This window comes from Pogona vitticeps, chromosome 2, assembly GCF_051106095.1.
Source record: "Pogona vitticeps strain Pit_001003342236 chromosome 2, PviZW2.1, whole genome shotgun sequence".
NCBI lineage: Eukaryota > Metazoa > Chordata > Lepidosauria > Squamata > Agamidae > Pogona > Pogona vitticeps.
In genome coordinates this window covers 64,851,161-65,124,014 of record NC_135784.1, presented here as the reverse complement: position 1 = coordinate 65,124,014, position 272,854 = coordinate 64,851,161, and the positions used below count along the sequence as shown (strand labels likewise).

Below are 272,854 nucleotides of genomic sequence, written 5' to 3'. Positions count from 1 at the left end.
GGGAGAGCTGGTTCTGAGGCAAAAAGGAAAAAAGTGGTCGTTTTATTTTGAGGCTTGACTTTTTAAAGCAGCCTGTTCTGAGGGGGGGTTATGCCCTTGACTCGAAGCCAAGTAGCAGAAATGAGTGAAGTGAAAGACCCCCAGATTGACCAAGGTTCTGAGGATGAATTTGGCTCAGTGCAGGGTGACAGCACAGGAGAGCAGAACCCAGAACTCAGAAAATTGCTCATAGTCCAACAGCATGAACTGAGGATGAGGCAATTTGAAGTGGAGGAAAAATTAGAGAGAGAGAGAATGGAGAGGGAGGAAAGATTGGAGAGAGAGAGAATGGCGTTTGAATTAAGAAAACTGGAACTGATGAACCAGAACAATAATAACAATAGGGATTCTGAGGGAGGCCAATTGTCTAAGGCTGACCTGAAGAAATTCCCTGTGTACCACAAGGGAGATTGTCCTGAGGTGTTCTTTTCCCTAGTGGAGAGAGCGTTTGTGGACTTCTCAGTGAGGGAAACTGAGAAGATGACCATCATGCGATCTTTAATCAGTGGTAGCCTGGCTGAGGTTTATGCCGAGATGCCTGAGGAACTGATGAAAGATTTTGCAGAGTTTAAAAAACTGGTGTTTGCCAGACATGGGATAAATGCAGAGCAGCTGAGACAAAGATTCAGGTCCCTCACCAAAAAACCAGAACAGACTTTTACCCAAGTGGGGGCCCAATTGGTGAGGCTGCTTGAGAAATGGCTATCGCAGGAGGGAACAGAGACCTATGAGCAGCTTAAAGACTTGATAGCACTGGAACAGTTCTATTCAGTCCTGCAGGGGGAATTGAAATTCCAGGTGAGGGAAAGGAAACCGAAATCTGTGGCAGCAGCCGCAGAGATCGCAGATTTTATTTCCCAAATAAGAAAGCCCTTGGGTGAGGGGAAATCTGTAGGTAAACCCAAAGAAACCTACAGCAAGTACTCTCAGGGACCAGGGAAAAGCCAGCAAGGGGGAGGGGCCCATGGTGAAGGGAAGCCCTCAGACATGAAACTAAGACCTCAGATTTTGGAGGGAAAACCAAAACAAGATGAGAGAGAATCAAAATACACCAGAAAATGTTATTTCTGTCAGGGAAAGGGTCATCTAATCTCAGAGTGTGAGAAATTAAAGCAGCTAAAAGGAATGGTGCCTCAGGAGTCTAGTGGGACCAAGCCAAAAGCTGTGTTCTGTGTCCAGAAAGAGCAAGGCTCAGTGTCACTGAGGGAGCCTGTTGCCATGGCTACTCAGTCTGGAACAGCTACCTCTGCTGATCAGGCTGAGGAAAATGGTCCTCTTGTGGAGGTAAAGCGCTGCTTGCTGATAAAAACAGATTCTCAGTTGTTTGAGACAGCTGGGGTGGATGTAGGAATACTTGACCGTCAGTATAGGGGGCTGCGGGACACTTGTTCCCAGGTAACCCTGTGCCATCCAGATATCATTCCTAGGGAGTATATAATCCCAAATGAGAGCATGAAGGTGGCAGGGATTGAGGGGCAGGTAATCTCTCTGCCAGTAGCAGAGGTACCTGTCAACTTTCAAGGCTGGAGGGGAGATTGGCGGCTAGCAATTTCATCGACTCTGCCAGCAGCCGTGCTCGTGGGAAATGACCTGGCTGAACATGTGAAACGGGTGCTAGTGATTACACGCTCACAAGCCACCACAGGGACAGTTCAGGGGGGTAATGATGAGCCAGAGACGGAAGCAGAGGGGAGTTCAGAAGCTGTGGTGGAAACCTTAACCACAGACAGCAGATTTGGACAGGAGCCAAAGGCAGACGCCACTCTCCAAAAGTGTTTTGAACAGATGACTGACGCCCAGCTAACACCTGAAACCCCAGTGAGATTTCTGGAGAAAAAGGGGATTTTATATAGAGAAACCCTGAGGAATATCTCAAAAGGGGGAGATGGGATCAGAAGTCAGCTGGTGGTACCTGAAAAGTATCGCCCCATGATCTTACAAAGGGGTCACTTTGACATGTTTGCTGCACACTTAGGGGTGAAAGGGCCCCTTGATTTGATCAAACAAAATTGGGAGCAGATCACCCAGGATGACCCACAAGACGTTGTGACTTACATAGACACCTTGATGAATAACCTAAGGAGAAATCTAGAGCTGGCAGCAGAAAACCTGCAAGCTCAGAAGGTCAGACAGAAAACATGGTATGACCACAAAGCTAGAGAGAGGCACTTTGACCCAGGGGAGGAAGTGCTTTGGCTTAGGCCCTGCAGAGAGAATAAACTGCAGCTCAAATGGGCAGGACCATATAGGGTCATCTCCAAGATGTCAGACCTGAACTACCTAATAGAGCAGGAGGAGAACCAAGCAAGGAGGGTGGTTCATGTGAATGCCCTAAAACCCTACTACCGAGGGGAGCAGAGGGTTTTATTTGCGATAAAAGCAGCTGAGAGTGAGGAAGCTGAATTACCCTTCTGGGAGGGTAGAGGGGAAGTAAAATACAACCCAGAGGAGGTAAAGATCAGTCCTGCACTCACCCAAGACCAGCAGCAAGAACTAAAAATGCTGCTTAGTAAATATCAACAGGTGTTTTCCAACAAGCCGGGGATAGTGAAGGGAGTGATGCATCGGATCCACACAGGAGATGCACCCCCGCAGGCAGTATCCCCATACCGAGTAATGGGACCCTATAGGGACAAGGTGCGGAAGGAGCTGGACGAGATGCTGAGGGAGAACATAATCGTCCCCTCGTCTAGTCCTTGGTCCTCTCCGATAGTCCTTGTGGACAAGCCTGATGGGAGCATTAGGTTTTGTGTTGATTACAGGAAATTAAACCGTGTAACCACTCCTGATGCCTACCCAATGCCCAGGCTAGACAACCTGATTGAAACCATAGGGGGTTGTCGGTTCATCTCATCATTGGACCTGGTAAAGGGATATTGGCAATTAAGAATTGATCCCAGGGATCAAGAAAAGACTGCCTTTTGCAGCCCTTTTGGTCTCTATGAGTTTCGAGTCCTGAGCTTTGGTCTCAGAAATGCACCAGCCACATTCCAAAGGCTGATGGACCAGACCTTGGCAGGGCTCAGTGACTTTACAGTGGCCTACATTGACGACATAGGGATCTTCAGTAATACCTGGGAAGATCACCTGATACACCTGGAGTTAGTGCTGCAGAGGTTAAGTGCAGCAGGGCTAACAGTAAAGGCCAGCAAGTGTCAGCTGGGTAGCCCAGAAATAAAATACTTGGGTCACATGGTAGGGGGAGGAATGATAAAACCCCTGGAGGCCGAAATAGAAGCTGTTCGTGATTGGCCTAGACCCAACACCAAGAAAAAAGTCAAATCATTTCTTGGGTTGGTGGGCTACTACAGAAAGTTCATCCCGAGGTTTAGCGAGATTGCGGCTCCGCTGACCGATCTGACGAGGAAGACGGCTGATGACCGCATCCCGTGGACCAGCGACTGTGAGGCGGCGTTCCAGAGGTTGAAGGAGGCGTTAATCAACTATCCTGTCCTGCGTGCTCCAGACGTCGACCGGGAGTTCATCATCTACACCGATGCGTCTAACAGCGGGGTAGGAGCAGTTCTGTGCCAGGAGGATGAGAATGGTGACCAGCATCCAGTGTCCTACCTGAGTAGGAAACTTCAAAAAGGTGAGAGACATTTGGCAACCGTGGAGAAGGAGTGTTTGGCCATAGTCTACGCGATCCAGAAGGCCAAGCCTTACATCTGGGGAAGACATTTTATTCTGTGTACTGACCATTCACCATTGCAATGGTTAAAGACAATGAAAACCCACAATAGCAAACTTATGAGGTGGGCTTTAAACCTACAGGACTATGACTTTGAAGTGAAGGTGGTCAGAGGGTCAGTGAACTGTGTTGCTGACGCCTTATCAAGAAGACCTGAAGATTGAAGACGGCAAAAGAACATGGACTATGTGTATATAATGATGACAAAAAGTAAAATGTACCTGTTTTTGAATTGGTTTGTATGAATAAAGGTAAATTGATGTAATGTATATGGTAAATGTTTAAATGCCTATTTGCTATGGTTTAACTTAGAATGTAAGTATAAGTAAGTATGATATGGTATGTATAACTGTTTTTGTGTATTTTATCAAGGTTGTTTTTTGGTGAAAAGCACCTTAGCTTTCCCCCTACAAAACAACTTATAAAGAGGGGAGGTGTTACATACAGCACTGATGTTACCTGTCTGTCATGGGTTTGGAGGGAAAGTTCCATCCTATGGGGAGTGGAAGGCGGGACATCAGGAGGAGGGGCTGTACTGTATAAATATGTGATGCCTGTGTGGTGAGAGAAGAGACGCTGGGAGACACTGGGTTGTGACGAAGCAGCAGCTGGGAAGAAGAAGCTGTTGTGGGAGTCTGTGTGTCAGACAGGGTACTACTGTGTGTCAGAGTACCAACCTGATAGGTTCAGGTGTCTGTTGGTTAGCCAGAACTGATAGGTTCAGGGTCTGTGCTTCAAGTTAAGGGTTCTGTGTGAACCAAACTGTATGCTTGTATGAGTGAGAATAAGCCACGTTACTTTATCCTATTCACCTGATTGTTTATTTTTCCCTGTGTGTATTTAAAATAAACCTTATTCTTTTTATTGTTTGAAAATCCATCCCTGGTCTGTGTGACTTCTTATAGGGAATGGTTGGTGGCAGCTTAGTGTAACTGTGTGACATATTTGATAACCACAGATTTTCTGTTAATGTGTTGTAGTCTAAATCATTCCCCAATCCTCAGCAGTCATCTCTGATACAATTTAGAGCATATTCTTATACCATACATAATGTACATTGCACATGCACACACTGTCTTCCATAGTCAACAGTGGGGAGGAAAGAGAAGATCACAATACTTCCCTGTTAGCCTCAACATTATTCTTAATACCACTCCTTCCTCACTTAATCTTCTATCTAAATTCTAGATATTATTTCTAAAGTATTAAAAACAGAAAGAAGTAACAAAAGTTGAAGAAAATCCTGGAACCTAGTATGTCAGAATGGGGAATGTGTGGCCTCCATATGTTGTTTTAGACAACTCCCATCCGCAAAGGCAGTGATGAAGCCTAGTGGCAGCTGGAGTCCAACAACATTGCCCATCTCAGCATGTGTTCTATAAACCAAGTACAGTCTGTGCGGCTGCAAACCAGAGCACACAATGCTGAACGGGAAGGGTCAATGGTCTGGCCTTGTATAAAGCAGCTTCATACAGGAATTTATACAATTTGTTTATAGCAGCTCAACCAGTTTGTATCCTCATTATCACAAGCCCTGTGCAATATCAATTAATTACATCTTCTGTTATTCCAGTCTATGGCAAAGTGCTGACATATTTCACAAAAAAATTAGCCTGCATTAGCAAGTTTAAGATGAAGAGCAGAAATCCCACTAAGTTGCAACAGTTGAATACACAATTGTGAGGGTGCCCCTAGCAGGCTGTCTGCCCTTGCCCCCTTGTGAGCCCAATTGATTTTAACACCTGTCCTTCTGGAGGGTGTCAAAATGAAAAGAGAAGCCCCACACCTGGGCAAAGAGGCAGGATCTGGACCAGCTGGATGGTAGGGACTTGATATAAGAAAGGAAGAGAAAGAAAAGCGGAAGACCTCATCTCCATCTATAGGGTCAAAGGTGGGAACATGGACTGGTGTTTTGTGCCTTGGAGGAGGAGGGTGAGTTAACTATCCGGAATCCCTGGGCAGGGGTCTAGATCCAAGCAAAGGTTGTCAAGGGATGAGGATGTGGATGTGCAGCATATAGATTCTTGTGACTCCAGTCTCCCCACCAGCTGAGTGAACACCATGTTGACCTGACCCCCACCCTGACACAATGGAAGCATTGTAGGAGGAGACTACAGGAGGAGCACCAGAGGCATCAACAGGAGGGACTTGGGGAATCTGGAAGCTGGTGAGGAGTTGGCAATACAAGCCTTCCCTGAAGGGAGTGAGTAGGCTCAGGGCTGTTTGGAAGACTTGGCATGACCTATAGTCAAGGCACCCTGCACCCAGTGAGTGGAACGAGGCTTTGCGCAAATACTGAATTAGTGAAGGCCTAGAAAAATCAAGTCAGCATCCCCCTCCAGCAAACTGGCAGGATGGGTTGTGGCTGGCACCCAACCTCTTCTTGTATTGTGTTTCCCTACATACGGAATGGTATGAGGTCGCCTACCTTGGGCAGCGGGTTGGACTAGAAGACCTCCAAGGTCCCTTTCAACTCTACAATGATTCTATGATTCTGTGAATAAAATCTAGTTAAGCAGGTTGTGGAGTCTTGATGGAAGCCATGGCTGAGGAAGACTTCCATACCTCACATGCCCTGGGTATGGGAGTCCACTTAGATCTTCAAGAAATCAGACAGAGAATCTGACAGCAGACGTAAATATGGAATTAATATTCAGCAATCCTTATACAGTATATATATAAGGAAAATAACGGCTTTTTCATTATGCATACTTGCAAGCAAAATTGCAAGAAATATGTTAAAAATCTATTTTCATATATATATATATATATATGAGAAAATAGATTTTTAACAATTTTGCCTGCAAGTATGCATAATGAAAAAGCCGTTATTTTCCATACGTCATCTGGCATGTGGACACTAAAGCTGAGTTGCACTGTCCTGTGATGTTGGACCAGAATGTCTGAATAGTTGTGGATTGATTTTTCTGCTGTGCTATCCTATTTACTACAGATGAACTGTAATACAAAGGACCATCCCCTCCCAGTTGAATGCCTCTATTTAATCAGGATTTCTTTCATAATTCAGCCAAAAGACTGCTGCTGGGCTTGAGAACTGATTCATCAGCACATAGGTGAGATAGATCTCATGAATAACTAGGATTGTAATACATGTACAGTATCTTGTTAGTTTTTACAAGGCATGTCTGGACTAATTTGTGTGTTTATTGTTCCCTAAGATTATATGGCTGCAATCTAATCTATACTGCAATGTATATATATAATTATGGCAGCCTAGCTTCTGTTCTGCTTAATTCTGAAAACAAAGCTGAAATACCGCACATGCTAAGATCTCTTAACTGGTTTGCAGTACAGGCATGCAATGTTACTTTCTTCTGCCTTACAGAGCATATATGAATCATATGGGACACAGTCACAAACAGGAAGCAGGAATCTGGATGCAAAGTGGGGGTATTGGGTGACAGCAATAGGAGACTCAAGGGGAGAGAGGGGCACAATGAATTTGGGGAACCAGAAGTTCATCAGAATTTATTTACCCCTTGGTTTATATCTCAGAGCTTTGTGTGTCATTGGCTGCATATATTCAAATTTATTGTTAATGTGCTGTAAAGTCATCTCAGACTTATGGTGACCCTATGAATTAATGATCTCCAAAATGTCCAGTTGTCAACAGCCTTGCTTAGCCCTTGCAAACTCAAGCCTGTGGTTTCCTTTAGGGAGTTAGTCTTCCTCTTTTCCTGCTGCTTTCCACCTTTCCAGACATTATTGTCTTTTCCAGAGAACCTTGTATTCTAATGTTCTAAAGTAGAACAGCCTCAGTTTCAACATTTCTGCCTCCAGCCATCATTGTTCAGGCTTGATTTTGTTTAGGACCTACTTGTTTATCTTTCTGGCCGTCTAGGGTATCCGCAAAGCTCTCCTCCAGCACCACATTTCAAGCAGATCACTTTTTTTCCTGTCAGCTTTCTTAACTGTCCAACTTTCACACCCATATATGGTGATCAGGAATACAAGAGTGTATATTCAGATCGACCCCCTAATATGAGAATATGGGTCAGGAAGCAGATCGTTTGCATGTATGTGTTGCCACTTTATCCAACAGTGTTACACCTGGCCAAAGCCAGAAAAACACTACTTCTGGGCATTGCAGTTTGCTGAATCTAGGAGCTGTAATCCAAGGGGGGGGGAAACATTCCCAAACTCTACCTGCAGCACAGATTATTGCTGTTTATTGGACAAACCTAGAAATATGAATATATTTAAAGGCAAGGAGCATGGATTGATGGGAATATGTTGGTTAAACACAGTTTGTTATAACCCCTGATACCATCCATTGTTTTCTTGTAAGCCTCTAGTAGCTCCTAGGGTGGATGTAGGAAAAACAAGTATTCAGGATTATTTGCACTATCTTTACTCTGTGGGGCAGGGATGGCACGTGTCCATTGCATGGCAGGTGCCACTACACACACACACACCACATGGCAACACCCTTAGAGAGGGAGGCAGAGGAAAGAGGGGAGATAGGCGAACAGCTGGACCTGTTGTCTGTCGCAGGGCAGGGCATCTTGGGAGAGGCCACAGCCCCCCCCCTCCACTGGGGTCCGCACCAGCCACAACAGCGGAGAAGAGTAATGGGAGGGGGGAAGGGATGACTGGATGTTATTGAAAGGTCATCATCAGTTTCACTTTTGTAGGGTCTGGGTGTTTTTGCAAGGTGGAGGGCCTGCACTTTGTTGTACTGCAAAGCCACCGTTCCTAGACTCTCACAGCAATATAAAACATAGGGGTTTTTGCAGGTAGATTCTTGAAGGCTATGAAAACAGCTCTGGAGGGCTACATGTGGACCTTCAGGGAGAACTCTGCCCAACCATAGTCTGTGCACCTACCAGCAACAATGCTGTGATTCAAAACCTTCTTCTCTTTTTGTATAATACATTGTCCCAGTCTTGATAAAGAGGAAGAAGAACACAGAGGAATGCCTGCTGACTGGCATTTGCTTATTACATCTCTTCTTGGCACGAGTCGATAAAACAGCCAGAGCGAATGTTATTAATCTACAGACTGCTGTTTTGCATCACCACAGCAGGCTAAACTGCAAAACCAGCAGACAGAAATTTAGCAATATCTAGTAAATGTCCTTTTGAGGGTCCTTGGTTACCATTTTCTCAGAAAAAAATCTGCATGCTTTGAGCCTCACATGTGGCAATACAGCAGTGTTTTAATGCGAGGTGAATTCCTGCTAGACTTTGCTAGGATGTTATCTCACATACTGAGTCTGGAAAGGTGGCAGTAAGAACTGCATCATGCAATTGAGTCCTCTCACTTTTTTTGGATCCTTACAGACCAGCTGGCACTCCCAAGTTCTTGGCTGGATGTTTCCGGTATCATCTCTGTTCTCAACCACTATGAAGGTTAGCAATTTTATAGGGGTGTGATGAAAGCCAATTTGATGTGGAAAACTGAAAACCAAACTTTCTCATTCTCAGCAGGAAGAAATAAAAATGTGTGTGTGTGTGTGTGAGTGAGTGAGTGAGTGAGTGAGTGAGTGAGTGAGAGAGAGAGAGAGAGAGAGAGAGAGAGAGAGAGAGTGAGTGAAGGAAAAGCATTATTGTATTTTGATTTTCTTTTTTGGGTGAAAACACGCAGACACAAGTCATAGCTTGACATCAAGGCCAGTCCCTGTCAAGGAGGCACTATGGGGAATTGAACTCCCAACCTCCGGCTATGGAGCCAGATGCCTCAACCACTGAGCCATCCAGTAGTTTATGTTAATCTAGATATAGATACTGTATATATTTCCTTCTCATTTTTATACTTTTCAGAAATAGCCTTCATTGAGTTTCAACAATGTATCAGTAACAAGTATATTTCCTTTCTTTCCACGATGTTCGTAAAGCTTGTTTACTACCATTACCTCTAATTTCCCTTCCTCTCGTTGCATCCTGTCCCTCAGCCATAGCCTGACCTCGAACTGAGTAAACACTGACTAAAGATTCCAGATGAAGAAAACAAGATAGTGAGAGAAAGTATCCTGGGTATCTTGTTCCCCATTCCAGATTGCCATACCTTTCCACTTCACTGCCATGTGCACAGCTTATGATACCAAGAAATGTATCTAGTTTTAAATTAATCAGAGTATCATGGGAAAACAGCCACTTGGCAATAACACAGTCATTAGACAAAACAAGGCAAGGCTAATACTCTGTGGTCTGAAGAAGAACAAGGATGTTCTGAAGGCCAGAAAGTCATTTTGGTACATGAGGCAGAAAATGACCATCGTGCTTGTTCTCTCGATCCCTGGAAGTAAAAGCACAGCAATGGGAAAATAAATAACAAGGAGTCTGCTGCCCCTTGTTGTAACACCTGAAATTTGCTGTCGTGAGGGGGGCACTTCACTTTACACAATGACAGGGCTGGTTCTGAACGGGGACTGTCTCACTTTTACAAATATCAGGCAGTCTGACCTGCTGGATAGCTCAGTGGTTGTGAAGCCAGAAGCTGGGAGTTCGATTCCCCACCGTGCCTTCTTGACAGGGGCAAAACTTCATAATCCATAGGGTCCCTTCCAGCTATACAGTTCTAAGTTTATTATTATAAAATGACTTAGCTTAAAGATTGTGTTCCTAGCGGTGAGCTGGCTGAATAAGTCTAAATGCTATGCATAGAAATGGCTGTATGGGTGGGAAAAGACATCATGTTAAACCTAAGCACGTTGTGTGTCTGTGTCTAGTTAATAAACAAGATAAATTGAAAGCACATTATTATTTTTGGGGGCTCCCAGTACTCTAAGGGCAGACTTTCCCACAGTATTTGACAGAGCGAACCTATATTTTAGCCTTTCTAGTGAATTTGCAGTGACAGCTTTTCACTTTGAATGTTTAAAACATTCCTGACTGATCTGCAGGGCAATTATTTTGATTTACGGTGGGGGAGTTTCAGATGATGAGGAAAGGGAAATGAAGCAAGCAAGAAGAGCACAGCCGTAAACTCTCTTTTGGGGAGTCATTCTCTCTAGCATTGAGGTTTATGGCAACTTTCCCCTTGCTTGCCCCCTTCTCTTTGCAAGAAGCAATTCTCTGTCTCACATACACTGAAGGAATCAAAGCTGATGGAAGTATGAGTCTCCCGTCTACATAGTACATTTTTTAATGGTGAGATAGTTCCTCTGTTAAACCATACGACATCTACTGTATAAGGTTTAACAGATAAATTGAACACAGCATGATCAGAAGTAATGCTACACCAGACAGGAAGCCCACAGTCCCATCTGCTTTAATTCTATCAGTGTAAGTGTGCCAGAGAAATACTTCTTGCAGAGGGCAGAAAATTCATCCAGAGACAAGCCACACATGCATCAATGAATCCCATTGTGTGTAGGCCATGCAGTTACTCCCAGGACAGCCCAAAGACCTCTCCAGCTCATATGGAGCCCCTGTGTTTGGTTTTTGGGAAATCATATACAGACCACATGCATTACCAGAAGAGGGAGAGTTTTAAAGGTCTTTTACTCAGGGTGCAACCAGATGGCTGCAAAAGCACATGCCTGATCAAGTGGGAAAGGGTGGCTTTGCAAGGAGGGATCCCCCTTAAAGCAATCCTTCCATCTGTTGGGGGATCAGCCCAGCTCAGCCCAGTCCCCCAAAGTAGAAGCCAGGGTTGGGCTGGAGCACCCTTCCCTGTGTGTCGCGTGATCTCTGGAAAATAGATTCCATTGGACAGCTCCACAAGTGATCCAAACTGAAACCTATTTCCCCCTGTGATCACACCCTGAGATTTGGATGTTGGTGTTATGTTCTGTCCTGAAGAATTGAGCTGGTGTAACTCAGTGGGTTGAAGCACCAGGGCCCTGGGTTTCAAATTTGCACTGAAGGGACTGTCAAGATTCCTGGGAGCGTGCATGGGTTAATGCACACCTGTGTGGCCTTAGGCAAGCTGCAGGATCTCAGAGCATCGCCGGAAGGAGGATTGATAAGCCAGCTATGGGTATTTCACATCCAGGAAACTATCAACCTAATAGAAGATAATTATTATCAATCCAAAAGAATCCAGGTTCCCAAATGTACTGTTAAAATTAATTTCCCGCTGGGTGCATATTGGAGGCATGCAGATTCGTGGTTTTTAAATAACAACTCCTAGAATGTCCCAGGCAGCATGACAACAATACACTCTCTCTGTTGAATAGATATCCCCAACCTTAGAACACTGCGGCCACAGATGGTTAGGGATGGATGTTTTCTACATGTCCTCTGGGATGTCGTTTTAGGCAACATATCAAAATTGATCCAAACCTAAGCCCTATCTGTCCATCTCCACTGCCATTTTGTTTTCCTCCTTTGCATCTCTTGTTTCAAAAGGAGCAAGTGTGTGATTCCTTTATTTAACATGTAATTAAAATCAAACATTCAAAGATTTGTGACTATAGATGGTCATTTCTTCATGGAGGAAAGTCTCTTACAGGGGCTGCAGTGTGTCGTGGCACCCTAAAGAGGTGCTGGATCTCCTGGAGCCCTTTGGAGCAAGGAAGAGGGCAGGAGCAGAAGAACCATCATGATCAAGAATTTTTCCAAGCAATGTGTCCTCTGCATACTGTGTCTCATATGTGCCTGGGTTTGTTTTGAAGCTGGAAAGGGAATTGCTGCACCTCATCCTAAATAAATGAATTCATTTTAATTTACACAGGCAGATGCATAGCCTTGTACATGGCCATCAAATACCCACACAGATACATAAATATATATTTTTTAAAATAAAGAGGGATGGGATGTTGTTGTTAAAAAATACCAGGTACAGGCAATCAAAACTAAAAACATTGTTCCTAATACTGGCGTTTCTTGTAGCTCTGATGGTGTGATTTCTGAGATCTACAACTGCTTATAGTACGGTGTGAAATTTCTTGATATTGTTCCCAAAGCCCCAATCACGGCGGGGACCACTGAATTGCGTTTCATCCACAAGCAAAATGTTTCAATTGCCAGATCTCTGTATTTTGTGAGTTTTCCAATTCTTTATGTTCAGCTCTGGCCACCTCCCCCTTGTGTTCCATGCGTAACACAGATCATTGTGGTCTGCCACCTAGCAGGGTTTACTAACACTTGCAGAAACACAGGCGGAAAGAAGCTCAAATAGGCTAATGGAAAAGATCCTGTTTATTTCCAAGTTCAAGTGTGTTTGGCCCATAGAAACACACACAGGAATACATGACATACCATCTTTTTTAAAGCTTAATTTTGAATTTTCTTTCCTTCTTTACCCAATGGAGCAATGTTGTTGTTGATGATGATGAATTGCTGTGCTCCATGCAGAGCTTGGAACCTTTGCCTTTCTTGCACAGTTTCCCACCAGCACGGCCATTGCTATGATGGCTGGGGGATTTGGGGAGTAGTTGTCCAAAATAGGAACATTCCATAGCTTTTGTCATCAGTTACAGAAAAGGAGCTGATTCTTTTCTAGAGCTGGTCCAGGATAATCTGGCTGCTGGAGGCTCAATGGCAAATGGAACGCCTCCAATCATCTGTTGCAATGCATAGTATCTGAAGTCGGACGAGTTATTTTGCCATCTGAGGCAAAATAACTTGGCAGTAGAAATAATATAATATAATAATGCTGTTAAAGATCTAACTATGTGCTGCCCTTTCACAATAATCTGCTGCCTCCTCATTTTGCCTAGTAGTAGGGCTGACTGAGAGGTTTCCTCTGAAATAATTTAGATTTTTCTTCAGATAACGGGTTAAATTTTTTCTCAGCTGGAAAATGATTTAATGGTTAAAAAACACTAACAGTCTAGAAGCCTCCTACTGTTAAAACCAGATTTGTTCATCAGGATACCCATTCATGGAGTGCACTTCCAGGAATGCACAGCACAATTAAAGAATGAGACACCTATAATGTGGAGCAACTGAAGTTTGAGAGAGAGAGAGAAAAAAGAAAATGTAGAAGAAACATCATTATGGGACCCAGCAAAGGTTTCCGGCTCTCTCTTTTTCTCTGGTAGGTTGATGGAGAACTTACACAGCTACAAAATCTGATGTTCTTAGCCCTGTTTTATATATCAACTACTTTGAGTAAGATTTACAAAACTCTTTTTAAAAGAACTTTTTGAAGCCTCATTTGGAGATATGTGTCTGCTCGTGTGGGTGCCTGTACATGTGCTGCTTGAAATTAAAAAGCTTACACTCACTTCTCACTTCTCACTTTTAAGCAGTGAATGTTAAGTTTTATGGGCACAGTATTTTGTGTACATTTCTGCTAGACAACTACCATATTCTTAGCTCTCGTGATGAGAAGTTCTGTCAGAATTTCCCTGTTTAGAATTAGAAATTTCTGTGTGTGATAGTGAACAATGGTGTGGTTTTATTCGTCTTTCCTCTAAGGAAGGGGTAATAAACATTTTCCTTTCATCTTCCTTAGAGTGATCCACTGGTATAATAACAAATAGCTCATTAGCATGGAATGTTTGTTTCTACAGAAGGCTATCCCTTAATTAGTGTAAAAGCCCCCATTTGAGACAGCCTGAAAACTTTATGCTCCACTTAAAGGTTGTATCAGATATACAGCATAACTAAGAAATACAATGCTGCAGAACGCCAAGTATTTAATTTAATTCCATAGGAAACTTATAGTATGAGAGCGCTGCCCAATTATTTGTTATAGTCATGGTTATTTATGAACCTCCAGAAACCAATATGAGGTCTGTTGTTTTTCTTTCATGGTCTAGTTTAAAGACACTTATCTTGTCTTTCCTGATTTTTGCCATTTACTGGGGTGAAGCGCTTTGTGAATACAATATTCAAAACAATATCATGATTTCAGAAGAACAAAAGACAGCCAGCCTCAAAACCGCTGAACATTAGATCATGAAAATTACTAGAGAGGATGGAATTGACTCAGAACTCTGTAGAAAAACATGAAGTCCCGTTTACTGGTGTCAGTTGATGGAAGAACATTCCTAAGCAGTTACTGTGGGATGGAGATGCAGAAGAACCTCTCCACTTTTTCTAAAGTCTGTATATTTTGGCTTTAACATTATGATACATCATATGGTATAGGAATGAAGCGATGCTGCATTAATGGAGTATGGACAAGGAGGACTGAAGTTAGGAGAGAGATGGGCTGCTTCCCAGGGGGTTGGGCTGGGTTGCACCACTGCATGTTCTAGCTCAGTTGCCATCCAAATTAAGTGACAACTGTGGTGGCCTTATGGTGCAAGAGCATACATACATACAGGCTTGTCACTGAGTTCCCCCTGACTTTTTTTTCAGAGGGGGTGGATTCCCCATTCCAGTCTATGAGTTGCCCATGATACACTGTACCATCCTGCGCCATGAAACCTGGTGGATTCTAGCGTAGCAAGGACATACAGAAACATTTTGGAAAACGGCACACATAATGACAGATCTCTGTCAGAGGCTGCGTTTTTGGTCCTATGGACCATAACAACTTGGTGGGCTTTAGGTACGATTAACCTTGCTGTGAAGCTGTGCCAGGAAATTAGGGTCTGTTTGATCTAAGTGACCAAATTTAAATTGAACTGCTTGCAGTTCTACTTACAGAGCTAAAGGTGGCGCTGTGCAAAGAACTGCATTACTGGGCCATGAGATTGGAGGAGGAAAGTCTTAAGAGAGAGAGAAGGTGCTTTGAATAAGGATTGAACATTTTTAAAAGGAGAAGGTCCTTGGTGTTGGAGTCACGAAATGAGCAGGCTGATGGGCTTTGTGATGATCACCAGATAATTAGGATAGCAAATAGTCTTTTAGAGACAGAAGTTAAAGGAGTCACGAAATGAGCAGGCTGATGGGCTTTGTGATGATCACCAGATAATTAGGATAGCAAATAGTCTTTTAGAGACAGAAGTTAAAGAAGTCAGCCACACACAGGGGTATCTGCCAGCAGTGCTCCCGGTGGGCGGCTAGTATCTATCTATCTATCTATCTATCTATCTATCTATCTATCTATCTATCTATCTATCTATCTATCTATCTATCTATCTATCTATCTATCTATCTATCTATCTATCTATCTATCTATCTGTCTATCTATCTGTCTATCTATCTATCTATCTATCTATCTATCTATCTATCTATCTATCTATCTATCTATCTATCTATCTATCTATCTATCTATCTATTTATTTATTTATTTACCAATCTGGTATATTGTACCATTCTGAGCGGCTTACAACATAACATGGGTACATTAAAATAACAAAAAAACATTGTGATACAATCAATAACAGATTAGTAGAAGAGGCAGAATAACACCAAATGGGTTCCCAATGATTTCTGCCCTGCCCCCAGGAGGACTGTGCTTTTATTAACCTTACAAGCTCACAGATAGTGGACAGTATACAGATAGGTTACAGAGTTCAGGCAGGAGAATGGTTACATCATGCCATTAGGATTAGCCTAAGGAAAGGCTCTTTAAGCAAGGTCTCTAGCACCTATGAGAAAGGAGAAGAATGGTGGGCAGTCATGCCCCTCAGAAGCAGCTGCGACATCATCCAGGAGGGTTTGCCCTACTATAGATTAAGCCAACAGCAACTTTGGGAAGGGCACCCCCACACCTTGGAAAACAGAAAAAGCTACGAAGGGGAAGGGGCAACTCTAGGCTGATTCCCGTTTCTGGTTGTGTCATCTGATCAAAGGGAGAAAAATGCATATCAGCCCACCTTGAACTCAGTAACATTTACCTCAGTTTTTGGTAAAGTGGTTGTCCTCTTAAATGGATAAAAGGCACAATTTGCTGCTTTGCCTTAGGCAGCAAAACATTTAGGGCTGGCACCAGATTTTCCTAGGCCAAACAAACACAGATGTTAGTAAGGCACAAGTGACCCATGCTTCCTTCTTTGGATATAGCCCTTCCTCTTTTAAGTAGCAGGAAAAACAAATATGTTGGGAAACAATAGGAGCATTTTTGTCTGGGTCCCTGGGGGATATAAGGAAAATAGCAGGCAATGTACCATAAAGAATGGATAGGGAAATTTGTTAACAAAGAGAGAAAACCAATAGAATAATCAACACAGGCCCTACACAAAAGCAACTTGCCTTCCTGACATCTGCAGTGGAAAATGTTTGTGTGCCTCTATCATAGAAAAGCCAAAAACAAAAGCCTAGATGGCAGGACTTCACTCATGCTATAAATCTGCTGTTGGAAACAAAGGAAGTACCCGTAAGCCCCATTCAGAGCTCTCTCGCTCTCTCTCTCTCTCTCTCTCTCTCTGTGTGTGTGTGTGTGTGTGTGTGTGTGTGTGGGCAGACGTTCAAGAGCACATGCTGAAACTCATCTTGCCTCCAGCCAGCAGGGTGAGGGCAAACATGAGTTTTGTTCACACTTGGTGTGATGGGCCCGTTTATGTCAAGTTCCGGGCAGGAATAGCGAACAATCCTTTTGGGAAAGCATAAGATGTTAAGGAGTGGTTTTACCCGTTTTACCAGGCGTATCATCTTGTCCATACGAGGAGCTCCTGGCTGTGCCAGCTGGTGGGTTCTGGGAGTTTAGAGTCCTAAAGGATGAAGTCCTCCAAGCTCCAGAATGGGTTGTATCTGGCAGGCTGCTTGTCCAGCACACACTGAACTGGGGCCAATCTAAGTTTTTAGGCTGAATGAAACAGCTTAGATTGGGGGCGGTAAAGAAGCACATAGTCCCACCTCCAGCCTGTGGTTTTAACAGTTGGTTCAGTTCAGAGAAAGGCAACAGAACACCAGTCTTATTAGCAACTGTGATGAATTGGTTCTTCATTATTCTTTAGATTTCCACCACAGAAAAAAGTGTGTGGCTATCTTGGCTTCTCCCCCTCTGAATCATTTGGTTACAGACACACCATATTTATTATGCATCTTGTTCTGTTTGTAATTCCATGCTATCTCTAAGCAGCCAAGCATTCCTTATAAACAAAATTATATACTCTCAATGCCTTGAGCTTGCTTTTAATGCAGCAGTATGGTGTGGTGGATAAAGTGATGGAATAGGACTCTGGAGACCAGGGTTCACATCCCTGCTCAGCCATAGGAACTCACTGGGGAGTGAAACATATAAAACCACTCACTTATCTTGAAAGCCCTTTTAGGGTCGCTCTAAGTTGGCTCCACATACAACCCTCTCCCATTTGCTCAAATGAAAGCAATCTTCTCCTCTTTGAAATTCACCTAACTTGTTAGAAAGCATGATCTAGCAACTGTAGAAACAAAAAATTAAGGTGACCGAACAAAGACAGGAATCAAGATTATATCTGGGTGATCTTGTTTAAAAAAGTGATAAAGTTTTAGATTAAACTTGAAGTTCATTTTATTTCTATCTCACCTTCGTCCCAATAAATGGACTCCAGGGATCCCACAACACATTTAAACACATAAATTGCAATAAATTGAAAAGAGATTAAATATTCTGGTTCAAATCCTCTTGCTTTGTTACACTTGCAAAAGGCAAACAATGCCATTTGCGACAGCTTCTCTCTGGCAATTAACAATCACCACCACCACTGATTTGCAGGTTCATGCCAAGCCAACGTGGGGCCACACACCCCAGAATCCAGGGAGAAGCTACTGCAGTTTATACTACTTGCTTTCCACAGGCGCAGCTACTTGACAGGGCTTTGGCCACTGTGATTAAAAGAGTGAATAAAAACCATTCAAAACAACTAAAAGCCTATTTTGAAAATTTTTTGAAAGGACGACATCTCCCATGGAATCCCTTTCCTGGCAATTGGTCAGTTGGGACCTTTTAAGCAGAAAGGTGGAGGATCGATTAATTGATCGATCAATCAATCAATCAATCAATCAATCAATCAATTGGAAATGACTTTGCCACCTAGGCTTCTCTTGGCAGGGAACTCCACAGCCTGGAGTCACTTCCAAATATGTCCTTTCTCATGTTCTCACCAGGTGTGCCTTTCATGGGTTTTGGCGGACTGAGAAAAGGGCCTCTCCCAAATATCTCCAAACCTGGGAAAGTTTATATGCTTACATGCAGTCCTTCTGATGGCTTGAACTCAAGCTGTTTAGGGCTTTATAGGACAAACCCAGTATTTCAATCTGTGCCTAGAAAGAGGTCAGCAAGTGCCAGCAAGTCGTCCCATTTCTGTGAAACCTTGATGAGAAGCAGGGTGCAGGAAAGGGTCCTCAGCACAGTGGTAGGAGAGTAAGACAGACAAATTAGCAACAACTGTGCAGATTGGCAGCAAAAAGCAAATGAAATAATAAAAAATGGGCTGGGCTGCATTTGTATTCTACATGTTTAACTTATATCTTACCCAGACAGAGCACATGTTCTCTGAAATGTACCTGACGTAGTGTTGACATTGCTAATATTTCTCCTGCAGCACAATATAAGGCTTTTCCAGGTCAAAAACCAGTGGCAAACAGGGACAGAATCCATGATTTCCATCCTTTCTTTGTCGCCACCTACCCCAACAGCTAGTTTCAATTTGTTGCATGGGTGGAACTTAGTGCTGTGGTATTTCCCATTATGTACATTGCCACAGTTACAGCTTCTTGATGAAAAGATTTCAATTTGCAACAAGTCAATATGGGGAACACACAACTCTTTTGAAAGAACGTCTGCATTCTCTTAGGGGAAAGAAACTGCTTTAAAAGAGGTTGCTTTTAAGAGTACTTTGTGGAGTGCAGTCCTAGCAACCTCTACAGTCTTTTGTGATGAGCACAGCAGACTTGGGGAAATGGGGGAGAGGAACCAAGCGTCACCCAGAAGTACCGTGTATTTCAGATTCTCCTTTGGGTTTGTGGTCCTGCAGTAAAATGAAGGTTATGTCTGCCTCTGAGACTTCTGTTTCAGACTGGGTAATTGTCTGATAGCTGTCTGGATAGCCCACTGGTATGCATATTTGACTGTGGAGCCAAAGGTTGGAAGTTCAATTCCCTACTGGGGCCTTGATACTTGGCGGAATGCTTACTCCCACCCAGTTCTACCCGTGTCACTCGTGCGAGTCAGGAGGTGAGGCTGAGGAGCCTGACACCGAGGGAGGCCCGGAAAGAAAAAACAAGAAAACGGGCCTTCTCGGTGGTGGCTGCTCGCCTCTGGAACAACTTACCTCCTGAGATTCGCGCGGCTCCCTCGCTGGGTATTTTCAAGAAACAACTGAAAACATGGATGTTTAGGCAGGCCTTCCCCCCTTCTAGTTAATTCCTAATTATCCTTTCTTTCCTATTCTGTTATAATATACCCTGTTTCTTGCCATCTTTGGGGGGGGGGAATTTTATTTCTTTTTATTTATGCAAATTATGTTATGTGCTATGCTATAGTCTAATTGTTTTATAGTGTGTGTTGTAAGCTGCCTAGAGTGGTCGCAATTGACCAGATAGGCGGGGTATAAATGAAATGAAATGAAATGAATGAAGGAATGAATGAATGAATGAATGAATGAATAAATAAATAAATAAATAAATAAATAAATAAATAAATAAATACTGTGCCTCCCATGAGCAAAGCCGGCCTGTGTGGCCTTCAGAGTACCAGGGTGCCCCTGGGGAAAAAATGAATGGTAAATCACTCCTGAGTATTCTCTACCTGGAAAACCCTGAAAAGGGTCAGCCTAAGTCAAACTTATGTGATGTGATGGCACGTGATCATTATTAATTGTGGGATTAGAGAAGAGTACAATGTGGGGAAAAATATTTATGCTCTCTTAATTGTACCAGTTTAACATCTCTTTCTTCACCGGTTTAACTTGGTTTATATAGTTTATCTGTATATATAAAAAGCAAAGCATTGTGTTTATATAACATCCCACAGCACTTAAAGCACTCTCTGGACTCTTTAAAAGTTCATTGTACAGGCTATTATTTATTTATTTATTTATTTATTTATTTATTTATTTATTTATTTATTTATTTATTTATTTATTTATTTATTTATTTATTTATTTATTTAATTTATATCCCGCCTATTGCCGCCACCTCCCCCCCCCCCGAGAGCTGGGTACTCGTTTTACCGACCTCAGAAGGATAGAAGGCTGAGTGAACCTTGAGCCGGCTACCTGGGATTGAACACACACACACACGATTGTGAGCACAGTTTTGGCTGCAGTACAGCAATTTAACCACTGCACCACGGGGCTTCTATACCTTAAAATATTTATACTGTACCTTATAATACCTGTAAATTTAGAATCCAAGAGATTGTACAATGGTGGTATCTTATCTCTTTTCATTGTGGAGTGGCCTCCTGGCCCTTTGTCCTAAAACATCTGGGCCCAGTAAAGTTTGATTTTCCAAACATAAGACCTGGCTTTATTATATGGAACTATAATCAAAAGACTGAGTCTAATCTTACACACGCACATGTCGACACACCTACACATACTAGCAGAAATGCTTTCTTATGAACAAACATGTATGTTTACCATATGGAATCAAAAGGTTAATAAAACTGTCTTTGGAATCTTATCTAGGAATCTCTGTCTTTGTCCTGATTCCTTTGGGTGTGGGTTGTAAACACAAAAGGGACATTTTATGGCGATTAGATGTTTAGACACATCAGATGAGATCTCTTTCTCATTTGTCTCCTGACTCATTTGTCCTGTGATGCTGCCTCTGAATGATAGCGTGAAAGGACCTTGTGCTGGGTCTGTAATAATGCAGAAAGACACAAACTGAGAACACTTTAAAAACAGTTTCCCTCCTCTCAAAGTGTTTTGTGGCAGTATATTGGGCGGGGAGGGGGGAGGAATTAGTCAAATGATATTTTAAATAAAATCGTAGGTCTGTCTCTTTCTGCCCATATTGTCAATTTGCTCATTTACAAAATGAACAGGACAACAGTTCATAGTCACTTTTTGTTGGCAAAACTCTCACTTCAGCACAACCAGCTCTTCCTTAACAGCAGAACTTCAGAGACAAAGTCTTAACTAATTGGGGGTTAGCCTACGGATGCTTTGCTTTAGCTAATTACTCTACTCATTGTTCATGCAATTGACAGGTTCAGTGTCACTGTTAATTATCCAATTCATATTCTGTTTCTCATTTCATTCAATCCCACCCCAACAATCATATACACTATGGCCAGAATCCAGTGGGAGATTCACAAGTGTTTAAGTTGAATTGTTTAATTCACCATGGCAAATTGCTGCTAACTAACAAGAGATCAGTTGTGTTATGCCCATTTGCACAACAGGAACATGCCTAGTAATGTTACCAATGTTACCAGTGCCTTGTTCGTTTGTCGTTTAGTCGTTAAGTCATGTCCGACTCTTCATGACCCCATGGACCAGAGCATGCCAGGCCCTCCTATCTTCCACTGCCTCCTGGAGTTGCGTCAAATTCATGTTTGTTGCTTCGATGATACTGTTCAATCATCTCATCCTCTGTTGTGCCCTTCTCCTCTTGCCTTCACACTTTCATAACATCAAGGTCTTTTCCAAGGAGTTCCTTATTAGTGAACAGCAATTTGTCGTGGTGAGTTATACAGTCTAACTCACACTTGTATACCCTCATATATTGTATACCATTGATGGAAGAACAATATACTCCTATCTAGGATGGTTGCCATTCTTCACTGAGCACACAACGTGGGAATGAACACAAATGGATATGTGTAGGAGGAGGTGGACACCCACCTTGCCTGCTCGATTGACCAAATCAACCCTAATGATCAATGGGGCAACAGCTGTTGTACAGAGATTGCACTCATATTCTATGGGGTTTATGTTCTGTTATTACTACTTTTTCTCTTCTAGGTCTATGGCTTTATAATAAAGACTGGTTTAATTTGAATTTAACTTATTCATGCATCAATCACCAACAGTATCCTGGCAATTGTACTTGTGGACCGAGTATTATGTTTCATATGCATGAAAAAAGAGATTGTAATCCATGGAAGAGGGAACTGAAATAAACATCTTATTCATAAATGTGTTATCATAAACATGCCACTAAATATGTGCCTGTTTTGTTTTGTTCTGTTTGCTTGCTTGTTTTTTTGTTTTGTTGTTGTTGTTGTTGAGTAAGGATGACACATTGAACTGGCTTTAATTTAATGTAAAAGTGAGAAGATAACCTTGATGGTAAATTAAAGTACTCTGTGGTTTAGTATTTGGTCTGAATGATTCTCACACTGTTTTGGTATGATGGTAGAAGGTCACTTTGAGTCTTTTTTTTTTTACAGTAGTTTCCAGTCTTGGGCCTCCAGATGTTCTTGGACTAAAACTCCCAGAAGCCTTCACCACAAGCTGTGCTGGCCAGGATTTCTGGGAGTTACAGTCCAAGAACATCTGGGGTCCAAGGCCTGGAACCTTCCATACAAATAAAAATAACTGTGTTGCATCAAGCCCCATGATGTCAGTGATCCCAGTTACACAGAGAATACTGTTTCTCTCTTTTACCATTTTTTCTTAAAAATGTATGAACTTACAGTAGAACAGGTACTTCTGGGCCATGTGGAATTTTACTGCAGTTTCATTTCAATAGGCTATTATTGTTTTCTTGCTGTTATTTAAGAGGGATGATATGCATTTCTAGTATGAAAATAAAGGTCCCATACTGTACTGGAAAGGAAACTTAAAGTGAATATGTGTTTAAAAATGTGTTTAAAACAGCTATTACTCCAGGAGTAATTTTAAAAGCACGCAAAAGAGAGAACTGCTGTAGTAATAGTACAATCCGATGTACATAGTATAATTACGCCAATAGTACTGCTGTTTGTTCTGTTGGGTGAACACCAAGTACTTTGGCTGCTTTCCCCATTTAAAAAAAAAAGAGGGGAAAAGAAGCTCAAACCCGCTGAGTAACTTGAAAAACATAAAATTATTTAATAATAATAACTGTCTGCTGTTATGTACATCCTGCCTTATGGAAACCGTTTCTATGGTTTTCTAGGTATAAAGAAGCAGTTCACCAATGCTTTCTCATGGAAGTATATTCAGGGCCTGTGAAGTTTGCCAAAGGCTATGCAGGCTGGCTCTTCTGGGAGACTATCTGGGGAAATTCACTTCCCAGCCTCCGGCTCTACTGTCAGAGACCCAACTTGCTGAGCTATCCAGACCAATTAAAAACACATTAAACTCCACAGAGGCCACAGACCAAAAGTCAGCTGTATAAAACTGCTATTTGGACTGAAAAATTAAAACAGAACTGTGGTTTGTTAGTCATATGTTTTATTTTACTTCAGTTTTCCTATCCGGCAACAATCACTACAAAGTTCTCCCACAGGCTAGTTCATGACCACGGTGCTTTCTTTAAGCAGAAGAGATTTAAAGAGCCTTCCCAGCAGAACAATGGTGAACTGCTACTCTCAATAAGATTCAAAACCTAGGCTCTTTAGGCCTGTAAGGCCACCTTTCCATAAATCCTCATATTCTATGGGGATACCTCCTTTGAAGTCTCATAGGGTTTACTTTTATTTTTAGCTAGCAAATCATCTCCTTGCTGGTTTGATCTACAGGCAGTAGATGGCACCACTGTTATATTTGTAAAACCTGCATGCATCTTGGGTTTTCTACCCTTGCATTAATGGGATACTGATGTTGATCAGAAAACGAATAAAGATTTAAAAGTTTAATTTCAGTCCTGCACCCCACCTACTTTTGGCACTGAAATGTATCATGCTGATGCTTTTATTTTAAAGCAGGAAATATGGCAGCGCTGAATGATAACATATTTAGGCATCTACACAGACGGAAAAGTTCTCCTTCCTCTTCTTGCTCACTTGGGCATATTTTTAACCTAATGATTAATCCTCCATGTCCAGAGCCCTCTTGGGGCCATTGCAGATGAGGCTTTTTATCACACTTGCAGTTAACATGCTCTGTGCAGCTTACCACCACAACCACTGCCGTGTGTCTGTAAAACAGAATATTTAAATGAAAAAAACAATAGCAACAACAAGAGAAGAAGCATGGAAAAACAAGGAAGGGTTACAAATCTGTTCTGCAAGGACCCTGCAAAATTCAGTGAATGGGGCAGAGTGATGTTGTGATAAAAGGCTTCCTCTAAATCCTCCCCCCCCCCGGCCTTTGTTTTATTAAATATTTTACAAGCTCCAACGTGTTCTAACAAGGGAGCTTGCTATCATTCTCAGCTTATAAATAAAAATGCAGAACTGCAACAACTAGGTAATATTAATTTGACTTTAATTTGACCTCAATTGGCTAAACCTAGTGAATTTATTGAAATTTCACCCCAATTTCCAGATGGAAGACTCTTGCATCACCCTCTTCTCCAGCTAAATAGAAAGTTTCAAAGAAAGGCCAAATGGGAAAGTGTATGCATAATGCTTGTGCTTTTTTGTTTGAAGAAATAGGGTATGATATCCAATCAACAGCTTCCTTAGCTATAACTTCAAAGCCACAATTTCAGTGCAGCCAGCATATATCCTAATTTACCTCTAAGATAAATGCCTGACAAAATCCATCTACCACGAATTCTAAGTTCTTTGCACTGACAAAACACCAGTATGAGCCTGATGAAGTGGACATCTTGATCCACGAAAGCTAGCAATTATATAATTTTTTTAGTGTTCTATAGAGATGGGCACAAACTGCCCATCTCCAGTGGTCTACTCCTGCATTTGTATTGTGTAATGACCACATGGTTCTCTTATTTTTTACAAAGAAAAGCAGCTAAAGACAAATGAATGATATATAGAGTGCGGTTAAGGTCGTAATTCAGCCAGAGCTTGGCATTTTTAAAAATAAGAGTTAAGTTGCTCCTAAAATTTCTTATGGTGCTTCATTACTTCTTGGAAAGATTGTAAAATAACACATGCCATTGTTTTATATTGTTACATATTAAAACACACACTTCAGGATGGAGATGAGAATGGCATAAAACTTGAAGAATTTCTGTCAAAACTCTTCTAAAATGTCTATATATAAGGACATTTAACATGATTAGAAATGTAGAAATGTGTTCCTCCTTTGGTCAATTTCTTTCAAAATGTGACCTTATTGCAGGTTCATTACAAAACAAGCAAGCAAACAATCAAACAGAATTATTTGCAAATAGTTACAAGACTGGCAACTCAGCATTTTTGAGACCCATTGTCAGAAAAAAATGCAGCTGTCTGTCTGTCTGTCTGTGGGATGCGAGTTCATCTTTGCTCACTGGAACTTGGATCTCCACCAATACCCAGCAGAAATACTTTGTGCTAGAGCGATGACATGCACTCACAGACATTAATGGCAGGGACGAACCTAGATTGACCTAGATTACCATTATATCTCATACCACATTACACCAAAATGCCCAGCAACCACTAGCCTCCACTGTCAATGCATTCCCCTTTCTATGTGAAGGGCCTCTATGTGCATACTAATGTACAGAGTTTCTCCAAACAAGGCAGGACAATGATCCATGGGCCAGTGTCCTCCCTGGTTTGGAGAAAGTCCTTCACATACCAGATGAATGCATTGATGGTGGAGACTAGAGATTACTGTAAAGACTGGTGTGTGTGTGTGTGAAGATGGTCCATGTTCTTTCACTGCATGAAGGCACGGTGTTAACTGCATGACACCCCTTCTAGAACCTTAAATTGTGTATAGAGAAATCACTGTGAGGCTTATGCATCTACAAGCCAGCTCTGAACCCAACAGAGAACATTGGTTCTCTGCCCATTCCCACCCACTCTGTGCACTGCCTGGTGTTCTGGTTAGGGGCCCTTCCTACTATCTATAAAAGTCACTGCAAAAAACCCTCTGTGTACTTGGCCAAATGAGTAAGAAGAGAAGACTTAGCAGCCACAAATGCAGACATATTTTTTCCTCCTCCAGGGTTCTTGGTCAAGGCTCTCTTAGAGCCACCAAATGCATTGGGAGTGGGCTGTAACAGTGAACAGACAATGGAACAAGTGTCTTAGGAACCTGTCTGTTCCGGGTAACACTGCCTCTTCTGTAACTTGGTAGGTAGGAGGGGAAGGAATTCACTGCAGACGGAGCTGGCACAACATCAAACATAGTTGTTCCTGCCAGAGTTTTTTCTTTTCCTCCACCCACCCTTCATGTAAAGCCCTGGTAGTGATAAAATATAGTTTAATGCATTTGAAAAATCAGGACACTAATCCAAACGACCCCAAGACTGCTGCTGGCAATTATCATGCTAAACAAGAGGTTTGGACTGCTAGCCTTTGCATCAACCACTGCAGCTTCTCTTTAAGTGCTATTTAGATGGTGACTACAACACCATTTAGCCCATTGTTTGGTCCACTGCATCAGATTACATATTTGCTGGAATGAACCATTCCCCCCCTCCTCCCACCAAGCACTCCTACCTGCACTTTTCTGGCCCCTGGCTGAGGCTTCTACTTATTTGGTGTGGGTAGGAGTACTCCATTTTGGTTCATTTCCAGCATGTGCAAAAGCAGTCCTTCCTCTTTGAATTTGCCATACTGTACCGTGAAGTAGCTTAAGAAGAGAACCACTTCAGGATACTGGCAAATTAAGATTTCCTTAGCTCCATGGAAGGGGAAAGGAAGTGAAAAATGTTTGTTTGTTTGTTTGTTTGTTTGTCTGATTGATTGATTGATTTTTATACCGCCCTCATTACCGCCTAGAGTAGTCCACCGCAACTAGATAGGCGGGATATAAATTAAATAAAAAAATAAAAAAAATACAATAATACAATATGGTACAATACAATAAAACAGAACAATAAAACAGAAATAATCAATTACAATTTAGACAAAAGTAAAAATAATACAACTTAAAAATATTAAAAATAAATTAATAGAGGCATGGTATTGGGTTGAAAATATCTAGTTGTTAAGGCACTACTGTATTAGGATATTATACAGTCTGGGAAGGCCTGTCTAAATAACCATGTTTTTAATGATTGTTTGAAAATTCCTAATGAGGGGCCAGGCGAATTTTGGGCGGTAGACCATTCCACAGTTGTGGGGCATCTGCCGAGAAGGCCCACTTTCTAGTTGTCATTTTCCAGGCTCCCCTCAGGGTCAGAACTCTCAACCGCCTGGCTTGGGAAGATCTTACAGGGTGGGCAGACCAAATCGGAAGGAGGTGTTCTGCCAGATAACGAGGTCCCAAATCGTTTAGGGCCTTGTATGCGAACACCATCACGTTGAAGCTGGCCAGGAAATGGACAGGTAACCAGTGCAGGGCAGCCAGAGTGGAGGAAACACATTGATGTCTTCTCTCCCGCTCAGTAGTCTGGGGGCTGAGTTCTGGGCCTGCTGAAGTCTCCATGACAGCACGAAGGGCAGCCCCACATAGAGAGCACTGCAGTAGTCTAATCTCGAGACTGCCAGTTTGTGGACCAATGTGGTGAGTGACCCGGTGTCAAGATAGAGACACAGCTGGGCAATCTTCCTGAGGTGGAAATAGGCTGAGTCGACAAATGCTATCTGAGATTCTATTGACAGCACTGGGTCTAAAAGAACGCCCAAGGTGTGCACCTCATCTTTTGCAGAAAGAGTAGCCTTCCCAAAGAAAGGGAGGTACCCAGACCACAGACACGAGGGGCACCCACCCGCAGGATTTCCATCTTGTCTGGGTTTAGCCTCAGTCTATTAACCCTCATCCACCCCAGCACAGTGTCCAGGAAGCGCCCAAGGGATGGGATAGCATCCACTGCAGAAGGGTGGAAGGAGAGATAGAGCTGGGTGTCATCTGTGTATTGGTGACATGAAGCGTCAAAACTATTGATGACCTCCCCCAGTGGCCTCATATAGATATTAAATAGCACTTGGGCTATGATTGACCCCTGCAGGACTCCACAACTGAGAGTCCAAAGAGCAGACACCATCTCCCCAAGCTGTACTCTCTGAGGACGGTCCTCCAGGAAGGACCGGAGCCAGGCCAAGGTCAAACTTCTGATCCCCGACCCAGAGAGCCTCCCCAGGAGGATACCATGATCAATGGCATCAAAGGCCACTGATGGGTCGAGGAGGACCAACAAGGACATTTTGCCCCTATCAGCCTCCCTCAAAAGGTCATCTTTCAGGGTGACCAATGCCATCTCCGTACCATGATGCGGCCTGAAGCCGGGCTGGAATGGATCGAGGGCATTGGTCTCCTCCAGAAGGGCCTGACGCTGATCGGCCACCACTCTCTCCACTAGCTTGCTAATTGAAGGGATATTGGTAATGGGTCTGTAGTTGTTTATGTCACTAGCCACCAAATTGGGCTTTTTGTGAATCGGTCTAATGAGCGTCTCCTTAAGGGCACTCCACCCTCCAGGAGAGACCCACTGATAATGGCAGTAGCCCACTCTACTGTTATAGGTCTGGCCACTTTCAGCAGCCGGACCGGGCAAGAGTCTAGTGAAGAAGTGGTGGCCCTGCAGTGGTCAAGCACTCTGTCGACTTCAACTGACCTCATAGTCTGAAACTGTATTAAACTCACTGGGTAAGACAGGGCGAAATAATCTGCTTTTGGTGAGATGGCTTGTCGGCAAAAGACAAAGTGGTGGCCCTTCCTTCTCAGTTTCCCCTCGCCCATTTTTGTCACTGCTGCTCAGAGCTTGGGGGAAAAAATCCTATTTAGGATGGTTGGGAGCTTCTGGGAATTGCAGTTCAAGACATCAACTTCCTCGACCTTCAACCCAAATTCCTTTTTTGTACTAAAGTTGGTCTTAGGGGCAAAAGCCTTTTTGTACCTCCTTTGTGGTCCCAAACCTCTGCACGGCATCGTGAGGTATATATGTGGACCTGTGGTTGAAAGCAGCTCCCTGTCAGGCCAGACAAGATGCCTCCTGCTCTGTTGTTTTTATGATCACAAACTAGAGCCGCAGGGCTTCTTCCCTCACGTCTGACCTGTCTGGCAACTATTGCAGGTTAAGCCTTCAGACTGATCCGTGCTTAAAGATATGCCATTTGTTTTTCCTACTGTGCTTTTTACCTCACCCAACCCTGTCCATGTGGTAAACAGGGAGGATGGACTGCAGTATAAGGATTAACAGGATTGATGGGTTCCATCTATACCCATGACCATACTGGAGCCATTTTGTATGTACTTCCACAGACACTGGACATCATTGTGACTGTTTTGGCTCGTGGATACAGCAGCTCTACATCATGATGCTGAGTTGCATCCCAGTCAGTCTTTGAGGTTCTTCAGCCAAGAAGCTCTTCTCCTTCTTGTACATCTTTCCCCAATTATTTTTACCTTGAATGATCACCTGTAACTATCTCCACTTTTTGTTCCTTGTTATTATGACTGAGTTTTTCTGGCGTCCCACATTTTATGTATTTTGCGGTTTCTTGGTGTTTCTTCATCTGCCTTAGTACGTCTTTGCTGGTCAGTTTCTCTATCCAAGAAATTCTTAGCATCCTGATCGAAAAAATAATAATAATGTGCTTTCAAGTCAGTTGCAACTTATAGATATAGTTAGAATCCTCAGAATCCTTAGAAGTGGTTTGCCATGATGGGGATGTATCATCCCCAGGCTTAAAAGGAAGGGTACCTCCAAATGCCAGATGCGGGGTATTGGTATCAGGAGACAGGTATCTAGTTGTCTCGTGTGCTCCCAGAGGCATCTGGTGGGGCCACTGTGAGATACAGGAAGCTGGACTAGATGGGCCCTTCGCCTGATCCAGCAGGGCTCTTCTTGCATTCTTCTGCCATTCCCTTCTTGAGTGATCTAGAATTGTATAGCTTGCCCAGGTCTACATAGTCTGGATCTTCTCCTGGGAGGGACAGTGGAGAACTGAACCCCTAACTTCTGGTTCCATAGCTAGTTACCTTACCCAGGTCCCTTACCCAATGAGCTATCCAGACAGCTTCCATGATAGAATCAAATTTAGAGAGAGAGAGAGAGAGAGATGCATCCAACGTGCCCTCTAATTTTCATCCTCTCTGCCTCTCTCCACTTCGCCTCTCTCTCTCTTGCGACTCCACCCCCCCCCCCCGCATGCAGAGTTCCATCACAACCAGAACCGAAGGAGTTAAGCATGATTGTTGCGTGGACGAGGAAGAGAGCTGCGTGGAGGGAGGCGGAGTCACGCCCGCCTGCGCACATGCCCAGCTGAGAGGGAACCATGGTTGTATCTATGATTCCTTGCTACACAATAGAACCAAGAATACTTAGCACTGTATTCTGTATTAAGGCACATTCTTAAAGCCAGTTTAAAAATGTTCTTTTATATTACCATCTCCTTTCTGACTTTTATTGCCCGACTACAAGTTCCATATATACTGTCTCCTTGGTGAAAACTTAAATGGGACTGCTGACTGCAATTCTTCTTCACAACCTGTGCCATTCACTCTCCACATTCATTTCATACTCCTAGTCCATGTATACTGACAAAATCACCTTTCCCTCTCATAATCTTCACCAGCCTTTGGGGCATAGACTGGTGCCTGGCCTCTCTTGGCAATGACTTCAGGGTCTGGGCCAGTTTCTCTCTTGAGTCTCCAGATGGCCCATTGGAAAGTGGTGGGACCCTGAGAAAGGCCTGTCCAGAAGACGGGGAGGCTTCTTATGGGAGGATGACATCTTTCAGGTAGCCTAGCCCTGACAGACACGGACTGGGAAGGCTCATACAAAGAGAGACAATCCTTCGGAGAGCCTGGACCCAAACTGTATAGGGCTTTATAGGTAATGACCAGCACTTTGAATTGGGCCCAGAAATGGACTGGTAGCCAGTGCAGTTGATGTAGCAGGGATACTATATACTCCCTATAAACTAGTGTGGGGACTAAGAAAGAAGATAGGACTCAAGGTGAGGCAAATTTTACATACAGTAGTATCTTGGTTTACGAAATTAATGCATTCTAAAGGACATTATGTAAAGTGAAAAATGTGTAAACCGAAACACGGATTGCCAGAGGAACGGGGATGGCACTATAAACCTCCAGGCCCAAGGCATCCTGGGGAAACTTTCTTCATAAACTGAAACAAACAAACAAACAAACAAACAAACAAACAAACAAACAAAACGTAAACCAAGGCATTATTTTCAATGGACTTCCATTTGTAAAGTGAAAAATATGTTAACCGAGGTGTTTGTAAACTTGGGTACTGCTGTATCTGTTTTCTTTCTGTCACATAGTCGACAAGCAAGTTCAGGTGCAGTCCTTGCATCGCTCAGGTTACATGTAAAACCCCAGCACTGATTGTAGGCCGCCTCGGTTGTGCTCAGCCACTCTGCAGTGAAGGGTCTGGTTCAAGGCCCTCTTTGCGCTGTCCCAATGGCTTCGACAACTGAAGCTGTGCAATCTGCTGCTGCACATTTTTTCCCACCGAATTCTCTACGTGCAGCCTAGACCCTCCTTGTTGTTCCTGACTCGCAGGAACTCCATATGCCATGAGGATAAAGGCACAGGTTCAGTGAGCAGCTAAAAAGAGGGCGAAACCAACTCTGCAACAGAGCCTGGTTCCTATATACCTGAAAGCAGGAGCTGTGAGGGTGTTATGGAACCCCACTACATTGGAGAATTGCTGGCCAGACGCCAATATTCCACTTTTGGGTAAGATGTTACAGCATGTGGCGTCCTCTTAGCTCCAGGGGTTCCTAACTGAGACGCATTATTTAGATATCTTTCACTCAGGCTCCAGACTGAAAGATATCTAAACATCTTTATTTCACATTTTATGCAATTCTACACCCTCTTTTTTTTTCCTTTTTCTTTCCTTTTGCTAATACATTTCTTCTGCTCTGGCAATATATTAAGGGATCATCCTGTGTACAGCACAGCTGATGAATATGTGGAAACTGTAGGTCTTGCTGGCTCCTATGTAATTTCCTTCTTCCATACCATGCTGTGCAAGTTTGTTTCCTTATCTAGTTATTGTGTGTTATGTGCTGTCAAGTTGCATTTGACTCAGAGCAATCCTAATAGGAATTTCTAGGTAAGTGAGATATTTTAAAAGGGGCTTTGCTATTTCTATGCTGCTCCATCCAGGGTGTTTCCAGGTCCAAGTGGGTATTTAAGCCCAGATCTCATGAGTCCTAGCCCATTATTTTATCTACAACATCACAATGGATACAATCTGTTTATTACATTTATTTAATACTGCCCTCCAATGAGCTCAATCTACAAGGCTCTCTGCGTCACTACGTCATACTTACAACCACCACCTGAGGTAGGTCAGCCTCAGAGAGTAGTCCAGTGTTACCTAGTGGATTTTATGGCTCAACAGGGGGATAGGACCTGGAGTTCCCAAGTCCTTTCTTATATCCAACTCAGTTTCTTGAACAAGCCTCAACTCTTTCAGGACTGGCTGTATAAAAATATAGTCTAAACCCAACTTCTGGCTCCAACTAGAGTTGTTTTTGTTGCTTTCAGCTGTCAAGTCATCCCTGACTTATGGTGACCCCACAAATAAACGATCTCCAAAATGACCTGTCCTCAGCGGCCCTGGCTCAGCTTTTGTAAAACCAAGCTTTTGGCTTCCTTGAGGGAGTTAAGCCATCTCATTTTTTGTCTTCCTCTTTTCCTGCTACTTTCCACCTTTCCTAGCATTACTGTCTTTTCCAGAGAATCCCATCTTCTCATGATGTGATCAAAGCACAACAGCCTACAACCAACATTTCTGCCTCCAGAAACAATTCAGCCTTGATTTGATCTAGAACTCCCTTGTCCGTCTTTCTGGCAGCCCAGAGTATCCGCAAAGCTCTCCTCCAGCACTACATTTCAAATGCATCATTTTCCCCCCTATCCAGCTTTCATACCCATACATGGTGATTGGAAATACAAGAGTGTTGATGATCTTGGTCTTTGTTTCCAGTGAGTACAACAGACTCATAGAATCAGTTGCTGGATGGTTAATCAACAGTCATTTAAATATCACTGATGCAGTGCCTCTAGTCTAGCCAGGATTAGCAATCAGTTTGAGGCCATGCAATTAAATCATTCATCTGAGGTTGGTCTAGCTGCTTTTAACAGACCCACTCACTTACGTAATAGTATCAAATACATCTGTAAACTGGAACTTTAAACAGCTCTTTACAAGTGCTTTGTCTCAGATAATGGGCCTGAGGATTACAGCCCCAGCTATGATGTTTGCTTGTTGACAGTTACAATTTATTCACTTCTCTGTTTCCCTGTTCCTGTTTTCACTCACAGGGAAGAAACTGTGCATAAAATATTATTCATTAACAAGGAACATTATGCCAGTTGTCCACTACAGGGCTCCATAACAATTAATTAAGTACTGAACAATAGAATTATCTTAGAATAAAAGCACATTTTATCGAAATGGAGGTGTGTGTGTGTTCTTGACACTGCCAATTGAACAGACAAAATGGAATGGGCCAGTTATTTGCATTAACTTGATAATATAATAACAGCAGAAGCAACATTAGACCAGAGGTCTTCCCATTTTCAAGCTGCCACTTACATGGGGCAGAAACAGATGTTAGAGATAGCGTGTGACTGGAAGACAGAAAATCTTCACTAATGAAAGCATTGGTAATAGCACTGAATGAGCCTCATGGTGCAGTGATTAAACTGCAGTGCTGCAGTCAAAACTCTGCTCATAACCTGAGTTTGATCCCAACAGGCTCAGGTAGCTGGCTCAAGGTTGACTCAGGCTTCCATCTTTACAAGTCTGTTAACATGAGCTTGCTGGGGGGTGTGTGTGCAATGCGTAGCCTGTATAATTAAATTGTAAACTGCTCAGAGAGTGCATCAAGAGCTATGGGTGGTATACAAGTAGCACACTTTACTGGTGGGCAGAATTTGACCTGGTAGATCACAACTCTTGTAGGCCTGGTGGAGCTGTACAAATATAGAGTTTATAGTTCCAGTTTTAAGTGTCTTGTCCCCAGAGATAAATCATGACATACAAGAGCCGTACCATAACCTTGTTCCTGGGGCTTTGATATGCCTATCCTTGTCATCATCTTGGAATTCCAAAAACAGGGGTTTTGTTGAGCATCTTGTAAATCACACTAAAAAGCCAAGTTAAGGGCTAACCCAAGATTTGTTGCTCCCCAACACAGAGCAGCAAATGGCACCCACTGCAGTTCCAGTCAAGGAATGTTTTCCCCCAAAGCTAGACAAATTATCTTTACACTTGGGGGAGAAAATCCCATACGTAACTACCTTATTTGACTTCCTGGTGATACACATGCAACACTAATAATATGGCCAGTTATTTTCTGTTTTTCCATGGTGCTGAAAATCAACTGAAGTAGCTGCCAAGATTATGTGATTGCCTTTGGGAACAATGCATTTTGACTTAAATGTTCAGGCTGACCCTACTTAGGCTTGGTTGGTCACAAGCTGTGCAGCTGTGTTGCCAGCTTGGACACTTTTAAAAGCAAACTGGACAAATTTATTGTGTTTAAAGCTGTGAAGGCTGTAACCAGTGGCTAGTAACTGGCTCTACCTGACGTATGTCTATAACATCCAGTATCAGAAGCAGCCATTTGCTAGTGTATATGGACAGATGGGCTCTGGTGCCCACATACAGATTGTAGCACTGTATCTTTTTACAGTATATTAATATAGTAGGCAGTTCCCATAGGTGGCCCAGTGACTGACCAAGGATATATAATTGCATAGGAATTAGAAGGGGCAGGAAAATTAGAGGGTCCATTTAGGAATGATGGGGTGTGAATGAGGATCGAACACATGGTTAGTGAGTAGCTTTTGAGGAGGAAAGTTAGAAATAGAGGGTTATGAGAGACTTTAGACAATTCTTCACTATGTTACACCTTTTGCATAGCTATACAAGAGGATTTTTCAGAAGCAAAGAAGTATAATGAAGGCTTTTGATGAACCTGAGCATAGTTTTTTTTTTAATATTCCTCTATCCAGACACCCGTTTTTTGCTTAAAAAGAATCTCAGTGCCAAAGTTTCAGGTGGTATCTTACCATTCTGTAAAACATCCACAGCGCATTAAAGCCATGATGGCCTACACTGCATTAAGCACCAACTTTTCCTCAGTCTGTACTTCAGTCAGGTACTGTATGTCAGCAGTGCTTAGAGCATTCAGCAACAAACATCAAATAAAATACAGTGAGATCAAGAAGCATTGTGTATTTTGCTAATTGTCCATTAGCTCCATGCACTGCTTTCCATGTGTATGCTTCTGTATATAAAATTCAGTGGAAAGTAGATTTTAGATTGGTGCACCTTGCACAGAGGGAATGAATGAATGAATGAATGAATGAATGAATGAATGAATGAATGAATGAATGAATGAATGAATGAATGAATGAATGAGAATTTTGGTATATACACTCATAGGCCACTGAATAATGGCCACCCATACTGAAGTATATATTTCTCATGTTTTTTAGAAAAGTGGTGAAAGAAATCTATGGAAAGTAAACAGAGGCATAATTTGTAAGCCTGATTGCTGAGAAAAATGTTTGCCTGAGGAAACCCAATTTGTGTGTGTGTGTATGTGTTTGTGTGTGTGAGTGAAATATTAATCACAAAGAAATTTACACTTGCATAAGAGTGAGTGCATCAGAACTGGAGGGGGGAGCCTATTGGTAATTAAACAGTTCCTTCTTCGATCCTGGGTCTCTTATGATTCACTTGCAATCAGCATCATTGTGCATGAGTTGGTCAAGCCCTGGGATTGAAGTAAGAAGAATTTAATTACTAGCATTCTGCCTCTGCCAGTGATGTCATGACCTGTATGTGGGCATAATTTATAGAATATCATTTTGGACAATGTCTGGATTGATTTCTGACTAAATGTCTACAGGATGGCACTCTTAAGCTTCTATGATTTCCAGCATACACCAGCTACGGAGCCATACATATTAAAGATCCCCAAAATGCTTAATACCCAAATGTTTCTAGTGTGCATATGAAATATATACTTGATAGGAACATATTACTGTAAAATTTTTATAATTAAATATGCATGCTAAAGCAATAGAAATGTGAATTACTTGACCTTGTTGTTCTTATACAGTATAGTTTTGGTCCTGTGTCTGATATGGATAAAAAAATTACATTTAAAACCAACTGATTTTTTAAAGACATCTGCTTGCAACATTTTCCTTTTCTTCTTTTTTGCCCCACCTGTTTCGACTACTGTACCCAGATGGCTCACAAGCCACTAAAAATGAAGCATGACCTTTTCCTTGTCTGTTGGATCTTTCAGGGAGGTCTTTAAAAAAATGGAAGAAGAAAGCATAGCTTGCCATCTCTTTTGCTATATAAATTATGTCTTCAGACAAATGTGTCTTTTCAAAGCAGAAAGCCTTCTTAGCATTTAATTCTTTATTCCTGCTGGGTAAGTGAAGAATTTTTCAGTGCATAGGCCCCTTGCCATTATAGTGCATGACAAAACATATACATGTGTAGGTGTACAAAATGCACAACAGAAGAAACTTTTCATGTTATTGTTTTTTTCAGCAAGTAAGACAAAGACTGATATATTTTCCTGTAACAAAGCTTTCCAGATGTGACATTATCATTTTAGGTATTGCTTTATCTCCTACGATCATGCCAAATTGTTGCTACAGAATGTAGGATGTTTGGGGATTGAAAATATGTACTGGGTGCTCCATGCCTGAGGGCTGTTCTGCAAGCAGTCTGTGATGGGGAGAAGAGCAGGAATATATAATCACATGAGATTATGATAAAGCTTGGATACCTTAAATCAAACCTCAGACTGCATAAATCAGCCACAATCATGTGCTCTTGTTTCACTATTGTTGAATGCCAACAATAGCTGTCTTTCCCACACCCTTCTTCCTTGGAAGCAAACAGAGAAACCACTCCTTAATTAAATAATAGGAATGAAATTGTTATTATCCTCTCTTATCCACAGGAAGAAGAAAACATCAGTCTCCAGCATAAAACACTTGCTTACAAAGGCCTAACTACAGCATTTTGTGCTTTAAGATGCAAACCTTTTAATTTTATAGGAAAGCAAGCGTTGGATTATTATTATTATTTTGCTGGAGTGGGGTTTACAAACAATGAGTTAGTCTAAAAACCTTCCAGTTCCTATTTTAACACTCCCCTAAATGAAAAGCAAGTATCTATTGTGAGAATAGTGATGTGTGTGAGAAGGTGCTTGTGAGATGTGTGTGAGAAGGTGCTTGCTATCTCACTAATAACACACCTTACCTATGTCAGCAAGCAGGGACAATGTTATTTCTAGCTCACTTTCGAAACCAAATCACTTTCATTAATTTCTTGTACAGTACTTGACATCTATTCCTGACCCAAAGCAGTACTGGAGGCAAAAACCAACCTTCTCCCAAAGTTCAGTTAGACAAGGACATTTCTTAAAACTAGTGAAAAAGAATAAAAACGTTATCTGCTATGTGTAACACTCAAGTAGTGTGAATATGAACCACTTCATGGCAAATTCTGCAGACATAAACATGATATCAAATCTTGTGCTATAAATATTTGAAGAGAACCAGGGGAGGAGATGAGCATTTCCATGCAAGGAACATGGATATTGGCTGCCATAGGCCCGGAATCTGTAAACAGTTACTTTTCTTGTGACTTGCAGGTCATGACTAGGAGAGGAAAATTACTGACAAGGCCCTCAAGTGGAAGTGAGAAAAACAAAGAGCTATTTACAAGCATCTGGTACTTAGCACCAATCCAGTGAATATTCCATGGATGGGAAATGTCATCTCCTTCCATCATTCTAGCATAGTTTTTGTTTGTTTCTTTTCCTTGACTCCCCCATTAAAGGGCAACAACATGTTATCCTGGGGTTCCTGGATGAGAGAGATTATCTAGATCCATTGCAATCTGGCTTCAGGCCTGGTTATGGGACAGAGACTGCTTTGGTCACCTTGGTGGATGATCTACGCCAGGAACTGGGCAGGGGGAGTGTGTCCCTCCCTGTTGGTTCTGCTGGACCTCTCAGCAGCTTTCTATACCACTGGCCATGGTATCCTTCTGGGCTGTCTCTCTGGGATGGGACTCTGAGGCACTGTTTCACAGTGGCTCCAGTCCTTCCTGGAGCGGAGAACTCAGAAGGTGGTGCTGGGGGACTCCTGTTTGACACTCTGGCCTTTGGTGTCCCTCAGGGATCTGTTTTGTCTCCTATACTATTTAACATCAACATGAAGCCACTGGGAGAGGTTGTCCGGAGTTTTGGGGTTCAGTGTCACCAGTATGCTGATGACACTCAAGACTATCTCTCCTTCCTATCTAAATCCAAAGATGTATGCTACCTTGGCAGGATAAAAATATTTTAGACAGGCAGACAAGTCGATAGATAGCATCTGTCATTGTTATATTTTTACTGCCAGAAATAGTGAGAAGTATTAGGGATTTTTTCAGATTTAGGCACCAATAACGATGGTTTTTGTGAGTTGTACATCTTAACTCGGAAGATGGATATGACACATAATTTGTTATTTTGTCTCAGATGGCAAAATGTCTTGGGCACCATTATAATACATGGCAACATTTTGGCAATGGGAATCAACTTATCTCTGTTTTGCCTCTTTAAAAGGATATGTTTCAGTCACAGCAAAAGTACAGTTACTTTAATTTCATTCTGAGAAATACTTGAAGATGCAATGAATACTTAGGCAGCGGCAGCACAACAAAAGGTATAACTTATAATTCCCCTATGATGGGGTGTTTCAGAGAGAAGCTGGGTAAACATTTACTAGTGGGATGGTTTAGTGTTAAGATGATCTCAACTTCATGTAATGAATACAACCTTGCAACCCTGGAGGTCTCTTCCAGGCTTATTATTCTATAAATAAATGCCAGCAACCCAGCAGGACATATTAACAGCTTTGATCTGGGATGTTCTGAACAGCTCTTTGACAGTCAATCAATAGGGCTATTTAGGACAGTGGTCCCCAACCTTGGGCCTCCAGATGTTCTAGATATGTTATTAATAAGGAAACATATTCCTGTGGTTATCTTTTGATAGGGGAGGTGTATTTACTAATTAAAGTAACATAACTATCCTTATTTCAAGGAAGAAATGAAAAAAGAATGACGAGGAAACATTCCTTCTCAGTGTTTGCTGCAGAAGTCAAACAAAAATGAACAGAATCTGATGCCCACTATAAGCGTTGAAACACATGTGTGTATAATGTACACACATACACAAACATTTGCTCTTAAAATATACAGCAAAAGTCATTTTCCTTTTGCTAGTTCACTTTAATAACATACAGCACCAGGAAGATATTCCAACAGATCTGGATCCATGTTTTCAACTTATGTTTCGTTCCAGTGTCTCCTGATGAATATGTAACTTGGAACGTGCATTCATTGCTAAGAAGAATTCAGATTCCATTTATAAGCAAATGTTAATGATGCTCGTAGTCAGCCTTAGGCCCAAAGGATAAGCATATAACATTTGCAACTGAACTTTGTAGCCCATTTCAGTGTTATACTAAGAGTAGGAATTTCGCTTCCCCCTCCCCTCTCTATAATCCAGTGTTAATTTTTTTTAAAAGCAGCTGCTATATCAGATGTATATCTATGTATTCATGGGAGATCCAAAACATCTCACAAAATGGTAGGGACCAAGAGTTGCCACCTACATTGCTATAGCTCTCTGATCTGCAGAAAAGATACATCCCCAGGGGGAATCATATCCCTTGACTTAAATAGGCACCTACCTCTTTGTATATAATGCATATTCACTAACATACTGAATGCACGGGCATTCTGACAACAGACTTGATATTTAAATGGAGCAATGTGAAATAATTATGAACAATGATACATGTTATGGGACGGAAGCATTACTTACAGTCAAATGTGATCTGGGACAATGCAGCTTTTTGCTCCTTGTGGAGTTTGATTCCCTACCGCACCCCCTGAGAGAAGAGCCAGCACTAAACAATCCCAGAGTGTCTCCAGGAGAAAGAAATGCTAAGCTAGTTATGAGGACTCTGTTCTTAAAAAGCCCTGAGAAGGGTCTCCAGATCTTAGAAGTGACTCTTAGGCTGCACTATTCTGGGCAGTTCACAACAAGCAAAATAACAGATATTGTAGAAATAACAAAAATGTGTGAAACTATTTTTTTAAAAATAAAACCATCAGAACTGCAATAATGCAAAAGCACTTTTCTCTATGAGAGCAAAAGCATCAGGCATGGTCATAATGGAAGTGTTTTAAGCTGCCTTCTGAACACTAGCAGGAAGGGGGGCAGGCACAGCTCCACCAGCACCTGGTTCCGTAGAGATGGTGCCACCGTGAAGAAGGCCCAACTCTACTTAGAAGACTTCCGGGCCTCCCTCAGAGGAGCACAGTTTGGGAAGATCTAGCGAGTTGGGCAGATGACACTGAGGAGAGACGCCCCGACAAGTAGCATGGTCCCAAACTGTTAAGGGCTTTATACGTGAGTATCAAAACCTTTAACCTGATCCAGGACACAGTGGGTAACCAGTGACGGCAAGCCAAGACTGGAGTGATGTGGCCGAATTTGTTCATACCAGCCACCAATCTGGTCACTGCGTTCTGGACCTGCTGTAGCCTCTGGGTCAGCATCAAACGAACCCCCACGTAGAGAGCATTACAATAGAAATCCAGAAGGTAACCAGTGCTTGCATCAGTGTCCTGAGGGAGCCCTCATCTAGGTAGGGGCAGAGCTGGGCAATCAGCCTCACCTAGTTCAAGACAGATCTGGACATGGCTGCAATCTGGGTTGCATCAGTCAGGTAGCTACGTGTCCATTATAGGCTCAAAATTGTGTGCACGTGTCCAACTTCCCCAGTGTATGGCTAGCTGTGGACTACTCTTTTTGTATGTAAAAATAATCAGTAACATGTTAACAAAATGGCAAGACCCAAAATAAAGTTTTAACTTAGACCAGGATACGCATATCTCTAAGAAGGAGTGAGATGATACCCAGCGTAGTGAAGTAGACAGAGTGATGGATTAAGACTTAGGAGGCCTGATCAGCCACGGAAGCTGACTGGGGGTGCTGGTAAAACCACTTTTTAAATATCTCACTTACCTTGAAAGTTCCATTAGAGTTGCCATAAATCTATATCTGTATTTTAAACAATTGTGACGGCTTTTAGCTAATACAATAAACTTGACTGACTGACTCTGACTTGACTGTTCAACATAATAATAAAGCGTGAATACTGGGTGTGGGAAGGGAAAGAAAACTAAAATTAAAAGACAATTAACAAATTATGCATTCTGATTTGAAAAGGCTATTGTGAAAGGAGAAAATCAAGGTAAGTGTTGCAAAGCACATACTGCATTATGAAAATCAGCACTGCCTAGTTCTACTGAGCTGTGCAAAAAATCTGGAGTATGAAGGTTGCAATTCTGCACAGATGTTAATGTGGTTGAGCAAGTACCTGTAAGTGAAATCTTATGCCTGTGTACTCAAAATAATACTTAGTGAATTAAATTAGACTTACGCCTAGGTAAGTATATAGGTATCAAGTACAGCCTGAAGAAGATTGCCAGGTCAGCAGCAGGCTATTCTCTGCTGTGTTTTTTTGCTCCTATTGGTATGCTGATTGTCTCTCTTCTGCCTCTGACCATCCTCCAAGCAGCAAGCATACTGGGTCTGCTGCATGCTGCTCAGTTTCCCCCCTTCTGAGTGCAAATACAGATGGTAAAGGTAAAGGTAAAGGTTCCCCTTGACAATTTTTGTCCAGTCGTGTTCGACTCTAGGGGGCGGTGCTCATCCCCGTTTCCAAGCCATAGAGCCAGCATTTGTCCAAAGACAATCTTCTGTGGTCGCATGGCCAGTGCAACTTAGACACGGAACGCTGTTACCTTCCCGCCAGGGTGGTTCCTATTAATCTACTCGCATTTGCATGCTTTCAAACCGCTAGGTTGGCGGGAGGTGGGACAAGTGACGGGTGCTCACTCCATCATGTGGATTCGATCTTACGACTGCTTGTTCTTCTGACCCCTCCAGTACAGGCTTCTGCGGTTTAGCCCACAGCGCCACCACGTCCCCAAATACAGATGGTAACTGTAAGTAAATATTACCCCCCTCTCTTTTTTTTTACTTTAATGCTTCTAGAATGCTTTTTATCATAGAAAGTGCTATTTTGTGTGTAGATCAGGGAAGATGTTGTTTGATGAGACATCGCTGATCTCCCCACATTTCTGTGTTTTTCTGACTTATACTTTGCTAACTAAATGGAATAACCAAATTTCTAGAAACCCCTTCTTTTCCCAAATTTCTCCAATACAGTATTTCCTTCACTGTAGATCAGGTAAAAAGTCAATGGCAGTACTGATTTGTAATACCAAAAACAGCACATGGTTTTATTTCTATCGTCATGTTTATTAAATGTTATAAACTACTTTTCTATCTCAAATAATCTGTCCTGTCTCTACCAAAGCACCTCAGCATGAGGGCCTGCCTAAGACACAGAACTCCAGAACTGCAGAGTTGAAAGGGACCCCCAAGAGTTGTCTACTCCAACTCCCTGTAAGAGCTGAAGCAGGAGCCAGAGTTTGGGGAGCCTAGATTCCCTGCTGTGCCTCCAGGGAGAAAGGCCAGCATGTGTGCTTTGGGGAAGCTGCACAGTCCCAGGAAGCCCCACCAGAAGAAGGGGAGGGTAAACCACTTCTGAGTGTTCTCTAACTTGAAAACCCCAAAAAGGGTCACCGTAAGACAGAATTAATAGGGTTTTCAAGGTAAGTGTTATATTTAAGGAATGGCTTTACCAGTGTCACAGCTCCAGTAAGTTTCTACGCCTGAACGGGGATTTGAACTCAGGGCTCCCAAGTCCTAGTCCATAATTCTATCCACTACACTGTACTGAGTAGACACCATTCAAGGTAGCCCATTCCATTGTCAAAGGCATTTATAATCATAAAGTTTTTCCTAATGTCCAGTCAGAATCTCCTTTCTTAGGAACTGGAATCCACTGGTACAGTCTTACTGCCTGCAGAAGGAACATTTTGCTGCTATATCAGAAAATGAAAGCACCTTTCTAGTCTCCTACGCTAAGGTGAGTATTAACTAAAGCCACCTTTGGCACAAGAGGAAGAAAATCCTATGAACACTCCTCCCTGTTCTTGGCACTAGAAGTGCAATAATCACAAGGTAAATAATTAACGATTTCCTGCCATATCATGATACTTAAATATGCTGCCTATGATAAGAACCTCACTCTGTCTAATGGGATGTTACCTGCCAGGTTCCTTATTTCTGACATCACAGAGCATTTTTCTGGTAGCACAATGGCTGGCATTAGCTTTTTTGCTGCTCAAGTGCCAACTTTTTTGAGGGCTCTTTTTCTTTTTTTTTTTTGCTCCTGATGTATTGGAAGAACAAAAGGTCAAACTAAACCAGATGTCCAGCTTGCCTTTTAGAAGCTGATAGCAATGAGATTGTCAGATTGTTGCAGAGCTACATAGCGGAGAAATCACTCACAAATTAAAACCATGTTTCCATCTTGATGACAAGTCACAGAACAAAGCAAGCTAATTGCAGGACGTACAGACACAAGAAAAGCTTGTCCTACCATTGAGGAAGGATCTGTGAAAGTATTACCATGAGAAATTCTCTATAACTTGATTTCCTTTTATTCTGCATGCTGGTACTGTATGTGTAGCTTGGACTCCTCTTTTGCACACTCTTTCAGAAAGCTGTGTGTGTTTAGTCGTTTAGTCGTGTCCGACTCTTCGTGACCCCATGGACCAGAGCACGCCAGGCCCTCCTGTCTTCTACTGCCTCCCGGAGTTGTGTCAGGTTCATGTTGGTTGCTTTGCAGACACTGTCCAGCCATCTCATCCTCGGTCGTCCCCTTCTCCTCTTGCCATCACACCTTCCTAACATCAAGGTTTTTTCCAAGGACTCTTTTCTTCTCATGAGATGGCCAAAGTACTGGAGCCTCAGCTTCAGGATCTGTCCTTCCAGTGAGCACTCAGGGTTGATTTCCTTTAGAATTGATAGGTTTGTTCTCTTTGCAGTCCAGGGGATTCTCAAGAGCCTCCTCCAGCACCACAATTCAAAGGCATCAATTCTTCGGCGGTCTGCTTTCTTTATGGTCCAGCTCTCACTTCCATACATCACGACAGGGAAAACCATAGCTTTGACTATTCGGACTTTTGTTGGCAAGGTGATGTCTCTGCTTTTCAAGATGCTGTCAAGATTTGTCATCGCTTTCCTCCCAAGAAGAAGGCGTCTTTTAATTTCAGGGCTGCTGTCTCCATCTGCAGTGATCATGGAGCCCAGGAAGATAAAATTTGACACTGCCTCCATATCTTCCCCTTCTATTTCCCAGGAGGTGATGGGACCAGTAGCCATGATCTTAGTTTTTTTGATGTTGAGTTTCAGACCATTTTTTGCACTCTCCTCTTTCACTCTCATTACAAGGTTCTTTAATTCCTCCTCACTTTCTGCCATCAGAGTGGTATCATCTGCATATCGGAGGTTGTTGATGTTTCTTCCGGCAATCTTAATTCCGGCTTGGGTTTCTTCCAGTCCAGCCTTCCGCATGATGTATTCTGCATATAAGTTAAATAAGCTGGGGGACAATATACAGCCTTGCCGTACTCCTTTCCCAATTTTGAACCACTCAGTTGTTCCATGACCAGTTCTAACTGTTGCTTCCTGTCCCACATATAGGTTTCTCAGGAGACAGATAAAGTGGTCAGGCACTCCCATTTCTTTAAGAACTTGCCATAGTTTGTTGTGGTCCACACAGTCAAAGGCTTTCGCATAGTCAATGAAGCAGAAGTAGATATTTTTCTGGAACTCTCTGGCTTTCTCCATAATCCAGCGCAAGTTAGCAATTTGGTCTCGAGTTCCTCTGCCTCTTCGGAATCCAGCTTGTACTTCTGGGAGTTCTCGGTCCACATACTGCTGAAGCCTACCTTGCAGGATTTTGAGCATAACCTTGCTAGCGTGCGAAATGAGTGCAATTGTTCGGTAGTTGGAGCATTCTTTGGCACTGCCTTTCTTTGGGATTGGGATGTAGACTGATCTTTTCCAATCCTCTGGCCACTGTTGGGTTTTCCAAACTTGCTGGCATATTGAATGTAGCACCTTAACAGCATCATCTTTCAAGATTTTAAATAGTTCAACTGGGATGCCATCACCTCCACCGGCCTTGTTGTTAGCCAGGCTTTCTAAGGCCCACTTGACTTCACTCTCCAGGATGTCTGGCTCAAGGTCAGCAACTACATTGTCTGGGTTGTCCGGGGTATCCAAATCTTTCTGATATAATTCCTCTGTGTATTCTTGCCACCTCTTCTTGACGTCTTCTGCTTCTGTTAGGTCCCTCCCATTTTTGTCTTTTATCATGTTCATCTTTGCGCAAAATGTTCCTCTAATATCTCCAATTTTCCTGAACAGCTCTCTGGTCTTTCCTTTTCTGTTATCTTCCTCTATTTCTTTGCATTGTTCATTTAAGAAGGCCCTCTTGTCTCTCCTTGCTATTCTTTGGAAGTCTGCATTCAATTTTCTGTAACTTTCCCTATCTCCCTTGCATTTTGTTTCCCTTCTCCTCTCTGCTATTTCTAAGGCCTCGTTGGACAGCCACTTTGCTTTCTTGCATTTCCTTTTCTTTGGGATGGTTTTCGTTGCTGCCTCCTGGACAATGTTACGAGCCTCTATCCAAAGTTCTTCAGGCACTCTGTCCACCAAATCTAGTTCCTTAAATCTGTTCTTTACTTCCACTGTGTATTCATAAGGGATTTGGTTTAGATTATACCTGAGTGGCCCAGTGGTTTTTCCTACTCTCTTCAGTCTAAGCTTGAATTTTGCTATGAGAAGCTGATGATCAGAACCGCAGTCAGCTCCAGGTCTTGTTTTTGCTGACTGTATAGAGCTTCTCCATCTTTGGCTGCAGAGAATATAATCAATCTGATTTCGATATTGCCCATCTGGTGATTTCCATGTATAGAGTCGCCTCTTGTGTTGTTGAAAGCTATGTTAGGAAAAATCCTCAATTTATTGTGCTGTAAAATCAAGAAATAAATCTTTGTCTTTAGTTTCTCTGAAGCTCTGTCACTTAGAACTCATTTGTTTGTTATTTGAATTAAGTTCTTAATATAATTGTTTCTTAAATTTAATAGAATATTTTTAAAATGCTCATGCAAAGATGAACAGATGCCTTTTACCTTTCAAGATAGCTCCACCTCTAAATGTACTCTGCGCCTCTTTTCTAGTTTGATCTTGAGCCTCTCTTAAAGTGGTTTTAAGTAGCCCTCCCCAACATTTTGGAGATTTCACTCTCTTGATTTTCCCCTTTAACATCCTTTTTACTAGTTCCTTTGTTCTAGAGAAGGAAGTATGGAATAGAGAAGTTCTAGTATGGAAGCGAGAACTGGACCATAAAGAAAGCTGACCACCGAAGAATTGATGCTTTTGAATTGTGGTGCTGGATGAGGCTCTTGAGAGTCCCCTGGACCGAAAGGAGAACAAACCTATCCATTTTGAAGGAAATCAGCTCTGAGTGCTCACTGGAAGGAGAGATCCTGAAGCTGAGGCTCCAATACTTTGGCCATCTCATGAGAAGAGAAGATTCCCTGGAAAAGACCCTGATGTTGGGAAAGTGTGGAGGCAAGAGGAGACGGGGATGACAGAGAACAAGAAAGTTGGGCAGTGTCATAGAAGCTACAAACATGAATCTGACCAAACTCCAGGAGGCAGTGGAAGACAGGGGGGCCTGGGATGTTCTGGTCCATGGAGAGTCGGACACGACTAAACAACAACAAATTGTTCTAGAGAAAATTCCTCTTTTGAAATCAAGTGTAAAAGTGTTGGGATTTCTTGGAGCTTTTCCATTTACACATATGCTGCATTTGATGCCAGTATAATTACTATTCAGCAACACTCACGTCTCACACTAACTCTTGGACAGCACTACTCAAGACTAAGTCTGTGGTTGCCTCCTTTCTGTTCCGTTCCATTCTTAGCTAGTCTAGGGTGTAGACGCGAATGCATCTGGTACTTCTTGACCAAACAATTCAGTCCTCCTCCACCAACTTATTTATTTGCAACATTTGTAATGGTAACATGTAAATTTATAATCAGTACCATTTAAAAGGGACTCTTGCACAAAGCTATAGCTCATTTATGCTCGTTTACTGTGAAAATATTGTGTTTTTCTTGCTATTTCAGTGTTGTACATATCCAGATGTTTATTTCTGCTGCCATAATCTGGCAACTACAAGCAGCTACAGCTGGCCACAGTTTCCTTAGTTACATAAATGTCCTTTGAAAAATGGCACCAAGAGTGAAATATCCACAGTCTCCCACTGGTTGCTTCTGCTAGTGACCTGAGGCATTTTGTAGCCATGGTTGTTTGGTTCTCCTTTTCATCTCCATAAAATCCTAGGTCTTGGCAGGGGACCAGAGGGCACTTTGCACACCATGCTCTTCATGTAAGCATTTCAACGGTTGGCTAGAAAATACAATGATCTGTTCCTCCCTCACAAGATGACAGGAAAAGTATTGTCCAACTCTGACATTCTCTTCAGGGAAGGGCTTCCAGGAGTTGTAGAGAGAGAGAGAGAGAGAGAGAGAGAGAGAGAGAGAGAGAGAGAGAGAGACAGACAGACAGACAGACAGACAGACAGACAGACAGACAGACAGACACACACACACACACACACACACACACACACACACACACACACACGACCTTGATGCTTCCTCCTGGAATCTAAAATAACATCAACTGTGTGCCACAAAACTGCATACTTATAGCACATTTAGTCATCAGTCCTGTCCTGTGTGCCCTTTATCATGGGCTGTATGTCAGTTTTACCCATAGCAGATGGCAGCTGCACAAAAGATAGAAGCAAGTCCTTTATTGACTAACCCAGCGTCACACAGGAAGTGTCTGGCTGAACAAGGACTCAAGTTCATGATTTTACAGTCCAGTCGCCTTTACCAATAAATCCACATGCAGAAATAACCTGCAAATCTTTCTCAGGAAAGATCAGGCTCATAGCCAGAATTTTTGTGGTGAGGGGCCCAAGGGGCAAGAAATAACTGAAGAACAGCCAGAGCAAAAAATATGGGTAGCCTAATATATTTGAATGTCATTGTGAGTCTTTGGGCAGAAATTGCCTGCAGCTCATATATTTCCACAAGTAAAAAAGGTCAGAGGGTTACTGTGTTTACCAAAAGCTGTGAACTGAAGGAAGGGCCTAGAATATCATTGAGAGGGCCAGTGCCCCCCCCCTTTTCCGCTTCCTCCATGGTCCTGATGATTTTCAGTCTTATTCTCCCTTAAACGAACAAATGCATAAAATGATGTCTTCATTTTCAGTCTCACTCTAAGCATTTCCTTTCTGATCAGAAGCATCCTCCGTGAAAAGGGAGCTCTGTTGGCACTTTATCCTGTTCATGAACAGAGAACTGCTAAATAGCTCAGTGGTTTAGAGATTGGGAGTTCAATTCCCCACGGTGCCTCCTTGGCACAAGAGTTTTTAGTGTGCCTCTTTAAGTAGCTTCATTTCTCTGAATTGTAATAATTCTCAATTATTTTTGAGAAAACAAAGATTTAAAAAACACACACACTGAATTTACAAAATTTGGAACTCTATAATTAATTATTTTTAAAATGTAAGCCTGCCCTGCCTTGTGTAATACTGAGCGAGCCTACACAGACGTGGCTAATCACCACATGAGTAATCACTGACCAACGTAAGTATAAAGATGCTCACAGGAGCTCTTTCTTCTGGAGGCACATCTTAGGCATGAACAAAAGGGTGGCTTTCCTTTTGGTGGGACTTCTCTTTCCTGAAGGAGATACGCTTGGCACCAAGAGTGTATTCCTGTCAATGCCACAGTGTACTCTTGTACGTCTGGGCATTTTCAGCTGTTAATGTTTCCTGCTTATTGATTAGTTATTCCTCTCAGTTTGACAGCACTGTTATTTAATGTTTTTGGTTGCCTTTAACTGTATGCTGGATTTCAAACTCTTAGGCAGGCTCCCATAAGACACATTTTCCATATGTTGTTTATGCCTTCTTAAAATAACTCGGTGAATAATAAAAAGGAGCAGTAGTCATTCAAAGTCTACTGAAGCACTGAAGACTATCCTCCTTAACTGTTTCTCCATAAACATTTACTGTTCTTTGGTATGTATTTACAAAACCATGATTTTGAAAGAGTTTCTTGGGATTCTTCAGGTGTTAACTCCTGCCCTGTGTCAAGCTGTTTCTGTGTAGTGAACCTCTTGAAACAATTTATTTATTTATTTATTTATTTATTTGATTTATACCCCGCCTATCTGGACCAATGGACCACTCTAGGTGGCTGCAACAATATCATGTCTCTGTAGGTCTTATAGGGCTTTTAGACCACTCCTAAATATTCCTGAAGGAATCTGTATGAGAATAATCCACAGAAAAACAATATACAGATTACCTTTAGCTGTTATATTATGAGTCAGGTAACACCAGGTCTTAATTACATCAACATCAGTGGCACTTATTTCTAATTTAGGTCCACCTGAGATCCATCATCTGAGGCCAGACAAAGAAGCCATAGCAGAAGTTCCCACTGCATACCAGAACTGAATTAAGCTCATACAATTCTTTCACACAAAAGCCTCCTTCTGGTTATTCCCAAAACAATAATCAACAGTATGAGTTATTTTGCTGGCATTTTTTTTTTAAAAAGAGGCATGCATGAGCGTGTGAAAAAGAGAGCAAAATAAATCCTTGTTGATTTATTGCAGAACACCCCAGATCTATCTTCTCTTCCCTCTGTTTTCTAGACTGCTCTTCTGCTGAAATGGACCTTAAGTCAATTTACATTAAAACCAGTCTATTATGCTATGTGAGTACAGCCTAAAATGCAATCTTCCATTATTATGACTGTTAGGGAAGCATGTCTGTAGCTGCCAATTTTTTTCTCTAGTAAGGCTCCAGAGCTTTTAGCCTCTATTGCAAGCAAACATGAAAGTAAAGGGGAAAACATCAGCCCCTTACATTGTTAAGGAGATCTACATTCCCTCTGGAAGTGCAGACTATCCAATGTAGTGGATAAAGAAACGCACTCGGACTCAGGAGGTCTAGGTTCAAATTCTCACCCAGTCATGGAAAAAAAATCCTGGAGATGTAGAACTACTAAAATCACTCCTTAAATATATCTCACTTACCTTGAAAGCCCTATTAGGGCTGCTGTAAATTGGTTCTGAGTTGATAGCATATAACAGCAACAAGATTGCTCTTCAGGCTCAGAACGTTTAGTGGAAAATGAAAATAGAAGAAACAATAGCCCACAGCTAAATCTATTACACACCATTCAGTGATGATGAGGAAAAGGCAAATGAAGGTGGCTTGTTGCTTCTCATTCTGTAGAGACTTTGAAAAGATAGCCGGATACATAATAGGCAACACTCCTCTTTTCTGTTGTCTAGCTTTCAAAGAACCAACAGGAGACTGCAAGAAAGGAAACTAAGTATTTTGGAGAAGAGGGGCCATGAGCTTCTCATGACAAATGGCTAAAGTAATTTAAGTAGATGCAGCCCCCCACCCCCCATGACAGACTGCCCTTAGGGGAAGACACTTGTTTAGAAAAAGGGGTAGTCTGTTATAGCAAAAATGGTAAAAGGCTACTGAAGAATAAGTTTGTATCATAATATTAGATTTTCTAGGCTTCAACATGCTGGTATCTGGCTGCAGAGCCAGAGGTTGGGAGTTTGATCCCCCATGGGAATCAAAGCCTGACTGTGCAGCCTTGAGTAAGCTCTATGCTCCCAGAAGAAAGAAATGGTGCGCCTCTTTTGAATATATTCTCGAAGGCTTTCACGGCTGGGATCTGATGGCTGTTGTAGGTTTTTGGGCTGTTTGGCCGTGTTCTGGAGGTTTTTCTTCCTAATGTTTCACCAGTGTCTGTGGCCAGCATCTTCAGAGAACAGGAGTTAGAACTCTGTGTTTTTGAATACTTTTGAATACCGCCTAGAGTGGTCGCATAGACCAGATGGGTGGGATACAAATCAAATCAAATCAAATCAAATCAAATCAAATCAATCAATCAATAAATAAAATTGTACCTGGAATCCTGCAAAGGGTCATCATAAATCAAGACTGACTTGACAGCACGTTATTACTGTTGTTTCATGTAATATTATGCACCCAAATACTGTACTCTGTTTTACATGTGGCTATTTTGAAGGGAGGGGAAAAGAGACCTGTACAACAGAGGCAGCCCTTTTATTAGGTGGAGTAAGTCAGATGCCCCAGGCGTTTTGTTTGCACCATGAGATGTTTTTATTTCTTGGACTGATATCCCTTCTTTCTCCCAAGAGGAACTCAGGGTGGCTTCAGGAAGATTGAATTTTTGGAAAAACTAGAAGAAATAATACCAAATAGTTGATGAAATGTGAAGATGCAAATCAAAGCATTTAAAAATTGTTAAAAATAGTTTAAAACACATTGCTGTAGAAAACAGCACCCAATGAAAATACGGTAAGTACTGTAGCTTTCTGTACAAGGGTTCAGTGGCCTAAAAGCCTACCTTAAGACAGCAAAAACGACTGAGACAAATTGGCCTCTTTTAATAAGGAGTTCCAGTCTGGGAGCGACCACATACTGAGCACTCTCTGCATTTCCCTTGGAAGTGCAGGAAGGGGAAGAACACCTTTATAGTGAGTGAGTGGGAAATAACGTTTACTTCATTATTTTTGGATTATTACTGAAGAGGTTGTGAGGTTTCTGCCTCTCGTTCCAAAATAATGTCAGGCCAAAACAAAAATAAAAAAAAATAAACGTAATGGCACCTTCTTCAGACACAAAAATAAGTCTCCTCTCCACAGATTAACTTGGAACCAAAACAGGTGGTGCCATTTGGTGCTGTCTGCGAGAGCAAAACGTGTTGACTTCCCCAAAAGGCAGTAAACACAACTGGATCAACAAGGCGCAGATCGGGTATTTAGACGCGTTAATGTTATGATACGGTACAGTTTTAGACTAAGGGAAAACGCGTGTTTCCATCCAGCACCTCAGATAGGGGGCAGTGGTTTCCCGCCTTCTTACCCCCCCCCCCCGCCGGCAGCGCTATCCTGAGGGCTCCGCCCACTTTCTGGCGTGGGTCCAATCGCGTACTTGGAGGGGGGGATATTTAACCTTCCCCGGTAAAAGGGGCGCGCAGTGTCAGCGAGCACGTGTGAATGGCGTGAGCTAGGGGGGAATTGGTTGAAGCTTGACCGGAGTGGGGCTGCTAAGCTAACGGCGCTGTTCTCTCCCCTTGGGTAGGTTTCACTGCTTGTGCTTGGCTGTGACCCAGCAGCAGCAGAAGGGAGGGAGCCAGCCAGCCAGCTTAGGCGGGCGAGTTGGTTGGTTGGTTGGTTGATCTGTCTGCCCGCCCGCCCGCTCGCCAGGACGAGAAGGCGGGGCGGCCTCGGCATGAACACGCAGGCGCGGGGCCAGGCGGCTCTCAGTGACTGGAGCGGCAGCGAGACCAGCAGCGGTAGCAGCGAGCAGAGCTGCGGCTTCCAGGCTCGGCGTCCGAAAGAACCGCACCAGCGTCCCTTGGGCCGTAGAGACCTCGAGGCGGACGGCGCAGCCATGCCGGTGACCGAGAAAGACCTGGCGGAGGACGCGCCGTGGAAGCGGATCCAGCAGAACACGTTCACCCGCTGGTGCAACGAGCACCTCCGCTGCGTGAACAAGCGCATCGGCAACCTGCAGTTCGACCTGAGCGACGGGCTGCGCCTCATCGCCCTGCTGGAGGTGCTCAGCCAGAAGCGCATGTACCGCAAGTATCACCAGCGACCCACCTTCCGGCAGATGCAGCTCGAGAACGTCTCGGTGGCGCTCGAGTTCCTCGAGCGGGAGAACATCAAGCTCGTCTCCATCGGTGAGTGAGTTGGTCGGGGCTGCCCGCCGGGGGGCAGGGGGTGCTTCTTGTGGGCGCTTCGCCGGCTTTTCTTAGCAGAGTGGCTGGAGAGAACCCTCTTGGTTGCTCTCCTCTCCCGGCGGGGTGTCGGAATGTGGCCCCCCTCCAGCTTGGGAGCGTTACTTCTTGGACCACAACTCCCAGAATCCCCAGCCGGCATAGTCTTTGGTGCGGGAGGGGGGAACACATTGTGGGAATTGTAGTAAAACAAAAGTAACATTTCCAGGTTCTGGTGCAAGTTCCCAGCGCCAGTACACCCCGAGGAGGCTGGTCTGTTCAAATGAGCTCGTCGTTCTCTTCTCTCTCGGGGCTCCTTCCGTGTCCAGGTTGGCCGTCAGGGCGTCCGCTGCCCTCGTTGGCGCCCACCGACACGGAGCAGCTGCTGAGGGGACGCGTTTGGGGTTGCCTTTTCCCTCCCCGCCTGGCTAGCCCGCGCCCCCCCCCCCCGGCAGCGCTGGAGTCGGACGGGCGCGGAGGCGCAGGTTGGAGGGCGTGGCGGCCCCGCCTGTCCCTCTCGTCCAGAGGAGCCCTCGGGGGGGGCGGGTGCTGAGTGGGTGGCCGGGGCGGTGAGGGGCAGCCCGGCCCGTCACTCTGGGCAACACGAGGTGGTGGTGGTGATTTACTCCCTGCCGGGCGCTTGAGCCGGCGACCTGGGAGTCACCGAAGTCTCGCCCAGGCGGTCGCCAAAGCGAAGCGGTGGCCTAAGCCGTGTGGAGCTCTCGGTGCTTCTCCTTAGTAGCAGCTGCCCGCGGGGGCAAGAGCGTGCAGGTTCCCAGTTTCCTCCAAAAGGAAGGACACTGGCGCTTTCAGCTGCCGCCGCCCCCCCCCCCCGCCCCGTGTTCGCGGTGTCCTCCCAGCCGGCAGACCTCTCTCTCTGGCCAGCGCTGCGCTCTAGCAGGGCCCAAACCCTAAATCATGGGAAAGTGGAGAAATGGCTGGCCCTGCTCAGACAGGATTTCCTGAGGTGCCTCCCTCCCAGCAGGTAGAGCCACTTCCTTTTGGCCGCAGGACTTTGGTTTCTAGGTTGGAGGCGCATGAAGGGTTTGCACTGTTGAATAAAAACCCAGCCTCTGACTTCAGCCTTTTTCAAGCCTTCTCTGCTTTTCCACTAAGGTGTATCAGGCTAATCTTTTCGTCAGTCTTCTTTCTTTTTTTAAAAAAGTTGTTGTGGCTCATAGCTAGTATTTTACCTTTCAAAAGGCATTGTCAAAGCACAGCCTGTTGCTTTACCACTTTCTACTTAGAATAATGTGTGGACCAGCAAAAATAAATCTTGCTCCTGGGTGTGTACTAGTTCTGCAGAGAGGAGGCACAGATGAGTAACATGTTAACTTACTGCAGTATTGCTTTGTGCTCTTAACAGATCTTCTGAAATGTATGCAGAGGAGTAAAGATTTCGGTCTACTAACCGTGCAGCATTGATAGTGTCTCATTTTGATTTGCAGCATTTGATATGTACTTTTTTTCCTTGTTGGTGTTAGGCTGTTGCACTTCTGCACTGAAGGGAACTTCCTTTCTCCCAAGTTTTTCCTGGAATAGTGGACACTATTTAGTTTAACCTCAGACATAAGGCCAGGCCAAGTCAGACTTCAAATTCTGTTTTGGTTTTGAATCTTGAGGTCTGCCAAGTGTGGAATAGCAAAACAGGCAGAGACATATGCTAAGAATTAAGGGACATAGTATCTCAGAGTTGGTCACCCCAGTAATTTGTGATTAGGGTCATGACTGAGGTCACAATAAAGCCTTTCATGCACAAATCCACTCCTGGTCTCCCTTTTTTTATCAGCCTCATGTGAGAGGTTGGGGAAGCTTTAATTATTGCTGTTATTAAGGCAGTTAGGAGTGTAATCCTTGTCAGCCTATTGCAAATTGCCTAGGGTTATCATTGGATCCTTATCTAGTTTCTGCTGTGCTAGTCAACTCACGATAGATGGGCGTGTGTATCTGGAATCATTCTTACAGTTTCTAGGTCAAAATGTGTGTAAGTAGATTGAACTCAAAAGTCAGAATAGCTGAGTTAGTCTGCATAAAAAAACAGTGCTGTGGCACTTTTAAAACAATTATAGAATGCTCTTCTGTGGACTGGGGTTCACTTCACTAGATCCATGGAGACCCCAGTTACTTATATCCTGTACCACACCAGTATATCTATTTTTCTGGTCCATTTAAAAAGTATGCTGTATGTGGTTGTTAAGGAGTTGCAAGAGACCCATTGTTCTCTGTTCTCTTTGTGAAGCTTTAGTTCTCAAATTTATATAAATCAGGTGGTGGCAGGGTTAAAGAAGGGATAAGCTTAAAGGTGGTGGCTATATGGTGCAGCCTCCAAACATTTGTTGTTGCCATGAACATGTGACTAATGTGCGTGTCTCAAAGTACCAGTCAATTATGATATGATGAGCTACAGTTTAGTTTATGCATAAGGTTAATTGTGGAGGATAGAAAAGCTGTAGCAGACCTGAGTGTGAGGCCTATTGCTCTGAATTTTTAGTCTTCTGGGAAACTACCTGTTGCTACAAAATGAAGTATTGCTTTCACTATTAAAGCAATGAATGAATAAATTATGTCAGAAAGCAATAAGGGGGGGGTTAATCTTGTTGTATGAATAGGGGTCAAGCTACCTTCTTGAGGCTTAACCAGACATGGGGGGAACAATGTCTTAATTATTCTTGCAGCATTTTGTATAGAAGGGCTTTACTTATATAATTCTAAAGCAATCAACACATAAAATGTTCCATTCTAGTTCTGAAGTTCACCATATGCTGTTTAAACAGCCTTACAGCAGCAAAGTGGCTGTACCTTCAAACTAGAGACTGGGCAGAGAAATTGTTATGTTGGCTAACCACAATGCATGCATTTATTGGAACACAAACTGTACCCAAACGTGCATGTTTCATGTGAAATCTGTGAGATCACGGGATGGTCCTATATTCCGTGATGTCACAGATACAGAGAGTTGTGATTCAAGAAGTTGTGCACCATCTGCTGTAGCCAAATGGGGCAATTTGACGTCTCCGCAGGACCCTCTGCTGTAAAGGAAGAAACTTCTACCTGATAAATTGACAGTTCCTAGTGATTATAGTTATGTATCTTATGATGTTAGCATAGTTATGGGCTGAAGCTAGCTAAAATGTGCAGAGACAGGAACACTTCTCAATAGGATTGGAATAGGAACCTATACAGTACTTTGCGAGCCCTGTATCTGGAGGCAGAGCATCATTAAAAGGAACTTGTCAAGCTTGTTCTTCTATATTGTGATGTGCAGGGAGGAATGTGGTCTCCTTCTGGCATCTGCAAACAGTTCCAGTCTTGAGAACTATATTTGTGCACTGAATGACCAATCCTAATATCTTTTCTTGCAAGATAAAATGTTGTAGGAAGTATCTTCATCAGCTGTTTTTTTTCTGGGCAGAGACTTCACATTTCTGTAAACAAGAGCTCCCTTGGATGCCAAGCAACTAACCAATATTCTTTGGAGGTTTGATGCTGTAAAGTTTTTTTAAAAGGTGATTGGGTCGTGGAGAATAGTTGAAGAAAACACAGTGCTCTTTCCCTGCTAAGGCCAAGCAAGTCTCATTCTAATTTATTTTTTTGAGGTCTAAATGCCACAACTGTGAGCTTCCCAAAGGAAGAAGAGAGACAAAAGAATACTACATGGTCTGGAAATGAAGTCAGGTCTTAATTTTAAGATGCTAACAGTATGTCCCTTGTAACAAAACCTTGCTGTGCTCTCAATCTTTAGCCAAGTAGTAGCATAGAAGCAGTGTGTTAACAAGTGAAGGAAAATAAAACTAATACCTGCCTCTGGGAGCTGAAACATAACTTTCTAACAATTGTTACCCTGTTTGGTGGAAGCCTGACTGGATTTTAACTAGGGAAATAACTTGCTTCTTTCTCCTGTCTCTTGAGTATAAAACTATGTTGTTCAGAGCAAAACGTGACCTTGAATTAGAGACCTGGAGCATAACTTCAGAGATGTTGTCTCTGTAAAAATAGACTCGAGGCTTGAGGAATAGTGCGGGAGAAGGAATGTTGGTTCTATGTATGTAACCCATATGTTTCAAGGCAGGAGAACTTTGCTGATTTCTGAATCAATCTCCTTGTGGGAAAATACTTTTGACAGCTGCTGCGGACTTGTGTTTCCAGGAATTACTTCACTCTACTTTCTCTGTTTAAATATTAACACCAGGCTATATTGTGTAAAGTTCCAACTGAAGTAACAATCAGAATCATGTGTATTTCTGTATTATTCATGCAGGGTGTTGTTCATATGTAACTAGCAGAAAGTTGACAGAGTGTTGGGGTAGGTGGACAGACATCTTCCACTAAACAAGACTGGGCACTGTCTGGATTGTTCACGAGAGAGCTGCTTATGTCTTATAAAATGGCACTAAGACTGAAGTGTAGGAAAATGAGTCCTGGGCGAGTAAGACTCAACCTATATAGCAGTCGTGCTGTAAATATATAATTCTGTCAGATTATTACTTCCGCTTTTAAGATCTGCCTATGAGGGGTGGAACCCTCCAGAGCAGATTTTGGTGAGCACAGGGTTTGAGAGGCAAAGGATATCTTGTTACTTTTGGGATTTTGTATTTCATTCAAAGAATGTAATCCTGTGTCTACTTACAAGTACGTCCGTTTGTACCTGGGGCACTGTACTTTCATGTAATTGGATAGATGAGTGTCACTCAAGTCAACTAGCATTCAGAATCCAGAATGTGGCCACCAGACTGGTGGGTGAGTAAACTTGACTACATCTCCCCAATCCTGGCTTGCCTGCACTGGTTACCTGTTGCCTCCCGGAGTAAGTTCAAGGTCTTGATGTTAACTGCTAAAGCCCTTCATGGTTTGAGACCCCGTTACCTGTCGGAGTGTCATTCCCAAGGCCATCCTCCCATGCCACCTGCTCACCTCCCAGGAGATGCTTCTCTTGGTGGCTACTCTGAAGGAGGCCAGAAAATCTTCAACAAGAACTCAGGTTTTCATGGTAGTGGCACCAACTCTCAGGAAACAGCTGCAGGTTGAACTACACTTGGCCCTCTTTCCTCTCCCCCATTTTAAAGAGGATGCTGAAGACACTTTTCTTTCAAGAGGCCTTGGAAGGCAGCCTCACTTGAAATCTGACCTACAGTCATGCCCCGCTTTACGATTGCCCCACATTACAACAAAACCGCATTATGACAACGTTTTTGCGATCGCTTTTGAATAGGCTTTTTTCACTTTGTGATGATCGGTTCCCTGCTTCAGGAACAGATTCTTCACAAAACGACGGTTTTTGGCCAGCTGATCGGCGGTTTCAAAATGGCTGCCAGGTAAATAAAATGGCTCCCCACTGTTTTCTGGGATGGATTCCTTGCAAGACAGCCACCGAAAATGGCCGCCCTATGGAGGATCTTCACTGGACTGAGTTTTGAGTCCATTGGAATGCATTAAACGCATTAAATTTATTTTTGCATTACGACGCTTTCGTTCTACAGCGATTTCGCTGGAACGAATTAACGTAATGCGAGGCAACACTGTATTTCCCTGCTGCCTTATTGGAAACATGGTGTCATTCAGCCTTTTTTGCCATTTCATTTTGCTAGTTTATCTTATGTTCTAATAATAATAATAATACTGATGATGATGACGACAACAAAAACAACAACATTTTTATACAGCCCATCTGGCAGCCCAGGCCACTCTGGCCTGTTATTTATCTGTTATACCCTGTTTGGTTTTATAGGTAACTACCCAGAATAGTGCTTTGTGCTAATGAGGCAGTATATAAATCAAATACATAAATAAATAATAAATCCATGAAAGTCACAATAAGAATTCAGTTGAAAACTACTGCATTCAACAAGAGGAATCTTAACAATTCTTCAGGTTTTTTGTTAGAAAATAAATAGTTAAGCACCTGTGTGTTTTGGCAGTTACATGCAACTAATGACTAGCTATCAAATTTAATAACTTATATTTTACTAAGCTGTTCTGGTTCACTTGCTGCAAGCAAGTTACAAGGTAGCTTTCTGTGTAGTTTTGGACTGGGTGACAAATGGAAGGCTAGTGGCTGTTAGAGACGTGAGAGTTTGCTGAAATGGAGGGTGCCACTCCCGAAGTACAGGCTGTGGTGTGCTTTTTTTCAGTGCATGCTGCCAGATTTTTTTTATGTGGGAACTGTTTTGTACAGTAAACCTGGCAGCTCTTTCATGTACAATAAAATGCTAGTTGCTAGTTTAGTGGCAGCACTGACATTCTGAATATATCATTCATGCAAGCAATTGTGTTCTTTCTAGTGAACCACATTTCTTGGGTCAGTTAAATAGAAAGTACTGTCCGAATGCAGCAGTCTGACAGTGGGGGTTTATGGCAGTTTGCATTAAACAACATAGGCTCAACTATAACATGCAATCCAACTCCATGGCACTAAATGGAAACATTTATGGTTGTTGTGGGTTTTTGGGCTCTTTGGCCGAAAAACCCACAACAACCATTAGATTCTGGCTGTGAAAACCTTCGCGAATACAGAAAACATCTATGTTGCTCTGTACTTATCCATCACTCTAAATACATTTAATTTCCTGTGCACTGGATTGTCGTGTTGTGGTATGGGAAGCTGCCCTTGGTGTCAAAGGGTAGATTCCTTTTTCAGGAAAGGAAAAAACACTCTGTCCCACCCTTAGTGACTAAAGTAAAGACTGACTCAGTTTTACAAGCACCACTGATAAGGAGTGATCAGAGCATGACAGTGTATGGTGTCATGCCAGTCTCAGTTAATAGTAGTTAAAATGTTGAAAAGTTGTGCTGTTATCGGTAACTCACTAGGGTGTGTGTTTGGGTGTGTTACTTGAGTTGCAATTAGTAATGGTTTTGAAGCAACTTCCAGTTTGCATATTGAAGTTCAAGAAACCAACGTGTTCTGTACTTGGATTTCAGGGTGGAGTAGGTCAACTGAAATGTTTGATTTATGGTTTTCTTTATATGAGCCCTTGCCTTGGTGAATAGAATCAGTCATTTTCAAATAGGAAATGTGGTTTTATTACTGCTAGCTGATGTCCACACCCCATGTATATGTGCTAAAAATTCCTAGGTGAACAGCTAAAATACTTATTATTGTGTAAGAAAGCAATTGGCTGATTAGAATGGGGGCACTGGAATTGGATTGGTCTTGTGCAGTTGTGGCACAGGTGGAGTGCATTCCACATCCATGTGGCTTTCTCCTGATTTGTGGTAATGTTGCAGTTTTGACTGGCAGGCATTAGAAGGATGAAATGTTTGCCTCATCATCTCTTGTCACTGCCTAGTGAAATATGTACTAATGCACCCCTTGCATGGCCTGAAGAAGACAGCGCAACATTTTTGCTCACTATTTCAAACACAGTACTGTCATGGTTGTTGTGGGTTTTTCGGGCTCTTTGGCCGTGTTCTGAAGGTTGTTCTTCCTGATGTTTTGCCAGTTTCTGTGGCTGGCATCTTCAGAGGACTGGAGTAGAGCCCGAAAAACCCACAACAACCATTAGATCCCGGCTGTGAAAGCCTTCACGAATACAGTACTGTCACTTTTAGTTTGGAAGAATCTAGGTAGTGTGAGAGGTGTTAAAGTAGGTGTTAGAATTAGATATCTGGCTTTTACTGACTTGGGTCGCGGGCCCATCTAGCCTAGTATTGCCTGTTTTGATCAGAAGTGGTTCTTCAACATCTTGGTCAGAGAGAGGACTTAGTCAGTCCTGTGGCCTGAAATCACTTAACCAGCGGTAGCTTGTGCCTGTTCCTGATGGGACAAAAAAAGGCATGGCAGCCAGTTGTGAGTAGAACCAGGGTTTGTAGGTCAAAGTGGGGATGGGGAGGGGAGTGGGAACTTATGCATACACACATAGAGAGAGAAACAAGTAAACATTCACACAGGAGGAATCAACCAGAGATGGGGAATGCACTCAAACAACATACTATACCTGGTAATGGAGCAGGGGAGAGTTTTGACAGTTGTCTAAGTCTGAGCAAGGCAGGATTGAATTCGTCTTAATGGATCCAGCTTCTGCTCTTCTTTAACTAGAGATGATGCTAATCAAATTTGGGATTACAGTAAATAAATTTACATTGCATGGCAGAGCTGTGAGGCCTCTTTCGCTGGTGGTGCCTGAAGCAGAGGTGCTTATTTTGCTCTCCCTTCTTTCTAGGAGAGGGCTATACAACGCATTTCCTTAGGCTCTTGAAATGCTGGGCTTTTTGTTGTAGGCAACTTTTAGAATGCGTAAGGCAGGAAACAAATGTGTTTGATAAAAGAGAAGATACTAATAATTAGGCATTAGCTCCTAGAGGATTGGCTTCTGTTACATCTACTGCCTTATTTTGTTTATTAAACGGAGAGGGCTCCATGTGGTGTGCATGTCCGTCAGCATCGATGTCGCTCCAATTGTGGAAGTAGTCCTGATGGTGGTGCTTCCCAACAGCCAAGAAGTCCAATGAGAAAGCGGAAAAAAATGGGTCTCCCTGCTCGGCTGCTGAGCAGTCAGCTGTGGGGAGAGGCAGGGAAGCATTGGCCAGACTGCTTCTGCGATTGGTGTTACCATGATGCTGATGGATGTGCATGCCACATGGAGCTCAGTGAGTCAACCAGGCTGGTTCTGGGGGGCGAGAATGGACTGCTGTGGCACCTGTGGTGCCACGTGTCATCATTGTGTCCCTTGGATATGACTGTGAAGCACTCATGTCTGTTGTTGTTGTTGTTGTTTAGTTGTTAAGTTGTGTCTGACTCTTCGTGACCCCATGGACCAGAGCACGCCAGGCCCTCCTGTCTTCCACTGCCTCCCGGAGTTGGGTCAGATTCATGTTGGTCGCTTCTATGACACTGTCCAACCATCTCAGTCTCCTCTTAATATTTCAAAAGTGTAGCTTGTATGGAATATAAAAAGTTATTCTGCACATACAATTCTTAAGATGGATTACTTTCTGCCTATATATAGACAGGACAAGTTCAGGTGCAGTGAAGAGCTGCTGTTTACTTTGGCTGCTTTCTTGGCTTGTTTTTATTGTGAGGCTTCCACTCTAAAAAGGAGACATACATGTGCATTTTGTAGGCTTTGAAAGTGAATTCTGTGGGCCTGCCAACATGTTATAGAAAAAGAATGAGAATCTGACTCATTCTCGGCAGCAGAAGCTTGTCACATAAAAACAAATCTATGCTGAATGGCAGATTCTTGATAAGAAGAATGGGCATTGGCAGGACTGTATTGAATTTGTCATTAAGCTAAATATGGTTTCATAGAATTCTGCAGGAGAAAATTCTACGTATGACATAACTCTTTCAGAGTGGAAGTAAAATTTATTTATTTAAAATATTTTAACTTGCCTTTTCCCCCAGAAGGGCTGCTTACAAAAATTAGACAATATTTAAGTTAGTGAACAATGAGTATACAATTCAAAAAGGATCAATGAATACAATACCAAGAAACCTAAGCACCAGAACACAACATTCAGTGCATTAAGATACAACAATCCATTTTAAAAATCAAACTCGGCAGCCAGTCCCATAGGGAAGGCTTTCCTGGAGAGAGAGGTCTTTGCCTGCTTGGAGAAGAACATTAAATATGAGGCCAGTCTAGCCTCCTGTGGGAGGGAGTTCCAGAATTTGGGATCAGCAACAGAGAAGGCTGTCTCCCATGACCCCACCAAACGCACCTGTGAAGGACTGATACTCCTGGTGTAACCTAGTTAGTTTGGTTGAGTGGGCAAGTACCAGTTGAAAATTATTCTTTTCTTTGAAGTTGTAACTGTGTCTGAAATTTACATTCATAAAAAACTGATCCGTGTCACTGAGAAATAGCTTTGCAACAGTGAAAATGGCAGGTGAAAAGTCCCTCATCAAGATCAATGGTGAGGGGATGGTTAAAGCACTGCCAGTGTCTAGATATTTTTTTCAGTTTTAAAGAGGTAGCTGCACTGTGTGCTTTGATCCTCATTGTTGAAGATATATTGGCTGTGAAGGCTGGCTATACTATATGTAGTTTCTTCGTGCCTCAGATTATTTTGTTAAGATGAGTTAAAGATGCAGTATGGTGCCTGTGCAAAATCAGTGTGCAGTACATTGTGGGAAGGATGAAACCTAAGCTGTTAATTCCACATGGGCTCATACGAAGAGGGTAGCTATCATAGAGTCAGTTTTTTGGGGAACACTTTTTGCAGCTGTATGCTCTGTTTTTGAAATAGCTCAAGAGGGTGGACAAACAAGCCATGAAGTTCACTGGGCCTTAAGCCAAGATTCTTAATTTTGATGTTAGAAATATAGTGGTGTAAACCTGGTCATCCCATGTACTGTAGTTACGGATTTCATATCTTGGTGTATGGTGCCAACATTGACAAAGAGGTTAAAACAAAACTGAAGATATATGGTATTTACTTCTCTACGGGTGAATTGCAAAATGGCCTCTTTTGTTTATTAGCGTTTTGGAATAATCCAAAATGTTTCTTTGAGTACTATGACAAAAGCAGATTTTGAGTGTAGTTATGTTTAGACTGTGGGGAGAGAATGTGGAGGCAAAAGCACCAAACAAAGATTTCCATTTTGAATTATCAAAGTGAAAGGATGCTTGCTTGACCTACAACTTATACCACTGCAGCTCCCGCTTCTACCAAAACTGAAGTGCTTACGAAGAATTGTTTCCATAACTCGCTAAGAGAATAGTGTAGGCTGTGCTAGAGAAAAGTTTCTTGAGGTGCTGCAGAACTTTCTAGAGACTGAATGGAGTGATTTCTTAGTTTTAAAAAAACCTTGGGAAACTTAATTAGATAGTGGGAGATGCTTGTTCTGTGTCAGTGAGGTCCTCTGTAACTTACATGTCAAAGGAAGACTTCAGTCAGCCCAGAAACTTGAGGTATTCTGACCTGAGGCTGTTGACGACCAAATTAAACTTAAGAGGGGAACCTTCTGTACTAAAGGGAGATGGGTTGTTGGTGGTGATGGGTTGGGAAAGGATGCTGTGTGCCATAGATCTGCACGTAAAAATTAGTAGTAAAGGTAAGATAATATGTCTCTAGCACGTGTAGAATCTGTGGCCTCAAATTGTGACAAGTTAAAATGTACATTGTGCTCAGTACAGTCCTTACTCAAACATAACTGCTCAAGGTGAAGAGAAGTACAGCGGGGTCTTGACTTAAGAACGGCTTGAGTTAAGAACATTTTGACTTAAGAACCACTCTCATAGGAAAATATTGACTTGACTTACATACTTAGATTTGAGTTAAGAACTGAAAAAAACCCACGTGGGAGGCAGGGAAAGTGCAAAATTCGAACTTTCAGTTAACTGTTGGCCAGTGAAAAGGGTGCCTGTCTGCTTCCTCGCTCTTCCCAGCATTTAGAGAGTGGATTGGGAGACAGTCTTTAGACTGCCTGGTACTGTACTGCCTGGACTGTATTTTCCCTGCCTTCCCTGAACCTTTCTTGACCTAAGAAAAAAAGAAACAAAATATTCCCCTCTAGTGGTCGAAGGCAGAATAGCAGCTTCCCATTAGTTTCTATGGACGGGAAAGAGCAGATACGGATCAAATGGTTTTCAATGCATTCCTATGGGAAATGCAGATTTGACCTGAGAACTTTTTGACTTGAGAACCGCCTTCCAATACGGATTAAGTTCTCAAGTCAAGACCCCACTGTAGCTTCCCAGCTTCAGGGTTGTCTAATCTTAAAAGGCTGATTAATACCTTAATCTTGAATAGCCTTGTCTGTATAGAATAAACATTTATTGTTTCTTGGTTGTGTTCACTGAGTCTTTGTGTGTGTGTGTGTGTGTGTGTGTGTGTGTGTGTGTGTGTGTGAGAGAGAGAGAGAGAGAGAGAGAGAGAAGGGTTCCTTTTGAGGCTAGAAGCAGAAGTGTAGTGATTGACTGAGGGGGACGTTCCTGTCTATGTGACTCCCTTGGAGATGTCACTGAATTGTTAAAATACAGCCAGTTGTCTTGCAAAAGAAGAGCTGAGCGGGTACTTCTGTAATGTTACTAGAGAGGTGGCCTCCCACAATGCAGTCGCTACAGTTCATCTTGTAATACTTGCTATTAAATCAGTAAATTTATCGCTACATTTAAACTCAAAGGACAAAGTGCTTTTTTTCCTTGCTAGGTGCAAATGGTGTATACTGTATGATGGAGCGTGTAATTTTATCTTGAATAAGAAAACAAAATTAAAATTTTTATGACAACAAATACATTTTGCTGCTACGATAAAATACCACTTATCCCGCTAAGAGTGGATGAGTTTATGATTGCTGCTAATACAAAATAAAAAGATTCCTCTCCAAAGAGTAATTTTATGTTGTTGAATATAAGTGTGCAGATCAGTGATGTGACAAGCCTGCCAGCTGTTAAGGGAAACAGCTGGATTTCCTCTACTTCTCTGTGATAATGCAGCTGAAAAACAGGATGATGATTCTAGGGTATGCAAATGTCAGTTGTTGTGACTTGCATTGTAGTGCAGGGTGGAAATGGCAGCGCCTTTCTCCGCTGGTACAAGCTGCCTTGGGATGTAGTGGGAGTCCTAACCCAAAACATTTAGGTGACATAGGTTGAGAGCTCTGCCTCTGGAGTGGAGGCAGCAAGGATAATGTGGAAAAGGACCTTTTTGTTTATAATCTTCAACAGAGGAGAAGGCATGGATGTTCTTTCACTCTTTACTTTGGCCCATAGCTTAATGTGGAGTCCCAGTCAGAATGGAGTGAGTGAACCCACACCATTGTTGTTTACATTGGCACTTAAATAATTTTTTTGGGGGGGTTACGTTGCATGTTCGTGGCTGCCATCAAAATCTTGATGGATGAATATGCTTTAAAATATGGTAGTATGAGGAAATACGCAATAGCACCAAATTTTAAATACGTCTAATAGGCTGTGTGAACTTCTGAATTGTTCCCTTTAACTAGACCGATTAATTTTTTGAATGCTGGCTGTTAGTGGAGTCTGGATGAACTGAACATATTTGCATGAATGGGATTTCCTTTTGCCAGTTCTGTTAGTGTGATGACTCTGGATGGGTTCAGATGGAAAAAATGAATCAAAGTGTACATTGTAGTCAAGGATTTCCCCAAACAGTAATCAGTTCTGATTACTTCCAATGTGTTGGTTTTGGCTCTGTAAACTCTATTCGCTGTGGCTTTAGTCCTTGGCGTGTGCTGCAAAGATATTTGGCTGAACCGTATCTGAATAGCTTCACTTATCTGTGCAGTCCTCATCTGCCGGCTGCTGCCTAGAAGCATCTTGACCCGTACCCAGTGTGAGTAAACATGATTGCTAATATGGAGGATGCTAATCTTGGAAGCGTTCTTGACCTTGTCACTAACATGGAGCCTTTTAACAGTAGGTGGTCCAAGGCAAGCATTGGTAGGTGAGTAACTAGAATCTTACAAAATCCGCTGAGAAGAGATGTTAGGCCAGACAGCTCTAGGGTAGTAGAGAAGAGTAAGAAAGAACTGAAGCCAGGAGTATATTGAAAGGGAAGATTGACTTTTCCCCCAGCCCATTGTCACCACAGTTATCCATTGTGGGGGCAGAAATGGATAGGGTGGATTTGATTCAAATCACAATTAAAATTTTAAAAATCTGATTTTTAAAAACATTGATCTTTTAAAATCTAAATTTTGATTTAAATCAATTTGATTTTTTTAAAAAAAATCATTGATTTTTATCCATCCTGGATATACAGACCATGTTCTGAGAGTGACAAGATGTTGCTCTGGCAGAGATGCATTCTCCAGAGTTGCAGTGTCTGCACTGTCAAGGTGTACATCAAGCGTTTTCTTTTTCTCGTGGTGATCAGTCACCAATCAACACAGGGTAATTTGCAACTTGTGAAACAACACTGGAAGATAAATACAGACCTTCTCTACTTCAGGGCATCACCAATTATAATAGCAAAACTGCAGTCTTGACTGTTGCTGCTCTTAATCAGGATACAAACCGTATCCCATTACCAAGTGTATAGTGATTAGTACCTGAGGCTAGTCTAAGAAATGCCTCTTCACCTTATTAGCAATAAACAAAATGCAATATTAATCTGCCCTTCTTCCTTGGGATAAGTTGAGCAGTCCTATAATTCTCAAGCACTTGTTGGTGTCTTTCTTACTCTGGGAAAGGCAAATTAAATGCAATAAGAGGAACTGCTCTCCAAAAAATTCTTTTTAATTTTTTTTTAAAAAACACACACACTACAAGCACAAACTAATACATACACAAAATACAAGTGCACCCCTTCCCCTATAGACCATTATTTTTCTGTGTATAAGACTATACTTTTGTCTAAATTTTTTTAGACTAAAAATTGAGGGTTGTCTTATACACAGAAGTAAGCTGAGGAGAGTAAAAAACAAGTGGAGGGGAAAGCAGGAATCAAATTGTTCCTGCAGGGCTTTGATCCCTACTTTCCCCTCTGCTAAGTCCCATGGGGCTTAACAAAAGAAGGGGGGAAAGAAAGCAATCCCGTGGCTGTATAAGGGGGAAAGGGATCAAAATGATTGTGCAGTTGCAGGTTTGCTTTGATCCCTTTCCCCCTCCTTTTGCTAAGCCCCACGGGGGTTAGCATGAAGGGAGAAAGCAGGAATCAAAGTGAAGCTGCAGAGCTTTGATCCCTTTCCCCTTACACTTTGTAAGCCCCACTTAGATTTCTTAATTTTGGGTTAGAAAAGTGGGGGGTGTCTTATACATGGGGGTGTCTTATACACGGAAAATATAGTACTTTTGCTCATACTCATAATCTTCCTTCTCCTTTACTCACCTGTAAAGTTTTTCCAAAAATACATATATTCATTGCCTATTTTTCCCTCTCCCTTGACACAATACGGTACAGCTTTTATAAATTATTCCCATATTTCATTGAGTCTATTAATCTTTATTGCTCCATTTTAAAACTTACTTGAAGTCAGCTTATCATTAACTGCTGTGCTCCATTTTTCATTGTACCACTCTTGCAGCTGGTAATCCTAATTCTTCTTCCAATTCTTCACTATAAGCAATCAGAGTTGCAGTTATCAAATTCATTACTATTTCTTTTTTTTGTATTATTCACATCACAATTTTCTATCATCAATAACAATGCTGTTTTTCGAATCATTTCAACATTGATTTCCAACAATTCTCTGATCTCTTCAAATACTTTAACCTTTTGGAATAACTTCACAATTTCACCAGAAAATATCTACCAACTTCTTTCTTGCATTTCTAACATTTCTTAAAATATTTAGAATCTATAATATTTAATTTTTCTAGTGTTAAATACCATCTCCATAATATTTTATAACTATTTTCTTTTATCCAAACTGACATATTTTAAAAACCACTTCTATTCAGATTTTTTCAGTCCTGTTCATCTACCCTATATCCGTTTTCAAAACTGTTTTTAAATCTTCTGTTACTCCGATCCATCAAGATTCTATAAATTACCCCTGTTCTTCTTTCTCTTTTTACCATCTTTCTTTTCCCAAATTCTTTATAATTTCTTCAAACTTAGTCAATTTTCTATTCTCTCGTTTTAATTTGTTGCTCTCTAGTAACCACTTCTCCAATTGCATTACATTTAACCAATTTAGTTTTTCTTCAGCAGAATTGGCTCTTATTTGTTTTTAAGTTTTAATCTTTTCTTTCCATTCTTCCCATTTGTATATGTTTTCTTTTTGAGCCACTTGTTGACTCCTTAAATCCATATTTTGGAAATTTTTACAATTCTCTTATTGGGGTTAAGGAAGATATTCCAGAACTTAATATCTGTCTCCATTTAAAGTATTTCACATCTCCATTACATTGTTTATAAAATAATTTTGAATCTTTTATATTTTTTTAAAAGTTTTTTATACCAACAATGTTCTTGCCCTTCCACTCATTTCCCATAGTTCTTGTAATTCAATATCCTTCTATATTATTTCATATTATCTCCTTATTTTGTATTATAATATCTTGGATGACTTCTAGTTGGTTTGCAACATAATATTTACTAATATTTCGCATACCTAATCCTCCTTTTTTGTGTGGGGTAAATACGTACCCCATATTTTTATTTATCCTGGCTCATTTCCCTCATTACAATATTAATTTATTATTTGTTGTAACTCCTTTAATTCCTTCTCTAAAAATTTAATTGGAATCATCCTAAACATAAAATTAAATTTAGGTATTATTTTCATTTTACACAATGCAGTTCTACCAAAGTAAGATAACTTTAATCTTTTGTATTTCTCCAACATATCTTTGCCTTCTTTCTTTATACTTCCCATATTTATTTTCTTTAAATCTTTTATTCCTTTTATGAAATCTATACCCAGATACATTCGTTTAGTCGTGTCCGACTCTTCGTCACCCCATGGACCAGAGCACGCCAGGCCCTCCTCTCTTCCACTGCTTCCCGGAGTTGGGTCAAATTCATGTTGGTTGCTTCACAGACACTGTCCAGCCATCTCATCCTCTGTCGTCCCCTTCTCCTCTTGCCGTCACACTTTCCTAACATCAAGGTCTTTTCCAAAGAGTCTTCTCTTCTCATGAGATGGCCAAAGTACTGGAGCCTCGGCTTCAGGATCTGTCCTTCCAGTGAGCACTCCGGGTTGATTTCCTTTAGAATTGATAGGTTTGTTCTCCTTGCAGTCCAGGGGATTTTCAAGAGCCTCCTCCAGCACCACAATTCAAAGGCATCAATTCTTTGGCGGTCTGCTTTCTTTATGATCCAGCTCTCACTTCCATACATCACGACAGGAAAAACCATAGCTTTGACTATTCGGACTTTTGTTGGCAAGGTGATGTCTCTGCTTTTTAAGATGCTGTCAAGGTTTGTCATCGCTTTCCTCCCAAGAAGCAGGCATCTTTTAATTTCGTGGCTGCTGTCTCCATCTGCAGTGATCATGGAGCCCAAGAAAGTAAAATCTGTCACTGCCTCCATATCTTCCCCTTCTATTTGCCAGGAGGTGATGGGACCAGTGGCCATTATCTTAGTTTTTTTGATGTTGAGTTTCAGGCCGTTTTTTGCACTCTCCTCTTTCACCCTCATTACAAGGTTCTTTAATTCCTCCTCACTTTCTGCCATCAGAGTGGTATCATCTGCATATCGGAGGTTGTTGATATGTCTTCCGGCAGTCTTAATTCCGGTTTGGGATTCCTCCAGTCCAGCCTTCCACATGATGTATTCTACATATAAATTAAATAAGCCGGGGGACAATATACAGCCTTGTCGTACTCCTTTCCAAATTTTGAACCAATCAGTTGTTCCATGTCCAGTTCTAACTGTTGCTTCCTGTCCCACGTATAGGTTTCTCAGGAGATAGACAAGGTAGTCAGGCACTCCCATTTCTTTAAGGACTTGCCATAGTTTGCTGTGGTTGACACAGTCAAAGGGTTTTGCATAGTCAATGAAGCAGAAGTAGAAGTTTTTCTGGAACTCTCTGACTTTCTCTATAATCCAGCATAACCTTGTTAGTGTGTGAAATGAGTGCAATTGTACGGTAGTTGGAGCATTCTTTGGCACTGCCCTTCTTTGGGATTGGGATGTAGACTGATTTTTTCCAGTCCTCTGGCCAGTGTTGAGTTTTCGAAACTTGCTGCCATATTGAATGTAGCATCTTAACAGCATCATCTTTTAAGATTTTAAATAGTTCAACTGGAATGTCATCACCTCCACTGGCCTTGTTGTTAGCCACGCTTTCTAAGGCCCACTTGACTTCACTCTCCAGGATGTCTGGCTCAAGGTCAGCAACTACATTGTCTGGGTTGTCCGGGATATCCAAATTTTTCTGATATAATTCCTCTGTGTATTCTTGCCACCTCTTCTTGATGTCTTCTGCTTCTGTTAGGTCCCTCCCATTTTTGTCTTTTATCATGTTCATCTTTGCACAAAATGTTCCTCTAATATCTCCAATTTTCCTGAACAGATCTCTGGTTTTTCCTTTTCTGTTATTTTCCTCTATTTATTTGCATTGTTCATTTAAGAAGGCCCTCTTGTCTCTCCTTGCTATTCTTTGGAAGTCTGCATTCAATTTTCTGTAACTTTCCCTATCTCCCTTGCATTTTGTTTCCCTTCTCCTCTCTGCTATTTCTAAGGCCTCGTTGGACAGCCACTTTGCTTTCTTGCATTTCCTTTTCTTTGAGATGGTTTTTGTTGCTGCATCCTGTACAATGTTACGAGCCTCTATCCAAAGTTCTTCAGGCACTCTGTCCACCAGATCTAGTTCCTTAAATCTGTTCTTTACTTCCACTGTGTATTCATAAGGGATTTGGTTTAGATTATACCTGAGTAGCCCAGTGGTTTTTCCTACTCTCTTCAATTTAAGCTTGAATTTTGCTATGAGAAGCTGATGATCAGAGCCGCAGTCAGCTCCAGGTCTTGTTTTTGCTGACTGTATAGAGCTTCTCCATCTTTGGCTGCAGAGAATATAATCAGTCTGATTTCGATATTGCCCATGTGGTTGGAAAAGAGTGTTTGTGATGACCAGCTTGTTCTCTTGACAAAACTCTATTAGCCTTTGCCCTGCTTCATTCTGAATTCCAAGGCCAAACTTACTTGTTGTTCCTTTTATCTCTTGGCTCCCTACTTTAGCATCCCAGTCCCCTAGAATGAGAAGAACATCTTTCTTTGGTGTCAGTTCTAGAAGATGTTGTAAATCTTCATAAAATTGTTCAATTTCAGTCTCCTCAGCAATGGTGGTTGGTGCATAAACTTGCATTATTGTGATGTTGAAAGGTCTTCCTTGGATTCGTATTGACAGCATTCTATCATTTTTGAGATTGTATCCCATTACAGCTTTTCCCACTCTTTTGTTGACTATGAAGGCTGCTCCATTCCTTCTACGGGATTCTTGCCCACAATAGTAGATATGATAATCATCTGAGCTGAATTCGCCCATTCCTGTCCATTTTAGTTCACTGATGCCCAGGATGTTGGTGTTTATTCTTGCCATCTCCTGTTTGACCACCTCCAGCTTCCCGAGGTTCATAGATCTTACATTCCAGGTTCCTATGCAGTATTTTTCTTTGCAGCATTGGACTTTCCTTTCACTTCCAGGCACGTCCACAGCTGAGCATCCTTTCGGCTTTGGCCCAACCACTTCATTAGCTCTGGAGCTACTTGTACTTGTCCTCCGCTCTTCCTCAGTAGCATGTTGGACGCCTTTCAACCTGAGGGGCCCATCTCCCAGCGTCATATCTTTTAGCCTTTTGTTTCTGATCATGGGGCGTTCTTGGCAAAGATACTGGAGTGGCATTGCCATTTCCTACTCCAGGTGGATTGCGTTTAGTTGGAACTCTCCACTATGTCCTGTCCTTCTTGGGTGTCCCTGCACGGCATAGCCCATAGCTTCTCTGAGTTACTCAAGCCCCTTTGCCATGACAAGGCAGCAATCCATGAAGGGGATACCCATATACACGGTCTCCTTAAATTTAATTTTTTTATTTTTTCTGTTTCTTCTCTAGAATTATTATATAACACCGTCTCAGATTTATTCCAGTTAATTGTTAATCCACTTAATCCCCCAAAGTCCTTTTGTATCCTTTCTGTAACTTGTACTGTACTGGGTTTTCTATCGTTAACAAAGTATCATCTGCAAATAAACTTATTTGAGTTTTTGTTGGAATCTAGTTCCTTTTATTATTTCATTTGTTCTTATTGCATTTGCCAGTAATTCCATTAACACATTTCTCATTGGACATGTATATACCCTGTTTCCCAGAAAATAAGACCTAACCCGAAAATAAGCCCCAGTTAAGTGAAACCCTGCTGTCCACCATTGTGCCACATTGTGCAGCAACCAGAAGAAGATGACATGACTGTAAAATAAAACATCCGCTGAAAATAAGCATTTTTGGAGCAAAAATTAATATAAGACCCTGTCTTATTTTTTGGGAAACACGGTATTTACCAATGAATTTCCTCCCAAATCAATCTTTTGCCGAAGATTTCTTCTTATGTGTGGTTTTGAGCTGTCAAATGAACAGCATCAACCATCTTTTGTTTTCCACCCCCCATCGTTCTGCCTTGAGAGTTACCCAAAACGGTGAGCAGTAGGAGGTTCTGTTTTTTTTTTCTTCTTCTGGGGAGAAGGTTTTAGTAAAAGTTTGCCAACACGGAGCTTGTAGGCTGCATTACGATTCCTGGGACCCAAACGTCTCTTCTCCACACATTTCAGATTCTTTTGTCTGGGAAAAGTCCCTTTTAGAGCCTGTGTGAGTTCTGTGCTGTCAAGTTGGAACCGACTTACAGTGACCCTAATAGAACTTTCAAGAGAAGTGAGATATTTAAGGAGTAGTTTTACCAGCTCCATGCCCCACAGTGAGCTCCCATGGCCAAGAGGAGATTCAAACCTCCAGAGTCCCAGTCCATCCCTTTATCCACTCTACCACATTGGGAATCCTTTACCAGCCTCTAGAACAGTGATGGCAAACCTTTTTTGGGGCCTGACTACCCAAACTGGAGAAAAAGAAGAAAAAAACCCAGCAGGCAGTGGCGGAAGTGGTGGTGGTGGTGGAAGCGGAAGTGGTGGCAGAAGGGTGGATCCTGGGCACAGAAGTGCCTTGAGACCCCACTCCAGATCCACCACCTTTCTATGCGCCAGCACCGCAGCTGCAGCCACCTTCTCAGGTTTGGCTACCTGGGGGGGGGGCTAGTAGCGATCCAGCGACTTAATGACTCACGTGCCAGCAGAGAGGGTTCTTGTGTGCCTTTAGGTTTGCAATCACTGCTCTAGAAGGTACAAATTTTGGGAGTGGAGATCATGGGAACATGTGGTTTTGTATGGTCCAGGGATGATTTGGAAGAATAGACTGCAGAGATTCAAAAGAAACAAATGAGCTCACTTCTATAATATTTGGGAAAGGGCTCTTCTGGTGTGCATTTTTTGCTCACTTGCTTTAACACAAGTGTTTATGTTGTGGTTGCTGTGATTTGCACATGGAAGTACAGACAGCAGCAAGTCTCTGCATAGGCTTTGCATTCACAAGATAACTGTGTTGTCAAATGAGAGAGTACTAAGATTAGGAAATTAGGAAATTAGAAGCTGATTTTGAGCAGACCTGATTGGTGCTCCATAATTGCCCATGGATTCAGAGCCGAAGTATGTTTTAAAGACGAATCTAGGGTTCAATGGGAGTCTGTTGTCTGCGATTGCTGAATTGGAAAAGTGATCCTTTTGGTCCTTCCAGCCTCAGTCTGAGATGGCAGTTATTCCTATTGGAGAACCTTTGTCCATTAAGGATGTTTACTTGCTGTAGAAAAATATGCATTGAAATATAGCATGTGTCAGTGCAGACCGTGTGGGTAGGTAAGCCCACAGAACCAGCATTCTTCTGCCTGGTCTTTCTGGAAAGCTTGTTTTTCTGGCATTGCCTCTTAAATGTCAAATCAACAAACTGGGCCTGCCTTCTGGAGAGCAAAGCATGTGGCTCGTGGAAGAGGCGTTTAACTGGAAACACAAAACTGCCCATTCAAAGAGTCAACAGGTTTCTTCTTGTATGTTTAGTAAAGGGTTACCTTGGAGTCTTCTGGACAGGCTAGGCTCTGCAATTTTTGGCTGTTTTTTTTTTCCTGGCCAGACAAAAATTTTCACTTGCCCTCTTCTTTGCCTGTTAAATTTCCCCCTGGGAGGGCTGTGGGGGCAAACTGCCTGAGGCTTTGCTTCTTTTCTGCAGCCATTTCCATTAGATTCTGTCTCTGTTAGTCTTTTCTCAAGGGAAAAAAACAAAGAGGGAGGAGGGGCACCTCCCCCTTTAGGGAGAACCCAGGGAGCGCCTGTGCATTGTGTTTGGCATGCCGTGCACAAGAGTCCTGGCCTCAGCTGTGCACGTGCCAGTTCTTAGCCTTCCTCTCAGATTTGGTTTTGTAACTAGCTTCGACTATCAATTTTGGAATAAGGTGTGAATGCATAGAAATATCCACTACTGGAGGCATGCATGCTCCACCCCCAGTCATTTGTCTAAGCAGCTAGAACTTCTGCTGTGACAAGAACCTCTGGGGAAAAGCATGGTTGTCTGCCACTTTCCTGAGATTTTTCTTCCTCCCCTAGACTATTTATCTGTCACTGTAACACAGTTTCTTTCCCCTCTTGTAATACTAGAGTTCATTGTATTTCCTTGTTAGTACAACATTTATGCAGTTCTACTACAAGCACAGTGATTGGTAGAAGTTACCCATTACTTTGCAAACCATTGTTTCTTACGAATAGGGTAGGGCAAGTAGACTTTCAAGTAAGCAACCTCAACTGCCTTGTTGAGTGGCAGACTTGGAGGGGCCTTTATTATGGTAGTCATGGTAGTCAGCAGCTATGAAAAATGTTGTGAAAAGGTGCCTTTTTTACTTGGGATTAGAATCTTGATCGGCAGTGCTGCCCCTAGTACAGCGTTGCCTTGCAAAACGAACGCCTCACGGGACGAAAAACCTGCAAGACGAATGTTTTTTCGCAAGACCAGTGCCTCACAAGACGAATGAATTATTTTTGTCTTGCGAGGTTCCCATAGGAATGTATTGCAATGCATTCCTATGGGAAGACACTTTTTGCAAGACAGTGCTACTCGCGGAACGAATTACTTTCGTCTTGCGAGGCACCACTGTATATGTTACCAATCCATATTCTATACCAATTATGATGGTTCTCAGATTATTGGAAATTATGGCTGGCAGTCAATGCAGACATAACTCTAGGGTGTTCCAGACTGCAGATTTTCCTTATTTGTATACATAATGGTAATAAACGCTGTGACAAATACCAGAGCACCAAATTTGCTTTGTAATTTTGAACTGTCCCAGTGATGCTAATCCCAGTCTGTTTGTTACCTGTGCTAGCACTGATAAAGAAAGCTACTGTATGATTATCAGGTGGTACCTGAAAGTACTCCCATTGGAGGGTTCCATTCCTTGACTGTCAGTGCTGGTAAGATCAGTGGAGCAGCCGTGTTTTATAAAATATTTGCTTCCAAAGCATCCTTGTAACAAGAACATCACAGTCCTGGATTCTGTAGGGCTTTGATTTGCCTGCTCTCGTGTTTTTACATTTGTCAGATGAAAAAATGTCTCCCAGTTGACCTGAGGGGGATGGTCTTGTCACTGACTTTTCTCGTGTAAGAAGTCAAATTATTACTTTTTGAGATCCTGAATTTAGGTTGTGCCTTGAAAGTTAGACATGTAGTGAAAACAGACTGCACTGAAATAAATAGCACTGAGAAAGTGGCTCTGTATTATTGCATGTATGGGCTAGGATATCTGCCAAGGAAATCTCCCTGGAATACTTGGATTGATGTTCAGATGCCTCACAAAGCAACATTTCAGTCAAGGGAATAACAAAGCAAACTGATCTCATCTGCAGCTTCTGGGGGCTTTTCATATAAGTGGGGAACAAGAGGTGACCTCACTGAAGAGGAATGTGCTTTGCTAACTATAAGTGTGTGTGTGTGTGTGTGTGCGCGCGCGCACACACTACTCTCCTGGGGCTTATTGTCAGTATAACAAGTTTGTCAATGATGTCATTTACCCAAAGCATGCTGCTGCAGGCTTTATGGACACAGGAAGGGCTTAGGAAGTTGAAATTTCTGCTTTGGTAAGAAATAGGAGCCATGTTCTGCAGGTTGGGTGTAGGTGTTTTGTTTTTTTAATTGAAAAAGGAAGCATTACCCAGTGCTGACTCCTGTTGAACCAATATTGCCAGCTGTTAATAACTAAGTCTCTTATTCTAAGTTGTGGTGATAAAGAAGTGATGCAGGAACTAGTGCACAGCGAAACAAGTTAAACATTTGCACTTACTAGTAAAATCCTGCTTTGCCATAAATGCTCTTTAAACCCAAGGAAAGAAGAATTGCAGCGCCCATCCCAGTCGATGTGGAATTCTTCCATCCTGCCTTGTTGCTACTAATCTGTCATGATCCACAGATTAACAGCAAGCAGTATTGGAATACTGGAGACTTTGGCAGGCTACAGCCCGTGGAGTGGTGCTTTTGTCCCTTCACCAGGTGTCACAAATGCAACATGTGGCACAGATTGATAACTCATTTAATGCACTAATGATCTACTACAACCCAACTCAGCAGGCCCTGTTTTACTTAACCTACAAGTTTGTTTGCACTCTGAACAAAGTAAATTACGAGAACAAACTTCCTGTTTTTGTTACTTGTGGAAGTTTTCAGTGCTGTTTGAACTTGTCAATGCCATATCCTGCAAGTCAGTAAGAAGAGCAGGTCGTGAGTGCTATTTGTGAATATTTCATGTATTGCCTGCATGACTACTGCCTTTACAGTAAGTGTGAGTGTTAAAATGTACCGTTCATGTCAAAAACAAAAGTGTTTCCACATTACAGCTGTCAAAGACAAATGGCCTTGGTTACATCCTGCAGTTGTCTACTAAGCCCTTGGAACTTGTGAATTCAAATGCAGTGGTGCCTCGCATAACAATGTTAATTGATTCAATTAAAAACATCGTTATGTGAAAACATCGTTAAGCGAAACACCATTTCCCATAGGAATGCATTGAAAACCGGTTAATCCGTTCCAATAGGAGCCTATTCAATACATTTCAATGGCGAAAAAAAAATCACCAAAAATTCAAAAAGACTCAGAACGAAGCCAACTTACTTTAACGAAGGTTTTATTAGGTGCACTAACGATTCCAAGCATTTTAAACATTTTTAAAACATTTTAGAATATTTTAAAAATAGCGAAAACAGGGCTGTCAAAAAAAAATGTTAAGCGAAACAGGGGACCTAAAACTGTCATCGTTAAGTGAAGCAAGGTCCCAAACGTCGTTATGCAAAAATCCCCCATAGGAAACATCGTTAGGTGAGGCGGCAAAATTTCCAGCAAAGGCCATCGTTATGCGAATTCATTGTTGAGCGAGGCACTCGTTAAGCGAGGCACCACTGTGCTGTGAAGCAAAGAGCTGCATGGAATAGGCATGGTGTTTTTTGTTTTGTTTTGTTTTTGCCCTTGTGGGTAGAGGGTGTGTGAAGGGTTTCTCCTTAAAGTGTGTGCCACAGTGATGTCACTGATGGCAACAGGCTCTTCATAGATGTGTCTATCCAAAAACATTCCTCACATTAATTCAGTCTTGTCCACCATGAAACATCTTACACAGTGATGTGCAGTTACTTGCATAGCTTGATGCAACCTGAAAAGACAGATTTTCAGAGCATTGGCATACTGCAATAAAAAGAAAAGTCTTGAGAGATGAACAGGTTTGCATGAGGTCAATTCTAGTTTACAAAATTTGTGAGATTTCAAAGTGTCTGAGCACTCACTTGCGATTAGATCCATAAATGATTGTTCTTCAAGTCATCGTTCAGGTTGACGTATTATGCGACTTGTTCTGGTGGTGATATGCGGTATGTTCCGTGCATCAGAATTCATAGACCTCATTCCTCTTGGTATGGATGGTCTTAGGGTTGTTGTTGTGTTGTTGTTATTGTTATTGATACATGCAAAGCTTTGAGCTGGCTCAGAAGTCATAATAAACATTAACTCATCATGATGGGAATGAGTGGCATGAGGAGAAATTTGTAAGCTTTTGCTTCCACTTAAATTTTCTGTGTTTTCCATATTTCACAAATTATGGTTTAAATCAAACTACCTTGTTTCAAACAAGCAGATTTTCAAAGTTTGGATCATGAAGCTTAACCAGAATTTGTCAGGTTTGAAAGAAACTACAACTGTGATACATTCCTGTCTCCTGCACTTGTGAAGAAGGGGTAGTTTGTGACTCAGAGAATCTTTGAAAGTCAGTCTTGTAATGTTAAATCATGACTTACACACAGCCTGTTCAGATTATCTGTATATGTGGACTGCCTTTACTATGGCAGCTGTTTACATCGTTGACATTAGGGTGGTTGTCTCTGCAAGTATGTTGTCCACTCATTTGGTCATAGTCACTCTATAGTACATCCCAGTACTTCCTCTGCTTTATAAAATATTTCTGATGACAAGGATTTCCTTTGGTAATCTTGTACATGAATTTATGCAATATGCAATGGGAATAAGGCTGGAAATAACTTAGGCATGGGAATCATCTTGTGCTTCTAGATAAACGCCAGAAGCAGTTCCCAGTGTGTCTTATTTCACAAACTTACTATGCTTCACCAGGATTTAATAAGTATGGTTCTCATTGCCGTTGGGAATCTCTTCCTCATGCCTGTATTTGGGAGGTAGAGCCACTCCAGGTGTTCAGAAAAAGAGAACTTGACGTCCCCTTGGGTCTTTGATGGACGTGGATGGGAGAGCTGCTTTGCATTGAGGTGGGCAATGTGGATGAGTGACAAGAATCTTCACTGCTCTGGAAGACTTTCAAAGCATGGCGCAGGGTGAGGGAATGCGTCAGGGGCATTATTCACACTCCTCATGTGCTTTACCTTGGAGATGCTTTGCAAGGACTGAGATTTTCTTAATCCTTTCTGGGCCTTTTTCAGCCAGGCACAACCCAAAACTGACCTTACCCCTCCTTCCAAGTCGTCTCTGTATGCCAGAAAACTAAGGGAGAGGTTACAAAGCAATGAGCAACAGTAGCTTTAAAAGCCTGTTGTAAACTTGAGGACTCCTTTATTTGGTGATAACATTCCTTGCTGGGCAGGGTGAGTGGCTGCAATACTTCTGTTATGGAGATTGGAAGGTGACCGGCAGCTTGCCTGGAGTACTGTATAGGAAGGATACCCAGGGTGGTTGTAGTGGACTACTTCTGAGGCGGGCTGGCTTCAGATTCCCACTCAGCCATGGAAGCTCACTGGGAGAGTGATACTGGTGAAACCTCTCTTTAAATACCCTTCTTACCTCAAAAGCCCTGTTAAGGTTGCTATAAGTCAGGTCCAAATTTATGGCACATAATAACAGCTGTAGAGGAATCCACATGGCAGTGCAGTGCTCTTGAAGGAAGGTGGCGGCTTGCTTGGCTTTTCTTGGGTTTCCCAAAGACGACATGGACCTTTTAAAAGTACTCACATGAAGTGGTTAGGACATTCACTTGCGACTGTACTGCCACTGGGATTTGGAAATGCTTTCATTTGTTGTCACAAACTTTGGAACAGTATCTTGTCTGGGATAGGCTGTTAATTCTTACCAAGATGGTCCAAATAAGTTTTGTTAATAGTGGTGGATGATTATAGAAACTATTTGCGGTTGGTTAGACACCACCCACAAAACATTGCTGCATCTTACGTGACATGTATGACAGTTAACATTAAGTGGCAAGTGTGGAAATTGACCTTCTGAACAGTGGCTTGATGCTGCTAGGTGAAAGTTTGGTGGTAGCTTATATTTAGAAAGGGATGCAGGTGTGAAATAGTTCAGCAAGACATTTGTTGTTGTTGTTTAGTCGTTTAGTCATGTCCGACTCTTTGTGACCTCATGGACCAGAGCACTCCAGGCCCTCCTGTCTTCCACTGCCTCCTGGAGTTTGGTCAAATTCATGTTGGTAGCTTCAATGACACTGTCCACCCATCTCATCCTCTGTCGTCCCCTTCTCCTCTTGCCCTCACACTTTCCTAACATCAAGGTCTTTTCCAAGGACTCTTCTCTTCTCATGAGATGGCCAAAATATTGGAGCCCCAGCTTCAGGATCTGTCCTTCCAGTGAGCACTCAGGGTTGATTTCCTTCAGAATGGATAGGCTTGTTCTCCTTGCAGTCCAGGGGACTCTCAAGAGTCGCCTCCAGCACCACAGTTCAAAGGCATCAATTCTTTGGCGGTCAGCCTTCTCCAGCTCTCACTTCCATACATCAGTACTGGAAAAACCATAGCTTAGACTATTCGGACTTTTGTTGGCAAGGTGATGTCTCTGCTTTTTAAGATGCTGTCAAGGTTTGTCATTGCTTTCCTCCCAAGAAGCAGGCGTCTTTTAATTTCGTGGCTGCTGTCACCATCTGCAGTGATCATAGAGCCCAAGAAAGTAAAATCTCTCACTGCCTCCATATCTTCCTTTTCTGTCATAAGCAGCTTCCTTGTTAAGTAAGTCTAGACTGCATAAGATGTAGGCACTGTTCTTACTGCAGAAAGAAGATGATGTAACACCTCTTCAACTGGTTTCAAGATACAATTTTCCCATGGAGCTATGAATAATGACTTTAACAAAAGACAGGACAAGTTATAGATGAGAGCATATATGTAGGCTGAATAGGACAGTTGTTAATTGGTATGGAACAGAATTATGAAAGCTTGTCGACATGTTGGGGTTTTTAGATTCCAGGTTCTTAAATAATTGATGTCTCTCTCTCTTCTGTAGGAGATGAGTGCGTAATCTCAAATCAAGGCTAGACAAGAGAGTTTAATTAACATATTTTTCTGTGTGTACAGCCCTCCCAATGTATAACCCAGTTATACATTGGGAGTTTTGACCCTTACTGGAGGAGCAGTCAATGGGCAGCCACGAGGGGTGGCCCATTACAGCTGCTCATTGACTGCGGCCACCACTGTAGCCACCAGATCGCCTCCTCCAGCACCACTCATGGGGCTCCCTTTGGGCAGGGGACAAGGTGGTGAGCTGGAGGTGAGCACCAGCACTAGCTCCTTCACCTCCTTCTGTGTATAAAATGATCCTCAATTTTCCCTCTAATGATTTTAGGAAAAAGTGTTGTTTTATACACGGAAAAATACGGTACTAATGGTTAAGTCTTAACCGATAACCTTACTGGAACAATTAAATAAAAGTAGGTTTGACTCACTAGATTTATATGTTACATAGAAGTTGTGCAGCAGACTAATGCAAGTTGAAGGTACAGGAGATCATCTGTCCTGTCCTTACTATCAGAACATTAATGGTAGCTGCAGTGGCCTACATTGAAGCACATAAATGTGAGGCTGTCTTGTCCTGTTGTTTAGCAACAATTTTGAAAAAGCAAGCCATACAGTTTGATAGTCTCTAGGACAGAGATGACAGCACTTTTTATTTTACTGGAATCTGCTATGAAAAGACTAAAGACTAAGTCCAATAGCTACTGTATTTGCTGGCGTATAAGACTACTTTTTTGCCCTGAAAAACATGCCTCCAAGTGGGGGGGGGTCGTCTTATACGCCGGGTGCACTTCAGTTGGGATAGACATAGCTGCCCATAGTGGCCTTCTGATGCTCGCCTGGTGCTCTTAGTAGCCTCCCGATACCTGCCCACCTCATTCTATATACCGTCCAGTATCGCGCAGTATCCAGTGCGGCCGCAGCGAGCATCAGCAAGGGTGTCAGACTTTTCGACGTGACTGGCCTGTTCTGCTCGGTGGGAAGCAGTGGCGCTCCAGCCTGCCCCTTGTCTACACAGAGCTCACCCATGCACGCTTGCACACTAGTGCCAGTCACAGGGAGATGCAGGGGCGGACCGAAGGCGCTGCGGCCGTACAATGGTGACAACGAATAGCACCTTTTATTTGATGTGTGTAAGGTGTGCGGAGGGGGGGGTAGTCTTATACGGCGAGTATATAACAAACTATATTTTGAGTGGAAATGTTGGGGGGATCGTCTTATACGCCCAGTCGTCTTATACCCCTCAAGTTTCTTAATTCAGCCATCCAGAGCAAATAGTCTCCTCTGGCCTTATTCTTGGAGAGATCTGTAGGAATAAAGCACTATGCTTATGTTCTCATTTCATTACATAAGTGATGTTCTAAATCTGTTTCAGTTTGGTTTCATGCCAGAGAACGGGACTGAATAATTTGGTTGCTTTGATAGACCACTTATTCTGGGAACTGGATAAGAAGAGTGTGTTCTTGTTAGTTCTGCTAGACCTATCAGTGGCTTTTGGTAACATTGACAATGATATCCATCTCTCTGGAATGGGACTTGTAAATATTGTCTGGAGTGGTCTTTTCTGAAGGGGGTGAGCACAGAAGATTGTGTTGGGGCAGTTGTTATCAGTTCCCTGGCCGATGGCCTGTGTTCCTCCGAGGTTTTGGTATTTGCCCCTGTGGTATTCAACTTGTACATGAAACTGCTGAGAGAATGTACCTGATTAGATTTAAATCCTGATCTAAATTTTAAAAATTGGGATTTTTGATGGTTTAAATTTTAAAAAAATATTTTTAAAATTTAAATCGTGTTCCATGTTTTAAATCCATTTGATTTTTTAAAAAAAAATCATGGATTTTTATCCTCTGTTGTCTGACGATTTGGAGTACAGTGCTGCTATCTTGCTGATGACATCCAGCTTTCTTTTCCTTTCCATCTAAGAGCTAGGGAGGGTATTTTCATTCTAAAGTAGTGTTTGGTGTGAACTGGATGAGGGTGAAAAAAAAACAATGCTTAATGCAGACAGGGAGAGGTGTGCTTGATCAGTTGAGCAGCCGATCAGGAAATTGGAAATCAGATGGAGCCCTGCTTCCTTTGAAAACCCAGGTTCATTGCTTGCATATACGTCTGGACTCAGCCCTGAGCCTGAAGGCCCAAGTATTCATAATGACCAGGAATTCATTTGTGTAATTAAAGCTACTGTGCCAGCTGCACCATTCCAAGGTGTGTCTGATTTCACCACAGTGACATACGCCATAGTTACATCCTGCTTGAATTACTTCAACAGAGATGTTCTGAAGTGTATTGATTTTAATTTCATTTTAATGCTACGATGGACTTGCGTTTTAATATTTGTAACCTATTATGTTTTAGCATTAGCGGTCTTAACTTCTTCGTATACTGCTTTGGGTCCTAGTCCTGGGAAGAAAGCACGATATTAAATATACACATACGTCAATGACTAGGTAAAAATATAGGAATCTGCAGAGACCCGACTCCTGTTATACCGACTGCTGGCTTCCACACATCCAAAAGAATGCAGGTTTAGAAGTACTTTCCTGCATTCATGGCTGGTGCCTGTGAAATACAAGAACAGAAAACAACAACAACTCTGTGGTGCCACATGCAGGGCTTATACTTCACAGTCCTGTGCCATTCTGATCATGTACAGTCATGATTGATGCAGAAGATAAGATTCTGCCATAGTGGCAGTTCTAGTTTGTACAGCTCTTCCTTCCCCATGGTCTGATCTCTTCCTTGCCCATGTTGGTTAAAAAAAGCCAAAACCCAACACAGCTCTTCTGTGTACTCTGGTTACCAAGGAGACTGACTACAGTAGCTTATCATGTTTCCGCTAATTGTCTAACAGTAAATTCCTTGTGCTGCAGCAGCCCAAAGTTCAAAAAAGTATCTTTTTGAGTTCTTGTGCGAAGGGTTTTAAGTCTCTGGGATCCGCTCCAGACAAATAATGTGACTAAGCAGGCCTGTAGGCTGGGTTATGAATGGTAGTCGCATTAAGCAGCGAGTGAGCCTTGCTGGATTCTTGATGAAATTTTAAGAGTTGTTTGCGGTGTGACACGGATGGATTTTTATAAAAAGTAAACAAACAAACAAACTATTGGGTAACACCCTTGGGTGTGTTTAAAGCAGTTCTCTGGGTTTTAACGTAGAACTGAAAGTTAACCTGCCCATTAAGCAAACATCAGTAATAAACCTGAAGAACTCTTTTGCATGGGTGTTGGTGGGTTTTTTTTAGTAAATATTTAATACTGGTCTCCAGGATCTGACTAATACGGAGAGATTCAAGTACATACTATGGAGGTTGCTCAGCCTGAGTATTGATCAGTCTTACGGCATTCGTGGTGGGCTGTGAGTAGGGCAGTGTTGGTAGTGGTTTAGCATGATTGGCTGAGAGCGAAATCTATTCAAAAGAAAGAGGGACCGTGATCATCCAGGCAGATATTTGAATTGTTCATTTGTTAGAACAGTTGCAAACCAGTGATGCAAACCAAAATAAATGTGGAATCCAGTCCCTTCCACATGGTGTGTACAAAGAGTAGTGTGCCAGATTTCATGGTGACCTAGCTTTTGCATTTACTACGATGAAGGCACTTATGAATGGGGTGAAGCATATGCTGCTGAGTGAGGTGCCTAATATGTGCTTCTAATTGAAACCTTTCTTCTGAGGTGTGGAATGCCTGATGGGTGTCATGGCACCAGCCAATTCAAACTCTGTAGACCAGGAATCCTTTGCATTCTCTTTTTTTAAGCAAATGAAGATGGCAGGTGATTGCTGGCCAAGCCCGTAACTTTAATGATTGCCAGCCACACCAAGTAAATTTTAATAAGAAGAAAATTAAACAGAAGTGACAAGGAATCCTGCAGGGTACCATGGCACTTTTCTGCAGGTGTCGTGATTCCCATAGGTGCTGCATTGGGGATCATTCCTTTCAACTCATGCCTGCTTGTGCCAGAGATGCAGTTTCACAAGGTCGATGGGAAAGTGACAGGAGGAGGTGCTTTGTAAATATTATAGTATAAGCTGGGGAGAGATATGGAGGAAAGGTGGCAACTACACAATAAGATAGGAACGAAGGGTAGCTGGTTGCCCCTAGGCTGTCCCCCAGCCTTAAGTCCAAATAGTCTGGATAGTCACGGCGTCAGGGCCCTGAGTTGAGGCGACGGTTGTTTAGTGCAGGTCTCTGAGTAGCAAAGCCACCAATATCCAGGACTTGCTCTGGGATAAGCATGCTGACCTGACCTGCATTAGAGAGCTCTTGCTTGTAGGGGAGGGGGGTGGTGACGGTTAATCTGTTTCCACTCTGCCCACCTGAGTCCTCTGTGCAGCAGCAGGCCAGACCTTGTGTGGGAGCAGGAAAGTGGAGTTGCAGTGTTGCCTTGTGGTTCCATCTCACTCCCCAGGTGCTACATTCCACAGTTAACTACTTTGTGTGCATTTAAAGGTGAGTCCCTGATGTGGTGTGATGGATAGAGTGATGGACTAGGTCTCTGGAGAACAGGGTTTGAATTCCCACATGGGAAGTCGCAGGGAAGGCTGTGGAACTGGCACAACCACTCCTTAAATATTTCACTTGCCTTAAAATCCTTATTAGGTGAGCTGTAAGTCGATTCTGGCTTGACAGCACAGAACACACACACACACACACACACACACACACACACAGAGAGAGAGAGAGAGAGAGAGAGAGAGAGAGAGAGAGAGTTGGGGTAGGGTCGGGATTCTGTTGGTGTGCTAATGTCCCAAGTGGTATCTGGTTCCACTCTTGGAGGTGCAGGTCATTCCTCCATATTGTATCTGCCTATACCAGGTACCTGGGGCTTTAAGATCTTTGGGGGGGGGAGGGCTTTCTCTCAGTCCCACTGTGCTCACAGGGACACTTGGTGCAGGCATGGGAGAGGCCTTTTGGGTGGCTGCTCCCAGGCAATGGAACGCCACCCATGGGAAGACCAGGCTGTTCCCCCCCCCCCCCCTTTGGTTCCTTCTGCAGGCAGGCAAAGATCTTTCTTTTCAGGCAGGCTTTTAATGTGTAAAATTTGTAAACTGCTGTTAAGGAAGGAATCTAAGAGGAAAGTTTTCTATTATTCTTTTAAAATATGGTTTTTAACTGGTTTTAACAGGATTTTCATCTTCTGCCTATTCAGTACCTATTGGTGGGAATCCAGTTGCTTAGTGTAGTAAGTCATGACGAGAGTAGACCTATTAAATCACAGGAGATATAAGTCAATTCCTCCATAAATTAATTCAACAGGTGTAGTCTAGTTCCAAGTTACTAAATAAGCAACAGGATTCAGCTGAAGTGTTTGTTTTTCAGTGTTGTGATTTTTATATTTTGTGTTTCTAAAATCAGTTTTGAAAGCTGCAGGGAGGAAGTGATGGAATAAATACATTTAAAATAATTAAACATCTGAGTCCACAGTACCTGGCTTTTTTCCAAATTAAAATTTCTTCTTACATTCTTCCAACACCGTATCTCTATGCATCTAGTTTAACATCCACTGCTGTATGATTTTATTTTATGTGGAGAGATTAATGAATGAATTCAGAGATAAAATAAGGCTTATTATGGAATGCCTTTTTACTGTCAAAGAAAAGAATTCCAGGGCATCTTCAATATTATGAGGGTCAAGTAGTTTTTTCTCCCAGTGTGAAATTAGTATGGGGTTTTCAACAGTTGGTTTACAGATGACCTTTCATCAAGCTTTTGCTTTTTTGCAAGCTCTGTTTGTGTTGTTGGAAGAAGAATGACAATAAATTCCTTTATCTTACAAGTGTATTATGGCTGTGTACCAAACTGGACAATATATTTTAGAATCTGGCAAGTTTAAGACTGTGTGTTAAAAGCTAGATTGCAGCCATGAAGCTAACAGAGGCAACAGCCAAGTCTCTGTCCTGTAAGGCTGTTTTCTATGCCTGCTGCTTTAATGTTGCAATTTAGTTAAATGCTGGTCCCCAGGCCATGTCTCCTAATAACCTCAGAGTGTAGCTTCATTACTTAAGCAGTTTAAGACTGTAATTAACAAACTGCACTGGCTAGATAGAAATTATGCTGTCATTTACCTGTGCAATAAATAGATCAGGGCTCAGAGCCAAACCATCCTAATAAAACTTTGTAAGAGAAGGATAGATAGGTCAGTGACTTAGTTATCTGGCAACATTCCGTCTAAGCTGGAAACCACATAGCTGAGCCAGTGTTGCTGCCCATTTGCTTCCAGTTGCATCCAGAACCATGCACACTCAGGGCAGGGCCCCCACCCAGCACTCTGGAAAATTAGAGGGAATGTTGGTATCTGGCTGTGGAGCCAGAGGTTGGGAGATTAGTTCCCCACTGTATTTCCTAGGGGGGGAAAAAGCCAGCTTGTGTAGCCCTGGGCAAGCTGCACAGACTAGGGGTGCCCCCAGAAGAAGGGAATGGTAAACTACTTCTGAGTAGTCGCTACCTCAAAAACTCTGGAAAGGGTAACCAGAAGTCAGAATTGAGTCGATGACACACAATTATTATTATAGAAGAAGGTGTATAGGTGGAATCATGGCCATGGAATAAGTGATCACTTCAAAATAATGTGAAGGTCCAACTTTTATTTATTTATTTATTTATTTATTTATTTATTTAATTAATTAATTAATTAATTAATTAATTAATTAATATGCCACCCACACTACCCAAAGGTCTCTGGGCGGCTTACAGCATTTAAAATACAATAAAGATATGTACAATTAAAATACAATTAAAATATATATAAAATTGCCATCAGACCCACAGTTAATATTATTTCAGTTAAAAGCCTTCTGGAACAGGAAGGTTTTGACCTGGCGCCGAAATGTCATCAGTGTCGGCGCCAGACGAATCTCAGTCGGGAGGGCATTCCATAGTCTGGGGGCAGCTGCCGAAAAGGCCCTTTGTCTGCAAGCCATCCCTCTTACCTCCTTGAGGGATGGCTCTTTCAAAAGGGCCCCCTGGCTAGATCTTAACTGCCGGGTAGGCTCATATGGAAGGAGGCGGTCCTTCAGGTATCCATCGAGGCCTGACAGTAACCTCCAAAAAATATAAAGGAGAGTTTTCAGGGTTTACAGTTCATGGCTTTGGAAGAAACTTTTTTTGGTAAATCTATGCTTTGGTAATTTTGGTTTAACGTCTGACAGAACATTGGTCCACTGTGAAACTGCATAATAAAATTTCTATCTATATTAACTCTTTTGTGCTGTTCCATTTCCCATAAAATTACTGATTTCTATCATTTTTGGGTATAGCATATCAGTGATGTTTCTGAGAGTGAATATATTTAGGATAACCATTTCTTCATCTGACCTTGACAATGAAAACAGTAACTTTCAAAACCCAACTTGTCGGCATGCTTTCATTTTGAGAAAATATTTGTTTTCTTTTCTGTTTCACTAGCACTGACATGTCCAAGTCAAACTTTTATTATAATTCAGTGTGGAATTTCTAGCTTGAAAGATTGTTAACAGCTTAGTGATAAAGGAGGAGGAAGACTTGAAATAGCAAGTAAAATTTTCATATAGATGTCGGCATAGAATAATGGGCAAGATAAATAGCTATGGGCAAAAGCTGCTTTTCATCTGTCAGGACATCATGATTGATACAACCTGGATCAGTCTTGTTTGTTTTACAGACTTCTCTCCCTGTATGATGTCTGTATTTTGGAATATAAGGATCACACCTCAGTGTTAAAGCACACACTTTGCTGTAAAAGATCTTGGGTTCAGTTTGTAGCATTTCAGAATAGAGCTGGAAAAATGGTTTTGCATGAAACTCTGGAGAGGTGCTGCTATCATGAATAATAATTATATTAGGCTTGAAAATCTAATTGTTCTGTTTGGGTAGAGGTGTGCTAAATATTGTAATTTTTGAAACATGCTAATTTTTTTGTTGACTGTTTTTTACTGGAATTTCCTTGGAATTTGTTGAGTGAAATTTCTCATTTTGTGGCAAAGCACGCATGTAGTTTTGCAGATGCAGATCCAGAGTGCATCTTGCCACATCGGAACCTTTCATAGATGAGCTCCCTCCCCCTATAATTTTGGTGGGAGCCCCACCTAGCCCGTCCGCTGTGCATGTAGAGTCATGGCCAAAAATATTGGCACACTTGCAGTTCTGTCAGAAAATTGTTGCAGTTGCAAATGTTTTGGTACTCACATGTTCATTTCTTTGGTTTGCGTTGGAACAACACAGAAAAACAGAGAGGAAAAGTCAAATCTTATACAATCCATCCCACACAGAAACTCAAAAATGCACTGGCTAAAATTATTGGACCCTGTCTAAATTGTAAGAAGTAATTGCTTTTCAAGCATGTGATGCTCCTATAATTTGTATTTAGACACACCTGTCGCAAGTAAGAGGTGTGGGTAATATAGTAATCACACTTGCAACCAGTTAAGATGGAGAAAATTTGACTCAACCTTTGTGTTGTGTGTGACACTGAGCATGGAGAAAAGAATGAAGTGTAAAGAGTTTGTGGATTTGAGAGAGAAAAATGTGGAAAATCATCAACAATCTCAAGGCTACAAGTTCATCTCCAGAGATCATAATGTTCCTGTGTCCACTATGTGCAATATCATCAAGAGGTTTACAGCCCATGGCACTGTAACTAACCTCCCTGGACGTGGACAGAAGAGCAAAATTCCTGAAAAATTACAACGGAGGGGTGTTCAAATGGTGGATACAGAACCCACATTAACTTCCCAACAAATTCGAGCTGATCTGCAGAAAGAGTACAACAGTGTTGGCTCGCACTATCCGTTGCTATCTGAATGAAAAAGAGTGTTGTGGTAGGAGACCCAGGAGGACACCACTGCTGACACAAAGGCATAAAAGAGCAAGACTGGAGTATGCCAAAACCACAATCCCTCTTGGAGAACGTACCATGGAAAGATGAGACAAAAGTAGAGCTTTTTGGTCAAGAACATCATGGCACTGTTTACAGAAAAAGAAATGAGACATTCAAAGAAAAGAACACAGTCCCTATAGTTAACCATGATGGTTCAAATATGTTTTGGGGTTGCTTTGCTGCTTCTGGCACTGGATGCCTTGACTGTGTGAACGGTATCATGAAATCCGATGATTACCAAAGAAATTTGGGGCGCAACGTAGTGGCCAGTGTCAGAAAGCTGCGTCTCCACCAGAGGTCATGGATCTTCCAGCAGGACAATGACCCGAAACACACTTTTAAAAACACTCAGAAATGATTACAAACAAAGCGCTGGAGAGTTCTGAAATGGCTAGCATTGAGTCCAAATCTGAATCCCATAGAACACCTGTGGAGAGATCTCAACAGCAGTTGGGAGAAGGCATCCTTCAAATCTGAAGGCCCTGGAGCAGTTTGCAAAAGAACAGTGGTCCAAAATTCCAGAGGTGTAAGAAACTCATTCATGTTTATAGGAAGCAATTGATTTCAGTTACAGTGGTGCCCCGCATAGCGACGATAATCCGTTCCGGAAAAATCGTCGCTTTGTGGATTCGTCGCCATACGGAACAAAAAAGCCCATAGGAATGCATTAAAACACGTTTAATGTGTTCCTATGGGCTGTAAACTCACCGTTATGCGAAAATCCTCCATACGGCCGCCATTTTCGCTGCCCGGTAAGCAAGGGATGGGCGCCAAAACACAGCAGGTGGCCATTTTAATTACCCGGCGGCCATTTTGGAACCGCCAATCAGCTGTTCCAAAAACATCGCTATGCGAAAATCAGTAAGCGAAACAGCTTAACAGATTTTTTACTACCTAAATCATCGCAATGCAATCGCAAAAGCCATCGCCATGCGGATTCGTCGTTAAACGGGGCGGCCATTATGCGGGGCACCACTGTATTTTTTCCAAAGGGGGTGCGACTGAATATTAAGTTAAGGATGCCAATAATTTTGGCCAGTACATTTTTGGGTTCCTGTGTGGGATTGTATAAGATTTGACTTTTCTTCTGTTTTTTTTTTGTGTTGTTCCAACGCAAACAAAAGAAATGAACATGTGAGTACCAAAACATTTGCAACTGCAACAGTTTTCTGAGAGAAGGGTTGCATTTTCTGACAGAATTGCAAGGGTGTCAATATTTTTTGGCCATGACTGTATAGAGCGCCCTAGCAGACTGCCACCAGTTCCTTTTTGTGTGCCAGACTGGTCACATCTCAGAATGTTCACTGAGCTCCCGTCTTGCTATTTTCACTTTCCTTTTTCCCACATTACTGTACTGTGCTTTATTTCTCCCTCATAGTTGACTTCTGTTTTCCCCTTTTCTCCTGCTTTGTTCTCCCAGTTTGTTTCCCCTGTTTGTTCTTCCTTAGTTATCGTATTTTTTTCCTCCCCACCTTGTGGGCGGGGCCTTGCCTAACTGCATGGCTGCTGAAGCCCTCTACAGAAATTGGCCTCTCATTATGGATAGGAGAGTTGGCCTTACTTTCTCAGTTCCAACCTCCTGGACACCTAGATAGTTCTGCAGAAGATCTCATCATCTTTTCCATAATTACGGCACCAACCTCTGCAGTGAGGAGCCTTCAGGTAAACCAAACAGTGTTCCACTTCTGTCACCTGCAAGCAGCCTCCATCTTCCAAGACAGTATTTTTGACCAGCCTGTCCCTTGACTGACCCCGATCCCATAGCTGAGTAAATATGATTTTTAATTACAGTTCAACTAGTAACTGTGTTTTTCTCCTTTTGTGTTTTCAGATAGTAAAGCTATTGTCGATGGAAACTTAAAGCTGATCCTAGGATTAATTTGGACACTTATCCTCCATTATTCAATCTCTATGCCAGTATGGGAAGATGAAGGAGATGATGATGCCAAGAAACAGACTCCAAAACAGAGACTCTTGGGATGGATTCAGAATAAAATCCCATATTTGCCAATAACAAATTTTAACCAAAACTGGCAGGATGGGAAAGCCCTTGGTGCCCTCGTTGATAGTTGTGCTCCAGGTAAGTCTCTTGCCATTTCCCCCTTTATTTCTCACCATGATAGTAACTGATGGTTTATCTTATCAATGTAAACAAAAAATAATTGCTAGGAAAAGTCTTGTGCTGACTTAAGAAGCAGTAGTATGAATGACTTTGTAATGGAGAAGAACCCTTAGTAGAGGATTCAAACTAAGGGAATCTGCAGCATTTAGGCATTGCTGAATGCCTAGTAGGTTGCCGTGTATATAAGCATTTTTGTGTAGATAAGGATTCCTAAATGCACACTTAGTTATTGAGCAGCAGTTTTTAACAAAAGAAGTATTGTGTGGATTCTAAAGGGTCCTTTTAAGGAGAAAGGCACCATAAAATAATTTAAATGAATGAAATTTAACTAAATAAATTCTGAAGGAATAGGCTCTAATACTAGAGTTATCACATGTTAGAGGCTACTGTCTATCTTCCAAATGGGTGAGGGGATTATTTTAGATTTAATTTCTTGCTGTAGTTAGTAAGATTATTTAGGGAAGGATGAAAAATATGTGCCCCCTCCCTCAGCTGTTGCACTGTAGCTCTTCATGAATTCTTCGTTTTTGGACTAGGGCTGATGAAAGTTGTAGTTGGTTTATTTGTTTTATTCTTAGATTTATATACCACCCCATTAATGCATGCACTATTTTGGGTGGTTTACTGAGGTTAAAGCAAATAATAATAGTCGAACTGTACCTAGAAAGCTCATATCAACAACCTCCGATATGCAGATAATACCACTCTGATGGCACAAAGTGAGGAGGAATTGAAGAACCTCTTAATGAGGGTGAAAGAGGAGAGTGCAAAAAATGGTCTGAAACTCAACATCAAAAAAACTAAGATCATGGCCACTGGCCCCATCACCTCCTGGCAAATAGAAGGGGAAGATATGGGAGCAGTGACAGATTTTACTTTCTTGGACTCCATGATCACTTCAGATGGTGACAGCAGCCATGAAATCAAAAGATGCCTGCTTCTAGACAGCATCTTAAAAAGTAGAGACATCACCTTGCCGACAACGGTCCACATAGTCAGAGCTATGGTTTTTCCAGTAGAAATCTATGGAAGTGAGAGCTGGACCATAAAGAAAGCTGACCACTGAAGAATTGATGCTTTTGAATTGTGGTGCTGGAGGAGACTCTTGAGAGTTCCCTGGACTGCAAGGAGAACAAACCTCTCCATTCTAAAGAAAATCAATTCTGAGTGCTCACTGGAAGGACAGATCCTGAAGCTGAGACTCCAATACTTTGGCCATCTCATGAGAAGAGAAATCTCCCTGGAAGAGCCCCTGATGTTGGGAAAGTGTGAATCCAAGAGGAGAAGGGGATGACAGAGGACGAGATGGTTGGACAGTGTCATTGAAGCTACCCACATGAATTTGACCCAACTCCGGGAGGCAGTGGAAGACAGGAGGACCTGGCATGCTCTGGTCCATGGTATCATGAAGAGTCGGACGTGACTTAACAACTAAACAACCTAGAAAGCTACACATTTCAGATGTCTGCTGTGAAGTTAGCTCATTCCTTCTAAAGTTACTAAGGCTTCTGAAAAAAGTTTCTGAAATTTAGGAATAATTTGACATTTGTTGTCCTATAGTTTAGTGTCCTGCTTAATTTTGTTAAATGTCAAGTTTAAGTTCAATTGAATAAATATATAGAACAATAAAAGTGATATCTTTTGGAATGCTATGAACTATAGAGAGTAGACCAACACAATCAATGAGACTTAACATAAATGTCGACTTACTCCCATACATTTAGTGGTTTACTTCTAGTTGTGTAACAGTTGAGTTTAGCCCAAGGATATCTGATTGGAGAGAAATTGTTTAGTTAGGAATACTGCTGCTGTTTCTTATGCTTTACTTCACAAATGTAAGCTGTGTTCTCTATGATGATTAAAGATATAATTACAGTGGTGCCTCGCAAGACAATTTTAACTCGTTCCGCAAAAATCGCTGTCTTGTGAAAAAATTGTTTTGTGAGGTTCCCTATGCATCGGTCTAAAACAAAAAGTCTTGCGAAGCAATGGTCTCAAAAAAAATGTCTTGCGAAGCATTGGTCTTTAAAAAAAATACGTCTTACGAAGCACAGTCATAGAAAAAAAGTCTTGAGAGGCACCATAGTGATCACAAAAACCAATCGTCTTGCGGGTTTTTCGTCCCACGAGGCAATTGTCTAGCGAGGCACCACTGTATGTGACATATTCTTCCTTGGCTCACTATAATTTCTTCTGTAAGGCTGGTGTTTTAACCTTTGTGATCCACCCCTTAGGTCTCTGCCCGGACTGGGAAAGCTGGGACCCTAAGAAGCCTGTTGATAATGCCCGTGAAGCCATGCAGCAAGCAGATGACTGGCTGGGTGTACCTCAGGTACGAAAAAGAGGCATGCTTGAGCATGTGATAGTGGCAGAGCAGTCACTGCTGTCTCACATATTCAACAGAAACAATATCTGATATAGTACTGAACGTCACTAGTTCAAGGAACAGGATGACGTGGGTTCAGTTCAAATCCTATTTGGTGTAGAAGATGGGAACTCTGTGTCAGGCTGGTGGTTGAAAAACTTTCTTTCTGAAGGATGTGATTCACTTACACGATAATGCTACTTTACCCCTTCCTTCTTCTAGTTTGTTGAGTTCCATCCCCACCCAGATTGCTCAAATGATTCCTATGTCAAGCCCCAAAATGGAAATTAATGATGCCCATATATATTCCCCTAAGAAAGTAGCTAGGCCATGCTGCATTGGTGCAATAATACCAGTACAAAGAAATGTGTGTGATGATTTCTAATTTTGGTTAACTTTTTCCTTATTTTTTTTAAAACTAGGTCATCACTCCTGAAGAGATCATACATCCCAACGTGGATGAGCACTCCGTGATGACCTACCTGTCACAGTTCCCCAAAGCCAAGCTGAAGCCGGGTGCTCCTTTGAAACCAAAACTTAATCCAAAGAAGGCAAGAGCATATGGCAGAGGTAATCTCTAAAACTCTTTCCTTGCCACTTTGCAATTCAATATGCTTACAAGCAAGTTTTTAAAAACAAAACAAAACAAAACAGTGGTTGATTCTTGGTGTATTCAGATCTTGTTTGTAGAGAAGCTTTCAAGCCCCACTATATTCATTTGCCATAGCACTGAAACACAGAAATGAGGAAATTGTCCAGAAGCCACTCCTATATTCCCATAAATTCTCAAACCCAAAGAACTAGTTCAGCAAGGCTCGTCTCTTGTATCGCTGTTGTATTGTTGCACTATATTCTTGAACGTTCTCATTGCCCAAACTCATTTGTATATTTTGAACATGTTGTAAACATAAGTTTTAGTGTTTTTCTCATTGAAGGGTGGGATGTGAAGGTGGATTTAATACTGTAAACAATAGGGAGCCTGAAAAAGTTCCTGAAGGTGGATTTTGATAATATTGATTAGAATTTATGAATTTGCTAGCCCTTTTAAGACCAAGGAGAGCTGAAATGTGATGCTGATAGTGATGGCTAATAATGTGGTGACTGTCTTATGCTACCAAACATTGCTGTTGTGTTTTTCAGGGATTGAGCCACATGGAAACATGGTTAAGCAACCTGCCAACTTCACGGTAGACACTATCAGTGCTGGCCAGGGTGAAGTCATGGTTTTTGTAGAAGATCCAGAAGGAAACAGAGAAGAGGTTTGCATGTTGAGAGATCTTGGGGAGGACAGGGAATCAACTGACCATTCAGTCTTCTCTTGCACATAAACGTAATCCCCTGGGATGATGATTTGTGCTTGCATAAGTCCAGGGGTATGAATCATAGTTTGGGGATGAAGTACCGAGAGAAGCTCTGAGGTTCCGTTGCTGGTAACAGAAGTTGAAACAGTCATGTAGCAGGCGATTTAGAGAGAGGAGTCTCTGTTGGAGTCGTTGCTCTCTTTGGCCAGCTCTTTTCCACGATCTTGGGTATTTCAAGGGTAGCCAAGAGGGGATTTTTTGCTTAAATAGCTCTCTCTTTGCTGAGGTAACATGAAGAGGAAGCCACAACCTTGAGTTTGCAAGAGCTTGATTAGGGCTGTTAATGACACATCATTTTGGAGGTCAGCCATCATAGGGTTGTCGTAAGTCTGAGGCAACTAGGGAGCAACAACATTAATAGAAACCCAAACTGGGAATGAGAAAGATGGCAGTTTAGGTTGTTTATAAGCTGCTAGTTCCTGGGCATCCTTTGTAATATTCTAATAGACATTAGGGATCTGTTCAGGTCCCTAGCTGCATGGATGTTGCTATCAGCTGACAAGGAGGTTAAATGTGGAAAGCCTATTCGGCTGTGGATGGCAGTTTTTCAAAACCCACACTTCTCAATATATAGAGCCAATTTATGTTGACATGAGCTATCAGAAATGTTTACTGGAAAGATTTTCTAACCCCATCCTCTTTCTTAGGCTAAAGTGACCCCTGACAATGACAAAAACAAGACCTATGCTGTACAGTATGTGCCAAAGGTTGTGGGACCTCATAAGGTAAGAAGACGAGGAGATTCAGAATCAAGCTGTTAAACCTAAATGTCAGTTGCATTTATTCCTGGCATTGTCCAAATTTTGGCTTAGCCCATGATAGTTGCATTTGGGAGTGACAAGCCTCCCTGACTTAGACTGTGGAGCATGCTTTCTTGGAAAATCTGTTGGGCTGGACTAACAGTTCAGATAAACATGTGGTGGAGGCAAAACCCAGTGGCTACACAAAAGCAAAAAGTTGCTGAGTTATCTGTTTACAGACACATGCTCTTTTGCTTCTGTCTTGGGGAGAACTGTATGCCTCTTGAAACTTCACTTCTCAGTTAGTTTTAAATAAAATGCGAAGGATTTTCCCATCTTGTGTGATCTAGCCTACTGGATGGCTTGACAGCACATTTGAGGTAACAATTCCTCTGAAGAGGAATTCTTGGAAGTCTTTTTTCAAAATGTGGTGGTGGTGGGGAGGGTAGGTGTGGTGAAGTAAAATCTTGTGGCACCTTAAGTACTGAACAGATTTGTTTCCATGTATGCTTTTGTGTATCAAAATTCTGTTCAGACACATGGAGTACTTTTATTGTGCCATCTGTATTTATGTGTATTCCTACAAGAATGGGACTATCTAAATGGAACTATCAAAATAACTTAAAATTGCAACCATACATGTGGGTGATAGCTTGAAAATAGTTATTGAAAAAAAAAAAGAAGGAATTACAAATGGAGATAACTAACGGGGCAGCTGAAGTAGGCTGTATAAACAAATTCCAGTGTTTCTCTAATGTCTTAAAGATCAGGGCTTCTTAGTACATTACATATATTAATATTCTTTTTTTTTTCTTGAGCGGGTGGATATGTGTATATGGTAGTTGTCTCCCCTGTTGTAAGCCTATTTCTGCCCTAGAAATAAAAGGACTTTTAAATTCATTGAAGCACAGCCTCCTCTGTTCCATTTCTTCAGTAGGAGCCAGAAACTTTGCAGCTGATTTGCATTTATCAGCTGTTGCAGTTCATACGACAGTAGCAGGCCAAGCGCTGGGTGTGGGGGCAAAAAGAGAGACTTTTAAGTTGCAAATTTCAGTGTGCCAGTCCATAATTCTTCCCGCTGTGCTAGTAAACACAGACTGATTCATGGTTTCTGTTTCTAGGTACAGTATGTTATTTGACCATTGTTACTACATTTCCCAGGTTACTGTCCTGTTCGCTGGTCAGCACATCTCAAAGAGCCCATTTGAAGTTAATGTTGAAAAGGCCCAGGGAGATGCAAGCAAAGTAACGGCAAAAGGGCCAGGCCTAGAAGGAACTGGAAATATAGCCAATAAACCCACTTACTTTGACATTTTTACAGCAGGTAAGATGAACACACAAGGTGGAGGCATTTTTTTTTCTCATTGTGTCACTTGTGAACTGTGCAGCTTTAGCAAGGTTTAAGGATCTTCTCTGAATTACCCAGTCTTTGTCTCTCTAGAATTTTTCTAATGCTTGCATAGAGGGTAGGAATAATGCTTCATAGGTGATGCTTGATGAGGTTGGTCACTCAATGCCCACTAGGTGCTTAAGAGATTGACTTGACGTTCATTACCACAGTACTGCTTGTCAATACCTTTATTTAGACCATGTGATATATATTTTGACTCAGTGAAACAACAACATGTTTTATGGCAAAAGCCCTGTTACTGAAACTTACTCTGTGTAAGACTGATGATGTCATCAGCAGTAGTGATTTTTCAGAAATTAAATGCTAGCAAATTCTCTCCTGAAGGTATTGTGGCTTCAGCATAATCTGTATTATCTTTGGGAAACTGGGAAGCACAGATTGGAGGGAGAAACCTTTCATTAACCAAAAATTGCAGCTGCTGGAATGACTTTGCTGGTGGTAGTGAATTTTGAAAATTAAAAACGTTTCCTATCCCAAGTGTCCTAAAGCTTCCCAGCAAGGAAAGGGATTATATGAGAATCTCCAGCTGCAAAAAAATATTTTGAAAAAAATGTTGCTGCTGCTGACATCAGCAGCTATATGTGGTATGAGTTACAGTAACAGGATTTCAGCCAACATCTTGCTGATATAGAGGTCTGAGTCTAGCAGTTTTCTGTGACTAGATGTTGTCGTCGCCCTAGGTTGCTTTGGAAACAAAGTTGAGACGCACTTGTAAAACCTTGCCTAGTATGTGTTTGTGTGTCAGTATGTTGTAAAATAGGATGAATTTTAAGCCAATCCCTTTTAAAAACTCAAAACATTGAGGAGGCAAGTAGAAAAAAGTGGCATAATTTATCAAATTCATTTGATCATGTTGTCACTCTAGTTTAAAAAAATCTCCACAGACAGAGCGTAGCAGGTGATCCATATACTGGAGCACTGTCTTTTATGAACTGAATAAAAGAAGTAAAAAATGTCATAAATTTATCCATTTGTTCAAAGCCTTTTTGTCTTCTGAGTATGTATTCAAAAGCTACTCCGTTAGGGTGGCATGCCAGACTCTGCTCAACCAAGTGTCAATACTGAGCCCATCCAGGGATTTCCACCTCCATGTTATCTCCTGTCTTGCTGATGCTTCAAACAGAGATATAAGATCCTCTAGCAGTAAATATTGGTTATCATCAATAAAGGCAGACAAGATTGACAGAGCATTATTTTTCTTTATACTTTGGTTTGTAATAATAGAAATTGTCATTTGGGGTAGTCCACTCACATATTCCTTCCGGTCCCTCTATCCCCACGTGCTCTCTAAGAAAGTGAAGAAGACTCTGACACAAATCTAGACACCTTGATAGAGACAAGATGCCATCTGTGGAGTGTTTGAAGTGTAACACTGCTGATTTTGTTCTAAAACCTAGGGAGGACTAATGAGGAATAGTCCAAAATTTGGTCCTCCCTAGTTGCAAGTCAGATTCTCATACTTATTTAGAGTTTGCTGACTAGCTATATTCTGAATCTATCAACTTATTGTAGATCTTAGAGACCTGACCTTTTATATTCCTGGTTGACATTACACAGAGATGTTCAAAGGCAGTTTTTTTTTAGATTTTTCAAAAAAAGTTGAAACTTGATTGTTTTAGAACAAATTGGTTTGAAGCCTTTGGAGTTTTATTAGTAGTTGCTCACTAAGAGATTTTCCTTGGTTAAAAAAAACCAATTCTGACATGAAAATGCCCTTTGCTTTCCAGTTTTCAAGAAGGTGGACTTTATCTGTAGAATAAAAGTCAGGGTGTGCAGGGGGGAGGAGCATAAGGGAGAAGGCAGTGGTGTAAGCATTTTAACCATAAGGTGAGGGTCTCTCCTCTCCAAGAGTCTTCTTTTGGATAGGCAAAAATAGAGAAGCCACTTGTATAGGGTTGGAGGCATTTGGTTCCATTTGAATCCGTGCTGCTAAGCTATCATCTCTTAATTATCAGGACTACTTCCTTAATGTGGAAAAAATAGTGATATAGGAATTGTGGTACCACCTTGTGGTGCCAGAGGATATTGTATGGCATTTGTCACTCCTGGCTCCCCCACTCACCCAATGTATAAAAAGATTTATCATTTTTTGTTATCTGTTTGACATTCCCAGAGTGCCAGGGCCTGGGTAGATTGGGAAAAATAGCTTGGGCCTAGCAAACATTTTTATTGTTGCTAATCTGCCTGACAATGCGAGTTGCAGCTTCTTCCATTCTTTAAGCTTTTGCTTTATCCCTCGAAGCACTAGGGTTGCTGCATTAATAGTATGTTTTAAATCTTTTGTTAGGGCCCCAAGTATCTTACACTAGAATGACACATAGAAAATTCTCCTACCCTTGTTTTTGTATAGGCTGGGGTCTGTTAGGTATAGGAGTCTAGAATAGTTTACCTTCAACCCTGTGCAATTTTCACTTCAAGACAATCCCTTAAGTATCTAATGGACACTGAGTGACCACAGGATGTGTAAACAGTTCGCTTTATTCCAACACTCCTTTTCATTGTCCATGAGAATTCATGTGGAAAGAGGGTAGAATAATATTTGTTGCACCATGTGTTCTAAATGGGGCCAGTGGTTTTTGAAGTGGTCCTTCCCTATGATGACATATAAAGTGTACAGTGGACCTTGGAAGGTTCATCCTTTCACTCGCACCATGTGCATCAGTGGAAAAAATATATTCCCTTTTCTAATGGTCAGTCAGGAAGAAAGGGTGATTGTTTTCATGGAGTACATGTTGTGGGTGGCATGCATGTACAGTAATCCAGATCAGTACAGATTTTCCTACTTACAGCTTGGAAATGTTGCTCTATTATTTTTCTTTTAACCGCAGCTCCACAGCTGTTGGCTTTTATAGTTGGGCAAGTTCTATCATTAAGGAGTGTGTGCAGGGTGATCATCATGTGTTTGCTGGAGGGATTTCAGAGCTTGGGAAAAATGTCTTTTGTACTACAGTTTCCGGTATCCCTTAACCATTCTGTCTACTGGCTTTTTCTAGCCTGCTGTTATTTATGTTCATTAGACTTGTTCCTAGGTATTCAGCCTTCTGTGTTCTTACCAACCACTTAAGAATGGTGCTTGCTTAATTACTAGTTGTGAATTTGGCTTTGCATAGAAACGTAATTTGCAATCACCTTTTGTTTGCTAAACATTACTAGGAATTTCTTAACAGGGGATGCAAGTCTTGTTTGACTGAATTGCAAAACCAAAATTGCTTAAATACATTTGGGTAGGAAAACCAGTAAACCACAACCTAAATGAGTCTAGGAGTGTTTCCTGGAAAACTGCCAAGACCTTGCTAAATGGAAGGAAAAACCTAGCTTTTGCGGCCTAAATGTCAGGTGTGCATTTGGTGTAATGTCCACAAATGGCTGGCTGAATAGTTCAATGAGTTAGGTATCTGGCTGCTTAGCCAGAAGTTGGGAGTTTGATTCCAGTCCCCACTCTGCATCCCACAACAGCCGGCTTCTGTGGTCTTGGGCAGGCTACACAGTCCCAGGATGCCCCCAGAAGAAGGGAGTGGTGAACCATTTCCGACTGCTTTCTGCTTAGAAAACTCTGAAAAGGGCCTCCATAAGTCAGACTTGACAGCACACAATTATTTTTTATATTATTAATTCTGCTGATCAGATTATAGATCTTGTGTTCTTCCTAGTCTCTGGCTGAAGTTCTATTGTTTAGTGTAGCAAGTTGCACTAGAGTAGGGCCAATGAATCTCTGGGAATTTGGTGATTAAGCTCCATTGAATCAAGCCGGCCTACTCTAAATTGAGACTTAATAGTGGTAAGGAACAGGATTTCAGCCTCTGCTTCATAGGCTCAGACACGTACATTACTGTTTACAACTTCTTGTTGGGATAAGTAAGCCACACACTGGACGGTAAGGTTGTATCTTACCAGAAGAATGAACTTCTATATCAGCTCTCCTTTCCTGATGCCCTAGTGTTTCTCAACTGTGTGCTTCCCTCACCCCTGCTAAATTTGGATGGTTGCCGGCCAGAATAGTGAATGACTGGTGAGAGCCACATAATGAGCTTATATTTTTGCTGCTTCCTAGGAGCGGGCGTTGGTGATATTGGTGTAGATGTTGAAGATCCTCAAGGGAAGAATATTGCTGAAGTTGCAGTAGAAGACAAAGGAAATCAAGTGTACCGTTGTGTGTATAAGCCTCTTCAACCTGGTCCTCATACCATTAGGGTTGTGTTTGCTGGAGAGCATGTCCCAAAAAGCCCTTGGAGTATTCTTGTTGGTGAGGGTATGTATTAAGAGCAGATATATACCCACTTGCTGTCTTACTTCAACAACATTTTTTAAAGTGAATTAGACATCTGGCTTCAAATGAAGCAGTTAAATTACTTTTTGCTTGGAAGACGATTGAAAAGAAATAACTGTAAGTATTGATATCTTCTAGAGCAGCCATTCTCAACGGGGGCTCTGGCACATTTGAAGGGGGGGGGGACACAGGCTGGAAACAAGTCTCAAAGCACCACCTTATATGGTTCATTGTATAACTTATACAATCCTGATTCAGCCTATATTTATTTCATATTGAGAATGGCTGCTCTGGAGTAGCTAGTAACTAGGTTTTATTTACCGTCCTAAATGGCCATGTTGCTCTTTACTTTGACATGTCTAGATTTGAGCTTTTCCTTGCTTTCTCTCTTAAACCTACTATGTTCACTTTACTTTGTGTCACAACTCTTTATTTCCCCGCTCCCTTTCCGAACTGACACTTGGCTTTCTATTCCACCCTTGCCTGCTCCTGTGCTTTCAGAACTCTGCTCACCTCTCCTGAGCTACTCTCAGTTTGTGAGATGTTGGACTACACTGCTATTGGCTTCATAATTGAGCAAGCTCTGTCGGTAAGAGGGCGTGCAGAGTGATCATGGGTTTGCTGGCCGGCGGGGGTGGTGGTGGTGGAAATGGGGGTGGAGGACGGATGGATTTCTCTTGAAGCAAAAAACGGCTGCATTGTACAAAAGTGTGGCAAGCAGGTTTACAGGTTGCCTGCAAGCAGTCTTGCAAGAAATCATATTGCTTAACCACAAACTGCTGAACATGTTTGCACGAGGCGTGAATTTGAACTTGGGCTTGCTGCTGTATTCCTGTTTGTTTGTTTGATTTTTTTTACTGAGCAGATGAATGTGGAGCAATGTAGTAAATGGGGACTGGTTGGGGGAAGTGAATTGCCCTCCCTGTTTGGAGCAAGGCAGTTGTCAGGCAGCTCCTCTTCTCTCTGAGGAAATGTTATGGAAGTGGTTGCCAGATCTAGCAAGCTGGGCATGGAGCTGAGCTATTGGGAGCCAACAGTTGCATCAAGGAGGCTTTCAGGGTTCAAGCCTATTCAGGTGTGTTACCCTTATTAGAGGAGTAGTGAGACATAGGCTCTCAGCAAGAGACTGTGCACAGTCTGCCTCCCGTAGTTTTTCACTTTGTGGGTCAAAACAGATGGTACATGGCTGATGCGGCTGGCAGATGTTGTCAAGCTTTGTAGAGCAGGCCTTGGAAACTCACTTTAAGGAGGATGAATATAATGAGATGCTGAAGTCATCTGTAAGTGAGAGTGATAGAATAATGACCTGCCTGCCAGAACATCCTCCAATCATTCCTAAACTGTGAGAAGCCTCTGCATGTTATTCATACTCATTATTTTTTAAAAAAATGGGTTTTCAAGCTCTGCAAGGAGCCGATCTGGATTGTAGGGAATAAGGGTTTTTTCCCCTCTTCTGAGGTCCCAGTTCTTAACGAGGCCATCATTGCTGCTGTTTGTATTGCAAAACCATAAACAATAAACCATAAAAAAACCATAATCAATAGGAAGGGGCTTGAGTTGCCCCAATCCTAGTCCAGATTGAGACCCATGCATTTACTCCACTGTTCTTCGGGGGTGGGGTGGGGGAATACAGAGCTGTTGGTTTTATCTGCTTTGGCTCTGAGTTGCCTGTTTCTTATTGCACGTGGCACTTCTTTCCCATGCATACAGACCTGCTTTCCCAGAGGGGTGGGTGTTCAGTAAAATGTGATTTCCCTGGTTTCTCTATGTGTGGGTAGTGATAATGCACATGCTTATCAGTTTCTTTTCCTACCTGCTCTTTTGCTTCTTTCAAGTCCTTCTGCTGGGAGCTTTTCTGGGTCTCTGGTCTGCTAATTTAGCATTTCTGGCTGCCACATTCTTGAACTTGCGGTGTCACCTGCTGTTCTGCATGGCACATGGGGGCAATAGCAGGATCAGGACAGCAGTGCTCGGCAATCCACAATGCAGTTGAGTGTGCCTATATTAAATTTTTCATTCCAACCTCTACATCATCTAGTCAGTCCACAAACCTCAGGCTTACTGTGGATGTTTGGTTCAGACTATAGGGTTTCATTTGCATGCATGCTCAAGAACACATGGCTTGGGGGGTGGGAGAAGCATAAAAGGCCCTCTAAGTCTGAAGCATAATAAATTACCCAAGCTACTTTTTATTATTGTCAAACTGAAAACTTCTTTGAGCTACAGAAACTGATATCATACTGTTAGAAACTTACTGGAATTTAGTAAGTTTGAAATCAGATTTGTGTGTGTACAAAATAAAGGACTGTAACACCCCCCCCCACGGCAGTTCTTAATTTTATGTTAGTGTAATATGCCTTGACAGCCAGAGCCTTACTCCTCTGCACAAGAAAATGGCATTCAGGTTTTGCATTTCATAAAACAGAATCTCATCCATCTTAAAGCAAGATGGGAGAAGCTGTTCCAGGCTGGCTTGGTTAGGTTAAATATCTCTAGGAATCAAAGGCTGCATTGATGTCTGTCTGCAATTTGCTTGTAGCCTGCAATCCAAATGCCTGCCGTGCCAGTGGCAGAGGCCTCCAGCCCAAAGGAGTTCGGATCAGAGAAACCGCAGACTTCAAGGTTGATACAAAAGCCGCAGGGAGTGGAGATATCCATGTTGCAATAAAAGGGCCAAGTAAGTATTCGGCTCCCTTTGCACAGCTTGGGATTTCGGGCGTGGTTGGAGGAGTTTGCAAAAGGCTTAAAATATATCAGTCAGCTTTCTGGTGTTGCTCTCTGCGTGTTGACTTTGCCTCCTGGGGAACTCCAGAAGTGAAATCGAGCTCCTCTCCTCCTCTCACCACAAGGGTATTCAGTTGCACAAGAGTAAAATATAAATCTGGCTAAGAGAATGAAGTGACCCGGGTTTTTTTTTAGTCACTTGAGCCTCATGGCACAGTGGTTAGACTGCTGTACTGCAACCAAAACTCAGCTCACAATCTGGGGCTCAATCCAAGGTAGCCGGTTCAAGATTCACACAGCCTTCTATCCTTCTGAGGTTGGTAAATTGACTACCCAGCTCATGGGGGGGGGGCAATGTGTAGCCTGCATAATTAACTTGTAAACCCCCCAGAGAGTGCTTGAAGCACTATGGGGCAGTATATAAGCAGCACACCTTGCTTTCCTTTCCTTTCCTTTCCTTTTTTTTAAGGTTCTGCAACTCTCCTAATGGGTTGAAATGACTTTTGTAGTCTTAGACTTATCTTTTTAGAAGCATATGTTTATTAGGCTTGTGGTGAGAAGGGTAGCTGTAGGAACTTGTGTACAGATTTTTTTTAAAAAAAGCAAACCTGTCTTCAGTCATAACACTAAACTCTTGACACTATTGCTCTAAAGCTGACAATGGCAAACAGGAGGAAGCCCATAGCCAGGATAGTACTTGGCCCATCTATTTCAAGGCTGATATTCCTATATTCTGCAGAAAGAAGAGAATGAAAATGGGTGTTACGTTATCAGAAAGCATGGGCTGTGGACAATAAGATGCTCTCAGTTTTTAAAAAGGGGCTTTCCAAGATGAAAGAGATTTAGGTGTTTTTCTGGGAGTTCAAGGCCAGAAGCAGCTTGGATGAAGTCAAGTTGTATTTTGTACTTCAAGTTGCTGTACACTGAATTTTGCTTTGACGTGCAGTTGGGCCGGATCCTAAAGGGGGATATTGTCTGTGTTGCCCAAGCAACATAAGTTATAATGACAATGACATCCTTTTCTATTGTACTGAAAATTGTTTCCAGTGGCTTTACTTAAAGTCCTCTAAAAACTAAAATCAGAAACTCATGGGCAATGTTCCCTCTAATTTTCTGCCCTGCTGGATTGGGGTCTGCCCCCTCTCAAGCTACTCTGACCCATGCATGACTCCATCCCCCTGTGCAGGATCCCATTATGACCAGAACCAGAGGGGCTGGAAACACTCACTGTGGGTGTGTGGGGGTGGAGGAGGAGGAAAGCTGTGTGTGGGGGGGGGGTTAGTGTTGTGTGCACTCACGCAGCTGCACACCTTATTGGGAACCTTGCTCATGGGTGAATTTGCACTGAATATTCAATTTCCTGCTTTCAAGGAGCCCCTTCAGTGCCTCGAAAGCGTGTCCATGGTTAATTTCCTTAAGGTGCAACCTTTAATGCAATCAATGTGAACATTTTGAATTTCCAAACAGTAATGCTTCCACATATCCCTGAACTGGGCAAGCAAGTGAAATCTAGCAATCCTGGATTTGGCATCATGCACATTGGTAGAAACTTGGAATAGAAACCTATAAAAGTAGAGAGAAGCCCTGGTTTTTCTCTGCTTTACTGTATATTTTGCAGAGTCATAATGCATAGGGGTTTACTGATTGGCCTGCTTAATTGGCAAGCACCTTTGTATATTCCCATGTACATCTTCAAAGTGATGCGTTACAGACAGTGATGTTACCTGTGACACGTTGCTCTTGGAGATAACAAAGAGGCAAAATTATGCAAACTAACTTAATGACTATTAATGTTTTTGTAAGGTCACTATAACTTAGAAGTGACTTTGTAGCACACAACAGCAACATTTTTGTGTGTGTAACAAGTAACAAATTTGTTACTGCAAAATGTTGTTTTGGGATTTAGTTTGGGAGGATGGTTGTCATTTTCTGGCAGTTTAAAAGCAAAGTAACAGATTAGTAAAGAGTATTGTGACTAGTTATTAGTTAGTAGCACATTATGTTCTAAGAAGATATATTCTAACATGTAGGGGTTTTGCAATAGAGTTGCACACTGTGCTGTTAAGACACAGGTCTTGAAATAGAGATTGTATTTGGCGCTGTCTGGGTCACAAGTTAAACAAAAGGCAATCCACTTCAGCTTCTTACAAATTGGTAGGAACTGTGGAGGGTTGTTGCAAAATGTAAAATAATGTTTACAAGATGGTGTTTGAGCATTGGCTATGAGGGATTGCCAACTGTGTGCTAGAGACAATGGGCCTATATCAACAGACTGCAGTGTATTTAGACTATCTCAAGAAAACTAAATCAAATAGGCATTCCGCAAATACTTGTGGTCATGAGGTCTGAGGAAGCTTAAGCTTTCCTTGTTTTAACATATGATATGCATAATGTTGCAGACCAAGGAATAACACAGGGGAATGGATTAAGCATTGTAGTGTAACACATTCACTCATTCTTTTCTAGATATATTTATGTCATCTTTCTTACACGACTCTGGGTAGTTTCTTCTTACACGCTATTTTTGGTTGAGGAAGAAGAATGTCTTCATTCTTGGCAGTTCACCTTACAACACTAGAAGGCACAAAATAACTCAAACTTAGAGAATTTAGCTTGGAACTAATAAAGTCTAATGCTATCGTATTTTTACAGAGGGCTTGGAGGAGCTTGTAAAACAAAATGAATTTGTGGATGGTGTATATGCCTTTGAATATTACCCCCTAACTCCAGGAAAATATTTGGTCACAATCTTATGGGGAGGCCACAACATCCCCAAAAGGTGAGTTGAAACATTTCAAATAAATTCTTATGAATATGGATTCTCAGTCAAAGGTGCTGCTACAGCTGCTTAAAACAAAACAATTTGCCAATATTACCTCACATACAAAGTAAGACTCTGGGAATGAGATCTTCACACAGTGCCATTAATGTTATGGTATAACTTAATAGGTGGGGCTTGGTTTTGACAAGGTGTCTCTGTTGCATTCTGTCTTCCGTCGTTTCATTTGTTTTGTACCTAGGCTAAGATTGGCATAACTAGCAGCATAATTAAATACTGTGGGGACTGTTCTAGTCTTCAGTCCTATTTTTTGCTGAAGTCATTGATGTTATTGCTAATTACCTTCTGATTTTGGCAGGAGGACTGAGAACAAGTGAAACTAGGCAAGGATAGGAGTCACAAATTGTTCTCTGCACTGGATTCGGTGGATCTGCTGGGGAACCGGGGAATCGCAGAGGACAATGCTGTTTTTTTTTTCTTTCAGTGACTTTACCTGAGCCCATATTTGCCTGTCTTAACCCTGTTTTATTGTTTGGTTTTTTTTGTCTTTTACCATAGTCCCTTTGAAGTTCAAGTAGGTCCTGAAGCAGGACCTCAGAAAGTAAGAGCTTGGGGGCCAGGTCTTCATGAAGGAGTTGTTGGTAAATCTGCAGATTTTGTGGTAGAATCCATTGGTCCAGAAGTTGGATCCCTGGGTAAGGATTTAGCCAGCTGCACTGCCTGCTTTGACAATGTACTATGTGTGTCTTCTTATTATATCATGTGACAAAAGTCATTCTATTAGAAACTGGAGTAGACAAGTTCAAGAGAGATCTGTCCTATCACATTGGCAGAATTAAAGGAGGGAAAGGATGGGGGTGGAGAAACCAGAATATTAGCAAAAAAACCCAACAAAAAACAGAAGACTAACAGATTTATTTCTGCATGAGCTTTTGAGGATTAAAGTTCACTTCTTCAGAAACAGGTGAGGACACAGGCAATAGACAAAGTGACAGTGGTTTGTTAACACAAAAATGGGAATGGGAATCTGTTAATTATTGGAGACTGTAGCCAGCATAAGCTCTATGCCAGGTAGACTTGCTCTGTTGCCGAAATGCTTGACTTGCATAGCGGTAATGGCAATTCCATATCCTTATCCCAGGCTGGGTAAAACTTAATAACAGACATCTTGTGGGAAACTTTTGCTTAAAGGTTGTAGCTGCATTCTGTTCCAGTGAGGTGCATACACTCCTGGCAGGAAGCGGCAGCTGCTAGCAGGCGGAGTAACCCCTTATTCTGACCTTTCACTTAGAGGTAGAGCATAAGATCAAAGGGTTATTTCAGGCAATACTGGTTATGATTAGGTATTTTGTATCCTATCTGAATACTAACAACATACTATGTAATCATGCTAAGTAAATAAAAGAGCTCTCAGGGCGTTGCCTGTAGGCTCCGCTGGTTCGGACATCCGTGCTGTCGACTCCTTTGTTCTAAGGCAATTAGCCTTCCTTTGTTCCCACAACATCTGACCCATTTTTATGGAGATTGATTCTCCTAATTTCATGCTGGGTACTGCCTTTCAAATAGGCTTTAGTGCTATAATGCAAAGAGAAGCAGTTCTTGGCAAAATACGAAATGTGTTGCTCCTGTGATCCAGCCAGAACCCCAGTAAGTGAACTAGAGCAGAATATTTCTCTCTGTCGAATGCAAATAGGGAGAGGCCAGCTCATATAAAACTGCCTGTGGGGATTACTGAGCTAGCCGAAAATGGGCACATCTAATACTACTGCTATTTGCTTGCTTCTTTCCGTTAGGCTTTGCCATTGAAGGTCCATCTCAAGCAAAAATTGAGTGTGATGACCAAAATGATGGCTCATGTGATGTCAAGTATTGGCCCAAGGAGCCTGGGGAATATGCTGTCCACATCATGTGTGATGACGAAGACATCCAAGACAGCCCCTTCATGGCTTTCATCCAGCCAGCTTCCCTGGACGTTGATTCTGACAAGGCAAGAATATGACAGGCTGCCAGTTAGGAAACTGGAATCCAGCACCCCCTTTTGGATTAGTTACAATCTACTGGAAGCATTGGAATCCGTACAAGATCAGGACTTAGGCCCAGTGGAAGGAAATCCACATTAGAGGCCGCACATTGGAAAACATTGCTACAAGATTCCCTTTCATATCCTCTGCCTCATCTATGGCATGGCAATAGCAGATATGTGTACGCCACAGATTAGGGTCAGTACTGGACAAGCTCCTCCTCTGGAGGATTGCTCCAAGTTATGAGCATTTGTGCTTTGTTCACATTGTGAGATATTCCCCAAAAACATTACATAGGAAACTACTTCTTGGCAGTGCCTTGTACGTTTTATCCCAGTCAGAGAGGCAGTGGGCCTCTAGAAGAAGCAGTTTCGTACTCCAAAGGTGTCTTGGCTATTCTCCAATTTTCCCCCCTTTTTTATTATTCTTTCCTAGGTAAAAGCCTATGGTCCAGGGCTGGAGAGAACTGGCTGCATTGTCAACAATCCTGCAGAGTTTACAGTTGACACAAAAGAAGCTGGGAATGCTCCTTTGAAGATATATGCACAGGTAAAGCCAAAAATACAAACAAAACAAAATAATGGTTGTTGTGGGGTTTTTCGGGCTCTTAGGCCATGTTCTGAAGGTTGTTCTTCCTAATGTTTCACCAGTCTCCAGTCTCTGTGGACGGCATCTTTAGAGGACAGCGGGGGGGGGGGTTAAAACAAAATAACTCCCCCCCCCCCAAATACACCTTTTGGAATCACAACTCTTTTGTATTTCAGAGGTTTTGTATTATAGACTCATAAAATAGTAAGAAAATGAAACTAATGGCCTCTGTGGTGGTTAACCCATAACCTCCATCTCTAGTTGCTGCCCATGATTGCAGGCCTCTCTCATTCTATTGGAATTCTTCCCATTGGGCAGATGGTGGTTGGTAGCTCTTTAGGTGGCGAGATGGGCAGATAGAGGAGGATATTCTTGTCGGAGCAAAGTGGTTGGGTTTTCTATAAAGGAATGGCAATCACTGAGCCTTCAGCTTATATGTTAACATCTTTTCATCCAGGAATTTTCCAAATGGAACTTGTAGCACAATGTACCTGATAAATCCCCATTAAACGATCTCTTTTTGAACAATGTGGTTTCATCGTTGGGTGGCTATTGTAATAAAGTAATGGTGTTAAGGATCCAAACCTGTTAGTTTGTTACTAATATATTAAGCGAGTCTGCATGCCCTTTCTTTCCAGGATGGGGATGGAAATCCTATTGATATTCAAATGAAGAACAAGCCAGAGGGTATCTATGCCTGCTCATACATCCCAACGAAACCCATCAAGCATACTATTGCTGTTACATGGGGAGGAGCTAATGTGCCCAATAGCCCTTACAGGGTATGTATTGGTGGCTAACATGACTTTCCTTATATTAACTGGTATGTAGTAGTGCTACTTTAAGCAGATATTGAATCCTGGTGTTAGTGAAATGAAGCTGAGAGGAGTTATAACCATAGAAAACTAAATGCAGTTAACAGTATCATTGAATGAAACATCCCTTTGTCAAATTAACTTTTGAAATGTATGTTCCACCTAGGTCCACATTGGACAAGGCAGTCATCCCCACAAGGTGAAAGTCATTGGGCCAGGAATAGAGAGAACTGGTCTGAAAGCCAATGAACCTACTCATTTCACGGTAGACTGTACAGAAGCAGGAGAAGGTAAAATACTTGAGCACAGCAGGGTTGACTTTGGACAAAATGTATTAGGAAACTAAATCTTACTTGCTATTAAAGGGGAACACTTGACTCCCATAGACCTGTTCTTTTAGAAAGTTGTGTTTTCCAATGGAAATGATTTACAAAGCTTTTGTCTGTTAACTAGATAAATGCTTAAGCAGCAACGGGTGATTTAAGAAAGCAGTTTGAAATTACTCTTTATTGCATTTTTGCCTTTCCTCTCCACTAAGTAGCATTGAAGGTGGCTTACATTCATCATAAAAGAAAAGAAGAACAATAAAAACAATTTAAACTATAGAATAGCCAAAATCTTATTGCATGATTTATGCCTGCAGAAGAGAGTAATTTCTCTCACAGGGGAAGATTTTCCGTAATTTAAGACTTCAGTCCAGTCACTTTCCCGACTCATCTATAATCTGTTTGTTTGTGTGGAAAAAGCAAGTCCTTAATTACTGAGAAACTCCCTACTAGAATGTCTTTAACTGTGGAGATTTTCAGTAATGAAAGACTCCTTCCCCAAGTCACACAACTTCTATGCAACAAAATGTATTGCTTGCAAGGTAGAGAAGCCCCAGTTTAAAACAGGAATGGGGGCTCGCGGCTCGCTATTGAGTTGGACTTAAGCTGCACCTGTGATTTGACTTGCTTGACTTGGGGATTTTGGTGTTACTTGCAACTCCTGTCTGTCAAATACCTATCACACACAACCCCGCCGGCCTACTTGCTGTTGCCACTGCCATCTTCAAACGTAGCCCATTAGATGGTGGTGATGCTCTAGCCTGCCATAGGCAATGGGCAGGTCTTCTGGTCCACCTCTTCCTGTAAGTTGTCCCGGTGATGCTCTAGCCTGCCATAGAGCGTCACCAGGGTGACTTACAGGAAGAGGTGGGTGGGAGCACCTGCCTTTGGAGTACAGGAGGCTAGAACATCACTCTGAAAGGTCCTCTCCCTTCCTCCTGCTTCAGAAAGACTGGCCTATCAGCTAGTCAGCATGTGTGTTCAGGAGAGGCAGTGGCCTGGCTCCTGGAGGCATCATCATCATCATCAGGTGGCTTGATGGCAGTGGGGGCAGGCAGCAGGAGGCCCAAGCCTTTGGTACCAAGTCCTGAGTCCCAGGCTTCAGTGGCCGAGTGGGGGGGGGGGGAGGCGGCAGGTGAATCGCTACTTGGACTTTGGCCCCGGGACTCTCACTTGGACTTGAGACATAGGTTTCAAGACATTCTAACATTCCTGGTCTAAAGTAACCTAGGAAAATGAGCTAGAAAATCTCCCCTGTTGGTGGCATCGTCACCCTTCCACAGGTGAAACTTACACAGCAGGATTTTTTTTAAAAAAAATACAGTACCAGTAATTAAGATCAAATAAAACCAAGCAGAACAACAACAAAATATTAAAACTATTTGTATCTTCAAGGAGTTAAAATCGTCATCATAAACTAAACAGTATTATAAACCCACTTGAAAAGATGACTCTTCCCATCTGTCCTAAAAGTGGTTAGGAGTGGAAGCTGTTCATCACTTCGAGGGAGGAGGGAGTACATTTCACAGATCTGGGAGCCCGTGCAGGAGAAATAAAAAAAGTTGTTGCTCTTTCTTTAAAGGTGATGTCAGTGTTGGCATCAAATGTGATGCTCATGTAATAAGTGAAGAAGAGCAAGACATAGACTTTGGCATCATACATAATGCTAATGATACCTTCACAGTGAAATACACACCGCCTGCTGCTGGACGCTACACTGTCAAAGTGTTGTTTGCTGGAGAGGTAAGTCATTAGTGGGGGAAGGGTTGAGGGGACCGGTGATCCTACCCTACTGTAACTATTGTGTCCTGCATATGTTGGCTTTATTTCATGATTTATTTTGAGAAGCAGCTTCTGAACATTGGCGCACTCTCTCCCTTTTTCTGTCTGTGAATGTATCTGAGTAAGATGAAATCTAATATGCTTACCCTTAAGTTTAAAAAAATTGTGGCAGTCATATTGCTGTTGAACAACTACTTGCACTAAAAAGATTTATGCTTTTAAAGGAAATCCCCACCAGCCCTTTCAGAGTGAAAGTGGAGCCCTCACATGACGCAAGCAAGGTGAAAGCTGAAGGGCCTGGCCTGAGTAGAACTGGTAAGATTTTCGCTAAGTAGGTATGCAGAAATAAAAAAAGCTGTCCAGCTATTTGCTGGTCTCCATTGTGTGAAGTAGTAGTAGCAGTCAGGGTGGATTTGATTTAAATCGCAATTTAAATTTTAAAAAATGGAGTTTTTTTTTTGACAAATTGAATTATATTTTTTTATTCCATTGAAATAATGATTTAAATAATTTTGATTTTTATTTACCTGGGTAGTAGTAGATGATTAAATCTGGGGCATGAAAGGTTATGCCTGTTACTTGTCTGGTTTCAACATTTTGTTGATAAGAGCACGGTGCATCTTATTCTTCGGCACACCTAAGGATGATAATGATGAATTCCATCCCACTCCTCTTTCTCCTTAGGTGTGGAAAATGGGAAGCCTACACACTTCACTGTTTTCACAAAAGGTGCTGGGAAAGCTCTTCTCAACGCCCAGTTCAGTGGGCCAACGGCAGGAGAAGTTGTCAAAGATGTGGATATCATTGACAACTATGATTACTCTCAAACTGTAAGATATACTCCAGTACAGCAGGTAAGCACTTCTTGGTAGTGGGTTTTCCCTTTCACTTGTAGCAGCGAGCATAACACAAGGTATTTATATTTTATAATAGTGGCTGTTGTGGCAAATGAAATGGTCCTAAATTCTGCATTATGTTGCTGATAATAGCAATGCTTGTTGAAAACATTGTGGAGAGCAAGCATATGCCAGCTTCCTGACTGACTAAAAAGTTTGGATTGGACATGTTCCCAACGCTGTGTTGTTGTCGCTGTCCAGTATTTCAAACTCTGTCCGTCGTTGCTCCTGGGAGTTAACGCCTGGTTGCTGATGGCTGTGTATTTGGCGACTGATGTTGCTGTTGGCCCTTGGATGTATCTTTCGTGCAAACAGCAAAGTGAAAATCAACAAGGCGTTTTGGACCAGATTCCAGACATCCTCATATAACTCTTCTAATCTTCAGGCTTCTATGCTGTGGCACTGTGTGACTGATGCTCCTCTACTGTCAGAGGTGGTCTCATGCCTCAAGATGTGTACGTTTTCATGATGTTTGCTCCAGCTAGTATTTGGGTGACCTGAGCAAATTTTGGATGTTCAAATTGAAGAGTAACTCTGGCTTCTGTAGATGGATTTGCTTTGGTTGGATCTTGGTAGTAGAAGCTCTGATGTTGTTCTTTTAATCTGGCATGCTTCTTGGGAATACTGGCTGGTCTAAGTGGAAAAGAACTTTATGGCTTCTAAAACAGTGGTGCTGTGTACTGTACTCCAGCAGTTTTGCAAGTGTGGGCTCTGTATCTTGAGAAACTGGCTTAATAGAGGTAGGGTTGACTTTGTCAAGTATGTCCTTTGGGAGGCTGTTAGCCATTCCTGGCTGCCTTCCTCGTCAGAAAGTATTAATATTTTTCCCTAACCTAATCAGGTCCAGGATATATACCAATGACAATTAAACCATTTTACACATTCTGCAATTATGGATTGTAACAATGCAGCTGAGGCCTTATTTCTTAAACATTTCCCCATATGAAAAGCTCCCTGTCCTCTCATAAACCAGCATATCTGGTAGAAGGCTGCATTAGATTCTGCTCCCTGATATATTAATTTACACCACACAGGGACTTTCTTCTGTGTTGGTAATATCAACAATTATGAGCTTCCTGCAGTCTGGAGTGGTAGAATCCTGAATATAGCTAGTGGTTTTCCTGTATGTTCCTTGGCCTTGGCATTCCAGTTCATGGAAAGGCAGCAGAGATAAACTCAGGAAATGGAGCAACAGCATCCTGCCAGGGAGTAAAAGTTTATAGTAGGTAGTGGCACTGCTTAGCAATGTTGCCTTGTTTGAAGAGTGCACCATGTGTACATCTGAAGGGTATTTTTTAATGTTAATTTGACAGGGAATCTGAAGGGAGGGTGGAATGAGCAGGTTCAGCTGAATAAGGGGTGGAGTGAGCAAACACTGTAGGCAACTCTTTTGTCTGCCAGATCTGTATATACTGTATAGCAGTGACAAATACTAGCTATCAAACAGTAAGCGGTTGCTAGCCCTGTGAAAACGTTAACTTCCATACTCAAAAAAACATATCCAAAGGATTAAGTCCCTGAATTGTCACGATATGCACCTTAGTCACAGGGAGTTAACATGTTACGCTGCTTCTTTGGTTCTTACCCAAGGAGCTGCTTGGCTGACAAAAATCTGCATTTCAAAGTATCCTTTCTATAGCCAGACTCTGTGCCTTCAAATTTATGAGTGTTCCATGGAAAAGGAACAAAGGAAAGCCAAGGATTCTGGAGGCATTTTTCGTGCACCCAATTGGGAACATTGTCGACGGCTGCCTGGCAGTTCCTAGGCAGTAAACGCTTCTCATTTCTTGGCACCTAATTAATCTGCTATACAGAAGCAAGCCTAAATGAGCTTATCCATCTGTCTCAAGTGGGCCTAATAGATGCCATTCAAAGCACAGCAGGCAAAATAACCGGGTGAATGATGAGAACCCAGAAGCATGTTGTAGATAGGCTGTGTTGTCGAGGAGAGGGGACAGACCTGGCCAGCTTTGATGGTGAGGTGGAAGCGCACACTGGATTTTGAGTGGCTTTGTTTGTGTCACATGTGAATGACAACTTTGGGCTCACACAATGACAATTTGCATACCTAAATTTCAGTTAAAAACTCCACAAACGATTGAATGCCCACTTTGTTTCTTTAGAACTTGTTTTCTTCATTTTTGTCACTGTTTTAGACTAGAATGGTGCTTGAAATTTTCAAAATGCATTTTGGTTGAATACCTTTTAATACACCCCGTGATGAGGGGCAGAAAATTTTCTACAGCTGAAGTCCCCTCCCAAGCCCCGACCCTGGAAAATTTGCCATTTCTTTAAAAATAAATCCATTGGGCAGAATCCTGTTGGCACAGTTCAAACAGGATCTGCCAGCAGTGATCTGGCTGCCATCTTGTCCTTTTAAAGCCCTTTCCTGCACCACTCCAAGGCTCCCAGTGGTTTTCCCTGGGCAGAAGGAAGCCCTAGGGAGCTGTAATGCAGTGGAGGGAGAAAGCTTTAAATTAAGTGCTTCCTGGGCCCAGATCCAGTATACATTGCACAAAGTTACACAATAGGATTTTGCCCAAATTCCATAGTAACAACGAATGGATGTCAAAATAGTCTTGGTCTGAAGTTGAACCAAATAGTGCAACTCATCCTGCAGGGAGTGACAGTGAAACTGGAGGGTGCATAAATGATTTCATAGGAAGAGAGCATGGTATGGGTTTTGACTTGAAGCACATTAGAACAACCTAAAGCTACAAAGCATGGTAGTATTTTGTGTTTAATGTGCCGTTTCTAAAAGCTCATTTTGCTCTGTGTTTGGATTTCTGCTATCGATTACTTCTATAATTGTGCTCACATGGATTGTCATACAACGAGATTGAAGCAAGGCTTTTCCAGTCTAGATCTTTGGAAAGAGCCGTGATTATTTCAAGAGATAGTTGAATTCTCAACAGCTGAATACTGTGCCTTTTAGCTTGTCTCAGGTGCTGAAATATGAAATGGAAGTAAAACTCTGTTCAACTGTTTTAGGGCAACATGAACGTTCTGGTGACTTACGGTGGGGATCCAATTCCAAGAAGCCCCTTCACTGTAGCTGTAGCTGCTCCGCTTGACCTGAGCAAAATTAAACTTAATGGTCTGGAAAACAGTAAGTAACTCTTTTCAGATGCATTGTGTATCAAGTAACAAATGAGAAACTGACTACATCTGCAAGATAAATCAGCTCCAACAAGGCAGTTAAAAAGGACAGTAGGCCTCCGAATAGCGGTAATAAAGTTTATGGGTTTGTCTGGCATTTCTGGCCCTGCTAAATTGACAGATTTTGAGTGTGGCATGATAATATATGGGCTGCTGTCCAACTGGAGTTGGGAAGTCTCTGCTAGGAGCAGCCTGTTTTGGATGAGTAGCTTCTGCTTGTTCTGGTGGTGAGGTGCAAGTTGTAGCCTTAAGGCTCAACTTTGCCCTAATACTGCTCTTCAGACAAGGCCCATTGAGTGCCTCAGATATGGAGTTATAAGGGTAAAATAGTGTCAGGTGTGAATGTTTTCCTAGGTTACATCCATTAATCACTAGGGAGTCCATGCAGGCTAAGCTACTGGTCAAAAATACATCCGATCAAAGTTCTGTGGAGTTTTTCTTTCTATAAATGTATGGCTGGATCCAAAGGGACATTGCACAGAATGCAGAGTTTTCACCAGCTTCACTCTATGTGCTGCGCTACATTCTGCAATCATTTCTTATGAATCCCGTTTCAAAGGAGGTGCTTATTTCATCACTTGTGATTTATGCAATGATGATGATGATGATGGTGTGCTATCAAGCCAATTGTGACTTATGGTGACCCTTTCCAGTTTTTTTAAGGTAGAAAATACATAGAAGTGGTTGACCATTCTCTTCTTCTGGGGTGACCTGGAACTGTGCAATTTGCCCAAGGCTACGCAGGCTAGATCTTCTGGGAAGCACATTGGGACTCCACAGGCTCCACAGCCAGATATCTAAACCACCGACCTATCCAGCCAGCTAATTTTAATGAATGTTGTGGGTTTAAAATGTTTTGAGACACCAGACCTGAGAGGCAGCATACAAATATGAATGAATGAATACTTTATTACGGTCAAAGACCAGTAAAATCAAATCAATATAAAATAGATATATATAATTATAGTTTCGTAAAGTCAGTCAGGGTAATAAAATTCCATTAAAACGTGATAAAACAACCCCTTCTTTCCAGTTAATAACATCCTTAGTATAAGTAAAACCTCAGCCAGTGTTGTATTAAAAACATGTCCATCTAAAATCACCTACCCAAACATTTGGTTACGAATAAGCGTACAAATAAATGATGATGAGAGGTGGGGAAGACGATTCTGTGGGCAAAATTTAGTTTCTGGTTTGGATCCATGCCATGAACCTTTTTTTAAAAAAGTGTGACATGCTAGCATTTAGGCACGATTTTTGAATTTAGATTCAAGATCTTGTAGAGTTCTTAGGTATCAAGCTAGGAATCTAGAGTTCAGTAGCTATAACTGAACCAACGTTATCCAGACAATAGTGAACTGATTAGAAACCTAATTTTATGACAGTAGATATGAGCAAATACTAATTTTATTGATCACCAGTGTAAATTCTGAATTAGGACCTACAGTCAGTGACATTTCAATACCTCTGTTTACTTTCTCAAGGAGTTGAAGTAGGAAAGGACCAGGAATTTCTGATAGACACAAAAGGAGCTGGTGGACAGGGTGAACTCGATGTGTCGATCTTCAGCCCAACTAGAAAAGTTGTGCCATGCTTAGTAGAACCAATAGCAGGCAAGGAGTGTTGCACTGCAAAATATATCCCAAGGGAAGAAGGCGTTCATGTGGTTGATGTAAATTACGATGGGCATCCAGTTCCAGGAAGTCCTTATACTGTGGAAGCCACTCTGCCACCGGATCCTACCAAGGTAAGGATCCTGCTAATCTCTGTATATGTGGGTGTGTAAGAAACTGACGTTTTCATTGCTTAAGGAGCTGAGATATTTTTCATGAGCCTTATAGTGCTTCAGAGGTTCACTTTTTATAGAATAGCATAGAAACTATGTGACATGTTCTGGGCACTTCTAGAATTGTGCCAGTGCAGAATTCTGTTCAGGGCATAATCTTATAATAATAAATCTAGCCTGTTCTATAGTGTATGGTTTTTGCAGAGGAGAATATGGCCTAAGTTCATAAATTTTCAAATTTCTGGTGAAGTGCTTCTGGCTTTGCCCAGAAGGAATTTTGAGATTCCACCTGAACTATTTGCTATCACAATCCAGAAACTTTAGAAGTGGACAGTAGTTTTCATACTATTTAATAGGTTCACAATTTGCATGCTAAGAAGACTTCTTGATTTGTTGTGGTTGCGCAGTAATCTTATTGAGGTATATCATGCCATAAGCTTAAACCTGTGTGCTGTGTTCATGCGTGTTGAGCATTATAGTAGCTGTCATGTCTAAAAAGCCCTTTTTGCACAGTCTCAGTTGAAAAAAATGATGGGATTGTAAAAAAGAAAATCACAATAAATTGCATTTGAGTACCATAGCTTTTGTTTCCGTTGTTTGTGCTGATCCATTCAAGTCCCTTTGCTTTCAAAACCAATTAGACTAATGAGAATCAAGTTAATGAAGCATGGCAATATGCTGTTTAGGCCAACTATTATGCAATAATTGTGTTAGTTATGAAAATAAAAATAGTTTATTGAGATTGACACCTTGGCGATTTGTGCAAATGTGCCTTCAATACACAGTACATAGATGTATTTGTTTCTCATGTGTTGAATTTAAGGCTATCTAGCTAAACTTCAGATTTGATAGTAGATTGAATCCTTATTGCAGAGATAGGCAATCCTTTAGAACAATCATTCTCAACTTTTTTGGGGGGGCACAGCCCTTTTAGGAGCTCTTCTCAGGTCCCCCCCCCGTCAAACAAGGGTACAGCACAAACAGATATCTATCAGAAACTTCTCACATTTTTCAGTCTGTGTCCCCCTTCAAATCTGTCATGGCCCCCTAGGGGCCATGTGACCCTTATTGAGAATGGCTGCTTTAGGAGGCTTGGGCAAGAATTAAAATCCAAGACAAATCAGTCATGCTTGCTGAATCTTATGGAAACTGATCCTCTAAAGCTCTGGAGAGTACTTGGTTGCCAGCCCTTGATGTATTGGACAAATATTTAATTCAGCACTTTTTACTCGTCTTTCCAAGGTGAGAGCCCATGGTCCAGGCCTTCATGGAGGCCTTGTTGGGAAGCCTGCAGAATTCACAATAGATACCAAAGGAGCTGGAACGGGTGGTCTGGGCCTGACAGTCGAAGGGCCCTGTGAAGCCAAGATAGAATGCTCTGATAATGGTGATGGAACATGTTCAGTCTCCTACCTGCCCACAAAGCCGGGCGAATACCTTGTGAATATCCTTTTTGAAGAGGTCCATATTCCTGGCTCTCCTTTCAGAGCAGACATTGAAATGCCATTTGATGCTTCAAAAGTAGTTGCCACAGGCCCTGGACTCGAACGTGGGAAAGTAGGTGAAGCTGGATTACTAAATGTGGATTGTTCAGAAGCAGGACCTGGGAAGTTGAATATGGAAGCAGTTTCAGATTCTGGATCTAAAGCTGATGTTGAGATTCAAGATAATAAAAATGGGACCTATGCAGTTACATACGTGCCGCTTTCTGCTGGGATGTACACACTCAAGATGAAATATGACGACGAACCAGTACCAAACTTTCCTGCACGTGTCAAAGTGGATCCTGCTGTAGACACAAGCAAAATCCAAGTGTTTGGGCCAGGAATTGAGGGGAAAGGTGGGTCTGTTTTTAGTTTTCTATCAGATGCATGAGAGTGAACCTAACTGGAAGAGATTGTTGCTGCGTATGTAAATGAAAGGAGCACTTGATTAGGTCTACTTCTGTCAGCTTATGCTGTGTGTAATTCTTGGTTGCACAGACTTCTTCCTGTTTCTGTGGACTTGGGAACGGCTGAGAAAGCACCTTGATGACAGTCACTGGATGAGCCATTCTGAGGGAAAGTGTATGGATGGGTGGGGAACCTGGCCGGGATAAGTGTGTGGGTGGGTTATATTTGCCTTGTACTATCTGGTTCTCTCTAGCACAGTGACTGTATGTGAAAGGTTGAACTCACTTCTGTTAAAAGACTGCTATGTGGGTGGAAAGCATGGGTAGTTCAAGTGAAACGGCCTACATTCTAAAAACAACAAAGATTCTTGTGGCTCCCTTAAAGACTGACAAGCTTCATCTAGCATACCTTTTTGTGTGCTGTATCCCATGACATTTTAAGTAAGCTGTAGTGCCTGAAAGCTTTTAATGTTACAATACTCACACTACCACAAGACCTGTCCTTTGTTTTGCTGCAGCAGGCTGAAACCCCCTTGAAATGATTGAACTCTTAATTTTGTAGATGTCTTCCGTGAAGCAACAACAGATTTCACTGTAGACGCTACGCCCTTGACCAAAACTGGTGGAGACCATATCAAAGCTCAGATTTCAAATCCCTCTGGAGCTTCCACAGATTGCCTCATCAAAGACAATGCTGATGGGACATATGCAGTAGAGTTCACGCCATATGAAAGAGGTAAATATCAGCAGCTGTTGACTTGGGTAAATGGGCTGGAGGAACAGATTTTATTAAGCAACTCCGTTTTGTATTTTATGGTGGAAATTTAGGAGTCAGGCTTATTTTAGAACACAGAGAATACCCTTGGGGTTCTGCAGCAAATACTGGTGCTTAAATCTGTATCCTCCCCTTTAGAATTGATTACTAGCAAGAGATAACTTCCCAAGATTACTAGGACCTCTGTTCTTTGAAGCAGGAAGACTATTGTATTCCATGTGTAACTCTGAAAGCTAAAAGTTTCGTAGAGCCCAAATCTGATTATTTATCTATCCTTTAAAGGCACTCATACTGTGGAAGTTACCTATGATGATGTTCCTGTGTTGAACAGTCCTTTCAAAGTGGATGTCAAGGAAGGATGCCACCCTTCACGTGTGGTGGCCGAAGGTCCTGGACTACAAGAAGCCTACACAAATAAACCCAATCCATTCACTGTAGTCACTCGGTAAATATCATGATCTTGATATAGCCATGTGGGAAATGAAGCCATAAGATGTGGGGTGGGTGTGCGCACATTTATAATAATTCTGCAAGCAGTTGACTAGGTGCAAGAAGGGGAATTCCAGGTATGCTTGCCACTCCTTTCTTCCAAAGTAGCTGTCTAATGAGAATATGCCACAAACGCAAGACAAAATGACTCAAAAGCAGCTCAGAGTGGCCCTTGGCACTGCTGCAAGCTTAATCATTGGCATGATAGTTTTTTTACAGTTCCTGACAAGCCCACCCACAGACCTCGAACTCGAGGCTTGATTCTTCACGGCTTTTCCCAGATCTCCTTTATAAGTGGTTCACACGGCTGCCAGCTAATGTTCTTGCTGATGATTACAGCATACCCCAAGCTAAATCAGATTGACTGCTGTAGAAATCTTTAGTCAGTCAAAACTAAGCTCTACCTGTATTATTGGATTTTTATCCACAGTGCCTAATAGAATAGAATACTGCTACTTTGGAAAATATAGCTAGTTGCAGCTATAAAATTAAATCGTTAAGCTTGAAAGTAAAACATTGTTAGCCATGTAGACATACTAACTGTCCTCTTTGTGGTTGCAGGGGGGCTGGAATTGGAGGCCTTGGAATAACAGTTGAAGGTCCTTCTGAGTCTAAAATAAGCTGTACAGATAACAAGGATGGCAGTTGTAGTGCAGAATATATCCCATATGTTCCTGGAGATTATGATGTCAACATAACTTACGGTGGCGAACATATCCCTGGTAAGAGTACTCCTGTCACGGAGGTCAGGTCCTCAAATGAAATGGCAGAACTTGGCCGTCTTTTGGTGAAATTATATTTTTGAATAGTGACAATGGAATTATTATCTTAATGTGAATTGTATCTTGAAAAGCAGAAGCAGTATAGTATCCTTGCAAGAACATTCCCAGCTGTAATCTGGACTACATGCCAAAAACAGATCTTTCCCAGGACATCTTTCCAGTTACCAACTGGTTCCATAGTGCCACAATTATTTCTAAGGCCTGTGTGAAGTTTCAGTCCCAGCCACGTAGACAATTTCCTACAGAAGCAGTCTTGTGATGACCATTCTGATACTGGGTGCAGCAGCTTTAAACAGTGATTTTGCTTGCATGCAATCAATCAGCAAGGTTTTTCAGCCTATAATCTCTTATCCTTTCTCTATTTCTTTTCCCACTTATTTTATCTTGAATGGTTAGTTGTTACAATAGTGTACTTTTTATTTCTTGCTGCACGTCCAAAGTATTCTAGCTTTTTGCATTGTCTATGTTTTAGGAGCTCTTGATCTCTGTTCACTCAATTTAGTTTGGCTGCCCTTCAGTATATTCTTAGCATTTTGTGGCAACTCCATATTTTGAATGTTTGGTTTTTTCAGTAGCCTGTGTCAAAGTTCATTCATACCCTGCAGTAGAGCCACGAATGCATAACACATTCTTAGAGCTCTTAGGTTTTTCTTGCAAATTACATTGTTCCTCTAAGAAAGCTGCTGTAGGCCCTCTCTTCTGATTTGTGCACCTGAAATCCTAGTGCTCAGTCAACCAGATTCGAAGGTACAAGTGCCACATTTCCATTTCAGATCTTTAATTGCATTTCTTGGGTTATTTGCCTTTTATTGATTACGGAAAACTTTGGCTTTCTTCATATGTTTTAAACCAAAGAATGGAACTTTCACAGAAACCAGACTAAAGATACTCCAACAGGCTTAATACACAACAGCGTATTCTCTGCTTGGGGAACATAGATAGCAACTTTATTTATAGGACATATTTTCTCAGAAAGAATCCACAGTGGAACTAAACTTGATTACCTGAAATGCAGTACAGATAAAACCTACAAATATTAAATCACTGTCAGTTAGGGCCAAGTGGGCATTGTGAGAAGGCTGAGCTGTGAGAGGATGATTATTGTCTTTCAGGCTCTGCTCTTGCTGTTTAGTGCTTCAGCCTACTTGCAGCCAGGCTAACCCTTGTTTTTTTTCTTAATTGACAGGCAGTCCATTTAAGGTTCCTGTAAAAGATGTAATTGATCCCTACAAGGTGAAAGTTGCAGGACCAGGTTTGGGAACAGCAGTTCGTGCTCACATTCCCCAATCCTTTACTGTGGATACCAGTAAGGCTGGAATTGCACCACTGGAAGTTGCAGTGACAGGACCAAGAGGTAAGGTGTCAGTTTAGTAGCTTGAAATTCATGCTATTTTTTAAAAATGGGGGTTTGTAGCAGTTGTGTAGAGCAACCTTTTTGGGACCGTGGACCAGCTGAGCCTTTGAGGAAGGCTGGGCATCCCCCGCGCATGCACGCTCTCTCTCAGGTGCATGCGCAAAGCAGTGGAGGAGTGCGCCCCCCACCAGCGCGCCTGCATGCATGAAGGGATGGGGGAGCATTCACGCTGGCGATGGCACGTGTGTGTGTGTGTGTGTGTGTGTGCAAAGTAGCTGTGGGGAGGGGGGAGGGAGATCTGTCTCCGTGGCCTGGACCAGCACCGGACCGGGGATTGACGACCTCTGGTGTAGAGGTATGAACACAAACTCCTGTTACAGCTGCACTTCTTCTAATGAATATAGTCAAATTAAGTATCTTGAGCAGTGAGCTGACACAGCATTGTATGTGGTTTTCAGAAATGTTAAATCTCTTGGTTCGCAATTGGGCGAAGTGTGGACCTCCAAATGTGATATTGCACTTCCCAGCAACCCTAGCCAACATATTTGATGGCAAGGAATGCTGGGAGTTGCAATCCAACAAATAGGCTGCCCTTTGCCCACCTCTGTCCCAGCTGAAGTAGGTAATCCTTATTTGAAATATTTTTACATCTGTTGATAAAAAATGTGTAAGAGATTTTTAAGATGGGTGTATAAAGAACAATGTACACTGTGTTGTAACATACTGAAGAAAATGGAGATGGTTATTTTCCTGGCACATTTATAGAGCTTGCCTTGATGTTACATAGACGTGACATGGATTATCTTTGCTTGAAGAGACTTGTTTCTTGCAAGGTGAAAGTAGATGGACAGTAGAGGTGAAGACCAACCTCACTGGTGGTGGGGAAGGGGAAAGAAAAGGATATGGTACGAAAGAATGAGGGGGAAGGGGAGAGGTCAACTGAACGGATTCTGTTACTGTCAGGCTGATACAGAAAATCAAATACCTTGAATTTCAAGCAACAATACCAAATATTTGAATATCTGCAGTTCTTCAGGAAATATTTGAAACAGATTTTAAATGTGAACTCAGAAGATAACTTCGCATTGTAAATTCACTTCAGGCCTGTTGTTGGCAGACCTAGTTCAACTTTCTATTTAGAAGTATTTTTTGTGAGAGTAAATAAATCTCCAATAGACATATTGGTGCACATAGATTCTATCAGGTAGCTGTGCTGAATAAAACACGTTTGGTCTAACATGGCTGCTGCATCTGTAGCCTTTTTAAGCAAGGCATATGGGACGATTAACAAAAATTCTGGTTCTGAGGTATTAAGTGAATAGTTTTTTAATTCTAGTTGATGAGCCGGATTCCCAGTTGTGGCACAGCCCACTGAAAGCAGTTCCAGAGTTCTTTAAAGGTGACCCCCAAAGTGAATCTAATGAGACAGGTTTGAACTTTCACTAACTAATTACTTTGACCTTTTAACCATTTTGGCCTTTTAAAATCAGACTATAATTTTAAACTGTAACTGGAATTTGCTTGATTAAATTTGCTTTGCTTTGCTTCTATGTTGCTAACTTCTCATTGAAATACTTATTTTACTAAAATTCTCTCTGTTTTCTTTAAGGTCACTATGACTGTGTCTTCAGATCAGTTTAATCACAACTTTTTCTTGTGCAACTAATCTTGTAAAATGGCTGCATGTACAAATTACTCACTTTGGATTTTGGGATAATCTTAAATTCTTCGTGATTTGAACTGGCAGATGAAATAACACTTACTTGGTAGTGCCAAATTTATTCAGCTCTGTAAACTTCTCAATGGCACCTTGAGTTAAAAAAAAAACCTAACCTAACTGTCCTAAACTAACAAGCTACAATTCCAGTTGGAATTCAGAGATGGTAATCTTGTTGCTCAGTTACATGTGCAGAAAAGTAATTGGTGTAATATTCTGTCACTTGTAGCCAATAGTTAATGAATCTCTACTGAAATTCTCAAGTACATGGCAAATTAGTGGGTGCATACACCTACCCCCAAGAATCCCAATGGTGACTTCTTAATTGCCAGCTAGAAGTGACTGAATGCTATACTGTTTGCATTCTGCATGTGTAATTGGAACAACATGATTTCAATACATCTTTGGGAAAAATCCTTTTTGGGACTACAAGTCCCAGAATCTCTCAGCCAGTATAACCAGTGGCTGTGGTGGGAAAGAGATTCTGGGAGCTGTAGTTCCTACAGATGTTCCATGCTCTTATTAGATGTCAAGCCTAACCAGTGGTAGTATGCATAAGTATGAAAATCATTCCCATTTGTGGAAGTTTAAATGTGGACGTTAAATATGCTTGATAACTGACCTAACCACCTGTCTAATTTTGGAACAATAAATTGTTCCAGTCCCTCTTACAGCTGTTGGCATTGGGCCAGCCAAGAAATTGTCAGTGATTTCATCTCTTTCCAACTGGTGAGGTCACAGACTTGGAATGATAGGAATAAATGGGTTTTTTTCTTAAGAGGCCACAAAGCAGATGTCTGTGGTAGACTTCTTGCAAACCTTTAAATCAGCATTATGCGTTTATGCTCCAAGCGACAGAATTATTTGTATGAAACTGGAGCTCTCGTGGGAAGGCAGCTGAAGGAATTAAAGGTAGTCTCTCTTTTCCCTCCTCCTACTTAGGCTTGGCAGAACCTGTTAACGTAGTTGACAATGGCGATGGCACTCATACAGTATCATACACACCTACGCAAGAAGGTCCTTACACAGTTGCAGTAAAATATGCAGATGAAGAGATTCCTAGAAGGTAAGGAGGGAAACAAAAAAGCAAGCTGTTGAACTGCACCTATATAGCTACTGTTGGGTGCCCTCTGTATTTTCTGTGGATTGCACCATTATTGAATGGCCTTAGCCTTGGCATAATAATACCTGAGGGGATGAAGAAGATTGTCATTCTGTTACTAGAGCTCAACTTCTTTTGTTCGCTGTAGAAGAGGGAGCATTGAAGTTTCACAAGTTACATGCATTGCCCTGGATGATAGAATCCAGACATCACTTTACAGGCTGCCTAATGTCTTGTGTTGTGTAGAAGGAGGGGAACAATTGGTGTGCTTATCCCACAGTCTTCTCCAAATGTGCAGTTAGCTTGTGCATATGATATATGTAAGTATTTAGTGTTCTGCCCTTCAGGTCTGAATGACTGAGTAGCTGATGGATGAAAAGCCATACGGTAAGTATGGTTAGTAGTCAGCAGTCTTCTATTTTTCAGGCCAGTGGTTAGTATAATAGTTGTTAGGAAAGTGTTACTGATTTTCAACATTTAAAAAACTGATTTCCTTTTTTCAACAGTCCATTCAAAGTCAAGGTGCTTCCGACATACGAGGCCAGCAAAGTGACAGCCAGTGGGCCGGGCCTGAGCACCCATGGGGTTCCAGCCAGCATGCCTGCTGATTTTGTTGTCGATGCTAGAGATGCAGGCCAGGGACTACTTTCAGTAGACGTCACAGTAAGACATGATCTCTTCTGGTCTTTTTTCAAATCGGACTGTTTTCTTCAGCAAAGCGGTCTTATGCTGAGCATCAGGAAGGGTTAAATGGCTAATTAGAACAAAACAGCTTTCCATAGGAGAGTTCAGTGTTCCTTAAAATTTCAATTGTTTATTATCAGAATTTAGCATGGGCCATGTGTGCAGTCTTTTTTTGAGATGAAATGCCTGTATACCAACCAGGGTTTCCTAGACTTAGTATGTGTAATAGTGCTTTTTGATATGAACTATTCTTGGCCTTTTCAAATTCCCTAAACTAGGCCAGTCTACAGTTTTCACCATGAATGAACATGGACAAGGTCCTGTAGAAGGCCAGTACATGTTTTCAAGCTAATCATAGCTGTTCTGGGCTTTGTTTCAGGGCAGTTTTTAAAAAAAGCTTTTTCAGATGTAGGCATTGGTTTGGAGAAGGGTTAGTTAACTCTTAGAGTGACTCAGAGTTGCTTGCCTGGATAACTACATATTGCCTGATCCAAGTAACATATAATACAGTCTTTGTCTAACAAACCATTTGTGGAAAATATTTCAAGAAGAAATAATGCAAGTTTAGACTTGTAGAGGAATCTTAGTAAAACTAACCAGTTTGACTTGCAGCTATTTATGAGTAAAAAATTGCAGAGGTAGTCTATGTAAAAGCTGTCCTGGGATGAGGTGTAACGGTCTTGTATTAGACTTATGTTTAAGAATGCTCTGAACTTCCTGCATTCGAAGATGCAGTGATTATAATGGTTTCCTGTTGGTATTTGCAGTGTCACATTGATGGTCTATGTTAAATGTATTACTTAGAGACACATTCATATTCTGTGGTTCTTAAGAGCTCTTAATGCATCATGTTTCTCATACTATGTGGAGAATATTGAATGTTTACTTCCGGAAGCCTCGTCCCAAGGGTTTTCTAATTAAGGGACAGGACTTCAAAGACAGCAAAAACCAGTATTTCTATAAGTTAAATCCCATATGAACCTTTAGTAAAGAAGCTTGCCAAGAGAAACTATCAAGCTAAGCGCGCAAATGCATCTCAATTCTTGCTATCTACAGTGTTCCTTCTTGCTTGTTACAAGGCTTGCTTGTGTTAATTGTGGTTTTGGTTCTGACGTTCAGGACCAAGATGGCAAACCAAAGAAGGCAAGTATCCATGACAACAACGATGGCACTTATGCAGTAACTTACATTCCTGACAAGACTGGTCGATACTCCGTTGGCATTAAGTATGGTGGGGATGATATACCTCTTTCTCCGTATCGAGTCCGTGTATCACCAGCAGGAGATGCTAGCAAGTGTTTAGCAACAGGTAAATTCCTGCCTTGAACTCCACTGATTTTCCTGCAACTGCCTGAGCAAAGGGAACCCTCTTAGCTTCTCTGAGCTCCTGTACTTTAAGCAATAAAAACCTTCTGCAGTCTTTTTGTAACAGTATTTCATTGTGCTGCTATTTCTAGTTTAGACAAATTGTTCCAGTCTAGCTTAAGATAGGAATCTCAGGGACACAGCATTGCCATACTGAGATAGCTGAAAGTAGTCATTTAAGAAATACAAAGCTTGGGTGTAATCTGCCTCAGGTATGACTGCTTGATTTGTAAATAAGTGGAGCAAAAATTTGCTGGATTCTCAGATGCTGCCAAATTGTGCAGGCAAGATGTCGCCCTTGTGTGCATATTCAGGTCCATGTGCAAACAAAAGTGGCTGCATTCCTGTGCCCCACTAAGCCAGAAATTCTGGCTTCATAAACATGGCTGATGTTCACCTGCCTTACTGCTTGCAGCATGAGAGCAGCCAAGAACTTAGCCCTTGAATGCAGATTTGAGTTAACATTTACCGTTGGGATCATGTTTAGGTTCTTAATCTTTACTTGTTAGGTCCTCCTTCACATGAGCAAAGATGTATGATGCTCATGTACATCCAGGAGTTTTGTTCAGCATGAGAGGCAGGCCAGACCAGTGTCTAAGCGATGTTAAATGTACCAGTCTTGCAAAACAGTTTATCTAGATATCTGAGGGGGTACGTGAGTCCTTCGTGGGACTGTAGGTGCTCATTTGGCTTGAATAAGGGGAAATGCAAGTGCTGTGCTATTAAAACTATATTTGCACCAAATCTGTCTTCATAATTATTCTGGTTGTGTTGAGGCATTACAATATTCTGGTTGTGTTGAGGCATTACAATGCCACAATTGTGAAAGGGAAAGAGCAGTTAGTACTGGGCAATAGTTGGGAAATTTTTAGCCCTCGAGATCTTTTGGGCTGCCACTCCCAAACTTCCTTTTCACTGTTCATACCTGATAGAGGTGATATGATTTGTAGGCCAAACCATCTGGAGGGCCAAAGGTTCTCTTTCCCCCTGTAGGGTTTGTATTGGCATTATACTCTACCCTTAGAAACCTTCCCTATGAAAGCCAGCACAGGGAGGGAGGATTCTTTTTGCATTGATGTGGAGTTTCATCATTCACGCAGGTGGCTAAATCCTGCAGGCAAGACAAGAAACATGACACACAACATTTACGTAGCACATACCTTTGCTTAGAAGAAGAGTAGACTGCATTATAAAACTTTATTTGTGTAAAGTGTTCTTATTTTGTTATAAACCACAAAAGTCCCCCTGCTCTTGCATATGTTGACTCAAGAGTGGGGAAGCATTCAGAGATGTCATCTGTATGGGTATTGGCAGAATTATTCAATAACGGGAGTGCCAGTTCAATGGAGACACATCCTGAGCACAGATGAATCTCTTCCTGCCTCTTCCATCTTCACAGGCAGCAGGCAGACATTTGGCTTGGGTGAGACCTGCCTGTTTGCAGAGGTTTTATGTCAGTATTTTTGTCTCATGGTTTCAGGGGCGCTTGCTGTGTTTGTAATGGTAGAGGCAACTACATGCTCCTCGAGGAGGAAACTTCATGCTCCTTTCTTGGCAGAGGTTATGAAAAGCAAAACCAATAGTTGTGCCAATTATCTTGCAGGTCCTGGCATTGCAGCCATGGTGAAGACTGGAGAGGAAGTTGGGTTTGTGGTCGATGCTAAATCTGCAGGAAAAGGTAGAGTGACGTGCACTGTCCTGACACCAGACGGCTCTGAAGCTGAAGCTGAGGTCATTGAAAATGAGGATGGGACGTACGACATTTATTACACAGCTGCCAAACCAGGAACCTATGTAATTTATGTCCGCTTTGGTGGAGTGGATATTCCAAACAGTCCCTTCACTGTAATGGTAAGAGGATTAGGAGCTTAATTTTGAAACCTTCTAAGTGAGCATGATCTCTAACAAGTAATTTGGTGCATGAGCCAAATAACTTGCTTTTCAACTTCAGTGTTAACAAGTTGCACTGAAAGTTTCTCCCAGGGTTTGTGGCAAATGAAGTCCTTTTTTCAGGTCATGTTTGTGAGAAATAAACACCTCCCAAACATGACAGCCAAAGCTGTTGCCTTTTTTGCACCCTTTCACAGCCCTTGTTGCCTTGCCTTGCTGTTTTTGCTCCTCCTCTCCACTGTGAGCTCAGAGAGTTAAGAAGTGGTAGAAAGTAAATAGAAAGTCAGCATGGCCTTTTGTGTCTGACTGGTTTTGACTGTGTGCCTGCGACACTGGGGGGCAAACAAAGCCAACTGGAAGTAAAAGTAACGTTTGGTGGTTATATTCCTGTATGCGTTGAGTGCAGTCATGGAGACTAAGATTACAGGAAAGCTATCGCAGGATATATCATCCACATAGTCTAGCATTTCTGTTTACAGTGAGTCCCCACTTTATTTCAGGGAATGCCAATGAATGCAGTTTAATAAGGCATTTGTAGGGAGGTGGTAGGGTCCCTGGGGTGTTGGCAGCTGGGAAGAGGTGTGTGCAAACCAGAGACACACAAAAGTAGTCTTGCTTCACTCAGGGCAGCTGCCTTATTTGGAAGGCCCCGTGCAACTCATACAGGCTACCTGTGTTTTAGAGAGTATTGCCACCCAGAGTAGGGTGGGCGGGCAGATATCTGGAGCTTAACTTGTGATGATTTTGTGTGCTGCTTGAAGGAAAGAGAAAGTTCTTAAACTATACCTTACCTTTTGCCACCAACCAGGCTACAGATGCAGATGAAGTTGCAGTGTTGTCTCAGGAACCATTAAATGCAGCCTGTCCCCCTGGAGCCCGCCCCTGGGTACACAGTCTTTTTTTTTTTTTACACTTTCTTTTCCATGTTTCATCCAAGAAACAACTTCCTTCTGAGATTGCTTGAGCTTGCTTTCATCTCATACCTTGGTGGTGGGTCAAAATACTACTATGGCAGACCTTGGATGTGATTCAAACCCTTCCTTTCCTGTTGTACTAATAATGACTTTTGTGACTAGCTTCTAATATCACAATCATTTTCAGCAATGTTGCTCTTTTCTTAGGGAACTTCGTTGTTGATTTCCTCCTCGCCCACATCATGGCAAGCAGCATCTTCTGGAGTTGTGTTGCTGATCATATTACTCTGGCTTTATCTTGTGGTGTCACCTCACTTCTGCTTTTAAAAAAATAACTTCCAGGCTGTGGCCGGGGTCACTTATTTCAGGTGGAGCTGTCCCTTGTCTTTTACATGCCAGCCATCTTGTGTCTTCACTCTACCATTTGTGTGTTTAAAACATGCTCTTTGGAATATGTTAAATTTAAAGCATGCTTGGGAGTAGTGAGTGTGGTGATCAGCTTTGGGAGCAGAACAGTGTCATCCTTTTGGACTGTAACTATCTGAACTCACTTCCCCCAAATAATCAAATTCTCTATTAGAAGATTTGCAATTACATATGTATATATTTTGCTTTAGGTCACAGAAGAAGCTTATGTACCTGATGGTGATATGAATGGTATAGGGTTTAAGCCCTTTGATATAGTCATTCCTTTTGCAGTGCGGAAGGGAGAAATAACTGGTAAGTAGTTCTCAGTTGGCTGCAGTGATTTCTGTAGAGCATTTTATCACTCATCTTGTTAACATAAAGTAAAATTCCTTGCGGGCTGTATGTTTTGAGTCTTACTCCACTCAAATTATCCTTATTCTTAATGTCCTTAATGTCCTTATTCTTTTTTTTAAAAAAATAAATTTATTTATTTATTTATTTATTTATTTATTTATTTAATTTATATGCCGCCCACACTACCCAGAGGTCTTAATATCCTTATTCTTCATGTAGTAGCACTGATTTTACAACATTTTCCAACCTGCTTTCTCACTGAGTTTAAGTAGAATTGCACGGTTCTGTCAGTATGGTGGAAAGCAACCCCCTCCTGAAAAATAGCTGCTGTTGTCCTTAATCCTGCACTGTGGACACATCATATTTAATCTGCTCTTTAGCCTTGCCCAGAGTAGCAGCTCTTGAATGAGTTTTACATCTGTCAGCTTTGGCAGGTCAGTGGCAAACCAACCCCTGGTGAGACTTCCCCTGTTTGAATGGCAAGAGCAACAGATGCTGCTTCACTGAGATGTGCTAGGAATTTACCAATCTTTATAAAGCTGTCTTCTAAAATAATTTTTTAAAAAATATAATTCTGCTGCACAGAATGAATTTCACATATACACCGAAAAAGAGGGGGGAAAACCCACCAAGTGCTTAATGACAACCAAATAAGATGAAGACTTGTACAAGGCAAATACTGCAGTATTGATCATAGGATTAGCAGCTCTACTTCCTTGACTTGGAAGAGCTACACAAGGAGAGATATGTGTTTAAAGCAGTCTTGCGTGGCTTAAGTTAAAGTCTTGCCAGTTATTTGTTCGCTCTACAAAAAGACTAAAGGAACCCCCAAGCCTGAATGGAAGAGGAGGCTTGTATATAAACAGAATGTATGTGAAGAGAAGTGCAGGACAATCCCTGCAACCCTTGATAACGTAGGGCAAGGGTCCTTTCAATGTCCCCCCTGCCTGGGGAATTAAAAGGAGGACTCCAATATCATAGACGATTGAACATAAAAATACTTGGGATAGACAGCCTTGCTTCAGAGAACACTCTGTGCTTTCGAGTTCATTTTAATCCTTCTGTTTATAGGGGAAGTCCATATGCCATCAGGGAAGACTGCAACAGCAGACATTGTGGATAACAAGGATGGCACAGTAACAGTTAGATACGCTCCTGTTGAGGTTGGCTTGCATGAAATGCATATCAAATACATGGGCAACCATATTCCTGGTAAGTGCCAACGGATTCCAGCCAGCGCATAAGTTCCATGGCGAGAGAGAGAGAGAGAGAGAGGAAAAGGGTCTGCTGGCATTGAAGAGGCCGTGCAGTTACGAACACTAGCCTTGGAGAGGGTGACCACTTCAGGCCTGTGGTTTTGGCTTGCCTTGTGTGCCCTGTGTAGGGAAGTGCTGGCCTGAAGGCAGTAAGAATCCTTAGTGGGTTTAGTAGCCTGCGCCAGAATTAAAACATAATTGGCTTCTAGGGAGATGGTTTTGTGATCTTTCCTGTATACGTAACCAAGAAGGAGGTAGCAATTTGAGTGGGTCACTGTGTGAAAGCCAAATAAAAAGCTGAAAATGCATGCACAGAGTCTTAGATTGCCTTTCATTAAATTAAAATCTGAGCAAGCATCAAGCTATCAAGAACTCAGACCCGTTTCACAGAGGAATTATTAAAACAGTGGATTTTAACCGCTTGCACCATATTGCTGGCCGGTGGTATAGCAGCTTTCAGTTCATTAAATTGCGGCACATTGAGATAAATACGTTTTTGGCTTGGTTTATGGCTGTATATGAGAAATAGGGATGCAGCCAATGGCATGAGCTTTGTAAAACAGTGGCAAGCTTAGTAATAGAGGTACTGCTTAATCCTTGGACATAAGAACAGCCTTGATAGATACTGTGGCTTAGGCCTCTTTTGTGTGTATTTGTGTTTTCTGTGCTGTCAAGTCAGAAGTGACTTAACAGGGATCCTAATAGGGCTTTCAAGGTAAGTGGGATATTTAAGGACCGTATGTGCTTAGTGATTTTTATTTTTATTTTTTTAGTTACCATCTGGTAGTTTGACATTTCCTCTGCAAAAATTAAATGATTATTTTTAAAGATCTACCTCTCATTAGCTATTTTGACCACTTTTTTTGACACAGAGACATGAGATTAATGTAAATTTCTAGAAGAGGTAAATGTGTTAGTCTGTGCAAGCATTACAGGCAAAAACAAAATAAAAATAATAAGTGGACAAATAAAAAGGACAGGAGCCTTGTGGCATCTTAAATACAGTGGTGCCTCGCAAGACAATGTTAATTTGTTCTGCGAAAATCGCTGTCTTGTGAAAACATCGTCTTGCAAAATGCGATTCCCCATTGGAATGCATTGAAATCTATTTAATGCGTTCCAATGGGGGGGAAATCGTCATCTTGTGAAAATCGTCCATAGGAAACATCGTCTTGCGAAACACGGTTCCCCATTAGAATGCATTGAAATCTATTTAATGCGTTCCATTGGGGGGGAAAACCATCTTGTGAAGCATCAGTCTAAAAAAAATAGTCTTGCGAAACGTGGTTCCCCATTGGAATACATTGAAATCTATTTAATGTGTTCCAATGGGGAAAAAAAGTCTTGCAAACCATTGGTCTAAAAAAAAACCCCATCTTGTGAAGCACGGACCCAAACATCGTCTAGCAAAAATCGCCCATACGAAGAACCGTTTTGCGAAGCGCAACAGCGATTGCAAAAAACCATCATCTTGTGGATCAGTTGTCCCGCGAGGCAATTGACTTGCGAGGAACAACTGTACTAACTTAATTTTATATATAGGCAGTATGTGTGATGGATAGGTTGTTCTATATCAGATGAGGGTTATAAGATACTGAAATGAAATTAGGATGAAACTACTGGACTTAAGAAGGATACTTGGGAACTTACCCAAAATATAGGAAACAGACAGTGTTTTGTATATTTTAGTATAGTAGATCATTGGAATCTCCATGATCAGAGGCAGGAGAGGAGTAATGCTTTTGTGTCCTGCTTATGGGTTCCCTGGTGGCGTCTGGTCTCATCCAGGAGGGCTGTTTATGTATTGCTATAAGATGATGTTCTAGTAAATGTCAATCAGTAAGTCAAAGTAAAACCATGAATAGAAACTGTGTGGCACTTCAGATGTCTTTACACTGAAGTTCCCATAATTCATTAGCATTGGGTGAGCTGGTAGGGCAACTGGAAGCTGTAGGCCAGAAACATTTGGAGGACCACAGTAGCCCACCCAGCTAAAGCAAATGGAAGCAATGTGTGGCATTCTACATCTAACATGATTGTAACTTCCTGTAGCCCAAGTCAGCACAGGTAGGGATGAGAGAAGTTACAGTCTAGCAACAACTGGAAGGCAGGACATTTTCTAATCCTGCCGTAGACTACGGAATAAACTGAAGAGATTTGAAATAAACGAAGCCATCTGCATGTGTGTATATATATACGTACACTCAGTAATCACCTCTTGTCTTTTGCAGAGAGCCCCCTACAGTTCTATGTGAACTATCCAAACAGTGGAAATGTGACTGCTTATGGACCTGGCCTTGTCTATGGTGTAGCAAACAAGCCAGCAACTTTTACCATAGTCACTGAAGATGCTGGTGAGGGTAAGTGTCTCGTTCTTCATCATGGTTTTCTGTGATTCATAAAATTGGAGATTCTTGTGCCAGTGCAAAAAGAAAAAAGAAAAAAGCATGAAACATTCTAGAGCTTCCCAGGTACATTTAGGTTGACAAGAAACCGACTTGGTTCCTGGAATTTTAACTTTCACATAAGCATGCGTACTTGAGAACATACTGTATTAGGGACGTGGTGGCACTGCAGGTTAAACCCCAGAAGCCTCTGTGCTGCAAGGTCGGAAGACCAGCAGTCGTAAGATCAAATCCACGGACAGAGTGAGCTCCCGTTGCTTGTCCCAGCTCCTGCCAACCTAGCAGTTCAAAAGCATGTAAATGCGAGTAGATAAATAGGTACCACCACGGTGGGAAGGTCACGGTGTTCCGTGTCTAGTGCTGGCTAAATGACCACAGAAACTACAGACAAACGCAGGCTCTACGGCCTGGAAACGGGGATGAGCACTGCCCCCTAGAGTAGGACATGACTGGACATTTATCAAGGGGAACCTTTACCTCCACCTTTACCTTTACCTGAGAACTCAGGTTGTTTAAAAAAATGTAGGTGGATAGGTCTAATTCGTCAGATTCTTTAGTCTATGGCTTCAGGGATACACAGAGAGACAGACACACATTTAATACAGCATTGCTAGCAGAACTGTGTTGTTATTGAAACACTCTGTGGATTATGAGCTGTATTGGAGCTATCCTTTTTAAACTTGTGGTGATGTTAGGCTGAGAGCTGTCCAGACCCACAAACTAAGCTTTGTGCTTGAGCTTGGGTTTATTTATTTAAAATATGTTTACCCTGCCTTTCTCCTAAAAGAGAACCCAAGGCAGCTTACTTCATTAAAAACACAACATTAAAAGCTAAAGCAGTAAATATAAAGAAGAACTAATAACATTATATTAAAAATGTTAGGTAAAAGCATTACTAAGAACAGATTTAGAAGCAATTAAATACATAAACCATCCTGTTTATACCATGGAGTTCTTTGTCCAGAGACAGCTCCGGATGCTAGATACTGAACCATATTCTGGGAAAAGTAATGGATACTGTTGCAGAATTAGAGTGGGAACAGCATCCTATAGCCCATTTAGTTTGCTGTCTTGTTGGATACAGGCCAATCCAGGGCTGACTTCAAAAGCAATTCAGCGCCAACTAATTTCATTAATTAAAAGTTGCTTCCTTCACTCGAACAATTGTTTTTGGAGATGAGTTGTACAAGAAAAATGGAACTTTCAGAAAGCAAACCATGATGTTCTATCAAAGCCTTCCCAGAAGGATTCAACACATTTGGAACTGCAAATTGCTCATAATCTTAACTGACTGATGTTAGGCTTCAGCTGATCTGCTGGAAAATGTGTAGGGGGGAATGTTAGTATTATTTACTCCTTCCTTCATGTTTCAGGTGGTTTGGACTTGGCAATTGAAGGTCCCTCAAAAGCTGAAATTAGTTGCATTGACAACAAGGATGGCACTTGCACTGTCACTTACCTGCCGACACTTCCAGGAAACTACAACATATTGGTCAAGTACAATGACAAACACATTCCAGGAAGCCCATTTGTTGCCAAAATCACAGGTATGGTGAGCACTTACGACAGAACAGTGTATGAGGGCTAGGGTTAAACATTTGGCACCTGCTCATGGTTCTGTGGTCTAAAATAAGTTAATATAACTTTGTGAAGAGAGAAGGCGTTTTGAATGACACTCAAATCAGATCACTCTGCATAGGTTGGTTGGCATTTTGTAAGTCCAGTTGTGACCTGAGAATTGGACATGATGGAATGCTAAACTGCTCAGTCCCTGTGCCTTCGGGGGGAGAAAGTGTAACCCTCCAGGTATTAGATTCCAACTCCTAGCATTCCTTACTGTTGATGATGCTGGCTACTGCTGATGGAAGGTGTAGCTTAGCAGCATCTGGGGAGGTGAACTTTGCCTCCCCCCACTCAAAGCTGTGTGGCAATATTAAGATTTCAGATGGCTTTTGGCTAGGAATTGAAACCTCAATATTTGTAGAAATGAAAGGTCCCAGAAAAAAAACTCTGGCACTTTCCATTCCAGAGCCTAGGACTGTCCAGTTACTTCCCATCTAGGGTTTGGATTTCTTAGACCATAATTTCGTATCTGGGAGCTGCGGAAGAAGAGTCTCCATGACACCTGATGAGCAACATACTTACATCTAATATTTATTGCTGCCTTGCCTTTCTAATTCAAAGGCATAAGACCCGATGATGAATTGTCCCCAGATGTTACAATCTGGTACTGAACAAGTAGTTGTTGAAAAGCTGTTTAATGTGTACAAGCCTAATGTGGATTCTTGCCTCCTAAAGATGACAACAGGAGACGTTCTCAAGTGAAGCTTGGCTCGGCTGCTGATTTTTTACTGGACATCAACGAGACCGATCTCAGCCTCTTGACGGCCAGTATTAAAGCTCCTTCTGGTCGCGATGAACCTTGCCTTCTAAAACGGCTGCCCAATAACCACATTGGTAAGTCTCCCAGGCTTCCTAGCAGAGGCTGCTGCCTTGATGTCTCCAGCTGTGCTGTGACCTGTGCAGTTTGCAGAGTGGCCTTCGGAAATCTTGTGATCAAGGTCATAGTTGCAAGCTGATCAACTTCTCAAGCATGTCACATGTTTGGGTTTTGGAGGGTCCTGATGCTGCCAGTAACATTTAATATTCTGGGTTGTGTTGCAGTTTGTTGGGGTTCGTTGCAGATTGAGACAGAACTGCTAAATATTTAGACTATCTCACTGCCAACTTCTCTCACGCAGGTATCTCCTTTATTCCACGGGAGGTGGGGGAACACTTGGTCAGTATTATGAAGAATGGGAGTCATGTGCCAAACAGCCCAGTTTCTATCATGGTGGTTCAGTCTGAGATCGGCGATGCGAGAAGAGCAAGAGTTTTCGGACGTGGCTTGGTTGAAGGACGTACATTTGAAATGTGCGACTTCATTGTAGATACGAGAGATGCAGGTCAGTGCTTGAGCTCCTTTTCATAGAAGATCACCATCGGCAAAGATGTAATGTAGGAAACTCTTCCCATGTATGAGAGATTCCCATCGTATGTTCTGTGTTTCTCATCAGCAGAACAGCACTCTATGCCATTTATTGGCTTTGGCTTTTAACCTGCTAGTCTCACTGCCCAGAGCATAAAACACAAGGCACTTGCGGTATTTGTGTTTTGCACCCTACAGCTTTCATTGTTCCATCTGTGTGATCTGGAAGTTAAAACTCTTAGTCTAAAGTCTTACAAGCTTCTGTCACTGACTGGCTTGCACATAATGGCTTGAAATCTATAACATCCAACTCTGAAGAGATTTCACGGAATGGCAACATGCGAGTATCAACCTCTTAGCAATGGTGGGCACTCATTCTTTGTGATCTCTTCTAGGCTATGGTGGGATCTCCTTGGCAGTTGAAGGACCTAGCAAAGTAGATATCCAGACAGAAGATCTGGACGATGGAACATGCAGAGTGTCGTACTTTCCAACTGTCCCAGGTGTTTACATAGTTTCAACCAAGTTTGCTGATGAACATATCCCAGGTAAGAGGGGTGGGAAGCATATTATGTGAGCTAAAGACTTCTCCTTTGCTTCTGTACCACATTGCTATTGCACCCCCCGCCTCCCTGGATGCCTAGTACAGATCCTGTGGAGGACTTCCTCGGGCTGCGGCTGTTCTGGAAACACTTCACGGAATGCTTTGGTGGCAAAGCTCTGCTTGGCAATATTTGTGCTTTTTGATCATTTGAGAATGTGTTGTTGAAGGGAATGTGTTCTTTTGCAGTGTATCGGTAATTAAGCAAATCCTGGTTAGCTACATGAAGCTGGATTCCTTGTCTGTCTTCACTGCTAAATTGTCCTTTGGAGGTGCTATGGCTGAGTCTGGGTAGGGTTAAATGAGTAGTGGGGATAGAGCATACATGTAAGCTCCACCACCTCTGTGCTTTTTCCTGGAACTGTGTCAAACGTTTCATATAAAGTCTACTGAGGGAGTTCATAAAGAGCATTCAGCTGAATGTGTCAAAAGTCTCCTTTGTAGACTTTTGCATTAAACAAGGATGCGCCTCCATGTCTCAGCCCAAACCCCATTTAGTTCTACATAGATTTTAGACAGACACCTCAATAGAGCTAGTATCTCCTGCTGAACAATTTCAAAAGCAGTGGATCATTCTTGCTCAGTGGTGTAAAATGTTATGCCACTAATTAAATAACATGTAGTAAGTATACCTCTAAAAATCTCTCAGCTGCCTGTAAATAGTTGTTGTCCATCGTTTGGTCAGTGCAACGTAATGCAAACTTTTCTGTCCTACCTAAAGGAAGCCCATTCACTGTGAAGATAAGCGGGGAAGGAAGGGTAAAAGAAAGCATCACACGTACTAGACGGGCTCCTTCTGTGGCCACTGTTGGAAGCTTGTGTGATCTCAACTTAAAAATCCCAGGTAAGTTTCAGTCTCTGATGTAGTTTAACAACAAATCATAGGAAAGGATTGGGAACTACTGAAAATGCAGAGGACTCTTTGACATCCCCAGTAGTCCGTTTAAGTAATTGAGTTCTTACTGTAGTTTTTCTTGGACCATGAATTATTAAGTCATTGAGTTTTTGTGTGTGTGGTGCATTAGGTTTTTAAGGTTCCTTTAGTAATTTGACTTGTATCCCGCCTTCCTCCTAAGAATGGCACTTAAGAGGGCTTATCTTCAGAAACTGGAGTGCCTGAATACCCTGGAGAGAGACCAGGGAAGGCATGCTGTCTGTGCCCACATTTGCTTTCCTTAACTCGGTGTCTCTTAAAATTACCAGAGAAGGCACTCATTATAATAAGGATACTGCTCAGGTTACCCTCTCTGTATTGCATGTGAAAATGTGGGTGAAATGACTATGATAGAAATGTGTAGTATCTGCTTTGTGTGGGGATGTAACTAGAGAAAAAGTGTAAGACACAGCAAGCCATGACCATTTCACTTCCAACATCTAGATACCAATCTTGGACTGTAAATCCTCTTCGTCATTCCAATATTAATATTCACATTGCCCATTATGCTTCAGCATGCTTCTCTTTCAGTCCAAATGTATCCCGCACCATCTTTTTTTCCTCACTTTGTCTAACTAGGCCTGCTTTTCCTGTCTTGTACAGTGGGGTCTTGACTTAAGAACTTAATCCGTATTGGAAGGTGGTTCTCAAGTCGAAAAGTTCTTAAGTCGAATCTGCATTTCCCATAGGAATGCATTGAAAACCATTTAATCCGTATCTGCTCTTTTCTGTCCATAGAAACTAATGGGAAGCTGCTATTCTGCCTTCTGCCACTAGAGGGGGATATTTTCTTTCTTTTTTCCCCTTAGGTTCAGGGAAGGCAGGAAACACTAAAGGCAGCACTTTAGAACTCTTTTTTAAAAAAACGAAGCCAATTTTAAGTAATGTTTTAAAGCATGTTGTGCTGATTTTTTCAGCACAAAGGCACTCAGGCAGGCTTTTTAGGTGCTGAGCAAGCCTCCGGAAGCCTGCTCAGAGCCAGCCGATCAGCTGTTAGGCGGGGAGAGGAGCGGGGAAAACCACAAAATGGCTGCCAGGCTCTTTCTGGGTGTCGGCTTTTAGCTCTTTCCTGCTCTTTTTCCTGTGGTTTGGGGGCTACCAAGGCCTGGTAAGTGACTTTATTTAACAGTACAGTATTTATTTTTAAGTTTCTGACCCTTTCCCCCCCTCCAGAAGCCTCTAAGGGGAGGGAGGGGGGACTTTTTCCCCTGTTCGTAACTCGAGGGAAGTTCGCATGTCGAGTCCTTACTTTCCCTATAGGGCAGGTTCGTAACTCGAATTGTTCGCAAGTCGGGTCGTTCGTAAGTCGAGACCCCACTGTAGTTCTTTTTCCTCTGCTGCTTCTCTCCTAGTTGCATGGTTTCAAATGGCTGTGTGTGTGATGAGAGAGTGTCCTGTCATTTCACACCAGCTCAGCCTCACTTTCTTAGGTGCTGAGGAGAAAGAAGGAAGACTGCCAGATTCAATCTGTGAGGTCTTATTTTCATAGATATCCCAACCCATCTCAGAAGACAATTTTTTTCTAATCAATATTTTTTTTAAAAAAATTGTTTTAAGTATTGTATGCATGGGTTCTTCAGGGGTAACAGGCATATTTAGTACTGAGGGTATTTTTCATCTGCATTCCACAATTCAATAAAATCTGCCTGAAGACTGAATAAATGGAAGGTGAGCCATTTAGTATTTGTTACAAAGATTTCTAACAAATCTTTTAAGTGCATGTCTAGTCTGTAGTGCTTAACCGATTGAAAGAGTAAGAGTGCTTGCAGAATAAATCTCAAATCCAAGTAGTGAACATTTTCTCCTTATTTTATGTGCATTCTTAATACAGTGGTTTTACAGATTAACCCTCGCTGTGTGAAACATTGCTGTACGGAAAGAAAAAAGCCATTGGAATGCATTAAACTTAGTTTAATGCGTTCCAATTGGCTGATTTACTCACCGTACAGTGATGTTCCTCTATGACCGGCAGCTATTTTTACGCCCTCCCCTCGCTTAACGAGGGCACGAAAATGCTGCGCGTGGCCATTTTGGGGCTTCCGGCGGCCATTTTGAAGCCACAGAACAGCTGATCGGCAGGTCCCAAAGCGAAGGTCGGTAAGCGAACCGCTTACCGACCTTCGCTCTGCGATTTTCGCCCATTGGGGCCGTCGCTCTGCGATCGCATTACCGATTGAAAAAACATCCCCGTAGAGCGAATTCATCACTCTACGGGGCGCTCGTTGTGCAAGGCACCACTGTATTGTGATGGACTGTATGGCTAGCTATAGTCCAACAACTGTGAGCTTATACATTTGAGAGGTGAAATAGGCGTTCACAAAACATAATGATCCATGTGCAAATGTTTGTTGACCCATTTTAAGTCTGACCAAGGCTGCTTTAAGTCTGTGTCAGATTCCATATGGGATTTGTTTTCCATATCTGGCTGCAAAGCCAGAGGTTGGGAATTCAACTGCCCACTGTGCCTGCTAGGAAAACAGCCAGCCTGTACTGCCTTGGGCAAGTTGCACTCCCAGAGGGAGGGAATGGTGAGCTACTTCTGAGTGCTCTGTGCCTAGAAAACCCTGGAAAAAGGCATCATAAGTCAGAATTGATTTGACAGCACATTGTTATTTAATATTATAGATTGCAAGGAAAGGCAGCAAAAGCAAAAGTTGGATCTTTTATTTCAGAAATAGATGGCTGGTTTTCAGTAAGTAAAAGTAAAGACCTTGCAGCTCCCAAATGATTATTTGCAACTGAAGAGTGCAGAGGGTTGCAGTTTGTCCTGCAATAGCTCTTTGTTATGAGGGTAGGTTCATTAATGCTCCCTCTTGCAAAGGGAGGCGTAGTGTCATGCTTGCAGAAGACAGAGGTGCAAAACCAGGTTTGTGCAAGTCCTTATTGAGGTCTGATCATAGATACAAAAGAGGTTTTGAATGAGCAGATTTCTGTTCATCTGTGTTACATCACTGGCTCTTTCTGTGGTGTGTGTCAGTATATACTTAGCAAGTGTTGGAGGAGCCTTGTGGCACAGTGGTTAAACTGCAGTACTGCAGTGAAAGCTCTGCTTATGACCTGAGTTCAAACCCAGAAGATTCAGGTAGCCGGATGTTGTTTGAGTCAGCCTTCCTTCCTTCCTTCTGAGGTCAGTATATTGAGCACCCAGTTCATGGGTGTGTGTATCAATGTATAGTTTACATAATTACATTGAAAACCACCTAGAGAGTGCTTCAACATTATAGAGCAGAAGCAGAACACTTTATACCTCTGGAAAGTTGAGTAGCATAAAGTTCCCAATATATGGCAAAATGCATGCATGATCTTCACCCATGTTACTGTAAGCATACCCCTTATCCTAGTATACAATCCCTAAGGACTCGCCCACAGTCAAGGACCTGAGTTAGGTGGCTTTAAAACTTAGAGGGAAAAGACTTCAACCTCAGCTGCATAGTCAACCAAACCTCTGTGATTTTAGACATGGTAGGCTTTGTATGAGGAAGCTTTCAACGCAGCTGAAGTGGATTCTCATTCTCTATCAGCTCGTGTGAGATGTTCAAAACCAAAAATACTCTCCTTCCCTACTAATTCTAGACTCTTTTCTTCTCTTTAAAGAAATTGACATTGGTGACATGTCAGCCCGGGTAACTAGCCCCACAGGGAGAATAACAGATGCAGAAATCGTAGAGCATGATAAAAACACATATTGTGTCCGCTTTGTACCCCAAGAAATGGGGGTCCATACAGTTGATGTGAAATACCGAGGGCAACATGTGCCTGGCAGCCCATTCCAGTTTACCGTTGGACCGCTTGGTGAAGGAGGAGCCAGTAAAGTCAGAGCTGGTGGTCCAGGACTTGAAAGAGCAGAGGCAGGCATCCCAGGTAAGACTGCACTTGAACTAACTTTCTGTGTATGTGACATGAGTCCCGGTGGCACAAAACTCCAGTGCCAAAAGAAAGGCCTGAGAAGTCTTACTGTGATCTCTTGTCAACAGCTGAATTCAGCATATGGACGAGAGAAGCAGGAGCCGGAGGACTCTCCATTGCAGTGGAAGGCCCAAGCAAAGCAGAAATTGCCTTTGAAGACCACAAAGATGGATCTTGTGGTGTATCATACACAGCTCAAGAACCTGGTATGAAACTGAAGTATTAACAACTTGAAATAGTCATGCATTAAGCTAAGGTTCCTCTGCGTGTTCCTGGTTTGCTGAATTAAGCTTTTGTATCTTTCAGGAAACTACGAAGTGTGTATCAAATTCAACGATGAGCATATTCCTGAAAGCCCTTACCTGGTTCCTGTGATTGCTCCTTCAGATGATGCACGTAGGCTCACTGTTATGAGCCTTCAGGTGAGACACAAGGAAATATCTATATAACTTACCACAAGCTGATTTCATCCTTGTTCTTAAACTCTTCACTTCACCAGTGGCGTTTCTCTGATGAAAACTCTTGGCAAGCAAATAGGCCTTTACAGTTAGGAAGCAGCACCTGACATGAGTAAATTTTTCATAGTATTTCAGCTGATTGGGGGGGGGATAGCCTCCATTTGCCAGCCTGCCCCTCCAGTTCTTTTTCTTTCTGTTAGCATTACATCTCCAGAAGATCTGTTGAAGCTCTGCCATGTAAGGTCGTCATTGACAGCACTTAACAATAATTGTGTTAAGTTGACTTCTAGGGTTGCATGTCTAGCCTCATCTTTCACATACAGACAAGGCAAAGTATCTTGATGCTGAAGCATTTATTTTACGTATGTTCTGAGTCTGCACATGATTGAAAAATTGGGCTCTGTGGTTAGCACAAAGCAGTAATTCACACACATGCAGGTGTCACCAAACCACAAGTTTATGGTTCGTACAGTTCCTAAAGAGCAGCCAAAGAGAGAGTGAATGCCAGATTTATAAAAGCTTGAGTTTGTGTATAGTCCTTTATCTTTTTGTGGCTTGCATGTAGCTTGATCCACATAAGATTTTTAATGCATTTCTTAAACCTCAGCTGTAAGTTATTTCAAAGAGAGGCTTCAGCTTCAGCCAAGCCCAACAAACTGGTGTGAGGACTGAAGGAGCAGCATAAGATTAACTGGATTACACAAGTTTACAAAATCTGTGCTTTTAGGCACCGATTTTCCAAGTGTCAGTACAATTTTCTCTAGCCAGATCTCTACAAAAAGGAGTTACAAGGACGCTAATTAGCTGTGGTACTGATGTTTTTCTTGTGTTTCATTTAAAGACTCCTGACAGAATGTGTAGTGTCAGCTGACTTTAACCCTGAAGAGGGAAATAAAACTAATGGGCTGGGCTAAAACTTTTGCAGGAGCAGTCTTTTGCATTCGGTACCCTCCTTGATGCATTTTAGTGTCCTGTTTTTACTCCAACTGTTGGTAATTTCAATTTATTTCTCTCTTGAGGGTAAAGCTATAAATGAAATCTCAGGTAAGCTATGCACTCTATCCCTAATGTTCCCCCAGGATGTAACTTGAATTTCCCAATAACTAAAGGCAGACATCACATATGCATAACATCTGGGACAGTATCTCCTTGCATGTGTGAGGGATCAATACTGCAAAACAGATGTGCATCTGAGGTGTGCTTTGGTTTCCTCTTCCTTTGCTGTCATACCAGAAATCTTCCAAACTGGGTATCAGCTGGCAGCATGCAAAGTGTTATTTCCTTGTCTATCTTGGCAGAACATAAATTGGCAAGCTGCACACCTAGGAAAAGAGGATTCAGCTGAATGTAGAAAACTAGATTTAGCAAAACAGGTTTTGCATAGAGTAGTATATGTTTGAGCACTTTCTGGTTCTTCTTTATGGCCTCTGTGAATCACACTGTGGGTGATCCGCGCCTGTGGGGAGACTCTTTGGAATATTTTAGAGCTTCTGTGGTAGCGAAAAACACAATAGAATAGACCCCACCCCTTCAGTATAAGTATGTTGGCCCCAGGACTCTCCCTTCAGTTTCTTTCAACCGCTGCATTGAAGAGCCTCGTAATTCTATCTTCTGTGAGTCTGAAAGTGAAACAAGTTTCTTTTTACTGCTAAATTTATAAAATTTCTCTATTTCTCTTTCTTATTAATCAAAGACACATATTACGAACTGTTTTTAGTTTTTTTCTCCGTACCTCAGTCTCCGGCCGTCGTACCCCCCCTCACTCCATTTTTTTCTTTTCCTTTTCTTAATTGTTCATGGCCCCTTTGAGCCCATTCAAGCACTGTGTGATTTGCGATAACAAGATCCCCGGCTATCAGATGGTCACGCAAAGTGCCTTTTTTGTTTAGGCGAGGTGCATCAAACCTTCTCGTGCCCTCATTGTAAAAATTTTAAACAAGGAGTTCTCCGTTCTTGCCTTTCTCGACTCAAACTCCATCTCTGGGAACAGTCCTTGCAACCAGCAAAACCTATGGGTCAACCTCCGTGTAAAACCACTTCACAGGGTAAAGCCATGGAAAAAGCCATTGCATAATCATCAAAACATTGTTCCTTCACTACTCCATCTCATTCTGATGCGCCTTCCACTTCATCAAAAACTTCTAAGATGCATCCATCCAAACAGTCGACATCAAAAACGTTGACATCGAAGTCTTCCGAAAAGTGAAAGCTTCCTCCTGATCTGATTCCAGCCCCCCCCCCCGGCAACCGAAGCAATCTAAACAAACCAAATCAAAGACCTTGGCAGTCCCTCTACAACAAGTCTCCAAACCCAGCGATTCAGTTTCTGTCGGTTCGCCCTCTGATGATGGACTTCTATCTCATCAACCAGTTTTTCAGTCACCGACATGGGACGAGCGAGTGGACCGTCTTACTTCCTCCTCCAATAGTCCCCGACATTCTATCTCTCCTCCTAATCTGTCCACTGATGCCTCCCCGGAGAGAGAGGAACCTGAGCCTCAGCCAGACACAGTGCCGTATTCTGTACCATCAGGCCAGCCTCCACGACCACCGGCATGCTATTAGGCACATCCCGTATATGAGTCAATTTCACAAGTACGTGTCAATGAATGTCATGCCCAGCACGCTCATCGGGTGGACATTTGCCCCGATCAGTGCTTCTCTAACCTGCCAGCTGCGGATGCTCGACCAGCTGCTTCCTCTGGTCCAGTACTGTATTAGCGTCACCCCAAAAACCTCCATCTCGACAACCTTACATGTTGAAGAGGCCTTATCACTCAGATGCATGCATCCATTATATAACTCTTCATCAACCACTTGCAAAAATCAGGCCAGTCGAGAAACATGCTTCCACCCGTGAAGCACTCGCAGTCCCAGTGACCTCATATTTTCCATTCCTCTCGCTTGGCATCTCCAGCCTCGATTTACTCTACAGACCTACCCATGTGTCTACTGAATCAGCCTCAGCTGCCCTTTTGACACCATAGAGACACTGGTTCCGATATCGAAGACTCTCAATATCCATCCTGGTCCATGGATGCCCCACTTCAATTTTTCTCGGTTGCTAGCCCTCAACAGCGGCACCAAGTCAATTATTGCAGTCCATCAATATCGAGATGTAGACTTTGACACTGAGGTTCCAATTTGTTTACCTCCGTCCATGGACGCACCTTCGACATTGATACTGGTCAGCAACTGTCCATGGACATGCCACCCTCTTTAGTGGCAGACCACTGTCAACATTACTATGACCAACATCCTCTCAACACCAAGGTCGATCAACATCCTATCAATTCCAGGCTCGATCCTGAAATCTCAGAACATGGTTCTTGACTGCAAACTCCATCTGTGCTTCTCACATCGCCAGATTCCAACCTCGCAGATGTAGATCCTCCATCCCCAGCAGAGGATTTTCAAACTTACGCTCAACTCATGATCCGCATGGCTAAGTCCTTGGATCTTCAAATCCATCGCCGCACAACCGAACTGCCGGATCACCTTTATGATCCTATTTCTAAGGACACAACTACCCCAGTCCATATTTCCATGCTACTATCTTCTCTTAGCACTGTTCAGAGATCTTGGACTAAACCAGCCTCCTTTCACTCAGTTTCAAAACAAACTGATAATCTCTACCGGATACACGACCCAGGAGCACTTTTTCTCTAGAAATAGCAGACCCCAAATTCGATATTTGTTGAGGCCTCACAATCTCGATCTCAACACCAACAGTCTCGTATCCCACCTAACAAAGACAGTTGAAAAATCAAATCTATGGACAGGTGGCTTTACTCATCAGCGGTTTTTACTGTGAGGGTAGCTAACTACCAAGGAGCTATGGGAGCATATCAACACTTCCATTGGGATAACATTGCCACTTTTCTTTATTCTTTACCAGAAGACAAAAAAGTATTAACACAAACCTTCCAACAGGAGGGTCTCTGTCGCTAAACAGCAAATGCTGTCAGCCAAGCACATGATACATGCCACGGCTAAATCCATGGCTACTTCTGTCGTGCTCAGATGCTTCTCCTGGCTAACAATAGCCGGCCTCGCTGAAGATGCCCGAGCATGTATTGAAGACCTCCCATTCAATGGCACTGATCTCTTTAATGCTGAAACTGATGACATCTTAGAAAACTTTCAGAAGAAACATTCTGCTGCCAAAAGATTGGGCGTCTATCCCACTTACCAACAGCTCCCCCAACGTAACCAATGGAGGCGACCTTACAACTCCTAACAGAGGTTCCACCACAAACCCCAATGTCGGGCCTTCTACACACCAAATTTTAAACAACAGCACTACAAAGTGAAACCTTGCCAGCAATCTATCTAAAGGCGTAATGACCACAAACCCAAACATCATGTTTGACATTTTCCCGACCAAGATCACAAATCAACCTCCCTTCCTAAGGAAATGCTTACCTGCCTGGCAATCCTTTACCACCAATGCCTGGGTTCTGTCCATCGTCCAAAATGGATACAGCATCCATTTCCATCAACTCCCTCCATTACATCACACCGTCACTCCACCGCCCCAAACTCTACAAGAAGAGATAAAAAATTTACTCACCAAAGACACAATAGAACCTATACAACAAAACAGCAATGTTTTTTCCTCTTGTTATTTCACTGTCCCCAAAAAGGATGGAGGTTTACAACCTATTCTAGACCTCAGAGAACTCAATATGTCATCACCACAAAATTCCTTGTGGTAACCCTCGAATCTGTTCTACCTCTTCTCAGAAAAAAACAACTGGTTCACAGTCATAGATCTGTGAGATGCATACTTCCACATCTCCATCCACCCTTCCCACAGACAGTTTCGATTCCAGCTATGGCCCCAAGCCTACCAATTCAAAAGACTTCCTTTCAGACTTGCAACAGCTCCAAGATTCTTCACCATGTGCATGGCTCCAGTGGCTGCCTTTCTCAGACTTCAAAAGATTGTCTTCCCATACATAGATGACTGACTCCTTGTAGCTTGTTCCCGCTGCAAGGCTTGCCGGGACACCCTTTTCACCTTATCCCATCTTTGTGATCTCGGTCTCACGGTCAACATGCAAAAATCCAAAATGAGCCCTACAAGGGTTATTCATTATACCAGGGCTTCCATAGACTCCACCCGAGCTCGCACATTCCTCCCACTCAACAACCAACAAAACCTTATATCCTTCCTCCAAGACTTCACCCCCATGCCTTGGTTCCTGCCATCCTTGTCCAGCATGTATTGGGCACCATGGCTTCCATGACTTCAGTTGTACAACACGTACGCCTGAAGACGAGGTCTCTGTAATCATGGTTTCTCACACTTTTTGACCCACTAACAGATCTTTCCAACACTCTTTTAAAAGTTACTCCCGAACTCGCCTCACAACTCCAATGCTGATGCTTCATCCCGAATCCCATGTCCTCAAATACAGATCACAACTGACGCCAGCCTTACCGGCTGGGGAGCACATTGTGGCTCTCTCAAAATACACGCCAATTGGTCCCGCAGAGAACGTTCACTCCACATCAACGAGTTAGAACTATTAGCAGTGATAAAGGCATGCAAAGCATTCAGAAACGTTCTAACTGGCAAGGTGGTCCAGATTGCCACCGACAACACCACAACCTTGTATTACATTCGCAAACAAGGTGGCACACACTCCCCAAGCTTCCTCTATTTGGCGGCCGACCTATGGGAATGGTGCCTCTCGCACCACATACCTCACAGCTCTGCACATTACAGCCCAGGACAATGATGTAGCTGACACTCTCCACCGCACAAACTCACAACCCCATGAGTGGGAATTAGATCAAACAATTTTTTTCTTCACCTGTGCAAAAAATGGGGCAAATCAACTCTGGACCTTTTTGCCTCCCACAACAATTGGAAATGCAAACACTATTGCTGCCATGCCAGGATCAGCAAACACTCCTGAGGAGACACGTTTGTTGGCCGCTGGCCCAAGACCCTCACATACCTTTTCTCACTATTTCCGCTCCTCCACAGGGTAATTGTCCAAATACAGCAGGACAAACCCAATGTCATCCTCATTGCTCCTTGGTGGCTGAGACAGCCGTGGTTCCCAATGCTACACCACCTGTCCTCCACCATCTATCACCTCCCCCACCTACCACACCTCCTCATGCAGAACAATTCCCAAATCCTTCATCCCGACTTAGTTGCTCTTCACCTGGCATCGTGGAGGATTCTCCCTCCTTCATGGGTGTCCTCCGTTAAGTAAAGAAGCCTTCAACTAGAAAGACTTACCTGTATAAATGGGGGCAAAATCAATCTTTTACTACAGCTATTTCCCTTCCTGCTGTCAACCCATCTCTCTCCATGGTCCTCCGATTTTTGCTCCATCTCAAATCTTCTGGCCTTTCTGTCTCATCTGTTAGAGTCTACCTCTTGGCAATTGTCTCTTACCAACCACCGACTTCTCTGGTGGCTCAATTTTTCAGACATCCCACACTCAAGCACTTTCTTAAGGGATCATCACACGCTTACCCAGACATTCACCTGCGTTCTCCACAATGGTCCTTGACTCTAGTCTTGCAACAACTCACTAAGCCTCCCTTTGAACCGCTAGCTTCAGCAGATCTCCATTTACTTACCTTCAAAACAGTCTTTCTCATTGCAGTTACTTCAGCTCACCAAGCAAGCGACCTTGCGGCCCTATGCCATGATTATCCTTATATGCAATTCTATCCTGATAAAATAAAGCTGTTTCTCAGTGTCTCCTTCCTTCCTTCCTAAAGTGGTGTCTCAATTTCATCTCTCTCAACTACTAGTCCTCCCATCTTTCTTTCCATCACCATCCACAACCCCATGAACGACTTCTTCATACTTTGGACGTCAGGAGGGCCCCCTCCATTTATTTGTCACATACACAACCTTTTCGGCATTCCCCACGCCTTTTTGTCAGTCACCAACTTCCTAACAAAGGCCTACAAGTCACTTCTCAGACAATTTCTCGCTGGGTTGCCTCTACTAGAGTGGTCGAAATGACTAGATAGGCGGGGTATAAATACAACACACACACACACACACACACACACACACACACACACACACACACACACACACACACACACACACACACACACACACACACACACACACACACACACACACACACACACACACACACACACACACACACATACATACATACATACATACATACTATTCGGCTTGCATACCAGCTTGCTCGACAGCCGGTCCCTCAAGCTATTCGTCCTCATGCCACCAGGGCATGGGCAACCTCTACAGCATTCCTACGTGGTCTGCCTCTCCCCAACATCTGCGCCTCGGCTACGTGGGCGCAACCATCTACCTTCATCTGGCATTATAGACTGGATGTTTGACAGAAGTCTGACGCGGCATTCGGACATGCTGTTTTGGCTTCCGCCTTGGCGTGACACCCTACCCTGTCTACGGGTAAGGCAGCTTGCTAGTCACCCACAGTGTGATTCACAGAGACCACGAAGAATGGCAGGTTACTCACCTGTAATTGTAGTTCTTCAAGTGGACCTCTGTGATTCACACATCCCACCCGACCTCCCCTCTGTCACGCCATGCAATATTTTTCTCCTTGTGGCGGTTGACACAACTGAAGGGAGAGTCCTGGTGCCAACGGACTTATACTTGGGGGGGGGGTCTATTCCAATGTGGGTTTTGCTACCACAAAAGCTTTAGAATATTTCGAAGAGGCTCCGTGCAGGCGCGGATCACCCACAGTGTGAACCACAGAGGTCCACTCAAAGAACTACAATTATAGAGTAACCTGCCATTATGCCTGGTGGTTTTGGCAATAATTCCATGCCAGCATCCAGAGCTGCAAACAAGTGAGGATCATCTTGCAATATTGATCTTCAGGACAGGTAAATGTTTGTGTGGGTAGGAAAAATGTAAACACACACACTCTGTAGTCATGTTTTGCATTCTCTTGAAGGATGTGATAATCTTAAGGGACTTTCATATTATATCACTCCTCTGGGGTCCTCAAGAGACTACTGCAGCATTTATCCTAGCTTTAAGTATCTCAGAGGTGAGATAACACATACCCCCAGCCCAGTGGAGAAAATGCCTTCCTGTATAATAGGATAGTCCTTGTGTCCTTGAAAGGAGACAAGCTTCTGTCAATAGCACAGTTGATGCATCCCTTCACAGGTCAAACCCCCCATGTGGCAGTTTCCAAAGGGGTGACACTGTCAATCTGTTAACAGGAAGGATCGTTGGGGCGCCTCCAGAAGTGTGGTTTGTGGACACAAGGCTCTTCTGTGCCCACAAATACTCACAGTGTAGTAAATCCGCTGGCCTTAAATGTGCCACAGAGCTTTTTTGTTGTTGTTTGATGGTGTCGTCTTTTTCTCTTGATAGCAAATGGGTCACTGGCCAAATGCAGCTTCCTTCTTGGTTCTGTGCTGCTGTTTTTAGATGATGTGATACAAAGATTATCTCTGCTTTTTTGAGGCCGAGGGGCACTGCGCTGTTACATTATATTCCTTGTAAGCCAAATGTCAATATTTGTGGTAATCTTACTATCGCATTCTTAGGAGTCTGGGTTGAAAGTTAACCAGCCAGCGGCCTTCGCGATTAGGCTTAATGGGGCAAAGGGCAAGATTGATGCTAAAGTACATAGTCCAATTGGAGCTGTAGAAGAATGTCATGTCTCTGAATTGGAGCAAGGTAAGGAGGCCCAGGAAACCTGGCGCTAGACTTTGTGACATATTACAACAGACAAATGTCTCCTGAAACATAATGGTAGCGTTTTCATAAGCTAAGTAAAGGCCACCTGATATTAGTCTAGAAATACACCCAGCAGTGAGTAGGCAGTTGCTTGGTAGCCCAAATCCAAGAGGCTGTGTCGAGTCAGGAAAACCTTCTATTGTGATTTGCATCAAAGGCTGACTAGCCTGCTTGTTTATGTGCCACACCAGCTGTGCTTTATGCAAAAGGGAAGTAGTCTTACGTATAGAGGTTGCATAAAATTATAAGCATACTAATGGCTTGGTTAGATAAGCACCTTTGTATGTGGTAAGAGGGTGCCACACACATTCTTCTTTTGTCTGCAGTACAGGTATGTTTGTAATGCTATAGAAGGGAATGTATTGACCCCCGACATTATCTTAAGTTGAGCCCCTAATCCATTTTGGAAGAATATTATTGTCCTCCCCTTCTGCTTTTGATAGGATGTGTGTGCTAATTCTGCAGCAGCCCTGTTCAGATATTATGTTGGAATGTAAATAGGGCTAAGTGGGTGCTGGGGACAAGGGCCCATATGTGTAAGTCCCCCCCTGTGTTCTGACCTAAACCCCCAAGTCTGCAAAGAGCCCTGTGAGTAGGCTCGGCAGCCCTCTTCCATTATTGACATGTAATAATGGGCTCAAGTTACAGCAGGCCAGATTTGGGTTGAATATTGGGACAAACTGCATAACCATTAGAGCAATATGGCAGTGGAGCCAGTTGTCTCAGGAGGACGTAGTGAGCGCACCAGTGCTAGAAGCATTCAAGAGCAAGTTAGACATTGATTTGGATCCATGCACTAAGCAGAGTTTGGACTCTGTGGCCTTCTAGGTCCCTCCCAACTCCCTTGTTTCATGATGCTCCTGATTGGCAGGGTTCCCAGCCATGCGTGTTTAGCTGAACATACAGGCTGCTGCCCAGAGGTCTTGCTGGCTTTTAGGTAGGGTGGACTGGGGTAGCAACATAAGGAGTGGGGCTTACATACCACCCATGTAACTCATACAGATTAAGGCATAATATTTGAATAGGGCTAAAAGCTTCCTTTGAGGGAATGCCAGTGGGGTTCACGGCTATCAGATTTCTAAACAACTCCCAGGCCTGTTTCTGCTTTCTAAGAGTAAACCATGTTCAAATACTTAATTGTCTTAAGAGTCTTAGACTACAGTATGTTCAAATGCTTAACTGTCCCCAAAAGTAGATTAGGGTTACATTGCTGGTCTTACCATAGTCTTTTGGAAAGCAAACAGCTGACAATAAACTCAGAGTGGACAGCAAGGACTGATTTAAATGCAACCACGCTACTCTGGTGGATGTCTGTATAGATTGGGCTCGTCCTGCCATTAGGTAGAATGAGGCTCCTGCTTTAGGTAGGTCACTGCAGAAATGTCTTGTGGCATAAAGACAGGCCACAGAAAATGTGCATGCTGTAATTTAGGATGTCAGGTGCTTTACTACAGTAGCAAGATCTAAATCAAGTTATTTCTTTGCTCGTAAATGTGTTGCAGATAAATATGCCGTTCGGTTCATTCCACGAGAAAATGGCGTTCATTCCATCGATGTGAAGTTCAACGGGAGCCACGTAGTAGGCAGTCCCTTCAAAGTCCGAGTGGGGGAGCCAGGGCAAATAGACAGCCCCGCTCTCGTGACAGCCTATGGGCCAGGCCTTGAGAATGGCGTAACAGGTAATTTCTCTCCTCTTTAATTGTGAACGTGCCACCGGTTCTTGGTCTGAAGGACATTGCTAAATTAAGTTGGCATATCATAATTCAGGTTTTCTGTTTGTACTCTGGAGCCCAGCAGTAACAAGCCAATATCCAGGAAAATACAGAATTAGATGTCACGCCTGCTTGAATCTATCTCATGGGTTAGCACCCCCATTTTAGCAGTTCATTAAGGAACCACTCAAGACAAAAGTTGTCTTGACGATATTGTCTGCCCTCAGCAAGATACTTCAAAGCAGAGATAAGAGCCTCTGCCCCTGTAGATACTCTGACCTGCAAGTCGCATCAGCCTCAGCCAGGCTAGCACTGGTAAGGGGTTGCAGAAGTTCACTTTAAAGGGCTATTTGCCTGAAAATCGTTTCTTCCATGGACTTCAGAGAAACTGAACTGGGTTGACTTTCAGTACTTATAGCGGGTATTAGTTGCCGGTTTCCCAGCTCAGTGGATCTGGACCAACCAGGTCACTTAGGCTTTCAGACTGTGTCTCTTTCAGAGCTGGCTCTGTGGTGAGCTTTTTTCTAGCCATGGACCATTTGGTTGGTTTTGGATACCAAAGTTCATAACATTCTGATGAGAGCTTCTTGCACATTTTGAGCCAGTTCTTTTGCTTCGTTCTTTGCTTGTCTGCAAACACACTTGTCCAGCCACATTTGAAAGCGTGAAATAGCTTGTTAGCAAATACATTGGTAATGCCATTGAGAAAACAGGCTGCTTTTCTTCATGGACCTTTTACAGGCGTAGAAATAGATATATGCTGCCGACCCACATGGACATTCCTTTTACTAGGAGCATCACTTGTCAATAGGCTACTCAGTGGTATAATTCATGTTGAGATGTATACCTTCGGTTTTTTGTATGTTCAGTGGCTTATGAATAAAAATCACAAAAGAAAAAGTGTGACGATGTAAATGTACTAAATAAAAACTTTTTAAAAATTTTTTTTCTAGGGCTACAGTCTGGGTTTACTATAGACACCAGCAAAGCTGGCCCTGGTACCCTTGCTGTTACAATTGAAGGACCATCAAAGGTGAAAATGGATTGTCAGGAAGCACCAGAGGGCTACAATGTGATGTACACCCCTATGGCTCCAGGGAACTACTTAATTGGAATTAAATATGGAGGACCTAATCACATAGCTGGTAGTCCTTTTAGAGCAAAAGTAACAGGTAAGACGAGGGAGATGGTCTAGATGGGGGCTGTTGATCATGGTGGGTTTCTTTTTTAAAAAAAAAACCCTAACATGGCAAAGGGAGGCATTACTGGGTTGTTCAACGTCTGTTTTATGTAGCTCCGAATTCTTATATTGTTGACCTAACAATGGCAGGATGCTGGTGGAGAACTCTGCTCTGCATCTTACTGTTTGCATCTTACCCTTCTCAGGTCAGCGGCTGGTTAGCCCAGGCATCTCAAATGAAATGTCTTCTATCATGGTGGAATCTGTGACCAGGTCAACGACTGATACATGTTACAGTGCCATTCCCAAATCTTCATCTGATGCAAGCAAAGTTACCTCCAGGGGTGCAGGGCTCTCTAGAGCTTACGTGGGCCAGAAAAACTCTTTCTCTGTAGACTGCAGCAAAGCAGGTAATCCGCCTTTTCAGATTACTGGTTGATTGACCAAACAGAACTTTTCACTTCTGCTGGAGGTCTTGGTCCATAAATAGTCTCGACATCCTTAGCAAATCTTACGTTGCTGAGAAAATGGCTGAGTAGCCATTGACATTGGAATATTAGACCTCTCACCACTTTTCAAGAAGTTGCAGAAGGTAAATGAGCGTGAAACTACTGAAACTTTCAACTCTACTGAAACTTTAATTTTATGTTGTGGTTAGCAAGGCCTGCTTAATATATTTGTATATATCAGTGCAATGTCCTTGCAAAAATATCTTGCCCGTGAATAGCATGTTTGGGCAAATGTACATGTAATGGACCAAATAATGTGAGATATTTTGCTTGGAAATCTTAAATCTTGGAACGCAGAGTGTCTTGTAATCTGCTGTTTCTTGTGGTGACATTCTTTTTCTGCCTTAGGTTCAAATATGTTGTTAGTTGGTGTCCATGGACCTACTACACCTTGCGAAGAAGTATCTGTGAAACATTTGGGAAACCATCAGTACAACGTAACATATGTCGTGAAGGAGAAGGGTGACTATATTCTAGCCGTGAAGTGGGGTGAAGACCACATTCCTGGAAGTCCCTTCCATGTTACTGTTCCATAAGTGGATCTTGTTTCAGAACGTCCTGCTCTCCGAGTGAAATTGTCCAATGTGATACTGTGAGCAGTTCTCCAAGAAAGTATCTTCCTGAACGCAGATCATATTTTAATGCACCTCATATTAAAATTAACTTTTTTAAAGGGTTGTACTTTTGTCTTAACTATCACTTCTATACAATGCAAATCAAGTACATTATTTAGATCATACCATTCTAAATTGATACACAATCATTTAAAAGTGAAGGACAGTCTCCTTCCGTTTTTTTTGTAGATTTTAGAATTTACAAAGTAAACTGGAATATGTCATGGATAATAAGGTATCTTAAACTACTGACTTGTATTGGGTGTTTTTAGACTGGAAATATTTCCTTTAGTTGTAGAGTATCACTCTGGCAATTGTCTGTCTTCTGTAAAGAAATGAGGTAAAATTGGTACTTAGTGTGCCTTTGTATACTTGATTGTCTTTTAATACCTATCGGTGAAACTCAAAATAGTGTTACAGCTAAACACTATAATGTCTTACAAAATGGTTGGCTGTTTACATTTGGGGAAAGTGAGAACTGTTTGCTTTTTTACCCTCCTGGAGGAAACCAAAAGGGGTATCTGAACATTGCTGGAAACCTTCTTCACTAATGTTCTATGCAGTTATAATGCCGTCTTGCTTTAACCTTGATTGTTGTTGACAAGATGCCAAATTAGGTTGACATCCTGGCCAAGATGCCCCTTGCTTCTTGGGCGCTTGAGATCACCTGTGAGCGCCATATATAACCTGCAATAATTCTTCTTCCAAGAGCAGCTAACTATTTCTGCACACAAAATGTTCATTTCTGTATAGCTCACATTGGTTGTAGTGGAAGAATGTGTAACCCCACCCCCACAATCTTTTTAGTTCGCCAAGAAAAGCATATTGGGAATTACTCATTATGTCTTCTGATGATGCTGATGTGAAAGATAGCTGAGGCATTTAGTCTTTAAACGACTCTCTGAATGTTTCTAGCCTAATTAACAGCAAATAGGAGAGTTTTAGTGAAAGGTGTTCGTGCAGAAGTATTTGTCCCTTTATGTTTTGAGAGAAGGAAAATAAATCACATAGCCCATTTCAGCATTCAGAATCCAAGTGTATAAATGATGGTTACTACAATACTGCTGTAGCTTTTAGCAGAATTTTCAGAGCTTTAAATGTGCCTGATGGAAGAAGAGACTTAATGGAAGTAACTCTGTTCCTTTCCCTCTGTTTTAGTAAATGACTTCTATTTGGTTGGCTTTATTTTTGTAGTTTGGGTATCAGTGCACTAAGCCTCTCTAAGCACACTTTCCTGGAGGAGAAATAGGGTAACAGGATTTTAACTGTGCTGTGTGCCTTAATGTGAAATGCTCACTACATTGTAAACTATAAGCAAAAGCAAAATAAACTGGAATAAATGCAAGATTGTAATATTGTATCTCATAACTTATTAAAAACCACAAATGTTTGCTTCATGAAATAAAATGTGCATGTTTTAAAAAAAAATAACACGGAAGGCTTTCTGAGTATCGGTTTTGTTATGTCTTCCATCTAAATGGAATAATTTGTGTCTGTATTGTATGCTTTTCAAAAGGCACTGGAGAAGAGAATAAGGTAGATCAGCAAATGCTCAACATTAGCAGTAGATCTTGAAACATGAGCAAATTCGCCAGTGTATATACTGTATGTAACCTCACCTTTGGTGAGAGCAGCAGGCATCCCCTTGAATTTAGCACAGTAGGCTCCCTCGCTCTTTAAGAATGCGGTTGTGTTTCTCAGAGCTATTTATACCTTAACTCTAAATCGACAGTAATTTTTTTTGTTGTGCTATTTCCATCCTTGAAATACACTCTAGAGCAGCCATTCTTAACCTTTCTTTGGTTATGGCCATAAACACAATATGAAAGAAATATAGACTGAATCAGGTTTATGTAAATTGCATAATGAACCTTATAAGATAGTGTGTGACAAATTCTTTCCAGGTTGACCCAGTCACTTCAAATGTGCCAGGACACACACACACACGCGCGCGCGCGAGGTCTTAGGACCCCCATTGAGAATGACTGATTTAGACACATCCATTTTCAAAATTACCATAGTTCTCTAATAGATAATATTTCCTCATGTAAAATGTACAAGGTTTGTAGCCTGACATAACGCTCAGGAAGTTGCTTGAGACCTTGGTTAGCTGCTGACAGTGTAGATAGTAGTGGACTAGATGGACCTATAATCTGACCTATAATCTGACCTCAGGTACTGCAGCGCTCCATGTAGACCTTTGTGTCCCTGTCTTGCTGCAGGTGAAAATGGGATGTGTTTTACTAATTCTTACTTCCTTCAAAATATTGCCAAGTGAGTCAGCGCAGGCTGTTTACCCATGCATCCATCTTCTTCTTCCCATGAGTTAATCTAAACAAATCATTAGCCATTCAGAGGTTGTCTCTTTAGTTGAAGCGCATATACATGGCTTCATGAACCTGCAAATGAATGTTCATGGCTCATTAAACCTTGCCACTTCATGGCTGATGAAGAGCATTGAGCTGTTTTTTTGTGTTGGAATAGAATCTTGCTCTGAAAGTAAGATTTATTAGTGATGTTGCACTTTGGGCACATGGTAAGAAAGTAGGATTCTCTGGAGAAGACAATGCTAGGAAAAGTGGAAAGCAGCAGGAAAAGAGGAAGACCCAATATGAGATGAATTGACTCCCTACGGGAACCACAGGCTTGAGTCTACAAGAGCAGAGCAAGGCTTTTGAGGACAAGACCTTTTGAAGATTCCTTATTCATTGGATTGCCATAAGTCATAAATGACATGACGTCACATAAAGTGTTTCTTTTTCCAGAGTTGGTCACAATCCAGTAGTGTAGTCTTGTGCCACCTGCTGCCCTCCAGGAGAAGTGAATCATCTGCTCTGGGATAAATAACCTTGATGATACTACTTGCACGCCCACCCACCCCACCCCCAATTTTAAGCACAAGAAACTCTAGGGATAGTTCTTGAAAGAGCAAATACAAAGTTTTTTGTCTCACATTTGCAGTCCTTGTTTAACTGCCCGAGGACACTCTGGTTGAGAAAAGCGTGAGGCAACAATGTCACTTGTTCTGCATTAGCAGTCCTACTAATTAGTTCTAGCAAATCTGCCATATCTGGGCAGTAAATAGATTCCTGGAAATGTATTTTCCGTTACAGTTTATAATTTGGCCTCGAATCTACAAGCTCCCTCTAATGAGAAAAGGGCACCTGGGCTTCCTCCAGCAAGCTTTAATCGTAAGAAGGCAGGGTTCTCTGGCAAAGACAATGCTGGCAGGCAACAGGAAGGCAGTTGGGTTTTGTTACCTTCTGTTATTGCATCTGACGTGCCACTGTGGCAGCTTTTTACAACAGCAGAGATGTTGTAGCATGTCAGTTGTATTGTAAGAAACGCCAACAAAATAAAGGATACAAAGATTGTTTAATCAAATTAAGCATTTGGAGTGCATTTTCTTAACTATTTTGTTAATGTAACTTTCTAATTTTCAGAAAAAGTAGCCACGTATATCATAAAGAGCAACTCTGGTCTGTTCTTTTTTGGTCAGGAATCAATGCTGTCCTTGTTTCCCTCACCTCCAGTGTTAATATTTCTTTTAAGCACGTATAGTCATCCCTTCAACAAAATTCTCAAGAGTGGTTTATGCAACATAAATAAAATTAACAAATACTATGACCAGTAAAAATAATAAGCAAATTAAAACCTGCTCTAGCCCATGCAAAGAGTGGAAGGCCAAAATTAGTAGTTGGAGGGCTGCAGGGTAATGGGGGAAATGAGGGCAGGAAAGTGCTCAGTTGGGTGCTGTGGATGTGCGACGGATAATTGAATATTACAGATCATTAATTGCCTGATGTTCTTTTAAAGTGTTCTTTCCTGTTCCTCTAGTTTGCTAACAATTTCTGGGGTTACTGGGATGTAGTTGTCAAGAGGTGCCTTACATTTATCTTAAAAATTCCATTCCTTTGCTTAAGGATTTTCAAATAAGGGGGAAATCGCTAGGAAAATAAAAATGGTGCTCCAGTCTGGATGCATAACTCAGGAGATAGAATACTTAGCTTGGAAAATGTCAGTGTGGCTCTGCCTGGAATCTTTTGCATGCATAGTCTGCTGTATCACAGAGCTGTAAAGAAGATGTGATAACCCATGAAGTGTATGCAGACCACAGAGAAGTAAGTGCTCTCACAGCATGGAAATTTTGGAGTTGTAATCCCAAGAAGTAACTTCTCCAAGTTTTGACTGTGTCCACTGTGTTTGGAGCTCACACTACAATCTGAAAAGAACCAAAAAAAACAAAATTACAAAGCCCCACCCCCACCCCTGTCAATATGCTGTGTTCCATGCTGTCGCTACCGTCTGCTTTGCAAAGCCTGGGTTATGTTTTCTAGTTGCAGTTATGTCCTCACATCAGCAATGATACAGCTACATAGAAATGCCTGCCTTGTTTTTTTCATGCCACACCTAGGCGTGAAGCCATTTGGACATTCTGGGTTTATGGATCTGTTAAGTTACTCGTCTCTATATGAGCTTCCGTAGTGCGTACTTCTTGAAACTGGGGTGGAGGCCTGGGATTTCTGTCTTGTAATTTATGTCTCTCCACTCCAGGGGTCTGAAATGTTCCCATTCTTTATGGGTGTGTTCGTTCTTGCACTATGATTAAGGCCTTTAAAAACGAAACCAAAGAGATGAGATGGGAGTTTCTCACTATGCAGTTGCCTTCCTCAGCCTTAGCTTTAAAAGACAACTGTTAACATGGGCAAGAAAGACACAGAGGACACACTCAAATGTATTGAACTTCCTGCCCCATGACTGCGTGCTGTGTTTGTGTACATTTCTTGGAACAAATACTGGCACTTATACTGCCCCTGTTCAGCAATGGCCATGAGTACTGCATTGTGAAAGAGGGTCTTTTGAAAAGATGGTTTCACCTGTAACGTACAGTGAACCAGTCAAACCTGCCCTAGGTTGGGGCTATGTTATGCACCCAAATCCTGGGGAGGGTTTTGAGCAGAACATAGAGCCATTTTTTCTGTCGGGGGAGAGGGAGAACAGGCAGGCACCACAAGGAAGCCAATCTAACCTTCTGTGGCTTTTCCTTGAATTTCACTTTGCTTTTCTTTTCCAGGGCAGGTAGAACTCCAGAAATGGAGTCTGGTAAATCCCTTTCCTCCTTACACCGAACTCTACAGAGTTCCAAATAGCTATGTTGGTTAAATCTCCTTGTCTTTAAACCCCTTGCTTGTGTATCTCTCTGTGTGAGAGAGAATATCCCATATACAGTGGTGCCTCACTTAATGAGCGCACCGCAGAACAACGAAATCACATAGCGATGAGGTATTCGCGATCGCAAATGTGATCGCATACTGTTGGCCCCTGTGGGCAAAATTTGCTTTGCAATGATCGGTAAGCGTTTTGCTTACCGATCTTTGCAAAGCGATGCCCGTGGATCAGCTGCTCGGCGGCTCCAAAATGGCTGCGCACAGCGTTTTCGCGCCCTGCCCTCGCTTACCGAGGGTGCGAAAATGGTTGCCGGACCCTGGAAACATCACTGAACTGTGAGTTTTTTGCCCATTTGGAACTTCCCTGTTCCATACAGCGATGTTTTCACATAGCGAGGGTTAATCCGGAACGGATTAACCTCCCTATGTGAGGCACCACTGTAGTTCACCACAAGGTGTGTAGATAGATGGGGAAAACGCCTTTTTGTTTCATTTTCAACCTCAGCTGCCACGGAGCATCTGCTGAGTTGTAAAGTAATCTGCTGGACAATTTTAGCAGCAAATCAAGCTGAGAAAGATCATTTGACCACGAGCAAAGAAATCCTCTCAAGTGCAGCCTTGTCATACATTCTAAACAGTATTTTGTGGGGTGGGAGAGGGAACTGGGCCATGCAGACTGGCCTCGGGGTTGCATGGCTGTAATCTGAGTTTAGCTCCCTAGGCCCTTTTGTGTTTGTTTCCTTGGACACCAACAGAGGCAGGCAATGTTAACTCGCTCCACGCTCATTCAAGGACAGTTGGCAAACGGTCTCTAGGCATCACCTCTTGGGGGGGCATGAGGGGCCTCTTGACTACACGGGAGCAAAATGCCTGGAGAGAGCTTATTAAAAAGGAGGCCTTTTGCAGAGTCAGCTGGAAGGCAAAATATGGGCCCAAATACCCTCGCCGAGTGCCTGACTACGGAACCTCCAGGAAGAAGTGCTCCTTGCCAGCTATCCGTCTTCCTGAGAAGAACGGCGCGAGCTCTTCTACACGTGAAGAAGTAACTGTGAAAAAGGAAGGAGAAGGAGAGCAGGCGCCCGGAGCAAAGAAGGGTGTCGGTTTTCAGGAACCTTTTCCAGAGATGAGGGCCCCCACCCCGGAGACCACCCAGCTGCTTTACCAGGGCTTTTCCCATGAAGGTGAAGGGAGACGCCACTACCTCAAGGAGAGGACAATGAAGAGCCCTGAGGAAAAATTCTGTTATCCAGTGCTGTCATCATGGGAGTATGGCTGGCGCTTAGGTAAGCATGACTTGGTTGTGGTAGCCACATTGATCACCTCACACCATAAAAAACATGTCATGGGCTTAAGAAAATAAAATCGTACCTTGGTGGCAATACAAACAACAATGTTTACAGCGTTATTTCCCATCTTCTTCAGTGGCTTTCTTGAGGAAAAGCTGTTACATAGCTTGTGTGGAGTTGGTACATCTTGAGTTATCTGATGGGGACAAGAAACGGCCTTTTTCATAGGACTGCAACTTTCTGCTGAAGCAATCTAGGATGGCTGTTTTTTTGCTTTTTCTAAAACCAGCAGACAACTCAGCCAGGCCTTTGGTATGCAAGTGAGACAGCTTAGGAAAGGAGTCTTAACTCCTCGGTGCTGGTTCTCTTTGTGGTGGTGTTCTTAGCTTAATTGTTAGATGCCTTGAAATGCATGGCATAAAGTAAATAAACACAAATATGTTATAGGCATCTTAAACTGCCTTAGACCATAGTGGAACTGGCCACTGTTAGAAAAAAACAAGACTGCAATAACAGAACGATTTGCTTGTCCTACCCATTCCTGTTACTATGTTTAGCACTGCTGAGGTAGCTGTCACATCATCTTCTGTGTGCAAGAAAAAAAAAGACCTTCAGAAGACCACTGGATTACCAGTGATGTTTGATGCACACAAACCAACCTCCAAACTGGTTTTGCGTGTCAGCCTGTGTTTACCTTATTTACTTCAGTTGGGGTTGGAAAGTACACTTAGATGTATTTGTTTGCACTGCTATCTTTTTAATCAGACCTGATTCTGCAAATGGAGGGGGCAAAAATCTAAAACAACAACCAAAGTGCTGTTCATTTGCCTAATTTCTCAGCAGGCAGAAATTCAACAGGTGAAGCTTTGACCATGAAACGATAGGAAAGCCGTACCTACTAGCTTTCTGCATAGTCTACTGCCCACCATTACAGACAGGGGAGGAGGAAAGTTTGCACTCCTCATGGATTTGACCTCTAGTTTTATGCATTATTGTTTTCTTAGCAGAGCTTTGCTCAGTAGGAGTTGTAGAACCTAGAAGATCCTCAGACCTTTCAGCTTCATTCAAAGGGAGTAATAGTCAAAATGGGATTCAATGGTTCTCTTCAGTCAAGACCAAACCCAGCATTTAGCCCAGCTGCTAGTCTAGAAAGCTGCAGCTTCAGGTGGTGAACTCAAGAGTGGGTTTGTCAGTCATGGCAGTTAAATGCTTCTTGGAGATTTCATCATCAGCCAGGAAATGGATGACACATTTATCTCTCTTTCCTTATCTGCTTACAGCGTGTGACTGTTTTGCAAAAGAGTGTGAAAATCACATCATTTGCCCATCGGTGCTGTGCTCAAAATTGTTCAAACAGGTTTATTTTCCAGGGATGTTGTTACATGATGTTACTGGTCTGGTTCTTTGTACACTGCACTCTAACTTAGATGACGCAACAACAACACGGATTAAACTCTTTTCTGAAACAGAGCTGTCAATATGAATTTTAAATATTTTTTTTAAAAAAAGGAAGAAAAGTTGATGCCCCACAGAGCATTCAATTTAACATTCAAAGAAAAGAAGCAACAGAAAGAGAGGAGGTGGAGGGTGGCAAACAATACAAAGGGTAACAAGGCAATGTGTCTGTGTTTGCTCTCTAGTTACATACGTTGCAGAGTTTTGAATTTCTGGTAAAATTTTCTTTTGTTGTGCAGCAGAAGTACCAATATCAACAGAGGACAATATATAGGCACAGAGTCCACCCCTGTCTCATTGACTGGCACTTAAAATCTTAATAACTCACTCTCAGACATTTATAAGTGAAAGCATAAACACATTTATTTACTTACAATTGCTTGAAATTATATACTTTTATATCCAGCTTTCTTTACTGCACTCATACTTGGCACCCAACTGAACTAATCAACAGCAAACTAGCAGCTGACAACAACAGACCAAAGAGAGGGGGAAAGCACTCAGCAGAGAGACAGGGCTTTTTTTTTTTAAATCAAAGGCCAGAGGGAAGAATTAATTAGTGCTGGATAGACAGAGAATCAGCCCAGCCCAGAAAAGTCCCTTTCAGTCAAACAAATTACAGGCAGCATGGTTGCAAAGAAAACTCCAACAACATTACCTAGGCTTAATTGCAGTAGAAGATAATGACTCAATAGTGTGCAGCGATAAAAAACAAAACATTACTCCCTTGACTTTGGAGAGGTGGATATTTTGGCTTTTTATAATATTTTGAAATATTAGTATTTATATTCTACCATGATTTTAAATAAAAAGGCTTGTACTGTATTTAAATATCAACTTTTGGAATTATAATTAGGATATATAAAGCATTTTAAAGATCAATTTTACTTGTTAATTAAGTTATCTTGTATAGTGATCTTATTATTTGATTTTTTTCCCCACCAGGAGATGTGCTTAAAGATATTGGGACACCAATTCATGGCAAATCTCGCATTGTAAAGGATACTTTCTACTTCAAAAATGGAGTCTTCTATCACCCTTCAAAAACTGACAAGCTGTCATGAATATTAATGCTGCCTGAAATGCAGAAATATTTGTACGTGATTCCCTTGCATGGATCTTTGTTGTAGTAGCAGATCACACTGACTCCATCTATTGAATCCATATTTATTCATTCATAGAGTAGGGCCATAAAACTTAATAGTGATTCATTATTTCATGAGGTGGTCTCTATACATGACTACATCTGGAAACAATCCTATCTAATTACTTCCATCTGTAATTACTATCGTACATTTGGAATAAGCCTCTAACACTGCTCTGTCTGTAACATGCCATGATTCCTGCACAACAGATGCACAATAACTATGATTTAGCTCACTGGTTCCCCGTCATTGGCCCCAAATGTTCTTGGACTACAACTCCCAGAAGCTGAGCTGACATTGCCGATACTCAGGTCTTCTGAGAGTTGTAGTTCTAGGACCTTGGTGAAACTATGGGCCAATCTTCCTTGGAACCCACCATGATTTGTACCGTTGTGCTGTTGAAATTTGGTGAAAAGCATGCCGTCAAATCTTGGCAGCAAACCAGAAATACTGCTTTATTTTTTAAAAAATTGCTTGGTTTCAAGCCTTTTTGAACAATTCCTTCAAATTTTCACTTGTTTTAAAGGGAGATTTATGGTTGGTTGCTCTGTTGTATCACATTACGTTCTTTGTTTTAATTATTTTCACTGATAGAAATGAGCCCCTAAAACATTGGTATGATGAACAATGCTAATCACAAAGGACTTATGACTATAATTATATATTAAATCCCACAAAGGCATGCTGGTTGATTCCTTGTCATGGGAGCAAATAGCCATTGGAGAATAAAAAATGGTAATGGTGGATACAGACATCCCTGCGGTTCTCATTATTTCCCCTATTGATCTTCAGAGATAGATGTTACTGACTTGCAAGATTATCCTGGTTACTTGAAAGGATGGTTCAAATGCAAACCCACAGTATTTCCTGTATCATATTTAAAACACAGCTCATGGGTCAGTTGCTTTGGGGGCAAAGGAGAGACTTCTAAGCGATCTTGGAGGTGAAACTGGGGCTACCCTAATCCTCTTATTTTCAAGACTGGAAACTTAGCCAACCCGGGACTGCCACTGGCCGTGAATTCTGGGAACTGTAGTTCCCCAAAGAAATTTTCCCCAAGCTCTGGCTCCTTATCACTCCCTAGAGTAAAACCAGGTCTGCCTGTTTGTTTTGAAAGCTGGGAGCTGACAGCCCTGGGTTGCTCCCAGCAGCTGCCTTACAGACAGGAAAGGTGGACAAAGGCTCTCTTGTTGCTCCCCTTGGTGTCTGGCTGGTGTAAGAAGAACAGAAGATTTAAGACAGAAATAGGAGCCTCTGTTTACCTTCTGGGTGCTCATGCTGTGGAGGCTGCTGCACAAGACAGGTGTGCTTTTCAGGGCTGCCACGTTCAGGACAACAAGCCGTTTAAATGCAAGGTGAGTTCCTCAAAATCTGAAGGTGCTTCCCTGGAGCTGAGAAAAATGGTAGGGCAGCTTGTATTCTATAGACAGTCAGTAATTGACTGTGTAGCTTCTGCTATTCTCTCCATTTGACCTCCTCCTGGCTGATTTATCTGTTGCTTCCTTCTCTCCCTTTTCCCTTTTCATTTTCTTTCCCCCTTTTTCTTTGGGCTTTAGTTGCTTTTCTGAGTAGTTGGTGAGATCCTGTGACTCACAGCTCCGCAGAGACCACTTGACTAGAACAAAATATCTTAAAGCAGAACACTGCGAAATAAATGGAGTGATTCAGGCTCTAAGATTTCAGCATGCTAATGTATCTCAACAGTGGTTCCTTTTTAACCAAATGTGAATAATACAGTCAGGCTGTAGCACCGTAGGTTTCATGTTATGATTTGATTGAAATGTGATAGCAACCTGAAATATATTTTGGTTTTATGATTTAGTACAGGAGAAGTTTCCAAGGGGCTGCAAAGGAAGAAGTAAAGAAAATTTCAGCCAATGATATGACATGGGGCTGCTACTTTTATCTGTGCTTCATAAAGCCATGGTTGCTGCTTGAGTTGGTCCACAGACCAACTTCATGTTTTGATTTTGTACCACGCTATGCCTAGATTTCTCCTGTCTGTCCACCCCTGAGTGTGGGAGAGGGCAATGGGGGTGGTCCCTCAACTCCAAAATGTATTTAGGCTGGGGCACAGTCTCTCCTCACTACTCTGGAGAAGAGCGTTCCTGGGCCGCAAGGCCATCCAGATGCATAATGCTTGCTCTTATTTAACGTTGGCACTTTAACGATTGTGCAAAGTGTACAAGGTTTGGACATTCAAATATACAATAACAACACAAACCCACTGAGATATAGATTTGCAAAAAAAATTATGTATTCATATATGCTGTGGCCTTTATAATAATGAGCTTATTTGCAATAGTTTCCAACCTTTCCTTACTATTGTGTTACATTATTCTTTTCACAATCTGATAACAGAAAGAGAAAGCTTGTAGGATGCTCAGCACTGCATTTTTATATGTTGTAAGAGAAAGTATGGGGGGTCTGTAAGGGGAGGGCAAGAAAAAGTAACGAGGTGCTCCATCCCATGAAAAAGTGTTGAGGACTTCCTTGAGACCATCACAAAGGTTCAGAACAGGTAATATATTAATGATTTTCCTGCATAGGAAAGGAAGCTAATATTGTGTTGTGCTAATTAGAATGATGGACTAAAATGTGAGAGACCCAGGTACAAGCCCTCACTGAATCATGAAACACACCCAGTGGCTGTGGAGCAGTCACTCCCTTTTATCCTGGTCTACCACACAAGGTTGTTTTGAAGATAATGCCACAGAAGAAATCCATGCTGTCAGGTCAGGGACTTCAGTGCCTTCATATCTCCCGAAAAGCTGTACAGAACTTTATAAACCTCTAGAGACAAAATCAGATGCTTGTGTCCATCACAGCCAGCATTTATCCCTGAGAAAGGGTTAATTGCACAATGAAATCAGACACTCATTTCCAACCATATCAAGTTTCATCTGGGTATCAAGGTATAAACCCTTACATTGTTGCAATAATTCCAGGAAACATAGATTTGTCTAATTTTATAAGATTTATTTATCTACATTGCTTCTATGTTCCATAAGCATGAACATACCCTGAATGTTGAAAACATTCAAAAGTCTTACAGCTATGGAAAACAGCAAGTACAAATGCTTAAAAAATATGAAAACTAAACTTAAATTGCAGACAAATACTTAAGTCAGATTATTATTACCTTTCAAATAGCTTACATTATAATAGCAGTAGCTTACATACTAAAAATGGCAGCACTTATAGTCTAACAAGCAAATTGACTAGGAGACAATACAACTCTAAAATACCAAAGTTTTAAAATTAAAAATATGTTAAAGAAAATTACTTAGTCTCTATGAATAATAATAAAATTCTGAAGCTCTGCTGATGCTTTTACTGTTACACTATTGTTGTTGGTATCCAGTGTGTGTGACATGGCGTGTTGCTGTGAATGTTTATGTATGTATGTATGTATGTATGTATGTATGTATGTATGTATGTATGTATGTATGTATGTATGTATGTATGTATGTATGTATGTATGTATGTATGTATGTATGTATGTATGTATGTGTCCTGCCTTCCTATATTTATAATTCTTTCAGTTGTTTACTTTTCCATTCAAACTCTTTTCCAGGACCTGCAAGTTATAGGAGTCTGATACACCAAGGATAATTTTTAATAGGAATCTGTATTCTTGCACCTCTAGTTACCTCAAGGGCTTGTAACTCAGCATCTGGCAGGTTGCATCTTTATTATGACTAAAATTTTGCAAAGCTTGGAGGAATAAAGATCTATAGAAAAAACAACAACCCAGGTCCAACAAAGTACTGTAACACAAGAGTATTGTAACTGCAAAGAATGCAAATTATATGACCTGTCAGGACTATTAACATATTGAAACATAAATACGTTCTACTTATTTCAATGTGCTTTCAATTCTCTCTTTTGTTTATGCTCTGTTATCATTTGGAAAGCAATGTCAGGAATGCTATGGTACAGTGATCTTGCTTGGCCGGAGTGCTGGCTAATGGTTTTCACAATGATGTCAGTAAACTGTTGTTCAAGCCTCATTTTAAAAATGCAATGTATTTTCTTAGGACTATTTTTTGTACACCCCCCTTAATTATTTTAGCACCCTATAAATACAACGTTTCATAACAATTCCTTTTGGAGAAGTGGAACATAAATGTTATTAATAAGTACAACAAAGGAAGGAATCCTCACTACCCCTGGCTAGCAAAAAAACAATATAATAAGCAACTTACACTGTTTCTGGAAGGTGCATGTGCTTGGGCTTCAATTAATCTAAGAGGAAGAGGACATTTAAAAAAGAAAAGAAAAGAAATAAACCACAGCCAGCTTCTCTTTGAGTGCTCTTGCGGATCTGAGTTCAGACAAGAATGTTGGACTTACAGAGCTGGCATTGTGGGGGAGAAGAGATTTCATTTCCCCCTCACAATTGCAATAATTCACAACTGCAGATGTGCAGCTGCACCAGAGCAATGACACCCCCGCCCCCCAGTAGCGAGGCCAGATGGCTGTTGGAGGCAAGAAGCAAGCAGGCTGTTATGCAGATAAGGCCAGAAAGGCTCAGTCTGTGCAAAGCAATGAGCCAGCTAAGTTCTGGAGTCAAGTGACAGGAGTGTAACACACCCACTCATGACAGGTTTGCACGTAAACCTTGCAACCCGAAATGATATTTTACTTCAGTCAAAGTAAATTAGAGGACCGGAATACTCATTCTTGATCAAACTATTCTCTCTTACATTCTTTTCTTCTTCTTCTTCTTCTTCTTCTTCTTCTTCTTCTTCTTCTTCTTCTTCTTCTTCTTCTTCTTCTTCTTCTTCTTCTTTTTCATTGATGTTGAACTTAAATGTCTGCGCAAGGAGGACAGGAGAAGCTCAAAGTCAGTATAAACTGTACAGGCAGAAACGTACCAGCTAGTCTTAGGCAAGCCACTATTGGTCCACCTCATTTTCTCCATTTGCAACATTGCAAGTCTCTTGTGCTGTAATATTATACATGTTTACCCAGAAACAATTTCCTTTCCTTTTGATGCATGGCTTCCATTGTAAATGTGAGTAGGATCCGTTTCTTAACTAACCTACCCCAATGAATTGTGAGTCATGTGCTGTCCTAAAGGGCAGGCGATGGTGTTGCCCACAGTGCCTAAGATGGAATAGATTCAGCCCAAAAAAGTCAACAGGTACGGTATACTGTGGAAAGTTTGGGAACAATTACTTGTTATATTTATATTTCTGTTCCTTCTGTGACTCACAGCCATTTAAAAAAGGATACAGACATGATTTGGATTCCTGCACTGAGCTGGGGGTTTGCACTTGATGGTCTTATAAGCCCCTTCCAACTCCATTATTCTACAATTCTATAAATGGGTTCTTGTTACTGAACTATGGAAAATGTGTGGCTTAAGAAAATATATACAGAATGAAGAGGGACTACAGCCTGAAAGTAGAATCAGGGTGGTATTAATAGCAGCCAACTCTAAAACAAAAATAACCACTGACCACACAAAAGGAATTACGTCTTTTAAACCCCTGAAAGAAGGTTTATGGCAGCAGAAATTTCTACAGTTTCTTTTTACATGTTGAAGCGTCACATACCAGGTTATCTTGATGGGGTAATCTTGTGTCTGAAGAAGTGTTATCACACACACACGATTTTACAAGCCTTCTTCTGTGTCACAAGTTCCTATTATACCATTTTGGAACAGGTTATGTCACATATGAGTTGGGCATCTAGATGCTGTCTTACTGTTGTATGTTTGCAACTCTGAGGTTTGTGGTAGCAATGCAGGAGAATGATCAGCATAAACATAGGAAAATCAAACAAATTAAATTCAAAACACAGCACTCAACCTATTAAAATCCCATTCAGCCATAGGCCAACTTGCCCCTGGTCTGATTAAAAGCCTATGAGCCTGCCAGCAAATTGATTTCTCTCTCTCTCTCTCTCTCTCACACACACACACACACACACACACGTACATGCACATGCACACACACATGCACAGCTTCCTCAACTAAGCAGCACCTCAGGAAAGCTTTTACTTGTCTCTTTATCTGTTTGCCTCTGGTGGACCCAAGATCTTAGGCGGATGGTGATCCTAGAATTCAAAAATAATGTATATTCATGTTCATTGGGCTGACTCATAACTTGGACAGGAAAGGAATCCCACCTGAAATTTTTGGGGACGTCTCCCCACTCCCACAGCTCCCATCCAAAAGTTGCCACTACTGTCACTCCGTTCATGAAGCCCATCTACAAACTGATGGTTTTTGACAATACTGGTGATGCCAAGGAAAGGCCAGACAGAATCCTTTGTCATGCTCTGCCATGCTGCCTCTCAACATAATGTGGTGTACATGAAAATATTGCAGTGGTCGGAAGCATTGAGTTGCATAAGTGAAGGAATGAGAGCATGGGAGTCAAAGCGAAGTGAAACCACTTGGGAGGGATTAGTTTCATTTCGTATGTGAACATATTTTTCCTGGGAGCCAAGAATTGATTGTTTTTTGATGGAAGAAGGGAAGGAGAGGTTGTGTATTTCTGGCTTCTTCTTCTTCCTAAGTGGAATGAAGCCATTTTAAAGGAATAAGTTTATTGTCAACAGAAATTTCTGCAAACCATTATCTGCGAATATTCCCAGTCGAGTCACAAGGAAATGACTTCACTAGAGAAAATGAGAGTTTGTCCTGAGTCAGAAATGAAGAGCTGAACCCAGTATTTCCTACCTCTGTATTTGCTCAGCCAAGGATTGGGCTAATGCAAATATGACTGTCATCCTGGGCTTGGCCTGCCAGTCTCCAGAGGACATCCGTAGCAGTAAGAGTGTAGTTTTATCAACTTTTTTTAAAAAAGTTGCATACTCACAAGGACATGCAGAAACATTTAATGCAGTTTAAATTTAAATCTCAGAAGAATTTTCACTAAATAAAAAATTGACAAAGCAATTATGACTAACAAATAAATCAAAACAGAAGAATGTTTTATACATATACGTACATTAATGTTCCCTTTAGACTAGTAGGAAAGAATTAATGCTCCCTCTGGTGGGAGAAATAGTGTAACACATGGAGAAAGATTTTCTGCAAGAGAAAATGTCAAAGTAGGCTTTCTGAAATGTTGCTTATTTGGTCTTTCGTGTCAAAGAGTACAGCAGCTTAGTACCAAACTTGTATTTAACTGCTCTGGAAACTGGTGATTAGTCCCCCGTCTCCCTCTTCCTTGCCCTTTCAGGGAATTCACTCTTGGGTACAGCAGGAAGAAATCTCTGTGACTGCCCAGACAGGGGAATTTGGAGCAATCTGCTTTGCGCATAAAAAGTTCTTATCTTCAGTCTCATCTGTCTTATCTCAAATGCAACTCTTCCCTTCACACTGGAGATGAGGATGATTCGCACAGATCTTTGTGAGCAAAGTTCATCTGGCTTACTCGTAAGAGGCCAACAGCAGCAGAGGGCAACGGCAAGCTTGTGGCGATGATCTCTGTGGTAGCAGCAGGAGGGAAAAACATTAGGGTGAAGATTGGGGAGATGGAAGGGAGAGATCACACACACACAGCCTCCCCCCCCCCCCATTTCCACCTGAGGCTCTGCTGCCTTTTGGGAGTGGAGCCCATGGAGCTGACATTGCCCCTTCACCAAATGAAGGGAGCAAAGTTTCCTTCCAACAAATTTATAAAAGCAGACAAGACTCAATGGTTTCAAAAAATGAAGAACTCTTCTGTAAGAAGTATAGTAATTGTATTTTTTATGATTATATATATTTTATATTGATATATTTTATGTTGTAAGCCGCCCCGAGTAGACATGGTCTAGAGGGGCGGGGTATAAATTAAATAAATAAATTAAATAAATAAATAAATAAATAAATAAATAAATAAATAACCCTCTCAGGTTTCCATGTCTCCTCTGCTCTGTCCTTTCCACCCTCTCCTAATTCTTTCTGATTTGTCATTTTGTTTGTTCTTTTAACTTTCTCAGAGGGCTAAGGCCGAGAACATGATGATGCACAGCTATGATTCCTGAATGCATGTATCAGAAAAATGAGTTTTGAATCAGGGATTGACCTGCTCACTGAGCTATTGAGACGTAATCATTTCTAATAGGTCTTTCCCCCCCCAACTCGAAAGATATGGATTAGGGTTGCCCCCCTCAGCAGCATCCCATCCCCTGATTTTTCAAGTGCAAAATTTCCCAGTCAGAATCCTCCCTCCCAAAGAGAAAGGTGATGAGGAAGAGGAGGTTCCAGCCCAAAATATGTTGTTTTGACATAGTTTGGGCAGTTTGATTTATGTATGGAAACCAAACACTCCTTAACGTGTGTATCAATTGTGTTACGTGTCACTCAAGATCATCGTAAACTGATACACACAACCTACCTACTTCTTTTCTTATTTCCGCAATGGCATATGTATCAATTTGCAGCGGCACATTTTTCCTCAACTGAATACTTTTTATGCATGTTTTAAAATGGAACAGAACAAAACAAATGTTCACTGAGATGCTGTGCCAAATCTCAATGTTCAGGTATGTGATCACTTGAACCGATGCAGAATAACAATGCAGAGGATGAGCACAGGAACACACACACACACACACAAGGGCCCTTGCGATGTCACAGAGGTAGGACAAAGGATGGAAGGGGGACATTTTTCTGAGGCTATGTGCTGCCACTGCTGCTGCCACTGCTGTCAGGGCTTGTGCCACAAGAAGGCCTGTGGACTATAGTATAGTGGATATTGCAATTAAGCCTGCTTCAAAAGGAATGGTGGGCCCAACCAGAAGATGGAAGCAGGGGGAGGGCAGCAGGAAGAGGGGCCAGAGAAGCAAGGCACTCATGCCCACTTGGAATAAAAGACAGAAAAACACCTTCCCACTGAGCTGTGGTGCCAGCTGGGCATGGGTGGAGGTTGGTGCCACCTCTCACACACAGAAATTAGGCTTCCACCTCCTCCAGCGCTGCTCACCCTGAAATTTGTGTCCTAGCCTAGACACCCAGAGAAGAGCAATCATTCCCCAAGACTTCAGCCAGTCTTTGAGACCTAGCAATTCTCATTCATCTCTCTCTGAAGGCTTCTAGCCAACTTAACGTGTCTGGACAAGTTTCTCCAACTTCTTGTTTTCTTTGGAATTTTATTTCGAAATAAAGTTAGATGTACAGGCCACCCAAAGGACGGACACACATATTGGAAAGTAAGGTTCTTCATGTGAACCTCTCCACGTGTTGAATCACTGGGTGGAGGAGTTTACTTGATGCCCTAAGGGAAAGCCCACAAGCAGGACACGGGAGCAACACTGCTCTCCCACTCATTTTCTCCATCAAGTGGTATTGAGAAGCCTAGGACTTTTGATAGTGGTGGTTATTCATAACCACAATGAGCAGCAGCAGTCAATAGCCTTATGCACTGTTGTATGTGGGTATTGATAAGTAGTCATCAATGAAAGAAATGGCCCCTGAAGGCCACTGAGTAACAGTTGTAAACAAGCCTACGTTGAAGGAAATTACATTGAATTCCGGGCGTTCACAACCATGAACGGCAGGAATGCATCACCAGTCATTAGTCTAGACTGGTGCTGATTAACTCATCCCTAAAAGGTAGATCAGCTGAACTGCAGCCCACCTCTACCAATCAGCTTTACTGTACTTAATGCTGCCTTTTATAGAAGCAGCATATGATGACTTCGGGATGACAAAAGGGGAGAATCACTAGGACTTCTAAAAGGAAGTATACCAATACCAACAGAGCTGCAGTCTGCTTAAGTAATCCCCACTCTTTGTTCCTAGTCAGTCAAACTTTCTGCCTTTTACATTCAGCCACATTCTTCTTTTAGGGCTCATGTTTAGCTTCTCAAGAGAGAAATATGGAAATATCTCATCACTTCTTTCGTTTCCTCACCCTTCCACCCAAATTTCAAAATAATACTGTAACGCAGGCTTTCAAAACGCCGTAGGAAATCTCAGTTCAGTCCTGAGCTAGTTCTGCCCTTTCCCCTTCTTCCTGTTTCCCTTTCCTGCCCTATAACAAAACATCAATATGTAATTTCCATTTATATACTTCAGGCTTTGTGGTCCAATTTGATCAACTATGTACGAAACCGATGACAGTGATTCTAAACCAAACATAGTGATTCAGTTTGGGGAACCAGATTAAAAAGAACACCAAAAGCCACCAGACTATCTCATCAGGTTAATGTTTTTGAAAGGTCATAGCATGGGGAAGACAAACAAGATGATTATTTTAAAAGGAAAATACAGATTAGCACAATAAGACGAGAATCCCAAAGGGAGGATACATGTTGGCCTGGAGAACAATGGAAGAAGTTGCTGGGGAAACACAACACAGGAACTGACACTTAATTCCATACTCTGTTCTAATTTTAATTGCCCAAAACTAAAGGCAAAACAACAGCGATGGGATGGGGAGACAGGCATGACAACTTGTTGACACCACCCAAACCAGACATGTTCTTAGAACTGACACCAACTCTTTCCATAACATAGTGGTTGTCACTTAGGAAGGAAACCAAACATTCCAGGAAAAGTGAGATCCTGAGCAAGAGGCCATGGCCTTTGTCTCATCGCAGTGGAGAGCTGGACAGGCGGAATGTTGCCCTGGCTGCAGTGATTCACTAATTTACATTTGTTTCGACTGTAACTCCCATCAGTTCTAACATAACTGGTAGTGAAGAATGCCTGGAACTGCAGTCCAGCAACAATAGCACACTTTACCCACCTTTGATTTATAGGATGGAAGTTCAGTCCCCCACTGTGCCTCCTTGGCGGGTGCTGGACTCGATGATCCTTAGGGCCTTTCCAGTTCTAAGGTGATGATATAGATGTTCTGTGCATGCCAGTTTATTAAGAAATGACAGATGTCCTGCTCTATGCTATAATGGACTCCAGTCCATAGATCTTCTCTTGTGACAACAAGCTGCACTGAACTATGCAGAAACATCTCATGATGTTCACCTGGGTGAAACCCATTGTGGGCATTTGCTTAAACACAGACTGTAATGTAGTAGATTCAGTGGGAAGGGGGACTAAGTTTGAAAACTGAGAGACTTCTATTCTTTAATACTGAACTCATCTCCTGGTTTAGTCTTATCATCCCACCAACTTATTCATGATCTAGTAAGGACCATAATCAGTGAGTCTTTCTTTCTTTCTTTCTTTCTTTCTTTCTTTCTTTCTTTCTTTCTTTCTTTCTTTCTTTCTTTCTTTCTTTCTTTCTTTCTTTCTTTCTTTCTTTCTTTCTTTCTTTCTTTCTTTCTTTCTTTCTTTCTTCAGTGGGGTCTGACTCACAACTGGAAGTACTGAAGTATTGAAATACGGACGTATTTCAGTGAGCTCTGCCTCTAGGGATGTACACACTGCATCATGTTTCACCCTGAGAGAGGACTCCGTCTGCTCTTTTCACTTTGAATGCACTGAATCCATAGGAAGAGCAGGTGCTTTGTGGATAATTCATTGATCCAATAAGAGAGTTCAGAAAACCAGTGAAAAGAAACAGAACAAAACAAAACATATAAAAACAAATAATAAAGTTATGCCAGCCTTCCTAATCAACCTGACTTGAGAATAATTTTCACTGTCGCCTTAATGTACTACAATACTAAATTGTGAATATGAAAGTAAGATTAAGCTTGTGATGGAATCTAGTTTAACACCACAACAATCATATTAACAGCCCATCTTCAGTCAAGATAATTACAGTATTTCTTGTTTATTTCCCTTTTGCTCCAAGACTATCAATATGAATTGCCATAAAGGAAAAAGTAAAGCATTCCACACACATTTCCTAATCACTCGTAATAACGATTGACCCTAATCTTAGATAAAATTGGAGTGATGATCACTGTTTCCATATTCTATATTTTGCCTTGGTGACGTTTGGAGACTCAGCCTCTCTCTGATTTCAAAGGAGTTACGTGTAGCTGCTTGTGTTGACAAGATTTGGACAAAAATAGTGGCCAAGAGTATTTGGTAGCTTTGTTCTGAGTTCTTGACATCAAACTAGTCTTGATTGGAGAGGGTAAAACCGAGAGAACCACAAAGTCCAAAAACAATTCTGAGCAAATGCTGCAGGCGCTGTCGAGGCTCTTAGACTCAGTCATTGAGTTTATCTTCAGCTCACTGCACAGTTAATTTTAGCTTTTATTTTATTTCATCTTGTGAAATACATCATAGTGGAAGAAGAAAAGGTCAGTGTGAAAGCAGCCATTTTTGTGTGCATGTACCTTTTAAGAAATTGTGGGGGGTTTTGTGGGGTTTTTTTTTGGTACAACGACATATCACTGGATGTGTTACACAACTAGGTGCCTGTAACGTCTTGCCCTTGTTGAAGAGCGCCTGGCAGTTCTCAGCTGGACTTCTACTGGAAAGTGATCACTCACTGCTAAAGCCTGTAAAGTAATGTAGCACAAGACATGGTTTAATTAGAAACAAGGTACTTCAGTCCCTGTTCTAATACTGTATATCACAAGTGCTAGGCAAAAAATCAGTCCTGTATTCAATAGCTTCTCTTCACCATTAGACAAAGTCATGGTCAAAGGTGGCCTCCCTTGCCCAACTGGGGGGAGCTGTTGCTCTAAGGACAGGAAAGTGGCCCAAGGATGCCCTAATTTGTTTAGCTTCCTGAAGCAACAGGCAAGATATTTCCCACCCCAGATATCCCATATATAATAGTCACATACTGCTCCAGAGGGAACAGGCGAGTCTAGGTGGCACAGGAGGGACTGTGTCATAGAGGAAGCTCTGGGGCATTGTGTGAGGGGACTGAGGAATAACTGGGGGTGTGTGTGGATGGGCAGGATAATTACTACTGCCCTACCATACACTTTCCACTTGAGGGCAGCCTTGAGGTATCTGTATAAATGGCTGGCATGTTTGTAGAAGCTCCAAATTAAGCAGACTGGAAAGTTGACAGAGGTGTCTTCACAACACATAAAGAAACATGGGGTGGTCAGTTGCACTTTGGATGTACAACTAACCTGTGTGATTTGTGCTGTTTCACACAGGCTTATATAGGAAAAGAGAACGTATAACCATGTATTTACGGCTCATCTTGCAACCAGGCCACTTCCGGTTTCCTCATCCTAATCTCATTTGACTTTAATCAGATGCATTCAATAAGGAATTCAAAATCTTTCCTAAGATGTTATCTTCATTAGGCCAACCAAAATCTTAAAAACCTGTGCAAAACTGGGTGCTTTTCATATTTTTTATGCCTTTTTAAGTTGGTCTAATGGAAGTATCACTTTAACATGGATTCTGAATGTGTTTTGTGTCAATACAGCTGTTCCTGCTTTTGTTTGCAGTCTATTATGTACTCCTGAGTCATACAATGAAAGCATCAATAGCTTGTGCAGGCAACAGATCGCTCCAATGCAAGCGTGGTCAACATATGGTCCTTGGACCTCATACCAACTCCATTCTTGCGATTTCCCACCACGACTGGTTGATGTCCATTAAGAATGCTGCCAAAATATGCCTGTTGCCAAATATGCCCTGCCTTCCTTCCCTTCTAGAAGGAAGGAGGCATTCTACTCTGCCCCACTAGGCTGCAAGTCTCTATGGTATGAGAGGACACCATCTTATATCCTAGACAGCTGCTGCAGTTGTCAGTACAGATGAGCACAAACTGCTGGTTTGGCAGTCATGCCAGTTTGTTCTTTGACCGAACAGATGTTCAGCACTTCCCAGCCTGCATCCTCTTGCGGGTGCCTACTCAGAGGCCGTGCCCCAGCTTCCCTGCCCTGCCTTCTCAAGGCTCTGCCTCTGAGTAGGTACCCACAGGAGGATGTGGGGTTAGGAAGTACCGAACACCTGCATGGACAAAGAACGAACCAGCACTAACGGCTGGAATGGCAGTTCGTGCCCATTTCTAGTTGTCAGCAAATTCTGAACGTGTGACTCCTGTTAGGTTGTGGAAATAGCTAATGTGGCCTGCCAGTGCTGGGTTATTGCCAGTCTTGCTCTAAAAGGTGTTATTTCTCATCAGCACACAGCTTGCTCCACACATGTATGCCCCTCATTCCTCTGCAGGAGCATGGATAATGGTGGATAATGGGCTATACATGTGATGTGCATTAGTTTCCTTTGTTGACACCTATGTGGATGGGCTCCGAATTGCCTGAAGGATTATATTCTGGGCTTGGGGTAATTTTTGCTTAACAGATCTACCTGGCCCCTATTCTTCCCTGTTTGCTACTAGTCTGTATCTCTTTTCCTAGACCTGGTCTTCTCTTAATTTGCTTTTTCATTTCTCACATTGCCCAGCTGGGGACCCAGGCCCAGTGGCAGATATAGTGGCTAAGATGAGAAAAGCCATCCATTTCTTCTGTTCCCGTGTGTTACAAACCTGTGCTTCAGTCATTGAAAAGGCACTCTGGAAATTGAAGATACGTGCCGAGTTTGGCACGATGGCATTTATGAGCTTATCTCCACGGAGCACAATCCTATATATAATAAGAGGCAAAAACGACCACAATGTGTTAGCCATCTGCTCGCTAACAAAAGAAATCTGTTACTGTCAAAAAGAAAAGGTTAGCAGTTCAGAAGTGTAGATTAAGTTTGCACAAAGATGAAAGCAAAATGGCACCAGAGGCCTGAAGCTAAAATTCTGACTGGCAAATTCCAGCACACACAGTGGCTTCTCCCTTCCCTTCTGCACAGAACTGGCCTTGCCAATAAGCAAACAGAGCCTGTTACCTCAGTCAGCAGATACGTATTGGGTGTTGCTTAAGGGCAGAAAACTTTTATTTTATTTAATCTGTTCTTACTCCACTTTAATTGCTAGGGATGGAAAGATGGTACATTTTTACTGCTACAGATGAGGACTTTTCTGTCACACATGTAGAAATCAATTGTCTGGCTTTGAATGCTGCATATTTTGAGTTGGTTAAAGGAGTGCTGTTTGCCACTCCACGTCAGGCAGGAAAATGTCTTGGGCTTGGCCTGCTTCCACAATATCATGACCAGACAGTGGGAGAATCTCCTCCTCTCCCCTTCTCTCTTCACCTCCCAGAAACCAAAGCATACCGAGTCCTTTCCTCCAACTCATTTTCAAACTTCCTTCCCTGTATGCCTTCCCTGCCTCTTACATTTGTACAGCAAGAAGGCAGGCTGACACAGCTTGATCCTGAGCAGGTGCATTCCGAAGTACTGTATGCTCCATAGAATTAAAAAAGGCCTTACTTGCTAACTACTGAACTCTCTTTACTCCACAGTTCCATGAAAGGGAGGGAACTAAGCAACAGTGAAAATACCTGAGGTGAATTGCTGCCAGCTAACGGGTTGCCATTTACATTCTTGGTTAGATGCCAGTACACACTCAGAAATGTGGGTGGTATCTGGTTAACTGGCAGCAATTTGCTGCTGTGATTTATTGGTTCCATAACCTAAGGTAAAGGTTCCCTTGACATTTAGTCCAGTCGTGTCCGACTCTAGGGCACGGTGCTCATCCCCGTTTCCAAGTCGTTGAGCCAGCGTTTGTCCATAGACAGTTTCCATGGTCACGTGGCCAGTGCAACTAGACATGGAACGCCGTTACCTTCCCACTGAGGTGGTACCTATTTATCTACTTGCATTTGCATACTTTCAAACTGCTAGGTTAGCAGGAGCTGGGACAAGCGACGGGGGCTCACTCCGTCACGTGGATTCGATCTTACGACTGCTGGTCTTCTGACCTTGCAGCACAGAGGCTTCTGCAGTTTAACCCGCAGTGCCACCAACCTTACTAACCAACAAATTTAGCTTTTCCTCAGCTTAGATCTGCAAATTGAAAATCTGCTGAAGGTGGTTTGTTACTATTCTGCCAGACATTCTCAACCACTATACTTATGGGGGACATACAGAGGAAGCCGCCTAGAGTGGTCATTTTGAACAGATAGGCGGGGCATAAATGAATGAATGAATGAATGAATGAATGAATGAATGAATGAATAAATAAATAAATAAACAAACAGTACAGTTTTTAGGATGGAACCTTTGCTTTGGAGAGTCTCGTGGTGCAATGGTTAAATTGCTGTACTGCAGCCAAAACTGTGCTCCTAACCCAGGGTTCAATTCCAGGTAGCTGGCTCAAGGCTGACTCAGCCTTTTATCCTTCCGAGGTCCGTAAAATGAGTACCCAGCGCACGGGGGAGGGGGGGATGTATAGCCTGTATAATTCACTTGTAAACTGCCCAGAGAGTGCTTGAAGCACTATGGGGGCAGTATATAAGCAGAACTATGCTTTTCCCCCCTTCTTTTTTGCTTCTTCACTGGACAGAGGTCATTCTAATGCACAACGTCTGGAAATGTTTTTCCATCTGCTTGTCTGCACAGACCTTAGTGCAAAGAGAAGTTTGAGAAGAGTTTCCTCAGGTACTGTTTTTCTCCTCACCTGCCTATTAACACTAATCACCCTGGCATTATCTGATGCACACTGCTGGGAAGAGAGGCTGCGTTCTGACTCAGGAGTATACTCATGTCAGATGAAGTCCTTGTTCGCCAGCTGGTCCTAGAACAAGGGAAGGGTAAAAGTACAGGCAGAAGGAGAGGGGGCTGGGCCATTAGGGGGAATTATTTCATGCAGACAATTGTGCTCAGACACGATTATCCTGGCTGTGTTAATGGAGGTCAAAATACAGCTTATAGGGGCAGGATAGACAATGCACAGTCTGATGCTGCAGCACAGCTAGGTAAAGGAAAAGGTTCCCTTTGCCATTTTCAGTCCAGTCGTGTCCGACTTTAAGGGGCGGCGCTCATCCCGCTTTTCAAGCCATAGAGCCAGAGCCTGTCTGAAGACAGTTTTCCATTGTCACGTGGCCAGCGTGACTAGGGAACGCCGTTTTACCTTCCCACCGAGATGGTACCTATTTATCTACTCGCATTTACATACTTTCGAACTGCTAGGTTGGCGAGGAGCTGGGACAAAGTGACGGGAGCTCACTCCATCGCATGGATTCAATCTTCCGACTGCTGGTCTTCTGACCCTGCAGCATACAAAGGCTTCTGCGGTTTAGCCCACAGTGCCACCACATCCCTTTTGCAGCACAGCTAGCTTGCTCAGAAATAAGACAAGTCTTCTACTTTTGCCTCCTAGACAATGGATAGTGTAGTGACCACACTAATGAAATGTTTGTAACAGTATATTCCATGGGGTCACGAAGAGTCGGACACGACTTAACGACTAAACAACAACAGTATATTACAGTGTGTCACATTGCCACTCCAGTGCATAATACTGCAATCCATATGAAGCCCACAGTGATTGATTGCAGCTTCATCTGCAGCCTACTAAGCCAAGAAACAGAAAGCACTGGAACGATGCCCATTTCACTCTATAAAACAAGTCTGCTGCAATCCAACCATGCCACAAATTCCAGCAGTCAGGGCCTGTACCACATATTCCTCCTGGTTCACAGGTTGGCTTTCCACGGATTAATAGCTGGTAGTGCTCCAGACCAATTGCTTCTCCAGTGAAGAGACCTAACACACCCTAATTACTCAATGTAATGTAACATGACCACGGAAGATTGTCTTCGGGCAAACGCTAGCTCTATGGGTTGGAAACGGAGATGAGCACCGCACCCTAGAGTCGAACACGACTGGACAAAAATTGTCAAGGGGAACCTTTACCTTTACAATGGGGTACGTAGCTGTAAGTCAGTACTGGTGGCCATGAAGTTCATGGCCTGTTTCTGCAGTGGAACTCTCAGTTTCCCTGACTGACACAGCCGGTGGTGAGGAACAACGGGAGTCCTGCAACAGTGGGAAGACCACAAATCTCACACCCTGCACCTGCTCTCTCACCAATCTGCACCTATACAACACTTGGAGTTTCTGTGACAGCCAGGTCTATCTAACTTGCCACAATGGCTACGATCTGCTAGTTAACAGCCTGATAGCCCTATTCCTGTGTTAACAAACCATTCCCACTTTGTCTATGTTCTGGATTCTCATCAAGGCATGAATCTCACCACCATGGACTAGATATAAGATACCTATATTTCTACTCTTGTGCCTGAAGAAGTGGGTTTTGATCCATGAAAGCTCACACTTAAATAAAGCTGTTCATCTTTTTAAATGTTCTACAATATTTCTCTTTCCCCCTTTTTCTTTTGCTGAGGCAGAATAACATGGGCATTTCTCTGGAAATTCCTCCTAACGAGGTAAGTACTAGGCAGCATATAACGGAGAGGCGATTGGGGAAATATCAGTGAGTCAGCTGTACAGCAAGTTGTTACCTGTCATAGGGACAATGGGTGCTTGCTTTCACAGTTGTATCAGTTTTGTCATCAATAAGCCAAACAAATTCCGTCTGATTCCTTAGCCTGATGTTCTTCCAGCGTTTCCGTGCAACGTAGCCACAGCCAGCATTGAAATCTCCCATGAAAATGAAATTCTGTGAGGTGAGATGGTTAAGACATCTCTGATAAAAACAGGATCGCTTAAAAAAAGAATTAAGTTGGAGATATACGCCTATTTTTATTCACCTGTTTTTTTATTATTGGGGTTGCTGCTGTTGGGGTTGAAAGGGATGAACAAAGGAATCCTATACTTGGGCCTGGGTTGCGAGAACTGTGGTCACCCTATCATGCTAGACTGAGCACCCAGATCTCAGACTTGGTCACAAGGCCCCTGAGGATTTTCTCTCTCGATTCCAAGCATAGACTCCAATTGCCTCTGTGGATTGGCAAGTGCAAAGAGGGACCTATGGGGTACAGCAGACAATTGAAATAGAAGAAAGCGCCAAGGGAGATGTGTGTGTCCTCATCACTTTTGCTGACTAGGGGATTTTGGGAACTGTAGTTCAGAAAAGTAACACTTTTTCAATCTCTCTCTCTCCCCCCCCCCCTCTCTCTGTGTGTACACATGAGAGACAAGGGTGGGGAAATATGTCCTTTATATCTTAAGGCAATTTGATTCCCCACTTTGCCTCGTGGGAGAAGAGCTACCCTGTGTGGTCTTGGGAAAAGCTACATGGTCCTAGAGCAGCTGTCCCCAACCTTGGGCCTCCACATGTTCTTGGACTTCAACTCCCAGAAATCCTGGCCAGCAGAGGTGTTGGTGAAGGCTTCCGGGAGTTGTAGTCCAAGTACATCTGGAGGCCTGAGCTTGGGAGCCACTGTCCTAGAGGGAAAGGCAAACCACATCTGAGAGTACTCAATACCCAGATAATGCTGGAAATGTTTGGAATCAGCTTGATGGCATGTCATTGTTATTACAGTAACGTCCTACAGGAACGCCAACCTTGTATGACCTGATTGCACCAGATTTTAGGACTTCATTCAGAGAAAGTACAAACATGCCAAGGTAACACCGACTAACCTCAGATGTCCAGCGCTGTCTTACATTTAAGTACACATCATAAAGTTCATCAATTTCCCGCACAGCCATTTCTGGTGTTGTATGCAGAGGAATTATCACAAATTCCTTGGCCACTTAATGAGTAAATGCATATGCAAAGATTATCAGTATTTCTCCCATCCTTCTATTGAAATTAAAGAAACTGACAAATTAATCATGGTTATGGCATATGCAAGGAATACAAGATCTTAAAGCTAAGATTCGCCTTTCCTTGTTTGTCTTCAAACCTTAGGAGACACTGAAGTCAAGAGATCACAGAAAAAACTGCTCAGAGTGTTTGAATCTGGCTTATTTGAGGTTCAAAACCCTGGTGCCCCAACTGGCATACAACTAGCAATAATTATGAGTAACACCCACAATTCTACAAATACCTATAGAGTAAGTTGTAGAGCCAAACTGGGATTGAAGTGTCCCAGACAATGTGACAAAGGATTGGACTAGATGGCTCAACTGGATAGGGTTGCTGAAGGTCACATAGAGGCGCGGTATGCCATTTGGTACAATTCTTGCATCCATATGGCATAGACATCTCAAGCAAGCCTCGTTCGCCCACCTTCCTTTAAAGGGAAAAGCAGAAAGGCCTTAATATGTTTTGTTAACTATTAGTGGCCTCAAGCATCTAACCCATTTACATTAACTTTGGGAGGGAAAATACTGGCTCTTAGTAGGATCAGAGCCAGTGTGGCACACAGACTAAGGAAGACCTTAGTTGAAATCCCTTCTAACTCCTAAACCTCACTGGGTAAGCTTGAGCCACTCAGCCCGACCTACCCTCACATGGTCTCTGAGGATAAAAACAAATAGGAAATCCTTAAAAGCTGCCTCGAGCTTCTTGAAGGAAAGGCTGTAAAAACACTTACAGAAAGGACCAAAGTTACTTCACAGCAGCTTCTGCCATTTTGTATCATGCAAGCCCTGGTGCAGTTTTTTTTTTTAAGAAAAGGGGCATGGGTGCCATTTTGAAAGGGAGGCACTAAGGCCTCCCATCCCACATGGCCAGGGCCAGGAGGTTTTCCCGCAGAGGGCTGAGGGCTGACACGAGGCAAAAACGGAGCTGTTGGAGCTTCTCTTGAGGCAGGAATGGCATCGCCACCTGTGGAGGCTTCCTAGCCACCTTGGCCCTGGCTGGCTGATGGCATTGTTTTTGCTGGGGAGGGGGCAGCTCCAGCAGCTCCTTTTTCCCTGCACGGAAAGTGGAAGAGTCTGCCCTGACCTTGGTGCAGGGGCAGGAAGCCTTTGACCGTTGGGCAGAAAAGGCTGGGCGCTGCCCCACATGGTTCTTTAACAAGAGTATTTGCATTTAAGCAGGACATGAGAAACAGGTGCTTTCATGCCTCTTTTCCAATAACTCACAGTAAAAATAGGGTATATAGAGAGCTGCTCCATTATAAATGTAACAAGCCTCTATAATTATGTACACACATACCAGTTTTTGGAGAATAGAACCAGACAACAAAAGGTTCCCTGGAAAGAGCATCTTCATCACCAGGCTGTAGATCAGGATACTGGTAAGTTTGCTTCACAGATACAAGTTTTGGTCTGCAAAATTATTTTGACATGTAGGAATTTTAACTTTGGTTATCATGTTAACAATTTTAGTTTGGCTTATTTTTAAGGTAGCTAAGAGATAAAACTAAAATCCACAACTGAAGCACATTTCTTGGTGAATGTATAAGCATTGTTAACTTGAAGCATCAGATAACTCTTGTGTACTACCCTGTTTTCCTGAAAATAAGCCCTAACCTGAAAATAAGCCCCAGTAGGATTTTTCAGGATGCTCGTAATATAAGCCCTATCCCAAAAATAATCCCCAGTTAAGTGAAACCCTGCCCTCCACCATTGTGCAGCAACCAGAAGAAGAAGACATGACTTTATTTGAATAAATGTGGATTGTTGTACATAAAAAAAAATCTCCTGAAAATAAGCCCTAATGTGTTTTTGGAGCAAACATTAATACAGTGGTACCTTACTAGACGACAATCTCGTAAAACGACGAATCCGCATGATGATGAGTCATTCTTATGGGGGATTTTCACTGGATGGTGATTTGGTCCATGCTTCTTGGACCGTTTGTTCGCAAGACGACAATTTTTACAGCTGATCGGCGGCTCAGCAAAATGGCTGCCCTGTGTTTTCGGGACCCATGCTTTGCAGGACAGCCATTTTAACAGCTGATCTGCGCTCGCATAATGGCTTCCCTATGGGCGATCTTCGCTGGATGATGACTATTTTCCCCATTGGGATACATTAAACGGGTTTCAATGCATTCCAATGGGGAATCACATTTCACATGACAATGATTTCGCTAAACGGATTATCATCGTTATGCGGGGCACCACTGTATAAGACCTTGTCTTATTTTTGGGGAAACATGGTATGTGAATTTAATGAAAACAACAACAACCTTGACTGGGAGCAGAAAATCACCATTTTCATTCCAAGCGATGTGTTAATACAACAACAACAACAACTAAACCTATACAGTCATGGCCAAAAATATTGGCACCCTTGCAATTCTGTCAGAAAATGCAACCCTTCTCTCAGAAAACTGTTGCAGTTGCAAATGTTTTAGTACTCACATGTTCATTTCTTTGGTTTGCGTTGGAACAACATGTACAAAAAAAACCCCAGAGAAGAAAAGTCAAATCTGATGCAACCCCACACAGAAACCTCAAAATGCACTGGCCAAAATTATTGGCATCCTTAACTTAATATTTGGTCGCATCCCCTTTGGAAAAAATAACTGAAATAAATTGCTTCCTGTAATCATGAATGAGTTTCTTACACCTCTCTGCTGGAATTTTGGACCACTCTTCTTTTGCAAACTGCTCCAGGGCCTTCAGATTGGAAGGATGCCTTCTCCCAACTGCTGTTTTGAGATTTCTCCACAGGTGTTCTATGGGTTCCAGATCTGGACTCATTGCTGGCCATTTCAGAACTCTCCAGCGCTTTGTTTGTAATAATTTCTGAGTGTTTTTTTTTAAAAGTGTGTTTTGGGTCATTGTCCTGCTGGAAGACCCATGACCTCTGGTGGAGGCGCATCTTTCTGACACTGGCCACTACATTGCACCCCAAATTTCTTTGGTAGTCATCAGATTTCATGATACCGTTCATACAGTCAAGGCATCCAGTGCCAGAAGCAACAGAGCAAACCCAACACAAATTTGAACCTCTACCATGTTTCACTGTAGGAACTGTGTTCTTTTCTTTCAATGCCTCATTTCTTTTTCTGTAAACAGTGCCATGATGTCCTTGACCAAAAAGCTCTACTTTTGTCTCATCTTTCCATGGTACGTTCTCCAAGAGGGATTGTGGTTTGGTCACATAAGTTTTGGCATACTCCAGTCTTGCCTTTGTGTCAGCGGTGGTGTTCTCCTGGGTCTCCTACCATAGCACCCTTTTTCATTCAGATGGTGATGGATAGTGCGAGCTGACACTGTTGTACTCTGTATCTGCAGATCAGCTCGAATTTGTTGGGAAGTTAATCCGGGTTCTGTATCCACCATTCGAACAACCCTTCGTTGTAATTTTTCAGGAATTTTGCTCTTCTGTCCACGTCCAAGGAGGTTAGCTACAGTGCCATGGGCTGTAAACCTCTTGATGATATTGCGCACAGTGGGCACAGGGACATTATGATCTCTGGAGATGAACTTGTAGCCTTGAGATTGTTGATGTTTTTCTACAATTTATTCTCTCAAATCCACAGGAAATTCTTTACACTTCATTCTTTTCTCCATGCTAGTGTCACAAGGTTGAGTCAACGTTTCTACATCTTAAATAGTTGCAAGTGTGATTATTATATTGCCCACACCTCTTACTTGCGACAGGTATGTCTAAATACAAATTATAGGAGCATCACATGCTTGAAAAGCAATTATTTCTTACAATTTAGACAGGGTGCCAATAATTTTGGCCAGTGCATTTTTGGGTTTCTGTGTGGGATTGTATCAGATTTGACTTTTCTTCTCTTTTTTATGTTGTTCCAACGCAAACCAAAGAAATGAACATGTGAGTACCAAAACATTTGCAACTGCAACAATTTTCTGAGAGAAGGGTTGCCTTTTCTGACAGAATTGCAAGGGTGCCAATATTTTTGGCCATGACTGTAGCCATAGCAGATGGAAGCATATATGCATTAAGAAGCATGCCAAGTTTTAATGGATATGGGGTCCTAGTTTGCATTAGCTGTCCTCTGTTTCTGCAAAATAGTATTTGCCCAGTTTTGCCAAGGGTTTCTGCAACAATTTTTCTGGGGAAGGAGCAAAGCTGCACAGTGGTGTGCTAGCCTAATTCATGTGCATAGCACGCACCACTACAGAACATACAACAAAGTACAACATCTGCATATATTAAAACAATGAATAAATTTAGGATTTGAAGGAGTATCCCCTCCTCTGCCGCTGTGGACACTCATGGTTTCGGATTTTTTAAAAAAAAATTAAAAAGGGTGGAATGAGAAATTCCACTCTTTGGTCTTAGTAGAGTCCAGTAATCTCCTTTGAAGCATAGAAGAAATAACGACACTGGCTGTCTACTTCAGCACAGGAATCAGATCCTAATGTGAGCAAAGGGCAAAACCCCTACAAGGCGTCCTAGGGTGATGCTCTGAACACCAGTTGCCGTGAAACATGAGTAAGAGACCACTAGTGCCTTTATGCGCATGTGACTGTCCTGTGGCAGCATCTGGTTGGTTACTAAAGAAAGAAAATGCTGGACCACAGACAGCTTTTCCCTAATCCATTCATTCTTAATGAATGAAGAATGGCATTTCTTAGCACAGCTAGCTGATGTTCTCCATTATAGTCTCCTAGGTGAGTTGTAGCTTTCATTAAGGAACTTTCGCTGAACAACTTTCATTGGGGAAGCTCTGCTGTTGAAATCGACTGCCCCCGCCCCCTGCTGTAGACGTCCACTTACTTATATGGGCAAAGGTGGGGTGACAGATAAGAAATTCTTCAAGAAACCCACTCACCCATTCTCAGCAGCATATTTGTAAAATATATATTATTCTTGTGTACAAAAAGACTGCAATCCTAAAAACACTTACTTGGGAGTAAGCTCATTTAACTCAATAGGACCTGTTTCTGAAGAAATATGCATAAGGTTACAGGCAGTATCAGGATCAGCACCTGTGGACTTGTTAACAAGCCAACTTGCTACAATAGGCCTCAACTCTAAGGAGCAGTTGCAGTTACACAAACACAATAAAATGTACTTACTTATAGAAAAAAGCATATTGTTCCTTATAGCTCTTTCTTCCTAATCTTTCGCTGGCCACATAACTGTATTTTTCCCGTGAATGGCTGAAGGAGAAAATGAAACTGATTTCAGTCTAAAGCAGGGGGGTCCAACCTTTCACCTTTCCTGGGCCACATTAGAAGATGAAAATTTGGTTTGGGCCGCATGGGGGGGGCAGCCCTAGCCGTCCTCCACAGCCCTGCTCCAAGCGCGCTTACCGGCAGCTGTGATCTCAGACAGCAGAGGCTACCAGCTTCGACTCCGGTGGCTTTATGGGGCTGGGAGGGGGTCCACCTATTGACGGGGACGGTGCGATGCAGTCACGCAGCCCCCCTCTCCCCTCCCCTCCCACTCCTTAATTCCTTCCTTCCCTCTCTCCCCCTCTACTGTTGTGACATGCCCTGGCCACAAGCGCCGGCAGTGTAACTTGAAACTTTGGAATTTCATTTAAATGCACTGGGCCACATTACGAGCTGACCTGGGCCGCATGCGACCCTCGGGCCGCGGGTTGGACAAGCCTGGTCTAAAGCATAGCTCTGTTTTTGCGTTTCCTTTCCTTCCCCCCCCCCCCCTTTTTTGGAAGAAATAATATGTCTAAAAGAGAAGAATCACCAGTACTTAACAGTTTTCAAAGAAGTAACTGTGCTAGTCTATGGAAGCATATTGGACAAAAAAACCCAAACAAACCAAAAAAACAAAAACAAAACCCACACACATTTTGAAGATGTACCATTATATTTTAATTTAAGTTTTTCTTGATCAAGTCTGCTTCCTTAAAATGAATGGAAATGGACTTGACTTATGAAAGCTTACATTTATTAAGTTGCCACAACATTTTGTCTTTTAATTTTGTTTTTGTTAGCAATACTGTTAGTGCATCTGGTTTTGATATTTGAAGAAATGGTTCACTGCTTAGTTAGCTCAGCATATTTCCCTATCTGCAGTGTGCATAATTTCAAGTACTGTACAGACAAATAGATACCATGCAACTTTTAGGTCCCATAAGCCAGAGCTAGCATGGCCCATGATAAGCAATTTTGAAATTTCGAGAGTTGTTGCTTAAAACACTTGTACAGCATCAAAATGCCTCCCTCTAGAATACAATTTTGTACATAACTGTGAGCATGAATGTGTATACACATGCAAGTGTTCACGTGTATGCGCGCGCGCGCACACACACACACACACACACACACACACACACACACACACACACACACACACACACACACACACTCCAGCAAGGGGGCTATTGGCCCTGATCCCCTGTCTTGTCTTCACTGTTTCTGCTTTACCCTTGTCCTTTTCAAGGATTTGAGCCATGCCAGTCGCCACAGAGAAGAGAAGACAAAGGACCTTCTGCTTGCTTTGATCTCTTCCTTAGAGCTATGTTCAGGATTAAACCCAGAAGGGAAGTTTAAGCAAGTGGGTAGAGTCGATGTTGGTAAGAAGGTGCCCATTATGAAAAGTGCATTATGAAAAATGCAGAGGGCATTTAGCCGAAGGTGAGACTGTGCATTTTAATAAAATTCAATTATGCATCTTACCTATTCAGTTTTTCTAACAGGAAGGGGCACATTCTGTTGCTGTTGTCCTTTATTTCCATTAGCAGCATGACATCACAGCGAGACATGATCTGCAGGAGTATACAAACTGTCTCATTTGATGGATTTGAAAATGCTAAAGCACTTGACTAATCCAGGCTTTGCTTACCCCAAGATACCTTCATCCATTAAAAATGATGGACTTGAGAATTCTGATCTTACAGCAACCTTATCTGTGACCTGCTGTGTTAGTGAGAAGGCTGCTGTAACACTGTTTGAGACTAACAGAGTTATTTACAGATATATTTTCCAGATATATTTTCCAGATATATTTTCCAGATATATTTTGCTTTATGTATTCTAGGATCCCAAATGCAGCAACATTAGCTGAGCTGCTATTTGATGTACCAGTGTGTATGGTTTTCATTTGAATTGTGAAATCTCTAAGAAGCCTGAAGTTGATCCATGAGCTCTCTTTCTATATGGCATCTGTTTTCACCCTAATGATTTTTTTGTTATTTATGTACAGGAAAGCAAAAAAGGTCCAGTCCCCATTCAGAGGTGAAATCTTGTTTCCTTCTGCAAAGTCGTTCTATGGAAACTATTAGTGCCTGGGGGTGGGTGGGGACTTTGAAAGGTAAGAATTCACTCTATAAACCTCTGGTAATAAAGGACCATATTTATGCCTCTTGTTCTAAACATACTTGTGTGACTTTTTACCAAAACAAAGACTCACAGGTAAATCAGAATAGTATTATAGTATTCGGATCTCTACAGAAGGGTTGGGTATAGGTGCTATATAGAAGGGAAAAACTGGTTATAGATTATAAAATACTGGAAGAAGATCCCTTCACTAAAGGGAAGATGTCTAAGACGATGCCAAAGTGCTGTGTTACTGAAACATCTAAACTAGCTTAAGGCCCATGTATAAGATCATAGTTGGGCGCTCTCTGCTAACTGAGAATAGCAGTCACCCTCTGTTACCTTGCAAAGGCAACCCCTACATAGATTGTGTTACAGTAATCCAGCCAGGATGTAGCGCTAACGCACATGTCACTGTGGCCAGACCAGACTGCTCAAGGAATAGGCACCGCTGGTGCACTAGTTTTAACTGTGCAAAGGCACTCCTGGCCACCATCAAAAGAGTGCCTCCAAGTCCTATCCTAGAGAGACAGGCCAGAAGAGGATACCATAGTTGAGGGTATCAAAAGCCGCTGAGAGCCACACTCCCCGTGTACGGCTGCTGGCTGGCATAGGTCATCCACCAAGACAGCCAAAGCAGTCTCAGCCCCAGAACCAGGCCTGAAGCCACACTGAAACGAATCTAGATAACCCGTCTCCTCCAGGAATCCTTAGAGCTGAGAAATCACAAGTCAGTAGAAACTCAGGTCATTCACTTCTTAGCAACAGATCTCACTGGATGACTGTCTTGTTCTCTCTCATTATCTCTTGATTTATTTTATCTCCTAGATGGTCAAAACGATAAAAACTGGTTTATTGCTGTTCCTGTGGCTGCTTTATCATTATGTATATGTGTCTGCAATTTTATTTATACGCCTGTTGCATTTTATAATTTCATTGTATCATTGTTTCATTTTGCGTCTGGAAGTCATCTTGTGAACAAAATTTTTGAAAGAGGTAGAAATGATTAATGTAACAGTGATTGGTATCCAGTTACCTAGGGGTAAGACCTGTTCTGGCCTTGTTTGTGAACAGAGGTACAAATAAAATAGAAGCAACGGTAAGTGGTAGGTGAGGGATACATGTTGTTTGTCTTTAGACCTTGTGGGAGGAAGAACAGGAGAAAAGACAAAAAATACAGATTAAGAAACGAAGAATGTGTTTCTTTTGCTTTAGTTTGCAATATGAAGTTCAATCTGAAGCTGACTGTGACCTTCAGCTTCAGAAAATGGCCTTGATAGAATAAGAACATGGTAAAAACTCAGTAGGAGAGCATAAGTTTTTTTTCATTCCTAGGTTCAATACATGGCATCTTCAGGTCAGTATGGTAAGATCCCTGCTCAAAAGTCTAGAAAATCAGTCAGTGTAAGTAAACAACTGTGAGCTAGACTGACCAGTGGCCTGCCTCTTCTATCCCTCAGTCTAAAAAGTAAAGCAAAGAATCAATCAATTAATCTGTGCTCTTGAATCTAGAACTGATAGTGACAGGAGATCTATACAAGCATTTTAAGTGCTATCTTGAGTTCTGTCTGCACTTGTCATCTAAAATGGCTCCAAATAGAGCATACTGCAATGTGAAGATAGTAATGTCTCCTTCTTGCTGAAATGCATCAGATGCACAGGCTGTTGAATGGCACTCATCTAATTAAAGTCCCTGCATCCTTGGAGATTGTTAATCATACTTTCATTGTGGTCTGCATTTGCTCAGCTTGTCTTGTGATGATAAGTTCTTCTTAATGAGGCCTGAGTACTCTTTGATTAAGACAATTAAAATGCCAGCAAAATGAAGGAACATCTGATGAGACGGCTGCTAAGAGAACATCCGCCCCCCCATGTCCACATCAAATACTATAATCATTTATCAGGTATATTTGCAACAGCATTCATATTGTGCTCTGCTAGATCCAGTGCGCAAGTAAACCTTGCTGAACACAAATCTGCAAATGGATTTTTGTGCTCTTTGAGACACAGTTCACTAACCTAGAACTCACCTGTGTAAAGTTCAAATGCCCTGAAAGAGGGGGGAAAAAGTCCCATCCTCCTGCTGTATATTTCTTTAATTCTGGAGGATGAACAACATACCTTTACAATGATGTCCAAAATTTCTGGTCTTGTTCTCTTAGCTTCTCCAAATGACCTCACATTAAAAGAGCAGATTTTTAGGCCAAAAGCTGCATGAAGAAAGAAGAGCAGAAACAGAGAGACACGCAACATCCTTCCAGCTGGGCCCAAAGTAAATGCAGCGAAGTATATGTCTCTCCTTCAGCATTCAGCTATGCCAAAACTCCCTGGTGAATTGGACTGTTATATACTTCATGACCACTATGCAAATTATGAAACTTTTCACCAGCTTCCTCCACAGTCCATTCATTTCTTTATTTGGCAACTAACATCTGTTGTTGAGGAACTTGACATTCTGCCTCGGAGCATTACTTAAAATTTGAGCCAACTTCAACAATTGACTCTGTCTCATCTGAACCTCATAATAGGATACAGCTTGGATTACGTATGGCAGCAGCGCGCAGCCATGTCCGATCTGTTCACACATAAGTGGGAAAAGCCCTGATTTTTGGAGTAAAAAGGGGGGCATAGCTAAAGGACCTGGCTCACCAGTCCTTTCTGCTGATGGTGCTCTAGGACTGAGGCTACGCAGATTAAGACAGCAGGGATCCCTGGCCTCATAGCCAGGTGCTCCAGCACACTGAAGTATCCAGCCAGGTAATTTTCCTCTAGCCAGCATCATTTTGGGGGTTGCAGGTCCCACCTGGGGTGGAGGGGGAGCGACACAGAGCAAAAGGACCATCTAGCCCAATATTCTGGCAGCGTACTCTCAGGTCTCAGAAGCTGCCTTTTCTGTTGCCAATTCTCTGGGATCTTTGTAACTGGAATTGTGACGACTATATCTGGAGTCTTTTAGATGCAAACATTGTGTTTTACCACAGAGCTATGACTCTCTCACACATTTACACCTGCACATGTCTGCAAAAGCAGCCCAGAAAAGTTCCTTTTTCAAAATTAACATTCTCACAATGCCCCAACACCACGGCTATGCTGGCTACAGGATTTGGAGAACTGTAAATAGTTCATTTTGCAGCTGCCTCCACATGACCCTAACCCACCTCTTTCTTGTTTCTAGCTGAACAACCTTCTTCCTACCAAACCCAAAATGGAGAAATATTAGACAAAAGCAGAAACAGAGACTGATGAAGACAAAGCTGGTTCTTTCCTAATATCGGTTGGTTCAGGAGACTAAAATACAGAACTACGTCTTTTGATTTCAGTTTGTGGGATATCAAAGTCAAAATCTCTCTCCCCCCGCTCCCCCTCTGAGAGGCTCTTCATCTTTAAAGTTATATGGCAAGCAATCATAGTATGGTCTTCTCAGGAGTAGGTAATCCTTCAGGCAGAGAGAAATGGCCACCGCAGGCAGCCGGGCACCAGGAGTGGTAAACTGTGCCACACACACCATGGGAGGGCCCGTGTTGCTGCCAGCATCACTGCTGTCTCATTCTCTAGAGCGAGCCAAGGTTCTCAAATGCCTGGCGTTGGTGGTTTCTTGGAGCCACACATTTTGGGCAGGGTGCCCTTGGGAACCATCTGTTCTACCAAAGTCTGGCTGGCTCTGAGGAAGAAGTCTGGAACATTGACGTCACTGCTTTCTTGTTTAAGTGCTCCTTGTTAACATTTGAGGGCTAAGAGGAACTGAAAGAAATAAGGCAGCTACTGATTTGGGGTGTGTGTGTGTAATATGTATGAAAATGGAAAATAGGAGCTGAGTTTTTTAATGGGGAAAAGGCCAGTGAAGATTCACAAAATGGGCATGTCCAGTTCTTGCTCCTAAACTCAGATGCATTCTTGCCGGGATATTGCCAGGCAAGTCAACTGCACTGTGTTTGCTGCTGTTCTCTAACCTCCTACTTCCCTGCCTTCAAGGGGACCAGAATAATAGTTAGCTGGCTTCTCAATTAGCATTGCCTATTCCTCTTGGAAATCCCATTTCTCATTTCCTGTTTCTGCTGTGAGTTCCCCATGCAGCCTTGGGTTCTTCCCACAATGCTGGTTGTTAAGACAAAGAAAAAGATTGTCATGGGTGAAAAAATATTTGCAGAGCCCACGTAAGACTTCCAAGACATCCCCATGGTTCAATAGGCCTATTCTAATGACAGTGGGTTCAGTGAGACTCACTGGTGGAAATATAGTACAACAACAACAACAACAACAACAATAATAATAATACACATATACATATATACATATATACATATATACATACATACCCTCTATGGGCATGGGCCTTGTTGAGGTGGAGGGGCTTGTATGCTTCAGTGAGGTTGAGAGCTATGCTGAAGGGTCTCCCGAGCCAGACTAACTGTTTCCACCAACCATCAATTATGATGAGAGAAAATAAACAGAAATCCATACTAGATCAGTCATTGCCCGGGTCAGCAAGGACCGCATCAGAAGATGCCGTAGCCCCTGGGCATCTGGTGACAAATGGGCTACACAGTTCAGCAGACCCTGCTGAGGAACCAGGACAGGCTGCTGCAAAGCTACTGGAACAACGTAAACACAAAACTTGGATTCTCACCAAAATCTGAGAAATTATTAAATGTTATTATGAGGCAAATCCAATAGCTCCTGGTTAAAAAAAAAAGAATGATGAAAATTTGGAAAAGGGAACACTCAGATAGTGACATAACTGAACAACAGTTCATGGACTAGAGAAGGTTTATCATCCGGAGTAAAGTGTTTTCAGAACTGGATTTGCAAGAACTAGAAAAAGTGGCAAAATCAACACTGAACAATGACCCTAATATGGAAGAGAAATGGAGGGTAGAGGTAGACACAGTAGTGGAAGAAACTGAATCAATAGAGGAACAGCTTGAAGTAGAAAAAAATAGAGGAACAACTTATGGAATAACCCAGAAATTATGAGGTAACAGAATGGCAAACATCACTGAGGGAAAAAGTAGTAACCCATATTAGCCAGAACACAGAAAGACAAAGGCTCCCCAATTTGCACCATTTACAAAGTAAACCAATAAAAGATCTAGTGAATGATGCAAATGTTTTCATCAGAACAATCCCAACCAACATGCTAAAGGAAACAAATCAGCTCATTTATAGCATAGCTACCATTATAACCACGGAACTTGGTTACAAGCTGGAAAAAACCCCAGAAAACTCATGGCACTCTAAAATGGAAAATTCAACTTGAAAGAAAAATAAACAAATTATGTACAGATATGAGCGACTTAAAACACTTGAAAAATAAAAAAACTTAAAAAGGAAAAAGTAAAATCCAGACTACACAAAATATATGCCCTAGAAAGGAAAACAATTATTGAAACTATGGAAGAATTAAAACAGTGGGCAACAGCTACGGCAAAGAAAATTGAAAGATATGATGGACACTTGAAACAATATAGAGAAAACACACATGTTTGAAATCATTTCGTTCATTCGTTCGTTTAGTCGTTTAGTCGTGTCCGACTCTTCGTGACCCCATGGACCAGAGCACGCCAGGCCCTCCTATCTTCCACTGCTTCCCAGAGTTGTGTCAAATTCATGTTGGTTGCTTCGCAGACACTGTCCAGCCATCTCATCCTCGGTCGTCCCCTTCTCCTCTTGCCGTCACACCTTCCTAACATCAAGGTTTTTTCCAAGGACTCTTTTCTTCTCATGAGATGGCCAAAGTACTGGAGCCTCAGCTTCAGGATCTGTCCTTCCAGTGAGCACTCAGGGTTGATTTCCTTTAGAACTGATAGGTTTGTTCTCCTTGCAGTCCAGGGGACTCTCAAGAGCCTCCTCCAGCACCACAATAAGGCATCAATTCTTCGGTGGTCTGCTTTCTTTATGGTCCAGCTCTCACTTCCATACACTACAGGAAAAACCATAGCTTTGACTATTCAGACTTTTGTTGGCAATGTGATGTCTCTGCTTTTTAAGATGCTGTCAAGTTTTGTCATCGCTTTCCTCCCAAGAAGCAGGCGTCTTTTAATTTCGTGGCTGCTGTCTCCATCTGCAGTGATCATGGAGCCCAGGAAAATAAAATCTGTCACTGCCTCCATGTCTTCCCCTTCTCTTTGCCAGGAGGTGATGGGACCAGTGGTGATGAGCTTAGTGTTTTCTTTTTGATGTTGAGTTTCAGACCGTTTTTTGCACTCTCCTCTTTCACTCTCATTACAAGGTTTTTAATTCCTCCTCACTTTCTGCCATCAGAGTGGTATCATCTGCATATCTGAGGTTGTTGATATTTCTTCCGACAATCTTAATTCCGGCTTGGGATTCATCCAGTCCAGCCTTCCGCATGATGTATTCTGCATACAAGTTAAATAAGCTGGGGGACATATACAGCCTTGTCATACTCCTTTCCCAATTTTGAACCACTCAGTTGTTCCATGTCCAGTTCTAACTGTTGCTTCCTGTACCACATATAGGTTTCTCAGGTGGTAGATAAGGTGGTCAGGTACTCCCATTTCTTTAAGAACTTGCCATAGTTTGCTGTGGTCCACACAGTCAAAGGCTTTTGCATAGTCAATGAAGCAGAAGTAGATATTTTTCTGGAACTCTCTGGCTTTCTCCATAATCCAGCGCAAGTTAGCAAATTGGTCTCTAGTTCCTCTGCCTCTTCGGAATCCAGCTTGTACTTCTGGGAGTTCTCGGTCCACATACTGCTGAAGCCTACCTTGTAGGATTTTGAGCATAACCTTGGTAGCGTGTGAAATGAGTGCAATTGTACGGTAGTTGGAGCATTCTTTGGCACTGCCCTTCTTTGGGATTGGGATGTAGACTGATCTTTTCCAATCCTCTGGCCACTGTTGGGTTTTCCAAACTTGCTGGCATATTGAATGTAACACCTTAACAGCATCATTTTTTAGATTTTAAATAGTTCAACTGGAATGCCATCACCTCCACTGGCCTTGTTGTTAGCCAGGCTTTCTAAGGCCCACTTGACTTCACTCTCCAGGATGTCTGGCTCAAGGTCAGCAACTACATTGTCTGGGTTGTACAGGATATCCAAATATTTCTGATATAATTCCTCTGTGTATTCTTGCCACCTCTTCTTGACTTCTTCTGCTTCTGTTAGGTCCCTCCCATTTTTGTCCTTTATCATGTTCATCTTTGCGCAAAATGTTCCTCTAATATCTCCAATTTTCCTGAACAGATCTCTGGTTTTTCCTTTTCTGTTATTTTCCTCTGTTTCTTTGCATTGTTCATTTAAGAAGGCCCTCTTGTCTCTCCTTGCTATTCTTTGGAAGTCTGCATTCAATTTTCTGTAACTTTCCCTATCTCCCTTGCATTTAGCTTCCCTTCTCCTCTCTGCTATTTCTAAGGCCTCATTGGACAGCCACTTTGTTTTCTTGCATTTCCTTTTCTTTGGGATGGTTTTTGTTGCTGCCTCCTGGACAATGTTACGAGCCTCTATCCAAAGTTCTTCAGGCACTCTGTCCACCAAATCGAGTTCCTTAAATCTGTTCTTTACTTCCACTGTGTATTCATAAGGGATTTGGTTTAGATTATACCTGAATGGCCCAGTGGTTTTTCCTATTCTCTTCAGTCTAACCTTGAATTTTGCTATGAGAAGCTGATGATCAGAGCCGCAGTCAGCTCCAGGTCTTGTTTTTCCTGGCTGTATAGAGCTTCTCCATCTTTGGCTGCAGAGAATATAATCAATCTGATTTCGATATTGCCCATCTGGTGATTTCCATGTATAGAGTCGCCTCTTGTGTTGTTGGAAAAGAATGTTTGTGATGACCAGCTTATTCTCTTGACAAATCTCTATTAGCCTTTGTCCTGCTTCGTTCTGAACTCCAAGGCCAAACTTCCTTGTTGTTCCTTTTATCTCTTGGCTCCCTACTTTAGCATTCCAGTCCCCTAGAATGAGAAGAACATCTTTCTTTGGTGTCAGTTCTAGAAGGTGTTGTAAATCTTCATAAAATTGTTCAATTTCAATCTCCTCAGCAATGGTGGTTGGTGCATAAACTTGGATTATTGTAATGTTGAAAGGTCTGCCTTGGATTCGTATTGACATCATTCTATCATATTTGAAATAACCAATGATTATTCTATACATGACTATGAGAAAATGCACAGCAAAAGAAATTAGGCCCACGTAAAGATGTTGCTCTAAAATTTTGGAAAGAAATGTGGGAAAGCCCAACCAGACATAACAAAAATGCCTTGTGGATTAAAGACGTTTGTAAGGAAACTCAAGAAAAACAAATGGATGATATTATAACAACTGAAATGATTAAGAGGCAATTAAAGGCTGTGCAAAAGTGGAGTGCACCTGGTCCAAATGAGCTGCATGGATTTTAGTTAAAGCATCTAACAAGTCTCCATCGACATATAGCAGTGCAATTTAACCACTTATTTCAAAATTCTACAACTGAAGACTGGGTGACAACAGGCCGCACATTTCTGATCATAAAAGATCATCAAAAGGGCAATGAACCCAGTAATTATCGACCAATTACACACCTTCCAACAAGGCTCAAGCTCCTCACCAGAGGACTTGCAAGATCAATATATAATTACTTAAATGAAAACTGCCTATACCCAACTGAACAGAAAAGGAACTTTAAAAAAATCAAGAGGCACGAAAGGTCAGCTGCTTGTTGATAAAATGATACTGAAGAATGCAAAAAGATGAAAAAACAAACCTTAATATGGACTGGATGGATTATAAAAAGACATTTGACTCATTGGCACACAGCTGGATTATCACCTGCTTAAAAATGTTTGAGATTAGTAATAAATTCAGAGGCTCTTCAAGAAAAACATGAAAATATGGGAAACTGTCTTAATGGCCCATGGTGAAGAGATCAGGCAAGTTAGCATCAAAAGAGGAATATTTCAGGGGGATTCTTTGTCACCATTGCTGTGCAACATCTCACTAATCCCCATGTCAATAATTTTAAATAAAACTGGATTGGGCTACCATATTTCACAACAAGCAGGAAAAATCAATAATCTGTTATATATGGATGACTAAAAATATGTGCAAGCAGTGATAGAACCACTGCTAAACACAGTGCAAATATTTAATGAATAGATGCAAATGAAATTTGGAATTCACAAATGTGCAGCTCCGTCTATACACTGTGGCAAGATCTAAAACCTAGATAAGAGTTAAAATGGCATTATTATAAAATCACTATCAAGTGATGAAAATTTTAAGTACCTTGGAATACTAGAAGCAGACAAAGAACTGACAGAAAGGGAATATAGAAAAAGACTGCAGAAAAACCAAATTAAATGGTTGAAACACAATCAAACCCTAACTATATGGACTGTTCCAGTAAATAGATACCCAGCTGGAATAATAGAATGGACTCAAAAACAAATTAAAAGAATTGGATCAAAAAAGGGAAACTAATGAACACGCATCACACACTATATCCAAAAAGGTATGTGGACAGATTATATTTACCATGAAAAATTGAAGGCCGAGAATTACTGCCAAAATAGCATATAGTAGAGGAGGAAAAAAAGAAGCCTAGATGATTATATCAGTACAAGCAGAAAAAAATTACTTAAGGCAGTGAAAATGGAAAATATTTTGAAAACAACAGAAATAAAGGCTCAATATAAGAGACAACAATTTGAAAATAAATTAAACAGCTGGAAAAAAATAAACCACTTCATGGGCAACATCTGAGAAATACTGATGGAAAGCATGATCATAATTCAACATGGGCATGGCTAAAATTTCTTAAGAAAAAAATGAAGGCTTGATTTTTCCTGCACAAGAACAAGCACTACAAAACAACATGATGAAAGCTAAGATCCAAGGAATTAGTGCTGACAGCAAATGTCAATTCTGTCAAGAAAAAGATAAAAGTGTGTCACACCTCATCTATGAATGTCCAAAGATTGAATAAACAGGTTACAAAGTTAGACATGATAGAGCGGCAAAGTTCGTGCACTGGTCAATATGCAAAAAATATAACTTGCTGGCCTCAAAAAACCCATGGGAACATCAGGTAGAGAAGGTGTCAGAAAATGAGGGAGTCAAGATCTTGTGGGATTTCCAAATGCAAACAGACAGACATCTTGAGCATAACACACCAGATATACAGTAGTAGTAATAGAATGAAGAGATTTTTGGATCATTGACATTGCAGTTCCAGGGGATGCCAGAGTTGAAAATAAAGAATTGGAAAAACTAACAAAGTACAGAGAACTGGCAATTGGAACATCTTGCTTGTGGATAAAACACACTTCAGTGGTCCCTGTAGTGATTGGGTCTTTGGAAACAATATCAAGAACTTTCGCAGTACTATAAGCAGTTGCAAATCTCAGAAATCACACCATCAGAGCTACAAAAAACGGCAGTATTAGGAACAGCGTACATACTGTGCTGATATTTAACAGACACTTAGGTTTTTGGTTAAAACATGTATGCATCTGATATATAATACTAGTTAAAGTTTTTATAATTTTGACTGTGCCTGGTGTTTATGAATAATAATAATAATAACCTTAGAACTGCAGAGCTGGAAGGGACCCTGTGGATCATCAAGTCCAACCCTTGTTAAGGAGGCATAGTGGGGAATCAAACTCACCACCTCTGGCTCCTAAACCACTGAACTATCTAGCAGTTCTATTTGAACCACGGCAATTTGGTGAGTCAACAGTTATGTGAGTTACATTGATACAAATGGCTAACTCTAATTGCAGCTCAGCACTGGATTTCAGCCACTGTGCACATTCTGAATGTGCATAGGGTGACAACTAGACATGGGGATGAAAATAAAAACAAATCACAATATTCAACAAACATTGCAGATTCATCAGATATTCATTGCTTCGTATTCTTGAGGTCCAGAGACCCCGACAAATATGAAGCAATGAATATAGCCCTTTTATATTAATTCATTCATGTACCCCTGTCTGTTTATGCCCCTCGTGGGCATAGGCAGAGAGGAATTTTCCCTTTGGGTGGCTTGCTAGAGCCTGCCCAAAGGGAATCCCACCCCCTTGTTTACAAAGGCGGGGGGAGGATCACTTCGGGCTTTGCAAAGACAGCAGAGTGGGGGGTCACTTTGGTCAGGCTTTCCCTGTGTTTCCCTGTCTGGGTGGATATAGAAAGACAAGGGAAGTCTAACCCTCATGGCATAGATTGTGGAGGTCTAATTGAAGTGATCCCACTTCCCTGCTATTTTTGCCCAGGCAGAGAAAGACAGGGGAAGCCTGATCGAAGCGATCCACCTCTCTGCTGTATTGACAAAGATGTGTGTGTGTGTGTGTGTGTGTGTGTGTGTGTGTGTGTGTGTGTGTGTGTGTGTGTGTGTGTGTGTGTGTGTGTGTGTGTGTGTGTGTGTGTGTGTGTGTGTGTGTGTGTGTGTGTGTGTGTGTGTGTGTGTGTGTGTGTGTGTGTGTGTGTGTGTGTGTGTGTGTGTGTGTGAGAGAGAGAGAGAGAGAGAGAGAGAGAGAGAGAGAGAGAGAGAGAGAGAGAGAGAGGGATCGCTTCAGTCAGGCTTGTCCAAAGGAAGCCCTCCCCCCCACTGCTCCTTGCAAAAGCTAGGCTACTGGAACAGAAACCATGGTTTCAGTAATCTAGCTTCTGTGGAGCGGCGGCAGAACAGGAAGAGGCAGCTGGGCAAGGTAAGCGGCAGTGGGAAGGAGGTGGGGGCAGGCTGTGGGGGCAGGGGGCTCAAAAAAAGGGCTGTCTAAAAAAAAACCCAACAAACCGATTTGTGGTTCGTCAGGCCACCAGGGGAAAATTTGTGATTTGTTGTTTTTCAAAGTTGATGGCCCATGAACCAAGATGAAGCACCATTTTGGGTCTTAGACCCCATCTTTAGTGGCAACCTTTGCCCATTTCCCATTTCTCAAGACAATGGAGGCAGCTATAATGCTGCCATTTATCTTGCAATGGGGCAAAGCCCCCCCCCCACCAGCATTGAAGTTCTAGAATCTTCAAATGGCCAATGAGGGCGAAAGACCAATATCTAGGTTGCAAACGTGTTAATTCATTTGATTCTGTCAAAAAATCAAGAGTCCATTTCTGAGAGAGCAAGGGGATGATGAAATAAGAGAGAGACTGCATCATTAGCTCTGATAATCACAAGCCCCTGTGCATTGCCTCTGACAACCCAGGTCCTGTCTAGGCCGCAGACTGCTGCCAGGTTGTGGACCAGGGGTTGGGGACTCCTGTTCCAGAGGACTTGAGATAATGTACTGATGCTTTCCAAATCGTTGCCCTTCCATTCCCCTTATTGCACATGCTACAATTCATATTGATTTTCACATGCTGAAATTCTGGTACTTTACTGTAAAACTAATTAAAATTAAGTTGAACCCTCCACCTAAGATAAAAAAAAAAAACTGCAGGGGAAGATGTGTAAAATGTCACTGAATTAGCTTAGGGAATCATGACCTCGTTCATGTTGACTCTTCTGAATAAACATGAGTTGTATACAAGTAAGTGAAAATCTTCGGATTTATCAAATGGCAGGTATGATTTTACACTGTATTACAGTACAAGCAGAAGTACAGAGGAATTTTGTTTGTTTGTTTGTTTTCATCTGCAGCTTCCAGAATTCTCCCGCCATCATGGCCAGGGCGTAACTTTTCTAAGCTCTATGACTGCAGTTGGAAATAAGAAATGTAAGGACCTGTGTACGCTAGATGGCAGCATTTGAAAATTATAACTTTAGTCTTGTGAGTCTTTCAAGGCTGCAGTTCTCTGGGCAATTAGTGAAGAGTGATTTCTGACCCGACAGGTATAGGATCATATGACTAGACATCTGCACTGTCATTATAAGGAATACAGTACTTTTGTTAAAGGACAGACATGGAAAAAATGCCAGGGCAGGCTGGAGGGGTCAGGGCAGAGATGCATACAATGTATTGCTTGTTTCTTTGTTTTTTAATCACATGATCTCTGGACACAATCAAGATTAGTGGCTAGGCTTTAATAATGCAACTAGAAGGGCTTTGTACAGTTTCCCCCGTCTTCTAGCTCTGGCTCAAATATTTTCACACCTATGTACAATGGTGTCTTTATTTGCTGCCTCTAAGCTAGAATGTGTATTATTCTCTGGATAAAATAACACTCAGTGTAATATAATGCTTCACTTATAAACGCTGCAGTCTACACTGCTGAATATTGTTTTCACTCCTCTTAAATCCTTTCCCAGTCTCTACTGTAATGCTGCACATGAGGTAACTTCTGGGCTAGTACAGTTTTTCTTCCTCAGTTTACCTACCCCAAGAAAAGGGTTTGGAAACTGGAACATAGTTTTCTAGTCTGTATTCTGTGGAGAAGGCATGGGAACAACAGTTTACCTGAGAGGCTAAAAGGTCTGCATGTTTCTCCCTTGTATGTGTTGCAATTACTCGCATTTTTGATTTGCATTTCATCAAGTCCTAAACAGCCTTTCAAAATATTTTGGCATATAAGTAGTGCAGCCACATCCTAGCTGTTCTTGCTTCTGTCCTGTCCAAGCAATCACAGTACAGCTCATGTGCTCATCTTCTGGAATCTTCTATGAGCACTAGCTAATTTCTACATGAAGGAGGTTTCTGCTGGAATTAGTGTGTAGTGTTTGTATACTTAAACTTCCACCTTAAAAATCCAGGAAATTGAATTCTTTAAAAAAATACAAACTCTGCTTTATGGATGTGGGATATTGTCCATGATTTTTTTTTAAAAAACAAAACAGGAAATGGCCTAGTATTGCTGCACAATATTGTGCCCGCATTAGCAGCAGGAAAAAGAATGTCAAACTTTATGTAGCAAAGGGCAGCCGGAATGATTAATAACACCAATGACAACCATCGAGATGGTCTACACTACTATACCCTCTTCTGCTCACTTCTATTCACAAAGTGACACCAAGCAAGGGAAAATCCCAGAAGCTGGCTCCTTTTTCCATCAGCTAATCCCTTCTCACCCAAATACAAATCAAGGGTCAGGGCTGATTTTCAACAAGTTGTCTAGGTGAATAGTAGTGAGCACAAGAGGGTATAATGCTGGCATACGAAGGGACCTCGGATGGCAGAGTGGTTCTCCTTACCAGCTGCCCTCTTCCCTGGTACAAATGCTTCCTGTGGGTCCATTAGCTTGCTTTCCATCAAAGGTTCCGTTGTTCCTTGAAAAAGTCCAGGAAAATAAAAATGTATTTGCTGGAAATTGATAAGGTACGCACAACGCAAACATCTCTGAGAGGGGAATTCCATCAGCCAAGAGCTGCCAATGAAGAAGGTTTCCCATCTTGTCACAACACCCTTCAGTAGTGGCAGCAAATGCAAGAGGCTGAGCTGGGGAACTCTCCCTTGCCAGAGGGTGGCCTTCCAATTGTGAAATGACCCTGAGGTTGGTGAGTTGTGTAAAAGGCAAAACATGTAGGCTTAAAGTAGGTGACAGTCGGGGAGGGGGATATAGGTATAAGAAATATTTTTAGGAGCAGGATACAAATGTGAGAGAGCAGGCGGAGGGTGGGGCGGAGAAACAATTCCCTGCTGAGTTCTGGGACTCAGCTTCTGAATTTAATGTTCATAGCATTGCAGCCTGGTTCTCCTCTTATACACCCTCAACTCCTTCAGCTGAATTCATTAGAGCTTACTTCTGACACTTGTCCAGCAGGCCGAGGCAAAGAGGCAGTCCCAAAACCAGCCAAATCAGGGAGCTGGACAGGGGACAGATTGTATTCGTCTTCAGTGTGGAAGAGACTGTCACTCTCGAATTGGCCTTCTCAGCCACACTAGACGCTGTTCCAAGTCCTCGATACAGAGCATGTTACCATAGTCTCTCGAGAATGAAAGATGCCTACACTTCTGAGTGTACCTACATTTCTAATAATCAGTAATTTAAATAATAATACTAAATTATGATGCTGATGCTGATGATGAACTCATTTTGTATCAAATTTATGGAATTAATGTTTAAAACAATGCCACAAATGTTAGTGAACTTTCTCTATAGCTGTAATAATCTTCTGGAATATTGGTGAAAGAAGGATTTGGTTACTTCAAAGTGCAGGACACGCAACAATGGGCTCAAGTTAAAGAAAGCCAGATTTCGGTTGAATATCAGGAAAACTTCCTAACTGTTAGAGCAGTACAATAGTGGAACTAGTTACCTCGGTGAGTGCTCCAGCACTGGAGGCATTCAAGAAAAACTTAGATAATCACCTGGCAGATATGCTTTGTTTGTATTCCTGCATTGAGCAGAGAGTTGATGGCCTTGTTGGCCCCTTTCAACTTCACTTTTCTATGATTCTGTGATTCTAGAGACCTGTCATTATGTTGGCCTCTGACAGATAAGGCCTTCTTCTTGTAGGTTCTTATAAAAGATCATATCACCACAGCAGGAAACTAACTTCTTGTGAGAGCTGCATAATGTGCTGCTCGTTAACAAGAATAGATCAAAGTTCACTGTGAATAAGACTCAACTGTTATCTCCCTTCACAACAATAATTAAAGTCATGCCTTCACAGATTCTTGATTATAAAAATGAGCTGGTTATTAAATAATCAGGGGCCTTAAGTTATACAAGGGCTTCTCAAGCCTTTTCAACAAAGATCTTCTTCTCTCTGCTTAGAGGGGAAAACCTACCACAAATTCGTTTCCCTATAATGTTTTTCATCTCAAAATATCCAAGGCTGCAACTACACAGCAAAGAAAATGCAGTTTGATCCGCTGTGATTTGCAGTTAATTTAATTGGATTTCCCTGGGTGAAATCACTGTAGCTATCTGGATGACAATTTGCAGGAGTCAGCAGGGGCAAAGAAAGATATCTCATTTTGCATGGAGCTTAAACAGCAGAAGGTGCCTTAAGGTGCTAATAAGGTGCTAACTGCTGGTTCCCATCTCTCTCTTTTAAAAAATTCACCCCCTAAGTGCCCTAGTGATATTATGTTCCAGTGCTGAGTTGAAACCGTTTTTCTTTAAAGAAATGGCTTGGAGACCAAAGATACTTGGTTGAGGGGAAGTGACACTCAGAGAAGTCAATCACACTAACAGAAAAGGGGGGGGGGGAAGCAAAGTATGCTGCTTATACACCGCCCCATAGCACTTAAAGCCCTCTGTAGGTAGTTTACAATTTAACTATGCAGGCTACACATAATTAATTATGGAGGCTGAGTATTCATTTTACCGACCGTGGACGGCTGAGTGAAACTTGAGCTGGCTACCTGGGATTGAACCCCTGGTTTGTGAGCACAGTGTTGGTGGCACTCAGCAGTTTAACCACTGTGCAACAAGAAAGCGGACAAAAGCAATGTCAAACCATTTGTAACAAATTTGAACCACTCCTGTTGGCTGAATAAAAAATATATACTGTATCTATATAATTCCTCACTCAAAAGAAGCAGTTCTTCAATGCGCTTCCCTTCACTGAGCTTTAGGTTCAGTAGTCACTGAGTTTTAATTTTAATTAATCAGTGCCCAATCTGATTACAGAGTAAATGGCTAATATAGTCATACTCTGTGGAGGGAAGAAAGGGATGGTTTGGATTCTCAGATATTATTTGGACTAAATAAACAAAATGAATCGTACTTCCCCTAAAACAGACGGAAAGGGGAAATAATTTATTGGGATTCTAACCACCAAATGGTTTACACATCATTCCGTGGTTTCCTTACCTCAAAGTTCCTCTGAAGTCTATAGGGTTGTCCCGGTTGTAAACTTAAATTTCTGTCCTGGCTATTACGCCCTTGGGCTGTGTTAACTGATGTACTGCCAGGTGAGAGGACCTGGCTTTTGTTACATTCACCTTCTTAACCCCCCGCTGGGTTAAATGAGGATTACAGGTAATTATCGGCTTGCCCATCTTTATATTAGCTGAATGGAGTGTGGCTTCTTTGTCTCACTTCCCTGGCTGACAGAAAATATCTAGCTCTAAGAAGGGAGCCGGGCAGTTGATTTCATGCAAGTAGTAATTTCCCACAAATCGCAAAGAGGCCCTGTTGAAAGAGACTTAGCTCTAAGTTAGCGTGAGAGCTGGGGATTTCTGTTTCTTGTGTGCAAACTGCATGCACCATTTTAATGTTCCTGGACTTTTCTGCAGTCTTTCTCTTAATGCTGTCTTTTAAAATGTTTCCTTTTAAATACGGTAAACGTTATTAAACTTCCAAACCTGGTCTGCAAGTTGAGGGGGTTCTATTATTCAGTTCCTTGCCATTTGTCATTCTACTGGAAATATATTTTTCTTGGTAAAGGTAAAGGTAAAGGTTCCCCTTGACAATTTTTGTCCAGTCGTGTTCAACTCTAGGGGGCGGTGCTCATCCCCATTTCCAAGCCATAGAGTCAGTGTTTGTCTGAAGACAATCTTCCATGGTCACATGGCCAGTGGTCCTTATTTATCTACTTGCATTTACATGCTTTCGAACCGCTAGCTGAAGATCAAGACCTTACAGCACAGAGGCTTCTGCGGTTTAACCCCGCAGCGCCACCATGTCCATTTTTCTTGAGCATTCTGCAATTTGGAATGGTGGCAGCATATATTGAAGAGGCAATTTTAGAGCAGTCAGAAACCTGTACTTGCTTTTGGCGCATGATAGTTAGGCAGTGAATCCAGACTGTGGCAGAGGGTCTGGGAAGCACTACATTCTCCTAGATATTTAAACTACAAGTGGTGCCTCATTTAGCGATGTTAATCCGTGCAGAAAAAAATGTCGCTAAATGATTTAATCGCTAAGTGATTTAAAAGAGCCCATAGGAACACATTAAAATGCGTTTAATGCGTTCCTATGGGCTAAAAACTTACCTGTAAGTGAAAATCCTCCATAGCAGCAGCCATCTTGGGTGCCTCTAAAGCGAAACAAAACAGCGGTCGCCATTTTGTTTTTCCGGTGGCCATTTTGGAAATGCCAATCAGCTGTTAAAAAATGGGCGCTTTGCCATGATCGCGTCCCAGCGATCATGGCAAAGCGATTTTTACCCATAGGGGCCATCGCTAAGTGATCGCTAAGCGATTTCGCTGTAAAATCTGGCAGATTAAGATTCTAAGGGCCATGAGCTCATTAAAATCAAATGAAACTAAAAGTAATGGAATAAAATTTTTCTATAAATATTCCAAATAAAAAATATATTATTAAAAATGTCTTGATTTTTTTGGTATCAAATTCTTATTATGTTTTACAAAAAGAATATTCTTGGTGTTTCAATTAAATTCTTGAGATTCCATGTTTAAACATATTAAATTATTGTACTGAGATATAAGGTCAAGTGCATTTGACTAGTTGTAGGATATACCTAGAGATGGGTATTTATCATGGTTTGGTGGGCCTGCGGATGTTGTGCAAGCGCCTCGGATTCCCTGCCCCGCCTCCTCCTCTGAGTGGGTGCCTGTGGGAGGAGGAGGGGCACAGTCTTTGGGGTCCCCATGCAACCCTTGTGGGTCTGATCCTCTGTACTGCTCCAAATCACAGTAAGGGCCCATCACTAAATATAACTTTAAATTAGGAAGACCCAACCCTTCTACATTTTAAGATTTATACCATCTCTTATTAATCCTTGCTTTTTAAAATCTCTAGTGGCAGGGTTCAAGAACTTACCAGGAAATCTGAACTAAAATATAGAGAATTTATTAAGAAAAAAACAAGTTACGATAAAAGATTGGTTAGAAAAGAGCAAATGAAAGAACTACTAGAAATGGAGATGAGATCTTCGTTTAATCTTATTTAGTTGGAGCAATTGTTTAAAGACTGGTTAAAAATATGGTAAATGTAGGGAAAAATTATATTATAGAAGGAAAATGTAGATAAAAAATATGTAATGAAAGGAAAATAATTAGCATTTATAAAATATTAATAAAAGCAGAGCACCAAGAAGATTTTCTTAAAATATTATGGGAACATGGTTTGAGAGAAGAAATAAGTAACATGGTTTGGAATAATATATGGGATACAAGAATATTGAAACCTGTGTCCATAAGGATAAACGAGAAATTTATATGTTACTTTGGAAATGATATTTCATTCCAGTGAAATTAAATCAGATCAATAGCACTTATTCTAAGTTGTGCTGGAGACAATGTCACAAAACAGATATTTATTTTCACACATGGTGGGAATGTGAGAATATATTTAAATTTTGGCAGATGGTTTTCATGTTATTTCATTTCAAGTATATGAAATAATTAAGTAAAATCTAGAAGTACCATAGTCTCTCAAAATTGAAGGATGCCTAAAGAATGTCCTGAAGTAGTGCTTTTATTAATATTTGACAAGGAGCAACAGAACTGGACAACAAATGAATTAATTTCACATTTATTAACAATGGCAGGAGTAATGGCAGCAAGAAATTGGAAAACAAAGTATGCTTTTCAGTTAAATGATTGGTACAAAGAAGTCTGAGATATAACTACAGTGGTGCCTTGCAAGATGAATGTAATTTGTTCCGCAAGTAGCGCTGTCTTGCGAAATTTTCGTCTTGCGAAAAGTGGTTTCCCATAGGACTACATTGCAATGTAGTCCTATGGGAACCTCGCAAGACGAATGAATTTTTTTCATCTTGTGAGGCATCGGTTCTTGAAAAAAAAAATCATCTTGCGATGCACAGCCATAGAAGAAGCCGTCTTGCGAGGCACCACAGCGATCGCAAAAACCATTCATCTTGCAAGTTTTTTGTCCCGTGAGGCGTTAGTCTTGGGAGGCACCACTGTATTCGTGTTAAATTAACATATAACATAAATATTTCATAGATATTTGGGGATAATGTATTGATTTTGTATTAAAAAACGGGAAGGACTGTGCACCTTTGCAAGAAACAATGCAATTTTGGAAGGGGAATGGGGATCAGCAAAGAAAGGAAACATTGGTTATATAGCCAAATGGTCCAAGAGCCTGGAGTGTGGGTGGGCATGATTTGTTTTATTGTTTTATGTGTTTTTGTGTTACTAAGTTTTTTGCATATGTATGGTACTGTATATTACTATTTTAATATCTGCTTAAGGTTTTTATTAAAATTTAAGAAAATCAAATGAAACAAACACAAAACAAACAAACAACAAACAAATAAGACAAATAAAAACTGAGGGCAGTGGTGGAACGATAGAAGCTATTCCAGCCTCTTGTGCTGGGAGCCTTTTGCTGTAGGCCTGATTAGACCTATGGCCGGAAGTTGCCTCTTCTCTCTTTAAAGTAGGACAATACTGACCTCGTGACTGTCAGTGACTTGATGGAAACAAGTTATCCTGCAAAATAAAGACGACGGCTGTTCAAAGAGCAGGTCCTCTGGCCTTTTTTCCCACCTGATCCTTCTAGTCAACAGTCAAGAGGTAGCCCTGGGTCCCTGTCTTGTGAAGCAGCAGCTGACTTCTCTGGGGCAAGGATTCCTGAATTCCTAGACCATTTCCCCATTGGAGAGATTTGAAATGAAAACAATTATTTAAAAAAAAAGAAGGGGAAAAGGGGGGATAGTAAATGCATCACCAAACAAGAGAGTACGGACTGACATGAAATGTGTGTATGCTGACACATATACAAATACAGAAATGTTATTGTTTAGTCGTTTAGTCGTGTCCGACAAATCATGACCCCATGGACCAGAGCATGCCAGGCCCTCCTATCTTCCACTGCCTCCTGGAGTTGGGTCAAATTCATGTTGGTTGTTTCGATGACACTGTCCAACCATCTCATTCTCTGTCGTCCCCTTCTCCTCTTGCCTTCACACTTTCCTAACATCAGCGTCTTTTCCAGGGAGTCTTTTCTTCTCATGAGATGGCCAAAGTATTGGAGCCTCAACTTCAGGATCTGTCCTTCCAGTCAGCACTCAGGGTTGATTTCCTTCAGAATGGAGAGGTTTGTTCTCCTTTAAGTCCAGGGGACTCTCAAGAGCACCACAATTCAAAAGCATCAATTCTTTGGCGGTCAGCCTTCTTTATGATCCAGCTCTCACTTGCACACATTGCTACTGGAAAAACTGTAGCTTTGATTATGTGGACCTTTGTCAGCAAGGTGATGTCTCTGCTTTTTAAGATGCTGTCTAGGTTTGTCATCACTTTCTTCCCAAGAAGCAGGCATCTTTTAATTTTGGGGCTGCTGTCTCCATCTGCAGTGATCATGGAGCCCAAGAAAGTAAAATCAGTCACTGCCTCCATATCCTCCCCTTCTATTTCCCAGGAAGGAACAAATTTGGGCAGGCTCTAAAATAGAGGAGTCCTTTAGAGAGTGGACTTCTAAAAGTCAGTATTGTCTGGTATAAAGGAAGGCATAGGGCTACCTCACAATCTAGGAAAGACAAAATTGGTGGTGGTGGAAGGAATGCAGAAAAATTAAGAATGTACTCATTGTTTTTAGCTTTAAATATTGTCTTTTAATGATGTCAGCTGCCATGGTATACTCATTGTTTTCATCTGGTAAATATTACCAAAGCCCGCCAATCATGAGTCATGCCAGTGACAGCAGGCATATGCCACACACGAAGCAAACCCACACAGGCCACAGCAGCCCCAGACTCGGTCAAAGGGAGCCCTATGAGGTTTTTTTTTTTTTTTTAAATACACTTGGGAGACTGTTCGTTTGAATCCTTCCACTGGTAAAATATTTTCTCTCCCCTATCTTACTAGCTTCAGTATCCCTAAGAATCCCCTTGAAGAAGCAATGAGCCAGAAAAATTTGGATGCAGTTACACTGAGGGAAAAATGTGAACGAAGTTCACTGTCAAGTTGCTTTCACAGGGAGGGGGGAGGGCAATAGGCAATTGGCCTTTTCCATTCTAGGTACCCTAGTGCAACCATGCTGGCACAGAAACTCTTTGTTGTCATTTTTGTTTTTAAAGAAACAGTATCATTAGCCAGCATTTGAGGGGAACTGACATTCGGAAGCTGCTGGAACTTAGTGCTTTGCAACCCAGGCAGTTGGAGAACTGCTGGGGAGGAGTTATGGGCCAAAACATCAAGAAGGTTAAATTCTCCCCATCCTGGGATAAAATAATTGATTACCTGCTATTGTACTATAAATGTGTCTAGGTTTTTGGACTTTAGTGTGCAATCAGTAGGGAGTTGGGTTGCATTTAGGAGTGATGACAGCATGTTCTGGTTGGCTGCATTTCCTGGCAACCAGACAATGTACTGCAGACTGAGAACCAGCTCAACGCTGCTCCATCTCCTGTCCAAACTTTTTTTGGTCAAACAGCAGGGCTGCCTCCTCTCCTCTCCTCTCCTCTCCTCTCCTCTCCTCTCCTCTCCTCTCCTCTCCTCTCCTCTCCTCTCTTTTTTCTTTTTCTTTTTTGGAGTGGGCTGGTGTGATCAAGATGAGATGGAAGGGTCCCTTTGAAGACTGCAGCTTGGAAGCTCCCCTTTCCAATGTGGTCCAGTGTGATCTTTATGCCCTTGTCTGATTGTACTGTACGTTCTTGTGAGAGTTGCATAATAGGCTGTTTATTAAAATAAAGTAGACCAAAGTTCACTGTGAATAAGAGTCAATTCTAACCTCCCACCATAAAAATTGTTACTGTCACATTTGTTATAAAAATGATCTTGCTATTAAATAACCAAGTGATGAATGTGATGGCTTATCTGGCTATTTCAACAACTGCCTTCTTTTCTTTGAAAATCAAACCACAAATCGCTTTCTCTGAGATGTTCCTCATTTTGAAACATCCTAGCTGGTTAAACTACAAGTGAAATTTCATTAGGTAACTTAGTGTTGCTGCTGCTTCTGTGAGAGGCAATGTGGCATGAGGCCTATTTCTGTACAAGTTTTGCTTTAAGAAAAGGTGGAACTTAGTTTGTTTTTTCCAAAATAGAGTTCCCAAAATCTGCTCTACTATCTGAAAAAGTAATTTTCTAAACTTTAGTGGAAAGTTTCCTGATTAATTATTGCGGATTTTAAAAAAAAACCCATCAGAAATAAACACAGGGGTGTGTGGGGAAAGTCAAATAAGACTGTCAGCTCTCAGGCATAAACAAACAGGTCAGATCATGTACAGAAACGTTGGAACTGCAGAAGTACATGTCTACAGAAGTTGTAACTTCAAGATAAACACTCTGTGATCACAACTTTAATTAGGCAAGCATTGGCCTATGAGGAAGAGATGGAATTGAAAAGCTGGAATTGAATGGAACAGGCTTCTTAATAAAATTTGATACCAAAAACAGTGGGATGCAATGGACAAACATCAGACCTCAAACTCTTTCATCAACCCTTTATTGTCCCCAAACTCATCAGAATGGAACACAATGACCCAGAACAGCTACTTCCAAATAAGAAAATCAATCCAAATTCAAGACTAGGTGAGACAGATGCAGCAGACCATAAATCATCCTCAGGAACAATGTTACAGTACCTGTAAAATAAAAATCAGTATCGCAGAAAACATCCCAGAACAGTGACTTCCATATATGGCAGTCCAAACAAATTCAAACTTCTCATCTGACTAGAGGGGACTGATCCAACAAGTCTCAAAAACAAAAACAAACAAACAAACAAAAACCCAGGAACAACGTTCCACTAACCATTCTGTGTAGAAAATCAACATTGTGAAAAACAGCCCGGATTGGTGACTTCCATATAGGGGAGTTCAGTGAAATTTACCCTTCTCATCCACAAGAGGGGATTGATGCAACCAGCCCCAAAATATCAGTGGGAACAGTCTAGTATTCTGGGCTACAAAGACTTTTACCTTATATGGAGTAAGAAATGCCTGGTATTCAAGCTGGATTCCGAAAAAGAAGAGGCATTCATGTTGCAAATATTTGCTGGCCATTGGAGTGCAGTCCAACATTCTCTCTAATTTTCTAGAGTGCTGGGGGGTGGCGACTGGAAGCAAATGGGTGGCAACACTGGCTTGGTTGTGCACCCCAATGCAGCGCTGTGTGGATGTTTGCCTGTATGGCTTAGAGGGAATGTTGGAGTGCACCAAAGAATTTCAGAAGATCACCTTATGCTTTATAGACTACAGCAAAGTATTGCACTGTGTTGTTATTGTTACATTATTATTGCAGTGGTGCCTCGCACAACGGGCGACTCGTAGAGTGATGAATTCGCTCTACGAGGCCGTTTTTGCGATTGCAGATGCGATCGCAAAACGGTGCCCATATAGGCGGGAAATCGCAGAACGAAGGTCGGTAAGCTGCTCGCTTACCGACCTTCGCTTTGCAACCCGACAATCGGCTGTTCCACGGCTTCAAAATGGCCGCCGGAACAGCCGAAAGGGGCCGGGGTGCAGCGTTTTCGCGCCCTTGGTAAGCAAGGGGAGCGCGCGAAAACGCTGTGGAAGCTCCGAAATGGCTGCGCGCAACCATTTCGGGGCTTCCGGCAGCGTTTTCGTGCGCTCCCCTTGCTTACCAAGGGCGCGAAAACGCTGCACCCCGGCCCCTTTTGGCTGTTCCGGTGGCCATTTTGGACCCGCCGGACAGCTGATGGCAGCCATTTTGGCGCCCTCGTTGTGCGAGGGGAGGGTGCGAAAATGGCTGTCGGCCCCTGGGAAACATCGCACAACGGTGAGTATTCTATGGCATTGGAACGCATTAAACGCTGTTTAATGCGTTCCAATGCCTTTTTGTGTTCCGTAGTGCAATGTTTCCCACAGCGAAGGTTAATCCGGGACTGATTAACCTCGCTGTGCGGGGCACCACTGTATTGTGTTTTGCGGCATTATGCTAACCTTTTAACTATGAAGCTACAGACTGTTCTAAAAGTTCCTCAGCACTTGATTGTCCTGATGTGTAACCTGTATTGTGGGCAAGAACCTATAATGGAGAGACATGGTAGGCCTATAGGAAGCCATTCTGTATGGAGAGGCAGAACGGTTTCCTATAGGCAAATGTAATGTTGACAATGAAGAAATTGAAATAGAGTATAGTTTAGTCCACCAAAAGGGACGTGGTGGCACTGCGGGTTAAACTGAAGAAGCCTCTGTGCTGCAAGGTCAGAAGACCAGCAGTTGTAAGATCGAATCCACGGGACGGAGTGAGCTCCTGTCGCTTGTCCTAGCTCCTGCCAACCTAGCAGTTTGAAAGCATTTAAAAATGTGAGTAGATAAATAGGTACCACCTTGGTGGGAAGGTGACAGCGTTCCATGTCTAGTCGCGCTGGCCACGTGACCACAGTAACAGTCTTTGGACAAATACTGGCTCTATGGCTTGGAGAGGGGGATGAGCACCGTGCCCTAGAGTTGGACATCACTGGACTAAATGTCAAGAGGAACCTTTACCTTTATAGCTTAGTCCAATCAACAATTCAAATAGAGATGGCGTCCAAGAAATCAGAAGAAAACAGAGTCTTGGAAGAGCAGCAATGAAGTAATTAGAAAAGTGTAAATAAGTGTCACTGAAGATGAAAAACAAGCACTCACACAATTGTATTCCCTATTACAGGTGTGAAAGCTGGACAGTGAAGAGAGCTGACAGAAAGAAAATTTTTTCATTTGAAATATGATGTTTTGTGGATACCCTGGACTGTCAGAAAGACTGCCACAAACAAGTGAGTCCCAGATTAAATCAAGCCTGAACTTTGTATGGAGGCAAAAATGATGAAACTGAGGTTATCCTACTTTGGCACAATATAAGAAGGAGAAATTCTTTGGAAAAAACAATAATGCAAGGAAAGGCTGAAGGCAGCAGGAAAAGACGAAGACCAAGTATGAGGCTTCAGTTTGCAAGAGCTGAGCAGGGCTGTTGCGGGCAGGATATTTTGGAGATTGCCAATTCATAGGGTTACCATAAATTGGAGGTGACATGATGGCACATAACAACAACCTATATACAAACATACATAACACCCTGTGAAGTGGGTGAGGTTGAATGTGTGACTGGCCCGAGATTACCCAGGGAGTTTCAAGGTGAAGTAGAGTTTTGAACCCAGATCTTCCATGTCCCAATCCAGCAGTTTATCCTTTAGGCTCCACTTCTCCTTGGTTGTGTCTTTCCACTTCTGCACAATGAGAGGGACTTTTCTTTTTAGGAAAGAGTGTTAACTTCATGGAAAGGTGTTACTATCATTGTGCTTTGTGGCATGATGCTAACCTTTAAACCACGAAATACGTTTCACTGCTCTTGCCTTCTATTTTTCAAAATTGTCCTTAAACATTTTTTATGAAGGCATATAGACAGTTCATTCATGGTCCAGTCAATTTTCACTCTTTGGTTTCTTTCATCTGCTGTTCCCGAGCAGGGATATAAACGGCAGGAGCTCCTGGGAGCCATTATTGCTCAAAGGTTATCATAGATAATAACCTTAGGACTGCAGAGCAGGAAGGGGACCCTCTGGACCCTCCAGGCCAAACCCCGCAACTCTCCTGGCTCTGCATCCAGATCCCCCGACCACGGAGCGATCCAGGCACTAAACATAAACACTGAGAGCCAGCAAGAGTGAAACTGTGTTTTTTCTGTGGGCAATGCAGACACGATGTCGTGCAACAGTACCGGGCAATTTCCTGGCTTTTTGAATCCTGGGTACAGAAGCACAACACCCCACATTCCTAAACCGGAGGGGTTATTTTATTTATTTACTTATTTTTAAGAATCGAATTAATTCCTAGGGTTGCATTTTTGTCAGAAAAAAAAAAACTTGACAGCACACAACCCCTCAGGTACTGTCCTGTCATATTCGGCTTTATGCAAGGCAGCGCATCCCCACGTCTCCCGAGAGCGAGGCCAGGAGGAGGTCTCCCGCTCTTCGGTCCAGCGCAGGCAGGATGATGTAGCGCAGTGCAAACCGTCTCATTGGCACGAGGCTGCCTTGTGGGAGGAGGCAGGAAAGGTCGAGCTTTTTCACCAACCCTCCTCTTTTTTTTTTTCTTTTTCTGTCGGCGGATGAGGAATCACGCGTGATCCTCGCCTTTAAGGTCCAGGAGAGAAGCGGCGGGGTGTGTGTGTGTGTGTGTGTGTGTGTGTGAGGGAGGGAGGGAGGGAGGGAGGAAAGGAGGGCAAAGCCGGGCGAGCTGGCGGCGTGGCTCGTTCGGGGGCTGGAGCCCCGCGGCAGCTGAAGCAGGTGCAACGAGCCGAGGTACCGCAGCTCCCAGCCGGGGGGGGGGCAGGGGGAAAGGGAGCGGGGCAAGGCCTGTCCCGGAGGCCCCGCTCTGCCGGGCGGCTTGGGAAGCGCGGGGGGCGCCGGGGGGGGGGGAAGCCGGGGAAGAGCCGGGCTCGGGAATGAATGGGTCGCCGAGCGGAGCGAAAGGCGGGCAAGGCCGGCGGAGAGCGCCGCGGCATCCTCGGCGCCTGGCGGGGCCGGGAGGTCCGGCGATCCCCGTCCGGGGGCAGCGGTGGCGCATCGGGAAGGGGTGGAGGGGGAGCGACGGTGCGGTCGCCGGCGGAGGAGGGCCCGGCGCGGTCGGTCTCTCTCTCTCTCTCTCTCTTCGGCGAAGGCATCTCTGTCTCGGATGTTGTCCCGTGATAGGAAGGGCAGCCAAGATGGTGGGATGAGGAGCCCTCTCCGCTCGAATGAATACCCGGGTCCTTTGTCCCTCTTTCCCCCCTCCCCCCAGCCCGCTTCTCACGGTCACCCGGAGTCAGCTGCGTTCCGGGCAATTGCTTTGCCCGAATCCACTTCGGCGTTTGGCTGCGTAAGCCCCGCCTATGGAGTGTCCTCGGCGGATAACGGGAATGATGGGGAGGGATGCATTCTGGCACATTCACACGATCACTGAACAGAGAGGTGTGAATTGCAGCCCTGGGCACCCTTTGCTGGGAATTCCCCCCCCCCGGTGAGGTTTTCTTCCCGGTAAACACGCATGGCTTGCATCGGGGTCCGCGGCTGCAAACGAGCCTGCGCGTTCTTGCGAGTAAAAACCGGCGAGATTTGCCCGTAAGGAGAGAAAGGATGCCGTCGCATGTTGACGGGTTGACATCTATTCATGCTTCTGCAGCTCCGTCGTCAAGCAAGGCGAGGGGGGGGGGTTGCCGAGCGCAGCCTTGTCGCTCTTCTGGGCGTATTTATGTGCGGAGTGGTAAATCCAATCTGCTTTGGTGGAAAGAATCAGGGGCAGATAATAATCAGCTATTCAGGATTAAATCAGGGTAGGTGTGTTTGATCTCGTGGGGCATCTCTGGGATTTTCTTATGGTTTTTCGTTCATTAAATTGTGTTTTTCTCATGCCCATAATGCCAAGAGCAAATCACAGTCTGTGAATTATTCTGTTTTTCAAAACGACTCTCTCCTGCATCCTTATTCTTTGTTAATAATCCTGTGGCACACAAAGAACATATCAAGACACTCTCTACGTTGCGTGTGAAAAGCTTTGACTTTTTTTTTTAATGGACAGCTGACCCAAAGGGGCCGTAGCATCTGGTTTGTGTCATTTTCTCTGTAACTACAGATTGGGGATAGTCTGGCTACGGAGAAATGGATGAATGAGGCCCTAAGAATTTGATTTTATTTCCCATGCCGTATAGGCAACGTTCCTATGAAGAAATTCAAAGCTAGAATGCATTTTTATATGAATAAGTCTTTAGAAACGCACATAGCTATGGTAGAGAGGCCTAGACAAGATTGGGAGGTGGGACTGTGGTGAAGAGAAATGGCAAATGTGTTTTATTTATTTATTTATTTATTTATTTATTTATTTATTTATTTATATCCCACCTATCTGGTCAATCGACCACTCTAGGCGGCTACCAACATAAATAACCATATATAAAATATCCTGACAGGTGTTTGCACTGGGAAGAATTTGCCATATGGTACTAACACTCACTGCCTGCCAGATATTATTGGACTGAAGCATTTATTATCCATCACCGCCAGCTGTGCTTGCCAGGGCTGATGGGAGTTGTAGCCTAAAACCACCTGGAAGGCCACAACTTGTTGACTCCATCATGTATATTCCCCCCCCCCCCATTGTCAAATTGTTGGCTGGATAGCTCAGTGGTATTACTTAGATATCTGGCTATGGAACCAGAGGTTGAGAGTTCATCCCAGAAGAGCCAGCCTGGGTGGCCTTGGGCAAGCTGCACAGTCTCAAGGCTGCCCCAGAAGGAGGGAATGGAAAACCGCTTCTGTGTATTCTGTATCTAGAAAACCCTCAAAAGGATCACCAGAAGTCAGAACTGATTTGTTGGCACACTTCTTCTTCTTCTTCTTCTTCTTCTTCTTCTTCTTCTTCTTCTTCTTCTTCTTCTTCTTCTTCTTCTTCTTCTTCTTCTTCTTCTTCTTCTTCTTCTTCTAGCTATGTTTGCTTACATTTTTTAAATAAAAGGAAATAGATGCTTATACTGTTCAATTTCCTGCCACAGTGTTGTCTTGTACTTTCCATCTCTTTCTTTTAAAATCAGAGCTGCTTCTTACTCTGTACAAAGTTCATCTTTGCCAGGATGCTGATTTTTCCCACAGCAGGCGTGGCAAGAGTGACTTAGCATGGCTAGATCAAGCTGTGACTCGCCCTCTGAGTACGTGAAATTGAGCTGGAAAGGGTCAAAACATTCTGTGTCGCCCAGAAGCAGGACACTCCGTTCACCAACTCTAGCAAATAAATGCATGTTCTTTCAACAAGCAGAAAATCAGGAAGGTGAGCCAGAATTATTGCAGAGCAAATCAAGAGGGGTCCAACCAATGAGCCATGCCATGTGCTCCAGACCAGTGGTCCCAAGCCTTGGGTAATCCAGGTGTTCGTGGACTGCTGTTCTCAGAAGCCTTCACCACCAGCTGTGCTGGCTGTGGTTTCTGGGAACTGCAGTCCAAGAACACCTGAGTTATCTAAAGTTGGGAATCACTGCTCTAAACTGTCACTCCCATCAGTTCCTAACACAATTGGCTATGTTGGCTGAGTTGATGGCTGTTGTAATTCAGTAATCTGGAGGGAGCCAGGTTACCTCAGACTGTTCTATCTGAATGAGAGGAGGAACCTTTCGAGGTCATCAACCAATTGAAGACACACAAAGAGTCCTTGATGCATATTATATATTATGTGGATTTGTATGCATGACCAGCTTGAGCAGCAGCAGATATGACTACACAGGCTTTTATCTTAGAGAAAGTCACGGCATCAACCCAGCTTTCTATTAGGAAGGCCATTAAAATAATTAACTGTTATTGCAATTCCCCCCTTTTTTAAAAAAGCAGGAAAAACATGCTCTTTCAAACACTGGAGGGCAGGAAGCTCTTGCTGCTTGATAATTTTAGGCTTTAATGAAGGACAAGGCCAGATTGGAGATACAGTACCAGAGGAAATTTTTGTTGCAGCCAAGAAAGCTAAGATGTCAGGGAAGATTAGTTATACATTGCTCACCATGATGTGTCAAGACCATGATGTACAGCACTAGTTCATTAAAAGGAAGAAAGATAACTGTTCTTTCTTTCTTTCTTTCTTTCTTTCTTTCTTTCTTTCTTTCTTCATATTAGAGCGTTGCACAATTTAAAATTATGGACATGTATAAAATATAGGTAAAATTAAGAATAAATCACAGTATGAAGATAATTAAACTATATTTTGACCAGAAGTGGGGTCTTCAATACTGTTATCTTGGCCATTTGCTAGATCTCCTTTTATTTATTTATTTATTTATTTATTTATTTATTTATTTATTTATTTATTTATTTATTTATTTATTTATTTATATGCCGCCCATCTAGACATGGTCTTGTAATGGTGGTAGGGTATAAATTGTGTGCACATAAATGCTGCATTGATTGAATTTCTCCAGTCACGAAAAATTTGTCCTGTATCCAAGTAACCCCACTTTACTTGGTTATTTTTTGATCTTCCTACTTTGCTTCAAAGTCTATTAAGTGATTTCTAGGTGGTCCAACTAGAGTCTTATCCAGCATTTATCCATTTGGCAAAGTGTGTAGTTTTTGTTTTCCATAGGTTTAGCTTAGCCTCTGTGATTTAATATTTAGAGCTTGAGATGTGTGCAGAAAACTTTTCGTCCATTTTAACCATTGTCTAGAGGTGTTGGTGTCCATGAAGTGGACACATTTGATGTATTTCATTCATTATTTCATTCACCATTTGCTAGCATCTGTTAACGTACTTCTGTAGGGCAATGTCACCCAAATAAACTGTTTGATGGGGTAGGTTTCAGGCAGCCAGTAATAATCTTGCATGATTCATTAAGAGCTATAGGCGTATGCCTCAGTTTACGTATGCCTCAGTTTACGTAATTTTTGGTTTATGAACCAAAATCTGTAAGAAATAATACCTCACTTTACATTTTTTATGGGGTCTTCTTTTGTTGTCGAAAAGGACGCATTGCGCCTCGAAGTTTCTAGCATTCCCCTCGTTGCTATGGCAAACCGTGTTCCGATTTACATAATTTCCGCATTATGTAATGTCCTGGATGACGGATTAATTTTGTAAACCGTGGTACTACTGTACATCCATATATTTGACATGAGCTGATTTATACCACACAGCACTAGCATATTCTGCCGAGGGATAAAGCTGTTATTCTTATTGTTTGCGGGTATGCACCCCAGTCTGACCCAGCGAGTTTCCTAAGTATGTTATTTCTGGTGGCAACTTTCTGTTTGGTGTTCAGACAATGTTTTCCTAGTGTTTGATCCAGAGTGACAACCAAATACTTTGAGGTAGGACAATGTTCCAAAACCACACTTTCCCTGCTAACTCAGAGCTTCCTCTATGCTTCTCTGTTCCCTGTTTGGAATCAACTGGTTGTTTTTATAATACTGTATAAAGAAAGATCTTCAAATGCAGAGATTAGATGGTGCTCCATGGCCTCAAAAGTTCCCCCCTGTATTGTCAAGACAATTGTTAATCAGATAGGTGACAAACCAAGAGATGCTTAATTAACTTTTCGAGCAAGTAATAGGATCCTCTTTTGTGGCACTGACCTCTTTTTGTTGAATCAGTTTATAAAAATTATACACTTTAGTTATCTTTGTTTTAAATAACATATTGGGACAGAAAGTGCCTGAAGATCTAATTGTACCTTGATCTTCTAATAATTGCAGTCCAGTGTACCTTTACATGGAGTGTAAACCACACCAAACATATGATGCTATCTTACTAGACTTAGTGAAACGTGACCCGGATTGGTGGGCTTCAGTACTTGCCCCCTGTTTTCTGCTGTTGACAATATTGGGTCAATTCCTAAACCCTGGACCAATGGCATTGTGGCCCCAATTTGTAAAAAGGGGGATCCGTGCGTCCCAGAAAATTATAAGCCAATTAGCTTACTATCAGTGATTGGGAAATTATATGCAAAATACCTATTAAACAAACTCACCTCCCGGACTGACAATCAATCTGTTCTTGGCTCTGAGCAAGCTGGTTTTAGGAAAGTCCACAATTGCTTGATACTCTCGCACCTTATTAATAAAACATTAAAATATGCTAATGCCAAGCTGTATGTGGCCTTCCTTGATTTAAAGGGAACTTTTCATTCATAGATAGACAACTATTATGGGACAAACTGGAAAATTTGGGAATTGATAAAAGACTTCTCCTCCTCATAAAAGGTTTATAATCTGCTACAACATGCCAAATTCAACTTTCTCGAAGAGGGGAAGTAACCAACCAGGTCCCAATTAATAAGGGAGTGAAACAAGGCTGCTTCCTGGCTCCCTTACTGTTTAACCTTTTTATGAACGATCTTGCTCCCTTTTTGACAAACTTCGATGGCCACCCACTCAAATTGGGAACTCGTCCCATCCCAATATTACTTTATGCGGATGATGCAGTCATCATTTCCCACACTCGTCCAGGCCTAAAACACCTGATTAATGGATGTGCAGAGTATCTGAGCAAAAATAAAATGCAATTCAATTATCATGTTTTCCCGAAAATGAGACAGGGTCTTATATTAATTTTTGCTCAAAAAACGCATTAGGGCTTATTTTCAGGGAATGTTTTATTTTACAGTCCTGTCATCTTCTTCTGGTTGCTGCGCAATGGTGGATGGCAGGGTTTCACTTAACTAGGTCTTATTTTTGGGGTAGGGCTTATATTTCGAGCATCCTGAAAAATCATACAAGGGCTTATTTTCAGGTTAAGTCTTATTTTCGGAGAAAAGGGGTATAATAAAGAAACAATACTGGTTTTTGCCAAAACATGGAAACAATTTCATTGGAACCTAAATGGAATGACCAGATAGGTGGGGTACAAATAAAATAAAATAAAATAAAATAAAATAAAATAAAATAAATAAATAAATAAATAAATAAATAAATAAATAAATAAATAAATAAATGGAAATCACATAGAATAGGTTGAACAGTATAAATATTTAGGTGTTCTTTTTCATTATAAACACTCTTGGGTCCCCCATTGAAAAATGGCTATAAACGCAGCTAGGATCATTATTCAATCTATTCTGCGTTTTTACTATAATTCAGGAAATTGGTTTGTCCCAGCAGCATTATAAGTTTCCACAATTATTCCACAAGCCCTCTACGGTTTCCCAATTGGGGCAGGTGCTATGGATTGATCGACTGAACAGCTATAATCCTCCTTACGCAAAGTGTTAGATGTGTGCCCTACTTGGTGCTCTGTCTGGTGTCCAAAGTATCTTTAATACAGACTGTAGCTTGTATGAGATTTTTCAAATTTTGGTTAAGTATCTATTACAATTCAAACATGGACAGCTTATTATATCATTTTCTGCAGTACTCTGTCCTGCCTTTTGGGTCAACAGTCCTCTTGAAAAAATTGAAATCAATTGGTATAGATTGTGACTACCTTGGAGCTCTAAGTGAAGAGCTAGCGTTCCAAATTATTAAAAGAAGAATTTTGGATATTGAATTCCAGGACCTTCGTAGTGCTGCCAATAAATTCTGTTCACCATTGTTTTTCCATATTTCTCCAAAAATGGGTAAACCTGCTGCCTACCTTTCCTTGCTCAAATGTCCCCCAAAATATAGGGCCTTTTCCTTGGCCAGATGAAATGTCATGCCTGCTGCTATATTATATGGCAGATTTAATGCAGTTTCCTATTCTGAAAGGCACTGTCCATGTGACCAGGGGGTGTTGGAAACCCTTGTTCATATGTTTTTTGCACTGCCCACTTCACTTCATTGGCCGATGAAAGTTGATAGCCTCAATCTATCTATCTATCTAATGCCAGGATCTGATCATTTGAACCTGCCTTTCCCAGATACATTAGAATACACATAGAGAATAATGCACCATAGCCATGCTGGTGGGATCATATTTGTGTAATACATCGAGAGAGCAAGATTTGGGAATCCAGTGCTGGAAGCACTCAAGTAAGTACAGTATAGAAGTCTAGGATTGGGCAGTTACAGTGCTATCATAAGGACCTACAGTATATTTGGGAGAGTAACTCTTATTGAATTCAGTGGAATTTAGGATGAACAAATATGGATACTTAACAAAGAAGTAACATCCATTAAATCAACCTGATTTGCTGGGTAAATGTATAGGCCATCTCATGAGAAGAGAAGACTTCCTGGAAAAGACCCCGATGTTAGGAAAGTGTGAAGGAAAGAGAAGGGGACAACAGAGGATGAGATGGTTGGACAGTGTCACCGAAGCTACCAACATTCGGTTGACCCAACTCCGGGAGGCAGTTTAAGACAGGAGGGCCTGGCGTGCTCTGGTCCGTGGGATCACGAAGAGTCAGACACAACTAAACAACAACAACAAAATGTATAGGGAGGGCACATTTCAGTAGGGGAGCAGCTCATATATCTTATCCCTGAAGTCTCTCTCTGTTTCAGAATATCTCACATAGAATACATGTGGCTTTAATAAAAGTCTACCCAAAGCTTATGGACTTGTAGCTGTAAACATAAGTCTTGAGTTAAAAACATGAGATTTCCGGCTAGCATTTCATCTGAGATGAGTTGTGATCTTCTTTGTCATATCCATCGTTTCTAGGTTAAATGGCCACTGTGCACTAACTTAACCTAGAATTTCAAGTGTCGTAATCTACGGAACATCTATCATTGCGGATTCCATGAAATGTTTAGATATATTGATAACATCTTCAGGTGAAGAAAGATATCAAAGGCAAAGAGCTTTTTTGGTTGTTCTGTCCAGCATAATTTAAACCATTTAAAGTAGTTATGCTAGCATAGCTCCTGCCAGGCTCTTGGAAAGAGTTAATCCGTTGCTTCTGTAGTTTTTGTGTAAGGAGCCCCAGAAAAACAAGGAGCAGAAATGGCAGCACTGCGATCCAGTTCCACACTTACGGTACCTCTTGCCTTATTTGAATTAATGTCTGATTCCTTAACCACACATATTTTCAGTGTGTAGAACTAAACTCCTGTCAGCCCAGCCAGCATATCTAGTGGCCATTATATCCGGGGATGATGAAGCTTGTAGTTCAGCTCATTGGAAGGGGGAAAGTTGGAGAGAGCTGGCTTTAGACTGGCTGCTTGCATGAGAAGCCATCTGTAAATAAAGGTTGGATGCTAGAAGATTGCATGCTTTAGTTCATCCGTCAGGATGAGATTATGAAGGTTAGCTGACAGTTTCTTGGGTAAGCAATTCATTACACTGTATCCCAAACAGATGAACAGATTGCAGCGTGTTAAAAGAGGGCATGTGGCTTTTGAAAGGTTCCAGGATGAAGCAGCCATCGGACTCCAGTTGCTCACAGAGCTCTGTTTCCAGGCTGAATTGCCAAGTGGCTTAGAGTGATGGGCATGGGAGAACAACGGGACCTGCCCTCTCCTCCACCTCTGATGGCTCTGAAAGCATCTTGAGCTTTCCAAGTCAGCAGGTGATTTTCACAGCCTGGAGATCAGCATTGTCACCTCTGAAGAGGAAATGATTGTTCAGGGCTGAAGCCCATGTTGTAGTTTCTTATGCCTTTCCCATCTATCATTGTGGATTAGCCTGGTCAATTTAGACTTGGCGTGGGAGTGTCATAGCCCAGTCATTTTTCAGGTGATGTGTCTCTGTTGGAATTAAGATGGACCAAAAAGGCTCAGTGATGGTCAGAAAAGATGACTCACCGGGATGGATTGCCTTTCCATTCATAGGTAATGACAGAGCTTGGAGACGTTATTTCTTTGATCTACAAGGTGTAGAATTCCTCAGCTAGAATGGCCGGTCTATATCCCACAGGAAGAATAAGGAAAGTCATAGTTGGAGCATAATTGCTCTGTATATCAAAGAGAGCATAGCACAAGCACTCAAGAAACCCCAAACGAGGCAAAATTACTATGGGTAATAATACATCTCCTTCCAGTAATTTAGTACTAGTGACATAGGACTGGTAATTTAGTACTGCTGACTAAAATGCTCAGGAGGATCTTTAGATGAAGGACTCAAAGAAGACACCCAAAGGATAAGTGTTGTAGCAACTGGGTGACCCAGTTACAATGGTCATGGAGACTGGTTAATACAAAATAAGGAAATGTGTTTTCCAGATGCCTTATGAGACTGTTCCAGGAAATCAGCTACTGTAGTGTGGAGACGATCTAGTCTGAGATAAGAGAATTGTTGAAAAAGCCGGAACCAGTAACTGTAATGGTGTCAAAGTCTGTTTACCTACGTATGTGAAGAATTGCCAGAGAGGTACAACCACACAGTCACGTTTGAATTCAAAAGAGGAAAGGTTTTTAAAATGAAGGAATTGTTAGACAAGAAGTTGAAAAAGAAAGCTAAACAGGTCAAGGAATGTTGGAATCACAATGGTAAGAGCTCACCTAGAGTGTATGTTTCAGGTGAGGAAAGGTACCACTAACTCCAAAAGGCCATTAGTGTGTTTAAGAAGCAGTGTCGGGGAAACTGTAATAGATTCAGAAAACCAAAAGCCTCATGTAGGCAGGAGGTGTTCATGTCTGTCCCTTGGACTTTTGATAAGCACCTGCTTGGCAGCAGTGGGAGAAGAAGGCAGAATAGGTTAAGCTATTGTGCTTTTTGCAAAGGTCTGTTACGATGTCTATGGCTGCATTTCAAGATTTTTCAAATTCTGACATATTGGCTCACATTCAGTAGTGAGCTAGGGTAGGCCCATTGACTCCATGGAACTTATAGAGCTGACTCACTGAATCTCCACTGATTCAGTGGGTCTACTTTAGCTTGACTTACAACTGCATCTGGGATATGCAGAAAAATATATGTTAATATATGCATTTTATATGTAAAAGATACTGATCTGTCTTGCCTTGTGTCTAGTCATCTGTAGTAATGTACTTGCCCATTGCTTGATTATAAGACTCTGGCTAGCCGGCCCTAAAAATAGAATGTGTGCAAAAAGTGTGGGCTTAGTTATAGATTCAGACTGTTTTGCAACTTCTTAGTTGCTTTTCATAGAACCAAAGAATAATTGAGTTGGAAGGAGCCTATAAATCCATTGAGTCGAACCCCCTGCTCAATGCAGGAATCCAAATAATAGCAGATGTTAGAGATGGTTGCCTGGTTTTCTCTTGAATGCCTCTAGATTTGGAGCACTCAATACCGCTTGAGGTAATTGGTTCCATTGTTGTACTGCTCTAACAGTTAAGAAGTTTTTTTCCCCTGATATTTAGCCTAAATCTTGCTTCCTGTAGCTTGAGCCCATTATTACGTGTCCTGCTCCCTGGGATGGTCAAGAGCAGATCCTACCCCTTCTCCGTAGGACTATATTTCCAGTTTTTAAAAAGTGTTACCATATCTCCCCTCAGTTTTCTTAAGGCTAAATACTCAAAGCCAACAGTCAGGGAAAACAATCTCCACTGGACCAAAACAAACCAACAAACCCACAATTGTTAAAAAAAAGAGAGAGAGGTTTGAATCCTTCAGATTCAGAACTTTTCATCAGGTTGGGGCTTTTGAGTAATTGGCCAGGATCCTATTATGAATTTATGTTACCGAAATTGAGGAGATTGTGCTAGTGAATTAGGGTTAATGAATATGTTTCCTTTTACATTCTCGGCTGCACAACTGGCAGAGAGTTAGGAATGGCAGTGGCAACTCATTGATCAGTGGCAATTTGCCACTGCAATTTATGAAATTGTACTAATGCCGATTTAAATTATCTGCCAATTATTTCTAGAGCTTGGGAGAAGCTGAAGTTTGTGTTATATAGGATATATGAAAAAGAAAACTTAGCTGTGTGTTCCATGACTAAAGTGCAAATTCAAAAGTGGGTGATACTTTTATCGCAGGGAATGTGCTGGTAATAACACTTTTCACCATTTGTAATCAGTTTTCCTTTTTTGGGGACAGGGCATCTGATTTGTTAAATAGGCTGGCACCCTCTTAGCAGATGTTTCATGGTGCCGACAGGTTTTCAATTACAAGCAAAATTGAGCAAAAATAAAATTGTTGGGCGAAATTGTCACTTGGCAAACGGTCGGGGTCACCTCTGCACTGGACTAGCAAAAGGTTGCTAAAAAGGAGAGGGTTGGATATTTTAGATTCAGAACTCTTCGTCAGGTTGGGGCTTACAGAAGAAGCCTGGATGAAGGGGGGGGGGGAGTTCAAAAATTATCTTGGGCAGATGTTACAGCCATGGGCTCTCTAGTTATATAAGACCCAACATGGAGACTGCGGACTAGAACAGTGAATTTGAGGCACGGCATTACCAGTTTATATACTGGGGATCAAAAATTTTTTTGCCCATTTAGGTCTCTGCAGGTACAGGCTTCACTTTTCTGTCCCTGCTTTCCATACATAAATCTGAATATTAAGGGAAGTTACATGGAGTAACTAGAAAAAAAAATAATAATTCATAGTTGGCTTCTTCTCCTAGCATTTCTGGATATATCCCTTCTATCTTCAGTTTGCTCAATATCCCTTGAAGTAATTTGCTCTGTAGATTATATAATGCGTCCTAAGAGAGTCACTGGATGAGAATCTGCTGATAAGACTTGTGTGCTGGTTGACAGGAGTTGTGGAACTAGCGCTGTTACTCAGTGTCCATACACTGAGGCAAATATTAGAAGGAAAGGCAGAGGAACTATAATTGAGAAACAGTACAAGGGCATCAGGGTCCTTTGTGGGATCCTTGTATTTCCTTATATTGTATGTATAAAGGAATTTGAACTGAGCTTCTTTCCATCTCCATATACTATATGTGGCTCTTATTCCTCTTCCACATCATACTGTGCCATGCACTCCTCACCTTTGAGTAGGGAGATGGTCCATGGCAATGCTACAGATTGTCTATTTACCACTCGTGATAGGAGGGTTACAAATACAGTGGTACCTTGCAAGACAATGACCTCGCTAAATGGTGAATCCGTATAACGTTGACTTTTTGCGATCACTATAGCGATTCGCAAAACAATCATTCCATGGGGGATTTTTGCTGGATGTCGATTAGGTCCGTACTTCGCAAACCGTTTGTTCGCAAGACGACGATTTTTTCTGCTGAACGTTGGCTTTGCAAAATGGCTGCCCTGTGTTTTCTGGACCCATGCTTCGCAGGGCAACCATTTTTACAGCTGATCGGCACTCACAAAATGGCTTCCCTATGGATGATCTTTGCTGGACGACGAGGTATTTTCCCCATTGGAATGCATTAAACCGGGTTTCAATGCATTCCAATGGGGAAAGGGTTCTTGCATGACGTCGATTTCGCTAAAGAGCGATTTCAGTGGGATGGATTATCATCGTCATGCGGGGCACCACTGTAGAAGCAATTCTTGTGGAGATTCCTGTAGAATTCTGTGACTAAGGTAGGGCAGATGCACAACAAAAACTCAACTAAAGGTTAACCATCTGGTTCCATTGGTGTTCACCATGCCCAGCAAATTCTGCTTTAATTTGAGCTTGTTGACATCCACAGCAGTTTTCCAGGTGGCCATTCATGGTGAGAGTAGTGGCTAAATGTGTCTATGATGTGGGTTGACTGGTTGCTTACTGCCTCTTTTCTGGGGTTTCAGTGCAGAAAAGTCTTTCTGAGGGCCTGTCCAGATGAGTTTATAGATCAGTATCTGGATAGTTGTTGGTATGGTTTGGTTCAAATCAAATTGCATTGTCAGCCTGTATTTCTACTTAGATTGACCCATCCTGTCCCTTTAAGAGCTCTCCTGCTCTTTTCGGGTATAGAGCTAGGGGCTTTTGTTTTTTGGTATAATATGGACACTTCTAATTATCGTGTAGTCTGTCTGGATGGCTAGCTTGCACCCAAATAGAGCTGTGAATGGCATTATTAGAGGTGACAACCTTGTGACATAACAAGGTGGGTTGTAACAATAAAAGGGAGGATGAAGAAATCCCCTCCTCTATTTTCTTCTTCTTTTCTTATCTATTTCTCTAAATGATACAGCACAATTCCGATACCATGCGAGGTGGAAGAAATCAAATGCTGTAGACTATGTAACTGGAAGCAGGATGTGGAGAAGCTGTATTGTCTCTGTCAAAACAAGACCAGGAGTAGATTGTGGTACTGACCTATGATCTGTTAATATAAAAAAAAGCTGAAAAAGAATGCTAAAAGAATCATAGTGCCAAAATATATTTTAAACAACATTCCTGATGAATATAAAAGTGGAAGAAGTTTACTGAAGACCCATGCAGAAGAGAGAAAAGAATGATAGACTCATTTGAAGAGGTATCCTGTGATAGCTGCCTAGAGTGGTCCTGAGTTGGCTAGATAGGCGGGATATTAAATAAATAAATAAATAAATAAATAAATAAATAAATAAATAAATAAATAAATAAATAAATAAAAAAAAAAATAAAATAAAATAAAATAAAATAAAATAAAATAAAATAAAATAAAATAAAATAAAATAAAATAAAATAAAATAAAATAAATAAATAAAGGGCCTGCTGTTCTTGACAGTGAAAGCTGCTCTGAAAGCACTAGGAAAAAAAGAAGTCATTGGGGTAGATGGAATTCCAGTAGAACTATTTCAGGCCACAGAGACTGAATCTGTCAAAATCCTAACAAGAATATGCCAACTAATATGGAAAACAAAACAATGGTCTACAGACTGGCCAAGTTCAATAGATTTTCAAGTCCCCAGGAAAGGGAGTGTCAAGGTATACAGTAATTATAGGACCATGGCTTTAATTTCCCATAGAAGCAAAGTGATGCTTAAGGTGTTGCAACCTTATGTGAGTAAAACATGTCTGATGTTCAAGCTGTATTCTGAAAAGGAACAGTCAGTTGCAGTCATATTGCAAATATTTGCTGGTTACTAAAGTGCACCAAAGGTCTGCATAGTCAAAGCTATGGTTTTTCCAGTAGTGATGTACGGAAGTGAGAGCTGGACCATAAAGAAGGCTGACCGCAGAAGAAGTAATGCTTTTGAGTTGTGGTGCTGGAGGAGACTCTTGAGAGTCCCCTGGACTGCAAAGAGAGCAAACGTATCCACTTGGAAGGAAATCAACCCTGAGACAGATCCTGAAGCTGAGGCTCCAATACTTTGGCCATCTCATGAGAAGAGAAGACCCTGGAAAAGACCCTGGTGTTGGGAAACTGTGAGGGCAAGAGGAGAAGGGGATGACAGAGGATATGGTTGGACAGTGTCATCGAAGCGACCAACATGAATTTGACTCAAATCTGGGAGGCAGTGGAAGACAGGAGGGCCTGGCATGCTCTGGTCCATGGGGTCACAAAGAGTCGGACATGACTAAACAACAACATTATGATCAAGTTTTAACCAAAAACCTAAGTATCTGTTAAATATCAGCATGGCATGTATGCTGTTCCTAATATTGCATCATCATAATCAATCATCCTCATCATCCTCAATCCTAGAATTGCAAAGCTGGGAAGGGACCCTATGGTTCATCAAGTCCAGCCCCTGTCAAGGAAGCACAGTGGGAAACCAGACTCCCAGCCATTGGCTCCATAGCCAGATGCCTAAGCCACTGAGCTATCCAGCTGTTCTTTCTTTCTTTAAAATATTTTACTCCACCTTTCTCCTTAAAAGGACCCAAGCTTACATCATTAAAAAGACAGTATTTAAAAGCCAAAAATAGTAAGTGTACAAATATTTAAAAAGAATTAAACAAGTATTATATTAAAATGGTAAATAAAATCAGTACTAAATGCATTTAAAAGCAACAGAGCACAACAGTCCATTTAAAAACAGGTGCCATAGGGCCTAAGGTGGCACGCTGGGAGGAGTTCAACAGAATTTTGCGTCTGCTGCTTCACATGTATCTTGCGCATCTGTTCTTCCTTCTTTTCTGTCACAGGGCTTTGCATTTTATACAAATGGCTTAATATGAAAGAGATGTGATGACAAAGGAAAAAGGGGAGATGGGAAAGCAAATGTAAACACTGATCATTTCATTCATAATGAGCAGGTTGAGATTTTGGTTGTAGGAGGCCCTTGGGAGACCTTTGCTCAAGATGTTTGATCCCTGCTGAGCCGGCAGTGATGGGGCCTCGTTGTCTCCCCTCTTCTTGGACTGCAGTTGAGTGGAAAGAACAGAATAATATCGCAGATACAGTACTTGTGTTTCTGTGCCAGTGGAAGTCTTGGCTCTCCAAAGCTTCTTTTACAAAAAAAAAGAGAGATGAAAATGGCAGCTGAAATTATTCTGCAGCTCGGATTAAAATTGGAGACAGCAGAGAGCCCCCGCTCCGTTTGTCCCCAAAGCAAATTCCACTTCTCTCCACGCTCCTGTTCTGCTGATGGTGTGATGCAGGGGTGTGCTGACCTCATAATGAGCCTGAGGTCTCCCAGGCTTTCTTTTCTCTGATGCCTGCTGTGTCATAGCTGCTGAAAGTTCTCCTGCAAGCACCTGCCAGGGCCACATTCTTCCTTAATCGGTTCTGCATTTGGTCCTGGGACTTAACTGGAGACAATGAGCTTGAAACAGAGCCAGAGCATCCTCATGAGATCATTGGCAGGGCTGGTGGAACTTCTCGGTGCTTGAACAAGATCCCTTGTGTACGTGCCTTGATCCTTTTGTTTGTTCGTTATATTAATGCTTTCATGTGGCTCTTGTTTTATTCATGTAGGTGAGGTAGATCTGCGAAGAGGCCAAGATGGACCTGGATGTATTAAACATGTTTGTAATAGCAGGAGGCACGCTGGCTATCCCCATCCTGGCGTTTGTTGCATCCTTCCTTCTGTGGCCTTCAGCACTGATCAAAATATACTACTGGTAAGGCTTGGTTCCATTCTATATAAAAATCTCAGTTCCTATTTTATGTTGCCTTTGCAGAGGGCAGAGTCACTTTACATTTGCCTTAGAGTGAATGGTCAGCTTTTCTGTTGGTTTCAAAGGGTACCCTTGCTTTAATCCTATTACATCCCTCATATCATAGCTCCCTGGAAATAATAGGACCCATTTGGAGTGGTGTCCAGGACTGCATGATTAGCTCACAGTTGGTATGTATGTGTTTGGAAGGACCCTGATGTGCACACCGATGCTATTTGGGAGGGCTAGGGGTGGTTCGGGTTCCCACCTGTTCACTTAGCTTAGAATGTTTTAAAGGGCTAACTCAGAGTTTGGCTGAAAAAATTCCCATAAGCTGGTGTTCCTTCTGAAGTCTGGTTCATTTACTGATGTCAAGCAGTGATGTGGAACTTGGCCCTTCAGATATTATGGACTGCAACTCCCACAATCTCTTATCAATAGTCATGCTGGGTGGGGTTTCTGGGAACTGTAGGCCAAAGCATCATTCGGGAGGGTCCAAAGTGCAACATCTCCCACCTTGAAGGACGTCCTCTCTAGCCGTGGCAGGTAACTAGAAATGCAGTCTTAAGCTGCCTGCAACTTGACATGATTGGGCAGATGTGCCCATGTTTCTTTTGCTCCCGGCTGCCTTGTAGACCTTTGAACAGGAGGCATCAGGGATTGTTTTAGGGGAGTCTAGCAGCCCAGGAATTACTGTGATTAAGGTATATCAGTGGCTACTAGAACAAGAGCGTGATGTTTAATTAAACGATGGGTCTCTTCTGTAAAATGTAAAATAGTAATTGCCGATCATGTTTCATTAATATAAATGCTTCTGAGGGAATTCAGAATTATCATGTTACCAAGCCTTTGTTCGCGGTTGCTAGGCAGTGCTTTATTACCTTGGTTACTTTGCCTGACTAGGGAGATTAGCTGCCCAGGAGTATAGATGCCATTGACTCGTGTGTGTGGGGGGGGAAGGGGAGGACAAATTGCTTGAGGGGCAGCTTCATCAGTCAGAAAAGCGACCCTGAATGGCCAAGCAGGCGTATTGTTTCTGGCGGGACCGAGATTCGGCCCTTGTGGTTTTAGAAAGAGAAGGAAGACACTGGTGTACGGAAGGAGGAAGAGCAAGCGGGGGAGTGAAGGAGTGAGAAAAAGATGAAGACATTGTGATTGTGCTCTGAGCCAGGGAAGAACAACCTCGGGGGTAGGAAGTGGGGAAGCAGGGAGTTTGCCACTGGGAATTGGTTCCTTTTCTCCAACCGTGAATTACTGTCCTGATGGCGATGAGAACATCTGCTATGCCTTTCTCAGGTAGTCTTGCTTTCATCGAGCTGAGTAAATCTTGGTCATTTTGCGCAACTAGCTCTACATTTAAGCTTTTTACACAGTGGAGAATTTTTATGAAGAGTAACAAGAAGTAGAACAATTTTTGAAGGATGTATATCTTGCTCTTCATCTGGAAGGGCTTGCAGACTGGCTTACATGCCAGTGGGGGAAAAAAAGGTTCAGAAGGCCCTTGCATATCAGTAAAAGCATGAGGCAGAGTTTCAGTGACAGATGCTTTTCTGCTCCCATTTCTGCTTTTAATGCTCCCAGAAGCTCCGTCAGCCTTTCTTCTGAATGGGCGACCTGAATTAGACTTGTACTGTCAAATGGTAATCTGCAAATTGAGGCCAGATGCTCTAGTGTTGTGTGTCCTTTTGATTTTAGCATCATTCGCTGGAAGCTCAGTTGGATACACCCATAACAACATCTGGTGTCACCAGAAATGGTGAATTCTAGTAGGCAATGCTTGATTTCTGGAAACTGGAATAGCAACCGATCTAACAGGGTCCTGGAAACATGATTGGCATAAGGATAGTATACCCCTTACAGTGGTGCCTCGCATTACCACTCCTTAATTCATTCCAGCAAAATTGCTGTAGAACAAAAAGTCGTAATGCGAAAAGAAAAAACCCATTGAAAGGCATTAAAACCCGTTTAATGCGTTCCAAAGGGCTGTAAACTCACCGTCCAGCAAAGATCCTCCATAGGGCGGCCATTTTCGCTGCCTGTGCAGAGAGGAATCCGTCCCAGAAAACAGCGGGGGGCCATTTTGTTTACCCGGCGGCCATTTTTAAAAGGCCAATCAGCTGTTGGAAAATCGTCGTTTTGCGAAGAATAGGTTCCCGAAGCAGGGAACCAATCATAGCAAAGCAAAATTCCCCCTTAGGAAACATTGTTTTGCGATCGCAAAAGTGATTGCAAAAAGTTCATCATAATGCGGTTTCGTCGTTAAACGGAGCAATTGTAAAGCGAGGCACCACTGTATATGTAATGCGATGTTATATAAAAATGGCAACAGCAATTAACACCAGACTTCTATATGCTAATATTTGTCATGTGTGTATCATGTGGTGCTGAGTCAAAACTGATTTATACCAAACCTATCAGGTTTGAATTGTGGTGCTGGAGGAGGATTTTGAGAGTCCCCTGGACTGCAAGGAGAACAAACCTATCAATTCTAAAGGAAATCAACCCTGAGTGCTCACTGGAAGGACAGATCCTGAAGCTGAGGCTCCAATACTTTGGCCATCTCATGAGAAGAGAAGACTCCTTGGAAAAGACCTTGATGTTAGGAAAGTGTGAGGGCAAGAGGAGAAGGGGACGACAGAGGATGAGATGGTTGGACAGGGTCATCGAAGCGACTAACATGAATTTGACACAACTCTGGGATGCAGTGGAAGATAGGAGGTCCTGGCGTGCTCTGGTCCATTGGGTTACGAAGAGTTGGACACTACTAAATGACTAAACTAAACTAAACTATCAGGGTTTTCAAGATAAATGAGATATTCAAGGAGTGGTTTTATAAGTTTCACCATCTCTAAGTGAATTTACATGGCTGAGAGTAGATTCGAACCCAGGTGTCCTGAACCCTAATCTTTCATTCTATCCACTATGCCACACTGGGTATTCCCTAATATTTTGTTGGTGGTATAATAAATACAGTTGGGAAGCAGACATTGAATTCATTTTCTACAATATAAATCAAGAGTATGTGTTCTGTGCCTTAAAGTTGGAACCAACTTATAGCGATCTTAATAGGACTTTCAATGTAAGTGAGATACTTCATGTGTGGATTTACCAGTTCCATTCCCCCAGTCAATTTCCATAGCTAAGTGGGGATTAAAACCCTGTTCTCCAGAGTCCTAGTCCTTCATTCTACTCACTATAACACAATGAAAATCCCCAAAAGGAACCAACCTTATTTCAATGAGTTTGAGTCCTTTAAATTATTAGTTTAGCTATAAATGATTGCGACCATATATCCTTGGTTCTAAACATAACAAAAGTTAATACATGTGTACCAAACATAGACATGAATATTTTGCCCAACTATCACACTTAACTGTATAGAATATCTCCAAAAGACATTTAAAAAGCTACAAGGCAACATTGAGAATGAGCCAGATGTTGGGAATTACACGAGGAGATGAGATTCAAGTGATGAAACCAAAAGTCAGGGTTGAAAGCGAGAAGGGAACTGAAGGAAGAAACCAAGAGTCAGGACTGAACAACAATCCAGAAATGCAAGATAAAGTGATTCCACTGAAACTGGAATTCTTTGCCTCAACAAGTTAGGTCGTTAAGCTCTTTGTTAGCATCTCATCACAGAGTGGGGAGTTCCAGCATGACCAAAGGAGGCAACAGTGAGACTGCTGTCGAAAAAGCCCTCTTTGAGTCAAACTATGTATAGGTGATAGTTATCATCACCCAGTCTCCAATGCTCCATTTTTGGGCAAGATAGTGGAGCATGTGGCGACTTCTCAGGTCTAGCGGTACCTGGATGGAATGCCTGGATCGGTTTCAGTTCAACTTTAGGCCTGTTCATGGACTGGAGACAACTTTGGTCCACCATAGTATCCTTCTGGGCTGTCTCTCCTAATGGAACTTGGATGCACTGTTTGTGGCTCTGGTCCTTCTTTAAGGGGTGACCTTAGAAGGTGGTACTTAAGGACTCCTACATCTTGGCTCTTAGCCAAATCCCTTAGGGTTCCCCATGCTATTTAACGTTTACATGAAATTCCTGGGAGAAGTTGGGAGTGTCTGGAGTTCTATGTCACCAGTCAGCAAATGACACCCAACTCTTATTTTTCTGCTCTGCCTAACTCCAAGGAAGCTGTTCCTGTTGTAAACCAGTGTCTTTTGTCAGTAATGGACTGGATGAGGGTTAACAGAAAAAATCTAACCAAGGCAAGACAGAGGTGCTCCTAGTCAATCGAAAGGCAGATCAAAAAATAGGGATTCAAACTGTGTTGGATGGGGTTACACTCCCCCTGACAGCTTGAGCTCACAGCTTCAGTGGTGTAGTTATGAATTCACCCCTGAGCCTGGATGCTCAGGCCTTGGCAGTGGCCAGGAGTACATTAGAGCAGTTAAATCTGGTGTGCTGTTTCTGGAGATGTCTGGTTCGGCTACAGTCATGTATGGCTTACTTTCATCCCACTTGGATTACTGCTCTAGCTGCATCAAAATGCTGCCACCAGGTTGCTGACTGGGTTTAGTTTTGTTGTTGCCTCCCAGAGTTTGGTCAAATTCATGTTGGTAGCTTCGATGACACTGTCCAACCATCTTGTCCTCTGTCGTCCCCTTCTCCTCTTGCCTTCATACTTTCCAAACATCAGGGTCTTTTCCAGGAAGTCTTCTCTTCTCATGAAATGGCCAAAGTATTGGAGCCTCAGATTCAGGATCTGTCCTTCCCGTGAGCACTCAGGGTTGATTTCCTTTAGAATTGATAGGTTTGTTCTCCTTGCAGTCCAGGGGACTCTCAAGAGTCTCCTCCAGCACCACAATTCAAAAGCATCAATTCTTCAGCGGTCAGCTTTCTTTATGGTCCAGCTCTCACTTCCATACATCACTACTGGAAAAGCCATAGCTTTGACTATGCGGACCTTTGTTTGCAAGGTGATGTCTCTGCTTTTTAATATGCTGTCTAGGTTTGTCATCGCTTATTCCCAAGAAGCAGGCATCTTTTAATTTCGTGGCTGCTGTCGCCATCTACAGTGATCAAAGAGACGAAGAAAGTAAAATCTGTCACTGCCTCCATATCCTCCCCTTCTATTTGCCAGGAGGTGATGGGACCAGTGGCCATGAGCTTAGTGTTTTTTTTTTTTTTGATGTTTAGCTCCAGACCATTTTTTTTGTACTCTCCTCTTTCACCCTCATTAAGAGGTTCCTTAATTCCTCCTCACTTTCTGCCATCAGAGTGGTATCATATAGGTATGTGAGGTTGTTGATATTTCTTCCGGCAATATTAATTCCGGTTTGGGATTCCTCCAGCCCAGCCTTTCACATGATGTATTCTGCATATAAGTTAAATAAGCAAGGAAACAATATACAGCCTTGTCGTACTCCTTTCCTAATTTTGAGGGTTCTGATTTTAGGTGCTGCACATTCTTATGCTATCTCCATGTTAATGTGTTACTGAGGTATTTTTAATTCATTGTTTTAATACTTTTTTGGTGCAGCTGTTTTTAGTGCAATAACTTATTGTGTCTTTAACCATTTTGTGTGTGTGTGTGTGTGTTTTAGTAATTTGTGAGCTGCCTTGGGTCCCTCCACAGGGAGAAAGGTAGCATAAAAATGAAACAAAACAAAATCAAATTTTAAAAAAGCTATTTCAGTTCCTTGATTGCTGCTAGCCACCATGTATGATGTATGAAATACTCAGAAGGATGGGACAAATGTATTTCTAGAAGCAAAGGCATGACTGGAGAGCAACCATAGGACAGCAGTATTCCTTTAAAAGCCTCTCTGAAACAGGAAGCTGCTTCTTCTTCTTCCTGTCCCAGAAAATCGAGAGGGTGGCTGGGGTGAGTTAGCCTGGGACCTTAGTGCCCACCTAATTCCTGTGATCAGCAGGTTGGTGACTCATCATAGGAAGCTGCTTCACATGGATCCAGCTGTCCTGTCACAGAGACAATGAACCAGTCTTATAGAAATAATTACACAGCTAGTAATTAATACATTGAACCTTTTCACTTTACCAAAATATAATAACCCACCACGTTTTCAAAATACTGTAGATTAAATGTCTCATACATTTTTCAGTGGTAAAATCTCCCGACGAATACTCTGAAAGAAAGGGGTGTTATTCCAGTAGATAGTAAGGGGATTCCAGTTTATGTAACTCTAAAAATCTCAAATATTTGTGTTGCACTGCATTTCTTCTCATCTGTCCTGTTTTTGATGTTCCTAGGTACTGGCGTCGAGCGCTGGGCATGCAAGTTAGATATGTCAACTATGATGACTACCAGTTTTGCTACTCCTACCGAGGGAGACCTGGCCACCGACCTTCTATACTCATGTTGCATGGCTTCTCAGCCCATAAAGATATGTGGCTGTCTGTTGTTAAGGTATGCCTCGATGTTTCTGACAGTGAAACAGTTCCCATGTAGGGAATGGGCTCTGCTCTTTTGAGGAGTTATGACCAACTGTGGATTCTCATGTGATGTCAGCAGTGGGTTTAAAACTACAAAGCCCCTGTTCTGCAGCTGACCGGCAATGTGGTCAGTATGTTTTTTTTTCTTGCATGGGCTAAACCCAAGCTGGCAATCAGTCAGCAGAACAAAAGACAAAGCAGGGATGAAGTCTTGGAATGCTGAAACATGTTTAGTTGCATTCATCAGGCCTTTGTAGCCCACTGAAAAGCTTACTATGGGGGTCTTCCTTCGGTCAGAAAATAAAGCAGAAATACATTCAAAAACTGTATTTTTAATACTTTTCATTTACTATGAAATGTGTAATGCATAATATGAGTAATACATGATAATACATACATCTATATATATACACACACATACATGTAATGTTTGTTTCATATAAATTACTAGTTGGTGCTACTTACATTAGCATGGAAAATACTTGAACAATGTAATTTTTTCTCCTTATTTTGTGATGCAACACATAAAGACACACCCTTAGGTTGAGTGGTGGCGGCTTGTATTTCTGGATGGGGCTGCTGTTTGCCAACATTAGGATTAAATCTTAAGACATATGAAGATTGTACATTAAGATTTAAATATCATTGTTATATGATTTGGAAAAGGGCAGAGCTTGGGAAAAAGCAATTTTGTGGAACTAGCATTCCCACAGTTTTCCAGGCAGCACTGAAGCCAGCTTCTGCTTTTCCAAATGCTAGGAAACAGAGCATGCCATGTTGCTTATGTGGCTGTAGAATGTAGCTAATGTGCCTCCAAGTAGTATGAATACGCCCTGTGCTGAAACTCTTGAATTTTCAAAAAGCATGTAAGGACATGGGTATGACTCTTCCTATTGCAAAAGCTTACACTTAACTGTCTTTCTCAAGTTTACAATATTGGGAATAAGTATTTTACTTTTTTATTCATTCATTTATGTGGCATAGAGCCCACCTTGCTCGTGGCAACTTAGAATAAGCTTATGATAGATACAGAAACAATTATAAAGAATAGCAAACAGGAAGTTTTATGAAAATGCAATTGAACGATTGTAATATTAAAACTCTATTAAATAAAAAAACTTTATAACACATTTTGAGAAAACAGAAGTCCAATAATGTCGCAGAGAAAACTGTATTATTTATCTCTGCATTTATATTAATGGCAGTGACTCAAAGCTTGTTCAGATTTGCTTCGGGTAGTTTGTTTCGATGAAACACCTCCTCCAACTTAATCACCAAGTGCTTGTTCTCCGCAGTTCCTTCCAAAGAACCTGCACTTGATTTGTGTTGACTTGCCAGGTCATGAGGGAACCACTCGATCATCCCTTGACGACTACTCAATCTATGGGCAAGTGAAAAGGATACATCAGGTAAAGACTCCAGAAACAGTGCTCAGATTTCTTGTGATGCTCTTCTTAATGTCCAGTTGAACGAGGGGGGTCAGAATTCATCTAGAGGTCATTAATCTGGAATGATTGGGGGTTTTGTGGGGAAGGGTTTTGTTTGACTCTTATTTCTTTGAAGGCTGCATTATAACCGCCAGATGGCTGGATAGCTCAGTGGTTTATGTATCTGGCTGAGGAGCCAGAGGTTGGGAGTTTGATTCCTCTCCGGGCCTCTTTGACAGGGGCTGGACTCGATCCATAGGGTCCCTTCCAGCTCTGCAGTTCTATGGTTATTAAAGGTTATTAAAAGGAAGGATGAGATATTTTTATTTTATATCTGGAATAACCTTCCTCCAGTGATTCGTGCGGCCCCTACGCTGGGCATATTTAAGAATCAACTATGTTCAGGCCTTCCCTCCTGTCATTAATTAATTTACTTTCTCTTTCCATTTATTATTTGTTTTATTATATGGGGTGTTGTTTATTTGAAATTTTTTTTTAATGCTTCACTGTATACTTTCATGGAAGCCGCTCAGAGTGGTCAATTTGACCAGATGAGCAGGATATAAATCAAATAAATAAATAAATAAATAAATAAATATTTGTTTATTCATTAGATTTATTAGATTTATACCCCGCCAGTCTAGACTGAAGTCTACTCTGAGAGAGACACATTATAGCAAAACTGTGAAGTTTAATGCCAGTATCTGAATAGGGATGGTGTTTTCTCTGACCTCTGTGCTTGCCAAGAATTGACGGTCTCAAAGATTCTCTTGTCAGTGCTCTGAGTCTCAGGTCCTTAATCTTCTTAATCCTTTCTGTCCTTTGAAGACCTAAGTTCATCAGGGAGCAAGAAAAGTTACAGTGGGTTGGTTGACCTGTTTATACTTTGACTACTACGTATGGCCTCCTCTGGACTCAGTAGGGCTAGACTTTCCACACGTGTCCATTGTTCATAATATGTTGGTCTCCAGGAATATTCCAGAAATAGCATGTGAGAATCTCACCCTGCTTTCTGTCAGTGGTTCAGGTTTTTATAAATGACTTCCTTGTCAGAATGCAGCTTCTGCAGTAAGCTTTTCCATTAATGTAAGTGGCTTAAAATGTATTAAAAAAAATAATTTTTCAGCCAGTGTCCCAGAATCAAAGCACAGTCTTCAACCACATTGCTCACAAGCTTTTCTTTTTTCAGGATATATGTGTGTGTGTGTGATTATGAAATATGCTAGTTTTCCTATCTGTAAGTAATACTGAATGTTACTGCTCTGAAAACTCAGGAACAAAGTCTCCTCCTCTTTGATTGAGGGCTTTTACGGTCAGCAACCTTGAAGCACATTTACCACCCTCTTAAGTATCATTTGTTGGACATATTTATTAATTACTTTTCTACTCACTGAGGTACCTGAAGCAACATACAGAAGTGTTTATTTTTAAAAAAAATCAATAAAAGATTATGACTAATACTGTATTAGAAACCAGTTTCATAAGACTTGCCAGAGTAATACTGGAAACTCTAACTGGATGCAGCCAGTCTAACTTCCATGTGGGCCAATTCATATCCTAAATTTCTGCCCAGTTCTAGAACTTTAAATTGAGGTTTTAAGGAGTAAGTTGCTGTCCACTTTCTTACACAAAGGTTCATGTGCCCCATCAGATGGAAATGGAGTGCTGGGCAACGTTGGCAGTACTTTAGGCATCCTTCAGTCTTGAGAGACTATGGTAACATGCTCGGTATGGAGGACCTGGAACAGCGTTTAGTGTGGCTGAGAAGGCCAATTCAAGAGTGACAATCCCTTCCACACTGAAGACAAATACAATCTCTCCCCTGTCCAGCTCCCTGATTTTGCTGCTTTCGTAACTGCCTCTTTGCCTCGGCCTGCTGGACAAGGGTCTCTTCAAATTGGGAGAGGCCGTGATGCACTGCCTGCCTCCAGGCTGAACGCTGTCAGGGTTTCCCATCTGTTGAGATCCATTCCTAAGGCCTTCAGATCCCGCTTGCAGATGTCCTTGTATTGCAGCTGTGATCTCCCTGTGGGGCGATTTCCCTGCACTAATTCTCCATACAGGAGATCTTTTGGAATCCAACCATCAGCCATTCTCACAACATGTCCTCATTTCCTCTTTTTTCTTCCATTCATCACTATGGGAAATAAATTTCTTTTGAGCATTGGAGTGCATATTCCATCCTAAAAAAGAGGAGGACCCGTAAGTTTCTCTTTTGCCACCTTACTGCTTCTGCTACACGACTCTTCCTCCCTCCCAGTTATCTTTTTTTAAGCAGTCATGCTACTTTTGCGCAATAGCTTAAAAATTATGTGGAGTTTAGAAAATGGGAAGGGGCGTTACGGTGGAATATAAGTTTAACAGAATGGGAATGGATTTGGGAAAATGGCAACTCAAAATTAATCTCAATGGGTCTGAGAGAAAATTATTGTAAAATACTACTTCAGTAGTATCTTCCACCTCATAGATTAGCAATTACAAGTATGCTAGGTGGTAAAATAGTTGTCAAAGTGTTAAGCACTTGTTGATGTATCAGATATTAAACAGGTTTCAAGTCAACGTGTTGATACCAATGTGGCTACAGCAAGGAACTGTGGAAAAAACAGAGCCTCATCCCGTAAATGAGTGCTTAAATTCTTATCTGGATGGCCCTATTGACTAAATTGACATGTTATCAGAGAATGCAACAATATTGTTTGCACAGTAAAAATAAACTTTATGAGCAATGGGCAATATGTGTTGTCTACTCAAATGAAAAGGTGAGGAATGGAACATGCCTTTTGCTTTTCATGAATTGCTGTAGAAATTTTACGAATGAAATTTCATTTGTAAAACAACAACTATGCACTTTTTAGCAAGATCGGGCCAATGCCATTCTTATATTTATGAGGCACATTGCTTCCAAAATTGTTCTCTCTACACACTGTCACAATATTTGTTGTTCCCAGAAAGCAACAATAGGTTAAAATGGCATATTTCCCCTTCTCTTCAATGTTCAATTAAAGGAAAACGATATATGTTGCATTATATATGCTAGGGGTGGGCAATATGTGGCCCCAGGCCCATACATGCTCCCCACCCATTTTTGTGCTTCCTGTCTCTAAAGAAAAGAAAGACAAAATCCTGTTGCCCTTCTCTTTACTTAAAAGAAGCACACTCCTTGAAGCTCCTATGCACTAAGCAGGCTCTTAGTTTAACCAAAAGATACCACCTCTGCCTGAGGCAGCAATGTGAGTTTGAAGATGTACAAATATCTTTATAGAAAAATCTCCTAACTGCTTGGAATAGGAACAATGGGCTTTGTTTGTCATTAAACCTTTTGTAGTTTGTCCAAATGAATCTAATGGCATTACTTTGGTTTAAACTGGTCTTATCCAGCAGAATCAGAATTACCTGTTTTGCTGCTTCTGGGAAGAGGCAGTGCCTTGGTTTTGTGTATGTGTGTGTGTGTGTGTGTGTGTGTGTGTGTGTGTGTGTGTGTGTGTGTGTCTGTGACAATGGCTTCTTACACAAACTTGATCAATCCATGTGAGTTGTGTGCAGACTTGTTCTTTTAAAATGAAAGAAAGTAACCCATTCAGATACAGAGTCACTTCTGTAACAAAGCAGGCTTACATAATTCCTGATGATGTTTGTTTGTTTTTCTTCTTTGATTTTAAGCTTCTGCAAGTCTAGGTTTTTAAATTTGTTGTGCCTAGAGTGATTGGGTCTTAGCCCTGTCCCTTCCTCTGCTTCGCCAGGCCACTGAGTTTTGTACACCACAATGCTTCTTTCTTAATAGCAATATGGCAATACTGAAGAGTCACAAATCACTCTGTCCTGTGTTTCGTCCCTACACAGCCTGTCCTGGCATCGTCTCTAAATAAACATCTGAATCTATTTGCCTCTGTAATATAGGTCTTTCCAGAGTATGGAAAGTTTACTTTTTGGAACTTCAAGTTGTAGTCTCCCAAAGTAACTTTTCCAAGCTCTGCTCCTCTGTCAGCTCTAACAAAAAGGTTGCTCTCCTCTCCTGTGCCAATGTATTTTTGCCCTTTTGGTTTTGCAGTTTGTTGAGTGTGTCAATCTGAACAGAAAGCCCTTTCACCTGGTTGGAACCTCCATGGGTGGCAATGTTGCAGGCGTTTATGCTGCTCAGTACCCAGCGGACATCTGCAGCCTAACTCTTGTGTGTCCTGCAGGTGGGTGATATGCGTGAACTGCTGGCTCCCAAGGAAAGAGTAGATGGGTGCCCAAAGTCCAAGGAAGGAAATGCTGCGTGTTTGTACAGAAGGCCCTGGGAGGAAGCTGGGCTCCAATTAAGAGAACATTGAGCTCTTGCAACATCCCACAGTAATCAAGGGCAGGACTAGCATTTACAATAAAGGTGTGTCTGCCAGCAGAAATAGCCGCCCAGTTTTTAGATGCCCTCAAACCCATTCTGCTGGTAATATTGCTTATGGTTCCTTAGTGCTTCAGGCAATCTTTCTTTTTCAGCCTGGCCTACCTCCCAGGGTAGTTGGAAGGATAAGTGGGAAGCACAAGAGCCATGTAGGCTGTCTTGAGTTTACTGGAGGAAAGACGGGATATGAATGTTAATAATCACCAGCCACTAATCATGCACTCTGCAAACCCTTCTTCTTCTGCTAGCAGTGCTCTCTGGTGGGTGGGGAACGTACGACTTTAGGGTGTGGATGAATCTTCCTAGAACTATGGTGAACGGGAGACGCTTCAAGGCCTTGTAGCCCCTCTCTGTGGCTCCTGTGCCTTTAATTCCATACCATAGTTCTGCCCTTGCATGTTTTCTCTGGCAGGATCAGAGGAATTGGTATTCATTTTGGAACACAGTAAGCAGACATGCTTCTCCTTTCACTGCAGGGCTGCCACATGCCACAGAAAGTAAATTCGTCAAGCAGCTGCAGGAGCTGAAGGTGTCTGGGGTCAGCGATCGGATCCCTTTAATTCCAACCACTCCTGAGGAGATGGGAGACATGTTGAAGCTCTGCTCTTATGTTCGCTTTAAAGTGCCCCAGCAGGTAAGAAGATGGATGAACGATGGAGGGGGGCATGTCTTTAATCTTTAATTCAGGGTCTTCTTTAGCCCTCAAGATGTCCTAACTGGTGGGATGGGTGGTCTTTCACTAAACATGGGGTTAATGCTCAAGAGGGTTGTGCTTCTGGCAAATGCTGGCATAAAACTGGACAGCTTGTACTGAAGCCATGTCACTCTTAGTACAGTACCTGTATAGGTTATTTCTAGCCACTCGGTACTTTTTTGTTAACTGTCCAAAATAATCAAGAGACTTGAGTATTTCAAAGATATTGGAGTTTGAGGAAGCTAAATTTTTGGGCTAAAATTCCCAGAATCCCCTTGCAAAATGCCCGCAGGCTCTGCTGGATGAAGGATTCTGGGGGTTACAGTCTAACTCCCTGCACCGTCCAATCTCGGAAAGATACGCAGAGGACTTTCATCTTGCTTATTCCATCTCTCTCAGCTTAAAATACCATGAAACAACTCCTCAGTCACTTCAGACTGGGAGGCTTGCTAAGTTCATTCCTTTTGGAAGCCTTCCTTTCAGGTTTCTGGATATGATGTCTTATCTCCAGTTACTGTTTAAAATGATGGGTTCTTACCCAAGTGTCTGAAAGGAAAGCTGTTATTTCCTCAGTTTAACAAATTGAGTGTGTTACAAAAGTAAGCCAGGATGCTGTAATAACACTTAGAAAGATAATGAGTTGCTGCAGACCAAGGATGAAACTATACTCACTGGAAAAAACTTTCAGCGACTCCTGTCATAGCACACAATGCCGGGCCATACTGTGGTTCAAAATGGTGCCCAGTCTGGATCTTCTCTGCTCTGTTCCTTAAGGATACATTACAGTTTTGGGCGATACAGGACCACCCTTTTTTCCCTGCCAGTGTTTTGCCTGCGTCTTGCCCACCTGCCCTATTTGCCACCTTGCTTGCTTTCCCCTCCACAGCTGTCATGTGTTTGGATTCCCCTCACCACCACCTTTGTGCCTCTGTGCACTTGTGTGGGAGACGGATTCCTTTTTCCCCTCTGTTAGTTAAAATGGCATGTCCAAAGCCATCAACACCTATTTTCAGAGATGAACCAATGGAGAGTGGGAGTAGGGTACAACATTCCCATCAGATAATCTTGTACCCAGCCACTTACATACTCACAGAGACCACTGCATTAATCACAACAAACCACAGTGTGTTGGATTCAGACATAGAAAAAAGCACTGCAGCTTGGGTGTGTGTTACAAGGGGGGGTCATGCCTCTTTGCAGCTCACCCGTAGCAGATCCATTTCACTTGGTTTATTGCAACTGTGTTGTCCCAGCCTAAATAAAATGGCACAGTATTACAGTGGTGCCTCGCTAGACAGTTACCATGCATGACAGTTGACACTGACTTTTTGCGATCGCTATAGTGATTCACAAAACAGTGATTCCTATGGGGGAATTTTGCTGGACAATGTTTGGTCCCTGCTTCGCAAACCGATTTTCGCTAGATGACGATTTTGACAGCTCCCTCCGTTCTCGCAAAACAGGTGTTTTCAGGACCTAAGCTTCACAAGACAGAGATTTAAACAGCTGATCGGCGGTTTGCAAAGCGGCTTTCCTATGGCCAATCTTCGCTAGACAATGACGATTCTTCCCCATTGGAATGCATTAAACAGGTTTCAATGCATTCCAATGGGGAAATGCTTTTCGCTAGACAATGATTTCGCTAAACAGCGATTTCAGTGGAACGGATTATCATCATCTAGCGAGGCACCACTGTATATTCATCAGGCATGGAGTATGGTCATAGTGGGGAAGCCTGTGGCGGCAGGGGATCAGAATGAGTGATTCTAGTAGGTGACTCTAGGCCCACCTCCTCCTTCTAGCATGGGTGGGGAAAACTTCCTCTCCTCTGATCACTCGGAGATTAGACCTAATCAGAGGATTCCCTTAGGCACGGCTTTTCTTCCCAATCAAGTGGTGTTGCCTGCTGTGTGCCAGGATAGTTGAAAACTCTTTGTACCTTGTCCCCCTTTTCTAGACCACTGTTTGCAGGGACCAGCAGAGTCACAACGGGCAGGAGTAATACTGGGTTCTCAGCTCAGCCTGGCACTTGGACTGAGATCCCCAAAATATCTGGTGGATAACTACCTCCCCAATATCATCTGGCCTGCAGAGGACTGTGGGGTAGGGAGTCTCCTTCTTCCCACATGTTGCCCCACCACAGAGCTGCATTTTAGTGGTTGTGGCTTCCCAGAGTTTCAAACTGAGGCTTCTTTCCCTGCCCTTTCTGGGGATTTTCTGGATGAAACATAATGGCATTTTTTTTTTAAAAAAAAGTCTTCAAATGTGTGTACCTTATCTTTTGAAAGATTTTTAAATTTTATTTGAGATGGCAGCAACTTCCTTCTCGTCACCTTTAATTCCTTCCCCTTCTCAGTTGTGTCTGTCCTGAATACTAGTGGGCAGCTGTGTGAGTGTTTGGGCTGACAGCAGATAGCTCATTTTGCCATTTAGAAAAGAGAAAGAAAGGAGTGAGGGGGTGAATGTAATGCAACGGTACGTTCTTTGTTGAAGAGTTAGACCCTTCACTGTGTGGGTAACATGCAAACCTGACTGTCCTTGAGAAGTCTCAGATGTGGAGGCATGTTGAGGGCAGGTCAAATGCTAAACAGATGGATAACATGATCTTGAAAACAGAGGGAGGCTACATTCTTTTTTTTTAAACCCGGGGATTCCAGTTTTTCAGTATGGAAACTGATGTTGAAGTGTTTGTCTGAGCACAGGAGAGTTGTAAGTGGGGAAGGAGGCTGCCCTAAGCCCACCTGCTCAGCCCCTGATCTTCCCGTGTCAAGCAGGGAGGCCTGAAGAAGTGCTCTTGAGCCTGAGAGGCATGATTTGAATCCTGAGGAACCTTGCTTTGTGAAGGTCCCTGGTGGCTATGGAGCCTTCCGCTTGCGTTCGAGTGAACACAAGGAGATCCCACCCCCTCAGAGCTTGTTGCTCAGTCCAGTAGTGTAAAAGAGTGGAGGAACAGTATGCGTGGCTCTTGAGGAGCCCCTGTTGGTCTGGCACATATGTTTACCCCTTCCCTGGCATATAATTCTGCGGTGGCTTTCATTCTGTGGCAACACAGAACAGCTTTGCCTCCCAAACCTCCCTGCTGCAGCCTCTTGCTGGAATGTGTCTCTAAATAGATTTGCTCCTTAATTGCGTTACATTACACACAAACTAGACACTTAAGGGTCTGACTCTCCAGCAGGGATTCAACAATATATCCAGAAAGCTGCACCTTGTGTCCTCTCTTAGGAAGCAGATGAGAAGGGGGGGTGGCTGGTATGTTCTTCTTCTAAAACCTGGTTATGTGTTCATAGATCCTGCAGGGCCTCGTTGATGTCCGCATCCCACATAATGACTTTTATCGAAAACGTAAGTGTTTAAACGTTATTTTTTTCCCCCATGCCTTTGCTGAAGTCACTTCTAGGTGGCTCCGATTTTGAGAGGTTGCAGTGGATGTTTTCAACACACCAGCCATATCCACAACCGGCATCAGAGAGTTGCATGCTCCTTTTTGCTGCCATCGTTTGCTTCTAGGGCCAATGTGGCATCGGCTTTGAATGAATGCCCAGCTTGGAAGCCATGCTTCCAGTTGAAAACTTTAAAAATGAAGCTGTGGAGATCTTCAGCATTTGTGTATGAACAGCATGGCTGTGCACATCATACCAAAGAGTCGTCTAGTTTAGCATTTCTCTTTCCCAAAGTGATCACCTGTGTAATTTCAGGAGGCAAAAGATCCAGGGATACAGGTGTACCCCTGCAGTCTCTGGATGGAGGGGTTAACTAGGATTTTGGTACTGCAACATGAGACTGGTGGCGTAAGGATCTTGAAATCTAGAAGCTGTTGCTGACATGGATTCATTCATGCCCCTCCTGGGTAAACAGTATTTCTGGAACTTGTTTAATAATAGAAGCTTGAGGCCATGCCCACTTGTAAGGTAAAACTAGACATGACGGTCACACAGAGATATTGAGAAAATGATACTTACTTTCCGTGCTATTGAGTTTTGCCTTGCCTGTTAATTTTTAGGCAAACTTAGCAATATTATTTCCCCACAGCCTCATCACTGGTAAGGCAGTGTATGATGTGATGATGTCTCGATGCAAGTAAGTCTCTCTAAGTGGCATGCACAGGGAATGAGGAACATGAGTTGCAGATGTGAGTCTTGGTGGCAGATGTACATCAATGATTTCTGTGTATGACCTTGAACTCTGAAATTTTCATTGCTGCAGAGCAGGAGATAGATTTAAAAACAGAGGAATGTCTCCTCCTCAACTCCAGAATGCATCTTCCTTTGGGGTGGGAAGTTTTCTTTTTGTTATTACTTTCTGCTCTTAAGAGTACTGTTGTTGGTTTCCTTTGGAGAGAGGGGAAGAATGAATAAATACATTTGGCTCACAATAAGAGTTCGACTGATTGCTCCCTTCTTCTTTCTCTTCCTTGCCTGTAAAGTATTTTTAGAGATTGCAGGTGAAAAGTCAAGAAACTCCCTCTACGACAACATGAGCAAGATCAAAGCAGCCACACAGGTCGTCTGGGGGAAGCAAGACCAGGTATGTCAGTAACTTGGTTTCCCCTGAATAAGATCCCTGGTGTAAAGGTGCAATATAGGAATCAGAGGAAAATAAATGGATTTCAAGCAAAATACAATACAGTGATGAAATGTAAAGTATAATGCATATAACATGCAAAATTAGCAATAGTTAGCCTTTAACTTCACCAGTCCTCTTGGTGAAACATGCTGTGTTTCCAGCTGTTGGCAAGTCCTTGGCCTTCGGCTGGGTTGTTAAAGATAAGACATTTTGGAAGGCTGCTCATTCATAGGACTGCTGTAAGTTGGGTTTGACTTGTCAACATGTAACAATAACAAGACACACACAGACAGACACACAGTTTTGATTTTTGATTTATTTTTGCAATTCTGATCTTGCTGTTCCTCTCCTGTGGAGGAGGGGCAATTCTGGAACAGGGTCCAGGACTGTAATTTCTGCTTGTATTACTTTCACATCATGAATGTGACTTAAGTGCACATTTTGCACTGGTTGCCCCAGGCACCACAATTGCTAGTTACGGCTCTGAACAAGGAGAATGTGAAGCAATTAGCAGAGAGCTGGAGGAAATGATTATGTTCTGTACTAGTCCCAGAGGGCAGGGCCTGAATCAGAGAATACAAACCACAAGAAAGGATTCAAATTGCAAAACAAGAAGGGGGAAAAAACAACACGTCCTGATGATAACAGCTGTTTGACAAGGGGGGGAAAAGACAACCCTGGAAGATGATGGATTCTCCAGCTTCCGAGATTGGTAAATACAAGTTGGATGGCCATCTGCTGGGAATGGCTTAACTGTGGATTTCCTGTATTGTTAGTGGGTTGGACTATATGCTCCTTTGGGAACTCTTCCAACCCTGCCATTTTATGATTGTTTGTGAGCCAGCAGGAAGAAATGAGTTGAACAAAAATGAAATGAATTGGATGAACATGGACACAGATAATTTTAGTTCAAAGGATGTGTCAGGCAGTCAATTGGTAGCCCCCATTAGCTTTTATTAAAACCCTGCTTCCTTATTCCTCTTCCCATTCCATAGTTGATCTCTCCCCTTCCCACCCACCCCCATTCTCCCCTTCGTAAATAACCCTGCTTGCTCAACCACTGCAGTAATGCTTCAGCTGTCAGAAATCAGCCCTGCAAAACCTGAAATACAGCGTCAAGGAGATGGTGGGGCAGTTGGGGCCCCCTGTGAATATGCGTGATAAAACTACATCTTTGTCCTGTGCTTCTGTCACAGTGGCACTCTGTTCCCTTTCCTTGTGCTTATCATGTACACCGGCTTCTATGAGAACCGAAGTCGTTTTAAATGTCAAGCTTAGTATTTTACAAAGCCAACCTCAAGAGGATTGCAGTTGTGTGTCACAATGCCAGACTTATTGGATGTTTCTTTTGGCGAAACTTGACACCTGACCATGTCTGTGAATGCCACTGTTACGAAGAACTGAATGAAGCTTGGAAATAATTACTTCAGAAACATTCCTCCTTATCTGTTAACGTATTTTAAATCACATTTTAACATTCGCTAATTTTTGCTGCTAAACAAAATAACATTGACAGGTTTGAGTAATAATTAATATTCCATATTTATTATATTATTTTAGAGGAGTAATTGGACATGGATGGCTATTTTTAGCCATTTTAGTTGAATTTTAAAAACTGGGTGTTACTAATATGTTATTAGTGATTAATAGGACATACTAACTTTATTATTTTCACAAAAGAACTGTCTGCAAATTAACTGTTTTGTTTTAATGCTAACTTGTTAGTATACATGTAGCCATTTCTTAGTTCTGGAGCTGAGCTTCTACACTCTGAAGCTTGCCTCCTAAGATGACCCTCAGCATTTCCCCCCCGATTTGTTGATGATGCAGTACAGTGGTGCCTCGCATAACGGGTGCCCCGTTTAACGATGAATCCACATAGCGACAATGTTTTTGCGATCGCTTTTGCGATCGCATAATGATGTTTCCTATGGGGGGAAATCGCTTTGCGACGATCGGTAAGTTGTTTCGCTTACCGATTTTTGCATAACGATGTTTTTCCCCAGCTGATCGGCGGTTCCCAAATGGCCGCCGGGTAAAACAGGGACAGATTCCTCGCTTACCAGGCAGCTAAAATGGCCACCGTATGGAGGATTTTCGCTTAAAAGTTTTAAGCCCATAGGAACACATTCAAGGGGTTTCAATGCATTCCTATGGGCTTTTTAATTTCACATAGCGACGAGTCCGTATAGCGACGATTTTTGCTGCACGGATTATCATCGCTATGCGGGGCACCACTGTATTTTCCCTTTGGGACGCCTTTTCCCTCGTTGTGTTTTCAACTTTCTCCTCTCCTCTAGGTCCTGGATGTTTCTGGAGCTGACATTCTAGCAAAGTCGATTCCTAACTGTCAAGTACACATTCTGGAAAACTGTGGACACAGTGTTGTGGTCGAGCGGCCTAGAAAAACAGCAAAGCTCCTCCTTGAGTTTTTGGCTACAGTTCAGAATGGGGAGAACAATAAGAAACTGGCTTGAACATTCTCTGTCAAGTTGAACCTTTAAGCTAGATGTTTCAGTTGTGATGAAATACTGCTACTATAATAACTCCTCAGGAATCTTACTATACAGAACTTGGTGGCCGTGCCAAAATCCCTGAAGAAACCAGAATAATCGATACATTTAACTTGTAGGCCTATCAGTGCAACGACTTGCAGAGTCCTGAACTATCCACAGATGTGTGTTGTTGATAAAAGTTCGATAAAATCTGCATTATTATCCAATACTTTGGGAGAAATAAAAAGACCTGTTTGATAGATCTGTCATTTTGCTATCTTTTCCTTCAGGCATGATCTCTCTGTTTCTGCGATTTCCTCCACCACCACCCCTTTTTAAAAAATTGTCCGTCTGGGATAACGTGTGTGTTAGCTGGGTCGAAATGGAATCAGTCACGGGCCTGCTTCCCCTTAACCATGTGCCCATTTCCCAATTTGCCTTTGATAAGGCTTCCTTGGGTTATAAAGCCAGTCATGAGAGGAAAAGGTTGGAAGAAAGACAGATCTCTTCGGGACAGTTTCCAGCAGTGTGACCCAATCATGTGGAAAATGTGCACCCTGCCTATTGATTGGGGTTTGCCTATAGCATACAATAGTATAACATAAAAACTTAGAATATGACCTGAAATCAGACAGTTCTATCTCATGGAATGTACTGGCCACTTCTAGATTTCTGCCGCTTTTTAATGTGATTTAGCATAATATCCGGCTAATGGGAATGTTGATGTCAATGACATTAGTTTAAAATATATAGGTAATACAGTATGGAGCAAATCTTCATTGACCGAGAGCTAAGGTATGTTCGCGCCTCTTTATATGGCTTTGCATGAAAAGCAGTTGTTCCAAAAGAGCCTGATGATCCAGATATTTGCTAAAGTGCTGTTTATGTTACTCATTAACTTACGATTTCAGCAGAGAAGGAAGGCAACAAATGACATTTTAATGGTACAGAAATTTCACAGGCTGTGCAACTTTGCAATGTCTACACTGATTTATTATGGATGAGTTTCTATATCCCTTGATAGTTCTTATGTATGTATTGCCTTAATAGTCTGTAATGCTGAAATACTGGTATCATCTGGCCTAATTTAAATCATGATATATTCTGTAGCTGGTTATGGTAGTCAAACAATGTTGAAGTAACTGGCTTGGGGATTCAAGCTTAATGGGCAAGTCAGTGATCATATTGCGTGTGCATGTACGCATGTATGTACGCAGACACAAAGCGTTCTGAAGATGAACTCAGTGGGACCACATCTGATTTAAGTGGGTAGCAGATTCGCTGAAAAGTGATCTTTCTGTGCAGTTAATTAACCAAGTGGAGCCATTTTGAAGCCCTTCCTGGAGCCATTTTTTCCATCTAGATGGGGTTTGACCCAAGCAATAATATTGTATGTAGATAGATGCACAAGTGATCAAATTCAGGTTAGAGTTGGGATGAGCTGTTTTCTTGGCTCTTTTCTTAATTATATGTTCTGCTGAGTATTTTGATGTAAATTATTTTTGTTAATGAATTCTGTGAATTCTGTGAATGGCAGTGTCTTGGGCTGGGTGGGCGGGTGGGGACAAAGTGAAAAGGATGAAATGTGTAACATTGACACGTTATTAGGGTGCTCTAAAGGTTTGTTAGCCTACCAGAATCTTACCCCATGGATTATTCATCAGATGCAGCATAAAGCCTCGCAGAAAGCATTTTGGTTTTATTGGTATAGAGTGTAAAAAAAATGATGGTCTTTCTTTTTCTGAACATTTGTACTCACTCCTAATTGTTTATCTCTTTAGCTGAGTGACAATTCTGTATTAAAATTAGGAAAGCCAGGTTTGTTTCTTCCTAACAGCAGTTTTTTAAAATTATTATTTCTTTTCTGTTTTTTTAACCAACAGAGGACATTTTTGAAAATCCTACATACAGTCCTTTGGCACCATCAAGACTAACAAATTTATCACTGAACACCAGCCAAAAACCTATTTGTTATGCCTGCTGCTGCAATGCAGTTGGCAGAGGTGTTGGGCACCAGTTACTACTAGTTAAGCAGTCAGTATAGGCATTCATTTGGTGTTGCATGCCAAGTTGGTGCTCATCAACAAAGGCCTTCTTAATTCACAGCTATCCACCAATGAGATACTTGCCAATTTCATTACATTGGTATAAAAGTTCTATAGGATATTTGCTGCAGGAGCTAAATTGAGTAATAGTTTACAGAAATATGGGGTAATTATGCTGTAGCCCATTGCATACTGCAAAGTAGCCATCATGAATCAGTGGATTAGTTCTAAAATAAATGAATTACATTTTGCAGCTGAAATTTGTTGATGCTCCGGATGTACAACTGCTTTAATGAGGAACAATGGAATGCATGGGACATGATAATTTTAGACTTACAGTACTAGCTTTCTGTCCCAGTTGCAAGTACTGTACAGTATTTGAACAGGAATACAAGTGATCTCTTCTAATCTGTAAGGATTCAGCGTATTTGCAGTTTGCATTTATGACTGCTGTAGAAGTATCATGCAGCACTTTTCCAAATGCGATATATAACAAGATCCTCAAGTTTTAGAGCCATTGCTGGTCCTTCTTTTTCTTAAGCTGGGGAAGGAAAATGTACATCTTTTATTTGGGAATGTAAAAAAAAGTGTGTTTTGTCCAATAATAGCTTGATAAATGTTTCTGATACAAGTGCAGATAAAGATAAAAAAGATACCTTAATGGCATACAAAACCAGCAAAGGAGAGGAATGAGTTAGGATTTCTTACCTTTTGGTATAGTTTTCAAAAGTTATTGTATTGTATGCAGAAGGACTTAATTAAAACGTAATTGAAATAAAATGTACAAACCATGTATGAGATTTTTCTCTCCTCTTCTTGCCACTTCTCCCTTTTTTTTCTGATATTGAGACTCTTGAGTCCTCTTGCATATGTAGCTAAACTTGTGATGACTTCCCAGTGAGGAAGGTGTGACCTCATGATAGTGGAATAGAGTGGAGGGAGGAGGGAGGGATAGTGGAATAGAGTGGCTGGAATCTTGGAGTATATCTCTAGCACACACTTAACAGCAGTTTGAGCCTACTTAGCAACTATGCCTGCATCCTATAGAATCCTAGGGCTTTTAGTTTGTTGGGATAATTAGAATTCTCTGCTAGATAAATCTAGTCCACACCCTTGAACTACAGTAGGCAATTCAATACTGTACTCGCCAAACTAGAAAGCCCAGGATTCCACAGAACGGAACCATGACAAGAAAACAGGATCAAACTGCTATAACCGTGTAGTATAAATAACAGTCTTGGTCAAGAAATGCTCGCTCTGTAACATTTTGTTGCATGTCCTAGTTTTCTAATATCACAGCCGTGTGCTGTTGTTGCTATGTGCCTCCAACTTACCTCTGACTTAATGGTGACCCTATAAACGAGCAATCTCCAAAATGTCCTGTCACTAATTGCCTGCAAAGGTCTTGCAAATGCAAGGCCGTGGCTTTCTTTAAGGAGTCAATCTAGTTCAAATGTACTTTTCCTAATACACAGCAATTTAGTGTTGAGTAAATAAAAGCACCCATGCCAGTTTTTGAGGTCATGGCAGTGACATATGGTAACTGCTCTTTTTTCCTTGCTGCTCAGAGGGGACGAGTGAATAGTTAGCAAGAGCAAGGAGGTCTCAGCTGCATCAGGGGGTTTTAGAGATTGGTGGAGGAACTCCATAGGGCATGGACGTTAGTTAGATCACCAGCAGTGCCAATTCTTGAGGTAAAATAATACCTCAAACCCGAAGTAAGTAGCACTCCTGTTCTAGCCGAAGTGATTAGTCAGACATTTTACCTTCAGATTAACCAAGGAAAACTGTAGTTGATTAAAAAGCGAGACAAAATGGAGGAAAAGATCATGAGCACACAGTAAAGTGCTTGAAGTCCAGGAATAAAGAGCATTGTCTCCTAGTCTTTGTTGTAAAATGGTAGCCTGCCGTGTTTCGAAGATCTGTGGCTTTCATCTATGCTTGGGAAAAATGTCAGAAGATGCTCTTTCAGATCTGTCTGCAGAAATCGCTTCGGTGAAGTTTGGATATCTTCCTTTATCAAGATCTCTATGCAAAAGGAGTCAAAGGATTTAGGTCATGAAACGATTCATGCAACTTTTTTAATGGTCTCCCTCTAGGTTTAACTTCCTGTAGCTATGGTGCCATCTTAGCAGACCCAGTGGGGAAGTTGAGCTAAATGTGACATTAAATGGCATCACGTGCACACTCTATTGTAGGGCACAATGGAAATGATTTCTGCCTGTGATTCCTTATCTGCTTCATGCTCTCAAAGACTGGGCTTTTATAATTAAAGCAATTGCATTGCATTTAATCTTAAACTATTGTTATTCATACATTTGTAATGTGAGGTGCTTAATGAGTAGCTGGCTATTTCACAAGCAACAAGAAGATGGATTAATTTTGTGGATTAGAGAGCCTTTGACTGTGTGGATTGTAAGAAATTCTGGGTTACAGCCAGAGACTGCAGCCAAGAGATTAGGAGAAGACTGAGACTCAGAAGGGCAGCAATGAAGGAATTAGGAAAGATCATCCACGCTGTTGTATTCTCAGTCAGAGTGTACGGGTGTGAAAGCTGAACAGTAATGAAAGATAACCGGGGGAAAATTGATTCATTTGAAATATGGAGCTGGTCTTTGTCCATACGCTGGACTGCCAGAAAGATGAACAAGTGGGCCCTGGATCAAATCAAGTCTGAACCACCTCTGGAGGCAAACATTACAAAACAGAGGCGGTTCTACTTTGAACACAGCACGAGAAGGCAAGATTCACTAGGAAAAAAAATCAATAAGGCTGGGAAAGGTGGAAGGCAGCAGGAAAAGAGGAAGGTGCAATAAAAGATGGACTGTTTCCCTAAAGGAAGCCACAGGCTTGAGTTTATAAGAGCTGAAAAGGTCGACGACAAGGACATTTTGGAGATCAGTCATTCATAGGGCTGCCATAAGAGAGGACTTACCCTGTGCAGCAACAACAACAACAGCAACAACAACAAAGCATGTCACTGTTAAGGACCTGCCTTGTATTGTTGGTGTAAGCCTGATCTCTGTTTCATCTTTCTTGCTGTTCCAAATCTTAATACAGTACTGTTGTGTTAAGTTGTGACTTGTGTGTGCGTGTGTGCGTGTGAGCGCTTAGCATTCTTTGGTGTCACAGTGTGAGGATATTTCGAGGCTGCTTCAGCTCCCCTTTTTGTATCTTTCCTCCCCTTCCAGTCTATGGTCTTTGAAATGTTTCTGTCTGTGGAGAAGCAGGAAGGCTTCAGCAGCAATTCTGTGGTTTCTTTGAAAACACGATCTGTACTGGAAGTTTGAAGCGCTGCTTGCCTCCTCCAGGTCTTGGCTTCATGTCAGATTTTTCCTTCCTGGTTTCCAGCCGTGGGCACTTGGCAGATCACATATTAAGGGCAATGTATATTTATTTGCTGCTATTATGTTTTGCCCTTAAGCACCCTGTGTTTTGCCCTCAAAGCACCACACCTGAACAATTACAATTGCAAATAAAGTCTGTGTTTACATCCTGTCAGCTAAGTACAAAACAATAATGAACTGATTTGCAACAAGTGGAATGAAATGAACCAGAACGAACATAGTCCTTTCCCTTTTAAGAGAGCCCTGCTTCCAAATGACAGATTACCATTACTGCCCAGTTCTGCCCTCATAAGCTGGTATTAAAACTATTATTGTGTTATGCTGTGAGTATTGTCCTCTGTGAAAAAAGGACCTGTGTTTTATTCTTAATTAATTTTAATCAGTGATGCTTCGTTTAACATAGGTGTTATACCATATAGTACTTTGCTCCTGTGCAGTTGCACCTACACTTGTGGGTCTGGAATGATGGGTTAGATAGGCATTTGACCTTCTCAGGTCTTCTACATCCATGAAACCAACAGTGGTGATGGTAAAACTACAGATAAAACCATGGCATTATCTATGGTGATGGGATGGACCTTTGGCTCTCCAGATGTTTTAGCCTTCAACTCCCATCAGCTCTAATTATTTAGGGCAATAGAAGAATTTTGTAGGATTTGTAGTCCAAAGTATCTGACAGGCTGAAGACCTCCTAGTACTGATCTGTGGGAAGATGACAAAGCTGTTAACCTTTCTGTATATGGATATGTAAAACATGGTAGCATTCCATTCCCATGAGGGCAGGGAGCACAGCGCAAGTAAGCACTGTATTGTATATTAAAACCCCTACAGAAAAGGAGCTGAACATCAGTAACTAAAAGGCTCCAGCAGTATATGTAATCATTTTCATTGAGGTAGATTTGAAAAAAAAGAAAACAACTATAAAGGCACATCTACCATCGCATTCTGAAAAAGTAAAGCAATTAGCTTTCTTCAGCCTTTCGGTGGCAAATCTTTCTGCCCCTGTTGTAAAGGACTATTGTTTGTATCTGTTGTTTTATATGAATATGTCTTCTGCATATAAATATGGCCTGATTTAATTCTTGTGAGCTCTAAGGAGGAATGGCCACAGGCTGCCACAGAAAGTGCAGAAAGTGGGTGCTCGTCTAATCTTGTTTCCATGGAGCCTGTGAGGAGAATTGTGGAGGGTGGAAAGAAGCAGAATTCTTTGAGTGGAACTGCCTTATTAGTGGCCATGTTTCCCAGGTCTGTAAGGCTTGTAACAGCATTGAATTGAGAAACTTATGTGAGGTTCTTAACAGCTTTGCGATTCTCAGAAACTGTTTGATCAACAAGGATTATCAGTCATGATACCGTAGTGCTTCAGCTTGAAGCTTACTTAGTCCAGTTATTCCCTAACTTGGCCCCCGAATATAGTGGAATACAATTCCCAGAATCCCTAACCGGAGCCAAGCCTCTCCATTAGCTGACCGGCAGAGTATTGACGGTGGTATATGGCCCACTTCCTGCTGCCACACCAGGAGTGGCTCCCTCTGGGAGAGATGCCATTCTTAAAGAGTTCTCCAATACTTCTCCCACCCCATGTTATCAAGCCTTAAGGAAAAAGACATTCAACTTGGCCTGCATTGGAGGTGATGCTTTTGCACCCTCGCATGCTTCTGCTGGAGAACAAAGAAGCAGGCTGCTGACATGAGTTAGAGCTGGCATTTTTCCTTTCAATCCTTGCCTCCAAGAGGTCATCTTGAAGCCGAGAGAGATGGGAAGGATGTCCAGAGAAATCACATGAAATAGAAGCACAGACTTTTTGTCTGGACATCCCTCCCATCTCCCTTGGTTCTGAAAGGATGCTTGGACCCAGGCAAAAATAAAATTAAAAAACCAAAAATGGCTGGTGCAAGCAAGAGATGATGGCCAGGCCAGCTGCCTGCCTGTTTTCCAGGGGCAGCTTGCAAGGAAGAGTGGGAAAGTGATACAGCCATTGGGGTTGGGATGTCCAGCGTCTTCATCTCTAGGGCTGGACAATGGAGTCAAAGAAGATGGGCTTGTGGAAGTTAGCAGACATTCACTTCCCATCTAAAGTGGTGGGAAAAATTGGGTGGCCTCTGTCCCTCTCTGTGTTGGCAGGGCATGATAGGATGAAAGGTTGGGACTTAATCCCCTTCCTCTCGTTTTAAAACCTTCCTTTAAGCAAGTGACGGCAGAGAGGATTTGGCAGGTTGTGGGATCAATGCAGTGAAAGAAACCAACCCTGGGTGCATTTGACTATTGGCAGCAGTAAATGCTTTCTTTTTAAAACACCATCAAACATTGGTGTCTGTTCCGTGCAATGCTGTCACCTGTGATGTTCAGCGAACCATGCTTAGTCGAAAAAAATGGGCATCTGGCACCCTTGGAAATCTGTATTATCGTAAGTATTTTCAACCGGGTAGGCAGTGGTTCTGGATAAAAGAGAGACACCGGTTTCCTGTGGAGAGCTACAACATGAGTCCAAACTGCAGCTGAGAAGTTAACTGTTTTGGTAATGATGTGTATTTGCATTTTGCACACTCTAAAATACACAGCCCAAGATAATATTTGCTCAACAGAATTTTCAAGGGAGAGAGTGCCATCTAGAGGCCAGATAAAGCCGCAATAAAGCTTCAAGTAATGGATTCAAAGATGAATCTTAAAGGTAAATGTGTATGGCCATTCAAGTTACTATATAGGTATGGTGGATATATTCTATATTATCACCCCAGAAAAATGAATAAGAGAGACTTACTTCATCCGAATGGACGATTATGTGTGGGAACTAAGGGATCTTTTTTACCCCCTCCCTTTCCCATTGGACTAGCTTGAGGAAAATACGCTTATGGTTCATCAGAATACTGTACCAATACCCTGGGTGGGTTGGTGGAGCAGAACTGTGAGTAATATACTATAGTATGTGGCAGCTCTGTTGCTTTGCCTTTTATATGGTGGCACTTGATTTTTTTCTCTCACACACACTTTCATTGTTCAGTAAAGAAAGACTTTGTTTTCTGAGCATTGTTGTTTATATGTCTCTACATTTCAAAAAGCAGAGAAATTCCCCAACGTTTGAAGGGAGGTTTGGTTTAAAGCAAAAATGTACTGTACGATTAAGGGGGAAAACAGAGACTGCAGATTAACCCCCCCCCCTCATTCCTCATTCAAAGCACACAGGATTCCTGCTCACAGCTTTCTCCACCACTGAGATTTTCCCCATTCAATTTTCAGTTTGAGCAAGTATTTCTAAAAAGTTGCATCTGTGCATATACATTAGCTTATGCTTTCAACTTTGACGCAGATCTGTGCCACTGATTGTCCACCCCCCCCTTTATATTTGGTCATGTGTAAGTAACCACCCTTCTTTGATGTCCCCTCTCTTCTTCCAGCAACTTTGGGACAGTGTCCCTCGGCCTGAGTTGCATGGCCCGAAGACACCTCTTGTCCTCGTATCCTATCTTGCAGCCATCTTGCCTGCAGCTTGGATGCCAGCTACCCCTCACAGTTGCCAAATGTTTCTTCTGTCCTACATTCTTTGTTCAAAGCCATCATTTCCTGGAAACCCACCATTTACGTAGCTGGCACATGATTTGCTGGCATCCAGTGTGACGGGTGCCATGTGTGAGAGAGTCAGTTTTGTTCCGGGTGCGGGGGGAAGACTATTGGGAAGTGTTGCCATTTGGATAAAAACTTGTGTAGCATGGTGAGGTTCTCCTCTATCTTACGTTTGGTTTTTCACCTTCCATTTTTTTAAGAAGGTGAACTATCATATGAGCCATTGTACTTTTTTTAAAAAAAAATCTGATTCCTATTTTCAAGCAGCTGTTTCCTCTCATTTCCAGGTTCTCCCTGTCTATTATGCTGTCTTTCATGTGTGTGAACATAGACACACATGCAGACAAATATATATGACAAATATATATCAAGGGGCTGATTTCTGCACTGCACGTAATGGTCTCATTCTAGGGTTTTCTCTCAAACCTGAACTCTCTCTAGAAGCAAAAAATGATGAACCTGAGGGTTTTGTACTTTGAGCACATCAACAGAGGAGAAGACTGACTAGGAAAAGCAATAATGCCGGGAAAAGTTGAAGGCAGCAGGAAAACAGGAAGACCAAGTATACTATTTGACTCTATAAAGGAGGTTTTCTACCGAGTGTGATCATCCAATTTGATGCATGGGGGTATTAGTTTCCCTCATCCTAAACCCTTTCTGTCCAAACAGTTCTTTTTTTTTAAAAAAAATGCTTTCAAGTAAGCACTGGGTCAGAGTGTTGCTAGGGCACATAATTAGAAATTGTCACCTTGTCAGCACCTTGTCAAAGGCAACTTTGATTGTCAGAGCTCTGGACAAACACAGCCTCTGCCCCTTCTGACTCTTTGGACAGCTACAGTAATTTCACCCACAAAAACTACAGGTCTCGGACAATTAAGAAACCATAGGGCACAGCAGTTAAACTGCAGCACTACAGTGAAGACTCTATTTACAATCTGTGTTTGATCATGGGATCAGGTAGTTGGCTTGAGGTTGACTCAGCCTTCCATTCTTCTGAGGTCGCTAAACTAAGTATCCAGAAAGTAAAGCACAGTTTTTAAAGATTTATAACAAACAAGCTAAATAGATTCAACTAGGCTATATTCAAGCTAGCCTGTGCTAGTGCAGATTAAGTTAAGCAAGACTAGGCCACCAAAACTCAAAGGCTAAGGTAATGTAATGTGAGTTTACGATTATTTGAATACTTTTCATAATAAAGGTAAAGGTTCCCCTTGACATTTAGTCCAGTCATGTTCGACTCTAGGGCGCGGTGCTCATCCCCATTTCCAAGCCGTAGAGCCAACATTTGTCTGTAGACAGTTTCTGAGACCACGTGGCCAGCAGGACTAGACATGGAATGCTGTTACCTTCCCATCGAGGTGGTACCTATTTATCTTCTCGCATTTGCATGCTTTCAAACTGCTAGATGGGAGCTCACTTCATCGCGCGGATTCAATATTTTCATAATAAACAACTGCAATTTAACACAAATTCACCCTTTTATTACTTTTTCATATATACTTGTACTATGTGGCCATAACTTATTTGCCATTGATAAAAAAACAATAGGCTGAGGCTAATCTAACATGATTTCACCTTTATTTCTTACCCTGTTTTCCTAAATACAACATTTATTTTTGAGTATGGGTAGTTAAAATCTGGTATCATTATGAAAACTTTGTTGAAAAAAGTTCTTGTCCAGATCACTGTCAAGAGTGTGCAACACAACTGCATTGCGACTGCCTTTTCAACAACTCCCATTTTTATTGTTACAGCATGTCATCTTCTGTTTGTACCTACCAAAGAAGATATTTTTATTACCTTTTAATTTTTTTAGTATATTGTAATTGGATATAGTTGCAATGATTCTTACTTATTGTCATACTATTATATGTTTAGCATATTTTAAGGTTTTATAAGATTATTTATGTAAATATAAAGTAACCAAAATGTTGTCCTTTATAGCAGGGGTCCCCAACCCCTGGTCTGTGACCTGGCAGAGGTCCATGACTTAGGTAGGACTGGGCTGCGGACATAGATCTCCTGCCCCCTGCGTGTGCCCCCCTGCTAGCGCCCCCATGAGCACGACACACCCCTGCAAGCGTGACACTCCCCCACATGAACGTGCCACACACCCCCAACTGGTCCACGGTTGGGAAAAGGTTGGGGACCACTGCTTTACAGTGACTGCAAGCAAAAGAAATATGCTTTCATTCTTTTTATTACATAATTTCATTCTTTTCATTAAATAATTTTAACAAAAGTTTTGATTTATGTCATAAATGTTAATAGTGTTTTAAATTATTTATAATTATTTTATATCAAATCTATTTAGAATGAAACATCCTTAATTTATATTTTTCCCCATTTATGGCTAGCGTACACAACACTTGTGTAGGAATTAAATACAAAATAACTGTTAAAATAAAAATTAAAAGGTTATTATTATCCCTCTCTCTTAAAAACCCCTGCTAATACAGTAGACCCACATTTTAAAGCAATATGGACTGAAGTTGCTTCTGAGGCCACTCTGGGTTTAGGGCCCCTGAAGTTTAAGCTTTATCAGTTTCATAGTAGATCCATTCCTGCCTCTGCTCCATTCAAAGTACTCTTTTTTTAAACCACACACCCACAAAGTTCTGTACTGCCATTGCATCTGAAGATTTCAAATGCTTTCAAAAAAATAAAAAATCCCCAATAATACAACAAAAAGCAGAAAAGTGCAAAAAGGACAACATCAAATGCAGCAGATCAAAGTACCATTGAGATGTTAGGAAGTTTAAGATATGCAAGGTATTTAAATACGTCAAGATGTTTATTAATGCTCAGTGCCTAGAGGATGACAACCCAATTTGCAACAGCCATACCGTCTTGGAGAGACAGCATTTGAGAGCTATTGCTGAAAAATGAATAGGGATCTCTCTCTCTCTCTCTCTCTCTCTCTCTCTCTCTCTGTCTCTCTCTCTCCCTCTCCCTCTCATAGTAATTTCCTCCCTGTTCAAACTATGGAATTCCACAAGCAGCAAATAATTGCTGACTTGGATTCCTGTATTTAGCAGAGGGTTGGACTTCCGACTTTGATTCAATGAATGGGCGATTATACACCTAGATAGCTTAAATGGGATGGTGATAGTTCCTATTCAAAGAGTGTGAGGACTATAAATGACTACTATTACTAGTACTGGGTGTATTATTTCCAGTAGTGAAGGCCACATACCTCTCGTTACCAACAGTGGGGAAGCACATGTGGGAAAGAGTGGTCAGGCTCATGCCCCACTTGGGGGCTCTCTAGAAGTCTCTGCCTGGCTGCTCTGGAAATAGGCGGCTGGACTAGACAGGACTTTTGATCTTGTGCAGCCGGTCTCTCCTGATGTTGGGCAAGCCTTCTCCTTTGGGATGGGAAGGCTGAAAGACTGAAGACCTGTTTGCAACAAGGAAGGAGCTGTTGATCCAAATATGTGGGGAGCTTAATAAGGGAGGAGAACTTGCCTCATAGCTCTTGCATCCTTCCCTTCAGAAGGTGGGTATTGACTCTGTTCACCTCCACAGGGCATGCCTCCAACTTATCAGTGAAACACTGTCCACAGCGTTGTTTGGGATGTGTGGGGATACTTTCTTTTTTGGGGGGAGGGTGTCTCTTGGGGGCCACCTCCAGCATTGGGTGGAAATAAGGGCATGAGATGAGCGAGGGCAGATGAAATTATAACCAACTTCGACATTTTCCCACCAAGATGACAAAATATTGTTTAATTCCATGCCTGCTTACTCAGGAATAAATCCCAGAGCAACAGCTTCAGGGCTAGACAGAAAGGCAATTAACCCAAGGAACACCAAAAGGAACTATGGAGAAACAGAGTGAAGATGACACGATTTCTTTCACGGGAGCAGTTTTGGTGGCAGAAATGTAACAACCAGAGCTTACAAATGTTGCTGTTTTGGGGACGACGACTTCCAGAATCCCCCAGCAAGTAACATTTGCAAGCTATGGTAACTATGAGGAGCAATGTCTTTCTGTTCTGGCATTGCTCCTTGGGCTAAAAGTGAAAGGATTTAAAAATACATAACATAAAACGTAACGATCCTTTGACTACAGCCCGTTTAAAGCTCTGGCATGGATGGTTCTGGTGTTTAGAGAATTTTAATACTAACAAATAGAAATGGGGATGAAGCACCAAAATGGCACTTCGTCTTGGTTTGAATTTGTCCCCTCATTGGCCTGAATTGCCCCCAGTGGGGCCTGATGAACCACAAATCAATTTCTTGGTTTGTCGGGTCATTTAAAAAAAAACACCATAGGGCTATTTTTTTTCAAAAAAAAAAAAAGATGCTCTGGCCCCCACAGCCTTCCTAAGTCATGTGGCATAAGAAGAGGAGAGAAGGAATCAAAGTGGGGTCAAAGTGATCCCCCAGCCCCGTTGCTTTTGTAAAGGCAGCAGGGCTGGGAGATCACTTAGATCAGGCTATTTTCCTCTTCCTATCCCTGCTGGGACATACGAAGAGGAGCAAAGCGGGAACCCAAGCGATCCCCCACCCCCACTGTCTTTACAAAAGCAGTGGGGATGGGGGATTGTTTTGATCCCTTCCCTCCTCTTCCTATGCCGCACGGGCATAGGAAGAGGAGGGAAGGGGAACCCAAGCCTTCCCGCAGCCCCAGGGATGGGATTCCTTTTGGGCAGGCTTTAGCAAGCTGCCTGAAGGGAAAACCTCTGTCTGCTTATGCCCCCCCCCCCCGAGGAACAGCTGATCTGCGGGGGCATAGACAGATGGGGAATGAAGAGACGAATATAAAAGGGCTATATTCGTTGCTTTGTATTTTTTAGGGATCTCTAGATCCCAAGAATACAAAGCAATGAATATCTGATGAATCATTGACATTCGTTGAATATCCTGATTCGTTTTTATATTTGTCCCCATGTCTACTACTAACAGATACCGTAGCAGGTTCCGCACCTAGCCTATGAGGGTGCCAGTTTCAAACATTGGCAGCAGGTGGCACTGTTGCCTCCTTTTAAAGATTTGTTCTGTCCAATGGCTTTATTTTACTGAGAAGAAAGGTTGTCATATCATATTCTTTAAAAAACAAAGGTGTCTCCATGATGTAAACAGACAATTTTGCCAGGGAAACATGTTTTCAGATTGGATGTAAAGCAATGTAAAATACTCACCTGACATATATCCTTTGATTTGTATTCCTGCCTTGAGCAGGGGTTTGGACTCTATGGCCTTGTAGGCCCCTCCCAACGTCATGATTCTATGATTCCACCTGAGGGTCCTTTGTTTTAGCACATACAATACCCAATTTGTTTCAATTGTTTCTGCGTAGGTAAACTCCTCTTTTGCTGCAAATTACACCTTTGGGTCACCAGTGGTGGTTGTGGAAGAGGGAGCAGCAGCAAGAGTCACAGCTGGGGAAAGAGGAAGGATGTGGCTGGTCCTTCTCTCACACCCAGTGCTGCAGGCTGTCCCTTTAAGGATTGCTCCTGACCTGGTGAGTGGCTGGCATGAGGACAGCGCAAGTGGGCACAGGACAAAGCCTCAGATGCAATGATTCTAAAAGCTTTTAAATGGATTAGAAGCAGAGATGGGGGAGTATTCATATTCATATAGGAATCTCCCCGCACAGGTGGCGTTAATGACGGTCCAGCCCCATGGGGCTGGACAGTCCATTCACCGATCTGCCGCAGATGTGGATGGCGCTTGCCACTCTTCAACCTTGCAGTGAGGCTTCTCCTCCTGCCTCCAGCAAGCGGATTGCGTGCTGCAGAGCCATTTGTAGAATTGCGCTGTCCGCGGCGGATCGGTGAGTGGGGCTGGCTCCTCGTTAACGCCACCTGTGGAGGGATATTCGTATTCGTATACGAATACTCCCATCTCTAATTAAAAGTTGTTCCTAAGAGGATGCACACACTGACCCAAACACCATGTGGCTATGCTGTGATTTCTAAACCGATTCCATTTAGAATGGATCTTGTTGTGAGGCAAAGATAATTGTAAACAAGCCCAAAGGCTGCTGACGTTTTTATACCTTCACTTGCAACACTGTGACTGAAATGCTGTTGCTTATCTTAAGGCACAACTAAGGGCCTGTCCGGACAGGTATATAGATCATTGGATCACTCTTGGTGTGGTTTGGTTTGAACCAAATTGTGGCATCCAGATTTGCGTCTACTTTAGATCAATCCATTCTGCTCTTACGATTCACCCCGCTTCTTTCTCCACGGGCTCCGCTCCCCACAAGGCAACACCGTCCCAGCACAGCCCTTGTGAGAAAAGGGGGTGGATTACCTACCCTCCATCTCCTCAACCTTCACCCCAAGATTTTCCCCATTGTCCTCAGTTGCTATTGCTGCTGACTCCTTACTCATAAGTAAATCAGGTAAACTTACATGATTTACTGGGTAAACTGGGGATCCAAAGACCTGTGTAGACCCTTCTCATGGGAGAATAAACATCTCCAGTGTGAACGGAAGGATCGCTCATGTGTGTGAGATAAAATAGATCACACTGAAGATCAGAACCTTTGAAGCATGAACCAGGCAGCTCTAAAGTCATTGATCTGGACAAGCCCCAAGATCAACAGATCTTACTGAGAGCCAATACATCAAATCTCCACTGGTTCAATGCTCCTGTTCTAGCTATGGCTGAGCAGATTACACTAAGCAACAGGATATCAGCCAATATTTATTTTTCTTTCTTTCGGAAATGCTTGCCTCTTGGGTTTTAAATCCTGGCCCCTAGCCTTCAACTCTTGTATGAATAACCCCAGGGAAAGCCC

The 272,854-nt window shown here is 42.2% G+C and overlaps 4 protein-coding genes and 1 long non-coding RNA gene across 13 annotated transcripts; 3 read left to right on the top strand and 2 right to left on the bottom strand.

Moving 5' to 3' along the window:
- Positions 1 to 37,054: 37,054 nt before the first annotated feature.
- On the bottom strand, positions 37,055 to 50,646 carry LOC140704369 (uncharacterized). Its single transcript, XR_012083529.2, has 4 exons — positions 50,556 to 50,646; positions 41,555 to 41,597; positions 41,465 to 41,494; positions 37,055 to 37,095 (listed from the first exon to the last, which is right to left on the bottom strand). It is a non-coding gene; the product is annotated as an uncharacterized LOC140704369 (long non-coding RNA).
- A 2,060-nt stretch (positions 50,647 to 52,706) lies between these two features.
- On the top strand, positions 52,707 to 159,907 carry FLNB (filamin B). Of its 4 annotated transcripts, XM_020799897.3 has the most exons (47): positions 52,707 to 53,257; positions 92,155 to 92,403; positions 94,680 to 94,777; positions 95,233 to 95,380; positions 95,951 to 96,069; positions 96,819 to 96,896; positions 98,073 to 98,235; positions 102,374 to 102,571; positions 105,129 to 105,266; positions 107,966 to 108,092; positions 108,651 to 108,787; positions 109,886 to 110,079; positions 110,549 to 110,662; positions 111,340 to 111,483; positions 111,683 to 111,806; positions 113,425 to 113,585; positions 113,849 to 113,939; positions 114,309 to 114,478; positions 117,512 to 117,629; positions 119,164 to 119,426; positions 120,708 to 121,305; positions 121,919 to 122,092; positions 122,414 to 122,576; positions 123,182 to 123,342; positions 124,589 to 124,756; positions 126,093 to 126,185; positions 127,416 to 127,539; positions 128,082 to 128,238; positions 129,379 to 129,568; positions 131,228 to 131,475; positions 132,323 to 132,400; positions 133,046 to 133,148; positions 134,262 to 134,402; positions 136,678 to 136,806; positions 138,225 to 138,398; positions 139,150 to 139,308; positions 139,593 to 139,796; positions 140,215 to 140,367; positions 141,142 to 141,264; positions 144,949 to 145,215; positions 145,329 to 145,466; positions 145,567 to 145,682; positions 154,269 to 154,401; positions 155,964 to 156,140; positions 157,127 to 157,345; positions 157,560 to 157,763; positions 158,211 to 159,907. In XM_020799897.3, exons 1-47 carry the CDS (start codon positions 52,804 to 52,806, stop codon positions 158,396 to 158,398), a joined length of 8,070 nt encoding a protein of 2,689 aa, XP_020655556.3. In that variant the 5' UTR covers positions 52,707 to 52,803; the 3' UTR covers positions 158,399 to 159,907. The 4 variants fall into 4 exon arrangements, with proteins under 4 accessions (XP_020655556.3, XP_020655558.3, XP_020655557.3 ...); XM_020799899.3 differs by lacking the exon at positions 126,093 to 126,185; XM_020799898.3 differs by lacking the exon at positions 132,323 to 132,400.
- A 4,381-nt stretch (positions 159,908 to 164,288) lies between these two features.
- On the top strand, positions 164,289 to 168,284 carry LOC110082410 (protein SPMIP1). Its single transcript, XM_020799902.3, has 2 exons — positions 164,289 to 164,927; positions 167,331 to 168,284. The coding sequence occupies exons 1-2, from the start codon at positions 164,480 to 164,482 to the stop codon at positions 167,447 to 167,449; spliced, it is 567 nt and encodes a 188-aa protein (XP_020655561.2). The 5' UTR covers positions 164,289 to 164,479; the 3' UTR covers positions 167,450 to 168,284.
- A 345-nt stretch (positions 168,285 to 168,629) lies between these two features.
- On the top strand, positions 168,630 to 257,407 carry ABHD6 (abhydrolase domain containing 6, acylglycerol lipase). Of its 5 annotated transcripts, none has more exons than XM_072989574.2 (9): positions 168,630 to 168,885; positions 236,997 to 237,142; positions 243,402 to 243,558; positions 244,880 to 244,993; positions 249,060 to 249,192; positions 249,869 to 250,026; positions 253,377 to 253,431; positions 254,513 to 254,613; positions 256,953 to 257,407. In XM_072989574.2, exons 2-9 carry the CDS (start codon positions 237,024 to 237,026, stop codon positions 257,127 to 257,129), a joined length of 1,014 nt encoding a protein of 337 aa, XP_072845675.1. In that variant the 5' UTR covers positions 168,630 to 168,885; positions 236,997 to 237,023; the 3' UTR covers positions 257,130 to 257,407. The 5 variants fall into 5 exon arrangements, with proteins under 5 accessions (XP_072845675.1, XP_072845678.1, XP_072845676.1 ...); XM_072989577.2 differs by lacking the exon at positions 168,630 to 168,885 and adding an exon at positions 207,553 to 207,626; XM_072989575.2 differs by lacking the exon at positions 168,630 to 168,885 and adding an exon at positions 220,943 to 221,062.
- On the bottom strand, positions 179,203 to 196,604 carry DNASE1L3 (deoxyribonuclease 1L3). 2 transcript variants are annotated; one of them, XM_020799889.3, is made up of 8 exons: positions 196,395 to 196,604; positions 193,635 to 193,723; positions 192,069 to 192,152; positions 188,276 to 188,388; positions 186,811 to 186,923; positions 185,727 to 185,884; positions 181,856 to 181,952; positions 179,203 to 179,897 (listed from the first exon to the last, which is right to left on the bottom strand). In XM_020799889.3, exons 1-8 carry the CDS (start codon positions 196,524 to 196,526, stop codon positions 179,799 to 179,801), a joined length of 885 nt encoding a protein of 294 aa, XP_020655548.2. In that variant the 5' UTR covers positions 196,527 to 196,604; the 3' UTR covers positions 179,203 to 179,798. The 2 variants fall into 2 exon arrangements, with proteins under 2 accessions (XP_020655548.2, XP_072845680.1); XM_072989579.2 differs by lacking the exon at positions 196,395 to 196,604 and adding an exon at positions 195,310 to 195,330.
- Positions 257,408 to 272,854: the final 15,447 nt, after the last annotated feature.

Excerpts from the sequence above, each read along its gene's own strand:
- FLNB (XM_020799897.3), top strand. The coding sequence starts at position 52,804 with ATGAACACGCAGGCGCGGGGCCAGGCGGCTCTCAGTGACTGGAGCGGC. Across the intron at positions 110,663-111,339 it reads CTTTGAAGATATATGCACAG|GATGGGGATGGAAATCCTAT; the intron begins GTAAAGCCAAAA and ends CTTTCTTTCCAG. Across the intron at positions 122,093-122,413 it reads GTTCACGCCATATGAAAGAG|GCACTCATACTGTGGAAGTT; the intron begins GTAAATATCAGC and ends TATCCTTTAAAG.
- LOC110082410 (XM_020799902.3), top strand. The coding sequence starts at position 164,480 with ATGAGGGGCCTCTTGACTACACGGGAGCAAAATGCCTGGAGAGAGCTT. Across the intron at positions 164,928-167,330 it reads GGAGTATGGCTGGCGCTTAG|GAGATGTGCTTAAAGATATT; the intron begins GTAAGCATGACT and ends TTTCCCCACCAG.
- DNASE1L3 (XM_020799889.3), bottom strand. The coding sequence starts at position 196,526 with ATGTTGCGTGTCTCTCTGTTTCTGCTCTTCTTTCTTCATGCAGCTTTT. Across the intron at positions 192,153-193,634 it reads CTGTTAGAAAAACTGAATAG|CCATTCACGGGAAAAATACA; the intron begins GTAAGATGCATA and ends TTTCTCCTTCAG. Across the intron at positions 181,953-185,726 it reads ACCCATTGTCCCTATGACAG|GATTGTGCTCCGTGGAGATA; the intron begins GTAACAACTTGC and ends TATTATATATAG.
- ABHD6 (XM_072989574.2), top strand. The coding sequence starts at position 237,024 with ATGGACCTGGATGTATTAAACATGTTTGTAATAGCAGGAGGCACGCTG. Across the intron at positions 249,193-249,868 it reads AACTCTTGTGTGTCCTGCAG|GGCTGCCACATGCCACAGAA; the intron begins GTGGGTGATATG and ends CTTTCACTGCAG. Across the intron at positions 253,432-254,512 it reads TAATGACTTTTATCGAAAAC|TATTTTTAGAGATTGCAGGT; the intron begins GTAAGTGTTTAA and ends TTGCCTGTAAAG.